The following is a 276369-nucleotide window of genomic DNA, read 5'->3' on the forward strand; positions in this document are numbered from 1 at the left end:
GTGAGAAGATGATACCCAGTTCCATCCAGTTCTACTCCACATTCACATTTGTTTATGCATAACTTAAAAGGCATTGGTAGACCGAGCCTCAGAAAGAATGCTAAACGAAATCCCTTGTAATAAGTGCATACCTACCTATCGATCTGAGGATGGTAAGGCCTCTAACCAAGCCCCAGACCCCCTACCCTGAGCAGAACATAATCTTGCAGCATCCCTTCTGTGAGGTGCAGAAGACAGACAATGAGCTGCACTCAATAGGCCCATTTCTGAGATTAGATTTGCTGAATCTTAACCTTTGTAGGTGAAAGGGTTGACAATGATTAAGGCTTCGGTGTTTCATCATCTCCTAATCTAACTGGAAGCAAGGACTTGACAGCTGAATGAATGTCAAAGCCAAGTGAAGAGGATGTGGAATCATTTTCCACCAGATCTTGAATACGTTCTGAAAGTGAGGAAAAGCGATTAGGCAAATCTGTGACAGATTGAGCCCATGAAGAGACGTATGCCGAGCATTTACTCTTGTTGACTTCAGATAAGCCAAACCCACCCAATTTGATGTTTCATGAGGCGTGATTCCAGGTGAAATCATCAACAGAGTCTAAGCCCAGTATCTGGACAAAGGTAGACCAGGTCATGGCATCATGTAGTTTCGCAGCATATTCAAAAAAATAAGGAGACACACATCTAGCTAAGTAGTTCATCAGAGTCACGTGGCAAAATCTTAGCAAGAGAGTTGCACTCTGAGGGCACCTCAACTTTACGAGCTCTGAGCAAAGAGCGTGACCTAAATTAGCAATCTCGGAGCATCTGGTTTGCACAAACTGGTGGCAGCAGATGGAAATCCCTAGAATCTCTGTGTCATGTGAGACCACAGGAACAGAACCAAAAGATTGTACAGAATCTGACATATTAAACAACTCACACTTTTTCTCGTTAACTATTAAACCAACATCTTTTGAGTGATGACTGAAGGTCAGATATGAATGGTTGCATACGAGCAAACTTACCAACTACAAAGAGATCATCTAGGTAGGCGAGGACGGTCAGGTTGTTATGATTTTCCTGTAGAGACTCCAAAATGGGTTGCAAAGCTGCAGAGAAGAGGAAAGGGCCAAGGGGATCTCCATGGTGTACTCCTTCTTCTGACTTAACAATGACAACGTCACTGCCCTTGACATATATGAGAGAGCTAGCATTACTGTACATCTGGCACGTGAGACGATAAAGCTCAGAAAACTTTCTGCTACCTTGTCGAGAGAATGTTGCCTAGAGATGCAAGTGAAAGCATTGGATATATCTGTCTTCAACAAAGATAGATCCAAATTTCCATCTAATAACAAGGTGACATGATGTGCTAATAGCTCCCCTCCACAAGGAGTAGCTACTCCATGTTGAATTGGCTCAAAATAGGTGGAAAATGACAATCGTAGCTGGAGCAAATGGCTTTGGCAGTCAATCTCCTTAAAGTCTCCCCAATAGCAATAGGTCTTACGTCACCATTCGATTTGGGCAATGCAATTAGGCAAGAGCATGACAACAGGGGTACTGCAGAGAGTGGTACCTTGCCTTTAGCTATTAGTGAACATAGCAAAAACAGAAGGTCACTGGTTGAGACGTTGTCTTGAAGTACTCTAAGATGTTCAAACCGCCATCCAGAAGGACCGGCTCCCGTTCCTCGTGAACTCTTCCTCAATGATTCAAGACATACAGACTTCTTCAGTTAGACAGAAGAAACATCGTCAACACCAGAAAGATTCAAACTCATCTTCCAAGCAGGGTATTTAGCCCTCAACCATTGGATTAATTCCTCTGAAGGAGGGGCCAAGCCATGACTAGCCAAAATTCTTGCTGCTCTTGAAAGCTCACCACACTTCACAAGACAGAGGGCAGCTTTTCTCTTCTGATCTTCTCCTTTCTTGTTAGACTGTTGTGCATTACTATGAATTTGATCACGCAACTCTATCAGCTCTTGCCCGTGAAAACCCAAAAATCGATGATAAATGGCTTTGATTTCCTTAATTCAGACAAACAGACAGACAGACAGACAGACAAACAAAACTGCACAGACAGAATACAAACAGACAGACAGACAGACAGACAGACAGACAGACAGACAGACGGACAGACAAACAGACAAAACTGCAAAGCAAGTAACAAAAAAAAAAATAAAGAATCAAGTATGTTGATATGTATATCTCCAATGGAATGAGTTCGACTGTCCCACTCCTGCACTACACACATTGGGTCATAGAGTAAGAGGCTCCTTCATAAATGAAAAGTCTGTATGTGCAAATCTCTTTTCATTAGATGTACATGTATGTACTAGTTGTGAGTAAACTTTCACTGGTTTAGCTTCAATGTAAAACAGAGAAAATAATAAACAAGACAATTAACAAAGAGGAACACAGATTTCAAATTTGTTTATGCTAATAGTTACTTTGTAACAATTTTAATTAGATACTACATAAACGTTAGAGAACAACAAACAGGATTTATCTTAATCCACTTTCAGATATTTGAAAATATGTTACCGCAAACAGACCATAATACAGTCATACGTTTTAGCAACACGATCTATCATAAAGTTGATATTAATTAATGAGTGCATACTGTAGTTACGATTCCTAGGTTCTACAGCTCACTGTAATCTACGTCATAGCTAGCAATTGTATTGCACCTTTTCTTCTTGTTCAAGTCTCTAGTAGATAAATGTCTCGTCTCCATCCGCCTCAAGTAGCGTAAACGCTAGGCTCGAGAGTCCAGCCGGTCATCTCCCCGCGGCATAGAAAGAAAGCTGTAAGCGTGCGCTAAGGTCCGATACCTCATTGCCCGGATAATTTCTAGACTATCCGTGTTATTTATAAACCTACTCTAATAACTACCCGTCACTCTCCCACTGCCACTCCATTGACAACGATCTTTTTCAAATTTTGCAACTGCTTGTTTTTCCCATTGTTGTGGGTCAATCTAGTGTCAGACTCAAAGACAAGCAGAGAAAAAGTAAACCCAGCAGTAATTGGATCAGTCTAGCCTAGGCTGGATTGATCCCTTTGTCGTTCGACTACTATGCTGCACCGTGCCACGTATGTCTACTTGTGTCTGTCCATTCATCTGTTGCAAATGATGCAGCAAATCTACGGACAGCCACCACACTTACGTGCACACTAGGTAGCTACACTGTATTGCTTGCTAGAGATCCGTCACCTCGGCTAATTAATATTTCGTTGTAAACAAAAAATCTACCTAAACATTCTAATGGCAAGTTACTATGACTACCGAGCTCTCCTTGACCTCTACGAAGCCGTAGCAGCTCTTCGCTCACTGGCACTTCGCTTGCTCCTCCCCTTTTGCAGTTTGCGGTTGCATAGAGTGGTAGTCTACCTAAGTCTTTCTACCATACATGATGGCACCATACATGATAGCACCGTACATGTTAGCAACATACACTGACAGCATTTTACCCTAGTTATTAATAGTGTGATATAAAAAGATAAAATAATTAAATGTAAAAAGTATAAGATCTTTCCATGCTGTCTGATTATGAATGCATAGTATTTGGATGTGATATTTATGCATGATCAGTCATCAATCCAGACATGTCTTTCTGGTTGTTACAAATCAATCACCACCACCACCACCACCACCACCACCACCACATCATCATCATCATCATCATCATCATCATCATCATCATCATCATCATCATCATCATCATTATCATCATCATCATCATCACCATCATCAAACACAGCTGTTCATCAGCTGTTTGATATTGATTGTATCTATGTTTGTAATAGATCTGAACACAACAGATACTTTGTAATCTAATATTATGACTTAATGAACTTAATTGAAACGTCCTAGAATATATGTATATATCTAAATATCAGGATTTTATGCTGTTAGGTAAGTCTATCTATAGACTCAACATGAGAAACTGAGTTTCAGTCATACTATACTGACCAGAAGAATTATGTGTGCAGAAGAATTGTGTGTCGATCAACTCACACCTGCAAGAGAGTCATGCAAATATAAACGTAACAAGATGTCTATTCATAACGTGTAGGAACAAAAGAACAATGGGTTGATAACGATTCAACTCTTTGTCTATGTATTTCGATCACACCACGTGTGGGTAGCAAAACAATGCATATCAATTTTCACTCGAAGTTTGCAACTTACTGGCTGATCTGCAGTAATGTGAGCAGAAGCTTGACAATATGGTTCGTTGATACTTATCTGCATGCTTATCGTGCAGACAGTACGTCTCCAAGCATAAAGCTTCAACGCATAATTAATTAATTAAGAAAATAGCATAAAAGACACCATACTAGTTCACTTGTGTAGGCTTCTACAGCTTCTCAGATAGAGCTTTGTAACAAATTAGCAACAGCAACAACCAAATGAAAATATGTCTAGTGTTTTCTAGGAATTGGTAGAGAAACTAGATAATACCGTAACTATTATCTAGCAAGTGTAATTCTAAATACAAAACCTATAGAGAAACAAAACAGCACACCACCCAAGCATCCGAATTTTTTCGACATTCAAGAACACTTTGCTTAAGTTAATCTAGCTATTTTCAATGTCTAAGTAAGCTAAAAGCCATAGAGCACTAAATCTAGAGTCTTAGAGCACATTACATGTGAAGCAGAAAAATGCCACGACTGACGATCAAACTTAGAGTAATTAATGTGCTAATTGCATGTACCAGATGGTCAAAGCTGCACGAGACGCGGTTTACACCCCAAATATTCAATCAATTAAGACCGGCTGACTGAGCAGTATTCTTGTCATTCAAGAATCGACTCTAGCTGTCATGCCGCTGAGCGATTTAGTTAACTGCTATGTTTAGGCCATTGGTTAGCTAGAATTTTCTGAACACGTGCGTGACTGCGAAACTAGCTCCGATATCTATCAATAATACAATTTGTAGAAACCTTGCAGAGGATGGAAACCGTCAAAGTCGTACATCTCGTGACCACGACGTCAAACAGAGACAAAATTCCTACAATTCTAAACAGGTTTTCTCTCCGGCTCATTTCTAGACCTCGACATGCACTAATCGTACCACCGCATTACCTTCCTGCAAGTCACGTGATACAAAATTTTGCTAATGGATTCTTTATTTGAATTGCATTTTTAAAGACGTTGTGTTTCCGGACCCTCAGGTCACTGCGTACATAAGTTCCTGCAACTACAGAAGAGCTTCAGTCTCATTTCACGAAAGTACAATGCACTGTCTGTCTACAGTGGCAACTTGCCTCCTCTTTCTCTCCTTCATCTGCCTCTCGTCGTCGTCAGAAATACGACCAATTGAAAAGGAGATTGTCGCCTCAACTCAGACCAACTCTTCGGGTGATTCAGAAGTAGCAACTTCATCTTCTCAAAAGTCAAAAACGAGTGGCAACGTCAAAACGATAGCAAACGAACCAAAACGAGCTAGAGCGACGTGTCTCCTAAGCAAGTACAAATTGACTCTGTTTCATCCAGGATGCAGTCCTCGCCCGGTTCACATCTCGGCGTGCAGAGGAAGCTGCCGTTCCTCCTCGGTGCCCATCCTCCAATCGGGTGGGACGCAGTACAGCTTGCAAAAGCGAATGTGTCGTTGTTGCTTTCAGTTGAAATCGAGGTTGTTGACGTTTAGTCTATTGTGCGTCAAACACGGAACTCCCTTCTACCATACCGTCACCGTGGAAGCAGCCACTAGATGCTCCTGCCAGCCATGTCGCCAACAGTGAATTAACCTTACAGAAATTTAGACTGATGCTCGATGTGTACGTGGTTAGTATGCTTAGATAACAGATTTATTAGACATGGAATGAGCTCTAGGTGAGACATCTGTCTTTGTAGCTATATAGTATGATTGATGTATAGACAAATGCTGTTCGAATAGAAGACCTTAACGATGCAAGTGTTTGTTTAGTTCACGTAAATTCTATGTAGGTAACCAACTATCCATGCAGCCATTCTCACAGTGATTTTCATGTTCACTCGTCTTGCGTTCTAGCAGCAAACCCGAAATACGCTTTGCTAGACGCAGATCGTGTACGTATACACACAGCAAATCTTCATCAAGAAAACGAGCCATATATTTTGTAAAGCTCTGTCACATGCAAGTGTCCTAACTTAGAAGTCTCAGAAATGCTCACTCTACGATAGCTATGATACCGCAGGTTAAGCTCAGTAAATTCAAATGCCAACAATGACTTTAGAGGAACTTGATCAATGGATCTTAGATTTGCTATCAGTCTCGTGGTGTGATAGTCGAAGTACCGTGTTTATACACTAGCAACTTCAGAACCGAGCTGGGCCATACAGACAAATTTCTTCAAGATGTCGATTATGCTTTACTCTACTAAAAATACTTGCCAAAGACCTCGTTTGCCATCTAGATCACTTTCTACCATATCTGGCTTGATTCTGAAGTCTCTACAGTGTGAACGTGGTATAGGTGACTTCCTGAATGTTAAAAGTTGCAGCACAACAGATGGTCTCAAAATTTGCTTTAGAGATTGCACGCACAAACGTAACTGCAACTTGGAATAATTGATGAGGTGGTCGTTGCAAAGCGCCCATGCACTTAGGTTTAGATTGTATACTTACATTACTTTGACAATTAATGCAATAGAGGGATCGAAATGCCCGCTGGGAGTTTACGTCGTGTTCACTTACGTTGCATTCATGCATCACTACATACACACACTAATTAAATAAGAGATTTACACAACTCACGAACGAACAGACAAATAGACATAAACACACACACACACACACACACACACACACACACACACACACACACACACACACACACACACACACACACACACACACACACACACACACACACACACACACACACACACACACACACACACACACACACACACACACACACACACACACACACACACACACACACGCACACACGCACGCACGCGCACACACACACACACAGGCGCGCGCGCACACACACACACACACACACACACACACACACACACACACACAAAGCAAGCAAGCAAACAGGCAAACTCTAACAACTATAGACAATTTAAAATTTCAATTCTTTGTACTGTAGTCCTGTTTTGCCTTTCCTGCCATGAAGCAAGTTCTCTGAGACAGCACGTATTTTGCACTGCTGCCATTTCATTTCGTACTATCGTTTCGCATGTGACTACTCTAGACACATCCGAGCAAATCGGATATGCATCATTCACTGTCTCTCAGATTTGTACGTGTGATGACATCGAACTTCCAGTCAATCCATGCAACAAACGCGCCTAGATATAGAGCAAATGATTCCGTAGGCTGAGCGACAACCGACTGGACACTCAAGCCTAGAGATTCCGTCGCCAAGTTTTTGCCTCCAGTTGTTACTACTTCAAGCACCATTGCGTTGGCTCTATATGCTACTCGGTTTCTCTCTTTCCTGCATGCACCACTTTGCGTAGACTCCTTGCATGCATGTCCTAGTAATTGATTAGTCGATACGTTTTACGGTCGAAATCTGTCCCTTGCCGTGAAATCGGTTACCAGTATTTGGTTCGTTTGCTGTGCTATACTTTGCAACTTGCCTAGTAATACGTTAGGTCAAATTTCTGTTGAAACCTTTGCCACATGTCATAGAATGACACATGCAGTCTGCGCACGTGCATCTTATCAGACGGTCAACTTCGACGTAATTGCAGCTGAAATTGCCTCAGTCGTTTGAATGTATAACCATGCTTTCTGCAACAGACGATCCTAACCGAGATTCGATCTTAATTTGTGCAAAACGAGTGTATCGATCGAAATGCAGCATCTAGAGAGATAGAATGCAAACTGTGCTGTCGCTATCAAAGTGACAAGACCATGCAACCGCATCAAAATCATACCAGATTGAAGAGTTCAAAGCGACCGTGTTGTCGTTGGCCACGCGGGTCCACATGCAAAGTAAAGAAGGCTTTTGTACGACCTTCTGCATGTGACAGCAGCAAACGATTACATGCATGAGTCGATCGCTTACTTATGGAACCAAGAAATCGCCCAGCAAGAGCAAATCGAACGCAGCAAGGGACTAGGGTCATGGTAACGTGTATCTAGACAATAAAAAGCAAGTACCAATATAGCATCTGATTTGCACTCTGAAATTAGGCGACAGATATGTTTGCTTGAATGTTAGACAGTCTTGTAAGGCAATAGATCAAAGTACCAGTCCTCACCATCTAATGTTCTAAAAAATAGCATAAAAGGCAGCAAATATTAGTGGTCGTGATAAGAAGGAACGAATGCTAGAGTTCTATGCATGCATGTAGCCTCGTACAAGACCGTCTCGCGCGGTCGTGCAACTCCGGAGGTGTCGTGTTATACGGGAACTGGGCACGACGGCGCGAGAGGTTCTGGTATTGTACGAGGCATGCTGTACATGCATGCACAAACAGATTCATGAGAAGTTTGCCCCGAACGGTCTCCTCTAGGTATGCATGCTGTCGTGAAACAACGAGTGCCATTGTACCCAACATCCGACTAATTAAATTTACAATGGCCTCTGTTGTTGACAGACACAAAACGATACCTAAAAATAACACGCAGTCGTGCCTTCAACACATTCCGACCGACAAAACGGCCAAAACTACGACAATGAAACGGCCGAAACAGTTAGACCAATTAAGCTCTCTAACAGAATTGCCAGCTCCGTAGGGGACCAAGTTTTAATGCATAGCTAGTTGACAAGTCGCCTGATAACTCGATAAAAGTAAGAGGTACATAGGAATAAACACGCTTACTGTCTAAGTGTCTACACACTAACACAGCTTGTGATTTGTTTTTGAATCACTGCAGACTTTACTTTGCATATCTAGTTGTGATAAACATACAAACCTATACCGTAATAGGTGGGAAAACATTTGAAGAACCTCGACACGCCAGTAGTGCATTGCAACGACCCAATAATATATACGCATGTGCGGGCTAACGTAATGCCACAGTTTGAGGACAGAACATTAGCTAAATGCAAAACGTTTCATATTCGTACTCGAGATAACCGCCTTACCAACCCAATGTCGCGTCGTCAAGCCTACTTAGTAGCTACTAGGGTGCACTACTAGAAAAATTACGCTTTTAAGGACAGTGAACCTGCAAATACCACTCGATAAATTAAAAATACATAATTACTTTGTTTACAAGTAAAACCCCGAAATTGTAATGACCTAAATAGAATGTTAGCAGAGACGCCACGGAATCCTAGACCAGAGACTCTACAGACGAGTATCCGGGAAAGCGCAGCGAGAGGTACGACTCCAGTGTGTTTTCAAATTTGGACCCATGCACTGTCACACACACTACAAAATTAATTGGGTAGACAGCTTGTCTAACGTTTGTGTTACTAGAGGAAACAAATTGTCAAGCAACGTACGCTCTACACTATCCAGGCGGGTTAGTACTAGTAAATGAATTAGTTTGTCTTGTGTTGTTACTGTATTTAGCTGTGTATTGTACGTGTGTTAGTATGCCCCCAAGTGGGAACTGCATTACTGTGTGTGATGCGATAGAAATAAATATTATTAGATTATTAGCTAATTAGTAGTAGACCAGATCTACAAAATTCTAGAAGTTTTTAGTCTAGGTACAGTACAGTTTATTTTATTTACTCACAGTCATCTTGAAAACATAATAGTATTAAAAATTGTTTCCAAACTCTGACCGTGTTTCTGATAGATATCTACAGATCGATTGACCTTGTCATGTTGCAAGCACTTGCCTGCCTAGATCTACCTACACACAAACAAACGCAAAAAAATCGAATCTCCTGTTATTAGCACAAGTACAGCACAATCACTATCGCCACTAGATCTAGTGTAGTGCAAGCATCGTCTTACCTGATCACGTGACTTCTTTTAATATCAATTGACTTGGACTCAAAATGTCGTCAATCACGACGGACGCCGAGTATTGTGGCGAAACTCTTGAAGACGACCTGGTAAGACTTTCAATCAGCAACTTACGCCACCGTTGCCGTTGCACAAGGTAACCACGTGCACCATATACAGGACGCGATTAAGAATGCGTTTCCAGCCGGATACACGCGGTTCATTCGCCGTGTACGCCCAACTGTCTACCAATGCGTGCAGAAACAGGGACATCCACGGGCTCTAGCAGGTTGGACATTTGTTCCCGTATGTTGCTTGCATATCACCTGCTTGCATATCACCTGCTGTCGGTATTCTTCGCAGTGGTTGACGCGGTCATCCGGCCATACAATATGCGTGGGGTTTTGCACATGCCAGACTTTAATGTACAGAAATCGCTTTTCAAGATTATGGGATATCAGCCAGATAAAGGGGTTAGTATATTACCATTTTATTTTAATTAATTGATTGTTGTGAAATATTTATTTTAGGATTTAGTGGTGTATTACTTGTGTGTGTGTGTGTGTGTGTGTGTGTGTGTGTGTGTGTGTGTGTGTGTGTGTGTGTGTGTGTGTGTGTGTGTGTGTGTGTGTAAACCTTACATTACATAGCCATGAATGATATCTATGTCCCGTATACTGTCGTTACTGTACTTTAACAAATTCAGACTATAAGTAAGTAACCGTCACATGAAACGACAGTCGCTTTGTATGATTTTAGATAGATTTTACAAGTACCTCTCTTAAGAAAAAATAGCATCTAAATTTGTAATTCATAGCTGTGGAACCGAGAGTGTGAAGACAGCTTCAATTACTAGTATAGACATCATATAACCATACAGGAATGTCTGGATGCTTTTAGTGTCGCAATATTCTTAGAGCATTTACACAGACCAGTCAGTAACTACAGCTTGAGAATACTGTCATAGATAAGTAGTCCGACTGTTTTGTCCATACACGAATGGACAGCAAGTTTAGCAAGAGGGTATCGTTAATAGTGTGTTAGTCTCACATGGTCAGACCTTCGGACAGAATGGCTACATGAAGACTGGGAGGTCTGGTTACTATTGCAGGGTTTTCATGTACCATACCAGGGTTCGAAAAATGTGTTTGAATCTAGTCGCCAGTTTGGCCATGTAGAGGAACGATTGGTCGCCAAACTTTCACTAATTTCTAGGTCAGAGATTCCAGAAGTAAAGAAGTCATTAATATCACTGTTGAGACCCTTTCCCAGATTATCATGTTTGACATTAAATTAAGACCTACGTAGGAATTTACAGTAACGTTGGATGAATATTGTAGATAGCAAGTAAACACATCAATCTACAGTATTATGCTTGGGATTCTTTCTATGTAATACTATGAGTATTCATATTTTATCCTAACTTTCAACTAATTGTATAGCTACAACCAAATAAAAATGTGGTTTGTCATCACATCGACATCCTGGCAATCCATCCAATAGACATGAGCATTCTTTGGTTGAGTAGATAAGAGTGTTTCTTCTCTTATGGCTCAGTGCCACTATTGTTGTTGAGAACAGTACATCCTATGGCTAGCTGTGCTAATCTGTGGAACACAAGTGATAAACTTTTGTTATTGTAGCGCTTCAATAGCACGTGGCATCATTCAACGTCTAGATTTCAGAACTGGACATGCAGAAACTTTTGTCTGAACGGACTTTCCTAGTAGCACTAGGAGATGTACGAGCTTGTGGATGTACCTGGTAGTTCTTCTGATAGAAAGACACTCAGGCAGCTTGCTGTGAAAAAAAAACTGTTTGTTTTACCACTTCTGACGCCTGCCGTTTGCAAAGATCTACGTAATAGTTTTCATTTGTCTTAATTGAAGATGGTCAGATTCTTCGTTTTTTTAACTGCGTAGGAAAGGATCTAAATAGGGAGTTGCCATCACCTTCAACTACGATTGACTGCAGATTTCGTGTTTCATTCGGGAGAAGCTGCTGCGCAATGGCGTCTCATTGATGATAAAACTGTTGACTTGGATTTGCTGGTGTAGGGTATGAAGAATAGGAGTGACTGCGATTGTTTGAAAAATTAAACGCCCCTGCATGTCTTTAGTTGAGTTTGTCTGGAGCTGATGGCAGAGACCAATGAGATTGGTACAGGCAGTAAAGTCCGTAAAATGATGGTCAACCAGAGAATAGCAACAAGTCGCAATAGATTGCTAGGTGATACGTTGTTACGCGATATGTACAAAGGTGCTCAGTAGACAGCCTACTTTGCAGTGTGCCACGAAATGGTGGACTTAGAAAGTGGCAACATATTGTAACGCAAAACATATCTGCTGAGCAGGTGATTCACATACAAGAGCCTCTGCCACAAAAGACCAAAAAAATACCAAATATTTCTAGTCGCCAAACTGGCGACCACACTGCTCGTTTAGTCGCCAACCAACTAGAAGTGGTCGCCATATGGCGACTTGGCGACTGGATTTTTCGAACCCTGCATACCACGGCCGAATGTTGGTTTGCCCAATCACCTTTCAGATTGGGAGTACACTAATACCTCGGTTATCCGGGCCCCTTGGGACCGGGCACTGTCCGTAACTGGGAAATATCCATATCTCAGAGGGTCAATTACGACACCAATAGCGCATCATTCAAGAGAGGAAACTGTGATCCGCATACAATACACCTCCGCTTGGCGACAGTTGGCATCCTCTACCCCGAACATGTGGCAACTGATCTTCTCAATCTTTCCAAATGTCTCCAACAGTTGACTTCAGCAGTTCAAAAATCTCAGTTACACGACGTTGAGACTTGCCTTTCTCGATTTCTCTTATGATTTCTATCTTGTTCTCAAGTGTAAGGACAGACTGCCTCCGGTTACTGGTCGCCATTTCTGTGGATGCAAAATCATGCATGTGCATTCATGTGAAACGTTTTCTCACATGATCGCTGGGACTGCCCAGTAGATCGACGTGCCCAAAACTTCTAGGGCCGGATAACCAAGGTATTAGTGTAAGAGGTATGACCTTGGCACATTATTGTATTGAATTACAAGGACAGCTTGTAGCTACAGGGTGGCCATACTTATGCAAACGTTAGCTGAGACTACTCATGGCCACTGCTAGAGAACAGCCAGCAGAAAGCATTCTTTGCAACAGACAGTACTCCTAGTTTGTGTGTCATAGCTAGCAACAACGTCTGACGTTTGCTTGACACTTCAAGGGAGTATGCTAGGGGAGAAGGAACCAGCACACTAGAGGCCGTACAATACTTATTGGTGAACAATGTCCATCTGTTGTCGTCTTCGAGCTTCATTTTACTCTAATCCTACCTCGTTGTTTTCAGCTTTCTAACTTTGTCACACAGGGTCAAGAGTTTGATTGCAGCTTGGTGTTCTTTGATGATGATGATGATGATGATGATGATGATGATGATGATGACGGTTGAAGTAATAGATGAAGGTGGAGGACCCATGTAACAGACGAAGGTTACCAAGTTTCATGATGCCTCTACAGAGCACGTAGTCTATTCATGGCGTGCAATATCCAGTCAACTACTACCTCACAGGGCCAGGCATTCAACCTTCTCTAACAAAATTCTTGTTTCGAGATTCAATTGGCCGGTGTGCCACGAATTGTCAGACTTCTCGATTCTCAGCTGTAGCTGCTTACTTTTCTAGCTTGATGACGTCATTTCACGTAACATTCCAATTGTTCACACAGACCCAGTGATAGTGGCCAGGCCTTCTCCCATCTGATTTTATCCACCCTGCGTACTCCAAAGGTCTGGCTGGCCATATGAGACTAAGTGTCTGTGTACCCATAATCAATAATGTCTGCCTATATCTAGTTGCATGTAGTACATCTGTGTTTCTCTTTTATACATTTTTGTTTAGGACATCAAGGTAGTGTGGATGGAGAACTTTGAGGACAATCGTTCTTCTCTAGAAGAGTTTGTTAATGTGACAGGAAGACACTTGCTTCTTGTCGAAAGTGATCCAGTGGGAGAGACATTACCAAGTGCTGAAGGTAGCTAGTTGTGTTGCAAATAGTTTGTATTCTAGATAGACATCATGCATGTCATATGCACACACACACACACACACACACACACACACACACACACACACACACACACACACACACACACACACACACACACACACACACACAACTCAATCATCCATCTCCTTACTGCACACTCATACGTGAAGACTTTACCCACTCACTGATTTTTTCATTATAATTTTCTTTCAGCTGATATTCCCACGTTGGTTGCACATTTCTCTTATCATTTTTTCATGCGGCTTGAGCTACTTACCATTCACCCTCCTCCTGATGACAAACTACCGTCAAGATCATGGACAATTTTGCACAGCATTGAAGCAGTCGAAATGTGTACTGAGAAATTGGGAGTGATGTTGAAGGGATCTGAAGCATATCAAATGTGGGAGAAATATAAGGAATTTATGGTGAGACGTGCTCATATAAATGCTGATGTACTCTTATCTCCAGTACCTTCATATTACATCACACTTTCCAAGTTGCTTCGCTTTGTGGTGAAAGAAATGGAAAAAATGGTTTCAACACCATTGTACAACTTGTGGCAACATTGCCAGAACGTTGCATCTCTGATTGGACAGATATTTTGGGGAGAGCAAGAGATGCTAGATGCAAGCTACTGTTTGGATAAATCTTATGCTATTCAAGGTGCATTCACTGAAGAATACCTGACTCATAATCGAAACGTCCAAACGTTCCTTGTAGCATGCTGTCGCAAAAGATGGACAAAACGTATGAAGTCGTGTGCATACGACTCATTGAAGTGGCAGGCAAAGCACTTCTTGTCATGTTTCAGGCCTGAACATTTTCAAGAATACAAAAAGCAACCGATTGAAAGAGACTGGCTTTCAAAACAGAAAGTTGTGAAGACCATTTGGAACAGCAAACAAGGGAGGACTGAAACTCGTTCGATTGCAGAGATGTTACGCGAAAAGTTTCCTGAGGAGCTTGATCATATGAGGCAGGAAATGAAGAGTTTACCGAAAGTGACATCTGATATTCTGAATACGTATTTCAATGAGATGTCAAACTATGAGAAGCTCCGAAACGTTTGCGACAGGATGTTGCGAGACGCATATCGACATGTCGACGAGCTAAGGAAGGAACTCGATGATCTGCGCGATTGTTTGACTGACTGCTCGTTGCCAATAGTTTTTACAACACTCTCTGATGCTTGCGATAAGAAAGAGGACGAACTGCAAATTGCAACCGCATATTCTGGGAAGCTCATTTCAATCTTATCTGCTGTTTATCAAGCACAACCTGCACTGGAAAAAGAGTCGGGAACCGTTAACGACAGTGCACTTAATGAGTGGCTGTGCTCCATATTATCACGCTGTCGCGGTGATGCTGGTTTGTTGGAAGGACTACTGGCTGGGGCTGCTGACCACCTCACTGTTCGATGTCAACATGTGTTTTTGGATAGCTATCAGATGCTGTAGCGTGTTGGGCAATTGAGGTTGTTTTGTTTGTTAAGAAATGCACATCTGTAGGTGGAAGTCGGACACTTGATATTGACTTGATATTGCTTGCTATATTTGGTTTGTCGTTGTGGTGGCGTTCATGTCAGTACATGGATTTTGAACAATTGTGAGGCTTGGTTGAAATTTTGATTGGATTGTCATTCCAATGTGTGTAAGCTCTGATCGGTTGTAGCTGAAGACCTTAATGACTTGCATGGTCAGATAGACTTGTTGCAATTTTACGTATTGATGGGCAGTAACTTTTTCAAGCAAGGCAATCAATGAGGTGCAGAAAAATACTCAGTGCACGCGCACTCATGCGCATCTTACATCAATGGGACTTGCACAGTTGAGTAGTGACTTGCACAGTGGGTAGTGGATTCATCAGGTATGATCGCTCACACTTGATCGAAAGTTCCAAATTCTGTGGTACTTGTTGAGCTTATTACCAGTTAGAGAGAAATGCAAGCACAAGCTTGTGATAACCTTGATAGGTTCTTCATCTTACAAACTGCAAAAACGAACCCCTGCACAGTTCAGAGTGAATCAAGTTACAGCGTTTCTGTGTAGAAGTACATCTTGCTATTTAGCAGCGTTGTTCGTACATTCAGTTGAATCGTTGGCTTCCTTGAGCTTGACCAGATTGAGAGGCATGAGAAGACAAGCAAGAATGTGAAATAATAACGTAACAGACAAGAGTGGAGGAAGTGCTCACAAGCTTACATAAACAGATTTCATCATCTGCTGATGTCAAGGTTTCAGTTTGCTATTTCCAAAACTGGATCGACTTCAAGTTTCAATGTGTGACACGTGTGTACAGCATTTTATTTGGTCTGTTGCCAGCATTCTAGTCTAGTCTAGTCCTTGGTGTAATTGATCTCTAAGTAAAACAGAACTATGGCGTCCTAGTTGTGACTGCAAGTATCCACACGGATAATTGGCACCAGCCAGAGTCTACTCGTTTAGTACACTAACCAGTAGCATCCATATCAAACTTCCAATCATGTTTCACAATTATTGTCGCATCCGTGTAGACAAGAGCTACACCCACTGCCCAGTTGGGTGTTTGACCGGAAGAAATTCATGCTGGTAAGCAAACAAGTCCTACAGTGACCAGACTTGGCTGCTCTTACCATTTCCGTGCTATTTCTGTGCGCCGCAATTGTGTTTTGTGTACTGTACATGGTATACTTAGTCTAGCACTACTGACCGGCTTGTTTTTCTGTTACCGATTTAGTCTTCGTCATTCTCCTTGTTTCCTGTCGACATGCAATCCTCATTAGTCTCTTACAGTAGGCGTTAGACGTATCTTTGCCTCGATTCAAGAGCGCAATAGCTGTGACATCCGTTCTTTTCCAAAGACTCTCTGTCTGGAACCGATATCTGTAGTACACAGTCGTGGTTAGATTGACTAGAGGTGACCGCTACATGTCCCTGGCACCGTCCTTGCATGACCTGGTACCGCACACTTCATAATTGTTGACATTTCAAACGTATTGTTGGCCGTTCACCTCGATACCTGTCTACTTGTGGCAGCTAGTAACAACGTTTGGACTCTGTAAAGAGATTCCGTTGCCGAGGAAGAATCGTCTGGACTCTACCTATACCCTAGATGTGACCGCTCAGACGTACTAGACCCGCCCCAACTGTAAACCTCTGCGGGCACAAATTGAGAGGATACTCAGCTAGGACATTGTTCGTCTCTGTCGTATCCACTCAACGGTGTCGCCACGTGCACATCTCTGTACCATGATCATCCAACCATGCAGCACCCGTGTTTCTGTTGTCATCCGGTCAAAGCTCGATCCATGCTGAGCACCAAACCTTCAGCTGCTTGCTGCTTGAATAAAAAGAGCAGAGAAATCTATTTCATTAGCACGAGTTCCTACTAAATGTTATTGTCAGCCATGTATGACACTTGATTAGAGGATGCGGCTCAATAGAACGAATTTTGACGTTAAGCATTGTCCATGGACGTGTACTTTGCGACGTCGCAGTCTAGACATTCATTACTGTGTTGTATGTCCAGACACGTGTGTGCCCACTTTTGTACAACAACATTTCTCTAATACCATGCATGCAGGCTTTACTTTTACGTAAAGGGGCCATTTGCTTTGCTCTGAATTACTTTCCCATATCCTCTAATAAAATCGACAGTAATGGATAGCCATGCTAGCCATTGAACCAACCTGAGTTATGTTGGTTTCTGATTTCACACAGAATAACTCCACCAAAATTGCTTCAAGCAAAAGATTTAAAGTCTTTACTAAAATTTACGTATTTCTAACTGCCATAACAATTTCACTAAGTCTAGCAGTAAGCAGTACGTGCAATACACACATTTGATCGTCTCAACCACTTTCATAATCTTATGAGCTGAATGAGCAAACCCTTGAACTAAATCAAGTCACAACTTGCTGACTACAAGTTTCTTGCTACTTAGCAGCATTAGTTCTTATATTTTACTGAATCCTTAGTTTATCGAAACTTGACCAGATTGGGACATTGGCCAATAAGAAAAGCAAGGATATCTAAATCTAGACAATAAATGTGTGAAACAAGAACATACCGTATCAACAATAAACAGACAAGCTTGGAAGTAGTACAGCACCGACAAGTCTACGTACATAAACAGATTTGATTAATGTTTCAGGCAGGCTTTTTCAATACTGGATATCAAGAGACACAACATATATACATAGATAGACAAAATGTCATTTGATCTGTTGCAAGCATTCTGGTTTCTGCAGCTAGAATTGTTATTACTCAATGACAGTGTAGGACATTCACACGGAAACTACTGGCTAGTATCCTAAACAACTGAATTTTGCGTGTCCAGATAGTACTGTACATGCAATTATGCATGAACACTGCATCGATCCGCATTTCTGTTTACCTAGAAAGTTACCACTCTGAAATTTTAGCTAAACTGCAGCTGGTGTTGTTACTTTGATTTGGAAAGTCAAGCAGTCGGTTGAGAACTCTGTTGATACAAAGTACTCCCATACCCAGTTGGGTGTTTGATGGGCGGAAGAACCCTAGCTAGGCCGCCGCTGATGTACGCCAACCGGTAATGAGATTTTTGTTACAGATCTGGCTGTACTTTCCACTTCCCTGCTACTAGAATTTCGGTGCGCCGCAACCGTTCCTTGTGTATACAATGTCTAAATATACCTGGCACTGTTGATCGCTTGTTTTTCTGTTGCCGCTCTAGTCTCCGTCATTCTCGTAATTACTTTGCTACAATCAGCATTATATCTTCGCCTGGAATCAAAAGCAAAACACTTCGGAATTGCTCTCGCTACAGTTTATCCGCCTTTCTCTGACGACTCTGCCCCTAGAGCAATATCTGTTGTGATACGGGCGTGGTTAGAATGCTTGTCTAGCTTTATACAAACTTGGGGATTGAGACTATTGACTGCTGTGACCGCTGGGCTATATAGAGGTCGCCTATTGCCTGGCACAGTCACTCTGAGACTGGTACTCCACACTTGATGATTATTCACATTTCAAGCGGATTGTTGACCGTTATACTCCTATCGGCCGTTCACCTCGACTCTTTCCTTGCAGTCGCCGGTGGCAACACCCGGTCTACCCCCGAATCAACTGAGCAGCCTCGGAATGTCTCTGTAATTACGACAGCCTTCCGTGCGTCTCTCCGCAGGAGGATTCTGTCAAGTCATCACTACCCCAGATGTCTAGTCCAGGATTACACCCGATGGCTTACCTACCCCGACTGTCGACCTCTGAGGGTACAATATAAAGGATGCTCGGGATACTGTTTGTCTTCGACGTATCCATCAACCCTTGTCCCCGGTACCGGTCTGTTCACTTCTCCCAACCATCCGACCATGCATCATCGATGTTTCTGCTGTCGCCCTTTCAAGCAAACGATCGAGCACCTAACGTTGCAATGTTCTAATAAAAGGACTAGAAGAGCCTACCGCATTCGCATCAAGGTACACACAGCTACTGAATGTAAATGTCGGCCATGTACGACATTTGATTGAAGTTACAAGATGAAAGCGATTTCTATAAGAATGGTGACGTTATAGTGATTTTTGACGTGCAGACTTTGATGTAGTCTAAAGTCCAGATATTCTTTGCTGTACATTTTTTCTGTACATTTTTTGCGGGAAACAAAAGTGTATAGAGAAACGTGGGTATCATATTTTGTGCTATAAGGTATTTGACAACATGTCTAGTTTATAAATAATTATACGTCTATGAGAGTCAATAATACAGCAGTGCATGTGCATGCATACGAGCACACTTTAGGACATTGCGGTTCTGAATTATTTGCCCATACCTTCCTACTATTGCTCATGCAACGTACTTGCCTTCCTGTATGCTATAGATTTTGTATTTGCATCCCTCGAAATCGACTTTGAATAGTTTTGACAGCGTGGTTATCACCGTCTCTCGTGGGGTGACCAAAAAGGCCCATCCTATCTCTGTCACTTGCAAGCGTTTCCTGGAATTAATCTCTTTAGGTGATCCTTTAGACCATCTTTAATCGTCTAGACATATATACTATTACTAGCCGAAAGTAAACGACAAAGAACCGACCGAGTGTTCTCGCCAATTTTTTCTATTTCTAAAGACAATTCATCGCCCAAAATAAGTCTAACGTTTTCCAGCGTGAATGTTGCTGTACTACGCACGTCCTTCGCTGTAAAACATGCAGCAAGCCTCTGCCGCATGTTTCTACGCGTAATACTTTGTTCAGCCTAGCTCAACGCTACTGCATGGGACCAGTCACCCCGATTTCATTTTCCTATACATCTTCGCATAGGTTTTGCTTCAAAGTGTAATAATACAATCCAGACTAGCAGCATCCCAGTTGCGCTACATGCGAGGGAGATCGCCCTTGTCATATTTTGAAAGAGTGTATTTTAGCGTGCGCCCCTCTGTGTGACACCATAGAGTCTCTTGATACTTTAATTAAATCAATTGATAAATACATAATATAATGAAACTGCATTCTTGCAACGGCTCTCTCACGAGTTGATTTTCCAGTTACCAATATGAAGACATTAGCACAAAGCGGCACGTTCTCAGCACCCGTGCCTACTGCCCCTAGCTAAATCCTTACTTCCCGTAAAGCGTTAATTAGATGCTCTTATGATGCCTGCATGCATGCGTGTCTGTACGAACTGTTACCTCATTCGTTCCAGTCTCACAAGCTACACTCTACTTTGCACTAACGGTGTCGTCAAAATAAAAATAAAATAGAAATATTAAAAATTGTAATTAAAATAAGTATTGTCTCGCTAGTAAATTTCTGCTTTTACATCCAAACATCTCCTCATCAATTGATCTACTATTCTAAATGAGAGTTTGTGATATCTCAATGGCATGGCCACGATTTCAGCATCTGATGTACTTAGCCAACTATGAAAATTCAATTAAATCATTACTACCCACCAACATTTGACAACTCTAAATATACATGCTACAACTACAAACTACTGCACAACGCAATACCATGTGGTACTCTTCTCATGATATGGGCTCGCCAACAACCAACAACTGTCCATGTTTGACCCACAAGACCAACAACGCCTAAGTTTCTCTTATCATCATCATCATGTATTCATTTGCAACTGCTATTTTCTATGACATAATACTATAAAAGTTTGAACATGATTAGTTACAGTAGTGGGTTATCTGCCTTCGTCAATCTCTCACTCTAATCATTCCAATTAAATGTAACTAAAACGTTCAATTTATTGGCCAAATTTCAGATAACAGTGCAAGATCAATCACTAGTCTTCAGACTTTGTTCGGCGTGTAGTTTTTACATCTGTCTTTATAACCACACCTTGGACAGGCGAGGAGCCATCCACACTCCGCTGGGCGGAATAGCGTTCTGCATGAATATCAAAAAGTAGTTATGTAATCGGTTATCAGACACACGACAACCACAAACAGTCATATATAGACAAGCATTTGTAGTTAGTTAAACAAATTTAGTGTCCTTTGTTTGTATTTGTGTAGAAGCATAAGACCATCTGCTCATTCATTGAAGAGTTCATTTGGTAGTTGTGCCACTATTGACTATTTCATTAGTAAGCAGCATACTACAATATTTGCTTATCACAAACACACAGAGATACAGACTCACACACTCACACACAACAACAAGATAAAACTGCATTCTAACCTCTTAGTTGCATCGCTTGAGCTTCAAGTAGGTTCCGAATTTCATTCACCCACTCCACTTTTATATCTTCCTTCTTTGCCTACAAGAAGACAGTTGCAAATATCTCAGTGACATACCACTAACACACTCTTTACACATTCTCATCAAATGTGCGTGTAAGTCCCCACAACTCCTAGCAGCCTTACAGACAATTAAGGTGTCTAACCTTGCAACAATATCAATCATACAAAACACTATAGCTACTGATTAACATCATCTTAATGAAATATGTCCAAAGAAAATGTAGAGTAGATATGCATTCACCATTTATTAAATTGTACCTCAAACTTAACCGTGTTCTTGCTCTTCTGTTTCCTATACCACAGAAGAAACCTGCACCGGTTTTCATCAACTGATTCCGTGAAGCCAATGTCACTCATCTAAATAGATACAAAACTCAATAAAACAGCACATCAATCTTCGTGCACCAACTAGTAAACCTTCATGCTACTTTTATATACTTAAAAAACGGAGCATTCATGTCTCCCACTGGTTTAGCAATAATGACAGTTTGGTCAAAGAGAAAGACACGACGAGGCTTTCTGTTCGATTTGCCATCAGTAACAAAGAACTCTTCCTGCAACAATTAAGCCTCTATAGACGGACAAAGTGATGATACAGTACAGCAAACTTTCTTGAACCTGCAGAAGAAGAGTGCCTTGTTCTGCCAAATTGCCCTGTTATAAACAAAATATCATGAACGGGGTATACAACAAAAATTTCTATAAAACTCTAATAAATTCCTACATCAAAGCCCTTCAGCAAAGCCAATGCTCTCAAGTCATTGCTGTGGCGCAACTGATACTTCACCAACCTCAATGCAAACTACACAAGGATCAAGACTATCATGCCAACAAGTATGCACACATCTGGGGAGTGTGTATGCTTACATTCAGATTTTCTTTCCCTTTCTCATCCAAAACAGAATCCATATGCTTTATTAAACCCTAAAACGCCACACACAAAAACTGCAGACAAACAAAAACAAACAGGACATTAATTATGTACCTCCAAAAGCTGTCGATATCGAGTAAGTCTCTGAAAGGGTCTCATTAGAAAGCCTTGAAGATTCATAACATCGTTTAGTCTAGTTGTAATTTGCTACAAAACAAAACAGGAAAGAAATTCAGCAAACTCAAGATACGTACACTTAACGATGTGTAGTCAGCACTCTCTTTCCCACTGAATGTTAAGAAAGCAAGGGCTAGCTATGCAAGACTAAGCTTAGCCACCTCAGTTAGTTCACACACACACACACACATACACACACACACACACACACACACACACACACACACTCACACACACACACACACACACACACACACACTCACACACACACACACACACACACACACACACACACACACACACACACACCACACACACACACACACACACACACACACACACACACACACACACACACACACACACACACACACACACACATACACACCACACACACACACACACACACACACACACACACACACACACACACACACACACACACACACACACACACACACACACACTCTCTCTCTCTCTCTCTCTCACACACACACACACACCACACACACACACACACACACACACACACACACACACACACACACACACACACACACACACACACACCACGATTACAGACATAAACGCATAAAACACAACACTACACAACACATACTGTAGATCACATAAACAGACAGTAGCACCAGTGACAGCAAATAGCAGCCAGTGCAACCTGAAAGAACTCCTTTACTGTAGTGTCAGTGAAATACTCATCTTGATGCGCTGTATCTTGAAAAAACTGAGAGTACTGATTCAAATCCTTAACCTGTTATATGTTAAAACACAATAAAAGGAAACACATGCACCACAAATATGACAGGGCACCCACATGATCAGCAAAGCATGCACCAACTTCAGCGGGCTCCTTCAAGCATATTCTGATTTTTGGTAGGAAGATACTAAATGAGCCAGAACACAATGAATCACAGCAACACTCACTAAACTTAGATAAACTCCATACTCGCGATGAAAGAGCATCAAACCCTCAATGTTCCCAAACAAGTCTCGCTCCCGGCCACGGATAGCAGTAGGAACATCCTTTCCATCTCGATACAACACCAAATGATGCTGCATATCACACGACAACAGAAATATAGAAGTCAACGGTCTACAAACTAGGGCGTAACATTACTATCACAGGAAAGTCAAATAACATGCCAAAAAAGTTAACCAAGAATACTGGTTCCTTGGCAGGGCAGTACAAATACATACTGATAAATGCACACACAAGCTAAATAGGACAGCTACCAAAATAATTACAAACGTCTAAACATGGAAACTACCATGCACTCTCAAACGCAACGTCCTTACTGCCTAACTAGCCCATTCACAAGTTTACTGCTCTTTGTAAACCCCTTCTCAGAATCTGTCTTATTTTCTTTACTATTTCTACAACTTCACTGAAGTATTTGAACTGGCCACAATTGACTTATACCCCTCATTCCAAGACCTTGGTCTGTTATGTTTCATGCTACAAACATCTATTTCTTTAATTAGAAAAATCCAGAAACTTTAAACAAGAGAATGAAACTAGTAAAATTCTAAATGTAGCTTTTGCTGCATGCATTGCTTCATATTGTAAGTATTGCACACAGAAGCCCAGCTACAGATGAAACCTTACTTAGGTTAGATGCATAAGCAAACTCATGTCTGTATGATAATGTGTTATTCTAGATGTTAGATGACATAGACGACTATAGTCATAGTTTGAATAGGATATGTTCTCTCCACCACACTGAAAACAAACTTCAGACGTGAAAACAAACTTCAGACGAGATGTGGAGTGCTAGAGATACCAAACAAACAACCCCCTTTCTAGAACGCTTTCTGTCTGCAAATCCGTGACCAAGCCACTAGCACGTTACAGTCACAACACAACCAAGGTGATTACATGGAGTTACAACCCGAGCTAGTCGTTGGCTTAGATAACAGAGACAAGCGGAATCTTAGAAAAGCACTCCAAGAGTGTACAAAACAAAAACAAGCCTTCACTCGCAAAATTCCGCATCCCCAATCACCTCCATCCGACCTCTCACTTGATAAAGTCGACATCTCACCTTACACAAGTGTGTCAAGTCTGTCACATACTTCTCTTCGGTGTCAACTAGCTCTTGTAGCATGAACCTATCCAGATAGACGCAACGGTCGGCGCGCTGCAGTCTTGTTGACAGAGAAGGAGAGTACATGCATGTAGGAGTAGAAGATACCTTACCGAGCATCTTTCGGTAATTCTCCTAACAGTTTTCCTTCGATTTCTTTCCGTTTGGAGTAAATGCCTCCCATGTCCGCTTTTGTGTGTGTGTGTATAGACGCTGGACTCTTAACTTCAAAGTCAACACAACACGAATGAGGGAGAGTGAGGATGCGACCGCGGCAAGCCCAGCTCTTCTCGTATCTCCCGGATAACAAATATTAATTACAATTAATTATTAATTATAATTAAATATAATGTATAATAATAAAATATATTCAGTAGTATAGAATAGAAAATTAAACAGGTGTTGTATGTACAGTTAGTATGAGATTATGTGTACAATTATATGACTCACTATGTCTACAAAAGTAGAACATACACTACAGTGACTGTCCACTACCTACATATGAATATATAGAAAATAACAAAGTTTACGAAATAATTTCCTACTACAAAAATGCGTACCTGTGGTACTTTCAAATAACATCAAATATGTGTATAGAAAAAACTAAACTTTAAAATTTTTATATACATTCACTTAAGTTAATAATTATCCAACATACGTACCTTCAACTGTGTTCTTATATACCAATTAATATTTATTCCTATTCTAAACGTAAAAGCTATTGATGCTTTGAGGTTATAGAGAACGTAAAGCCCATAATATTTCAGAAAACTCTAATAAAATATAAACTATGACCAGGTTAGTTGATAAACCTCGACATAAATGTATTTTACTAACAAGCCAAGGCAACAATACCCACAGCCATGCACAAGCATCAGTGGCAGTTACAATCAGAGCTATGGTGGTGAATCTCAATCGACAAACCAGCTGCAAGTGAAACTAAAGAGTCACAGTAATCTCACTGTACAACGTCACGTTAATTAACATGGCCAGTCCCAAACATTGAAATACTACATATTCATCACACTTAACACATGCATCACGAAGCACCCAGAACAACACAATACAACGAATTAGAGGCAGTTGGTTCCAATTTGTCATTTATTACTCACACTTTATAGTGACCACAGATAGTAACATAGCAGTTTGTAACAACAAGTCAACTGCCTATTCAATTTCGATGTGTTCCATATAGACACAATAACAATTCGTTGTACTACAATTTCAAATCAATGGTAGCACCATATAGCTACAGTATAGTAACATATTTACATAGTAGTCACATTCTTGACTCTTGTCATTGAGCTTGAAATCATGCTAAGTGTACTCATAGGTCTGCCACCACCAAATAAGCTATGACTTCGTACACCCGAGTACACAACAACTTGCCCATATCGTTCTATAACAACACCACGGCGGCAGAGACAACCAATACATTAACTCCATTTGTAAAACATATAACTAGATAAATAAAACCTCTAAATTTCAAAGCCTGCTCGTATAATAGGTAGTTAACTTCTTGAACCCATTCCATTTTAATTTCTTCGGTTGCAGCCTGTGTTCAGTCATCAGCACATATATAAGTAATGTACCCTAGAATCACTGGTCTCTCTACACAAACCTCTAACGTAATAGTTGTCTTCGCCGTCTGTTTTCGAAACCAGATCAAAAATGTTCTGGGATAACATCGCACATTTGCAGTCAGTCCAAGCTCAGTGGTCTACAACACATACCATTACAAAGTCTACCACATGACCACCATAACTAATCTATTATCAAATGATACCGTGTGTGTGTGTGTGTGTGTGTGTGTGTGTGTGTGTGTGTGTGTGTGTGTCGGCATAGCAACCACAATTAGTATCAAATCAGTGTGTACCTTCCATCCATCCTTGAACTTGAAAACTGTTAATCCTGCATCAAATTGCTCCTTAGTGAACATAATCATGTCTTCAAACAAAAACAATCGTCGAAAGTGCTTGCGCTTTTGTCTATCAATAATCACAAAGTCATCCTGTAATTAGAAACAAGTACAAATAGAATTCCACTAAGCCACAACTCTAGTAATAATAGAACTTGTAGAAGTAGATTTCCCTGTTCCATAAGACTGCCCTGTCAACAAGACAATGTAACATTAACTTTGCAACATAGATTCAATTCATTTCCTTACTGGAAAGTCCCTAAGCAATTCCAGTACTTGAAGATCATTCCCATGGCGTAGCTGAAATTTAATTTGTCGCAATGCAAGCTACAACAACAGCAATAGTAATGTCAACAGTTCACAACACAACAGCATTCCATATATTGTTATGAAACACATGTTTCATATTGTACTTTAGCACTTGTCACTACAGTTGAACTCTAGGCAACCTACACTGAAAAGTGCTCTATTTAGAACACCTAAATTTAGCTACTTAGGGCATGTTTCCACTAGCACTTAAACCGGTTTAACAAGTGGTTTAAGATAAACTGGTTTAAGGATTGACATGTTTCCACCTGCACTAAACCAGCTACATTCTAAACCTAAACCGCTTTCTTAAACCTGCATGTTAGTGTTCATGTAGAGTAGAGGTTGTATTTGTGTCTACATAGCATATGGTAGTTTGCTTAGCGACTGTCTTGATGGTTCTAGATCATGTTCTGTATCTACGTTGAAGATTTATTTCAAATATGAGAGAGAGAGAGAGAGAGAGAGAGAGAGAGACCTTGGTCATCGTCGTGCAAATTCCTAGTAGTAAATGCTGAATCAGTGACAGTCAGCAATTGGTCCGACTTGGGGACAGATCAGCTCAATACTTCAAAACAAGCCTTGCTCAACAAACTGTGGCACTCCTAGACAGTTTGTCTTGCACATCCCAGAAGTGCAAGTAGTGGAAACAGTCGCTTTCTTGAACTGGTTTAGTTTTTAAACACGTTTAAGCTCAACTAGTTTAAGGTGCAGCTAGTGGAAACACGGCCTTAGTTCTCCCAATTACTATACAAATAGTAGTCAAAAAATTCTGAACACTTTGGTACATGTGGTTCATTACTTCTGTCATTTATAAACAGTCAAAGGCCGTGTCTCCACTAGCTACACCTTAAACTAGTTTAGCTTAAATGCGTTTAAAGACCAAACCAGTTCAAGAAAGCAACTGTTTCCACTAAGAACTTGGAACATCCGGGAAGTGCAAAGCAAACCGTTTAGAAACGCCTTATTTTGAAGTATTGGGTGACTCTGTCGACTCGCTGAGTCAGAGCAACTGTTAGTTGTCACTGATTCAGCATCTACTACTAGGAATTTGCATGACAGTGACCAAGGGCACCACACTGACCGTCTGTCTTCTCTCTCTGTAGCTGCTGATTTCTTTCCTTTATTTAACGACCCTTACATCTCTTAAGGCAATCTTATCCCAGAAGTCATCCAAGCAAACGCGTTAAAGTCATGTGACAGTTTAACCTACACCACTTTGCTAAACCTACTTCAAAGTAGGTTTAAGAAATCAATTTAAGTTTAGAATATAACTGGTTTAGCGCAGGTGGAAACAGATCAATCCTTAAACCAGTTTAGCTTAGACCACTTGTTAAACGGGTTTAGGCCCTAGTGGAAACGCGCCCTCGCACCCTAATTGCAGTCTAAAATACATTTAACTATAGGATATTAATTAAGTTCTCAAATTTACATCAAGAAACTGTTACAAAATCTCAGTTAGCTTTTCCATGTAGTATCCAGTCAAAGCCTTTACCTAACTGACTTCCAAAAAAACTGTCGTAGTAAGAAATGCAGTAACAACTAAAGAGACAATCTACCTACACAGTAATTAACAGGAAGGTCAAAGGAGATGTGCAGTTTTTGTACATGTCAAACTATTGCTGTTACTGTGGCTTAACAGCCTGTAAACCTGAAGTGTCCATGCTAGCTTACCCCTAAAGCATGATTTGCATCTTCACTCCATTCTGGGCCAGAGTACTTGAAACGACTCAGTCCCTAGAAAGTAAAAACGAAATGACAAACAGAAATGCCACAAGTACAACCAGTTGATGAACAAAAACAGCACACACACACGCACACATGCACACACACGCACACATGCAAACACACGCACATGCATGCAAACACACACACACACACACACACACACACACACACACACACACACACACACACACACACATGCATGCATGCACACAAGCACGCGCGCACACACACACACACACACACACACACACACACACACACACACACACACACACACACACAGGTACGCACGCACACTGTAACACCTATGCAAATGCATGCATGCACGCACGCACAAATTCATCCAGACATGCAAACACATGCACACATCAACAAGTAGCAAAAACAAACAAGACAGCAATTAGACAGCAGAAAACCAAGTAGGCAAGCAAGTAAGCGCATAAAAAATAACATACAACAAAGACAGCTGTTCATACATGTGTACCTCTAGCAGCTGCCTGTATCTTGTCAGTCTTTGGAATGGTCTGGAGAGATAGTCTTGAATAGACATCATGTCACCCAGTTGTGACCGATATGCCTGACAGCAAATACATACACAATACAACAACAGAATATTATCCAAGTGCATGCACTTACGCACGTGCACACACACACACACACACACACACACACACAACACACACACACACACACACACACACACACACACACACACACACACACACACACACAACACACACACACACACACACACACACACACACACACACACACACACACACACACACACACACACACATCCAACATACGTTAAAGAAATCCTTAGTGCTTGTAATTTCAAGAAGTTCTTCCCGTCTCTTAGTATGCTTAAAGTATAGTGAATACAGACCAAATTCATCAACCTATAAAACACTCAATTTATATATACCTTTCTAACAGCTGCAATACAACCTACATAGTTAGTCAAACACATGCCCACCATCCATGGACACTCCACTATTGCTTGTAGCTTTGGCAACAACGTACTATTTAAATAAATTCCAACAAATAAAACATCGAGTGATCAATCCATTCAAGCAACACTTACTCTCTGTGGAAAACCAGAAGTTTCTCAATATTTCCAAAGAGTTCATTCTCCCTTCCTTTCAAGCAAAATGGAAGGTTGCTACTATTTCTGTACGCAGTCAGATAGTGCTAAAATGAACGTTCAAAGGCAACACTGAATTACTGTCAGTAGCTTACAGATTTAGTACACAACATTCCAATGTAATTATTTTGCATAAAATTGCCTTCCCAAATTTTGTACGAATTGTTAGCGCACACTGTACTTCACAAATTGTTTAATTAAGGTAATAAATATTTAGCAAATACTTACACTTAGATGTATTAAATTCCGTAAACCCCAAGAATTTGATGTAAATTAACCAGTACTAAATGACACTGATACTGTTGTCTGTGGTAAACAAGTAAAAGTGTAAAACACGTTACTGTAACTTTCTCTATACATCGCACTAAAAGACAGCAATGCAATGTACAGACACACAAACGTTGACTAATCTTAATGTATTACATTAATTATAATGAAAGTTGTTGAAGCACCACCATGCAAACCCTCCGCGTACCATAGCTATGCAGTTTGACTCACATCCACCATATTAAACATACGAGACATTGATTTGGTCACGTGTTAAGCGGTTGCCTAGCAGGTCGGTCATACGTACATACCACAAGGCGTTACTGTACCTAGTGTTTCACTCATCTGTCATAACTGTGTAGTTCGTCTTCATTCATTTACAGACACAGTATGCTACTGCTGAACGGTCAGAACCGCATAAATGTAATCACAGTAACCATTAGCATGCGATGCCAGCTTGTTGTTCAGTAAATTTCATATAGTCATAACTGTCACATCATGACAAAAGTCACATCAACAACTCTGCTATCATATTTTACACAAGAACACTCTGTTCCAGATGCAGTACTGCACAAGCAGTGCTCCTTCTTAAATTCTTCTAATGTAATGTGTAGCTGCCACAGCTGTATCATATATAGAGAACTGATTTGCTCTCTTATTCATTTACAGAACAATTTAGGGGCGTCAGATGCTCCTTTGGTTTGGGGGGGATTTGTAACAGGCTGCGCCATTTGACAATGTGTATCAAGCAATTGAACTGCAACACATACCACCCAATCGTATTTCTACGTGCAAGCAACAAAACTTTCAAAGTATTTTCTTTGATCCTCATCCATTATTTGGAGGAGTGATGCCCCAATCCCGATACTGACGGGCAGCTCCCCTCCTGCCACAGTTCCGCCACCCCTGCATTGACAAAGTCATCACTTCTGCAGTATCATGCTTGCAAACAGTTTGGTTCCGCACTTTCAATATTCAGAGTCAGATCACCAAACACAGAAACAAAAATACAAAAATAATACAAAGATATATAATCATGTGTCAATTTTTCTTAAGTTGTGTTCATTAACGGAAAGCCAGCAGCCCTACGTTGTTCCTTATTTGCTAGCCTACAGTACAGTCCATACCACAAAAACGACCTACGTGGGATCTCCTGATCATATGTACTACATAATATAACACTTGCCCATGTAAATAGCAACCGACACTTGAAGCAATCCACACACGAAGTATAATTTGTTTAATAAGAAACTTGAGCAAGACTTACTTTACACACATGTTGAAGATCACTCACATATTTCTCCTCTGTATTAACCAGCTCCAGCATTATATGCCTACAGTCACCAATGTCGCAGCAGTGCACATTTTAACTAACTTATTGACAAGGCTTACAGATCATTCCTAACAGATTTTCGCTTCTCAGGAAGCACTGCTGAAATAGGATTTGAGGTTGTTGTTTCTACAGCCTTTGATTCGGTCTCCGTGGTAGTACACGTAGTAGCAGAGTCCTGGTTCTCTACAGTCTGAACTGTTCCGTACCCACCTTCACTGTGACTGGATGACATGCAGTTATATACACTCTGTTCACATGAATAATAACTAGAATTTTGATCAATACTGCCTGGTGAAGTAATGTCAGTAGTAATTTCCATCACTTGTGGATTACCAAAATCCAGTACAGGCAAGTTGGTCTTTGTCTCATTTGCAGATTCTGCTGTTGTACATTCTCCTGCAGGAACATCCATTTCATCTTCAAGTCTGCCGACATCTGGTATGCTTTGATAATCATTATCAATACTGTCAAAGCTACTGCCATTGATGGCATCTTGAAATGACACAAGCTCAGGAACCTCAACATTATATTCACCATGCTGTAGTGCTTTCAGATGTTGCATATGATCTTCAAGCAGCTGATCAGCCTCTTCGCTTGCAACTATTGCTTCCTGTGCCAAAGTAAAAGCTCCTGGGTCTTTGTCTTTCACTTTCTTTGCTAGCGTTTGCAATGCCAGTCTGTCGTCCATTGTTGGTCTGCGAGACGACCTATAAACCTTTTGGCAGTCTTTGACCATGTGACCTAACTCCAGACTTCGAGCAGATGAATCAGCACGATGAAGTGTCATCATTTTCCGAGACTTCACAGACCAGTAAATTGCCTATGACCACATCCAATCAATGCCATAGAAAAATTTGTCACAATTCACATGTATGTTAACCTTGTCAATAAGACTGTTCACTCGTTGTTCAACTACAAGTTGATCTTTCTTTTCCTGTATTCTAGTAAGAAATGAGTCAATCCTCTCCTGTAGACGAACAGATTTTTCCTTTGCATTTCGACTGGTAAATGCTGACATCAGTATGTTGCTTGCTGAATGCCTGGCCTCATTACATACATCCTGTGAAATAACATGTCAACTTCTAAACTATCACAACTAACTTTACAAATGGCCATCCTATACAACTTCCTGTGCAACACATTCAATCCCAACCAAAAATTTATTGCAATTAATCAAACACAATAAACAACTTAATGCTTCTAACATGTAAATAAACAACGCAAACTAAAGCAGCAACGTTGTGATCTGTTACAAATGCAAACTTTCTATCTAACACATGAAAGCTTATGTACTTCTAGGTTTACAAGCTAGTAAATTACTAACATATTGATATAGTAACAATTACCCCTCTCAAGTAAACACCCACTATTGCTTAGAAACGTTCTCAAGATCATTGGATATAGCACATCATTATTGTTGGCCCAAGCACATCAATGGTTAAAACAAAATGTACTCAATATTGACCCTAATGCAGCATAGCTTCACAAAGAAGTCAATAAAAACAAGAAATTCAATACCTAACTAACCAAAAGTACAATAAGTATAAAGTAATGAACAAACGACCATGCCCTCCCTGCAACATACCCTCGCTGTTGTTTGTAAGGCTTCAAGTTCACTTTCCAGAGATGTCCTTCGATGTAGATCCTGTCCAGAAGAGGAATCCAAATATTCTTCTTCAGCCAAGTCCATGAAGGCCAAAGCCTAGAGTTTGAAAAGTGGTCAAATTAGAAGGTATATTTGTAAATATTTGTAAATGATACACAACCAAGTCAAAAATCAACTCCAAAGAGTAACACACAACTTACCGAGTCAATCGTATTCTCTTCCTTCAACTTGTTAACTTCCCCCGTTGCCACATCCACTTCCGGCTTTGCAAATGAGGGGAGTTGTGCTGATGACTTCAATGTGACCAGATGTTCACATAATTCACTGATATGCTGCATCCAGACCTGGTACTCTGGAGACCATGACAACATAGACCAGTTACCAGATGGATTGGCCTGGCGATCGGTAATCAGTCGACCATGCTCTAGAAAACCATCAACTCTATTCAGCAGTTCTCTAGCTTGGTCATGAACAGAATCAGTTGGCAAATGTCTCCACAAATTTAACATCGCCTCTAACTGTTGAGCAAATGAGTGGCAGTTGTTTACATAGCTATCAACAGCCTTGTGATAAAAACATTTTTGTAACATTTATAGTGTATCTAACAAAATGAATTCCCTTACAGACTTTGCTTTCACCCACAGTTCGCAGTCAAAGCAGAGAGAACCATCCAGTTGTTCGGTGAGTTGAGCTTTGCCAACAAATCTTTGCAAGAACGACACATTGAAACCCTGACACAACTACAAAAGATGCAAAAAATGCAACATCGTCAACACATCAAAACAATCTATAATGGCTATATAAGAATACAAGTAACCCAAAATTAGATAACATAAATTACATCTACAAGTTACAACTGCTAAATTTGTCTCCTATCATAGTTGCTCGTTTCCAAGTCTGACATGTGTCTGGATAATCTACCTACAAAACACTGTTTCATGCCAGCTATTATGACAGTTTGAAGCTTCAGACTTCAACCTTCATTTAATCAACAAATCACTGGACAATCACAATTCGATAGTCAGCTAACGAACACACAAATCTACATACAACATAGCCTCACCTTGAACAACTAATAGACTCAAAAATAAAAAATGTGTGTGTGTCTTAATTATATATATATATATATATATATATATATATATATATATATATATATATATACATAAACCTAAATAAACCCTTAACTACCTGAAACAGCTATGTACCCCACAATCCTTTAGTCACAATTGCCAAAGTAAGACAGGTACATTGTTGTAACCTGATAATACAATTAACACTTCAATTGTAAGCTCTATAGAGTTAGACGTTCTTTGATTACACACTTGCTTTACATTACTCTTATTGTGGATACAGTTGCAGTCCAAGACTTAAGTAGAAAATTCTATTCCACAATGTATGATATAATTTACGGGATCAATCAGTAAAGGGTGTGACCAAGGATTCAAATGTGTGGTCCAAAATAATGTATTGTATTCTTCTTCCTGTTCTGGGGTATGGCAGTGAGGTATGGAATTTGGGTTCATCTAATACTAGACGACCTCTTCATCAATCATGAAGAGGATTCCGAAGAGGTCTGGGTCTACTACACAAATCTGCATCTTTAACAGAAGGTTTTGGTTAGAAATTCAATGAGTGTGAGGACTTGCTATGAAAAAAGCAAATCTTATTTTTGGAGAGTGAGTCATACATCCAATGCTATAGTAGAGCAGTCTATACTAAATAGAGACTATAGATCTATTACCTCTAAATGCAATAGGATTGACACAGATACACAGAGGCACATCATGGTATGCTCATCTAGAGAAAGACTTCATTTTTTAGATCAGGTTTAACCCAATACTTTCTTTTTCTTTCTTTTCGCTTTGCTAAAACTGTCTGCCTCTTGGTGGCGTGCTATGTGTGCCATTTTGGAAACTGTACTTCATATACTATCGTTAAAATTTATACTTGAATAGATATGTCAACATCTTGATACACAAAATCTATAATTTTTTAGTATTACCAAGGGCAAGTCAACGTGTCATTGCAATAGTAAGATTGCACTGTAGCAACTGATTTGACGCTCTAAAGTGATTGATCTTTACAGCTTCCTCCCTCCCTCCCTCCCTCCCTCCCTCCCTCCCTCCCTCCCTCCCTCCCTCCCTCCCTCCCTCCCTCCCTCCCTCCCTCCTCCCTCCCTCCCTCCCTCCCTCCCTCCCTCCCTCCCTCCCTCCCTCCCTCCCTCCCTCCCTCCCTCCCTCTCTCTCTCTCTCTCTCTCTCTCTCTCTCTCTCTCTCTCTCTCTCTCTCTCTCTCTCTTATGTCACTTACCGGTGCTAGTATTTCATCGTCTAGTTGCAGCTGTATAATAAAATCCTGCAGCTGTGCCCGCTCCTCAGAGGCTAAAACTACAATTCTAAAGATTCTTTTCACGCCATTCTTCTACACTCACATAAACACATCATTACTTCGACATTGTGTAAAACTAACTGTGACAGCTCACATAAACTTGTAGTAGTACTTTAAGAAAGCGACTGACTGCAAAGTCTGTGGCATCTCGACCATCCAAAATGCATAAAAATCCTTGCAGTTGATCTTCCTCTCTAATGTCAAATTTCCAAACATAAATGTACATTCATGCCATCATTTTTACAAAGACACCATACTCTGGAACTGTCATGAGATAGTACAGTCCTCCCTTCATTGATTCATCACTAATCACCTTTTCGTCAAGTACACGTGCCTGACACTCAATGATAGGACGATGGTCGTGATCCCTGCCTCCTAAAGCACAAAAGGTCCTCAGCAACACAAATAGAAAGATGTTTCTACACAGGTATATCAACTTAATATGCTAATAGTGTTTATCATTTCAACATCTACTGCAAATGCATGTCACCAAGCCTGTATAATATAGCATGGTACCTCGTTGAAACTGGCAAAAAACGATATCATTAGGCCACAAGAATAAATTACTTGTTTGACAGAAGATGTATGCTCAAAAATCCGTGCGCGCATTTATATTCTATATTAATATCAACTATAAATGCACAAAAATGTATAATACAACTAGCATTCCTCAAAGTCATATGTGAAAAAACTTGTAAGTAAAATTTAACAATTAGTAATACAACAAAGTTCAAATGCATAAATTTCAAAATAAAAAATTAATCTAATGTTAACAACACGCCCACCAACTCAAAATATTGCCGTGCGCGCTCCTGGTAATGCAAACAACTGATTTTATTCTTGTGGCCTTACGTGGGTAGTGTACTCAAAAACAAATAGGCACCTCGAGCTCGTTGAGTGAGTGAACGAGTGAGTGACAACTCGCACAAGTACAATTAATTAGACAACACATGTACACAGACTTACCCGTCAGTATGGCTACTCCGCTAAGCAACCAGTCGGTCATATCAGCATCTCCAACCTGTCGTTGTTCGTCGACCGTTGCGAGTCCTAAAACAAGAAACAAACTACTGCCTCAATCCATTCCCCACCTACCCTCCCACGTCAGAGCAACTTGAGTGCACGACAACGCAAAAACACGACGTCCAAATGTAATCGGTCCCGGTCTCCATGCTAAGTGAAGGAGGTTTGCAAGTAGAAATACCATTCGAAATAGTTTCGTCATCCGGCCGTTTTATCCATTCTCTTTTGCGCTTCGCTTTACGAAACATTGCAGCAAGACAAACACATTTATGTTTCGCTATAAGCAATCTGTAGCGACAAGACAGACAAGATACAAAGACACGGAAGCGTCTAAAACCACCCTTGCGCAAGCGCACACCGATAAATAGATAGATAGATAGGTAGATGTTTTCTTTATCCAGGGAAAAACTTTCGGTATTGCCCCGATCTTCTAGGTACCCTGCATTAAATATGTTACCAAAACTAAACTATAAAAAAAACACTACGAAAGAATACTAAACAATAATGAAAAAGTCAAGTAAAAAATTTACGAAGTCTCTGTCTAGACAGCCGAAAATAGTCTCCTGTCATTGACCTCAATGATGCTGGGAGAGAATTCCATAGCTGTTGGAATCTATGACTAGGAGATCGTTTCAGAGCTTCTGTTCGAGGGCTGCTGACATGAAGTCCCATATTAGACAACCTTGTGCTATAGCCTGTGTCAGATTGTCTATACAAAGACTGGAGTTGACATTCCATGCATCGTTCGAAATACTCGTTGAATCAAGGCGAGCTTGTGTCTGACCCGGTAGGGAGTAACGTGAAACCTTTGGTAGATTTCTTCAACGTTTCCTGTTCTTTCTCGAATTGGAATAGAACAACTACTTCCGTAGGCGTGCACATCCGGGCTGTGACTTCACAACTTGCCACTTTGCTTCTCTTTTGTTATGGGTTTGCAAACGTCGTTTAGCTTGCAGCAGTTGATGCTGGTAGTGGCGTTGACCTTACTTGCGCTCGTTCAATTGGTTTGCTTTATGTGGACGATGAGTGAATTGAAAGAAATCAAAGAGAACGTCATGAGTGTTTTGCTAGAGCGCACTGCACTAGAACGACAAGATGGTAGGTCTTCAAACGAATTTTCGTATACCGCTGACGATGGCTAATTGCATCTGCGTCGGCGTACGTAATGTACAACTATTGTGTTCTTAATTATTATTAATTAATTCTAAACACTTATTATTATTAATTAATTCTAAACACTTATTATTATTAATTAATTCTAAACACTTACCACACAATTTAGCATATCACTAAGCATACGTAAGCCGATTACGTCATTCTGAATGTGGCATTAGAAATACTCGGAAATAATAGGATAGACACATAGCAGGAGTCTAGAATGAAGTAGGTCACTAAATTGTTTAGTCTACAGTTTTGTGTTTATTACGCAAGCTAATTTTTAATTTGTAAATCTGTGTTACTTATCACAATACAAACTAAAATGCAAACGGGAATAGTATGAAGGACAACGATAGCTAGCATTGCACTTCAGTCTCACCAGACAAGTTACCTCCACAGTGGTCAGAAAGTTAGATATCAATCTTGACTGTCAATCACAGAATGTTGCTGTAGCTACTAAATTCGGAAACAAAGGCAATTGCCAAGCATAACACCCAAGTTTAGTGTAGGGGCGGTGTAAATTGAAATGACAACATAAACTTTGATATTTACGTTGTCATTTCAATTGAGAGTGACTGAAACATCGGGCATCAGTGAGACGAGTAACCAGTAAGTGGGCAGTGGGACAAGAAAGTAATAATGAAGAAAACAATCTTCTGCATTATATTTTCAAGAAATTAGAAGACAGCAGCATTTCATATGGTTTGCTTGTGTTTGCCCTGTAGTGTCTGTTTACTAGTTATAATTTAAAAAATAATCAATTTTAATGTATTAAATTTGTTATTATAGATAACACTTTGATTTTACAGAGCAACGCAGTGTCTTCAAACATTTGAGAAAATCTGAAGCCAAACGACAACTTCCCACTTCTAATGCTACTGATGTGCTTTTTGAAAATCGACATAGTACAAATATGTCCTGTGAACAGGGAGAAAGGGTATTGAAGTTATATGACATGTCATACAAAGACGTGTTAGCAAAAGTATCAACAATTGCTTTTAATTGTAGGGAAGCATTGGTTTCCCTGGACGTAGAGGACCAGCTGGTCTTCAAGGCATTCAGGTTGTTATCACGTACACAAACCTCAAACTTTGAATTTGAGTATCTACTAATGATGTCACTGTGTCAGGGAGTAGATGGAATGCCTGGATTACCAGGAACACCAGGACGAAACGGAGCACGTGTACGTGATATTACAAATTTCTGTGATGGGTAGGAAGTTTGTAAACACAGCAAGGCAGGACGACTGACACGGTGCTTTAGAACTATAGATAATCTGATACATTGACATGATGATGTTGCATAAACATATTTCAGGGGCGGCAGAGTTGGGGGCTAAGGGGGCTTGGGCACCCCAACCAGGAGCAATAGAGGTGGAGGTAGAGAGGCACAGGCGGCAGCTGCATCCAACTTTAAGCGCAACCACTATTTCTGTAAGAACAGTACTTTACTCTCACAGTTTATGTACGTATACTGGAATGTCCCTTCATGCCTCACCCACCCCAACTTGCAAGTCACTCCGCCGCCCCTGTATTTTATAATGCGTTATAGAGCTCCTTACCAGCTTCATTAGGAACTCTGTATTCATTGAAATAATCTATATAAATGTTTGTTAAATATAAACTTTACTGTTTGTGCTGCTATTTGTAATGCCTACATTCATTATTTGCTATACCATATAAGATGAATATTGGTGAGGAATTTATTTTGGTGGATTGGCGGATTTTTCAGCGACCGCCAATATAAAATCTGTCATTAACTTGGCCTCCGGGATATGTTGACGTCATCAGGCACATGGATCAGCAAGATGCTAGGTAATCCTTGCTTACCGTCTGTTGTGCTTATGCAGTAGTTGGAGACCATGCAGTAAGTTAGGGAAACATGAGCAATGAACACAGCTGTCAATCACAAACTTGTCAAGACCACTTATGGTAAGACATATATCAGCTATCAAACAACAACAATGTCCAACCGCCAAATAAAATCCACCAATTTTCTTTGTCTGTCAATTTCTTAGCAAACTGCCAAAATACATTCCCGTCCATGCATGTTTCATCTTATACGGTATGTACAGCTTACATGGGTACACTGATAGACTTGTATACCTGGAAGTCATTTTAATAATTGAGTATGTTGTGTCAATCTATATTTGTACATACTAGTGACAAAATGTTAACTGTTGTACCTAAATTAAGAGAAATGATTTGAAAAAGTTAACTGCCACTTCTCAACATAAAGTAGGCATGTGTGTTGTGAAGTGTGACAAAACTATGGAAAACATTAGCATAACTAACAACACATGCAAACAGAACTGCTTACAGACGTTACAACAAACTGACAAACAGCAGGAATGTAGGCAGGCAGGTTTGATGATACCACACAGATCGGCAAGATGTCAAACAAGAGCAATCACGTTTGTGCAGAAATGCAATTTCAGCATTCCTAGTTTGCAAAATTTAAGGTTGCAGTTGATTTCTGTCACTCATTGCTTGTTTAGGGACCCGAAGGTCCACCTGGTCGTCCTGGTGTACAAGGTCCACCAGGTCCCAAAGTAATTGCAGACAATTGTGTTTTTCAATTCTTATCATTGTCTGTCTCTGAGTCATGTTTATGTACTCTAGGGATATCGGGGAAGACAAGGGATGCAAGGAGATCCGGGAGAACGAGGACCTCAAGTATGTACATTTGTTGTTGCTTATGCACAAATCAATTTTGCAATTGTTGTGAAGGGATTTCCAGGGTTACCAGGGCCCACAGGACCAAGTGGACGAAAAGGTCCACGGGTACAGTTTTATTCAAATATATTAATTTAATTATTATTGCATACTTAATCGGCAGTGATTGCAGATAATATTCATAAGACATTTGCTGCATGATGAATGCTACATTCTATTATTTTTACCTTTATTTGCTGCAAACTTATACATTGACTGACAGTTAGCCACATTCTGCATTTCTTTTGTAACATTGCAGGGAAAGCGTGGTTCAAGAGGCAAACGAGGTGTACAAGGGAACCCTGGCCCACCTGTATGTGGTTTTACTGATATGTTTATGTTATGTTCACATACTATAAGTAAACATTTTTATATTACTAGGGAGAGTCTGGTAGTAATGGTGCAAGAGGAAATGATGGAACGGATGGAGCAATGGTATAGTCATGTTGGGCATACTATGACACACTTCAAATTCTGTTGGTTTAATTGGCTTTTGTACAGGGTCCTCGTGGACCTCCTGGTGAAAAAGGGAGACAAGGCATCACTGGAGATATGGTAAAAGAAATGTGATTAGTCAATTTTGCATATGTAGTAAGAAGTTAATTGTATTGCATGCACAATGTGTACTAGAATATGGAACTGTGTGTGTGTGTGTGTGTGTGTGTGTGTGTGTGTGTGTGTGTGTGTGTGTGTGTGTGTGTGTGTGTGTGTGTGTGTGTGTGTGTGCGTGTGTGTGTGTGCATATATGTCTGTACGTATTAGTGTGACAATACTTGGTTTACTTGTTGTTAGGGTTATCAAGGTCCTTTCGGTCCTCCTGGGCCAAAAGGTGATTCTGGTCGTACGGTAAACCTTTACTGCATCATTGCACTATATATATCTTATGATGAACAGTTGTTATATGTTAGGGACGAATTGGTTACAGAGGACTACCTGGTCCTACTGGACCACGTGGTGCTGCAGTATGATTTACTTGATTACACTGTCTTGACACTATGTTTACAAAGTGATGTTCAGGGTTTTAGAGGACAAGCAGGTCCTTCTGGTCAACAGGGCGATCCAGGATTGCGTGTACGTAGTTGACATACATGATAAACAAGTGTCTAAATTTTGATTCCACATCGATCTTCTAGGGACCTCAAGGCAGTCCTGGACTTGTAGGAGAGAAGGGAGAAACTGGACCACCAGTAGTGCACACTAAACGGTACCTGTTGTGTAGACATCAATAATTTATATTGTACAGGGTCCAGATGGTCCCATGGGTTCTCCTGGAATTCAAGGTGAACGAGGAGAACAGGTAATTGTAGTTCTTAAAATAGTAGAGCTAGATCTGTATGTAGTTTGTATTTCTAGGGACTAAGTGGTATTGTTGGTCCTCCAGGTGACCCTGGCACTAGAGGAGAGCCAGTAAGAGACGTATGAAAGGCAATAATCATTGTTTGCATAATTCTTTATTTTAGGGTAGAGATGGAGCGCCAGGAGGTTGGGGTTCAAAGGGTCAACGTGGAGAACCAGTATGAAGAGATGGTCTCTGTATCTATGAGCATTTGACTATGCACTGCATGACTGACTCACCTAGTAACGACTGGCAGGTGCAATCACACACACACACACACACACACACACACACACACACACACACACACACACACACACACACACACACACACACACACACACACACACACACACACACACACACACACACACACACACACACACACACACACACACACACACACACTCACACACACACACACACACACACACACACACACACACACACACACACACACACACCTGTAACCTGGAATTCCGCCATACCCACTATGGGCTTTGGCATTGCAGAAGTTTTCGCCAGGAAGAGCGGTATTGCCTTATGACGGGTCAATATTCAATGACACCAGGTCTCGTTGAATGGTATCAATCCACCTGTTCTTTGGACCATGCTGAGGGCATTCACATTATGCAACTTGCTTCTCAACAACAACTTTTGTGAACGAGAGACGTTCATCCATTGTAAATGACCAAGCCACTGCAATCTTTGATGTTGAATTCGACGTTCAATTGGTTCTTCCTTGGCAGATTTCAAATTGAAGGAATTTCTTATCTTGTTCAGTCTTGATACACCCAAGATAGATCTAATACAGCGCATATGAAAAGTGTTCAGTCTTCGAATATCTACTTGAGTGATTGCCCAAGTCTCACAACCATATAGTAAAACTGGCATCACTAGTGACCTAAAGACTCTCAGTTTCGTGTTCTTGCTAAATCCTCGGTTTGTGAAAACTCTACGTTTCCAAGAACAGAATGTCCTGCTAGCTTTCTGAATACGTTCAACAACCTCTAAGTGACAATCCCCTGACTTAGTCACAATGCTGCCCAAATAGCAGAATTCAGAAACATTCTCTAGAACACGACCAGCAATCGAGATGTTTGCTTCTTCAGCACCAATACTCAGGATTTTAGTTTTGTCAGTGTTGATCTGCATACCCCATTCATACATGTATCATGGAATGCATTCACCATCTGCTGCAACTCACTACTTGACGTACCTAGTAAGACCAAATCATCAACATACATGGGAACTTTGATCTTATGTGTCCTATCAGGTTTTACACGATAATTCATGAACAGGCCACCATCTGTTCTGTAAGCAATCTCAATGCCACCACCCTCAAACTTGCCCAGAGTCTCAGGCATAATTCTGTCCATAAACAGATTGAACAAGACTGGAGACATCTCACACCCTTGACGGACACCTGTGGTTACTTCAAACCTTGAAGAGATTTTCCCCCTATTTCGCACAACACAGCCTATACCATCATGCAGGTCAACAATCAATCTAACTACTTCATCTTCTGTGCCAGAATCTTTGAGAATTTTGGTGAGAGCATGTCTTGGTACAGAGTCAAATGCTTTTGAGAGGTCAACAAACAAATATGTAAGTTGGATCTGTGCTCTACAGCCTTCTCAATGACTTGTCGAAGTACCCAAATCTGGTCAATTGTTCCCCTCTGAAGATGAAAACAGCATTTCTCTTCTAAAAGAGAAGGTTCTATCACTGGTTTCAGCCGACCTAACAGAATAGTGGCAAGGACTTTCCCAGGAATACTGAGCAATGATATCCCACGATAGTTATCACATACCAGACGGTCCTTCTTTTTGAATAATGGAATCAGAACTGAATCTTCCATTCTTGAGGTACTTTACCAGTCTTCCAGATCATTTGAATAATCTCAAATAGCCAGTCGACAAGTTCAGGTGGTCCAGCTTTGAGAAACTCTGCTGCTATTCCGTCCTGACCAGTTGCCTTACCATTCTTCAACTTTCCAATGGCTTCTATAATTTCCTCATCATTTAGTGCAGTGCCAGGAACTGAACAAGGAGAAACCCCAGTGTCCAAGGTCACTGCACGGGTCACGTTCAACACTGACTCAAAGTGGCGTTGCCAACAAGCTAATTGATCTTCAGTTGTCAACAATTTGTATCCTTGTTCATCTAAGATCACAATACACACACGCGCGCACACATGCACGTTTTTAGGTATACATAACTGCTACAGTAGGTATTGTAAATGAGATTCTTACCAGCCAAGGTTATGCCTCGTTTCACCTAATGATGTTGTGTTGAAGGGGAGTCATGGACCTCCTGGAAGACCAGGAAAAGATGGTACCCATGGTGTTCAGGTAACATGATGACCTGAAGCAAGCACAAATCAAACAATAAACTAAACTTTATGTGTGACACGTATTTTATTGTTTTAGGGTCCACAAGGAGGTCAGGTACTGTGCAACTGATGTCTGTTACTGAAATGATAGCAACTGTATCTGTTTTATTTATACAGGGTCCAAGAGGACCGCAGGTACAATATCTATACACTGTATATTAAACATGGCGTTTGTACTAATATGTAAACAATGTTGCAAGGGAGAGCATGGAAAACCCGGTCTTCCAGGCCCACAGGCAGGTTTTACTATAATCAGACATACCATGCTGTTTCTGACTGCTGTATTGTTTACGTAGGGTCCTGTTGGTCCTCCGGTATATGTTGGACTTTCTATTCTGGGTAATTGAGCTAATTGTTCTTTTTATCGTGTCCAGGGCCCACCAGGACAAATGGTAATCTGTAACTTTTTGACACTAAACATGTTGGTAATAACAAACTCTGTTGTTATATAGGCATATACGTATGTAGAATCTTCTGGCAATGGTACAATCACGAGAGTATCACGAAGGTATTACAGGAGCATGGAGGCAAGGTCTGGTCTCATGATCATTCAGCCAGATGGTAGCAGAGACAGTCCTGGTTTGAGCTGCAAGGAACTGAAGTTGTGTCACCCTGATCTAGACAACGGTAAGATGTTTTATCGTGTTAAATGTTACCTAAACGTAGTCAATCTTGTTATGTAGGGTATTACTGGTTAGACCCAAATGGGGGTTGCAAGGTCGATGCAGTTCGTGTTTACTGTAATTTTACAGCCGGTGGTTCGACCTGCATTCAGCCCAAGAAGGTGATTGTTTTGCCTTTTATGATTCATCTTTTGTAGTTCTAATTCGTCTACTTGATTGTTTTAGATACAAAGACTTTACAAGTCATCAGTTGCTAAAGTGCGGGAAATAGTCAATACATTTGTTTGTATTTTTGTTTGTATTAATTTAGCATTGCATTGTTTGTCTATTGCCAGTATATTTTTGCATTCTATATAGTGGGACTACTCGATTGATTCCATTCAGATGCGTTTTCTAAAACTAATGCACGATCGAGGTCATCAGAGACTGTTTTTGAGTCGTCATTCAAAGGATGCTGCTGTTAGTGACACTGTTGTTCGGTGCTGGAATGGATCGGAAATTAGAACTAACAACACAGGATGTTTCAATCATAAAACAGGCAATGCTGACAATGAAATGGTCAGTTGTGTTTTATGGCAATTTCTAAAGTACTGCTGACATTTAAATCTTGCTTTTCAGAAATTGTGTGTGTGTGTGTGTGTGTGTGTGTGTGTGTGTGTGTGTGTGTGTGTGTGTGTGTGTGTGTGTGTGTGTGTGTGTGATTTAATTTGTGCATGCTTCCATGTATAGGCAAGCTCATGGTTCTTTTCTAATCAATTGAAACATTTATGAGCCACTAGGCTGGACTGTTTGACTCAATCATAAACTGATTATGTTATTGATATTAGCCTAAAAACAGACTACATGTACTTTTTCAGGTCAACATTACTTCCATACCAGTATTTTTGTGTTCTTTCTTTGCAGGATACAACTACTTGTTCACCTAATTACGACATTGACAACTTCTCTTGCTTGCCGGTTATTGATGTATTATCAAAACCTGACCAGTCAACTGTCAGTCTAGGAGAAACATGCTTCATTTAGATAGATGGTCAATGAAAGTCTACTATCAATCTGTTTTAGTATCTTTAAAGAAAATTTTCTTGCTCCGTCAATCTGCCAACAATGTAACTGCATGGTGTGGGTTGTCATAAAGTCTCGGGCCAATCAGCTGAGGCGTTCATACCAGATGGGGCTCTTCATGCTCCCCGGATGTTAGGCAGTGGCGAAATTTAGGTTTGCAACTAATTAGGTGCTAGATGGCAGAAAACGAGAACTTACTTGTATATGTGTCGTTCAGCGCACTATCTCTTCCGTTCATTAACGTTGTCTTCGTGAAAGCCGGAGAAAGCTTCCAAAATAGAAAGAATTACCAAGCGTCCCCCCCGAGTTTATCTAGAAAAATATGCGCATTTGCGCATACTCAAAGCATTGCCGTTCTCCGAGGACAAACTGACTCTTCAACAAGTCTGGCTGTTGACCGTTTGAGTCTTGTCTCTTCACCTACTAATTTTTTCACGTTTTACCTAGCACATCTAGGCAAAAAGGTTGTTTGACGTTGGCAACTGTTTAGTTACTAAGTTAATGATAATTACATTAACTTAAGCGCTATAACTGGTCAATCAACAACCTATTAATATTAATTACAGCTAAACTGTTGCTAATTGTATTATTCACTGTAAACCGATATATCAAAAACGCTTCTGCTCTCCTGCTGTACAGTGTATAGGTACATGTACTGTACAGTAGGTAATAGAATTCAACAACTCTTGTAGATGCAGACGTAAGCTCATTACACACAATGCATTAATTAATTAATTACCTGCATGATATTTGTCACAAAATACTAATTACTAATTAACGTTAAACCCATCGACTTCCCTCTCCTCTTTTACATTCAGTTTACTGGGTGGACTAGACAGCGAGTCAGGTGGGGATCGAAGTCTAGGAGGCTTCTCTGTTGGTGACGTCACATGCGCTTTAGTCAGAGATGTATCACTAGCACTTGACGCAATGAGAGAGGTTTTAGACGGAGACTTTTGGGGTGGAGAGATGGCAAGCTTTTTCGTTGGCCTCTTGCTTCTGCCACAGTCGTATACAGCCTTGGCAGCTTGAATCAAATAGTCATTTCTGGCTCGAAAGATGTTTATTCGAACTTTAGTACCGCATGCTTCTTCCACTAGTTTCCTCAACCTGCAGTAGGACAGCAAGACTAGAGAATCAATGTGCAAGTAATATGCTAGATGTCAACAGATAAAAGGTAGAGAAAGTATTGACTAATGCTCAAGGTTCTAAGATTATCAGGCCTGTAGTCACTGGTAGGGTTGGTAGGGTTTCAACCCCATATATCACTTTTCAAAATTTGTACTTTCGCCAGTCGTCGATTTCCGGGAACTTCCGGAACAAGGTAGAGCTGATTAAATAACATTTTATTTAATTACCTTTGATGACGTCACTACAGTCCATTGCTAAGACATTCAGAATAGCATAGCATAATGTTTGGATCTAAAAGTATTGTATGCCAATCGGTAATTTCATATTAATTTTTTATTACTCTAAAATGTTGACTACGGGCCTGATTATTGCTTATTGACTGTAAACAATTTGTATTGTATCTGCATAGATACAGTAGTCTACGTGAGAAACATTAGATACCAAAATCTTAGATAATCTAGGGTAGCTCAAAAACCAAATATTGTCACGTTTCTAAGTTGTAACTATTTACTGTATTACAAAACTGTAAACATAAATATAATATGTCTGTACATACACACTGCGTTTAAACACTTGTTATATCAACTATCAGCTTACGGACTGTCGAGCTCGAAAAACTCTTCCCATGTCTCTCTATCATCGAAGAGCACCTCAAGAACTCTTTCCGTGATTTCCCATACGAATCGTGGCTCCTTGACGACTAATCGAACTCCCTTTGTTGCTGAAACGATCAGTTCGTATGTTGGTATGCCAGGTTTGTGCTTCCATTCGGGCCACCTTGCACTTCCCACTTTCTTGTAGATAAGCTCATCGTACTCCTTTAGGACAGTTGAACAGTTATACTCTCCTGCGAGGTAAGGAAAGGATTCAGCCATGCTGTCGCATTGCGACCGTAGTCACGACTTGCAGCCACCTCAACTGTGGTATGCTGCTTGTTCACTCGCAGCTCCTAGCTGCGGTCCGAAATTTACATTGTCTATCTGCATGCTAACTAGATTGTGACCTTGTGTAATAGCTGAGTGGATTTGCTACCATCAACCTTATAATTTAATAAAAAAGAAATTTCAGTGCGGTGCGGTGCTACCTGCCGGTCTTCAATCTGACGAGAGAAATTTTTCTGTCAGCTAGATGACAAACGTCTGTGCAGTAATTGCCGAGCGTAGCGAGGCTTCTAATACGGGTCGCACAACAGAAAGGGGCGTGATTCTTATGGCTCTCCATCGAGCTCTTGGTGTGTCTGTGTGTGTGTCTGTGTGTGTGTGTGTGTGTGTGTGTGTGTGTGTGTGTGTGTGTGTGTGTGTGTGTGTGTGTGTGTGTGTGTGCACAAATCTCAAATTTCTTCTCCCCGCGACCACGTTTCAGGATAGGACCTACCTTAAAAAGATCGTTTCCGTGTCCGACTACATATGAGTCTAAGAACAATATTAATTCGTTTAATTAAGTGAGCAAACGGTGACGAAAAAGCTTCATGAACTTCATGAATTGTAGCTAGAGATTGTGTGTACTTGACAACCAAGAAACACCTTCAGGAGTTGAATGCCACCTACAGTCAACTGTCCACACGTGCCGTGCTACAGTACGATCAATCCTTTAATAATTAGACTGTGCTGCATGTAACACTGTATTCTAGGGATTGTGTGTACTTGACAACCAAGAAACACCTTTATTAGCTGAATGCTACCTACAGTCAACTATTCACATGTCCCATACTACAATCAATCCTTTACTACACTGTGCTGCATCTAACACTGTTGATAGCCGATACCAATTTCTATGTCAGTATAGACGTATCATACCACTGTCGTTACAACGGAACTGAGTGCATGCCTAGACTGTACATTTCATTTGTCTTGATCACGATCGCAAAACGACGACTACCTATACCAGGCCTACACACGTAATCTAAACTACTAGGAAGTTTGCATGTTTACTTCCATGACAGCTAGGGTTTCAACAAATACGTATTGTCTAGCTAGGACTCGGCGTTTCAGTAGACGGTCTGAAAACTCCATTGGACGTGTTACACACCGTACAGCTAGTTAATTAAGCGTCTTTGACGCAGAAGTCTAGCGCGAAGTCTAGCGCGAAGTCTAGCGTGAGTTTCGTCGATGTACCTCCCACCCGAGACTTCTCTAGCTACATACGTTTGAGATGTGTCTGTGTCTAGATATCATTACAGTACTGATCCCCCCCCCCCCGAGGCTTCTCTAGTTCTAAACGTTTGAGATGTGTCTAGATATCATTACAGTACTGATTCTCTACCGTGTCGACTAGATTGAAATGTTTCAGACGCATACGCGTCCATAGCTAGACTAAATGCACTGTATTCTAGTAACTGTACTGTTACTAGTGTAGTCTGAAGCCTTGTGCTCGGTGTTCAGTGAACTTCAAGGCGTCGAATAGAAACTGGAAGTGCCTGAACTTTGAGCGCTATAAAGACGAGCACACTTCAACGTTAATTAACAGTAAACTGTAGGCCATGTTCAAGTTTGCATCTTGAATGTATTAGAAAAAGCTATTAGAAGAGCGACTGACATCCGGTCACGTATTTGCATCAGCGATCACGTGCTACGCCGCGTTGCCTCGCAGGCCGTTCAGTCGGTCGTACGTCACGTGACCGGCTTGCACTACTATACGCTCTACACTCATAAGTTCTACTCTGACATTGCTTCCAGTGCTTCCTGGCTAATAAAAGTAATGCACCTTTTACAAGTAGATATCAATAACCTCGGATTCCCCGTCAGAGTACCGCATGTACGCGCGGACGCACCCTGTGTTCGCAACATAGACCATGACCGTCATAGGCGCAAATACCCACATCGCCGTACTATGATGATGACATCAGCCACGACTCTGAATTCTGTGTTTTACCTTCCTATTTACACTCAGTTCCGGACACGCAGTCTCAATCAAAAGCGAAGCACCACAAAACGTTGTCAAGCTGACATTTCGAACACATTACAATCAAATGTACAGTAATTTAGTCGCCATAAGATGGACATTGCTCTAGACAACCTAGCGAACTTATACACTTTATTTCTTTACTAGTAATTAATCCATCACTAGCTAGCAAAACAATAATCACAACCAAAAACTGAAACATTAGACCTGTAAAACTGTAATGCAATACAATCCCTACTCGTCTACAGCATCGAACAATAAAGATTCCGTCAGTGGAGAAATATGTACAGCCATCTGCTTCATACTAACAACTGACGTCACACGTTCGGAAAAGTACACAGTTCAAACGTCGGAGGTACAAGGCCTACAGTTACAAACGGTGGCGGCTCGGATGTTAACGCGTCTCACGGTCGAGCGAGAGTGAAGACGGCACTGAAGCAGTACGTAACCGGTGCGCTCCGCGACGGGACGACAACACCGACACGTACTGACGAGAGTTGTCGGACTGCGTCTCGCAAAAACAGGAACAGCAGATGACGTGCAATGTCCAATGCAGCCTTGGACGCTCACTCTTCTCGACGTGCAATTCGGATGAGAGATGGCGAGTACGAAAGACCGCGTACCGCATCGACTAGGTTGACGCTGACGTGACCGACTGGCTTCGATGATTGATGAAGTAGTACGATTCCGATGTAGACTCCCTCGTTCCTGAGACAGACTAGAAGATGCGGGAAACGATACCGGATTGTCCGAGTGTTCGTCTTCAAAGTTAGTAACGCTAGATGCAACTGCGGACTGAAAGAGGAAAGCTAGCAGTAAAATTTGTGACAACATCGGCTGCTTCATGTTCAACAACGCCTCCACGTCTCAGTCTCGACGACGACAATACCGCTCAGTCTTTCAGTAAACGCCAAATGAAAAACCTGAATCGAATATACGCAGCTTTATACAAAAATATATCGGTGGTCGGTGAGCGAAACGACGTCGAGAAGGAGGCGCTTCCTTCGCCTCGGAGACAATTTATGCAGGCAAACTGACCAAATGGGACATTTAACCGCAACACCACGCACACCTCGTCGAGTGAAAAACAAAATAGAGAAATTTCAAGCGCAGCACCGTTGACACCTCGACAAGTGTCATTTCACCTGACCGACAATCAACGCAGCTGCATGCCACCGACGGACAGCACGGGCATCCGTGCATCTTCACACAACAACACTCACCTGTGTTTCGCCGCACAATGAGCGTCGACTGAACATAAGCTTAGCAAGCTCTCGAATTTCACCTGAAAGCAAGCGCCCATCCAAGTGCTGCCCATTGGCACATATTACACCGCCCACTTTCCAAATCCAACGTTAAGACCGTTGAAACAACTTTCCGCCTAATTACTATTTAATAGACCGCACTGCCAGGGTACCACATCTCGGCAGCAACCACGTTACCGGTCCCTGGTAACTGCCTGCGTCTCCCCGCAAAATAATAGTAAACACATCAATGTAATAGGTTGTACTACTTAACTACTTACATTGATATGGAGATACCCTACATCAAGCCCGAGGCACTTGTAATAACAGAGCGCTGCCAATCAACGAAACTTGTTCGTGTACGATCAGCGTCTGCCTCAAGGGCAGAATACTCGATGCACTACAAGGTGCCATCGGCACTGTTTCGGTTTACAAGACGAGGCGACCGGTAATGTTCGTTGAAATCGAGTCTGAAGCAGAGAAATCTCAAATTCACATCTTCTTGTGCGCTGAGTGAAGCTAGAAATTGCTGCACCGTGTCCTAAAACGAATTAACAATATTACCACGTACCAACCAACGTGCCACAGTAAACCACACATAGCCATACAAACCTCGTACGACTTGGAGAGAACACCGAGACGAGCTCTCATTTTCAGCAGTTCTGACTCTCTAAATCGACGTGTTCGGCTTTCATACGCGGCAACCTGGCTTTCAGTAACGCCCCACTGACCCTAGTGAAACATCATGCAGCATGAGATATTAATTAAACACCAACCAAACTTTTACAATCAAAAGCGTCACCAATAGATACAATACAAGCGACTGAAATCGCTCTGAAAATTGAGCGTCGCACGGGAAGAAATCAACTCAACCAGTGTATTCACTGGAATTCGTCAAGCCAGGACTTCTAAACATGACCGTCAAGATGATTAACTTAAGTTAACCAGGCTTCCTCAAACAGGAATAAAAACACAATGGAGCACACACAAGGGTCAGACCCCCAGGTCTGTGGCTTTGCAGGAATTGTCTCCTACCATCTCTAATAGACTATGTATGCAGCAAACCCCACCTTATCCCCACGTCGATCGATGGCCTGCTGCCACTCATCCCTGCGCTTGAGCTCTGCCAGAACCGTCGTGTACACGTCGTCCTGGGCGCGTTGAAATTGCACAATAAGATCAAAAACCGTCCGCAACTGACGCAGCAATGTCTACACAGACAAGATAATCATAGTCAACAAAACGCAAAGATAGATACAGTATGTAGAATAAAACATTTGAACCTGAGATGATGGATGAAGAAGAGCTCTTGATGTGATGTTGTCTAAAAACGTGGTGTGAGCCGAAATGACCTGATCGAGATCACGAGCTTGACCTACTGCTTTCTCTAAGTCAGCCCATCCACACTCAAGAACCTGTCACATAAATCATAACACTTGACATATCACAAAACAAGTAGCAGCAAACTAATCCAACTTCAAATGTAATGTAGTACTGCATCTGATGAACAAAGTGCATCATCGAGGCTGTAAGCAGATGGCATTGGTAAAGAACTGGCGCCATTTCTATTTCAAAAGTAAACCATGAGCAAACAAATCAACAATATCGATATTCACGTGACTAACCAGTCATTTTCTGTATTTGACGATTGTAGGATGCCTGTGTTTTCCACACTGACGAAAGACTGTGTTCCATGCGTTTAGCTCGCCACAGGAAGTTGAATGTTCTAAGATAACGTAGCATAGTTTCACGAGTGAAGACCTAACACAATCCAATATCTAGATAAACCAACATCCTCCTCGACTATACAGCATTACAAAAGCCATACTGTGCTGATTGGGCCATCGACGTGATAATCCAAACTGAACACATCCCATCCAGTGTCTCCAGGTGACAGCTACAACAAAAAATTAGTAAACAAAGATTAAAATCAAAATCAATATTATCACTGATTCGCCAGTAACCTCTAATAGCCTGACATCCAGTCGTTTGAGAATATCTGGCTCTTCAAATTGGGCATTGGTCGAGCGAACAGCACTCTCCAGTGTCCCAGTCAAGTTGTAAAGATACAATAGGGAAGCATCTTGAACCAAGTCTGGTCTGAATTACAGCCTAACATGACGGCCAAGCTGAAGAAAGTAAACTTGACTTACTCGAGTAAGTCCATGAGGTGCCGTATAAAATCGCCTTGCCCTAACAAAAGATAGCGCCTCAATGCCTGCAAAAACACAAGACAACTCATTTCAAGATGTTGTATACAACACCCCTGAAATGTATTTGATGAGAAAAAGGTAACATTGCAATTAAGGATATTTGGCTTCACCACATCAGTGTTACAAGTCATGATGAGGTTGAATATATTAATTAAAGACTGTGATTGTACTTGAAACTGCTGTGCTGCTACAATGAAGTATACTCATCTGCCTTATACTATGCATATAAAATATGGTTGCATGCAACTCAGACAACTATTCTAGCCACTTCATACTTGAGTGAACTGCTAAACCAACTAACCCGTCTGATAGAGTACCTTGAAGTTTGTTAAATGTTCCAATAATATGTTACAGCTGAACGTTATATGGTATCTCGGCTTTTAACAACAACCATGTAACATAACAGTTGTAAGTGCTATAATGGCATGCTCGTGCGCGCACACACACACACACACACACACACACACACACACACACACATGCACACACACACACACACACACACACACACACACACCGATCAAGACCAATTATGTAACACCATTTCCAAGTTAATTAAAAGTACAGCAAATGCAGTCCTGCTGATGAAAAAGAAATATTAGACACACCCTGCTCATAAAAGATAACAATAATATTGTAGAGACAACAAAGCTAAGTGCTTCATTACTTTTAAGAAAGAAGCAAAAAACCTGTCCACATCACAACCGGTCAACTACAATACAGCCACCTTCCTTAGAGCACTCATCATCAAAACAGAACTAAATAGTAGTAATATAGAACAAAAACTAAAACAACAAATCAACTTTAAAATCAACTTGCAAGAGAGTAGTAGAAATTCAAATGTACTGAAGCCATTATATTTCAATCACAATCAGACAAGGGGAGACAAACAAGGTACTGAAGCCATTATATTTCAATCACAATCAGACAAGGGGAGACAAACAAGCAAACAACAGCAAACCTTCAAGTGATCCATAAACTTGTACTTTGTATGCAAGATCTCCAACAATCTCTTGCTTGTTTCTCTATATGCAAGATCAACACTTTGGTGAAGAGGAGATCCTGGGATATCTCCACATGTTAACTCCACTGTGGCTGCATCAAATAACAACATACCCAATGCAGCATTGAATACAACAGACTGCACCAAGTGTGTGATTCTAACCAGCTCCTTCGTCTCTCGGGGCCTTTGCTCTAATTCCAATTGCTCCTCTCTCATGGCATGCATGCCTCAAGAAATTAATAGATTTCCCAATCAGAAGAATCTAAAGAGAAGACAACCAAGATAGCTAGCAAACAAAGTGCAAAATAAACTATGAGACACCAACAGTCAGAATAAATACAGTACTACTCCTTACTTAGAAAAGAAATATCCAGTAGTTTAGTAAACCAACTAATCATAATGAAATTCTTATTGTCAGTAACCACGAGGTGGTCACCTCCAACTCAGTTGCATTATGTATGGCTAGTAAACCAAACTGTCTGAGCAACTCTCATTAGCAGTTCTACCCTAACTTGGTCATACATGCATGACCTCCATAATGTATCAACAGTAGATGCTGCCAGTACAAACTTCTAAAACAATTTGGGTATGCATAAAGAGTCCCAGTAGATTAAAAAACATTCCTACAACCATCAAGTAACAATTGACAATGACAAGTGCCATATTGAAAAATGTCTATATTGTTTCTAAGCTGCTCTATTTGTTTGAAAAGTATACAGAGCATGACAACATTTTAGCAGAAACAGTCTACATATCTCACAAAATGAGAACCACACAAACATTGTGATACAAAAAATAATTATGACTGAATCAAGTCTTACATTTGATGGTAAATACAGAATGGAATATAAGGCAAAATTTTCGATCAAACATCGTGCTCTAGCAAAAAAGGTTGACCTGACATTTAAAATTTTAGGCATTCATTCTTATTTGATTTCACAATCCTTTCTTGTAATTATCGACATCACCATTTAGTTCAATATTCTGTTTGTTGCATCACATCCACAACTGTATTTATTTGCTATCAAAATATAAACTGTTACAGTATTACAGTATTGTCATTTATGCACTCACATATCTGGGGATCATAACTCTATAAATTGGATTTTGCCTGCTGCTTCCGTCAGTTGTCTAAACGTTTAGATCGCTCATTGCATGATTTCCTAGCATTCATGCAATAACTAGTAAGCCTTAATCAATCATGTAGGTACGTTCGATCAAAGCAAAATTATGAACACCAGTTGGTCGGTCATTGACAGTGACTGATGACCGACCGTTATATTCCACTCTGAAATACAATGATTTTTTCAACACACGTGACAGCTAACGCACGTGGTGTAGCAACTTAGAGCAGAGGAGGACTGAGCACGAGTCTATAATTTTCCAGTAATTATGCACCAAAGTTACTGCAGAATGGCAATATAATAGCAGCCTTATAAGTGTATGTCCTGTGTCCAACTGTTCGTGTTGATCCATTCCGCTTCTTGAGCAACTACCCTACTAAGCTCCTCAAATTCTAAATTTTAAATGGTATAACACAATTTCTATCAACAAAGGCATGGCAACTAGTAAGTCATGCAACATGAGTACCCATGCCTAAAATCTTTCCTATTAATATTACAAGCAATAATTGTCAACAGTGCCGCCTGCCACCATCTTTCTTAGCATTGCCAATGTAAAAGCAGTTAGTTTCTAAACTACAGTAGTAGGAGAAACTAGACAAAAAATGTATGCTTCACTCTTTGTGTAATGTTCATGCAAGCATCTGTGCAATGCTGCAACTTCGTGACATGACCACTTGCAGCAACTTTCAGCCACCAACTATCTGGAAATCAAAAGCTAAAAAATTAGATCTCTAAATATCTTATGGCATGCCTGACAACAATCTTTCACAATTGTGGTTCTTCTGGAGTTGCAGTTACTTTCAACAAACCTGGTATACCATCACCAAATAGTAAAAGAGGACAGTCAGACACTGTTGCCAGCCCACAAAAACTTACAAGCACAAAATACATGACATAAACTCACACACAACTTTCAGCTAAACAAAAGTTGCTGCAAGCAACGATTAGAGACCCTCTGTAATGGCCTACATCAACCAGTGTGTAACAAGAAATATAAAGTGCACTATACAGAAACATTAGACTGGAATCAAAATTCCACATCTGTTATGACAGATGGTACTGACTAGTTTCAGACCTATTGGATGTCAGCCTTATTTTTCATACCAAGTCCCGTTAATGTTGCTATTGCAACTTCATAAACTTTAAGACAACGTTGACCCCATTAACAAATAGAAACCCATATTGGTCATGTATCTGTAGCCCTACTGGTACGCATCAAGGCAGAGTAAGTTGAGCTCTGCACGTTCCTACTCCCATAAACCTAACATGGAGCAGCTTTCATAATATTCAAGAACTTTCTTTAGATACAGTGAATGATCTTATGCACAATCACACTGTACTTCCATCCCCAGGTTGTGTGCATGTAATCAAATGATCAAACCCAACAACCACATCTACAAAACTACTGTTAAGTTTCAAAAGTCCTGAAAGACAGTAGTTTCTAGCATATTTTAAACATGTGAAAACATAATAGACAACAACAGACGTAGAGAGAATTTGCTTCTCAAGTACATCAACATGTTGGCTATACAATTGGCTGTCTAGTTCTTTTAGAACTGACACACAAGAAGACCACTAAGAAGTGTTTGGGGGGGTGTAACTAAGAGCAATAAATAGACATGAATAGCCACGTATCCATCTGTCTAGACATAGCGGCAACCCTTTGTCACACTGTCAGCAATATCGTTTCTTAGGCGGTCTTTCTTACTGCTCATTTACCTGCTTTTTTAGTTCATCTACCTTCTAAGGATTTTTTGTTTCTGTAAAATTATACCAACAAACAAAAGCCGAGCAATACACCCAGCAATAACCATTAGTACATTTTGCTTGTAAGGTTGCAGTAGTCATCCTAATACCCACAAGACCTGTTATCTTTCCTGTGCCAAATAATACAAGCGTACTACACACACACACACACACACACACACACACACACACACACACACACACACACACACACACACACACACACACACACACACACACACACACACACACACACACACACACACACACACACACACACACACACACACACACACACACACACACACACACACACACACACACACACACACACACACACACACACACACACACACACACACACACACACACACACACACACACACACACACACACACACACACACACACACACACACACACACACACACACACACACACACACACACACACACACACACACACACACACACACACACACACACACACACACACACACACACACACACACACACACACACACACACACACACACACACACACACACACACACACACACACACACACACACACACACACACACACACACACACACACACACACACACACACACACACACACACACACACACACACACACACACACACACACACACACACACACACACACACACACACACACACACACACACACACACACACACACACACACACACACACACACACACACACACACACACACACACACACACACACACACACACACACACACACACACACACACACACACACACACACACACACACACACACACACACACACACACACACACACACACACACACACACACACACACACACACACACACACACACACACACACACACACACACACACACACACACACACACACACACACACACACACACACACACACACACACACACACACACACACACACACACACACACACACACACACACACACACACACACACACACACACACACACACACACACACACACACACACACACACACACACACACACACACACACACACACACACACACACACACACACACACACACACACACACACACACACACACACACACACACACACACACACACACACACACACACACACACACACACACACACACACACACACACACACACACACACACACACACACACACACACACACACACACACACACACACACACACACACACACACACACACACACACACACACACACACACACACACACACACACACACACACACACACACACACACACACACACACACACACACACACACACACACACACACACACACACACACACACACACACACACACACACACACACACACACACACACACACACACACACACACACACACACACACACACACACACACACACACACACACACACACACACACACACACACACACACACACACACACACACACACACACACACACACACACACACACACACACACACACACACACACACACACACACACACACACACACACACACACACACACACACACACACACACACACACACACACACACACACACACACACACACACACACACACACACACACACACACATCATTCAAGTATAGAGTTTTCATCAGGTGCAACAAATGAAATAATCATTATAGTTAACATGGCACTAGAAAAAAGTAGAGCGTGCTAGAGTAAAGTGGGATCGTTACATGTTGTCGTTCAATATAAGACCAAACCAAGAAAAACAATTAGAGTAAAGATAGCAGAATCTAAACTGAGCAGACACACTTCCTGATTGAACAGAATGCAATATAAAGATGTCAAAACAGGATTACCAAGAGAATTTCAGTAAATTTGTAAAGTTGTCTAAATGTGATCTAGAAAAGGTAATGTGATAAAAATAAACAAAGACGTCCTATAGAACGCAAATATGGCAATCAACTTCTGAAAGATAGATTTCCTTACAAACTCGTCACACGTTTGATTAACAAAGTGATTGATTACAGAAGCACTTTCCATATTTAAAAAAATGCCTATTAGCACTTCATGGTAAAGTCAATTCCAAATACTAGTATGTTGTTATACTAGAACTTTGCAATTGGCAGGTTTGTTGTTCAGATATTATACTTTACACTAGCATTTTCTTCACATAAATTTATTTATACCACAAATAAAATAACACACATCAACAAAAGAGACAAACAGATCAATAAACATACAGCAGACAGTCAAACACATACAGTAGATACCAGACTAAAACAAGCAGACACACAAGCAAACTATGAACAGATAGATAAACAAACATGATAAACAGAAAAACTGACTAAACCTAACTAAAACAGTAACCATCTCACCTTCTGAGCAAGTTTCAGAGGCACAAAAGAAGGTAACATTGCCTCTCTCACTGAGTACTTGTCATACCATAGCCTCTCCTCAGAAACATTCACATCACAAGCAACAAAAAACTACAACAGAAGTGTTGTGATAAGCAATTATCTCATTACATCAGAAGTGCACACCTCATCATATATGTCACAAAGTTCCCCCTCATACACCCACTGATCAATGAGATATCGCAATGGTCGAGCTACATGACGAAGAATGTGTCCCACCAAAGTCTGATTGAATGGATCTCCATCGTGCAAGTGCAAATGAATAGCAGAAGCAAGAGCTCCTCCCTTCAAACCTTGAGCAGTAGTAACAGTTACCAATAGATAAATTATATCATACTGCACAATAAATAATAGTTCTACCTTTAGACGCATCAACAAGGGTTGCTAAAACCTTCAGTCTTCTGACTGGGTCATAAGTCCACACAACAAGACGTCTCAGTGTGAGACGATTGTAACCATCACCAGAAATGCCTTGCTAAACAAACCCAAAGCTAAATTAATAATTGAGAAATATTTCATCCAATATAATGCTATCACTCAAGATGTATTGCTTTCATTATTACAAAAAATTTCAGAGAACTCCATAACCACCAACCAGTAAATAACAGTATTTTAGCCAAGATATGGCTTCAATAGGCAATAATAATGACTGATGACCTCACAACTGTTTGATGTCTGTAATGTTATCATTAGGTAATTAGAAAATACATCAAAAAGTTTAATTCAGCACAATCCTCTTGATAATGAGCGAAGCACTTGACAGGGTTAACTGATGTGCATAAAGGCAGACAACCAACAAAATGCAATAATCATGAGTTTTCCCTAACTGGCAAATTGCTGACATTGCCACTTCTGGCAAATGCACTGACTAACACATGACACTTTCAAATCAAATTAATTGTAGATTATTATTTATCCAAATAGCATTTTACATCAGACAAGCCACTAGTATTTGAAAATCAGATTATCAAAATGTGCAGAATTGATAAAACATCTTGCTCATCTTTCACACCTACCATAATCAGTTGAGAGTAAGTTTCCACCTAACTAGCTGTACTTCTACTCCAAAACATTTGCACTAACTTACAAAAGCATCAACCTAGTTAATTAAATAAAAAGCAGACAAACTTGAACAAACTGACAAGTTGTCACTGTCATCTCTAAAGCCAAGGGCAAGCTGACTAGTACATAAAAATGCACAATGACAACAACTACTTTTATCCATCCATCTTTCATAAACTGGCACCTAAAATCTCATTATATGAAAGCCACTATTACAAAATCAACTTATACAGTAATCTGACAAGTGACAAGATACTACATAGTAATTATGGTACCCAGTATTGTACCTAGTAAGAAATTTACAAGTTGATGGTAAATCAATCTGTACTGCTATCATATTTGTACCACTAATACAAATCTATAAAGCAGAGTGTGTATACCATATAGAAGCACAACTTTGTATAAATGCATCACTTGAGTTTCTTGAAAGAAATAAACCTTGTAGATGCTTTCAAAATTCTATGATTACTCTCATATCACAAGATACCTGTGATTGAAGAACTGAAATAAGCTGGTAATACTGAGACAATTCATGGGCCAAGGCCGCACAAAAACTCTACGACAGACAAAAACAATCAATTCCATAATCATGCCTATGTACTCGCTTCTCCGTATAGTAACAACCCGACCTGTCCGACTAGGCCAATAGTTCTGTTGTTAGATTGCTTTGCTACAAATGAATTTACACGTCTATACAACCATCCTAGCTCAGCAAGCTTCCCAACTAGGTCTCTAACAGTCTGAGGAACACCAACCTAGACAATAGCACACCAATCACTACATCAAACCGTGTACAAGAAAATATTAACTGGCAATTAATTAAAGTTGAACAGTTTAAAGTTTATTTAACAAAAACTAAGTTTTAATTAATAAGTTTGCAAAAAGTAACATTTCAATATTCAAAAATTCTCTCAAACTCAATGTCACAAAAATTACAACAATTCAGCACATGCAAACCTGCCATACTGTACTACCAATAGAGTTGGCATTCCCACAAAGAGTTAATACGGAACTTTAGCAAAGTCAGTGCAGGTCTACTGAAGAAACAGTGATCAACATATATTCAACAGCAGGTAGCAGTGGTGTGTTCATAGCTTTTGAGGAAAATTAAAATTATCAATGTATTGCATTATGTGCATGCAGTTTCACACCCTCTAACCTTTGTTATCATGTGACAGGTTGACTGATGCAATGTGTAATCACACATACAATAAGTAGAGGTCAGATGAATACAAATAATTCTCCCTGATCTTGAGTGCAAAAGAATCACTCATGCAACTGCTGTGTGTGAGATGAGTCAGTGACCTAAAATGTTATCTGCATAACTCTGAAATTGTCTTTTTAAACACCTTCAACATCATCACAGAGGCGTCTATAGCAAGATGTGACTCAATTGCTTTGTACAATTATTGTAATGCTGATAAAGCATACGCTCACAACACTACAGCCTCAATAAAGTGCATTAGTCAAAAAGTCATTTCATCTTCTTTGCTCTCAATTGCACACAGTATGGTTGCTCACGATCCTTCAATTATACAGATTAATTAACTGACATCTTGGCCAGCTGCAACACCGTGCGCTTCAGCTGCTACATTACTATGTGTCTCGAGTACTTAGCCTGGCTTGCATGACTCATGTTCAGCTCAGACCATAAACACACACAATGCAAGGTGTATTGACCCTCCTAACACATACACACTAAAGGCCGTGTACTAACAATTCAATATTTTTAAATCCGAAATGAGAATTGCTTATGGATATAGCACTTAGTTAACCAAACCAAACTTTCACTGCAAGTGGTGTCAGATTTGTTTGTCGCATATTAAATCGAAAGTCATCTTATGCCAAATTCTAAAACTGTCCCTGCAAATATCCGCCTGCATTAATTCCAGATTGTCTCTTGCTACATGCAAAGTCTCCACCTATATGAGGCATTTGATATGAAGCTAATCATAGCTGCTAGACAGGTAAAATTTCAAATCCAGGTGTGTCCTGCTGTTTATGATACGTGACCTCAACCTGTTTACTCAGATACCTTACCAGCCTTGAGTGCAAAGACAGATGATCTCAAACAACCTTTGGAAACCCATGGGAACAAAACACCAGCCAAATCACACACAAAATCTGAACATCTGTTTGACTAACTGACTTGCAATCAAAACAACATCTGCTGTGCAGACTCCAAGGCAACCAAACATAACACACGTGATACTGTTCTGCCCTCCTGCACAGTGCTTGTAACAAGTGCATTGTCAAACTTATAGAAAACAAACTAAGTTTGAGAATTACTATAGATCACCACACTGTCAACATTGTGACTTGTATGAATCTGCATGACCAATGAGTAAGTAAGCTTAATAGCATAAGATCAACATTGTGACTCCTTGTCTTGTTGACAAACTCACCTTTGAATCTACCTTGTACATGTCACTTGCAGCATCAAATTTCACATACTTGCCATCAATACCTTGTAGTACATAGACAATGTCTCGCACCAGATCAGCTTCAGTCACCTCAAATGATGCTGCAATATTGTATACAATGTAGTATTTATGTATAAATACATAATTTTCCACATGAAAAGTGAACTTAAATCATAAAAACAGAAGCAACATGATGAACAAACAGACTAACAAACAGACAGACAGACAGACAGACAAAGAGACAAGAGAGACAAACTCAGTCTGAATCAATTGCTCAACTAAACAGTAAATTTACTTACTGTGTTCAAGACCCAATGTGGTCTTTGAATATATATGTACAGAAGTACTGTCTGTAGCCTTAGACAGACATCTAGATAAACAGACAAACAAAAAGACAGACAAAACAGACAGGCAAGCAGACAAACATATATCTATGATCCAATGCTCGCAAGGCAACTATACCAAGTTCAGCAAATACAACAGTCCACTAGTACTACAAAAGCAAAACATGTAGCATATATGTAGCACATGACAAATGCGACATAAGCAACCAACAGCCAATTCACTAGTGACTGAAACTTAAGGCAAAGCAGTCTGCAGTCAGTAGCATTGATAATAGCAGAGATTTTCCTCACTTTGACCTTAACATCGAGCTTTCAAGCTGACCTGAAATCTATTTCTCCTGAAATCTATTTCTCCTGAAATCTAGAAACTCAGCAGTGTTCAGTCGACCGTGTTTATCATCAAACTTCTTAGCTAACCTTTCCAGAAAGTCTTTCCAAATTTCAAGCAATCATCCAAATGCTCCAAAACCAAGGAATGTGGCTGACTGCTAATCAACCTGGTCATATCTCCTCTCATATGTTGCCTTCTTCCTCTCTTTTCTCTGCAGTAGCAGCAGCACAATACTCAGATAATCTTGCAAAAATATCAAAGCTCAAGAAGCGTGCTAGAACTACAGCCAGATCAACATTGCAGCCATTGTCGACATCAAATGCTACAATGTCTGGCCTATCGCTTGAGTTCAAATAGCAATGTCTTGGCTCTTTTCGATGATGGCCATTATCCCTCTAAGACAATCAGGCCAAGCAACTGCTATGGCTTCAAATGACCAAACTGACCCCCTCAGTTTTACAAGCGCTAGCATATGGTAGAAACAGCCATCGAAAATAGCAACAAAGTTGGAGGTAGTCATCCAATGAGTAAGGCTACACAGACCCAACCTAGAAAAAGCTGAGATTGCGATCGACCAAGCCCCGGATCCATTTTGTTTTAAACAGCAAAATCATGCCAAAAACATACTAATCTCAAAAGAAATATAAGCAAACGACCAACATACTGAAACAGGCAAAATCAACATAACAGAAACAGACAGCTGAAAAGACTCATACTATCACCAAATCACCAAATTGTAAACCGTATTTCTTCAATTAAACACCACGGCATTTATTTTTTAGCTACGGTTCCAACCGTGGTGTTTAAACAAGGGTGGCCTTTATTTGTTAAAGTCTCTGTCCGTGCATTAGGAGTGTGTACGTGTACGTACATGCTGTAGGTCTGACACCATTTCAAGAGAACAACACTTACCATACTGGTACACATCTCGCACTGTGAGACATCATGCAGTGAAACCAGGTAGTCTAAAGAAATGTTTGCCTTACGTATCCCTCCGAAGCAGTCGTATGATTTTTCCTTCAAACTTAGAGCTAGATATATTGAAATTCATTGAAATGTGGTGTTTATTCAAGGGCAGCATTTACTCAAAGAAATACAGTATATATAAGAAACCGATACAAAAAAAGACTACACAACACTTACTATTTTCAGCTTCACTGTATGGTTTGAATACTGGTGCTCTACGTAAAAGCACTTTTTCACCACTATTACTCTCAGAAGACATATCAGCTTGTTTTGATTGTCCGGCAGCAAACATCGGTGTACTTTGTAGAGGAATCATTGTTTGTTCTAATGTGTGCATCAACTGGCTAGTTGACCTCTCAATCACAGTCTTTGCTATTGTTGATGGCGTAGAAGCAGATTTATCAGTGCCACTTGATCTGATATATCTGGACATGTGGGAACTGTGAGACTTCGGTAGCCATGAATTTCTGTCGCTGGAACTGACAGTTGAGCCAATGCCACTAGAACGAGATGAGAAAGCAGCATCTTGACAGCTAGATCTCGTCAAGAGCCAGTCAGTGTTCTAAACAAAGACGGACATCATCAACTATGGAAACCATCACGTGATCAAACGGTGGAATTCTAATCCAAATTCAAGACAACAATTCAAGACATATGTTGTCAAGCTCGTAGCATCAAGTTTTGACAAATTTCAAATACTCTAGCGGCCTATTCATGATATCTTACTTACTATGCAATATATCTAGAATCAAAATGTCTGTGCGTTAGACTAAGTGCCATAAGTTATATACCTAAAAATTTTAGCAACACGATATATTTAATAATTTTCGTTTGCATTCACAACTGAAGTCATGCCATTCAAGTCTCTTATTCCATAGCCATTGCATTGCAGTCTCTTTGTATTAGTCTAAAACTCCACTGGCAAAACACTCAGCTGACCCTTCTATTATGTCCAAAGAGTGACAAAACCACAGTAGACATCACTTATCCAAACATGTTAAAATCAGAGTGTTCAAGTAAGTGACAGCTCAGATAGCTGTATTCAAGATCAGCATAAGAACAAAACTGTTAAAACTCTTCAACCTCGTAATGAAAACTGAACAACTGTAACTTTTTCCATCACAAAAAAAGACTACTACTCAGGTTAGTTTGTTCAGTTGGATAAAATGTGAGTAATTTAAGTAGTTCGCAATGAGATAAGTACATGACAATTTGACCAAGTATGTCATAAATTAATGTGATTAGACAACAAGCGTGTCCAGATAGGTGGCATCTTACTGTGTGTCTATCAACTACACCTAGAGATAGATTATAAGAGATTAGTGTTAAAGTTAAATCATGTATTACTAGTGATAGGTTTAAACTACAGGAAAAGAAACTCAAATGTAACGGCAATTTGCCAGCATGCATGTCACACCATGTACTGTGCCTTCATAATATACAATAATCAATACCATACCAGTGAACTTCCTGTCCTCATGTTATCCTCAGCAACAAGCAACAGAAAGTAGACAATTGATTGAGGCTTAACTATAGCAGCCTCCACAGCAAATACCAACAACAATTATTTACAGCTTCCACAATTAGCAAGAAAACCACCTGAGATTCCAAACAACGATATAATTCAGAAAAACGAACAGCATCAGACTCACCCTGATGCTTCAAAACTACAACACAAACATACCGGTAACTGTTATTCATAAAACATCCAATAACACAGCAAATGCAACTAACTATTAAATACCTTCATTGTTCTAATTGCCGAGCGTAGTGAGGCTTCTAATCCGGGTCGCACAATAGAAATGGGCGTGGTCCTATATGGGTCTCCATCGAGCTTCTGGTGTGTGTGTGTGTGTGTGTGTGTGTGTGTGTGTGTGTGTGTGTGTGTGTGTACACAAATCTCAAATTTCTCCTCCCCACGACCACGTTTCATGATAGGACCTACTTTAAAAAATCGTTTCCATGTCCGACTACAGATGAGTCTAAGAACGATTCGTGCAGGTGACCAAATGGCAAAGAAAACGCTTCCTGAACTTTCGTCGCCCCATCCTTTTGTATTGTAGCTAAGGACTGTGTATGTGACAACCAAGAAACACCTTCAGGAGTTGAATGCCACCTACAGTCAACTATTCACATGTCAGTATGATCAATCCTTTACTACACTGTGCTGCATCTGTTGCCAGTCAATGTTTGCCGATATCAATTTCTATGCCAGTAAATACCATACCACTATCGTTACAACGGAACTGAGTGTATACCTAGACTGTACATTTCAATTGTCTTGATCACGATTGCAAAACAACGACTACCTATACCAGGCCTACACACGTAATCTAAACTACTAGGAAGTTTGCATGTTTACTTCCATGACAGCTAGGGTTTCAACAAATACGTATTGTCTAGCTACGACTCGGCGTTGGTCTGAAAACTCTGTTGGACGTGTTACTCACGAACGTGAGGCACTTAGGAATACCTTACAACTAGTTATGGTGGCAGCATGGTACTTCTGAAAGAGTCCTTAATTAAAAAGTACAAGTTTCTGAAAAGAAGTGCTTAATTAATTAATTAACTTTAGAGGGGTGGTTAGCTGAATAGAGCCTGTCTGCTCCTCACAGAAACTGTCCAGTTTAAGATGTTTTGACATGTCAGAAAGTTCCTCATTGATAAACATAACTTGCCTTTCTAGACTAAAAATTTATCGTAAAGGATTGAGTTTTTTCTTGGGATAACCTGGCAATCCTTTTAAATTCACCGTGGGAGGTGGGAAATGAGATATTTAGAAGTGTTTTACAAGAGAAGAAGAACAGTGTTTTGATTGTAACCGAGAAGTAACTACTGATGCATTAAATGAGTCAGGTTTGGCTAATTACCTAAGCGGCTCTAAAAATAGTTATTGCCTCTATATTACTTAGAACTATTAGCAGGGCTTCAGTGGGAGGGGCACTGTAATTAAAACAATTATGGTATAAACAAACATAAACAACACCTGTCTATTAACTAATACTTTTAGCACCCATACACACTTTTCTAACTAATTAGAAACGTGTGTGAATTCTAAAAGTATGTGTGCTTATGTTGTTTTGCTTCATTTGTAGAGATTCGGTGTACATTCAGTATTCATAGAAAACTACCAAACCTATTGCTCATGGCTAATGCACACAATCAATACCATTAGTGAAGCCCATGTAAACACAGCTAGCCTCCTCATTACTTGCCAAGTAAAAGTTCACTTAATTAGAATAAAACACGCCTGTGTGAAGGGCCTTGTTTACACGTGACATCAATTTAAATTATTAATTACAAGTGACATGACACCAATTGATTGGCAGTCAACAATGACTTACTTCTCTTCTTAATTCTCTCTACAACTTTGAAGTCATCGGGAACAACAGCACTCGGCTGACTTCACACACAAAAACACCAAAATGAATTCCTATCATCTACAGTTCAAATGTTCAGCACTAGCTACTAACATACCTGGTCAAAAGACGTAGACAGTGTTTGTATACACGTAATGCATTGCCTGGAAACAAACGAAAACGTAGAAAAAGCAGAGATTTTTTGGTTGCAGACGTTTACGACCTGTGTCGCTGATGAAGTGGCTGCAAAGAGCGTGAAGCGATGCGGCTACGTCTCTGCTGTCACGAGAGGTCATATCTAGCACGAATGAAGAGAAATAGCGATGAGAAAACAGTACAACATCAGTCACGTGACTCTCGATTACCGCCTTGACTCGCGTATGCGCATAGGTCAAGACTAGCGCGCGCACCGTGAGTACAGCAAGCTGGCCACAAAATCAATTGTACAGTACACGTCTACGTACTGTACAGTTGTAGTTACGACTCATATTCAGTGTTGTACTAACTCTAACTCTAGAAACAAACAGGTCTATTCCAGACATCTTGAGACCAGACAACTCACTACGTTCTAGTGCACAGTTTTGAACACAATCTACCATTCCTATACAATCAGTGTTCGCAACGCTACGTATGTATGTAGATAAATATCATAAATCCTGAAACAAAAACAATAAAGTTAACCACAAAACCAAGGAAATACACACACAGATTCTAAGACCTTCTGCTTGTACGCCGACCCGGTAAGCAGCTGGTCTCTTTTCATAAGAAACTCATCAAAATGATCAACGTGATATCGTCTTGGCTACAGTGTCAAAGAATTGGAGGTTAACTCGGGTTGAAAGAAGATACAATGTAACATGTACATCTAGGCACCCCAAAGAAACCCTACCTTTCCACCATTCTGCCAACGGTCTATAAATCCAAGTGCAAGACCAGACACGGTAAGAGCACCGACCATAATCGCAAATCCTGGCAAAATCTCGGGCCACATTGGTGACACAGCCAGGTAGAATCCGGGTACTTTAACCAGATCACGTGATAGGCTCAACCACATAATTAACTTCTTCGAAAATTAGAACTCAAATATTCGCAATAGCATTCTTTCTACTAGTACTCTCATACCCTTCCTACTGCAACAAAAACCAAATCTAACAGCTTGCCTGATACAAAGTTTTGTACCCTCTGTTGCCTGGCAACCCTCTATCCCGGATTAAAGTAGTTGAGCAATGGAAGTTGACGGCGAAAATACGTACATGCTGCGTCCTAACTTCAAAACCAAGTAACTATCCATGACCTTGTTGAAGGACCGTCTGTGTGTAAACTTTATTTTGTGTTTCGTCAGGTTTAGACCAGCTGTTGCAAAGGATGTCATTAGAAATACTCTTCATGAGCATCTAGACGGCAAAGAGTACAACTCTGAAGAGGCTAGCGTTTGGACGAAGACTATTTGTGATGAAATAAAAGACAAATTGAAAGGTATGGCTGCTAGTAACCTAATTGCTGCATGAAAATTGTGAACCTCATGCTCTGGACAATTGGACAGTAGGAATTCGTCTGCTGTTTGAGGAGAATGAATGATTTGCGTTTCTCTTGTAGTAAATTGTGTGTGTGTGTGTGTGTGTGTGTGTGTGTGTGTGTGTGGTGTGTGTGTGTGTGGTGTGTGTGTGTGTGTGTGTAAGCGACCATACTATGTCCTTTAGAACAAGGGTTTGACCGGTACAAGTTCATAGTCCAAGTAGTAGTGGGAGAACAAAGAGGAGAAGGAGTCAAGTAAGTCAACCACTAACAAACTTCTTCCTACAGACACATTTGACGGCATAATTCATTGTCTGACTCATTAACATAGAATGGGATGTCGATGCTTCTGGGATTCAGATACAGACAACTATGTACGGGATGTGTTTATGAACGTATGGAGACCATATTGCTATACATACAGATGTTGTCCTTTACTTGGTATATATATCATCTATAGGACACCATATTTTGTGTAGCTGCAGCATTCGGAGTATTCTACTACTAGAACAGAATCGTGAAAGTTTCATCACAAAAGTGGATGGCAAACAAATATATTTTCTAAGCTTAATTCACTCATTAGCAGTGTGAAAATAATGATATACGTACAGTTACTATGGGAGTGGGTAGGTTTATAGACATAACAACAACAGCAATATGCATATGTGTTGATGGATAGACACATACAGTGCTATATCTGCATGCCTATCAAGTGTACACGTAATAGTGAAGAACTGCAGTTTGTCCTCCCACTTCACCCACTAGTCTATCGAAATATGTAGCTATTAGTCGATATCAAGTAATTTGTCCCTCCAATTTTCCAGGGGTGGCCAAGGTTTAACCACGAGGGGCCACACAAGCTTTAGGTTGTCTGCCGTCACACCTTCTTACCACCTTATCCAAAACCTTAGATATAGACATAATATATTATAATATATCATTTAATTAAATTAATCTGTTTCATAAAATTGTGCAGTTGAACAGACTAATACCTAACTGCAGGCTAAAAGATGAGCCAGAAATTTAATCAAATTTGATTAATCAAAGTTTTAATCAACTGGCAGTCTTCAACTACTCACTCATACGAAAGCTGACGCATCCATAACCATATATGCATGTGTTGACCTCGGAATTTCCAGACAGCACAGACAGAGACAGTATACATAGAACTAAAATGATCCTCTGTATGATCATTACTCAACTAAAGATTTTAATAGCAACCACACCCAACATGTCAGGGGCCACATTTGTCCTCAGATCTCTATTATAAATTATCTATAATATTATGATATCACTATAAACCTAACAGAAATCATATTAGTAATCACTGTACATGTACTAGAGAAAGTTCTCTAGTACATGTACAGTGATTACAATTGGGTTGCAAATTACATACATATAAGCTCTGACTACTACTGACAAGTCATCTCAAAGAGCATGACTTTGACATCACTGAACTGTACTTACTGAACTAAACTGCAAGTGACAAGACCTTCAATATGAGCCCACCCAACCACATGATCCTGTTACATAGTCTAGTGATGTTAACAATTGGTATGCGCTACTGTCTGCAGTCCAGTCAAATAATCAAACTACAGTGTTCGATTATAAAGAGATGTACATCAAATCAGAGCACCATTCATGTGTGTGTACTCATACATGATATGATCCATTTACAGACATTAGGTACAATACTACTCCAACGTATCCGTTTTCACCTAGTCTCAAATCGCCAACATCCTAGCTTCTGTGTGACTACATAAATAGGGCTAAGAGAGACAGTCATCACTTGAGCTTGGAAAACAACGTCTTGGCAACCTGTAAAATGTCGGCAAAACCACGTGGCATGACACGTGCGCAAAAGGCGTCAACATTTGGCTTACACAATGATCTACGCAGTGAACGAAATCGAATAACTCCTCCTCGCATGTCTCTTCAGTGCGTTTCCGACTCAGCACCCGCTCGTTACAAGTGTTCAATTTATCTCGTAGAGATGCGCATTTCTTCGTCTCTCGACACTTTTCCCTTATAATTTCTTGTGGATCTTCTATGTCTTCCTCTTCCTCTTCGTCCCCATCACCACCGGCGTCTTCCACAACCGAGTCATCTAAAGGGTCCTAAAGGAGACCCTGCTCTTATAGTCTACAAAAACATTAAATGACTAATATTATTACATCAGTAACGCTGCTTTCTTCCTCCTCGGTTACAGTTGTCATTTCTTCGCTGTCTGTCATGATGTTCATGCGTTGGACAACTGCAAACTCCCGGATAAACACAACTTCACGTGACTATGTGTGCACGTACACCCATTAGGTGTATGTACGTAAATTTACACAAATTTTCAAAACAATACTTCTTTAGTAAATTATCTAGCCATTAGTCTGCAGATTGAGAATGGACTCTTGTACCAATATGACTGCCAATAGACGGTGATGCAGGAGCTACATTCTTCTCTACAAGAAGTTTGCTCATGTCTTCAAAGTGTCTCTGCGTCACAGCATTCAAATCATCTAAAACTACAAACCCAAAGTCAGTAATTTAATTTGTCAATTAAAACAAAAATAAACCTCGCTACCACTCATACATTGACTAAAAAGTCGGTTATCAATGTTTCTCACTTTTTGAGTTGCACATGTGCCCTCCGGTATCCAGAACTTTCTGCAAAAAGTTGATCATAGCACCAGTCGCCAGTACACTTTCAGCTACTGGTAAAGTGTCATAATATGAAAGGTCAACAGCAAACGGATCTTTAGGAGCAGGTACTGTGCAAATGGCGACAAGCTCGGCGATGATGTCCCACACTCTGATGTCTAACACATAGACGATTTGCATCAAGACATCAGATGACAACAATCTCAACGTGGCACCTTGATCGTTCCACTTTGTCGTCGACTCCAGTTTGAGTGGATTGTCCTTCGCAGTCGTGTCCTCACCGCTGAGACGAACTAATCTCTCGTGATTTGAACGTACCTTAACATAATAACAACAAAATAAAAAATAGATGACTAACAATGTGATGTTAATATTAACAAAAATCAGTAGATCAACAAAGTAAACAAACACAAACAAATTCTATCACAATACGTCCATCACCTACCCACACATACGGACAGTTGTAAGTGCTATAGCCGGCAATAAGAAACATAGTTGTGTTATCGTCCTGTCACAGATATGTTGAATTGATGAGCTATAATAGCAGCGATATACCACTTACAGCACTATCGATCTCACGATCGCTGGGACTAGCAGGAGGCAGTCCAACATCAATAAACCCATACCCACTCAGCCTTAAACATAAAATAACAAACTTAGATTTCATGTTAAACTATATACATGACTACAAAACTCTATCACAAGTTTGGTGTATATCATGTAGTACATGATGCAGCACACAATACATTTGTATACGACTGTCTAATTTCCAAATTTGTATCAGACCTAAATTATTTGTATTAGAATAGTACTGCTATGTGGATGTGTACATTAGTGTAACCTTGCATGTGTGTGTGTCCGTGTGTGTGTGTGTGTGTGTGTGTGTGTGTGTGTGTGTGTCCGTGTGTGTGTGTGTGTGTGTGTGTGTGTGTGTGTGTGTGTGCAAAGGTGTACGAGTTTCCTAAACCTCAGCCAATTTCCAACCAACATATTTCGATTGAATTATTAATTAATGTACGACGAATGAGATTGCCACATGTTTCATGGCCACATTCAAAATACTTGAACTGCTCCAAATACAAAATCAGCCTATTTAGAGTAGTCTAGCAACCACTTCCAGTAAAACGAAATCATTTTCAAACACTAACACTAAAACCCTACTACTGCCACATCTGTCTTCCATTTTCAACCAGAACTAACTGGTACCCAGAAAATCTGAGCATACTGTAAAAATATGATTTATAAGACTTTGTACACCAACTACAACATAATGCTGTTTCTGCTCTATTTGAGATACTTTTTGTATTCAAGCAGTGCTGCTATATTAAGACACAACAATGTAAAATGATTGAACCAACAGAATTACGTACTAGACATCCACAAACTCAGATATCAGGAATAATACAAAAGTCAACAAACAAGATAGACCCTCTCTATTGTTGAATTCTCTAGTTGCTGCTGCACATGCACGATCATAGCCTTGCACCCAGACTCACGTGAGCTTGGCAGTCGTAAGGTTGAAAGTGTCATACGAGAACCAGACACTGCCAAGCTCACGTGAGTCTGGGGATGAGGCTATACAATCAAATCTTGTACCACATTGGCATACCAAATCTCAAACGAGTGTATGCAATAACAAACAAAGTATTTCACAGTACTAAAGTGGCATATGCACACTTGGCTGTGTTGTCAGACAGTCCCCTAGTCAGCTGCATCTGATAGAAAGCGATCAGTACTGTTGTAGACTGTCATTTACATACCTTCTCTGTGTCCTCTGAGATATCATAAAAGACTGTCTACAAACAAGAGTTCAAATTTCTTACATTAGTAACCTGCACCGACTGTTACTGCTTACTGATTCCTGGGTAAATCAATTCCATGCATTTCGAAGCTGCCACTGAGAGATGCTGATGTTGATCTTGACATTCGCTGTAGATACGGGTAATTCAATATTGCGGTTGACTGTGCGACAAGATTTGGTGCTGTACCTGAGGCTCGTTGATGACTTTACAAATCATTTCTTCTCGACCTCTCATATAAACTGCAAAGTACTTAAAACCCTAAACAAAATTCAATAAATATATGACTGCTTGTCAGTCTGATTCTTGATTATTATGCTGAAACTAATCAACTGTTCCTCTATCAAAGTTCTATCGTCCCGTCAAATTTCTTCAAAATCCATACACACATTTTTAGTAATCCTGTCAACAAACAAACGAACGCCAATTAAAGCATAACCTATGGTGAAGGTAATATCACTCTCTGAATCAGTCAGACTGTCCTATGTGTTTCATGGTTGTGAAGTGTAGCTAGCAACTGAGCACTTCAGTTCTAATTCAATTTTTTATTCTATAATTATCACACTGTGGGTAGTCAAGTGTAGAACCAACATCTAGACCTAGCATGTTTAGTACACACAACTTGTCTGTCTCCTACATCCTCAATCAAAAAATCTAATGAGCCGAACACTATCTATGTAAATATAAAACACACTAAAAACGTTCACTGCAAAATTAACGAAATTCAATATTTAAAATTTCATTGTTAATTAATCAAGTAAAAGCGCGTCGATTTTCCACATTTCAATTTGTGGCCTACCTTCACGCACCCAGCCTTGCGCATTTCAAGAAGAAAAGCGTGCAGTCTCTTCTTCTCCTAGAAACAAAGAGACACACCGTTTTCACACAAATGCATCGAGCAGCATACGTATTAGAATTCGCCACCATCTTTCTTCAACATCCCGTATAGGCTGCTAAAGCCCGTATCACAATGTCGGCCACGTTGAAACCGTACCTGAGTGCAGTGCGAGCAACCCTAGAGGCCGCAATGTGCCTCGAAAACTTCAATTCTCAGATTGTGGAGCGTCACAACAAGCCTGAAGTAGAGATTCGCAGCAACAAGGAGGTGCTTCTGTCTCCTGTCGTGGTCAGCCGAAACGAGAAGGAGCGCGTTCTTATTGAAGGCTCTGTCAACTCTCTACGAATCAGTATCGGTATCAAACAGGCCGACGAAATCGAGAAGATTCTCTGTCACAAGTTTATGCGTTTCATGATGATGAGAGCTGAGAATTTCGTCGTGTTGAGACGCAAAGCGGTAGAAGGGTACGACATCAGCTTCCTCGTCACCAACTTTCACACCGAGCAGATGTTCAAGCACAAGCTGGTCGATTTCATAATTCAGTTTATGGAAGATATAGACAAGGAGATCAGCGAAATGAAGTTGGCTGTCAATGCGAGGGCTCGCATCTGTGCTGAGGAATTTCTCAAGAAATTCTGATTTTTCTTTGGAATGTTGGTGTTGTCCACGTGGTCTGACACGTGTCGGTCATGGGCATGAGTATGGTGTTGTAGACGGAAACTTTTCTCTTTTTTAGTATGTTGATGTCTGGATTAAATTTGGGTAGTAGTATAGTGGGTACTGTAAGTGTCTCTTAATTAATGAATGCTATGAATTCAATTGACTCCTGGAGGCGTTGTCATTGTATGCCATCATAATATGCACTCTAAATAAGACATTAGAAAATCAAGCAAAGTAATGAATGTGTGGCATCTTACCATTCCTTACTACGACCTGCCTAATGGCTTTACTGAGTTACAAATACGTCCATACAATGAAATCCTAATTTATTGTTATGTACAGTTTGTAATAAACATATATTATTTGCTAATTAGTTACATGTCACGTGATGCATAGCAAAGAGCCTGTGACATCACACTTCGTTGTGTTGTCACGTTTGTGGGCGGTGTCACAGTTCTCTGGCTCCGCCCTAATAATGAATCAAAGACGTCCTGCAAGATTGACCTGCGTTACTCTCGATCCCGGTCCTCCGTTGGATAATGAAGGAATCAGGCTACTGCACGGAGATCGCAGAATTCCAATCAAGCAACCGAGCGAGCAATTTCTGCGAAGCCCGAGTCCATCATTGCGTTGTTTTGAAAACGTGGATGAAGACAACCAAGAGAGAGCGTTTTTGACTCGTGTTACCGTCTTAAGCAGGTGCCAGAAATCTCAAAACATTACTCAAATGCTTGTTGTCTACCAAACTTACGTGTTTTAACTAAAAATGCTACAAGTTGAAACCTGCTGCAGTCATAATTTCTCTGCAGTTCTAAACGCACGGTCTGCATGGTTTGATATAACACACACACACACACACACACACACACACACACACACACACACACACACACACACACACACACACACACACACACACACACACACACACACACACACACACACACACACACACACACACACACACACACACACACCTGTTTCAAAATGCTAAGTAATTTTCAACAATTGCATACAATTAGATAATTACACTAAGCATGTTTGTCTCTGTACTTTGCATTGACATAGTATGTACATGTATGTGTGTTTGTGGTGATCTCTGCATGGTTTATAAACATTTATGCCAGTAAATACAACTGTTGTTACAGACCGCAGTCTGCTCCAGTAAAGTTAGGCTGTGACGCTTGTGCTAAAAAATTATACCTCCAACAGCAAGGTAAGTAGATAGCCATTGTCTCTTTAAGTACATGTAAACTGTATGTTAAAAATTCTTTCTAACAATTCTACTTCAGATTGTGAGTTGACTTCACTACGACTCTCCTATAACTCAAGGTACTACCAAATTCGATCAATAAAGACAACCTAGGTAATTTGTACCTGCACATACCTGATATTGATTCTGTAAACTAGAAGACTAAACAAAAGAGAATCTCCTCCAGCTCATTCAAAGCAAGCTTTTCTCACTGGAGCTATGTATAACAGGTAAGTGCAGACTGTGCTACTCAATTAAATACACACACACACACACACACACACACACACACACACACACACACACACACACACACACACACACACACACACACACACACACACACACACACACACACACACACCACTGTAAATGCCAACACTATCTCAAACACAAGTGACTGCTCATTCTAATGTAGTACTTCATTTTGAGAATTACGCTTACACTTCGAACCTTTGATCAATTTATCTAAAACACGTTTCTCTCTTTACAGCAGGAAGTGGTTAGATGCAGATTGTATGGACAAGCTATGGCCACCCCAGAAACATGTGACCAGAGACAAGCACAAGAAACTCCAACTACCAAGTCTAGAACACAGTGCAGAGCACCTCTCCACAAACACACAAACACCTAATCAAACTTTGTCGGAAAATCAGCACAGCAATGTATCATATCTCTACGGTAAAAGACAACCGAAATGCTTTGTAAAAGGCTCAAAAGTAGCCTTAACAGCAAGACCTCCAAGTGCTACATTTTCTCATCCAACCCAATCGGATCCTCAACATACAGTAACACTAAACAGGCATGAGCGAATCAGATCTGCCCCTGGTCGAATTGTCAGGTTCAAATCTAAGAAATGTCACACATACAACCTTCAATTGTTAGAGGACAATGACTACACTGATGTTACTGAAGCAGCTAGACAATCTTCAGCCGAGAATTTGGTAACTACCGAGTTTAAGTTTGAGTCAGCAAAAGCAGAAATAATTCCTGATGCTACACAAGATGACGACAATTATATGAAAGTGGAGATAACGAATGTCAGTGATTTTTGAACAGTAAATAGTTTTCTATTACTCGAGTATATCAGGTTGTTACGCACGTTCCATGACACTACACACGCTCATTATGCAGAATACTTGCCTTGCTCAATCATCAGTAGCAATAATTATTGAACTCTTAGTGTACAGTAGCCATACTGTAATACTGCAATGTCAGTCTTTTCATGTTTTGTATCAGATGCATTACATTTCTCTGAAAATCTAATTGTAGGAACTCCAGAATGAGTGTAATTTGTGATAAGATCAACTTTGCCAACATACTAAATCTCTCACAATTGTCAAGTTTAGCATATATTAATTTAAATGATTCTGTATGTGTATGTGCCACCATAATCTGATCCTATACACTGAACACTCTTGCCACCAAGAATGCAAGGTAACTACACTTCCAGTCGAGAATGCAAGGTAACCATACCTCTAACAGAGAACGCAAGTTTCAATTAACTTTATTACCTTAAAACATTATTAACTAAATTTCAAGCCTGAGAGCCTAAATTGATCTTGTACCAATTGCAGATTACATAATATAATGTGAGCTATAATTTCTCAGAAAACACTGTACATCTCCATGTTTAATGTTTGTCGAAGAGTTTTCATTGGTTGCTCATACACGAGCTATACAACTGCTCCCAATATTCCAGTGTCACTTATGGTAACTAATAGCTGTACCACTGCATAACTCCCATCTAATATATTCCTATATGATGTCCTGATCTTGCAAAGCTGATGAGTAGTACGTACATCCTTGTACTAGAAAAATATTTCATATAAATTCTAAACATCCATGCAATTGTGCTATCAATGAATCCATACACTGTCCTCGACCATTTCAAATAAGCCAGCATGAACACCGTTTCTTTTTGCCAAATCCAATGGAGTCTCACCAGCACAATTGACGACATGAGGTTTAATCTCCCTATGCATCAACAACAACACTATCGTTGGACCGCCATCTCTCATAGATGCAGCCAAATGCAACGGCGTCTGCCCCCCTTTTGTCTGTGCATTAACATCTCCACCATTCTGAAGAAGCAAAGATGCAGCCTCGGTCTGATTCCATCGACAAGCACAGTGCAATGGATGCCAACCATCGTTGGTTTCTGCTGTAACATCAGCTCCAGCAGCCATTAACCTCTTCATCGCCTCAATATGACCATTGTAAGTAGCTCTATGCAATGGTGTGTATCCATCTTGATCTTTATAATTCAAAATCTCGGCATCGACAGACCTAAGAATCGTGTCGACTACTTGTACATCTCCAACCTGAGCGGCTCTAATCAGTGAATCACCCACATCCGTCTCCAAATATTCACTACATTCTGTTGTCTCTGATTCACAGTCATCCCAGTCAACAACAGCCATAGAGCTCCACATATCCGGATCTGGCTTCTGGAATCGTTTTCGTTTCTTCTTTTTCTTTCCAGTCAGATCTTTGCTTGCCGCACTCGCCCCGGAGGCTTTGCTGGCGCCTGATGCGCCGGAGGTTCGACTGACCGTCGACGCAGCCGACATGTCTGAGTCAGTACTGCGAGCATCACTGAGGTCGGCAACTCCTGCGTCACTTCCAGCTTCGCTTAAAGCAGCAGCCGCCATAACGTAAACGGAAACGACCGTAACGTGTTATTGATCAATCGGCGACGGTGCTGTTTGGGTGATGTCGAACGCGCATGCTCAGACTGAGAGCGTAGGCGAGGTCGTCGGGTGTGACAAGATGAGCGTGACGGGCGAGGATGAGGCATTACCTGTTGAGGGTTCAGTGAAAATTTGCTGTTGTAAGTCATCAAATGGTAGGTTTATAGGACAATGTCTGTCTGCAGACCATTCAGTGAGTCCTCTAGCTACCGACCTGGTCTAGATTTTGCACACTCGTAGTCGTACAGTACCTACGGTTCGGCTGTTGTAAACGTATTCTAGAGAAAGAGGGTCCCACTGTACCTTGCACGCAGTTTTGACAAAACCGGATGTGTCACAGGATATCTGCTAGGTAGCTAAGAACTTGCGAGATTCTCGCGTGTTCTCATTTACCCATCTTCAGCTGTTTCGTCACAAGAATCCGTGCACCTTTCGGCCATTCCACTTTCCACTAATCATTGGGTGGGCGCGCATTATTGCAACATGTACATTCAACAGCGGATACAGGCTAAACCGATTACAGGAGTAAAGGCACAATTAGCAAAGCGCGCGCGCATGTGTTCATTTCGCGTGTTGTAAATTATGAAAGACGTGTGCAAGCGTTAAACTCGTAGCTAGTCCTCCTCCTCCCGAGCGGCACGTGCTACAGCACGTGGAGCGCTACTCACCGGAAGTTAGCCCTTTGTCGGAAAGATATTAGCGTTCTTTGCATATTTTCTAGTCTGAAGAGACATGGTTTTCCACATGATCGGTTGTGAAGAATTTGGATCAAGCGGTGTTGTAACACGTATGCTTCAGCGTGTACGAGCACTGAACCCTCCAGCTAGCTGCACTTGCCATCAACGGAAAAGTTGCGTTGTTATCACACTTCTTCACTACACTCTGGTATTGCCCACTCGTATGTAGTAATTTGTCCTCGATCTCAGACTCTCTAGCACACGCTAGATAGAGATTTGTTATTTCTTGGAGGCGGGGCAGATAGTTGAGCGTTGCACACTCGAAACGACGGTTCGTATTTCTACTAAACTAACATAGACTTGAACCAAGGTGTACTTACACTGAAACTCCTAGCTCCGCCCGAGAAGGGTGGAGCGACTTTTGTAGTGCAATAGTTGCCTGAGATTCGGTTGGAGCGGCGTCTGCTAAAAAGCATTCCCGCATGAACGACACACCCCAGCTGCCGTGCAACCGCGATCTGCGGTTGCCACCTAACACATGATTACTAAAATTAATTAGGTGTTCACGTGCCACATTCGTGGAGCTTCTTTTGGGAAGAACGAGGGGTTTGGGTAATAACAGACATAGGAGCTTCCCGACCCGCACCATGACTGCAACAACTAGTGAAAGGAACGTAATGTCCTCCTTTTGGGCAGAACACTCTGCAGAAGGCTCAATTGAAGAAATGTTTCTCGACTCCAAAGGGAGGGAGATTGCAGAGCTAGAGCAGCCAGAAATATTGAGCATGTTACCAAATTTCGAGGGCAAACGTGTCTTGGAACTTGGAGCTGGAATTGGCCGGCACACGAAAAACATTGCTGAAAGGGCAAGCCACGTGACTGCAGTGGACTTCATGGAAAACTTCATACAAAAGAACAAGGAGGCAAACGGAAAGCATCCCCATGTCGAATTTCTTTGTGCTGATGTAACCCATCTGGAAAGACAGCCTGCCAGCTATGACATCATCTTTTCCAACTGGTTGCTTATGTATCTTGGAGATGATGAGGTACAGAAGCTGCTCAACAAGATGCTAATGTGAGTCACAGTGGTTTGGGTGACAGGTAGTGTAGATGTATTCTTTCTTGATTTGAAGGTGGCTGGTGGATGATGGACAGTTGTTTTTCCACGAGTCATGCTTTGGACAGTCAGGAGACAAGTCGAGGACATCTAATCCAACATTCTACAGATCACCAATGGCAAGATACGCATGCTTTTTGTATTAGATTTGTGTTTTCCCGGAGATGTGTGTAAAAATTTGTTCTGGGTAATTAATAATGATGTATTTTGTAGGTACAGACTTGTAGATTCTGTAATTGTGATATAGAGGGTGACCTGTTGTCCAAGCCAAAGCTAATTCTGAGAACAATAAGTCTTTGATAGATTCTTGACAATGGGGAGGGGACTCACTGCAAGATCCAGTAGTCTACACAGTTTTCTTTATTGAATTATTTGAGGTGTGTGTGTGTGTGTGTGTGTGTGTGTGTGTGTGTGTGTGTGTGTGTGTGTGTGTGTGTGTGTGTGTGTGTGTGTGAATGAATGAGATGTGTGTGTGTGTGTGTGTGTGTGTGTGTGTGTGTGTGTGTGTGTGTGTGTGTGAATGAATGAGATGTGTGTGTGTGTGTGTGTGTGTGTGATCAGAACCAGATATCAAAGTGACACTGAAGCATTTAGCTGTTCATTTAGCACTAACAATGTGTCAAAGGATTTCCAATTAGTTCATTGTCTGCCGATAGATCATGAACACTTCCTTTCAATTCACTGTGCTTTTGACACTACCCCTTTACCAAAAGTAATCCAGTGTTTTGATGTGTAATATTAATTCATGTACTGTATGTGTAGACCTATAGTAAAACAAAGTTTAGTAACAATACTTTCTTTATATATGAAGCTGTAAATTGTGGTCAAATTTGATTGGAGCAAGGCCACTACATATGACTTGTGGTACTATGTACTGTAAATCCACAAATTTTCGTATGCATCATATTTTCGTACGGGCTCTAACCGACAATTTTAGCGCACGCTAGTATACAGTAACTGTTTCATTCTGTACATGCATCGTGATTCATGAGTTCTAAGCTAAAGAAAAGTGGTATCCATGCTGGGCTCATGACAAAAGATCAAAAAGAACTACCACTACCAAGGAGATAGCGAGCCGCATCCGGGATCCAACAAGAGGACATCACAGCTAGTTGTGTAGAGAAAGCGCTGGATTGAGATCACTTGGCAGCCAAGCGCAGAAAGAGAGGACAAAATTGCATCTACGACTGCAAGACTAGGCTGACCATTGCCCAAGTCACTGAAGAATGTCAACTTTACGAGGGCACACGCTCGAGCTCATCTGCAAGAATTGTTGAATCACAGAATCACAAAAGTCAACAGTTCAGTCAATCCGCAATGCGTATCAAAACAGTTACTAGTATCGGACCGATGGCCTGAAGTAACGGTACAACCAAAAATTTAGCAGAAAAAGGTCACGGCAGCTAGACGCCTTCTTCTTGGACCAGCATTGGACAAAAAAATGATGACTTATATTACTTGCATGCCTCGCAAGACAGCAGCTGCATCGTCAACCGAAGCGTAGTGTTGGGGTGCGTATTAGGACTAATTCGAAAGAACAAACTGTCACTGCTACAAGAACATCAAGTGTCTGTTGATGCCATGCTAGATGTCTGTCAGAGTACTTTCAGAAACAGTTTGAGTTGAGTGACATCATAACGTTGCAAACTGGACACGCTATACGTAGGAGTTTCATTTTAGTCATTTTTGTTGTAAAACCAGTATTGCTCAGTTGGATCTTGTGTTGTGGTACTGTACATCATTAACATCAATATAGTGGCAATTTGTAATAACAGTTTGTCATCCAAGAAAAATTTTAGTATGCATTTTAATTTAGTGCATTTAGGAGTCGTACGAGCAATACGAAAATAAAATGTATATGAAAATTTGTGGATTTACAGTATATGGGAAAATGATTTTCACTTAGGCATATCAATACATGTTAACATGTGAGTCAGTGCTGTTTCCATAGCAATAATCAGAGTGACATCATATGACCTATACCATGTACATATTGAAAAGCAAATAATTTTTCAGGTTGAACAATTTCTAGCAACTGTGGAAAACCGTTATGCCAATGTAATGGTCACATGTTTGGCAATACTGAATTTGTTAACCCTAGTTCGGGGTTTACCATGTAACGATCCCAACTACACGCCTTTGCTGATATCTAGCTGTGTCGTCTGTAGACTATAGTATCTCTCATACACGTGATCTACTCTGCCATACATGCAGTTTGCGTACATAGAAAAGTCATCTGTTTGAAATTAATTTTCTTATGCAGGTTTATGGTGCTCTCTTGGATGCAGCCCATAATGTTACACCAGACGGAAGCATCTCCTCCTTTGAGTTGATGTGGGGCAGGAGCTTGCAGGCGTACATTCAACTGAAATCTAATCCCAACCAGCTTTGTTGGCTGTATAAGAAAGTAACCAAACCAGGAGTTGCCAATGGACATCCAGGAGAGCATCCCAGCTTCCAACAGTTTCTCGATAAGCAGCAATATTCCCTCAATGGGATCCTTCGATATGAAAGAATATTTGGCAAGGAGTTTATCAGCACTGGAGGATTGCAGACAACGAAGGTAGTAGAAAAAGAAATACACTTCATCTGTCAGAAAATGCTCAATGTGATATCAGATATGGTCTCTCATTTATTGCTATAATAGCATTGGGTAATCAATCGACCAAAAGACAGTGTAACTATTAGTATACATTTCCTGCTGGACTCTGTTGGTATAGAAGATATAGTTCCTTAATGATCAGAGTTTAGCAGGAAATGTATGCATGCAACTGTCTTTATATAAACAGAGTCTGGCAGGAAGTGTATGATTTGCACTGTCTTCTGTGTGAGGTGATGGCTTGTAACTTGTGTTGTAGGAATTTGTGCCTTCTCTCAACTTGAAAGTGGGAGAGAAGGTAATCGATGTTGGCTGTGGGATAGGTGGCAGTGCTTTCTACATGGCAGAGGTTAGTTAAATTGTAACATTTATTTCTAATTTATCTGCTTTCCATACACAAGCATTGTTTCGCTCCTATACATTTGCAATCTCTTTATATTTTGTTAATAAAGTTTACCAGCTGGTAGAGAAAACCCCATAACAGTTACACGACTGGTTGTTGTTAATCAAATTGCTGGGGTGAATTGAGCAAAAAGAACAGAGGAAGTATGAGTGAATGTTTGGCAATTGTTATTATCACAAACATGGCATGTAGAATTATAAATTGTTGTCGTGGTATTCACTATTGGTAGTAATAAAATTGAGTTATTCATAGTTGTTTCTTACGTTAATTGTTCCTCTGTCAAAGGCACGTTTGGCTTGTTTGTTCCAAACGTGTAAAACCAGGAGGTACATGATCTAGTGCTTCTGCTTTGCTTACATATTGTTTTCCATCTCTGTGTTTGCACACAAGGGCACGACAGCAATGTAATTGTTTCTGTTATAGAACTTTGGTGTACAAGTACTCGGTGTTGACTTATCAGCTAACATGATCTCCATTGCCCAAGAGAGGACACTACAATATCAACAGTTGTTTGACAAAGTATGTATCGATATTGCTGTTTTGTGTGTCTCATGATGTACTGAAGTAACCTCCTATGAAACCCGTGTGTTCTTGATTAATCAGTTCACTCGCAATCCCGGGAGGTAGATTGGTCTTGTTTGGTAGTAGTGTTGCACTGAATTTAGCAGCTGCAGTAGTTTTGACAGCTGAGTTGATGTGCACTACTAACAACCATTACTTGGTATGCCACTAAAGTTACATGAAAATACAGGCTACAGCAAAGTTTAGAAGTCACGTGACATACAAAAATGGGTTTATTGTATTTCTATACACTAGGCAATAGGAGAGATGACAATTAATAGAAATTTGATGTCATTTGCAGAGAAAAGTTGCATTTTTACATCAGGTCATGAACACTAACTTTTCAGTAAAACAGGAGAATAGTGACTTACCAGTTGTTCATCTAGCACATACAGTAAACCTGCAGTACACTATCATTACATAACCAGTCAAAATCAAATCTTTGCCTCTTGATATACACAAACGAATTCTTTCAATCATGTTATATGAATAGTTCTCAGGTGGCATATTCTACATTTCAAAAAGAGCAAAGCATGATGTCATTGTAGTAAGATTTCAGTCACTGCCCACTGTATCTCTCTTTTAGGTACAGTTTGAAATCTGTGATGTGACAGTGAGAGAATTCTTACCAGAGACGTTTGATGTCGTGTACACTAGAGACACCTTGTTGCATATTGCAGATAAGCCAACTCTCTTCAAGAAGTTTTTGGTATTGACTAATAACAATTGATCTGTCATTGTATGAGACTTGATGTGCGATTTTCTGTGTCAGTCATGGTTGAAGCCAGGTGGACGATTACTCATCACCGACTACTGCTGTGGAACTGATCCCTGGACACCGGACTTTGCAGAATATGTTAAGCACCGTGGGTATCACCTCCTGGATGTCCGGTCATATGGAAAGGTAAGTTGTGATCCTTATTAACACAGTGACACATGCCATGCCTTCATTCAACCATCACCTTTGTGACAGAGGGTCTATTTATTAAACCTTCACTCTAGAGCAATGTGGTAGGCAATTTGTCTCCCAATAATCGTAGAGGAGAAAGCAGAGAGCAGTAATAACCGCAAATAGGAAATTCGTATTTGTGTGAGAGTTGGTCATGTAACTGTGTGCCAACACAGCCAGCAGCTACACAGCACATCCAATAGTTCAAGCACAGGTCATAGCAATTTCTATTTGCTTTATTGACACTTAATTTGAGGACAAAAGTACCCTATTAGCACACTTTGTATCGCACATTGAGTTTCCTAATTAGTTATATCAACCTCTCTCTTTGCTGTAACTATTCTGCATTTCTTTCACCATCCATGCCTAGTTATTAGTTATCATCAAAGCAATTAACAAAGAATTACCAAGTCTCAATCAACATTTTGAACCTATGTACTGTATTGTGACAAGACTATGCGAAGGAAATCATCTGTTTCTACTTGTAGATTATTGAAGAAGCTGGGTTCACTAAGGTTGTTGCTGAAGATAAAACGTCTATGTTTGTGTCAGTTCTCACCGAGGAATTGACCAAATTCAGAAAGGAAAAAGATTCATTTATCAAAGTACTCGTCTACTCACCTAGATTAATAAAAACTGTATAAATCATTTATTATGACACAATAGGAATTCACTGCTGAGGATTATGATGCTATTGTCAGTGGTTGGGCAGCCAAGCTGGAGAGATGTCAAGTTGGTCAGCAGAAGTGGGGCCTGTTTTTAGCTACAAAGTCATAAACTATCAAGATACTGATGTTTACTCTGCACTGTTCACATACCTTGAGTTGTTACCTTTGCTACTGATGTCAGATGGAACGGTTGTGGTTGGGATCTATTTTTATTCGGTACCAGGTTTGTTTTGTTGAGTCTGCCACTCAGACTCTGTGTAACTTAAACATGGCTACTCCATATGGAAGCAGTAAGCGTCTAGTCATTTCTATCAAGAGATCGTTTGTTTGCTACTGACTCACTTGGATCTAAGAAGGTATGCCTACCCGTTTGCTGTCTAAGTAGGTCACTGTCAGTGACACTTCTAATGGGTAATGAACATTGCAGGTGTAAGGCACAGGCAGTTCTTTATTATCTTATTGCATAATATCATTATGATGATGGGTAAGGTCTGGCTACGTGTGGCTAGTCTTCCTCAGCTACCACAATGATGTTACCAGTACAATGACAAAGATTTCTGATATAATCAAATGCCTACAGCTCTTCATGACATATGTGTCAGACATTTCCTATTGTTAATTGAGGTAGTCTGATTTCAACTCCCTATATACATATTGTATTCTGCCGAGAAAGTTCATTGGTACTCTATGGGTAAGCCCTTTACAGAGTTTAACCAGATCATTGTGGCCACTGTAGTTAATTACAAGGCAGTTGCCTTCTAATGCTGAGGGTACTCAGCAACATGAGATACGGTACAAAGTTGGTGATCGTGGAAACACAAGAACATGTGATACTAGCAGTGTACTTTCATAGTCTATCCACTGCTGTTTTTGAAAAAAAATACGCACTGAACTTAAAGCCCAGTGCATTAGCCCCGAATTGCCAGACAGAGAGCCTGGTCAAGTTCTCTGTCTAGTTACTCGAGGCTACATGTACAGTACACTACAACATACTATGTAGTATATCCACTAATGTATGGCATGAAAGTATCATATCAAGCACAAAGAACTCACATTGAGGAGTCCCTGTGTAAGAGAGATCAATGCTGAATACTTAGCCACTGCTTGAACTCACTAATGCATTAGACAGATATATCCAGTGGACAACACCAAAGCCAGGGTTTACTATTGTATATACACAGGGTGCCACTGCAGCTCATGAAAACTGACTACATGATCAGCACAAAATCAACAACATTCACAAACTAGAAAACTATCATGTTTCAGTATGCTACTTGTGCCAAATAGTTTCACCTATTAGTCCAACCCGTTGATTGTGAGGTTTCCCCCCTGACCTTAACCGACGTCTCACCACCCACAACAGTAAAGCAACAAATAAAAGACACAACAAGAAAGGCTCAAACACAGTAACAGTCGTGAACATCGCCGAATGCTTGTCCCGTGAAAGCCCACTGTAAGGGACATACTTCTGAGTCACATTTGCACCCACTTCACCAATATACAATGCCCAAGTGGTCTTGCTAATTGAGAATGCATGGGGTTTAGTATTGTTCGGATACATAGCTGTCTGTCTGACAACGTGGCAGCTGTTCACTGACTGGACGTCTTTTGGTGCGGGAATTACAAAGATGTTTGCATACAGAAGATCGAGCATAATAAAGTTGTGTCCACTTGGATCGAGACGAATGTGGCATGGAGACTTTGGCCTCATGCACGTCCACTCGGTAATAAAACTGCCGTCACTTGCATTGAAGGCTTGAGTTCGATTGTTGCCTCTATCGGCTACCCACACCATGCCAAGATTTGGGTCAAATTCTACACTGTGAGGTATGTAGAATTGACTCGGCTTGCTTCCTCGCACTCCCACTGACCACGCCAGGTTACGATTAGCATCCAATTTGACAAGTCTATTGTTCATGCCTCCATCACCATCAACAATGTAGAGAGAGTCAGATTGATCAATTGCAATATCAGCTACCTGTAAACAAAACTTATAGGTTTGGGTACAACAATTTTAATTAAAACCCTTTCACTACTGTTATGCTCTTCGTTTGGATCGACTCACAATGCCACTTTAAGTGATAAGAGCTCAAAGATACGATAAAAACATAATATAACTGTATTACTGCTGATTGTTACAATAATGTAGTACAACATCATAAAAGAAAATTTTTACCATCAGTACTTGTGAATCAATGACTACAGTGTGTTTCCACTAGCTTGAACCAGTTAAGCAACTGGTTTATGCTAAACTGACTCAAGAATTGACCTGTTTCCACTTGCACTAAACCAGGGGCCCATTTCTATTACCTCCACCAGCTCAACCGGTTGAGACGGCACAGATACTCTGGTTGAGCGGAAGTAATCTCGGTGAAAGACTGTAAAAGAAACACACCAGTAGAGGCGAGCATGCACATTTACCTGTTGCTCAAGCCTACGAAGAACACGATCTCCTGTTATTCTTTAGTCACTCTTGCTGTTGCTATGGCTGAAGTAGATGTTTTGATGATGCTTTTATTCAACAACTACAATTTATCGGGAACCCAGTTGGAGGCATTGATGCCCAGAGGGAACTAGCTGGAATCTTGGGGTTAGAGTTACCATTAGGGAAAAAACCAAGCTGTTGAAATCATACTTCTGCCTTGTTTTTGCTATTTGTCCATTCGTGGGCATGCGCAATAGCCTACCTCCACCAAACTCCACCAACATTTCACTGGTAGAGCTGGTGGATCTCTACCACCTAATCCCGTGGAGATAAAAGAAATGCGCGAGAACTCTACCATCTCAACTGGTTGAGGATGTGGAAGTAAACGAACGCACCCGTTATATTCTAAACCTAAACAACTTTTTCTAAACCCATTTTGTAGTAGGTTTAGCAAAGTGATTTAGGTTTAATTAACTGTCATGTGACAGTAGCGCATTTGCTTAGGAGGCTTCTGACAATGCCGTTTTGATGATATTGACTATTTTGCTGGTATACGGTTGCCTTGAAAAGATGTACGGGTCTTCAACTACAGGAGAGAAATCAGCAGAGAGAGAGGGAGAAGACGGTGTCCTTGCTGACTGTAATGCAAATTTCTAGTACATAGATAGTAGATGCTGAATCAGTGACAACCAACATTGGCTCTGACTCGGTGGCAGGGAAGCCCGATACTTCAAAACAAAACAAGCCTCAGTTGACGAATACTATGGCGTTCATACACAGTTTGTCTTGCACATCCCAAATGTGCAAGTTCCTCCTAAGTGGAAACAGTCGCTTTCTTGAACTGGTTTAGGTTATAAAAACGTTTAAGCTAAACCAATTTAAGGTGCAGCTAGTAGAAATACATTGCCTTACCAGTCTAATACTAAACCATTCCAACTCTAGTTTCTAAAATAATGTTGGAGAATAACATGTCATCCACAACCCTTCAAACCATTTAGTACTGCTATGTTTCTTTACTATACCTCACGTTTCTTTCTTACCGTCCCCTTCCATACACATTATCACTGGGCAAGAGCATGAACTTGATTTTAATTAATTAATTAACACACATTCACGAAATACACCCAAATTATACAGTCAAAATTTTCCGATTTTACAAAATACTAATGAACTATGAATAGAAACAGAAAACTCTTGGTGAACAATGAGATAGTACAGCTACAGCAAACAATTTCGTTCATACATCTTACCTGGTCAAATTGAATCGGATTCAACGAAACTCCAGCCTTGCCTGGGGTCCCAATCGTCTCCAACAGATCTCCGTCAGTGCTGAACATCTTCACAGTGTGACCCATCGCTCCATTCCCGAGGTCGGTAACCCAAATCCGCGCAGTACCGTTTGCCAGTCTTTGCAATCGCATACCGTGAATCATGTCCACTACATTGTGTCCCCACGAACGGTGATACGTTCCGTCCTCACCGAATACGAGTACCGGGCCGGATAATGGGATTCCCGGTCCTCTCAGTCCGACGTACACTTCTTGACTGACGTCGTCGACTGCTGTGCAGAAATCTTGAGCAGATGCGACAAATTTAGACGGCTCTAATGGCCAGGTGGCGTCCAGTTTGTATTTCAACAAAATTCGAGAAGCCGAACGCTCAAACTGCGTCAGTAAACACAGCAAAGCAGCAGTACACACAACTCGACGGGCGTGCATACTGAGCATGCGTGCTCTAGGCAACCGGCGAAGCGAGGCGACATGGTTTACTAATTAAGAACATCTGCAATTGCGACAGAAGATTGATATTGCAATTGTGAAACGTCAATAAAAATAACCTACATACGCAAAATTTTTGTTCGAAACTCTGAGCGACTCTTTACAGTTGGGAACACCGTCAAAATCATACAGTACAGTCATACGGTTCATAGAACTTTTATTTAATATCAACAAAAAAGCGAATTGTTGTCGTTGGTTGCGCCAAAGCGGCTTCGATGAAGATGCTGCAGACATCTTGTTAGGTTCGTTACCATGTAAATTTAAATGAACAAACACTAATTTAGCTAGCTACTAATGATCACATCACATGTCAAAAGCAATTTACCTGCTGCCCTTGTAAATTTCATGTCCCTAACTCTACTGCTGCACTAAAACTTCACTCACAAAAATTGACTTTAGTTAGATCGAAATTAAATTTAGGTGCATTTGTCTGTTGTTCTTTGAATTGCTGGTTTGGCTTCACACCGCTGGTCTTGTTTTCATTTCAGTAAATTTCAGTGAGTACGTAAATCCTTTCCAATGCTTCCAATTAACACCAACCGAATTAGCAGAACTTCCCTTTAAATATTTCCCGTTCAAATTAGAGTGATGACAGTTATTGTACCACCATCCACCAAACCAAGTAGCAGCACAATTACTTGAAGTTGAGTCATTGTCCTGGTCTTTAGTTGAAAATTTCATTCCGTTGTGATAAGATGCGAATGAATCGCCAGCATTGCCACTGTATTGCCCAACGGTCAGCTTGTATCCAGCAGCTTCTTTTCCCACAGCGAAAGTACTGTAGAGCGCATACCGTTCTTCATTTTCAAAGTCTTTCATATCAAACCTAAGCGTTTGGTTTGTAGCAGTAAGACGATGTATCTTATCCAATCCCAACCAAAATTCTCCATTCAGATCACCAAAACCAGCTTTGTAATCTGCCCAATTGCGATAGAAATCGACATATCCATCTTGTCTTCTCTGAAAGACAGTCCAACCACCTCCATCCGTCGTCATGTCACAATACACCTTAAAAGCCCCCAAACCATCACGAGGATCAACAGTGTACACACCGCTGCGACGATATCCAGTCGACAAAATTTCTTTGCAGTTTCTAGAAAGTGACGTTGCCAAACCCACTCGCGCTAGCTCTAACTCTAAAGCTGCCAAACGATCACAGCAATGGCATGCGTCCGGAGCTGGTTTTCCTGGCGGACCTGCAGCCCCTACGTCTCCTTTCTGTCCAGCGTCTAGAGGTCTACCGTTGACGGTAACACTTGTTGCACTAAGATGAATGTTTCCCGTTGCTGTTACGTTTACGTCTCCGTCTCCTCCGATGTGGGTCAAAGCCGTGGCGACGATTGGTAGAGTAATCATCAAAGCGAGCTGCATCCTCATACTGCCAGTTCACCTGGTCGACCTAGCTGATACAAGTGCACGTACTGTAACTTGGTCTCTGATTTTTGCTTGGATGATGAATTACAAAACCCGACACTCGTGTGTACCGTATAGTACGACTTGACCTCGCCGGGTTTTGTTCTTACAATCACGGGAGTGTCGTTGTTTGGCGCAACGAACGTCGATCATTTCCTAGAGTTCGTACCTGATAAACAGTTGTCAGACAATTAACACCATCAAATCAGCAACTCTCCGTGTTCAGACATCATGCAACCGGCTGCAACCATCCCTTCCTAAAGAAAGTCGTCTTTCAAACCTGCAAGTCCACAGGCAAGGCATAGAAAGCTGAAGGCAATGGGGCATACTGCGCCCCAGGCCCCGTAGAGGTCTTTGCAGGTGTGCGTATGACAAGATCTGCCGTTTGTAATTCACCTAGATCGAGATACCGCGAATGCCTTTGTAGAATGGAAGTCTCAAGGATCCCGCATAAACGGTAGTCCTGATCTCTAGCTAAATAAGCGTCAAATCAGTGTTACGGTGTGCGCCGGTCTCCGGTCACTAGCTGGAGCAAATAAGGCGCCCTTCCAGCGAAAGCACATGCAGATAACGCTAGAGACGGGGAAGAGCCTTCATGCCAATCTGATCTTAGTCCAAGAGTTCCGCTGCTCATACAGCAAGCCCAGACGACGGTTTAACCTTGCCGCTTGTTTCTGAAAATTGGCTATGCAGTCCGTATGAAGCTGAGACAGTCTCGAAAACTTTGACAAATCACTGAAAACAGTGGACGTTCTAGACTACAATACGTACTCACTGTCTCAGCATATATTTCAAGACTCGTGCAGTGCCTAGATCTGGTTATAAAGATTGATTAGTACTGCATCGGGAACGAATGCAGAAGGGTGACCGGTGGACGTGCACCCGCTCTCACGCAAAAGTCTACTGGTATACACACAGTCTTGACAGATTTAGACGGATAGTCTCAAAATTTATAATACCTCTTGCGGCGTGCCTATTCATACTTGGGTGCACAGAAACGGCAGTAGACAGCATGAGCTAATGCAAAGATCATCGATCACATGTCCAACTAAAAATAGTAAACTGTGAGAACCGACAGTTCGTAGTGCCACGTGCGGTACCCGTATTCTAGCACAGGGCGATTACAAAAAGCGTCTTTTGCTTCATGTACTATTGCAAGCGTACACTCATAAAATTGTTAGTTCTAGATGATCCCTTTTGCAACGGGCTCATGCATTTTGCGGCACTGCTAGTCTAGGGTTCACACCGACATCTGGACTAGGCTATCTACAGGCCAACATTAACGCGAGCGCGTTCACACCGCTAACTATGAAGACCACATCAGAAACATCGGGGCATGCTCTTCCTATACTACATCACGTGCCAAAGTCACGTGCAACCACTAACGCCACTAATGCGTGTAATACTACTAGAACGGCGTTACACTACACAGTAATCATGATTAGGACCGGTGTGAACGAGTGGCATTAGTGCACTAACGCCAAACTAATAATAGGCCCGGTGTGAACACGCTCTAGGTTACTAACATGATTTTCCGTAGTCGGATCCAACCAATACTCACGCAATCTCTTACCAAAAATATGGCCTCTGTGTCAAAACAGCCTCAGATAGACAGAAAGACAGACACTCGTACCAGAAGTAAACAACATCACATCCACAAGAGCACAAACAAACGTACTCTGCAAAGTAAGTCTGGACCACAAACGTGACAGTGTTCTAGAACAATGTTTTGATTCCTAATACATTCTTTATTTTCATTCTTTGAGAAAGTCATTCCTGCTTCAACCAGATTCCGTTCAGTAGTACTAACATAAATTTTTAAGCTACAGTAAAATCTCCGAGACTCGTGTAAAATCTCTGAAAAACTCGACCTTTTGAATCTGCGCACAAGGAATACCGGACAGCTTGCTAAAAAGCACCTGTTGCGCTCGAGCTGTCTGAGTCGCGTATCTAGTCACCTGTTCGTTTTGATGCATGCATTCACCAAACGCTATTTTTTGTTGCTGTCAAAGTCTACTACTAAAGACTTCACCTTGTTCTGCTTCTCCGAAATAGTTGCAGTCTAACGTTTGTGACTGTGCACAGACCCATCTCTCTGGATTCTGCATCTGCCCCTGCTGCATGACCAGCAGCCGTCTCTTGTTTGCCTAGAGTTGTGTTGAAATAAACTTCAACCACCACAATGAATTACAGTGAATACATTGTCTCACAATGTACCATCCACAATGATCAAAACGTCCACGTTGCCTGTCCCTTGTGCTCTAGCAAACAAACCTCGCTACGCGTGATATGTAATTTAATGTGTTCAATAAAAAAATTGAGTAATTCAAATAAAGCAGTTGCTCTGCAAATTATTAATGAAAGAACGTCCAAACCTTATGCTGCTGCAATTCCTACAGCCGTTCACTTGCACAACTGGATTTGTTCAGCATAGACATGCCACTGTTCTCTACTAATCCTTAGAAAGCTGGATGAAATACTCTGAATGAGATTAAAATCTCTGTAGGGAAACATGCCATATACTTAATGGTCCAAAACTATCACCATAATGACTAGTTTTCCCTCCAAACAAATACATTCCTGTGTGACTTCCAAGAAGTGTACCCATTCTTGGATCACTTGGGATTGCATGCTCCATCGCTGCTTCTTGAGAACCCAAAGACTGAGCTGTCTGAGTTTTAACTGGTTTCAATCCGTCGAACATATCATCTCCACTGACAGATCCAGGGAGCGCAACAGAAGCCATGTCCAACAATTCAACATCACAATCGTTCAAGGATAACATTGATTTATCAGATTTGCAGTCAGCAGTGCTGCTTTGGAGAGATAACGTGCCCTGTCTTTGCCTTTTATTGGCTGTGGATCTGTCTTGTGCAACAGGGAATAGAAACGATGTTGCATTCCCTGTTAAAGTTGTGACCGAATGATCCATAAAAGGAAATGGCGGACTACTACCAGTGTTGTCCACAGTTGACCATATATGGGTATCTAAAGTAATTACAAACATGCTATATTTGATTCAATTTCTCAACCCTAACACAACACAAATGTGCACGCGATATGCACAAGCACACATGCACAATACATAATACACCACAGACACAAAGATCATTACCAAAGTGAAGCAGCCACACCCTATCATTCCAAGTAGCTTTTGTTTTTCCACCTATAACAACCATGCATGCCTTCACCTACAGCAAATATAGTCAAACATCAATGTGAGACTGAAATCTCAACTGATTATTTCTACACACCTTATTTGCTGTGTGGCTGTACAAAGCAGGACCAGGACATGATGTACTGATATGCTCCCACTGCATAGTCTCTAAGCACACACATTTAGTTGCTTAGTCTCAGCACAATTTAAAAGAAAGTACTGACTGGCAGTAGAAAACTACTGTACAAGCATTATAGACATTAAATTTAGTAGGCAGCTTAAATTAATGTATAACTCAATTACACTCAATTCAACAAGACTGCCAATTGTAAAAATAGAAGAATTACCCCATGCAGTAGAACTGCAGACCCATCAGAAATTGACTGTTGGTATCAGACAAATATCTCTCTCTATAGCATCAGCAAATTTTATTCTGTCAGAGTAACCTCGTAGTAAATTATGGTAAATGATACTGGAATTCATCAGCATGCAGTCCAAGACTCAAATCCTAGCAAAAGCAAAATTTATAAATTGTTCTCTATGTCACTGTGTTAGTTAAATTCATGTCTGAGAAACGCCAAATTCATTTTGTTGCAAAAACTTTCTGTGATCCGGCGATACACTCACTGTAAAAAATATCCAGCAGTATCTACAGCTACTGACTATCCATGTGTGGTGAAATAGTTATCGGACAATCTACAAGTTGCCAAGCACAAATACAATGACCCATGCCTCTTAGAAACACACCCAAAAAGAAATTTCTGCAACAAATACATACCAAACGGCAAACGCCAGGTAGCTGATGAAATTCCAGAAGGAGCTGTCCCTCCATGAATCCAAATTGCCTCCCTGTGAATGACTGCTGAGTGATGACAAAGAGAGGGAGCTGTCCCACTTTCATCTTTCACCTGTTGCCACACCATAATCTCTAACATTGGTCAGAATTTAATAGATCAACAATCTCCAATGACTGCAATCTGTCAATTAAGCAGACCTGGAAAGAATTTCCATACTTCGTTTGTAATCCCTTTCAATTCGATACATCCCCCATGAACATACATACACATGTCCGATTGATGAATGACTGCAACATGGAAAGAACGATTGGTTGGTCGCTGAAAACAAATAGCTCTGCATGTTAATTATCATTAAACACACTTGCACCAATCAATTTACTTGCCACATCTGTAACGTAGACGTCAACTGGAGTTGCTTATTTACAATCCACTCTGCTGTGTCTGTCAAACAGTAACCAGATTTCCAAGAGTGTGGACTACCAAAATCCCAAAAACATCTTACCAAAATTATACATGCAAAGACAGCAGTGAGGATCCATAGAAAACTGCCCACCAAACACCACTAGACTATTCTGCACACAACCAACATATTCAGCTGTACTACAATTATCAAAAATACTGAAAAGTTTACAGTTTAAGAAATACTATTATTGCAACTAATAAATCTTCCAACAGTACAGTACTTAGCAATTAACTCATTAATTAAAAAAGAACAAACAATCCTCTTATTGGCATTTACTTCATGTTTAACATAGTCACAACCACAACCAATAATCACTGATCAGTAAAAGCACTGTGCATTACTCACTTGTATTACAACAGCCGTGTGTCCTTGTAACAGTGGCAAATCATTCTGCAAAATCTCCCATTCTCTTGTGTCTAATGACAGCAACTACATTACTATAAATGTCACGACTGACACACAATAGCAATGTTCAACTTGCTGCTCACTTGGATCCCATTTCCAAAAGTCAGAATATGACACTCCGCCGTTTCTACCTCCAATGAGATAGAACAGTCCCTGATGACAACATACAGCGTGCCTGTCTCTGTATTGAGGCCAGCAAGTGTTAGAATTTGCAGGTGAACCAATGCGATTCCATTTAAGCAAAAATAGAGAATCATTTGAAGTGGAAACTGCCGCTGCATCAGTATCAAGATCACGTGATTCTTGTCTCTGAGATTTGCTATCCATCCATCGTTGACTGACACAAAGTAGAACTAAGAAATTAAACTTATTAAGTATACATAGTCACAAGCCACCTGTGCAGATGTCTGTTGACTGATTTCTTGGAAAAAGAACCAGTTGGACTGACTCTCTAAAAAGAAAGCGTGTCACAATACAACACAGAGTCAAAATTCAAACGTTTACTGAAAGATGCTTGAAACTTTCATGACTGAATATAGAATCTACAAGAAGAGGATTCTCCTTCAACCACAAATAGAAATTCTCAGATGAGAGTTTTCCAGTCTAATTAGTTCAAACACCACAACAATAACGTCATCATACAATGTATAGCAAATCTATCAGTACCCTGTCATTGTCATGCATTTTGAACGCTTGCTCTACAACATACCGAACTTGCTTTTGGCTATCAACTAAGTCCAATGAATCAATAGAGTTCTTGGAGCCTACAGAACCACATCAATCATTCCCAACACACAATCAGTCATCACTGTCTCAAACTAGTTGGTCACAGAAATACCGTAGTAGATATTCTGAATCCTAAGATGACAAAAAATATTGTAAACAGATTTAGTTCATTCTGATTATCTAAAAATTATACTTGTGGGAAGCTGACACACATGATACCAACACAGAATACAGCTCATCAGGTGACACACCATCAGAACCATCCAAATTGCACTGCAATTAATACAAACCTTATTAACAAAAACAATCCATTAATAGACCATCTAATCAATTACGTTTGCTGCTCCAACATCCAAACAACAAAAAGTTACTCAGAAACACAACCACTAAATCAGAAAATTACTTGCTGCCATGTCATCTCATCAAACAATTCCTTTTGTCTTACATTGAGCAGTTAAACTTCAACAAATAGTAATTTAAACTTGTCAGCTAGTGAAGTCATTAACAGCAGATTATGACATTAACAAACAAACAAATACAAACTCCTACTCAGACAAGTATGCAGGCTTACAAACAGACAGACAAAGAGTCAAACACAATACACGACCAACCAATTCCAAAAAAGATACACATAAAGACTCACTCAATACATAAAGAGTAAAACAAAATTTATTAAATATTGACTCCAACACAGCATACACGTTTGTGTATAAACTGATAAGATACAAACATTTATGATTGTCATTGTGTTACTCTACCATGTCAAAGATCATCTTGCATTTTTCTTCATGTGTCCCATGAAGACAAAGAGCCAAGCCATCTAATCAGTTAACATCCATAATTATTGTGAATGAGTACAATAAACAAAATCATAAAGAAATTATAAGATGTACACACTTTGAAATTCCTCGAGGTCAATGTAACCTGTCTTCTTTGTGTCAAACACAACAAACAATCTCTTTGCTAACAAACCATCCAGTGGAAAATACTGTAAACTACAGGAATCAATAAAAGAAAGTTAATAAACTACTTTCAGAGTTGACAAATGATAAAAACAAATAAAACGTAACCAATAAAATGGGCAAACAAACAGACACAGACAGATACACAAACAGACAAACAATCACACGGACACACGAACAAACAGACAGACACAAAGACAACGACAGAAGTAAACAATAAAAACAAAAAAAGAAAATTACATGAATTAATTAATCACAGACCCCAACCACACAAGGTTGAGCAAACAAGGAAAAAACAGGCATACAGACACCTGCAGGTCATGCACTAACAATGTCGCTTGATCAATAAACTTGTCTCCAGGAGAAAGCAACGCCATTCTGTCATACACACTGTAGATATTTCTCAAGCCCGAAGAATCATGACGCTCAGATTGTCGACCTACAAAAAACAACGGAAGTTCAAACTAAACAAAATCTTTACAAGTAAATTCGTACTAGATATTGTTCTTTTTCCTCTCGTTAAACTACTAGCGTTTCCCATCGACAATAGAGATAGTGCGTGCAGGGTCGAGGAGTAGGCGTTCCCTGTAGTACCCGTATTTGCCGCCATTTTAGGGGCCAAGCTTCTGTCCTCTGCAGGTATCTCTCTTTGCGAGGGCGGCTTGTACAACATTTCAAGGACGTTCGACTGCGTGTTAGATAGTACAACGACAGTATACTAATTGCGAAAGATTTAAACCGAATTTTATCGGTGAATTCGCGAGTTTGCCGTGATTTCTTAGTCTGATGGTCGAGTGCGATAAAGCTAATTCTTAGAATAGAGATTATGGAACAGAAGTCTAAAAGTCTCTCTGTTGAATCGCAGAAGCGATACGAGGAGAAAGTTGTACCTGCGGGCCTAAAAACAGGTAGAACGGAGGCTCAACTGTAGACGGAGGAGCCGGAAGTCATTCCCGACATGAATTGGAGTAACATGATGTTGTAGATGATTGTATGCTGTTAGGTGTACTAGACCTTCTCTTGAGACGAACAAATCTCTCTCTACTGGAAGTGCTCGTAGCAACATAACCCATCCTTGCAGATGGTACAGTACCCAGTCAGGGCTAGTTGAGTCATATATACACAAAGGATGGCTTTCCTAGAATTGTTCAGAGTAGCATAGATTACTCTTTTATTATAGAACATACTAAAAATGACAGCTCTACAAGACAGAAAGTGCTCAGAGCAAACACGCGAATGCTGCGACGGCTTCCAGTCCTGTCTGTCTAGGCTGGAGATCCACGCTGCCCGTCGTCTGTTGCTCAAATGACGCGTTTCTGGTCCCTGACTGGTTAGTATAGCTGGTATAGACTAAAAACGTTTGTTGCTCCCTGAATTCTACGATCGTGGCAGCCGAAAACACAGCAACTCTAGCCATGTTAATACGTTTGTCCCTAAGATGGCGACTTCCGGGAAGTCACGTGATTGCGATATGCATACATGATTATTACGGTCCACGTGATCAGCGTGTGATGACACACGCTCACACAACCAAACAACCATAGAATTAATGTTCGAACAGGTCCCGCATACTCATACAGTGCGACCCGTATAACAGAGCTAGATCTCTCGAGTTCAACCACTCACACATATTCCTATCATGGCAGAGCTTTGCCCTACATTGTAGCTCCAGTCGAACAGAAGCCCTCAGTATCTGACTGACACATGGCCTCAGTGCCCCAGTTGTTGTGACTGCCTCATAATTATGCCGCAAACTCAAGAAGGGGACACATACAAGACTTCCTCACAGAATTATTGCAACGTGTAAGTGCAAATACTCCGTACCAACTGCTTCCAGAGACACCAAGGGTTCTGCGCTAGACATATCTAGTTAATTAACCAGTCACAAAAACATGAATGTCGACGGTACGTACGTACGGCCTAGACTAGCTACGTACATCAGTTACTGTGCTTGAATATTTCTAAGACATGTACAGTATGCGCAAACCGCTATTGCAACAAACTAGTACGATACGCAATTGTAATTACAGCATGCAGATGCCCATAGCCTAGGAGAGATATTGATCTGTGTGAGACTGCCAGTTAGCACCCAGTGACAACAAGAGGCACTTCTTGACCATTGTGGCTTCACCTACATACATACAGAGAGAGAGAGAGAGAGAGAGAGAGAGAGAGAGAGAGAGAGAGAGAGAGAGAGAGAGAGAGAGAGAGAGAGAGAGAGAGAGAGAGAGAGAGATATCTGAGAACATTGCTAGTAGGTATGAGCCAAATTATTTTTTCAGACATTTTGAACCATCTTCCTACACAACTTTAGTTAAATAAGAGTTACTATTTTCAAGTAACGTAGCAATACACTTAATTACGTAATTACTATTGTGTTACACACTGTATACCACAATACTGTACACATGCATGTACTGCTTTGAAGTCACCATTATGTATTGTACGTGTATTACTGCAGTGTACACATTACACCACTAAACATCTTCAAGTTAGAGCCTCTACACGTATGTTACACATATTGTCCGAACGATTGTCCACTAATTCGTGAAAACACATGCAATATCTAGATGGCGCGTAGCAGCACCGCCCTGACACCACAAGTCACGCCCAAATCTGGCTGCCATCTGTCATGAGTCCTGCTCGATAGCCTTGATACGGCGGTAGTTTGCATGGTGCTGGCGGGACCTGACGGCTTAGGGAAGTGCACGCGCGACCGAAGCAACTCTTCTACTCTGCGTTCATGCAGATAAAGAGACGAAAATCAGTTGGGCAAAATGTAAGGAGCAAAAGAATGTCGCTTACTTTGAACGCTCCTAACAAAGTACGTATTATTAGCCCACGAAAACTCATACCCAGCAAGCCCCAATGTAACCAATTCCTCGTCAAAATGTATGTGCTAACGACAGTCTTGCACATGCTTTACAACAAATGCCAATAACACTCACCTTGTACGACTACATCGCGAGTCAAAATGACCGGAAACCGTCATAATCATCGTCACTTTGACCTCGTCCTGCACCTCCAAACACGAGAAGATTCCACCTTGACAAGAAGTTCTGAAGAAAGCAATAGTGCAGGCACATCCAAGAACCAAGTAGGTTAAATTCGCTCCGCTCTATATGTTGGGCGAAATACAAATAGTCGAAGCTACCGGCGGACGAACGTCATAGTTGACCGTTTTACTTGGCTTCCTGCAAGCGTATCTAGATCTCTCTAAGGTTGGAAAGCACGCAAAAAACAGAGAATAGATCAGTTGTCAACGATACCTTGTAAGACGAGCTGAGGTTAGCCTCGAATTTCCAGACCAGAGAGCGCGCGAAGCGCGCGAACTCTAGTCTGGACCAAGTCGATACTAAAATGATTTCGGAAGTATTTATCAATTGCTAGCGATGCTAAATGGTAGTCTAATAGCGTAGGATCGTTTTACCTAGATCAACATATCATTTGTAAAGGCCATGAAATCTCATGAACAAAGAAGAGACGTCTGCAGTGTTTGCGGCGATATCTTGGTGGACGGCATGAAACGACGACTTTTTGATTCTTTGGCAGATCGCTAGCTAGTCTAACCGCTCGACTGGCGAGACTATCACTCGACCAGTTGTCAAAGATGATGGTCTAGCGACGCTGCTGTGCATGTTCTGTCACCGCAAGCTTGAAAATATCAAAGAACTGAAGCTGAAACTAAACTAAGATGTGTGCGTGCACCAGAGTCTTCATCACGGCTCTGGCGTGCACTTAGTTGCCCACGCGGGTTTCACACGAGCGCAATCAGCGCTAGTGCACTTAGCATAACCAATTACTGCTAAACCAATCAGAATTTCCAACCGACATTCCGGCTATGAGGAGCTGATTGGCTTAGAAGGCTATTTCCGAAATCCTGTTAGTACTGTACAGTCCAGACTATAGTTCACGCGTTTCGCGCGCACTCTGGTCTGGAAGTTCGAGGCTATCGATAGGTACACGCCCTACAGATGTTCAGATTATCCGGGACATCTCGCGAATTAACTTCCCCGGTAGTTAGAGGCTCCGTCATTTTATCAACAGTCATAACATTCTGTGATGTCAGGCAGCCTTTCTGCGTCTATAGCTACCGTTCTGGAGGATGATCTTTCATCTTCAGATGTTGTATCACAAACAGACCAGACACGGAGTCGTGGTTGTCATTCTTTTGTTGCACCAGAACGGCCAGCACCAACTAAGAATGCTTGGAATGCTACTGGCACGGATGACGACAGTAGGAAGGCCTGTGTTTCCACTAATATCAGCAATCTGAGGCTCTCTGGTATCCCAATGGCGGGCTTTGAGGTAATACCCATAATGACACCTGGTGGGTCTAGTCTGCCAGCATACCAGTGGGAATGGTTTGTTGAAATATCTGATGATCAACGCTGGATGAAAGTGAGTGAGGGTTTGACTTTCATTCCTGAGTCTGAGCATGTGGGTCGGAAGATCAAGGTCAAGTGTGTTCCATGTGCCGGGCAGGAAGATGGGCCTCATGAAGTGATCAGTGAATATGCTATTGCCGAAGGTCCCAAATATGGGGGCATGAGCCAACGCCATCACACTACCGCTGACTTTCTTCAGTCACGTGATCAGCTTCGAATCATTACATACAACATTCTGTTTGATGCATACCTTCGTAGAGATAGTCCTGCCGACTACAGGTACTGTGCCACTCATGTCTTGGAGGAGAGCTTCCGTCAGCAATTAGTTCTCAAAGAAGTGAAGCGTTACCATGGTGACATTTTGTGTTTCCAGGAGGTTGGACCAAATGTCTACACCACCTACCTTCAACCGGCATTAAATGCTGCTGGATATGAAGGAGTGTTCACTTCAAAACCCAACGAGTTTAGAGAAGGTCTTGCCATGTTTTATCGAACTGATAAAATTCAACTCAAACAGTCGTCAACCATTATTATGAAGGATGTCTTGATCAGTGACAATGCATTTAGCAGTTTGCGTGTCATCTTACAAAGGCAGTTTCCGGATGTGTTCCAGTTGGTGTGCAGTCTACATCACATGTGTCAAGTAGTGATCTTTAGCAATGGAACAAGATCATTCATGGTTCTTAATACGCATCTCTATTTTGTCATTGATTCTGAATTTGTCCGACTCATTCAAGTGTATATCATATTTCACTGCATTGACGTCATGCGGAAAGAACTCGGATTAGAAGGTGCAGGTATAGTATTCGCTGGTGACCTCAACCATGAACCCAATTCAGATACATACCGATATATCAATGAAGGCAAATTTCAACTTGGGGAAAGCACCAAGGATCAAATTTATCTGCATCATTCTCTACATTTGACCAATGCGACTGGCACCCCTCTCTATTCATGGCTTGTGGATCACTCGCAATCCCTTTTAGACTACATTTATGTTGACAGCCATTTTTCTGTCTTGCAGTCCATTCCTTTGCCGACTGAAGAAGAGCTGGAGCAGGATGGCAAATTTGTTTTGCCTTCATCTCGTTTCGGTTCTGATCATTTGGCTATCGGTGTTGATGTAGAGATGGTGTGAACATTGAAGTTCATTCAGTTGACTATATTGACAAGTAGTATACCTTTACTTAATAGTGGCTGTTTTTTTAGTTATTTTGGTATTGTCTATGTATTGTATGACTTCCATATACATTTGGTATGTATGTGTAATAATATTAAACAAGAAGAAGAAGAAGAAGAAGAAGAAGAAGAAGAAGAATGAAAATGTGTGTGTGTGTGTGTGTGTGTGTGTGTGTGTGTGTGTGTGTGTGTGTGTGTGTGTGTGTGTGTGGTGTGTGTGTGTGAACGAAGTTCCGTTGCCCCATCCTTTTGTATTGTAGCTACGTATTGTGTGTACTCGACAACCAAAACACACCTTTCGAAGCTGAATGCCACCTACGGTTAACTATTCACACGTCCCGTACTACAGGATGATCAATCCTTACTAGACTGTGCTGTATCTAACGCTATAGTCAATGTTTGCTGATATCAATTTCAAGGTCAACAGCTAGACCATACCACTGTCGCTACACGGAACTGAGTCAGTGTATAGTTATACTGTACATTTCAATTGTCTTGATCATGATCGCGAAACGACGACTATACCTAACAGGCATAGATACGTAATCTAAATTACTAGGAAGTTTGCATATGTTTACTTCCACGACAGGGTTTCAATAAATACGTATTGTATAGCTTGGGCACGGCGTTTCAGTACACGGTCAGAAAACTCCGCTGCGACGTGTTTAGGCGCCACCTACGGATACGGTACAACTAGTTTGGTAATAAAAAAAAGGTGCAGCCAGCCCCTCCCCTTTTAATTAAGCAAACCAATAATACACTAAATTTTAGAGACCTGGGCCCTCATGCGCGGCAACTGCCGTCATACATCCACACACGCTATACGATCTAGTAAACAGACAGATAAACAGACAGACAGGTTATTTTATTGTTACAGATTCTCTACATGTACACGTCCTAAACTTCTCTAATGAACCAGTCCCTTCACAGCGAAATACTTAAAATATTAGTGGACTTCGATCTGTACATTAATTAAAGTCATAAAGCTTGTCCATGTCATTCTTTGTTACACAGACAGACAGACAGACGTTAATTCCTAGTGCACTTACTACAGCTACATACTTTGTATACATTTCCGTCATATTATGAACATTCCAATCCGGGGAATGACGAGGGCGGAGAGAGACTGGGTTGAGTCTATTTTCAGATGTTGTATCAAAGACAGACCAGATACGGCCGCAGAGTCAAGTTTGTTGTTCCACTGTTGGACCAGAACCGCCAGCACCTACTGAGAATGCTTGGAATGCAGCAGCTACTGAGAATGCTTGTAATGCTACTGGCACGGATGATGACAGTAGGAAGGCCTGTGTTTCCACTAATATCAGCAATCTGAGGCTCTCTGGTATCCCAATGGCGGGCTTTGAGGTGTACCCATGATGATGATGCCTGATGGGTGTAGTCTGCCAGCATACCAGTGGGAATGGTTTATTGAAATATCTGATGACCAACGCTGGATGAAAGTGAGTGAGGGTTTGAGTTTCATTCCCGAGTCTGAGCATGTGGGTCGGAAGATCAAGGTCAAGTGTGTTCCATGTGCTGGGCAGGAAGATGGGCCTCGTGAAGTGATCAGTGAATATGCTATTGCCGAAGGTCCCAAATATGGGGGCATGAGCCAACGCCATCACACCACCGCTGACTTTCTTCAGTCACGTGATCAGCTCCGAATCATCACCTATAACATTCTGTTTGATGCATACCTTCGTAGAGATAGTCCTGCCGACTACAGGTACTGTGCCACTCATGTCTTGGAGGAGAGCTTCCGTCAGCAATTAGTTCTCAAAGAAGTGAAGCGTTACCATGGTGACATTTTGTGTTTCCAGGAGGTTGGACCAAATGTCTACACCACCTACCTTCAACCGGCATTAAATGCTGCTGGATATGAAGGAGTGTTCACTTCAAAACCCAACGAGTTTAGAGAAGGTCTTGCCATGTTTTATCGAACTGATAAAATTCAACTCAAACAGTCGTCAATCATTATTATGAAGGATGTCTTGATCAGTGACAATGCATTTAGTAGTTTGCGTGTTATCTTACAAAGGCACTTTCCGGATGTGTTCCAGTTGGTGTGCAGTCTAGATCACGTGTGTCAAGTAGTGATCTTTAGCAATGGAGCAAGATCATTCATGGTTCTTAATACGCATCTCTATTGGACAGTTGATTTCGAATTTGTCCCACTCATTCAAGTGTATATCATATTTCACTGCATTGACCTCATGCGGAAAGAACTCGGATTAGAAGGTGCAGGTATAGTATTCGCTGGTGACCTCAACAACCAACCCAATTCAGACACGTACCGATATATCAATGAAGGTAAATTTCAACTCGGAAAAGGCACCAAGGATCAAATTCATCTGCATCATTCTCTACGTTTGACCAATGCGACTGGCACCCCTCTCTACTCATGTGTTCTGGATCACACTCAGTTCCTTTTAGACTACGTCTATGTCAACAGTTATTTTTCTGTCTTGCAGTGCATCCCTTTGCCTACTGAAGAAGAGCTAGAGCAAGATGGCAAATTTGTTTTGCCTTCGTCTCGTTTCGGTTCTGATCATTTGGCCATTGGTGTTGATGTAGAGATGGTGTAAACATTTGACATGCAGTTGACTATATTGACAGGTAGGATACTTGGCTGTTTTAAGTAAGATTCATCTGGTTTATTTACTGTATGACTTCAATATTTGGTATGTACGCGTAAAATTCATTCATGTGTTATTCTTAATATATTGATATTACTTGTGCACACTCATCTTGGGGCTCTGGAGCTGTGCCTGAAAACTAACCAGTCAGTTTTAGTACGTAATTAAAAAAGTACAAAAACATTTTTAAAAAATGAGAAACACGTAGAGTTTTCGTAGGAAAAAGAATAGAAACAAGATCATGTGTGCTGTGACATCTTTCATGAATTCACTCATACAGACTGAGCAATACATCATCCCTACATTGCACCATTTAAGGTTTAAAACACATAATATATATCAACTTTCCAGAGATAGTTTAAACGCCTGACAGCCTGGTCACTCGGCAATTTAGCACCAAACAGGTACTAATTACTGCAGTACAAGTTCATTGTCCGAAACTGTATCTAGAGTGTAACTTGTACAACTTGCGCCACGCTCTCAAATTATTGCAACAGTTTTACTACTTAGCAATATTTGGTGGATGCAATAAACTAAATTTCTGCATTTCAATCCCATCATATCTAGAGCAAAAATAAGAAGTGCCAATGCAAATGGGACATCCAAAGACCCCACATCAAGCGGAGTGGTAGCAAACTCGTATCACACGGCATGGCTTTAGGTTTTTAGTACGTACTAAACTAACTGTTTTTTAGTTGCAACTGAAATCTGTTTACCTGAATCGTTGAGATTGCTACCGATCCATCATCTTCGAGAGGAATGTCAAGTTCTCGGTCTGTTCTCTGCACTCGTACATAGCGGGCACTCGTTCGTTCCATATTCACGACTAATTCAGAGAGTGTACTGCTAGACAGCCGTCCACGTGTTTTAGGTGTTGTCCACGCCTCCGTAACTATGCGTTATATATCCTAGTTAGAGGTAAAATATTTTTGAATTTATATAATGCAATAGCTTAGTTAATTTCAATTTGCAAACACTTTGCAGTTAGTTTCTTAATTAGTTGGACCACGACATGGCCGGGCCATCCGATCGTTAGCTACCTAAACAAAATATGTGAACTTCGAGATACATTTTTGAATATACTTTACTGTACAGTATACTGCATTGACTACGACGAAATGCCAGTCATGCACTATCAGACATATAATTTTGTACATAATTCATAATCTCTAAAAAAAATGTCAACACCCAAAGAGTCACTGTCTCTTAATGGGTTAAATCGCTGTTGTATGTCTTCTACTAGTTCATGAGACAAACGGACGTCAACAGATGGAACAACAACATCATTGCTTGTCTGTAAGACTTGAGGGAGTGGTCCATAAGGATCTATGCCGTAGACTGCTAGTTCTTCCTACACAAATACATTTTAAAGATAGTTGCAGTGGAATGAAACTGGAACTATATATAAATACGAGACTTATAGGAGTCATTGGTTCGCTAACGTCAACACTTTGGTCTTGTATTTGCCCTCTTATCCACAGCTGAATTGGACTTTGATTATGTTCTGTACGCAGTTTGTGCTCAGCGTAAGCGTTGGCATATATACGGAGACTACTGTTTACGCGTGCAAGAAAGACGTTGTGCAAACAGTACAAATGGGTATGGTCAGAAGCGTTGAGGAGTCCATCGTCTTCCATAGCATAGAACAGATTATAGTACAGGCCTGTGCATCCTTGAAATAGATCTCTCCAAAAACGTTCTATTCTTGTGTTGTGCACGCTCTTTCCGGTAATGACACTACCTCGACCAGGACCTCTGTTCCTGTGTGTCAACATAAACTGCGCGACCTTTTCGTTCTCTCCACCATGATCACATCTGACACGTGATGGCAAACCAAACTGATTTGTAGCTCCTAGAAAAGCCTCTAGTACAGTGTCTGCACGGTTGTTATTAGAACATGTCAGATAAACGGGTAGTCGGCTAAATCCGTCAATGCCTCCATGAATTACAAGTCGCCATCTTTATAACAATAATACAGTTATAAATAGAGTAATATATATATATACATACAATAAATATGCTATATCTACCTTATCAGTTTGTGGTTGCCGTCGATATGCCACAGTGCGTTCGGACGAGGCACACGGTATTTCCTCCTCATAATAGCTAAATGGCGGCGAATAGCTACTCCAACAGGATCGGTTCTGTGAAGAGACTCGCGCAGTCTTCTTCTCTGGACTTTGAGACCTCTGGCAACAAGATGGCCTTCTAGTAGTTTCTCACCGTAATTAGGAAAGTAGTTCTGAATGCTTCGTACAACGTCGTCAAACTTTTCATCACCTATATTGGAGAATGTTCTTGGCCCTGTAAGCCCAAACTGAGATATTCTTCTGTGAACAGTACTCCTAGAAATTCTAAGCATTTTCGCGATGTCGACGACTGAAAATCCATGGTCAAGAAAATACTGCAATTGCTCTTCTGCCAGTTCAAATTTAGGACGACCTCTACCAGATGTCGTTCTTTCCAGTAAGAAACTGTCTCTATCTACGTCCTCTCTGACGCGAAGAGACACAATTACGGGCAACAACGTGTCTATTGCGTCTTGCGGAAAACCTAATGCCAAGAAGTTAGAAAAGATTCCTTCACCTCTTTGCCGTAAAGAATCTCCGTAGTTCCAATCTCCTGATGAGTAATTGGCAACAACGTCTTGCAAGAAAGAGAGACAGTCGACCATCAAGCTGCCTGTGGTGTCCATCATAGTACATGTGCATAAATTGATGTTGATATCAGCAAGCTCTCTTAGTCAAGGCGGTTGATATCAGCAAGCTCTCTTAGTTAGGGCGGTTGATATCAGCACGCTCTCTTTTAAGGCGGTTGATATCAGCAAGCTCTCTTTAAGGCGGTTGATATCAGCAAGCTCTCTTAGTTAGGGCGGTTGATATCAGCACGCTCTCTTTAAGGCGGTTGATATCAGCAAGCTCTCTTAGAAGAAGCGCTATTTTGGCTTCCTCTTGTAAACTGCTCACGCTCTACAGTATGCTCCTGCTCTCACTGAACGGTATTTTTGCGACAGTCGGCGTTCCATACAGTCCAGAGTAGAGTTCTGGCGTTTCGCGCGCACTCTGGTCTGGAAGTTCGAGGCATCAATAGGTACACGCCCTACAGATGTTCAGATTATCCGGGACATCTCGCGAACTTAACTTCCCCGGTAGTTTGGTAGACTGATAAGTAGAGGCTCCGTCATTTTATCAACGGTCATAACATTCTGTGATGTCAGGCAGCCTTTCTGCGTCTATAGCTACCGTTCTGGAGGATGATCTTTCATCTTCAGATGTTGTATCACAAACAGACCAGACACGGAGTCGTGGTTGTCATTCTTATGTTGCACCAGAACGGCCAGCACCAACTAAGAATGCTTGTAATGCTACTGGCACGGATGACGACAGTAGGAAAGCCTGTGTTTCCACTAATATCAGCAATCTGAGGCTCTCTGGTATCCCAATGGCGGGCTTTGAGGTAATACCCATAATGACACCTGGTGGGTGTAGTCTGCCAGCATACCAGTGGGAATGGTTTGTTGAAATATCTGATGATCAACGCTGGATGAAAGTGAGTGAGGGTTTGACTTTCATTCCCGAGTCTGAGCACGTGGGTCGGAAGATCAAGGTCAAGTGTGTTCCATGTGCTGGGCAGGAAGATGGGCCTCGTGAAGTGATCAGTGAATATGCTATTGCCGAAGGTCCCAAATATGGGGGCATGAGCCAACGCCATCACACCACCGCTGACTTTCTTCAGTCACGTGATCAGCTCCGAATCATCACCTATAACATTCTGTTTGATGCATACCTTCGTAGAGATAGTCCTGCCGACTACAGGTACTGTGCCACTCATGTCTTGGAGGAGAGCTTCCGTCAGCAATTAGTTCTCAAAGAAGTGAAGCGTTACCATGGTGACATTTTGTGTTTCCAGGAGGTTGGACCAAATGTCTACACCACCTACCTTCAACCGGCATTAAATGCTGCTGGATATGAAGGAGTGTTCACTTCAAAACCCAACGAGTTTAGAGAAGGTCTTGCCATGTTTTATCGAACTGATAAAATTCAACTCAAACAGTCGTCAATCATTATTATGAAGGATGTCTTGATCAGTGACAATGCATTTAGTAGTTTGCGTGTTATCTTACAAAGGCACTTTGCGGATGTGTTCCAGTTGGTGTGCAGTCTAGATCACGTGTGTCAAGTAGTGATCTTTAGCAATGGAGCAAGATCATTCATGGTTCTTAATACGCATCTCTATTGGACAGTTGATTTCGAATTTGTCCCACTCATTCAAGTGTATATCATATTTCACTGCATTGACCTCATGCGGAAAGAACTCGGATTAGAAGGTGCAGGTATAGTATTCGCTGGTGACCTCAACAACCAACCCAATTCAGACACGTACCGATATATCAATGAAGGTAAATTTCAACTCGGAAAAGGCACCAAGGATCAAATTCATCTGCATCATTCTCTACGTTTGACCAATGCGACTGGCACCCCTCGCTACTCATGTGTTCTGGATCACACTCAGTTCCTTTTAGACTACGTCTATGTCAACAGTTATTTTTCTGTCTTGCAGTGCATCCCTTTGCCTACTGAAGAAGAGCTAGAGCAAGATGGCAAATTTGTTTTGCCTTCGTCTCGTTTCGGTTCTGATCATTTGGCCATTGGTGTTGATGTAGAGATGGTGTAAACATTTGACATGCAGTTGACTATATTGACAGGTAGGATACTTGGCTGTTTTAAGTAAGATTCATCTGGTTTATTTACTGTATGACTTCAATATTTGGTATGTACGCGTAAAATTCATTCATGTGTTATTCTTAATATATTGATATTACTTGTGCACACTCATGTTGGGGCTCTGGAGCTGTGCCTGAAAACTAACCAGTCAGTTGAGTAAAATTTTGCGCTTTTGCTACAAAACCACTGTTTGCACCTAAATGATAATGACATTCAGAGATGATCAGACAATTAACTGAGATGAGTAGCAATTTACAAGTACATGATTTAAGCAAGTCACTTAGACCTCCAGAGCTAGCTGCTAGTCTGCCATTTCAGATGTTCCCAATTTCCATCTAAGCATCAATGTAACTTTTCTCAGAGCAGGTTGAGCATGTGGAAGTTCCATATTAAGCCGATCGACTACATTAGCCAAAGCCTGAAGACGTTCATCTTGACGAGAACCTTCAGCCTGTAGGTCCTCTTTTGTCTTACACAATCTCGTATATCGACCGTCCTTCACCTGTTGAAGGTACTTCACCTTCTGCTGATCAGCAACCAATTCCGCAAACATTCTCTGCTTAGTCTAGCAGTATATGCAAACAGTCAGTCTTAATTAGACAACCGTCAACTTGATTTGCTGTTTCATGGGCCAATTGCAAGCTGTTTTAGGGTGGGTCGGTCGGCTTGTAAAAATTGGAAAAAGAATTGCTCATGTACATTCGATGTGACACACGCACCATGCACATAGCGACAACCTTGTCCTTGACACAAGTCGTAGCAGCTGTACACATAGAGTAAACTTTCTGCAGCAAGTCACCACACAAAGCTTCCCGTTTACACTTGACTACCTTGGGCAACACTAAAACCTTCCCACCCTGTTTGATGGCGACGCTTGGTCAAGCAAACGCACAAGAAGCATGTGCTTGAGAAATGCGCATGCGTCATCTAAGCCACATGACTTAATGACGTAATTTTTATTTTTTGTTGGCAACAAGATTCTAGGTCTGTCGGGCCCGTGAAACAACAAATCAAGTTGACGTGGCCTTATCATAGAGTACATGCAACATACAATATCGTTTTCACGTGTACAAAAACAGAGACAGACAAACAGACAGACACACAGACAAACAGAAAAACAAACAAACAGATAAGCAGTCAGACAAACAGCCAGACAGATGCACAGACAAACACACGGTAAGACAGACAAACAGAGTGAGTGGACTTGAGCAAGTCACTACCATGGCATTCCCCAATGCCTCCTCAGCTAAATGTTAGCAAATAGAGACATTTGGCAAAAAAGTGGCTGAACTAAGCCTTAAAACTAATAGTGCAACAAAATGTCATCAAATTTAATTGGTTACTTGCCTCTTGGAGTTGTTCAATCTCAGCATCAAATGACTCTATTTCCGACCTCAAAGGTTGCAATGAACTTTGCTTGCTTTCCAGCTGTTGTGACATGTTCTGCTGGGCAAGTGCCAATTCCTTCATGTCCTGATCACAGATAGCAGAGTCGTGAGAAATCTGTTTGATCTTCCTTTTTAGTTCTGATATTGCTTTTCTAAACTGAGCTTGAGTTTGGTCTTTCCTGCCCATCTTCACCTGTGCCTCACCACTAAGCAAAGCATAATTAAGAAATTACCAAAAACAAGAAAATATTTTTAGACAGACAGTGAGACACATAGGAATGTTTAAACATACACAAAGTTAGCATGACACTTTACAGCACAACTACAGTTGACAAACACCGACAAATAGACAGACACACAAACCCAACAGAACATCTGCAGAGTCAGTAATCTGTTGCTCATTACATAAAAACTTATTTTTCTGTTAATCACATAAATAACGTATGTTAATTTAATAATCCACAACCAGTTTGCTCAGCTTGTGAACAAAATTGTTATAGAATGTAAAGCAAACAAACTAAACTGATAGCAAATTTCGTAAAGTGCTAACCGGTAAGTTATTGTTTCTCTTCGATACACAGCCTTCTCCATATCCTGTATCATTCGTTCCTGCTGACGCATCAGCTGGCCAAATCTGACCTGCCAAACAACACAATCTGAAACAATTTGCACATCAAGAAAGCCATCCTTAACACACACAACAATTTAATGGCCATGCATGGTGACTAAATTTTTTGAGATGGCGACTAATGGCAATTGTTAGCTGCCTGTGGCCAGTAAACACCAGAACCTGCTGTGGGAGACTTCACGCGTACAAAGAGCAAAGTGCTCTCCAAAGGGAAACAAATCTCTGTGGCCGTGTTGTATCACAAAGCAGTAGCACAAATATATGACAGAAAATGAGTAAGACGTCGGTGGTGCTTTGATGACACGTTTTAATTTGCACATGAACCTAATTCAAATGTATATCAAGCAGCTAAGGATCAAACAGCTGCAGCTTTCTTTGAACCAAAGTCTAAGAAAGTTCACCATTACCTGCATAAGAAGTCAGGACAAGCTCATTGTAGTTTATCTGGTATGCATAGCACATGCTTATAGTGTACACAGACAACATCACACTATATACAGCATCCATATCTGCACATCAAACCACGATGGTTGGTTACCAAAGAATGATAATTTTTTCACACTGTGACTGCAAATCATCCCAATGACCTCACAAAAAGTCCTTGTTAACTAACGATTTCGGAGTACGTGCTTGTTGCTACTGTGTAATCTCTACTTAGAAACTATGTGCTGTGAATCATGTTCGACTTTGATTACTAGAACCAATTTCTCACAGCTGGGAAGAAGGCAAGGCTGGCTGATAAATTCACTGGCTCATAGGCAATTGTGGTCTGTACAGTATTAGTGCAAACACAATACCTCCATACGATGAATTTCCGCTTTCATTCCCTTGATCTCTCCCTGTCCAGCATCTGAGTCTACTGCAGTTTTCATTTCTTTTGCCAGTTGTATCTTTCTCTCCCAAAGTAGTATTTGCTTTTCTGCTTCAAGCAATCCGTTTCTTCCTCTTTCTTTTTCTTCCTTTAGTTGTGACACTCTAGTTTGCATCTGAATGCAATCTAGTTCTGCTTCTTTGAGTGCATGAATGAAATCACTCTCCAGCAACAAGTTTCCTTGTTCCAACATCTCTTGTTGATTTCGATTTTTAGTGATCAGTTGGTTCAATTTGGTCATGTCGTTTTGTAGGATCCTAATGTTCCTTTCGACATCAGCCGTTTCCTTATTCTGGCCTTCAATTTCAGCTAAACGCCCAAAACAAGTGAGCAAACGTTATGGACATTGACGAAACCAAACACGAAACAAGACACATAGTTGATATACCGTATTTCTAGGCGTATAGTAGGGCATGGGCATTATTTTGATCCCATGCGTATACATGGTCGCAAAATGCTGTCATTTGGCTAGTCATAGGTTTGACACTTGAAGACAGGAATACCACAAATTCCTGCAATTATCCATTTGCAAGAGCAAAGATACTGGTATTCGTACAGCATCAGCATACATGGAGAAACTAAACACTACAAACGCAAACCAGAGTCATCGGTGTGAAGCCTGACAACAGCATCAGTATCAGGAATTGCAACGAAGAAATGAGTCTAGTGTTAAGAACTTTCACTCAACACTGACACCAGCTCATCAAACGCACACAGGCGGAGACAGATGTTCTGCAGACACCATTTTGTTTATTCATGCACACATCTTGGGCATACTTGGGCATGGGCGTTTTTGGGCTTAATAAAGTTCTGACCTGCTGCACATGGGCATACATACAGGCATGGGTGTTATTTCGGTATGTGCAATATTACAGGCAAATACAATATACTACAAATTTAAGATATCCTTCCTGCATGACTGCGTGCAATCTGTCTGTGTTCAATCCTTCCTATATGCATCTTTGAAAGCAATTGACAAACAATAAATATACTTGGTCATGCATTACTATTGTAGTACATTTATCTTCATTTGCAGAGAACACCGTCTGTAAGTAACATAAACAAAGTAACTCACTCACCATTCAACCTCATTTTCTTCTGCTCCAAAATTGTCAGTTTCTTTTTCAATTCCTGGACACTTGCATGTTGGTTTTGTGCCTCTTGTGTCTGTCTCACTAGCTCATTCTGTTGTCGAAGCCAAAACTGCTGAAGTCTACCACACTGTTCAATACTCTCTGAGATCTGCTTCTGTAGCGTCTGAATACGAAGCTCAAGAGGTCCCAGTTCTTCAGCCTATAATTGTACGTGACATAAAAATGACAAACGATCTACCAACAGTTATTTAAAAGTCATCTGAAAATTAATTAAGTAAATGAGCAGCTCTTACATGCAGCAACATGCAATACATCCCGATGCAAATGTATGAACAATTTTAAAGATTCAAGTGCGGTCAAGTCCTACACCATCCAGATAAGCAAAGTTCCACTGTCTTTGCTCATTTAATAACTGAAAATACTACCTTACAAAAACAATTTAAAATGGTTTGGATGTAAAATGATCAGCAAATGTTTATGCACATTAATTAACTGCTCACCCCATCTGTTCCACTAGTCAATTGATCAATCTTCTTGTTCATTTGATCAATCATTCCCTGCTTCCTCTCAATAACAGCATTTCTCTTTGTCACTTCATTCTCGCCTCGTGTTATCATCTTATTCAGCTGCTGTACTTCTTGATTTTGTTCATCCATCACTTGCTGCATGTTTTCCAGTCGAGCATTTGTACTGGAGATGCTCAACAGTTGACTGGATAGTTCATTCTCTACTTGAGCAACAGCTATTTCTGTCTCTATCACTTTCTTGTGTGTTTTCCGGGCTTCATGCTTTGTGTACTCTGATGCTTTGTCTAATGTCAGCTGAGTCATTGTTTTCTCTAGAATGGAATCTTCCAGTTGGTTTTTCTCCAACGTTTCTCGTTCTGTCTGCATTCTCAAAGATACCAAATTGTTCTGATTCAACGTGCGATCCTAATAAGAAAGTTGCAGTGAATAATACTGTTGAATGCTATGTGTAAGTAGGCTTTGCAAATTTTACATGACAATAAATGATTCAAAGATGTACACTGACTTGACCTCAATGACAAATTAGCTAGCACAAACAGTAACATGCACGCTGACAACAACAGAAAGACAGGCAACCAAAGAGCATACACATAATAAAAATCAGTGAAACATCGTATGCATGTGCACATGGACACACACACACACACACACACACACACACACACACACACACACACACACACACGTGCACAGACAAACACAGACACAAATGCACACACCACATGTATAACATGTACACACACGAGCAAGAGTAAGATCAGACAACCAAAACAATTTTTAGTACAGTAGTAGTGTGATTGTAAAGCATTAACCACAGACAGTCTGACTAACCAAAACCGAGATGGATAGAGAAATCATATCCACAATTAGAATAAAGACACAAGCAAACACATTTAAAAGACAAACACAACAAAACATAAAATATTTCTCACTGTTGTTGCTTTCATTAAGTCTTGCTCTGCTTCGTGCAAGATTCTCGTAAACTTTGAGTACTCAACACGCAATGCCTCTCTTCTACTTTCACAACCAACCATCTGGCGCTTGACAACAGACAAATCATTTCCCAACTTTCTGTATTGAATTGTCAATGTCTCATTCTTCTCCTGTTCTTTCAATATAGATCGCTTATAGCCATCAATCTCAGTAGACAGTGACTGAAGACGATCATTCTGTATACTAAGAGAAAATTCAACAAACAAATATTCAACATTACAAACAATATGCACAGTATTCTAGACAATGATAAAGAGAAGCATAAAGATTATGTTGCTAGTCACTAAAAAATTGTCAAAATGTTTAATATTGCTGTTGCTGTTAAAATGCCCAGTATAGCTGCTATGTTAAATTTATTTTTAATTTATTGCTATTTTAACGTGTTTCCTAGCTCAAGTAGTAACCCGTGTTTGCTTAGTAAGCCCTGAACTAGATCAGTTTGAATGACTCATGCTCGAATGATGTGCCTTGAATGTCAAAGACAAGTCTGTGACATCAGTCATGCATAGTTCTTAGCCTGTCACACAAGCACGTGATGTCAAATAATATATTTTAAATACAATAGTTAGTTTGTTTCAATATAATTCTGTTTACCGCACTGCTGTGTTCATTGCAGCTAACGCCTCATCTCTTCGTCTCATACCAATCACGCTGCTGTTCCATTGCTGAAGCAGTTGCTTCTGTTCCACAGCAAGAGCCTGTGGCAACAAAGAGCAGCAGAAACAATCAATAACGTTAGAACAACAAACAGACAAACTATGTCACTACACAATAAATTACTAGTATAGACACGTCGACATTAATCAATTAATGTACTATTGCCATTGTGTTATTTCTTACCTCCATTTCTGTCTGGGCTTCCGTTAGAGCATCCTGTGTTGCTCTGTATTCTTCCTGTTGTGCTTTAGTCTGGGCTTCATATGTAGCAATCTGCTCATGCAGTCGTCTCACATTGTCAGTCAACCGATCCACATACAAGTCCTACAGTACACAATAAAACTGACAAATAGTTCTTGATAATCATTTAATCTCATTACTTGCAACTTTTTTGATCTTTCTGCACCAGTCACTTCCAATTCAGCCTTCTCAGCATGTCGTTTCTTCAATGCAATTTCCATTTCTGTGTCTGTCTTGGCAGAGTTGATGTAATTGAGACGATCAGTCAACTTCTCCACTTCTGCCCTCAGACCATCAGCTAAAAGAAAACAAATTTGTCTATCATACTAGTAGACATTAAACAAAAGACCACTGCATATGAGCTAATGGCAATGTGGACAAGTACTGTAACTACATGTGTGCGTGCATGCGTGTCCAGGCTCCAGGAGATTGCTTAGCACGGCCCATAGCTCCTGTGTAGTGCACAGGAACCCAGCCATCTGGCTGGGGGCATAACTGTAACGAACGGCAGCTCCTTATCCATTTGCCGTGTGTGTGTGCGTGTGTGTGTGTGTGTGTGTGTGTGTGTGTGTGTGTGTGTGAGAGAGAGAGAGAGAGAGAGCGAGCGTTTTACATGCAGCATATTCAACACACTTCAACTCACAGGTGTCAGTCACAACTCACTTCGTTGCCGTTTGTCCTTCAAGTCCCCTTGAGCTTTACGAAAAATGCTCTTTGTTTCTTTCAGTTTCTGCTCACATTGCTCCCTCATACTTCGCATCTCCCTGTGCCTGTCATGTTCTGCCTCTAAGTCAGCCTGCTGCTTTGCAAGTTGCTGCTGAAGACGGTAAAGATCCACAGCAACAGCTTCTCGTCTGTCTTGCTTTGCTTTCAACGCCATTGTCTGTGGAAAACCAAAACAACAATTGCAAAACATATAGTCAACTAACACAACAAATAAAAAACATAATTTGTTAATGATCTTGATATATTCTAAGGGTTATAACTAAAGTTCAAAGAAGAGTTATATATTAAATACTTACACATAAAAGATAAAGAAAGTGGGAAGACCTGAGAGCGGAGAGCTGCAAACATCTCTCAGGTTCACCACAACAGTCCAGACAGTTTCTTAAAAATCATACTTGCAATATAACAATTTGTTGTTCAACAGACAAGTGCTTCCTCCAGTAATCTATGAATTTTGCTGAGTCTGTCATCTTTATTTATTAAAATGCAAATTCTGATAACCTTTCTATCACTAATTTCTATAGTTCAAACTACACGATTTCAATTTAATGTCTGTCTGTCTGTCTGTCAATACATATATTTTCAAACACATTGAACTATTATACATCAACTAAAAATCACTAAAGTAAAGTCCAACTACACACCAATTACAAGCTCCCAAAGTCTTCAAATTACAGCTGCACACACAAGAAAGAGTACTAGTTAATAGAAAGTAGAAGTCAAGAGTCCAATAGTGGGAAACAGGTAGAAACGTGATGATTACAATCTCCACAGAAGACGCACTAGACCACAACATGGACAAGGTTAGGCTGTGATAATCCAATGGAACCAAAGCCATCAGAGAAAAGGTTGAAGACTGACAAAAGCAAATGGAGATGATGAGGATGACAACAGTACTCATATGTCTGAGTGTCAGTTTGTCTGTCTATCTGTCTGTCTGTCTTTCTGTCTTTTAATTAAAATTACAATAACAAAAACCAACAATTCAGACTCAGTTATAAACTAATCCGTTACTTAATAAGTTAATAATAAGTTAATAATAAGTTAAATAATCAATATAAACCACCAACGTTAATTAAAAACAAAAACGAAACCAACATCAAAGCAAACAACTAACAACAACAACAACAACCACACCTTTTCTCTCAACTCCAATGCAAGTCGCTCATCCCGCCTTGTCAGTTGGTCAGCAAGAGCAGCTTGAACGCGCTCCAAAAGCGGCTATACAAAATAAAACATAACCAACCAACGTCGTAACAATCACTTAACGACAATCCCTCTCACATGGTCTGACGGTAACACATACAACTCATTTTCTCCCTCAAGATCCTCGTCCGAGTCCAACGAAATACCCGGGTCGGTCTCCTCTTCGTTTCTGTCCTCCAGAGCATCAAAGGTGACGGGATGCGTCGTCAGATGGACAGTATCTTCGTCCACTACCCTTCTATGTCCCGATTCTGTGGGGCTGGTGGCATCTTCAACGTCTGCATCTCCGGCAGCTGCTTCTGCGTGTTGTGGTGACGTGTTCTCACCACTGTCAGCTGGATCCTCTTCTTTGTGTCTGGATCGGTACTGCCGTAACGCTTTGACAGTAATCTGGCTCACGGCTTCGGCTACTGACGGTCTGTTACCGTCTGACATGTTGACATCCGGGATTGCAAACAACAATGCCGTGTCATGGCAACACATTACGATACAACCGCGAAAGCAGATCACGTGAGCACCTCAATCAAGGGTGTTTGGCTGTTCTGTATACTAGCCTTACGCTACAAGACTGTGTGGTACGCGGCAACGACAGAGAGAAAGTCGACAGCTAATCACAAGTTAGAAAATTTCTAGCCAAATAAGTTCAATCCCAAATTAGAACCAAAATTAGAAAGTTATTGTAAGAGCCTTTGCTATAACCTTAGCTCTTAATTAAATACAACAAAACACTGCATGCAGCATTTGTGACGTCAAAATGTCAGGTGGACACCATAAAACAAGTTTGTCTGTATCACTGCTTATTACATTAATATCTAACTGCATTCAATAGTGATAGAATTAGCTACTGAATGCAAATTTAAGCAAGAAAATATATTGTCAATTGTACATGACTGAAGAAAGTGTCTGTACAAGTACAGTTCGTTAAAACTACAACATAACAATCGAGTCCCCCGAATACCAACACTATGCTACATACGTATATGTTTTCCTGCACAAAAACACACAAATTACTGAGATGGCAGTAAATATCACCAACAACAACACCACCACATATTAGACCCATCACCTACCTGTCTTCTTGGCTACGAGCCAAGTATTCTCGTTCTATTAATCCTTCAATTCGCTTCTTGATAATAACCGGATTCGGCATGAAGCGAGCCTTCAGTTGCTGAATACACTAGTAGACAAAGATTTTTTTAATAAATTTCAAACAGTGCATATATTGACAGGTAATGATGTGATCTATATCTGTATGCCACTGTTGCGTGTTCTCACCTGACTAACAAGATCGTTGTGTAACATTTTCTTACGAGCTTTCATTATACGAACCACACAAGCTTCAATCGTGACTCACAAGTAAAGGCAATAAGCAAAGCAGAAAATAGCACGCACAAACAACAGTTACAAACACGGGCACGTGTGGATATTCGTGTTTCCTGTCATCATCCACTTTCTGTCTTGTTTCTTTCCGTTCAGGCTCTGATTCTCCCCTCGTTGTCACTGCGATGCAAGTACAATGTTAGTTGCAACACAATGACGACTGTATGCTAAAAACGGCACTTCAACACACAATCAAAATCATGTTCAACTTACAAGCAGTACAGACAACGATGCTACATGTATAGGCGGCAAAAACACACAAGAGAATGAATGGTTACCGTTAGTGTAAGACAAGCTTATAATATTGACATAAACCCAACACCCTTGAGTCTTGTAGCAAGCATAATCAGTTGTTCTCATGCCCCCAAACAGTGCGCTCATAAACCAACGTAAAGTGTCTCCATACGAGTATAGTACACAAATGTAAACAATTGGTGAGGTCAACCTTAGCGTACAGTAATATTAATTAATTAACCACTCTTCACAGATCATACGGCTTCGGGGCATAGCTAGATCCAAAGTCAGCTGCTTTGGACAGCAGAGATATGGTACAGCAAAGGTATACCTCACTTTTCAACATTAGTCACTGATCAAATAACCTCACATAGAAGACTAGCGAGTGCTAGCCATAAACCGCTCCATCATGAGTAAACATTAAGTGTACTGTACCTGTACAGTACATTAACTGAAGTTCCCGAGTACAAAAATACCACACAACTTGAGATCAGAGATTGGCGAATACTCTGATAAAGAAATGGACTACGCCCCTTTGCCAGCTGCTTTGTTTGCAACTTTTGTGTATGCTTGGATATGTCTCTGGACTTACAGTAGCACTATGCACCATCACATGTTTGCCAGCATGTTTGCAATGTTACACAGTAGTAACTATTAACTCAATTGACCATCAATCAACTTCACTCTCAAGTTGCTCACCTGCTTGCACCTTCACTCGATACAACTTCGACTGAAATCCATCATTGGCTAGAAACGAATGTGAAGCCTCTACAAAATAAATGTTTCTTGATGAGTGAACCCAATATAACCTTCAATAGCTGCTGTCACATCACCTATTTCTCTCGACTTGGGATTCTTGATCAAAATCCTCTGTGCTGGCTTACCGCATGCCAATGATTGTAGAGCCCTATGAAGATCTTTCTCAGGTATAGATGTCTCCTGAAGCAGAGCCTGCAGACAACCACATCATTTAGGATAGACAAAACGACATACAACGAATACAAACATTTGTTACCTCAAAAGTCCATTCAGCTCGATTGTTGAACAACATGAGTACACACATCTGATATGTAGAGACTTGAAGAACATGTCTCTTCAAACTTGAAGACATAGCAGAAGCTCCTTCAGTAGCCTAAGGAAACGCATTTTACAAATGCATTTACTCATACATGCATGCCAGCACACGCACACACGCACACACACACACACACACACACACACACACACACACACACACACACACACACACACACACACACAATTACTACTTTTTCTATTGCTGCTTTGCTTGGATAGAATTGAGTATGAAGATCAGCTGAACCCTAACAATCCCAAGTTCATTCCAGGCATATACATTTTACTCGACAAAAGTTTACCATCTGGGGCTGCAAAGTGAGTTGCCGTCCACTGTGACAATTCAAATAGAATCTAGAATGACATGATCAAATCAGTCACATCAGAAGTCTTTCAACAAAATACTTCAAAAGATTTCGCAAAGATATAAATTCTTTTGACAGTTTATCTAACTAACCAAAGTCAATCTCAAACAACACACACTGCCTATAAACTACCTTCAATACAGCGTTCCTTGTCATGACCAACACATATTCCTGACCATCCAACTGGTTGTTGACTAACCTTCTCAATTGCACGTAATCTAGTTAGTCTGGAAACATGTTTACTGCACAAATGGGCAAACCCTGTAACTACTAACAATACCAAGACATAGAATATGCAGTTTTCTAACTGTCTAATGCCAACCCTTAGTACTCAAATAACACAACTGCAACCAAACATATCTAAATCAACTACATTTCCCAATTATGACAATAATTGATACATCGATCCTAGTCACGAGCTCTAAAAACCCACGCAGGTAATCATAAATCTGCATGTAAATTATGTGTGTACATGTTTAGGCACTGCACACAAAGAGTCCTTCCACATCCATGTCCATCTTGAGATGTGTTCACCACCTCTTAGTATAATCCTTGACATTCTACTATGACTACTTACGAAATTCAAAGCAGCATAACACCTGGCTGCACCTAAACTCAAACGCCTTCAAAACTGTATGTTGTCTGACTGGCAGTAAGACATACAATCAAACAAGAAAACTTAAAAAATCATCCAACAAGTCAAACACTGTTTGCTTGCCATTTCATCAAATCACAAACACATAGCCTAAATCAATGCTACCAACTGTTATAAAAGAAATTGTCACTGCACTTTCTGATTTTATGCTCAGCATGCACAACATTTGCACAAACAAACAAACAAAACAATTAACACCATCTGTGTTACACACTATCACAACCTCTCCCCTGTTTACCATATGCAACCAATAGCCTATAAACCTAACCTTTTGAAACACTCAAATGCTCTCATCGCAGAAGGAGGCACAAAGCACGTGGTCGCTTGAGCTTGTGTAGGCCAGTAACCCATTGTTAAAACACGTACAGACATATCAATGCCATCGAGTGTGTTCTATACAAACAACAAGTCTAGTCAGCAGAACAACGCCACGTAATCAACAAGAATGACAACAAACCCCTGTTTTAGAAAGATGAGTGCGGAAATCTCCCATGCTGCTGCTTGACAGTGTCATGTCTCTAAACATTCCTTCCAGCTTACTTGTAAACTGACAACCACATTCGGTCTATACATTTAGATTAAAAGGTCAACCAGAAATTACACTATTCAAAGATCAACTGATCACCTTCAGTTTTGATATCATATTCTGTTCAAAGTCGTCCGACATGCTTTTGTTAAGTAAGAGACGTTTTGCGAGATGTTGCTTGTAGTAGCGTTCAAACACATCCTGTGAGTTTAAAAAGCATCTAGAAACACGTGACCTAAAATTATAGCACGATAAATCACCTTTTCTTGTAGATATCTGAACAACACCATGCAGCGCTCCAAATCAATCTCAATGTCTTGCTCTCCTACCTAAAATAGAACACGCAAAAAATCAAAGATCAGCACAATGCAAACAAAACACATACTCAAAGCCAAGCGTACACCAAAGATACAGTTACAGTTCACAATCAGATTTAAAGTTTGCTCTTTTGTATTGCATTGTGTGTGTGTGCATGCGTATGAGTGCATGCATGCATGCGTGCGTGTGTGTGTGTGTGTGTGTGTGTGTGTGTGTGCATGCGCACGCATGCATACATAAGATAAACGGTACAAAACAATCCTTACTTACCGACTGTGGTCCTTTCTTCAATTTGCTGTCAATAAAAAGTGAAAGATATTCTGGAGACTTCGGATTTTGATTAACAAAATACTCAAAGTCCTACAAAACAACAGATATTGACTAAACAACAGCAATTATGTCAAACTGAGTGTCTTACTGAAGCTATAGCACGAGCAAATGTAAAATCTTTCTGGAATGGTTTCGACAAGAAACGACCATACTTCAACCTCAGATCCACTAAACTCTGTAAACTTTTCTGTTACAATACATGAAAAGTAGTCTCCAAAAAAGTCAATACCTGAATGAATGGGATAGCATTTTTTCCTCCGGCTGCTGCTTCTGTGTCATCTTCCTTGACAAGAGCCATTCCTACCTCTCTAAGGTGCTTGCTCATGCACGCAACCATTACAGACAGTCCATCAGGCACACGACTAAACAAACTGTATGCACACGCCAAGTCGGTCACTCGATCATGTCTCAACATGTGAACAATGCCCGAATTTTCCATCTGAACAAAACAAGACTTCCCAAAATACCATCCACCTTCCGCACAAGGTAGATTACAACACTTATCCAATGCACCATATGTTGTTATCTTAATGCACTATGTTCAATGTCTATTGTATTTATAAATGTGTAGCAATCTCCTAACCCTGCTTGCTACCCAATCTAAATCTATAAGTTTGCCTAAATTATGGCGACTAAAGAACATGGCTAGTAGCAAAGAGATTTGATGTAATTCAAGTCATCTTGTAGCTGTACATTAAAACATGAATAGGTAGGTACCTATGCAAATCATAGTTTGGCAAGTCGTTCAATATGGTATAAGACTCTCCTCAACTTGCTTGTGTTAACGCATTTATTATTATTTGGGGTTGTAGCTGCCTTTCATTGCGTATGAGCAAATTGTGCAAGCAAAGCAGTCAATGGAGGGGTTTGTTTCTATTCTTGATAACGTGCACAGTTCTGTTGATCTAGTTTACTAAGACCTACCACTTGCTACACTGTACATACTGTAACACTGGTTAACACTGCTTTTACAATGTGTGCTAATATTTGGTAAGTGTGAAACTTAGAAAAGAAAGTCAAAACATACCCAGCCAGCAACAAGTGCTGCACAGGGTCCTTAAATTCACTCTACACTGTATACATGTAATCCTTGCAGCTACTACAAGATTGTGCTTTCCTACACTATAATGTAATTTGATTGCATACTACAACAAGACTGTTGCTGTCTTCCCACTACTCTTGTTAATTAATTAAATAGATTTCATACAGTAATTCTACCTGTCCAACCCTCTCTTCAGTGTAGTTAACTCAACCATGCTACTGCCTTCCAGCACATATTTGTATAAAAGCGTTGACATGTATGTAAACATTGAAAGTGAGGTGGCAATGTACTTGAGTCTTTTCATGACATAAATAGCAACAGCAATAAAATGTTATCATTTGCTATGTGTTACACTCTGCTGATGAAGGCAAACCTTTTAATACTACACTTTGTACACAATGCACACAGTACACAGCCTACTGTAATAAATACATGATATAATAACACACATGACTAACCTCAACAATAGTATGAAGATGCTTGCTAATCAATTCGGTCTCGACTACACGAGTGACTGGCTCCTCTGTTGAAGGGTCCAAATAATGATGAGCTCTCTCGGCCTCTTCTTTAATCCGACCATCAACTTTACGAATATAGACAGATGCACTATTCTCAGCCAAAAGCTTTTGGCTTTCCATCTGCACACATTCATGATAAGAGCATCAAAAACATAATTAAAATATTGATTTTAAAGTTTAAGTTCACTACAGTCCCTCAATCTTTCTACTAGTACAGTTAACTACATATAATCAATAAATAATTATAACCAATTACAGTACATATTAGATTAAATTTCTGGCATTTAAATTACCTGATAAAATTCTGCAGTTTGCTTCAGAAAAGCTGCTTCAAAATCCTCTTCATATACACTTCGTGAGTTCTCCACGCTCAGAACCATTAGCATCTGGCATGCACTTTTCACTGCTGATTTAGCGACAACTTCGCCTTTCCTCTCACAAGCCACCATAGTCAATAGAGTTTGTGTTAGGTGTTCTCTGATCAAACCATGTCTCACTACCTTAGATGAAGAACCTCAATATTATGATTAAAGAATACAGCAGTAGTGCTTAACAGACCAATAAACTGAAAGATACATGAACAGGCTGACAAATGGACAACAGAAGATGCCTACTACTAATGACAACTAACCCACTGATCAGCGGTTTTCAACAATAATGAACAAACAAACAAAGAGACAGACAAACCAAGTACAGACAGACAAACCAAGCACAGAGACAGACAGACAGACAGACAGACTGATTATTTTATTGTTACAGATCCTCTACTTGTACACATCCTAAACTTCTATGATAAACCAGACAGACAGACAGACAGACAGACAGACAGACAGACAGACAGACAGACACACACACACACACACACACACCGACAGACAAACAAACAGACAGACAGACAGACAGACACAAACAGACAGACAAACAAACATATGCGAACAAACAGATAGATATACAGATACACAAACATATCAACATACTGACAAGCAGTAACATCAAGAAACTATGAATGAGCAGATGAGCACAAACAAACACAAAAGCAAATACATGAAAAAGGCAAAGTTGAGAGCCACCCTTAGACAAATAAACTAAAATTCACTATATAAACCCAAATAAAAACATTGTCTTTAACACCACATTAATAGCAACACAACCATACCTCATCTCGAAACAATATCAACCCCATGTCATAAACACTGTCTACACTGGCTTGCTGTACATAGACCCGATCCTAACAAACAAGCGGCTCAGTAACTAACTCCTCAATATGAGACCAACAGTTTCACTCTTACCATGTACATCAATATATCTCGAATCATAACCATGGCTGTTTGGTGATCAGCCCAAGCCATATTCAAAGCTTCAAGGAAGTTGTTATGCAATGCATCAAACATATCTTTTCTAACCTAAAACACAAAACAACAAGAAATTACGTACATGTTGAATAGCAAAAATTCAACTACAAAATCTGATATACACGACGCTTCCCAACTGCACTATAAGATGCCAGTTAACAAGTTCAATAAAGTCATTGACAATATTACATTTTAAAGTCAGGCTTTGTCATATGATAGATACTCTATTACAGTGAATGTGTTGGCAAAGAAATCTACACGTCACTGTGTTGTGTGCAGTAACTTATTAAAACACAAAGATGCGTCTCACAACAGAGTAGGAAGAGAAAGACCATTAAAGACTGATCCAGTCTGTACACAGTAGTACATACACTGCTTTTTGATCATGGATGTGCATTGCATGTAAGCTTGCTTACTTGTGCTGCTACACCGAATGTAAAAACCATAGTAACGTGCAGTTACCTTGTCACCATATGTAATGTAATCTATGTGTACACCACATTTTCACTTTTTCACTCACAAACCACATGTAAGCTACAGCATGTACGCGATACATGACCTCCTTACATACGACCTCGTTGCAGTGATATGGACAATAAGGAAGGGCAACACAAACAGTGCACATTCATATGCTTGTAAAACATTAAAAATATGAACACACCAACCACTCATGTGGGTCACAACTTATTGTGATGAATTAGTAAAATCACAATGTGTACTACTGACACAATATTGTCAATCTCATTTTATACAAAAATTTGTGTGTCAGTAAATTAAATTTGGCATAACAAAGATTTAGCACAAATATCAACAAATTTGATCTCGAGATGGGTGTAGCAAATTATTGGTCCTCAAGGGTAACATTCCCTAGTACCAACCTAATCAACTGATTGTTAAGTTAAATAGACAGATATTTCAAATGAATTACGACTTTAAATAAGAACAAGTACAACGACTGCTCGTGTGCTCTGACATGACCATTAATTAATAAAATAAAATAATATAATTTAAAAAGGTAGTTTAATCCTTGATTGAAATTTGGCTCTACAGACTACAGTAAGTTAATGCCAAGATATTACCTTGACAACCAGATGATCCCTGACAACCTCCTTCAATTCTTTATATAGCCGCTCACCCTGCTTATGAAGAACCATATTGTATGCATTTCTAAAACACCAAATACATCAGTTATCACAAGTTACATTGAAAAAACAGCACACTGACATTCTACACAAAATACTGAATCAATGTAAAAAGTTAATAATAATTTCAAATCTGCAATTTAATCTGCCTTAATTAAAGCAAAGGCGTCAGCCTATATCATTCTTGCCTTCTTGCAGATGCTGCAGCTAGGAACAACGCAGCAAACATACAACAATGATGACAACAAACTATTTCAATACAGTAGATCCTCGATTATCCAACCCCCTTTGGGCAAGCCACGGAGGAATAGGGTCGGATAAGTGAAAAGAACAGATAATCGAAGCGTCAGAGTTTCAACCGTACCTCAAAGTTCCAGTCTGCTCTTTTAGTGTCAGTATGTACAATTATTGGTATGAACTCTAGAACATGTACAATACGCTAGTGATAAAATGATTGCATGAAGACGTATTATGTGTATTATATATACACACACATATATATGCAAACTAAAATCACCAACCAGTTGAAACTAATCCTAGAAGCCTCTGTATCTTTCCTCGCCATTTCTACATGTTGTCACTGCGTTTGCGTAAAACGACCTTTTGACGTCATTTCCGCTTTGCAAATACGATCAGATTATCGAGGGTCTACTGTAGTGCAAAATCTTAAGCTCCCGTCACTGTTTGACAAGACACCGACCTACTAGGGGTGCATTCGATTTGCCCATTCCAACCATTCCGGAATAAAGAGAATAGTCCTTCAAAATCAGATACTCGCCCAACTCAAACCGCATAGAATGATGTGTGTGTTGTTCAAGTGTGTGACGCTTGGGCAGTAGTTCTGTACGTCTGTTGTCATGGCTGACGAGCTACTATGCACGTATGGTTTACGATTTGGTCAAAATGAACAGTTAATCCTTACATTCTCACACCTCTAGTAAAACCCATAAACCGAGTAAACTGGTCAACGAAGTGGTTTACTCAAAATAGTAAAACGATCATTCCAGAATGCAAATCGAACTACAAATCGAACGATTATTCCCACATTCCTAGTATTCTAGAATGGTTGGAATGGGCAAATCAAATGCACCTTTGTTGACGCCCATGGTCTAAACACAAGCAAATTCTGCTTCCTTATTAGACAATTTGCATGCATAATATGCATTCCTCTAACATGACAAACAAAGCAAGTTGTGTACCTCCTCTACAGTCACATGATTTCTACAAAGTCACTGGTGATCAAACCTCATAGCTTTAAATAACAAAGATAACACTATCTGGATAAATAAGATAACAAAGGTACATCATAAAATAGAAAGAACAACAAGGGCATGACCTACAAGAAGCAAGACTTATGTAAAACCAAAACCTATTTTTGCTCCCACTTGCCATATAGATGTAGCATACATTGTACAACCTAAGTGGGAAGTCTCCTATAGCAACTAACTTCTAGAAGGGATACTGTGGACTCAATAACATCACTACCCAACAAACTTGTAAAACAATTACAAATATCTTTCCAACAGCAAACCTCGATCCACAAATACATGTGCAACTACCCATCATACTAGCAGTTACCACTACGTGTATGCCTACAGGAAAGTGCAACCTCCTAGATTTCACAAACAAGGAAGTAACTACATGCAAGCCATCCTCATATGCCTATAAAACAGCATGTCTATAATAAAAGTTCTGAACCTGTATAGCTCCTCAAAGCTCAGTCCACTATTGTTCTTCTTCTGTATCTCTTGTATGGCATTCTTCAGCAGCTGCCAGATATCGTCTACATACTTCTCGTCCATGTTCATCTGGTGTCGAAACACAGACGTCACGGAATCACCACAAATACGACGTCACTCTAGTGAAATATCGAGAACGAAGAAAAAGCTCACCGGGAAAGCCCGAATGCGCATCTTCGATTCCTTCTTTCTACTGAAGTTCATCATGCCGTCACAACGAGGCGGAGACCAGTGAGTCTACCTAATGACACTAAAAGCGATTGCTACTGGCTGAAGCGACGGCTTGCCAGAAATAGATGCTAAGACTAGCTGACTAGTCGAACGTTTCCCCGGATAACCTAACCTATCACGTGATGACCACGTGACTTAGTAACTATGTTTACAGTTTAGCCCGGATAATAATCTAGGTGGGCGTGGTACAGCAACAACACTCGTGCACTTGGATATTTTCTACGCTTTACGATTTACTCTAGCTCAATATAATACACAGGGATTTGCGTAGGAGGCTCTTCGTCTGGCGCCTGGCGACACATAACAAACGTCAAACGAGGATGACGGTTGACTGGCCACATCAACAAAACACACAGCTGCTCGATCGGTAAGATGCCAGTACTCAAAAAGAAAAGCAAAATTAAAGGAAAAGGAAAACGAGGGAAAAAGACCAAGCGGGGAAAGAAAAAGGCTAAGACTTCGTTGCTGGGAAAGAGGGTCAGACCTCCTGGAGAGGCTTCTAGGCAGCTGCTTAAGTCATACACGACTCTATGCAAAGAGAAGGGCTCGACGGCCATTCCAAAAATAGTGCATGAGCTCCGTGAAAAAACGGAGGCAGATCAGGCGGTAACCAAGGTGAGAATTTACATAACTTTAAAATCGAGGTAACTTGACACACACTTTATATGTGTACAGATGCTGTGCGTTGAATATTACTAATTAAATGTTATTAATAATAGCAGATAGACAGACAGACAGGTTTGATTGTTTGGTTAGTGTTGGTGTTAGCTAAAAACAAATGTAGTATAGCTATCTAGGCATATCATAATTTGAATTTGAAATGTAGTGGACAGACAGACAGGCAGGCAAACAAACAGACAAACAACAGACAGACAGACAGGCATACGAGGCATGCAGACAGACAGACAGATGGACAGACAACCAGACAGACAAAAATAGGTTTACTTGTTGGCGACCAGTTTGTGGTCGCTGGACATCGTTATGTAGTTTGCATTCATGTGAGTTGTAGTGATGATTTAGGAAATAAATGGATTTTGACAAACAGACAGACAAATACTTTATTCTCGTGCATACAGACTCTACTTGTACGTATGCTAGGAATTTATGAAAGCAAACCTGCAACCTTGCAAACAACAAAGGCATAGATTAACTAATGGACTTGGCCTTGAATGTCAAAGTCAAATAATCTAAACAGACAGACAGACATGGAGACAGACAGACATGGAGACAGACAAACAGACAGACAGACAGAATAGATCAGATCTATGTTTGCAACCTTAATAAAATTTGAAAAGTATCATCATTCCGTCTTTATGAATTCTCAGTTTATTTTGGAACCCGCTATTCGATTTTCCAAGAGTGACTTTCCGCCTGTGCAATTTTGCGATTGGTTACAAGCTGTACAGACAGTAGCATATGAACATGTCAAAGAAATTTGTGTATGGGGAATTGCTGTCACAGACATGGATGCGACAAATTTGTCACTGTGTATGGAGACCCCAGTGGCACAACAAAATCTCAAGTTCCTGACTCTGCTAGATGTTGGATTGACTAATTATGGAGTACACAGAGTAACCAGGTGAGTAGCTATGTCAATTAAACTCAAATATGATCTTACCATGGTCTCAAGACGACCTCAGCAGTACAACAGTGTTGATTATTTCAGTTGTATGCTGTATGCAAAATTGTTGGTATGTAAAGCCATTCAGCAAATTTATGGTCACATGAGAGGCATGTTTAGTAGCAGAAGGAATAGATAATAATTATACTAATGTTTGATGATGGAGTACAGTCCCTTTCAATTATCTGATACAAGAGATTATTCAATGGATTGCTTGGCATTACCACACAACCACAGATACATGAAACTTGCTTGCTTGTACATTGTGTGCCATCCAGAGAAAGGGCATACAATGTTTCTTGTATCTGTGGTCGTGTGGTAATGCCAAGCGATCCATCGAATAATCTCTTGTATCAGAAAAGTGACTAATCGTTTTAAAGAAATTTGAAATATGCTTTGTTTAGTTTCAATTTGGTTTCTTTGGAATCTAGGTGCTGTCCCTGTCTGTCTCAATCATCACAATGTCTGTTTGTGATTTTGGGTCCCTGATTTAGTCCTCATCCAGTCCTAACAGTCCACGTAGCTTTCTATACAACACTCACCAAGTGCATAATAAAATTCAATGTGCGACACCCTGACAGCTTACCCAGCCTAATTAGAGCAACTAAGTGTTGTAGGAGATGATGACTGAATAACAGAAAGATGTAGTTGTACTATTGGATATTATACCATGGTCACATAATGTTCGACCAGTCACAAGAGTGTATTTAGATGGTGTCTATGATGTATTGCACGGCAAGTGTGCAATAAGTTACTTCTGGTTAATATTGCACTCTCAATTATATATCCTATCCTGGTAACTGATACTTAATTAATTAAAATTGTAGTTATGGATTCATTATCTCAATTGTTGGTTTTGTATGATCAGATGTCTCCACTTGGGGAAAGTCACTTCACTGCTTCTAAGCCACAATCGGTGAGTAGCCAATCCATCTGCAAACATGAAATGATGGTATGTTTTGGGTTTGTACATGAAGATTTGGTGATGAAGGATGCCAAACACTATGCAACAATCTTCGCGGCAATACAAAACTTCAGCGCTTGTCTCTCGACTTCTGTGGGCTAACACCACTAAGTGGCTCAGTCTTGGGACAGTTCATAGTCAACTGTGCAATTCAGTAAGCATTGCCATGTTAGCTGCAAAGTTGCAGCTCTAGCAATATTTCAATGTCTGTTCCAGAGAATTATCTCTTATTGGAAATCTACTTCAGTGTGACGGTGTTATTCAGCTCATAAATCCTCTCGTTGAGTTCTATGAATCACACCAGGCACATGAAAGTATGAGGAAACAGAGGTTGGAGGAGGTAAGAACCCAACAAGAATTGCGAGAGCAAGAGTTGGCGACTATGGGTAGACTTCAAGCAAAAATGGCTGTAGCGGCAGAAGAGGCAAATCATGAACATCATGAGATTGATCCATTGTTAATACCGTTTCCCCCACTTCCACCACTGAAGTGTCTTAACATTGAGGACAATGGTATGGATATGCATGGTAAAGGTGGGAAATTCGCTCCTGTTGTGTGTGCACGTCTCATTCGAAGGTAAAGAATGTTACTTGGGATGTCGGTTGTTAGAACCGGATGTCAGATGTATTCATCACGTCTAGGTGGTTGGAGGTGTCGTCTCAGTTGACTGAAATCAAACTTACTGGAAACTTGATAGGGAATGTTGCTGGTCGAGAAATATTGACAGCACTTGAAGCAAGGAAAGAAGGTTGGTAATCAGGATAGCTGCTAGACTATAGTGCATATACAGGCAACAGACAGACAAACCAACAGACAGACACACAGATTGTTTTATTGATTTTAGACTTCGAAAAAGATATGAGCAAATCTTCAAAAGTAAAAAATCCACATCAGCTTGTTACGCTGTTCATCAATTACGACATAATGGATTAAAACAAAACCGCCCTATCTCTAAATTTGTCTATCTCTCCTTGACCATGTGAGAGGTGACAGACAGACAGACAGACAGACTGTATCCTAATTCAAATATGAAAAATATATGTATTGACAGACAGAGAGACAGACAGACAGAAGAGCCAGTAACAGACCAGCAAGTACACAACCCAGCCATTGGTAAATCCATAGCAACAGATACATAGCAACAAAAACAGTCATACAAGGAAAGTCTCAAATAACTTTAGTTGAACAATGGTTGGTGGTAGTGAACACCTACCAGACAAGAAGCAGTTTTGTCATTAAATGTTGTGATACCAATAAGGAACTGATCTTGCAGCTGGTCTACCTTCTGTCAAGATGACAGTAACACATTGCCTCGAAGGAGACATCTTCAGGAAGATTTTCAAGCTTGGAGTAGGAGCCAAGAAGAAAAAGAAACTCAAGAAGAAAAAAGGGAAAGGGAAAGGAAAGGGAAAGAAAAAGAAAAAGAAATGAAGCATAATAATATATAACCATTTGTAGTTTAAGTTATTGATTGTGTTCATAGCAGTAAATACAGTTTCCACAAATGATTGCGTTGAAGGAAAACTTACAATATTGAATAACTAGTTTTACAGATGTTCTGTACTAATAATATATGAAGACATACAAGATACGAGAAACTACCCAGTTCATACAGCAGTCTGCTTTTGTAGTTGCTGCAGTCGAGGTCTTGAATACTCCACAAAATCATCAATCAACACAGGCCACGCTCCTGTAATACAGTTGCAATACATATGCGGAGATTAAGTCTGTCCATTTGGTTGTCTGTCTGTTTGCCTGTCTCCCTCTCCTTCTCTCTCTCTCTCTCTTTTCTCCCCTACCCTTTCCATCTTGCCCCTTCATCTTTACCCTCCCCTCTCACTCCTCCGTCTTTTACCTAGTCTCACCTAGCCAGTTCCCGCCCCTTTTTACTTCCGGACAGCAGGGGGAGGTCTGGTACAGTTCCTTTGCTGTTGTCGCATTGCTGCTTCATCAATAAACAGTGAAAATAACTGATCGCTTATCGTAGTCAGGTGACCTTTATAGAAATGCTGTGATTTTCCAAAACTCGTCATGTCTTGATTTTGGTAAAGTTGGTAAGCGTTTTGGCAAAAGGAAGCACCACCAGAGCAGAAAAGATCCTGTCATTCTCATTCCATCAAGCTGTATGGGGGAGGAGCTGGCTACAGCAGGATGGAAGGAGAACGACAGGATCTTTTCCACTCTTCTTTTTGCCGAAATGCTTACCAGGTTGGTCAAAAGGTGTTGTTCTTACAAAGTGGACCAAAAACAAGACATGACGAGCTCTGGAATGAAAAACCACAGTGTTCCCATCAGTAATTAGCCAACGTCACCTGACTACTATAAACGACCACTTACTTTCGCTGTTTATCAGTGAAGTGGCAACACAACAACATCAAAGGAAGTGTACCAGACCATCCCCCACCATCCAGAAGTAAAAGGGAAGGGCTAGCTTCGCAAGACTATCTTTAGCCCATTACTCTCTGCTCTTTCCTCCTCCTCTGTCCTACTATCCATCCTTCAGAAGCTATCCTTCCTTCCTTCCTCCCTCCCTCCAACTTATCCTCCCACGACTACGAGGTTGAACAGTATTACTGAGAGCAGTATTTCAAAACTGTAAAATAACATTACAAGCTATACCTTCTTCATCATAGTTTGACATCGTATCATCAATCATGTTGCTGAAGTCTAACAAGAGATTCCACGTATCCTTTGGTATTGACCGCTTATGATTTTCCTAAGGATAAAACAAAACCAGAATGAGAAGATAATATGTAGTAGCTTGTCAGACTTTTGTTGTGATAACAAGGCATTCCAATTGCATTTAACAAGGCATTCCAACTGCATTTAAAACCACAACATTACTACCAGATGTCTCTTCTTGATATCTCATCATGACCTCATCATAATTTTTATCTGGTGGAGTAAATGGTGTCAACTGTAGTGTTTGAATGAACAGTGGCCTACTGTATGTTAGTTTTGGCTACAATCAAAACACATTATACACCAAAGCATTGATGCAAAAACAATTGAAGACTACGACATGTACCAATACCAGATTTACCTCAAAAGGATAAATCATAAGCAAATCACTAAATGCACACACAGGTGCAAGTTAGTTAATCTATCCTTCACTAACAAAAACAAAAAAGTTCATTTTCAAAAGCTTGTACAGCGCTACAACAAATATTTTGAAGAAATGAAGAACAGTGTCTCACTCTCCTTCTAATGAGTCCCCACTTCTAGTCATCCTATGTTAACCATTATAATAAATATATGCAGTACAGTACTCCAATTCAGTGTCATTTAACTAAATAATTTAAAGACATGTATTGCAACATCACTGCCCTTTGTACTCAACAGGATATGCCCAACATTTTGGTAATTCTTGTTTTAGCTAGGTTATCACGATGTCAACATGAACAATTATTGCATTATCTCACACTCCAGCAAAAGCACTAAAGAGACTTACTACATCAGACCAACAAATATGCATGCAATCATCACATGTTGTAATTTTTTTCCATACCTGCAAGAACTGACACCAAAGGTCAAGAAACTTGAATCGATCTCTAAGAACTATGTTCCAGTATGCTAAGGCCATCTCCAGTTCTACAAGCAGCACAGAAAACAAGTTACCACAAAGTACTAGTACCAAGCAGCAACCATTTATACTCATGTAGGATCTTATTGTGGCAAACTTCACGATACAACAAAACTGAAACAGTAATTATAAACCCACACTAAACCACATTGGGCATACACTCTAGATGGGCACATTTAGCAACATGTATAAATTAGTTTGATTTTTGTGTTCTGTCTGCCGTTACTAATCTACAAATGCACCATCAAAACTATTTAGACTATGAGGAAAGCACAATCTACTACTGCAGTATCAGGTTTCATAATTCTCATAGTTTTGGTCAATTGGGCAGAGTCTCCACCATGTGTAAGGACTGCTAAGGACTTGGAATACTGTTTACGATATATAAGACAGGAAAAAAGTAGAAGAACAGGTAGCTGTATACAGTACTGCTTTGTGTACTACATAAAAAGCCAAAATGTTGTTGTTCATCATTTTCAAATATTATAAAAGCATACAAAGCTTACATGAAAGAGAAGAGAGTAAACACTGAACAGCTGAAACTAATCTAAATAAATCTGTTTCCATCTATTAAACTCACCAAGCCCTTTTTGTCCCGGTGTCCTTGCAAACATGAACGTAAATTGATAGAAGTCTTTGAACTTTGCAGAATCCCGTAGGTCGTCATCTAATGAAGGCAACTTTGCCCTTAATTTTTCAAGAGAATCACAACTAAAAAGACCAAAACCAATCATTTTACATCGGAACACACAAACACAAAGTACTCTATTCACACACAAACTGATCATGAGCCATTTATGTGACCATAGTATCTGCCTGTGTTTCCTCTATCTTTACGTAACTGTCTTGCCATTTGGATAGAAATAATCACTGCCCAACAAATCATTCATTAATTACTATATTTGCAAAAGAAAAGCATGCTCATTTTGAGCGACTCTTCTCTGAAAAAATCTAGCAACACAATATGCATGAAATGTTCATGGACAAATTGATTGCACTAACCACACGCTAATGTAGTTCTCAACATAAAACATTAAACTACATGTTCATCAACAAGACCTGACGCTACAAATTACACAGTAAAGTGTTTGTCGATTCTGTCTATACTACTTTACTACTAGCCTTTGTTTCCGAATGAATTAATTAAACATTGATGAACCTCGTTATTTCTAACATTACATTTGTCATCAATCTCTGCTGTTGCATGTGCTAATGGATTGAAATCGTGTCACAAAGAAGCAACTGTTATAACAAAAGCAAATGAAAGCCTACGCTTAAACTCCTTTCACAAAAACTCTCCAATCTACTACTGAGCAATTCCACCTACTTCCGTAAACAGTATTCACAGACCAGGAGTGGCAGAGCGACAAGCAAGTTGGGGGGAATGAAAGCACATCGAAGTACATGAAGTAGGGTGAGCTTTCAGTAGGCATTTCCTGTCTGAAAGCGCTTTCTGATGTTGAACTTTATTACTTAAACACTCCTCTTAGGCCACAGAAAGCGCTTATACACATTTTATACGTCTGAACACTGTCATACTGGAGTACAAAAATTCTAATATTTTTCTTCCAAAATTTCTTCGCAGTCGTTGATCGTCAAGTTGGAGGGTAATTGTCCCCTCTGTCCCCAGCCACTGCACAGTCTACATAAACACACACATTGTCCCTCACCTGTCCTAATTCTATCCATTAAATTTCTACATTTACAAAAAAGAACAAAAGTTTGAAATCTAAAAATACAAATGTTCATTGTCTAAATACGTGTGTCCAATTATCTGCACCATTTATCTAACTGTTAAAGCAGCCTGTCCATTAACTTCATCACAAAACTATCGCATCTACACATCACATCTCTCCATATTGACATAACCGTGGCAGCTGTTGCCCAATTACAACTACACATGTTACATCCAGTTTACATCTACACAATGCAGCTACACATTTTCATACCACAGATCTGACATTCCATCTACAAATTCCTTTCTTGTAAATTCACATTGTGTTGCAGCACGAAACCTCCAAGCAATGATAAGAACAGTCTTGCTCGTTGGGTCAAGCCTAAGATCCTCGCAAAATCTACCAACACCTTCGGCTAGAATTTTGTCTTCTTCACTAGAATCTAATAATGAAAGCCAATTGCAAATGCATTGAAAACAACAGTGTACAGTATTTACAACATTCATGTTGACCATCTGGCATGCATGTATTACAAATACTGTATTGCCACATCTTTTGCTGTATGTCAGTATAGCCAGGGTTTACCAAAAATTTGGCTTGACCTAGTCTGTTAATTATACAATGCACGTATAAGACAGGGAGTGCTAGTACAGATGAGAAATGAGCAAGGTTGGCCAGGCTATCATCTGCTATGTGCATGTTTTAAAAAGGATGCATAAACCAACCACATAGAAGAAACTGCAGCAGATGTGATGGATCCAGTAGTGACAAGACTGACATAATCTGATAATGAATAACAAGATAAAGAAAATGAGGAGAACAAGGAGGAAGAGAAAGAAGACAGTGGTATTAGAGTAGAACATGCAAGCTAATTCATGATCAGAGGGTTACATTTGCTGTTATACAATTGCTGGTTGCATTTTGAATTTGAAAGTTCTGTTACATATTCATGACTTTGCTACACAAACTTCTCGTACAACATTTGCACAAACCAATGCTTACAACATCTTCCTCGAAAGCTGTTGTAATTTGTGGTTTTCATCCTGTTTTGACCTGGTGTAAACTCAGAAGTAGACAGCACCCTGGTAAACTTTGACCTACAGTTAAACCTTGTTATTCCGACCACATTTCCCTGCAGGTTTCTGCCAAACTAATGCGATTGTCGACTTATCGGTAACAACTACATAGTGACCAGGTAAACCTGGTTTCATGTGTACCTGGTCAGAAAGTGAGTGTGTCAGAATAACGAGGTCTGACTGTATTAGCATGCAATAGAAAGCACAGTTACAGTATGCTCCCTGTTTCAAAACAGAGCACCTATCTCGGTCGACCCGTTAGAGTATATTGTTTGTTCATTCTAGTTTCTATCTAACTTTGACCCCAGAACCACTTTCCATATCATTTGCTAACTGACTTAATTAATTAATCCACAAAATACAAACTTATCTCTAAAGCAGTCGAACTACCCCTGATATCACTCAGGTACAGCAACACCAGATTCACTTACAACTAATGCACTGCTTTGCAAACTGAAAAACCAGTTACAACCAAATTGTTACTAAATAAACAAAACAACATGTCAAGACCCTGAAAGTAGTCATAAAACTGAACCCCAAACAAAAACTAAATAATAACTTGTGTAACGCCCAAGACCTAACTACTCTTTGTAGGTCCTTCCCTGCTACGGCCAATATAAGGACATTTCGATTTCTATTATTAATTAATAAGTGTATTATGTTGCATCTTGTGCGACAATACAACAGACAGACATCTAACAGACCCCTGTATCGATCGAAAAGCTGATTTAGTTTCCGTTTATCCGTCGAAGGTCGCTGTTCACGGTAATATCTCTCGGGATTAGAGAAGTAGTCGTCGGTAGCGACGTCTAGACGCCAGTCATGTTGAGATAGACAGACGATTGCCGTCTTTTCGCCCGTGCTCGTGAACGAAATAAATTGGCGAACCTTTTCCCGTTGTGATGACTTCAGCTTATGCTATGTAGACACAGAATTTGAGAGTAAAGAAACACAATTTAGCTGTAAATAAAGTCTTACTTACCATTGCTTTCTCTGTTTGATATTTATATTGCTTCGCAGATAACGCGCGTTAATGCAATAGTGGCCTCGGAATAGAACGTCTAGCTGCGAGAGTTCTACAAACAGCAATGTTAGATATGAATTTAAACCCTTGTGGCTACTGAAATGGCCCATTGATACTGTCAATCTGTTGCATGCCGTTGCTAGTCTTAAGCTTTCAAATTGAGAGGTTAATTAAATGGTAAAGAAAAGAACATGCAAACTAAAATAATAATGGCAATTCCATTCTTGCAGTAACACCTTCTCTAGCTCTTTCTTGTCACATCCAAAAAACAAGCGACTGACCCAAGCTTTAAATCTGTATGCTGTTGTTTCCAAGAGATGACTCCAATACACAAATTGTACCTGCAGATCATAAGTCACAAATTGTTTCTCCAATTTTAAGTCACATAGCAATGCAACTGATGTGCAAATAACAAAAATCAATCTAAGATTTAAAACTAAACTACTAGCAAATGATGTATTCGAGTGCTACTGTGGCCATGGGTGACAGCAGAGTAGACTCTAACAACAACCTAAAAAGGTAGCATAGATAATTCAGCTGAAAAGCAACTCTATCAAAGTTTTGCTGTAGAAATGTCTTCATCTTTCCATCCACAAAGCATATCTGCCACGACATTCAACCTGTCCTGGCCCCAAATAACTGTAGGCCCATCATTCACCATATAACTGGGAACACCACACGCACCAGCAGCTACAGCTCTAAATAGAGTAATACATGTTCACTTGTAAAGTTTGCTGTTGTGAAATGACATACCTCGACGTGTTGATCTTCAGCTGCTCCTTCACATCAGCTCTGCCAGCAACACTGATTAAGTGTTGGCCATCAAAGCCTGCACTTTCGAGAACTGACGTTAACACCTACACAAAATAGTAGACTATAACAAGCAACATTAGCAAATTGAACGATACATGCATTCGTTATTATCTAATGTCTAACAGTTTGGCAGCACCAAACTACTTATTACCGCTAAATCATACATATGGATGTAAGACAATGCTTATGCAGCATGCTATATGTATCTGTAGCTCAATTGTGACAAAGTTGCATTTGAAAGTAGAAAAATCAAGGAAAGATACCTTAATTACCATTGTAAGTCTGCCACTGTCAGGTATATATAATCCAGACAGAATCTCACCTTGACATCAGCAATATTCTTGTCATCTGCCCATGCTGCTTGATCTATCAAAATTAGACTCATAAACATCACTCAACTGGTGTTGTAATACGAACACATACATATTGCATCTCGAAGCTTGTCACTTGGCTCTGCTATGGAAACTCGCAGTGGAGTCACAGTTCTAAGCGGAAAGTTTGATGGCCACCGAATCGAGATATTTCCACCATACCGAGCCCAGTCTTGAATATCTAGCTGACCATAGGCCACCTTGGCAGGTGAAGCAACAGCCAATGGAACCTAACCATCAAGCCAAACATCAGATCATTCATAAACTAAGACATGAATACATGTAACTAACCAACGGCGTTCCAGTTTCCTTGAATAGTGCACCGAGTAGAATAGGAACCCACTCAACAGTAACTCTTACGGGTGAAACAGTATCAACCAGATTTCTTATCTAAGAGAACATACCAATTATAACACAAACAAACAGTAGAAGTAGAGTTTAGTTGCATGGATGTGAGTTGCTCGCTGTAACCTACACCTCCTCGTCAAGGCTTTCTTAACCAAATATTACTAGAACAATACAATTTGCATGTTTTATAGATATAATACAGGCTAGAAACAACCACACAGGCAACACAATGACAGATGAAAAGACTATGGCACAAGTGTCTGTCTATTAAAATCATGACAAAAAGTCATAGTCTATATTAAACAACAATTATAGCCTTGTCCAAATAAACAATATAAAATACTGTCACTGTTAACTAAGAAAAACTTACAATGTGTCTGCAAATGCAATCTAACGTCCAAGTCAATTTAGTTCTGACCCAACTACAACTTTACCTGTTGGCTTCCCAGATAGCTCCACGGGCTTGAAAAATCATGAAATATTGTCAGTTTGGCTTCTAGAGGTGGCACACCAGGTGCAGGTGGCATCACCATACGTGGCATTGCAACCTTGTTGCCATTTAATTCTTGCTCAACAAAGTGCATTCTGTCAACTCCAAAGTATAAACGATTATTGACGCAAAAACTAATAGAAGACCGAACACAAACATATGATAGCAAGCATCCAACCAATCATCACTATTCGATTAATCAACCTTGGTACACCAAATGCTCCATGCTTTAGGGCCTCGTCTGTGTTTCTTCTTAACTCGTCTTTGACAGATTGTTTTCCTGTTACTTCATCGACATCGACATGCCAGCCAATGTCGGCAACAACTGACTGCAAAAAATGACTGTCTGTAATGTCTTTGTTGTCAACCCAGTATGACTTGTACAGCTGATGAGTAAGCTGCACTCTTGTATGTCCATCGAAATCCGTCGCCGAAAGGAGTCGCATTGCCTTCAAACTCTGCACTGGATGACCAGATGGAAAAGAAGCAACGATCCCATGTCTCTTCATTGTTCGAATAAGATCTATAAATGCACAATAACTTTTACTGTACATTAGGTTTAGCAGTGGTAAATACTTTAACAACTGCATAAATTATTGCTACAGAATTCTATTACACAGTACTGCCTTTCTTCAAAATAACACTAAATCACTCCAACAGTTGGCTAGTACAGTTGAGTTGACAATCCACGTACGAATTTTGATAAATTAGTTATATATGCCATAAAGCTGTTCACGCTATTTGGACTTTAATTAATTTATCTATATACTTGCAATGGCATATTGTTGTAATCACAAAATCCTAAAACCTTATAATAATCTCCCTATACATAATTAATTAATTAATTAAATACCTAGTTAAAAATTAAATCATATTAATTAATTATCTGTAAATCAATCAAGGAGCACGTTGTTAAATCACGTACGCATAGTACAAGCAAGAACTTAAACAATAATTACAATCACTCACTAATATTTAATTAACTAATTAATTAATGTATCTGCTACCCTACTACAGTACCCTACTAGTAGGTGACATGCAAGTCCAACCTTCATTTACAATCTGACGTTTAGCAGCAGACATTACATCAGTAGCCGACCCGTCTTTTCCTTGCGGAGCTTTTGTTCCCTCGTACAAGCCTCCTAGCAGGACGCACAAGCATTCGACACGCCCACGCATCTCATCAACATGAACATGTCCTGTTTCTACCTAGCAACACCGGTCTCCATTGTAGAGTTGCGTTGGTTCGACGAGCAAGACCCTCGACGAGACGGCTAGCTATGAACGCAAACGGACAAACAACATCGTAATAGAAAATCAGCTCTTTCATGCTACGTTTAGCGCACGCTACTCCAGTAGAACGGATGTACGGGGTGCTAAATCAGTGCATTCTATCACACAAATAGATTAAATTAAAATCGTAAAAAAAGTCAATTATGTCAAGGAGATACAGGATTGCGATGTTTTCCTTTGACTTCTCTCTTTTGTGCACATGCGTTGTACACATCACTCAGTCTGAACGACGATAGATACTTTACAATGTCGGCTACACTACATCTTCGTTTTGGATCATAGTCGAGAGCCAATAGCAAAGGTGACTGCTCTTCTTCTTCAGTATCGGTCAAGTGAAATCGAATCAGCTCAGAGACTGTCATCACTAAACCATACACATCCGACTCGAATGTTGGTCTCTTGATGATTTCTCCATCCTTCGAGAGCCGTTCGGGAGAAAAGTACTTTCCATATCGAATTCGATGCATCCTTGAATCATTCATAGTACCTCCTCCAGTATCAAACAACCCGTGAATTCCGGGTATCGTCAACTTTGCAGTCATCGTGTATGTTATGAGTATGTGATCAGGCCTCACACTCCCGTGAACAACACTCATTCGATGCAGATGACTTAGTCCACAAGCCACGCCCATCGCTACGTCACTTCGCTCTCGAAGATTCAACGTTTCATTAAGACCAGATATTAGTTCACTAAGTGATGACTCGAGCAGCTCACTGACGACAGCAAACCGTCCGTCTGTAAGAACTGTTGCACCATAGACTAACATGATGTTAGGATGACGAATGTTCCATTGAGCAGCAGAGCCATCCAATGAGACTAAGTCCATAGCAACGTTCAATCGACTCCTTTTCTTCTGATGTGATACCTTGACCGCAACTTCACAAAAAGCCCAATAGCCAACACAAACATCTACACACACAACACACTACTGATGAACATGTAAAGACACACTTGAAAGTCTAACGATGTTATTACCCGATGCGTGAAATGCATAGGGATCGTACTGTAACACCAGCCGGTCACGTGACGTACGTACGCACGACTGTACAACCAACCTGCTAGGCAACGGCATAACACGTGATAACTGATTGAGGCAAATACGTGACTGGATGTCAGTCTCTTTCTCATGCTCTTCTAATTGGCTCTAATTAATTACATTCAAGCTGTAAAGCTATGGCACGCAGAGGGTTTGCACTGTAGTGCTTCTTCATTGAAATAAAGTACAGTACACAAAGGCAAGATGAACGGGTCAAAGAGCGTTCATATCGATATCAAACCGAAATGCCTTCAGGCCACTGCAACTTAATTTGTTCTTTCATGAGTCCGACCGTCCTAGAATCTCGTTGCCAACAAAAAATAAAATTACGTCATTAAGTCATGTGGCTTAGGTGATGCATGCGTATTTCTCAAGCACACGGCTTGTTCGTTTGGCCAGGTGTCATAGTCCGTGGACCAAGTCCAGAAGTGTGACTTTTCCGTGCACCCCTTCCGTGCACCCCATGGCAAATCTTCTTTCTAGCCTATCCTATGTACACGTAATTTTTGTGGTGATTATGAAAATAATGTTTTATTAGCATCAGGGTGTCCAAAGATGACTAAAACAGCCAATATGTAAAATTAAAAGAGAAGTCAGATTTGCTATCAAAAACATTTAGGTCTGGTTGACAAGCTTTCTTACAGCAGAAATCAGATGTATTTAAGCTCAAATAGATGATGTCTACGCATGCGAAGGGATCTATAGTCTCTCTGATTTGTGTTATCTAGTAGTGACCGCTACAACTTCCAATTAAATATAGTCAGAATCACTGATGCTGTTCGCTATCGTATCCAGTAAAGGCATGCAACCCGGGAAGTGCTGTACACACATCTTCCTTTAGCTAGATAGTGACCAAGCAATATTTGTCATGCTGATGCAACGCCTTTGATTTTTTGACTTTGTCTGCCCTAAAATCTGTGTCGGGATCTGATGTGCACCTGAGCAGCCTGTCACTAAAACATCACTATCTGGTGAACAGATGACAATATTTATGTGAGATGCTCTTGTGGTTGCTACATGGTTGGTGTGTAAAAATATTCGAGTGTCATGCTTCTTATTCGCTGCATGAAAGTGCTTGAATCAATTGGGCAGTGACAACTAGACCATCGATTTGTAGTAAACCTTGAGCAGTTGCTGCGGTGACACACAAATAAACACTTATCATCAAGGAGACGTGCGTATTTTGGAAGCTGCATGTACTCTCCTAAACAGAAAATCAACAAATGCTATTCTATTTGCTGCTGCTGCCATGAACCCTTTATGTCGCAAGGAAGCATCTGGTGAAGATGCTGTACTAGGATGAAAGCAGGAGTGACAATAGATGCACTGCAATTTCTCTAAATTTTTTCAATTGGCAAAATGCAGATAGCGATCAATCAATCACAAAGTCAGTTTGATTTCTGGAAGACCTGTTATCGTGTAGAAGAGCAATTCCGTCAGTTAGAGATAACTATAACATGTTGTACACCAGACAAGGTCACTATTAATTGAGTTAAAGACTGACGAGGTGTTCTGCTCTAAACGTAGCACTCTCCCATGGTCACTGGCTACTGTTGATGGAGGGATTTAATAGACAGTCAAATCTAAAATGATACATTTTAATACCAGAAAACATGTGACTCCTGCACAATTTTCATTAAATACTACCCTTTACAGTTTTTGCATCCATGCAATGTGAAAACAACGATCTGTCGGACTGAGGTACTGCTGGAGAACGATTGCTTTTCACTCTTCGTAAATGCAACATGGGTATAAACGTTTACAACTTTACTATCTCTGCGACACCCAAAAGTCTACCTTAGCTAGGCAACCATTGTTGAAAGAACTGCCATTTTTGTCTCACCTTGGCCCTAATTGCTGCAAGCCGGTAAGAGCTAGGTCGTAGTCTACCTCACAGGGAGCAGTTATACTCCAAAGCAAAGACCGACGAGATCATCAAAGTTATCGGCCAAAAGACTAGCTCGTAGATAGGCAGTCCTGATCAATGCAAGAATCGCATTCAAGTGTCTTTTTACGTAAACATACAAGCTGTCTACGTATCTAGTTTCAACCTCAATAAAGTTCACTGATACTATGCAAACTACTATATTCACAGCACGTCAGTGCAGTGTAGCGTACTACACATTTCAGGCACAGTACAACGATCATAGCACAATTTCTGACATCGATCCTCTGCAGGTGACGTTACAACTTGCAACTAAAGTCTTAATTAGACTTTCTACAGCGGTACTTATCACTTAATTGCAAGAGCTAACATGTCGGAAGCTTCACAGTAATGTACAGTTAGCAGAAACCATCACAAAATCAGGATTTTGCCTCAACTTGTATAATGTGCATTAGGCCTCATGGTTCCAGTTCATCACTGTGCGGCTAATTTGCAAAACGGTCTTGTTCTAGGTAATCGAACACGATCTGTCTCGCCATACATAGATATTCTCAAACATCTAGAGTCATACAACAAGCTCCAAGTGCCAAAAATTGGTTTGCCAAAGGGTGCAAGGTATTCAAGTGTGAACAGGAAAGCTTCGTCGTTTGGTAACTTGCTGCAGAACATTTACTCTAAGTCTACAGCTGCTACGACTTGTGACAACGAAGTAAAAGTATGCCGCGTCCCCAAATTTCTCCATGGTGCATGTGTCGCATAGAATTTACATGGGGTTCCTTTCTAGTTTACAAGCTGACTGACCGACCCTAAAACAGCCTACAGTTGGCCCGTGAAACAACAAATCAAGTTTACGTGGCTTCTGTTGCAAATAGCCCCTACAGCTATTCCTGACATCTAGAAATAATGCCACTAACATAATGTGTATTAATTGCTGAGCATAGCAAGGCTTCAAATCCGGGGTGCATGACAGAAATGGGCGTGGTCTATATGGCTCACCATCGAGCTTTTGGTGTATATATATATATATATATATATATATATATATATATATATATATATATATATTTTGCAACGTCAAATTCAATCAAGAATTGATTCTCATCTGTTGTCAAATCCAAAAGAGGGTTTCAGTCTTCGGGATCAAGCACGTATTAATACCATCTCTACACCTCATGCAGGAGCATGGTTAAGGGCAATCCCTAACCCAAAGCTCGGCCTGGCCATGCTCCGACACGAACATATTTTAGCATGTAGATACTGGCTTGGAATCTCTATCTTTCCAGACAGTCAACAAGCAGCAAGATGTCCATGTGGACATGTCATGGACTGTTTTGGTGACCATGTCCTTGGCTGCGGGCATGGACCTCTTCGCATAAAACGCCATAATGCAATCAGCGAGGTTATCTGGCATGCACTGCTTGCTGATAACAGAGATTCCAAACGGGAACAAAAGTGCGGAGGGGAAAGCAATAATCGACCTGGTAATGTGTTTCACCCAGATTTCCTGGAGGGCCATCCCGCATTCTTTGATGTGTCAATGAGGAATTCTTTGCAACCATCCTATGTCTCCAAGGCAGCCATAAAACCAGGTGCCGCAGCAGAAGCTGGTGAAATAGAGAAAGACGAAAAGCATGACAAGGTGGTTACTCAAGCAGGTGGTCATTTCTACCCGCTCATTGTAGAAACTTTAGGACACTGGTCCCTCAAGTCTAGAGACGCTGAAGACCATAGCCTCAAAAGCTTCATCAATGAACAGCATACCTTTCTCTCAGACATACTCAAATTTGATGGAACAGTTGTCCGTGAGACTGTGGCAGTATAATGCCAAGCTATTATACAGTAGACTGAACCTGAACTTTGATGACTTGTGGGATTTTCCTGTCACTGTAATGTAGTTATGTTTAGGGACTGGGTGGGTAGGGTAGTTTGGGGTAGTCTGGGGCAGCTTGGGGTAGTTTGCATAGAAGAAGAATATAAAATGTGTGTGTGTGTGTGTGTGTGTGTGTGTGTGTGTGTGTGTGTGTGTGTGTGTGTGTGTGTGTGTGTGTGTGTGTGTGTGTGTGTGTACACAAATCTCAAATTTCTCCTCCCCACGACCACGTTTCATGATAGGACCTACCCTAAAAAATCGTTTCCGTGTCCGACTACAGATGAGTCTAAGAACGATTCATGCAAGTGACTAAACTGCGAAGAAAATGCTTCATGAAGTTCCGTCGCCCCATCCTTTTGTATTGTAGCTAGGAAATGTGTGTACATGACAACTAGAAACACCTTCAGGAGTTGAATGCCACCTATCGTCAACTATTCACACATCCCATACTTACAGTATGATCAATCCTTACTACACTGTGCTGCATCTAACACTGTTGATAGTCAATGTTTGCCATATCAATTTCTATGTCAGTAAATACCATACCACTGTCGTTACAACGGAACTGAGTGTATACCTAGACTGTACATTTCAATTGTCTTGATCACGATCGCAAAACGATGACTACCTATACCAGGCCTATATACGTAATCTAAACTACTAGGAAGTTTGCATGTTTACTTCCATGACAGCTAGGGTTTCAACAAATACGTATTGTCTAGCTACGACTCAGCATTTCAGTAGACGGTCTGAAAACTCTTGTTGGATGTTACTCACGAACGCGAGGCGCCTACGGATACCATACAACTAGTTAATTAATCAACCAAAATTATAATTTACTAGTCATGGATTACAAAACACTACACTTTGATCATGTGAGCAAAAACATACCTGTATTCATGCCTTCGTGAAGCACAATGTCTGACAGCTGCAGCTGACCAAGAGAAAAGGAGCAGTTAACATCAGCAGCTAATGCTTCCTTATACGTCTCCGACAATGCCAAATTTGGATCTTTGCTGTGTGCAAGCCTGGGCAGAGATCCGGAAACCTAAAACACAATGTGAAACAACTAACACGACACAACTAAAGCTGTACTAATCAGTTGTCAGTACATGTTCAGTTTGTTCAGTCTTGTCGGTTGCTTGCTGGACGTTTCCCTCCGACTAAATTGCCAACACACAGTTACTAATCCTGAAAACATTTCATTTGAATGACAATAAATGGCGTGTGCTGTTAACACCTTGACTGCTGACAAATTCGCTGTACTAGAACCCTCGGATGAACATAAAACTGCCGAACTGTCACTTTTGAACAGTTCTGTCACGGCATTTGTCATACTGTTGCCATTGCCCGTCAACAGTAAATTCATTTTCTGCAAACAAGTAAGATGCTGTTCACTGCTGCAGCCGTAATAGTTAGTAATTGCTAACGATTTTTTCTTCATTGGGTTCTTCGTGAGCAATTGTTTCAGCTGGAGAAGGTATAGCTAACCCTAAAAAGCATCAATTTGACAAACAAGCAACAAATAGACAAACAAATAGGAAATTAAAGAAACAAGCAAACAAATATGGAAGTAAGCAAGCAAACACACACACAAACAAAAAACACAAATAAACAAACAAATAAATAAATAAATAAACAAACAAACAAACAAACAAACAAACAACAAACTTGACACACCATTAACTATTAAGCCCACAAACACATCATTTCACCTGGATGAACTCTTCTGATGTGATCTCTCATCTCTGACGAAATGACAAATTTCTTTTCACAGTAAGGACACCAGTAACGTCTCGTTCTGTCGTGCCTACGCGCATGCGCCACCAAGTTGTCATGCCTCTTGAACGTCTTGTTGCAAGTAACACACTTGTATGGTCGTTCATTGGAGTGCGTTCGCCTATGAGACAACAATCTGTCCTTTCGTTTAAATCTCTTCCCGCACTCTTCACATCCGTGTGGTCTCTCATCCGAGTGTATCAACATATGGACAGTCAGTTTACATCGTCGCTTAAATGATCTTCCACACTGAGAACACTGATGCTTCTTTTCATTCACCACGGGAGGAGTAGAAACAAGAGTCTTATGACTCACTTCATTAACAAAGACGTTGCACACATGACAGTTACCGTCTAGTTGCATTCCGTAATCATGCTCATAAGTATGACCACACCCACGCATCGAAGTCGACTCCAATGGGACGCCACTGCGCTGTTCCTCCCTCACAGCCTCTGTGGTGGACGGCGAAACGAAAGATACCCCGGCATCTATCGTTCTGGCGGGCAACGCAACGACAGCAGACTCTTGCAATAATGACGACAAGTCATTGTATTTGCGTTTGACGTCCTGCTAGCAACACGAAGAGAACGATCAAGCTTCCAACATACAATTTATAACAAATAGACGTCAAAAATTACCATCCATCCGTCATCGCTCGATTTCGAACCGATATTTTCGTCAACCGACATTCTGAAAGCAGGGGTGGCTGCTTACACCCGACATCCGGGCTGTCAAGCAGTTCATCTTTATAGTAGCTAGATATACGGGCTAAATCGTTACAAAATGTGCCGAGAAGTAACTACAAAGTCTGAAGTTTAGTTAATATTTTTATGAAATGTTTTGTTGAAAGGTAAACACCAGTAGTGGGTCAAGCTATGTCACGCACACTCGAATAATTATTGACAATTAATTTAGTAGTAACTTCGAAGTGTTCAGTCTGGCAGCCAAGCTCAGATGTTCGTTAGATGAAGTATGTGACCAACGAAAACGTGCTAAATCAGTGCACTCTATCACACAAATAGATTAAAGTAAAATCGTAAAACAGTCAATTATGTCACGGAGATACAGAATTGCGATGTTTTCCTTTGACTTCTCTCTTTTGTGCACATGCGTTGTACACATCACTCAGTCTGAACGACGATAGATACTTTACAATGTCGGCTACACTACATCTTCGTTTTGGATCATAGTCGAGAGCCGATAGCAAAGGTGACTGCTCTTCTTCTGCAGTATCGGTCAAGTGAAATCGAATCAGCTCAGAGACTGTCATCACTAAACCATACACATCCGACTCAAATGTTGGTCTCTTGATGATTTCTCCATCCTTCGAGAGCCGTTCGGGAGAAAAGTACTTTCCATATCGAATTCGATGCATCCTTGAATCATTCATAGTACCTCCTCCAGTATCAAACAACCCGTGAATTCCGGGTATCGTCAACTTTGCAGTCATCGTGTATGTTATGAGTATGTGATCAGGCCTCACACTCCCGTGAACAACACCCATTCGATGCAGATGACTTAGTCCACAAGCCACGCCCATCGCTAGGTCACTTCGCTCTCGTAGATTCAGCGTTTCATTAAGACCAGATATTAGTTCACTAAGTGATGATTCAAGCAGCTCACTGACGACAGCAAACCGTCCGTCTGTAAGAACTGTTGCACCATAGACTAACATGATGTTAGGATGACGAATGTTCCATCGAGCAGCAGAACCGTCCAAAGAGACTAAGTCCATAGCAACGTTCAATCGACTCTTTTCCTTATAATGTGCCACCTTGACCGCAACTTCACAAAAAGCCCAATAGCCAACACAAACATCTATAAATACAAAGCACTAATAATGAACACGTAGAGACACATTCAAACATCTAATGAAGTTATTGAAATAAGGTACTGTGTACAAAGGCCAGATGAATGGGTCACATAGTGCATTCCTATCAATATCAAACCAAAATTCATGCCAAACCTTCAGTTGTGATCAGACTCTGCAGCTATCCCTGACATCTAGAAACAATGTCACTACCATAACGTGTATTAATTAATCAATCAGCCAAAATTATAATTAGTAAGTAAATCATTGATCACAAAAACAATGCACTTTGATCACGTGAGCAAAAACATACCTGCATACATGCCTTCGTGAAGCACAATGTCTGACAGCTGCAGCTGACCAAGAGAAAATGAGCAGTTAACATCAACAGCTAATGCTTCCTTATACGTCTCCGACAATGCCAAACTTGGATCTTCGCTGTGTGTAAGCCCAAGAAGTGAACCGGAAACCTAACACACGATACGCAACAACTTATAAGACACAACTAAAGCTGTACTAATCAGTTGTCAGTACATGTTCAGTTTGTTCAGTCTTGTCGGTTGCTTGCTGGACATTTCCCTCCGACTAAATTGCCAACACACAGTTACTAATCCTGAAAACATTCAATTTGAACGAAAATAAATGGCGTGTGCTGTTAACACCTTGACTGCTGACAAATTCGCTGTACTAGAACCCTCGGATGAACATAAAACTGCCGAACTGTCACTTTTGAACAGTTCTGTCACGGAATTTGTCATACTGTTGCCACTGCCCGTCAACAGTAAATTCATTTTCTGCAAACAAGTAAGGTACTGTTCACCGCTGCAGCTGTAATAGTCAGTAATTGCTAACGATTTTCTCTTCTTCAGGTTCTTCATGAGCAATTGTTTCAGCTGGAGAAGGTATAGCTAACCCTAAAAAGCATCAATTTGACAAACAAGCAACAAATAAATACACAAATAGTAAACAAACAAATAACAAACAAACAGGCAAGTTACAGGCAAGCAACAGACAACCATCAGACCAACATATATTCGATTGGGCTCTTCCAGCCTCTTCCAGAAGAATCTGAACGAGCACGCCCCTCTTCCGGCTTCTTCCAGCTCCAACCAGCAACAGAGTCGGTAGAGGTGGCTTCTGACTATAGCAGCCGAGCTGTAGAAGTTGGGAGGGGCGTGCACACTGTACCTCTTCTGGTAAAGGCTGGAAGAGCCCAATCGAACGTGCCCATAGACGAGCAGATAAGCAAACAGATAAACTAATACACAAGCAGACACACATGGAAGCATGCAAACACACACAAACAAACAAATAAATAAATAAACAAAGAAATAACAAATAAATACATAAATAAATAAATAAACGACAACAAACTTGACACACCATTAACTATTAAGCCCACAAACACATCATTTCACCTGGATGAACTCTTCTGATGTGATCTCTCATCTCTGACGAAATGACAAATTTCTTTTCACAGTAAGGACACCAGTAACGTCTTGTTCTGTCGTGCCTACGCGAATGCGCCACCAAGTTGTCATGCCTCTTGAATGTCTTGTTGCAAGTAACACACTTGTATGGTCGTTCATTGGAGTGCGTTCGCCTATGAGACAATAATTTGTCCTTTCGCTTAAATCTCTTCCCGCACTCTTCACATCCATGTGGTCTCTCATCCGAGTGTATCAACATATGGACAGTCAGTTTACATCGTTGTTTAAATGATCTTCCACACTGCGCACACTGATGCTTCTTTTCATTCACTACTAAAGGAGTCACCACAGGAGGAGTAGAAACAAGGGTCTTATGACTCACTTCTTTAGCAAAGAGGTTGCACACATGACAGCTACCGTCTAGTTGCATTCCGTAATCATGCTCATAAGTATGACCACACCCACGCATTGTAGTCGACTCCAATGGGACCCCACTGCGCTGTTCCTCCCTCACAGTCTCTCCGCGTTCCTCCCTCACAGTATCTCCGCGTTCCTCCCTCACAGTCTCTCCACGTTCCTCCCTCACAGTCTCTCCGCTTTCCTCCTCTGTGGTGGACGGTGAAACAAAATCTACCCCGGCATCTATCGTTCTGGCGGGCAACGTAACGACAACAGACTGTTGCAATGATGACGACAAGTCAGTATAGTCGCGGTTGACGTCCTGCTAGCAACACAAAGAGAGCGATCAAGCTTCCAACACACAATCTAGAACAAAACGACGTCCAAAATTACCATCCATCCGCCATCGTTCGATTTGGAACCAATACTCTCGTCAGCAGACATTCCGAAACAGGGGTGGCATACTCACACCCGTAGTCTCGCCCCAGACACAGTGACGATACAGTCCCGGATAACCCACAGTCCCGGATAACCCACAGTCCCGGATAACCCACACTCACCTGTAGCCTCGCAGACACCCAACATCCGGGCTGTCACAACACTTCATACCAGGCGAAGTTGTCACACACCAGAAGCAACAACATGTGCTGCACCAGTACAAAGAATAAAGTTTATTGTTAGTTAGCTTTGAAATGTTTTAGCTGTATGCTCAAAAATCACTACCTAGCACTATAGGATAATAATATAATAATAATAATTAATTTTTATCACACCAAATCTGGTGTAGTTCCCTCATAGGGGCAACATAAAACACACACATACACATGTAGACAAATGACATAACTAACACACAAAATCACTTTAAAATATTACCATCTACCATATCCAATACGTGTCCAGGATAACTACGTCTAACTATTAGCAATGCCAGTCCTCTCACAAGTTCATTTCTTGAATCTGTGGCCCGTTTAAGAAATTTAGTCTGTAGTCTTTTCATCCTAAGAGATGCCTTAACAAATTCTGGAATTCTTTCCACTTCAGAGTCTCTTTGTCTCATACCAAGCCCACGACGAATACCTTTTCGATACACTGTGTTAGCAGACGTCTCTGCTACACTTCGTTCAAAATTCCACAAATGACTTCCATCTAAGCAAGAACTGGAAATAGTTGACTTTCCATGATTGTCATCCACGCACTATCTTTTGGACAACTTCCACCAAGTCGGCTAATGTCACCATTCACAGCAGCATAAAATTTTCTTTTTCTAGCCTCCAATGTGCTCTGTACCATACAGCAATCATTCATGACAACGCCCAAATGTGTTATTTTCTCCTTGTTTGGTAATCTATTGCCATTGAGAAAGACATCTAATTCACTAGAGTTTTTCTATCGTCTCTGCTTGAATGTAATCACCACACTCTTTTGGTGTTGTATAGCAGATGATGCTCATTTGCATGCCTAGTACATATATCTAACATTTGTTGTAATCCAGCAACATTTGGGGACACTAGTGTTATGTCGTCTGCGTAAGTCAAGCACCCGAGGTATAGATCTGCTATTCTAGCTCCGAGAGCAGAAAAGCTAAGCTGTGTCAAAAGGTCATCTATATAAAGATTGAACAGAGATGGAGACAAAACGCTCCCTTGTCGTACTCCATTTCCAACGCCAGAATGTGAAGAACAGTGGTTGTTCCACTTAACTTTCATTTCTTGACATGAATACCACTTGGCAAGAAATTTAACCAAGTATACAGGAGCACCTCTATCCAGTAACTTGTTAAACAGACAATAAAAGGAAACTTTATCATATGCTTTTGATAAATCAAGAGCACACACATATACTTCTTTGTTACCATTTGATAGGTAATACTCGACAGTCTCCTTCAAAACAAAGGAACAATCTGAACATCCATGACCCTTTTTGAAACCAAATTGTTGTTGACTAGACATCAGCATACCATGCAACTTGTCACGCATTATTAGTTCTAGTGCTTTTGATATTGTTGACGAAACAGCTATTCCTCTGTAATTGTCTGGATCACTGGCATCATCATGTTTATCTTTAATGACTGGAACAACTTAAGACTTCCAAAATTGAGTTGGGACTACAGAATGTCTTAAGCAAGCAGTAAAGGAGAGTACTCATGTGGATAGCTAATTCAAAGCCACCATACCTAAGGTGTTCGGACTCTACTTCATCAGGTCCAGCAGATTTTCTTACTTTCAGTTGATGAAATGCTTTTTCGACCTCTTTGGGATGTATCTCAACACACCACCATGGTAGTTTTGATGTTTGTATTCGATGTTTCAGATTTGTCTCAAATATCTGACGCTCTATATCTATAGAATCGTGTGATTGACTGTTGATAATTTGGCTAAATTGCGTCTTCAAGCACTCCATCATTTCACTGTCAGACATACCATTTTGTATCCAAGGCTGCGTTTCGTACTTTCTTCCTCGTACTTTCTTCCAAAACGTATCAGTATCACTATCTAAGTCTGGAGCCAAACTTTCCCACCAACATTCTTGTTCCTTCCGTTTTCTATTTTTAAATGACCTTTAAAGATCATTCTAGAATTCTGCATTGCTTTGTATAATTTACCACCTCTAGGATTACCAGCACATTTCCATTTAGAAAAGTCATTTAGAAAAGTCATTTCTAGCCTGCCGTTTTGATTTCTTGAGATCATCATTCCAAACCAATTTACTCATTCCTCTACCTGAGCCTTTCCGTATACATAATTTACCAGATCTCAGCAAAGCTTCACATATGGCATCAAGATATTCTTGAATATCGTGATGATGACCACAAGACTCAGGCTCGTTACACACAGCAGCTTCTACTGGCAGAGATATTTTACTTAGTTCCAGTTCTACACAGTGTTTATACCTTTCCAAACTGTCCATTGCGGTTTGTTTTCACAACAATTTTTTACCAACAGACTTGTTCTTTAGTATTGAAATCTTACCATCTACTTCCACACTCGTTGACATGACAATAGGGTAATGATCAGATAAATAACCACCGTCCTCCCTTATCTCAAAATCTATAATCGTTTTTGTCAAACGATCAGAGACTATGATGTAGTCAATCCATGATTGAGTCTGGAAATCTGAACTATGCCATGTATTATTAGTATTCGCTTCAATATCATCCATGCCAATAGCTGTCAGGTTGAACTCCGACATAAATGTAGCCAGTCGTCTTGAAAAACGACTTGTGCCTTTGCGAAATCAGTATTCAAGTCTTCCAATATCATAACATTATCCTATTCATTTGACTCTAAAGACCTCCCAAAAAACCAATTTTAGTGATGTAATTCTCTACTGATTGCTCATTATCATAGTCAACTGGCATGTACACAGAAATAATAAGTATAGTTTCTAGATCTGTAGTAATCTGTATACTTCGCTGCATGGCATCGCTAGTTAAATTTAATTATCAGGAATATTGATCACGCGTAATTTATTACCGGTACAGTAGTAAAAATTTATGCTCGCTAGCTTTTGTCACTTTCCGTTACAGCAAATAATTAATTAGAATCAAACTTCAGCTAGCTAGTATCTACGTTCAAGTGCCAACAAAGCAAAAACAAAACTCAATTTGTTGTTGTCTACACACTTTTCTACGGTGCATATATGACGTACTTCTATGGATACTTATAAATCAACCTAATTACAATTGCATTATTCTTCGAAACCATGCATGCAGTCAAACCTAGCCCTAAACTTTTCTTCATTCGACTCGTCAAGGTTCGTACGGAGGCGGTTTCAGATCGGCCGCCTTGGCGTACGTCGGACCCGAAGAATCATCACTTTTCTGTGATACCGTCTCACCAATCTCTTGCAAGTGATCGTACGATGGTGGAGCCACCTCATTCTGATCATTCATTGGATTGAAGAATGTCTCAGCTTTCGGAACGTCGTAGCTGACACTCTCTTCACGGACTAAGTTTCGGCGGTGTTTTACCAGAACGACGACGACAACAACAACAACAACTGCGATAATAACAACAACAACAACTGAAACAACAGCAGGAACAGTTGCAGAAGAACTGCTTTTCCCAGATTCTTCTACACCAACAAAACTAGTAGTGGCAGATGGATTGCTTTTCCCGTATTTTTCCGAAGCAGTAGCAGATATACTGCCTTTCTCGATCGATCCCGAAACAGACGTGGTGACTGTGGGAGACGTACTGCCTTGCGAAGGTGGCGCTACCACATTAATTGTCCAGTTTGTTGAGATAAAGCTCCCATGCTCGTTGCTCGCTCTACAGCTGTACGAACCACTGTTCTCGTACGAGATTGACGCAATAGTAAAATATGCATCTATCTCCATGGATTGACTGTCGAGTGACTTCACTGTCGTTTCAGATATTACTTTGGTGCCTTCTTTCAGTAGTTCCACCTTTGTCTCAAATCCTTTGCTATTCACCTCGCAACGCAATGTAAGTGATGTTGAATAATATGCGAGAATGTCGTGGGGACTGCTTATAATTGTGGGCGAACATTCGCTCGATTTGCTGTCTGCGCAGCGACAGATTCGTTCACTACGCGACGTAGGCAAACAGAAGTGAAGACACCCGCCATTGTCGACCGAACATCCATTTGCTCCAGACGCTGTAATAACGAGACTTTGTAAAACGATTGTAACTCGAGTGACTAAAACTAAATACAGTTATTTAGTTTAATTTATATTAATTATTAATAGCTAAATTAAAAGTGAAAATTGTCTACAAATATTGCCTATATTTGTAAATTAGAAAATTTTAGTCTTAAAATCTAAAACATAATGATATTAATTGCCGATACAGAGATTGTGCCATTTAATTGTTAGTCCACGTGCACGGTACTAGTGAAAATCAGCAGAAATTCTATAACGTCTCTACTCTCTTTTGTCTGTCCTTAGTTACATACGGCTAAAGAATCAGTTTTTTCGAAAGAAATGTATTCGATAATGTCAATAGCATGCACCTTCAGCTTGTATCAGTTTGACGCACATCTATACGGTATTACCAAATGCTTGTCGTTATAATTTGGACGTTTGTGACACACACACACACACACACACACACACACACACACACACACACACACACACACACACACACACACACACACACACACACACACACACACACACACACACACACACACTCACGTACAAACCGTTTAATGCATATAGGTGAGTTTTGACATTGTGAGTTTGCGATTAATTTAACTTAATTAGTAGTAGAAAAGCAGCTGAAAGTAAATGCTGAATTTTGTAACACGTGGGATATCAGCTCATTATACTATTACATCGGTATATATAGCTGTTTCACGGCGCGTTTGCTACATGACACTTGTTCCAAGGTGTATGTTCATGCACCTGCTGTTTCGGCAAAAAGCCAAAGCAGACCAAACTATATAACCAGTATAAAATTTAGTTCTCATTTCCCTCTTGTTGTCATTACCCATTTTGGCACATTTTCAAGCACCAAACGGTTACAATTTAATAAAAGACTTAGAGCTCAAACCTGATGTCCTGTTGCGGTTATACACAGCAAGTCCGCCAGGAGTACTATCTGTCATCAGTACCTCTTCCACGGTGTCGAATAAGAGGATGAAAGTAGACAAGCGAACCAATCCGTCGTGTTTCTTGTCGGTAAAATACAGGGAGTCTTTGTAAAGGCTCAAACTGACGGGTTCGACGTCCTTCAACGTGAGGACTCCTAACAGAGTGAAATCAGCGACAGTAGATTTGGTCCAAGCGCCAGCGGACACCGCACATTTGTATATCTGAATTGCAGTGCATGGATTGTGATTAGTTGGCAGTGCGGTACCAGTTTGAACTCTGACCTTTTCGTCCTGTCCATCTCCCCAGTATATCGTCTCTGTTGTGTCTGTGTCTCCTATTGTCAGGCCTGCAGCCGCTGACGATGAACACGCTGTGAGTTCTGTGACTGCTGATCCCTTCATATTAGCCGTCTTTATTTTACCGGATTCTATCCAATACATACGCCTACAAAATATATATATCACCGTGTGTGCGTGCGTGCGTGCGTGTGCATGCCCTGTATAGTGCACCCAACGCAAGCAGCGCTTACCCGGCCAACGAATTGACTACTAAATCACTTATTCCGTCCAAATTGTCGATGAGCACCGCATGGTACGACCCATCAGCACTAACCACGCCTATACGACCGCTCGAGTCTGCGTAGTACACGTTGCCGGTTATCCAGTCAACAGACAAGCCCGTTGACCATACACCGCTGTCCAGTTGTAACAAGACCGAGCTGTTTCCTCCTAAACTAGACGCTTGTAATATGGCTTGGCTTGTGTTGGACGTCCAGTAGATTGCTTCTGCTTCCGAGTTGTAGTCTATAGCTGCTGGAGGGTAAGAGTCATCTAATTCAATGGGATTAAACACCTGATGAGCATAGTTCTTCGTTCCTTCCTTAGGAGAAACTGCTTGAATGGAGTGGGCTTCAGTAAATAGAAAAAATGTGGAAAGAACTAAAGACATCACAGCACAGAGTCAACTGCAGGTTAGTCGCAGTAAAGGTAAGATAAGAAGAATTCTTATATACAGTTGCAGTTGTCGGAGGGATTTTCGGGATTGTGCGGGCACACGCATCGGACGCTATTCGATGGTGAGGGAAGACAGATATGGCTGCGAGGACAACCTCCGTTGTTCACCGAACACGCAGTACTAACTGTAACACATGCAGACAGTCACAATAGACATGCAGCATTGGTCATTTAAAAATTTACCGCTGTCTTTCCTTCTCTTGTTTACGAGACGGCTCACTTTTTCAAGTTTTGGAAAACTTATCTTCAGAGACGTTAGGAAATCGGCTCCGCCGTTGTCGCTTGTCGTCGGTACTCGACTAACAGACTTTGACCTCCTATCGCCAACAAAAATGTATTCACCTGTTTCATACATATGTAACGTTACTCCAAAAGGAATTGCAATGCTGTCGGATCCATCGGCGTGCACTATAACATTGTTTCCTGCTTGATCACAAGACTCGATCTATAGAAATCAGAATCATTCTATATAACACTATTAGTTAGTCTTTTGACAACGAGACAGACCGTAAAAGTCTCTGTGACTAGGTAGTTATTTGTAGACGTCCAAAACAATCTCTTGCTGTGCGTGCTGAACGCCAGCGCATTGACACTTGTCGAGACTGCAAACGATTTGGGAAAAACAGGGTCACTCGACTGTATTCCCGTCATGGGAGACTTGTCGATTCTGTGAACTAACAAGTACGACTCGAGCCAAAACATCATCCTATACATGAAAGCAAAAGATATTAGATTAAATTCGGACAATATGATGCGAGTCTAGCTTTGTCTCACTTAGACTCTGGATCTACAACTATCTCTGTCGGAGAGCTTGACCCGTTCAAGTCCAATATTATTGCTCTTTTCTTTCCATCTCTGCTCACCACGTTAATAGACTGCGTCTCCTCGTCGGTGTAATATATGAGGTCGCTGCTCCAGTCCACTGCTAGTCCGCGCACTCGTGTTCCCATCCATCTAATAAGCGTTCTCGAGCTCCCGTCCGGTTCCAGTCCAACTAGGTTGCCTAACATGTGATCGCAATACAAAATGGTGTCTGTGTTCTGATCGTATTCGAGGGTTTCCGCGCCACTTCCAATCATGCGCGGTGCCGTGACGTCATTCAGTCTGTCTTTGGTAATATTTGTGTCGAAAGCCCGAATAACGGTATCGGTTGTCACCATAAGGTAGTCTTCAGGCGCTACAGAATGCAACTTGAGGCCTTAGAGAGCAGCAGAGACAGCTACGACATGCATGTACGGTACCTTCACAGCTTCCATTTGCCTGTAAATTGCCGTAAGCGCAGGCGCAGACTCGGTAGTTGGGTGTTGGGAGGCATAGTTGACCGCAATTACTAGACGACGAACACGTGTTTGAACCTAGAGCACAAAAACATACATGTGTACAACCAGGTAGGTTACTAATAAACTAAAAACATTTTTAGCAAACTAATCTATGACTCGGAATCGCATGCATGCAGATGCATACACTAGGTAAGACAACAATTTGTAATCCTGTAAATACTGTACGACGCAAAAAGACAGAACAAAACTTTTAATCAATTGGCAACAAATCTGTTAGTCAATCATTCACACAGTTCTAATCAACCGAACGTAAAATTTATGAAATAGTGTCTCTAAAAAGCAACTGGGCAGCTACATAATATAATCGTACTATCTACCTAGTCATGGTATGTACTTAATTAATTAAAGCCACCGCAGACATCAGTGTCCAGAGACGGTAAAGCTAGGTACAGTCCCTTTGCGTTATGTTACTATAGATACCGACAGCGGTAAGACAAATTTAGGTCATGAAAGTGTATCCGTACAACTTCGCCCTTTGCCCTATGAACTGAACTATACTAAGTACTAGACACAGGGTAGGAACAGTGGGGCCCAACAGGGCCATGGCTTCCAATAATTTTCCTGCTTTGCTAATGCATTACTCTCAAATGCAATAAAGCTTCTGGAATATGTTGCACAAGATTGCAATGTTTGGCTCCCAGACCTCGAACTTTCTACGCCTATGATAGCTAGGTATAGCACACAAATCGATGCACTCGCACTTTGTAGTAAGTTACACTGAGATGTACGTATCCAGGCACTCAATAATTGCAAATTGACTACGTATATTGAAACAAGAAATTTATGAACAGACCCTCAGTCTTGTATAGTATGCACAGTTTATCTACGTATACGTTGTACACGACGTGAATGCAGACACTCTCAACACACACTACACTCTCAACACACACACACACACACACACACACACACACACACACACACACACACACACACACACACACACACACACACACACACACACACACACACACACACACACACAATTACCTCCTTGACGAGTTGAGTTGTACACCATAACACCTGTCAGTGCTGCTACTGACGTATAAAAGTTAGCACTCTGTTCATCGATCCCAGAAGATTCCACTGTCGTGACACTTGTTGTACCATCAACCCAGTACAAGAAACCAGAGTGTAAAACCATTTGATAGAACGTGTTTTCTGTTAGAGTAGTCACTGTCGTTGCCAAAATACTAGAAGTATCTTTTCTCTTGATCTAAAGAATTTGAAGATTACTTATAGACACGTATCTAGTCCAGAAAAAATATGCATTGAGATAACGGTGAGAGACTTCTGTCACTTACCGTCCAACCAGAAGAAAGAAATGACGAGTAGTATTGTGCCCAGTACACTGTGTTTGAATTCTGTAGTGCTAGACCTCTGACTTTGGTCGTGTCATCAAATGTCTGAAAGGGAGGTGGCTGCATATGACCGTTCATATATGATCTTACTATTCTTGCTTTGTCATTGCTGCTGATGAGTTTTTCGTCTGTCCAGTACATAATTCTAAACATAAATAGTGTTGATAGAAGTAAATACACGCAAGCACAGGTCGAAAACACACACGCGCGCGCTCGCCGAATCGTTTCCATACCCATTTTCTGGATCCAAAGCAATGGAAGAAACAGCCACACTTTCTTGTAGTGTCTTGATGTATCGACCATCTAACCTTGCCACTCCCAAAATTTCTTCTAAGTGATCACTGAAGTAGATCAGCCTGCTCACCCAGTCTACCGCAATCGCACTCAACTCCGCGAAACCCTCTGCGATATTACGTCTGTGACCGCCCTGGATCATGTCCACAGATATGACACCTTTGTTCGTATCAGCCCAGAGTAACTCTTGAGAAAACGCATCATAATCCAGTTGGGTAGCCGACACATCTTCCAAAGGATTCATCCCAGTCACAGAAGCTGTAGGGTATCTGTCGATGTACGCAAAGCCTATTTTCGAGTCATCTTGACTGAAAGCAAGGAATTGTTCGGGAACTGCAGATACATATTCAGTAATTTACGATTTGACACATACATGTATAAGTATACTTAAACTTTAGTATAGTAGCTAATGTTTTTGTTTTCTATGAAGCAAACATGCACGCTGCTCCTGATGGCATCATTCGCCCAGAGTTAGAGATGACTTTATGTCTGTTTGCTTCATAAATACACTACACGTGAAATGCATGCTTTTCCTATCTAGTCTACTATCGTCTATAGTAGGCCTAACTATATAGTAAAGAACTTACTTGTGCCTTCCACTTGCCTAGACGACTTTAATGTTAGAGCTGCCAGCAACGCTACAAAGCACGTACAACTCATCACCGATCCTGGACGAGTTGGATTTTCCTGTCTGCACGCCGAGATCCTATCGGTAGACTTTTGTATAGCGCACAGCTATATTCGTAGAAACAAATTGGTTGAAACAGGAAACTACGCAGCTGCCAAAGTGCATGTTCGCCTCTAATCTACGAGGAAGCTGCTGAATGTAAAGATAGTGCACCAGGCACGATTAGCGATCGAAACAATGAGATAACGTTTCGATCCGTCACAAATCCATTACAGTTTGTTGAACAGAGTTGTCGTTGATGTCAGAGTTAATGTTAATTAATTAAGCTGCGACCAATTATCTCTCTTGCTAACTCATTTCCGACTATAGTAGATGATCGACCTATAGGGCTTCCGTTCACGATAACGTCAGATCTTTACTAAACTCGAAGTTCCATTCAACCGCGAGAACTTCCCTCTAAATTCAACCCTGCTTGTCCAAAACAGAGATACAGTCTCATGCACCACAAGATCTTGTTTGTATAGTCTAGGCTATGTACTGAATTGCAGCAATTCATTGAATCAAGAAACGCCATGTTCTGGTTACTCATATCCTAATACAATCGAAGACGTCGGAAGGTGAGAAAGTAGGAGGCGGCCTAGAGTGAGTTAAGGGGAGATATGCGCTAGCTGCTGGCTACTGTTTGGGAGTTGGTTTCCTTTTTGGGGAGTTGTTTATACTTTTTTACATTTGCACGGTGCCTGGAAGACCGACTCTAGTCTAGTAGTTGAAGGTTGTTCCGTGGATAAATATAGCTTCATCATCATCATCATCATCATCATCGTCATCATCGTCATCATCATCATCATCTGCCTTCGCTCGCTAGTGGAAATCTAACTATCTATCCAAGTTGGATATCTGGGCGCTATCTCAGAACAAACCTGACAGATGTACGTTATAAGAACGTTTAAAAAACGGACGGGGCTGTTTCAAGAATTTCGTCCGTCAAGTGAAACGTTTTTTTGCGCGCCATCAGATCATGTGAGCCTTAGCTAATTAGTGCTGCAATCACGCTCCCGGAAATGGTCTCTCTGTTGTTTCTGTCGCTGCAAGAACGGTGGAAACCGTCGTGCTACTTTCAGACTGTCTATCTATACACTTTTCGTGCGATCTAGTTCTGTCCTGCAACATTCGAGAGAATTGGCGTTTTGTGAGATTCTTCAGCGTTAATTAATTAAAGGCAATGGACACTGTCGTCGATCGTGTTCTGACAGTTTACAAAGTACTCATGCCTAGCTACTGTACACTTTCCGTGAATTCCTCGATCACCGGACCTCGCTATTTCGGCTGCGCACTAAAGCTGCGCAGTTCTCTCCGGAGTGTTGTTACGCTGTCACTGTTGCCCGTTATAGTGTCACACTCATCACTTCGGTTCACAGTACGACGCTGACGCCGACGTTGACGTTGACATTGACGCTGGAATAGAAATTAATCCTCAGCGTCAGCGTCAACATCAAAGTATGCCGCCTGCGTACCCCAACTTGTTCCGGCTACACGCTGGTCACATGACACTCTCGCAACAATTTGCCGGTACACGTGTACGTAGCTGCATAGCGTTGGGTCGGTAAGTCAACGGAGTTGTCACAGCTAAGCAAGCTATAATCTTAGTCAGCAATAGGTATGTGTATCTATTCGTAAATATGGCTATAGCTAGCGTGGTAGAGCACTAGCTACATTGAGCATGCATGGTGGCAATGTCTGCAAAACAAAGTACTTTTTCTTTGGCTTCTGTTTCAGCCCCACGCACTTCATGTGAAACCACTGAAGGCAGTGGTCACACAAAATTGCTTGTGACTCATCATCTAGATCATGGGAACAGCTATACTCTAAGCTTGCATTATTTGCAAATGTATCCTTGAGTTTCCTGCTTCTGCCGTACACAACTTGGGTCACAAGCAGCCAAGCATCGTATTGAAAGTACTTCCTGATTAAATGAATGTCTACGTTCTCATCCAGAACAGCATCAGTTATCATCTCTGGTCTAGCCTCGACATCTTTTTCACTAAGCAGTTGTTGTGAATTTTTCAGCACACCTGCTGCCACATCTGCGTCCACCAACCATTCTAGCATTACTGCACAATGTACAGAGTAACTAGCTGGATGTGCTTGTTAGTCCAGATAAATACCTACCCTTCTTCTTTACTGATGTGTGCAACTTATTAAATGGCTGGAGAGTTTTCAGAGACTTCTTCTTTTTCGATGGCAGGCCTATCGCTGTTAGTTCGTGGCCTTTTGGTCTTCCTCTCTTTTGATATGTAGACTGCATCTTGATACCTGACATGAACAAATGTAATTGTCAATGCACCAAATACTGAGTACACTGTCTGCACTCTGATTTCATTTTATAAACTCACTCTGGAGATCTTGTTTGAATTCATTAGCTAACTTTGATTTCTCAAGGTCATTATCCTGTGATTTAACAAGAAGAGATAACATGATACAAACAGTCAGAGACAGTTCATTCAGTTAAACAGATTTACGTTTTAGATGTGTCTCTCTGTGTAGACAGATATGTGTTGCAACTAATGAATGGCAGTTAATCAGTCAGTCAGTCAGTGCACAGTGCCGTTCAAGGCGCTTTTCATTAGAATTGATCTCTACTATTTACACATAGTTTTAACTTTAGTTTGCTGTGACCGTGATTCCACTGTCATGGATAATATTTTTAACTTTTGGTGTTCTGTGTGTAGAAATTTGTGTCTAATAAATGATTTTTGTCAGTCAGTCAGTCAGTCAAGGAACATGATGAAATAGTTGCTGTTGGAGCAGTTGCCTTCATGAGCTAAATCTCCATCACGAGAAAGAAGTCATTTATCAGTACATGATAATGAAAGCGGCCGGACATAGTTGTTTTTTACTCTGGTGCTGGCTCCAGCATTGACCTAACCCGTAAGTAACCGTAACCCTAACAGAAGGAGGTCCAAAGCTAAGCATATGCATGTTAGGTTGGCAATAGAGTACGTCCCATCCTGACTGGGTCCTTTTGAAATTAGGTATGAAACATGCCTTCAATATGGTTTAAGCAGATTTCATATTTTGGATGGAAGATAGCCTAGTTTTTCAACAATTCTGCCTGATGTCTACCAACTGTATAAGAAGGTCAATCATCTTGTTTATCTGATGGGTAATCAAGGAAGTATCATATTGTCTCACAAGAATGGGCCCTGTCTCTTCTGCTTCCATGTACCCTATTGTTGTATAGCACAAGCTAGGTAGAGTCAAGTGGCTGGCTATTACATGCAAATGGCACAGAAGTTATGTTCACGACTTTTCACTTGTGTTGTTTCAGGTAGAAGAACCAGAATAGGCATTAATCCTTTTTTCAACATTTTGGAAAGAGGGGGAGAGGCAAAAAAAAACAACCAGAAGAGGTCGCGTAACTCTTCTAACCTTTAATTAAGAGGTAAGAAATGCACCTCATATCTGTGTACATCTGTTTATGGTAAAGCCGTATTGCCCACTAATCATACGATAAGTTATTTATAACATGGTCATGTGACATGTAAGTATAAATGAGAATAAGATAATAACCGGAAGTAACTTATTGCATACTTGCTGTGCAATACCCCATATACACCACCTCAATACGTGCTCGTGACGGGTCGCATGTCATGTGACCATGGTATAACATCCAATATGGTGTGGTGAAGTAAGGGATACTTTAGAATGCAATACATCACGTGATCTTTAGACATTGTGATTAGTCAATATGGGGTGTTCTATACATGATAGAAATGTCTTGGTAGGTTCAAAACTGCCACCGAACCAAATTCACTAATTGCATTACGTCTAAAAGTCACATGATATATTCTAAATATTTTATAGCATGGTTGTAATGGGGTCCATGTATTTTATTGACACCTCAACCTCTCAGGCTTATCAACTAGATAATTGGATCTCACCTGTGGTTCTGTCAATTAGCTTATTGATAAGCCTTGAAGGCTTTGGATCAATGACAATGTGCATGGATTTCCACAACTCATGCTATAACTATTACATGGTATAGTATACTGTAGCTATTCACCCATACCGAAATAACGCCCATGCCTATATATATGCCCATGTGCGACAGGTCAGAACTTTCAGCCCGAAGAAATGCCCATGCTCAAGTATAAACCCAGGATACGTGTGCGTTGACAAAACAAAATGGGGTCCGCAGAACATTCGTCTTTGTCTGTGTGTGTTTGATGAGCTGGTGTCAGTGTTGAGTAAAAGTGCTTACCGCTAGACTCATGTCTTCGTTGCAATTACCTATCCTGATGCTTTTGACGGGCTTCAGGCCGACCACTCCGGTTTGCGTGTGTAGTGTAGTTACTGCGTGTATGCTGATGCTGTACGAATACAGTACCTTTGATCTTGCAAATGGATAATTGCAAGCATTTGTGGTATTTGTGTCATCAACTGTTTAGATGATGACTGGCCAAACGACAGCATTTTGCGACCATGTATACGCTTGGGACCAAAATAACGCCCATGCCCTAGTATAAGCCCAGAAAAAAACGTTTCTTTTCTATACGCCCAGGGCGTTATATTACGGGCGAATATGGTAGTATAGTAGAGTATATTACAGTGCAGTGCAATACAGTATGGTACAGTATGGTATGGTACTGTATGGTATGGTATGGTATGGTATGGTATGGTACGGTACGGTACTGTATAATCAAGACACTACTTTCCTCGTAATGGCTAGAAACACCTGTAGTGACTACGTCATACTATGTAGAAGGTTAGTTCAATAATTGCTATCTGTATGTCAGTCATTTGAGCAGATCAAAGAAAGAACTATAGTGATCACAATTCACAATACCATGTCATTGGAGTATACAGTATATTTAACTTACTTGCTGACTCTCAAACAGTCGTTCTGCTCTGGTCTCTACTACAAACAATGCATTCTTTGTTGTTATACAAAGAAACAACACTGGACTCAATGTCGTATGTAATATCAGGCAGTATGCAAAAGGTGAAGAACATACCTAGTTGTCTTCGGTTTGCCTTTGCAACATTTGGTGTCGGGATGCAGGCATTCATTTCTGATTCTTGTTTCATTTTTACTGACGGAACTGTAAGTGTCAGAACATGTTTCCTTTAAATATTACTATTGCGAGTGGCAACAGAGTTTACCTTGTTGAGCTTTGTTTTTGTGTATTTTATTTTTTGAATATTGTTGCTTTTTAGAGTCTGCACACATTTAGGTATTTGTTAAAACAAAACTGACATCATTTTGTCTAACAAAGTAAATATAACAATGTGTGTGCCTACTTGTTGCATCAGCATGCGCATGTGTGTATGCTCACATTTATTGGTGTATGCACACAGTTTGTATACATAATGCCACTAGGTCTTACCATTGACTAATGCAACTGTTTCTCCATTTTCCCATGCTGTAACTAATTGTTTCAACGATTCTAATCGCTTGGTAAAGGTTAGTCCAGAGTCTTCTGAAGCTAGGGTAGATAATTTTTTGTGACCCTTGAAACAAGTTTAAATTTCTGAAACTGAACCAGAGCATACTGCAGGGAATGTTGTTGAAGTTCTAGCCATGTAATACAAACCTGAGAGAGTAGTTGTGCTGAGTTATGTGTTTCAGGCAATAGACTAGTAACATGAGACACAGTCGACTGATTGCTGCCTAAATCCTTTGAAAAGACTCTGTGCATTGACTTGAAGTAGTGTAGTGTTTACCTTTTGTCACATAATCCTTCGTTATGTCATGCCAATGTCAGCCCTTGCGGATAGTATGTGATGGCATGGGAGCCTCATTGAGAGCCATCCTAGATACTGGCATAAGGTTGCAGTTACTGTAATATTGCCTTCACTAGAGGACACATGATACTGCTGATTTTCTGCACATTTTATGCTACTTTGCAATCATATCCATTTGCTTTTCACAAACTTATAGGCATAGGGAGTAAGGCACCGGCATATAATGCTTGCTTGCTTCAGCAGAGGTTGAATGAAATGCAGTGGGCACTTTCAAAACTGAAAGACTTGCATTATTAACTCGTTCTGATCGTTGTACTCTCAGAATTACTAAGAACTTCTCAGTGAATGTTTCCATGGAGGAAAAGCGGGCAATGACAGATTTTAATTTGGCATTTAGTGATTCAAGTCTATTGTTGGTCGCATTCAAGAAGTTGCCTGTGCTGTATTTTATACCCATTGTCCATTGCTTATGAATGGGATGCCACTGCTTGTTGAAGTAGTCGATTACAGCTGCCGGAGCGCAGGTTTTGAAACGAGAATATTCTGTATATTTTACTTCATTTGTACATGGCATATGCCATTTGCTGGAGAAGTTCCAAAACAGGTCCTCTGACCTGATGCCCATATTTTCACAAGAAATCTCTCGTCGAAATGACCTGAGAGAGTGGTAGAGGCAAATCAAAAGGTCAGCATTTGGAAAATTTAATTAATGCTAGTACGTCACATTCAGTCATGTACTTGTCTGCCATCAAAACTCTGGTAGCTGCCCAGGACGGATTGTTTTCTTCAAAAATAGACATGATTTTTGATAGTGATGTTTCAGTCTCTTCAAGTAACAAAAATGCTGCAATTTCACTTTGCTCATTGCCATCTTCTATGAGAATAATGTATAATGGGAACCGCAGCTCAAGAAGCCAGTAGGTGGCATCAATAAATAATATCTCAGGGTAGGCATCAAATGCCTTTTTCATTGGTCATTACATGCACACTTGAACCTACACGTGACCACTCCAAATGCACATTAACAACACATTCTACAGCATTTAAACCTACATAATAACCTACCATATTGCTCTGTCAGTTCCTTGACAGTAACTTCTAAGTTGTTACCGGTACTACCACTTTTCATTAGTGTAGATAGATTGCTCAGGTCCTTTAAAAGAACCACTTGGCCTGTTTCGTTTGACAATTTATCTTGAACCATCTTCTTGTTTGCTTGTAATGACAGTAACTTTTGTTCTTCTTGCTTGGCATCAATGAAGAGCTTTCTCTGCCGTGGTAGTTGCCTGAAGAGTTCCTATGAAAACAAGTAGGTGCTGTTTATTGTCTCTAAAGTACTACAGCCAAGTGCAATGCAATATGCCATGCCTTTTAATTATTGAATGCAAGGATGACAATAATTCTTACCTCGCTAATGTCATCATTATGTTGGAAGTTTATACCTTTGATAGCCAATTTCTGTCCATCTGTTGATGCTACAATTCTCACAAAACATGGGCATTCCATTGGAAAGGTTCTGCAATGTAGTGAAGTCGTGCATATAAAGGTGTTGAATAGCTATTACAACAAACAAATGACACTTACGAGTGATTATGGCGTTTTCCTGTACCCTGTGACTGGAAATGCTTTCCACCATGAATACAGTTATACTGTAATTCTGAAAACCTTAAGTCAGAATTGAAGTTCTTTTTAGTTGCTCGCTTCTTGGCAGATTCTAGTGACCCGGATCTCCTAATGTAAAGTTGTACAAATGTTTCTCTTTCGTAACTAGAAATGCAGTGCTCTTCAAAGGAGGAAAATTCTTGTCCAGTTGTGAGCTGTGGAACTGTTACAGAAGAGATGTCCAAGTGAGTAGTAGACGAACTTCTTTCATTGCTATTCTTTGTACACCTTTGTCACATGGTGCATTTTTGTGACCAAAACTGTCTTCTTCAGTTTTGCAGTCTTTCTGCTTCAGGCTAAGTCTAAGTCTGCTTGCTTGATGTTGAAATGAAATTTGTTTGTTAAAAGACGATGCCATGGGTACATGTGCAGACTTATCAATGATATGTTTGTCAGGTCAATAGTCTGAGTGGATATCTAACATGCAAGCACCTTGCATAGGTAAGGTGAATATGAGTGGATATCCAACTTGCTTGCCGAAATAGAGTCAAATTTGACTTTACATCATTCAGAGCCATGTGGGGTGAGCATATACATTCCCAGACATTTGTTAGGGTGAATGCAGAAATTGCAACAAATGTAAACACTATTATTCCACATGTTGATGAACACTTTTGAACAAGAAAGTTCAAACAATTTCGAGAACGGAAGTGTTCACCATTAGGGCCAAACATCGGCTTATGCATTGCAATCGTGTGATAGAACATTTTCATTTGCTTGCTAAGAACCCTCTTCAGTTCTAAAGAAACTTGCTGTGTTTCGACTGACAGATTGATGAGAATAGGAAACCGTAAGGGATTACAGTAGTAGGTAGTTTCAGCACAGACATCTATTACAGCTACCACCAAGTGATTTCCTGTTAGCAACTTGTTGGAAGCCATGGTGGTCTGAAGTAATTGATTTACTGAAACGTTTAAAATCAAGAGAGAATACAAGACGTATGTTTTCCTTGCCTTTTGCAGCTGCTGAAACAACTTTGTGCAATGGTGTTTTGTTATACTCAGAAGAACTGTGCACAGACAGTCTCTTGAACATTGATTTAAGACATCAGACAAGTTTGCAGAATGTCCTCTGTTAGCCAACGATTGCAAGTCAACATGGAAGTTTGATGACTGCTTCAAGTTACCACATGTCGTTGCTATGGCAGATGCTGGTTGGTTCCATAACATGGTCTTGAATAGCTGGAAACTTTGGTTGTCGAGTGGTATCACATCCAAGAAGTCAGGAATGGTGAAACTTGTAGAAAACTGGTTTTTCTCAAGAGTGACCTAACAAACAATTAAATGGAGAAACATTAAAGGACATGTTACACCTAGTGCAGAATTAGGTAGACATCTTTGCATTGGAATTATGTTGCTAACAGGGCTACTGTTCTCATGGTAATGTTGACAGTTGTGGCACATTGATATTCTATTAATGTCAGTTGCTGGTACATCCAAGTATAAGAATAATTAATTAAAAACTCTACTGCAGTTTGGAGCAGTGCCGATTACGTTAGACTTAGCACCATATAGTTGCCTAATGAACTGTTTAGATGGCCATGTATGGCTTGCTCAGCTGACAGGTTACGAAGTATTGGCTTGCAACCCTAATCTTGAAGTAATATCAATTATGAAAAGTTTTCTGTTGCACTATTTCTGAATTGCATAATTGTAGAGAAGCAAAACTGATAAAACTACTTTCAGAATCTAGAAATTTTTGATATGATTTTCATATTGATTGATTTAATTGAAAGATTTGAATGTGTGTGATTGCATATGTAGTAGTTTTGCTTCATTTATATGACTCAGCAGCGGCGCGTGGGCGCAAAAAGTGGTGGGGCTGACTCAGTGCCAAGACTTTGGCTCCGGTCTTTGATATTAAAAATTTTGAAAATGCCCCTGAAAAGTGGTGGGGCTTCAGCCCCCTCTAGCCCATATTACGCGATGCCACTGTATAACTCCTCAATTTTCCTCCTAGGACCATACTTTACTCATGCTGAAAGGAATTTTTTGTGGTAAGCTGATTATTCTGTTCAAAGAGGGAATTGAGTCGCAAAGTATGAGGAACTAATTCACAGTTCCTTAACCCTTATATTTATTAACAGATACGTGTGCGTGAATGTTCCTGTGAAGTTCATGTCAAATGTATGTATGCAAGGGTCAGTACGACAATGTGTTCTTTCTTGCATCAGTCAAATTTACCTGTGAGGCAATTGATTTGGCTTCGTGTAGTGCTAGGAACTCTCTAATTCCATCAAGATCAGATACACCAAAGAAGAATCCAGCAACACGAATTTCATCAGTCTTGATTGATCTTTCCGACTGGTCTTCTGCACACAAACTCACTGGGCATCACAGTACTGGTGTGGGGGTTGCTGAAAAGAGTGCTTCTGGGGACAGTGATGACCTGACCCTGCTCTATACTCACACTAGGAAACTTCAGTCTACCGCATTCCTGCCTGGTCAGCTCTCTGATAAACCTACGAGTGCGAAGAAGAGATGACCTAGACGTTATCGTTATTGAAACCGCCCACCATTACTCTCTGTTCACGTTGACTTTGAGCTTTGAAAATCTCTGTAATTGGTATCGTTCGAAACCGCAAGTTCCCGGATTTCTATAGTTAGGGTAACGACGGCGTATGCATTACATAGGCGGTTTGCTAAGACTTTTGCATATCAAGAGTCGTTAGGGTTCTTAATTAAACATTCGAGTGTGGTAAACAAATACAGCTGCATCATTAGTCGCTCCAAGTGCAAAGTCAACGCGAACAGAGAGTAGTACATGCACTGTACGGCTTTAGTCAATGATTGTCTAACCTGCCCTTGATTGTTGAGCTTAAAAAATTCGCAAACATTTGGGCGCGAAAGAAACTGGTGGCGGTCAGAACACACTTGTTCGGGGGGAGGGCGGAGATTTACGCGGGTAACTTTGAAGTCTTGCACGTGCAGACAGTCACCTGCACGTGCAAACAATGCGTAAGCGTCGGAAAAGCAAAGCTGTCATGTAACCAGCGTGCCGCGTCATGTGACCAGTGCGTCGTACGTACCTATAGCCAGAGCCAGTTGGGGGACACGGGCCCGTACCTGTAGCCACTTCGTTTCGCGAAACACACCAAGTGATCTAGAAATGGGATTCGCTACTTCTAGACAAATATCAGTCACGCCTACAGATATAAATTAGCTATTTAATCACCTTTCCAAAAACGGGAGTATGTGTTAGTGCATTACTTGCTGAAGCATGCTTTTTGAAAAGTGGGGTGGCCCCACCACTGCAGACTCTCTGTCTCTGTCCACTCGGCATCACTAATTAGCACTTGCTAATTGAACTTGTCCTCACACTTGAGCTTGTCTAGCTAGATTCATGCAGGTAATCACAACTTGTAGCTAACATTAGTCCAATGGAGCAGAGTTCACTAAACTAAAAGTCACAACCTAATTAATTAATTAATACAGGGTGTGTCAAACCTGGATTAACTAGGTACTACTGCACCACCCACTCAAACACAAATATGTCGTATATTATTAAAACAAGTAAAGGTCATCTAAATATTACCAGGCGACCATATTTCACGGATCTCTGCCTTAATTTTGTAAACAGCTCGTTGGGTCTATAGGGGTGTATAGAAAATTTGGCATCCTCGGTTTGTCAAAGCTAGCTCCTTGGAAACGCTGGGAGATGCATGACACCAGACAACCTACATTAGCCAACGTCAATAGCGTGATCGATTTACACGCAACGCTTGCAATAATTTCAGATTTCAAAATGCTCAAAGCTGTAATTAAATGACTACAATGTCTAGTATGAAAAAGCAATTGAGCTTTGACAGTTGAGCAACGAAATTTTGTAACTACTTCTGGGCTCTCATGTTGGTGTTGACAGCATGCAGTTTTGCTACAATCAGAAAACAATGACAAGTGCATACTATATAATGGTTGTCCTATATACTTGTCTAGAGCATTATTGCGTGTTCCATTAATAGATACTTCTAGAGTGCCTTGCCTCCTTTTTAATTCCATCATGCACGCTCTTGCTTCACCCCTCGTAAGGCGGTGCCTTCATCACAGGTAAACCAGCAGCTTCAGGGACTTCTTTCGGTGCCTTCTCTTTCATCTCATGTGGTGCATCCAGCGTTTCATATACCGGTTCTTTACTGGTAAACTGTTCGTTCAACGGATTGAAGAACGTGTTTGGTACTTCATAACCAGCACTCTCTGAGTTCAGTTGATAAGATCTTCTGCGTCGTCTAACTACAATCACTACAGAAATTGTGCCGACTGTGATAAGTATAATAGTTACAGTAGTAACAGCAGCAATTACAGTAGTGTCAGTCTCAGTGTTGCTAATCGCAGGCGGACCGTGTGGAGTACTTCTTGTACCTACTGGTGCCTGACTAAGAGTTACTGCACAATCCAGCCCAGTGTATTCAGAAAGACAATTACAACTGTATGTATTCACCAAGTCTTGACATATCCCTTCATTTTGACAAGGATGAGATGCACACTCATCTATGTCTGTTTCACAATTCGCCCCAGTGTATCCAGAAAGACAATTACAACTGTATGTATTCATCATGTCTTGACATATCCCTCCATTTTGACAAGGGTGAGATGTACACTCATCTACGTCTGTTTCACAATTCACCCCAGTGTATCCAGAAAGACAATTGCAATTATATTTATTCATCATGTCTTGACATGTCCCTCCATTTTGACAAGGATGAGATGTACACTCATCTACGTCTGTTTCACAATTCACCCCAGTGTATCCAGAAAGACAATTGCAATTATATTTATTCATCATGTCTTGACATGTCCCTCCACTTTGACAAGGGTGAGATGCACACTCATCTATGTCTGTTTCACAATTCACCCCAGTGTATCCAGAAAGACAATTGCAACTGTATGTATTCATCATGTCTTGACATGTCCCTCCATTTTGACAAGGATGAGATGTACACTCATCTACGTCTGTTTCACAATTCACCCCAGTGTATCCAGAAAGACAATTGCAATTATATTTATTCATCATGTCTTGACATGTCCCTCCATTTTGACAAGGGTGAGATGTACACTCATCTACGTCTGTTTCACAATTCACCCCAGTGTATCCAGAAAGACAATTGCAATTATATTTATTCATCATGTCTTGACATGTCCCTCCATTTTGACAAGGGTGAGATGTACACTCATCTACGTCTGTTTCACAATTCACCCCAGTGTATCCAGAAAGACAATTGCAATTATATTTATTCATCATGTCTTGACATGTCCCTCCATTTTGACAAGGGTGAGATGTACACTCATCTACGTCTGTTTCACAATTCACCCCAGTGTATCCAGAAAGACAATTGCAATTATATTTATTCATCATGTCTTGACATGTCCCTCCACTTTGACAAGGGTGAGATGCACACTCATCTATGTCTGTTTCACAATTCACCCCAGTGTATCCAGAAAGACAATTGCAACTGTATGTATTCATCATGTCTTGACATGTCCCTCCATTTTGACAAGGATGAGATGTACACTCATCTACGTCTGTTTCACAATTCACCCCAGTGTATCCAGAAAGACAATTGCAATTATATTTATTCATCATGTCTTGACATGTCCCTCCATTTTGACAAGGGTGAGATGTACACTCATCTACGTCTGTTTCACAATTCACCCCAGTGTATCCAGAAAGACAATTGCAATTATATTTATTCATCATGTCTTGACATGTCCCTCCATTTTGACAAGGGTGAGATGTACACTCATCTACGTCTGTTTCACAATTCACCCCAGTGTATCCAGAAAGACAATTGCAATTATATTTATTCATCATGTCTTGACATGTCCCTCCATTTTGACAAGGGTGAGATGTACACTCATCTACGTCTGTTTCACAATTCACCCCAGTGTATCCAGAAAGACAATTGCAATTATATTTATTCATCATGTCTTGACATGTCCCTCCATTTTGACAAGGATGAGATGCACACTCATCTATGTCTGTTTCACAATTCACCCCAGTGTATCCAGAAAGACAATTGCAACTGTATGTATTCATCATGTCTTGACATGTCCCTCCATTTTGACAAGGATGAGATGCACACTCATCTACGTCTGTTTCACAATTCACCCCAGTGTATCCAGAAAGGCAATTGCAATTATATTTATTCATCATGTCTTGACATGTCCCTCCATTTTGACAAGGATGAGATGTACACTCATCTATGTCTGTTTCACAATCCACCCCAGTGTATCCAGAAAGGCAATTACAACTGTATGTATTCATCATGTCTTGACATGTCCCTCCATTTTGACAAGGATGAGATGCACACTCGCCTATGTCTGTTTCACAATTCACCCCAGTGTATCCAGAAAGACAATTGCAATTATATTTATTCATCATGTCTTGACATGTCCCTCCATTTTGACAAGGATGAGATGTACACTCATCTATGTCTGTTTCACAATCCACCCCAGTGTATCCAGAAAGGCAATTACAACTGTATGTATTCATCATGTCTTGACATGTCCCTCCATTTTGACAAGGGTGAGATGCACACTCACCCATGTCTGTTTCACAATTCACCCCAGTGTATCCAGAAAGACAATTGCAATTATATCTATTCATCATGTCTTGACATGTCCCTCCATTTTGACAAGGGTGAGATGCACACTCATCTACGTCTGTTTCACAATTCACCCCAGTGTATTCAGAAAGACAATTGCAATTATATCTATTCATCATGTCTTGACATGTCCCTCCATTTTGACAAGGATGAGATGTACACTCATCTATGTCTGTTTCACAATCCACCCCAGTGTATCCAGAAAGGCAATTACAACTGTATGTATTCATCATGTCTTGACATGTCCCTCCATTTTGACAAGGGTGAGATGCACACTCATCTACGTCTGTTTCACAATTCACCCCAGTGTATCCAGAAAGACAATTGCAATTATATTTATTCATCATGTTTTGACATGTCCCTCCATTTTGACAAGGGTGAGATGTACACTCATCTATGTCTGTTTCACAATTCACCCCAGTGTATCCAGAAAGACAATTGCAATTATATTTATTCATCATGTCTTGACATGTCCCTCCATTTTGACAAGGGTGAGATGCACACTCATCTATGTCTGTTTCACAATTCACCCCAGTGTATCCAGAAAGACAATTGCAACTGTATGTATTCATCATGTCTTGACATGTCCCTCCATTTTGACAAGGATGAGATGCACACTCATCTACGTCTGTTTCACAATTCACCCCAGTGTATCCAGAAAGACAATTGCAATTATATTTATTCATCATGTCTTGACATGTCCCTCCATTTTGACAAGGATGAGATGTACACTCATCTATGTCTGTTTCACAATCCACCCCAGTGTATCCAGAAAGGCAATTACAACTGTATGTATTCATCATGTCTTGACATGTCCCTCCATTTTGACAAGGATGAGATGCACACTCACCTATGTCTGTTTCACAATTCACCCCAGTGTATCCAGAAAGACAATTGCAATTATATTTATTCATCATGTCTTGACATGTCCCTCCATTTTGACAAGGGTGAGATGCACACTCATCTATGTCTGTTTCACAATTCACCCCAGTGTATCCAGAAAGACAATTGCAATTATATTTATTCATCATGTTTTGACATGTCCCTCCATTTTGACAAGGGTGAGATGTACACTCATCTATGTCTGTTTCACAATTCACCCCAGTGTATCCAGAAAGACAATTGCAATTATACTTATTCATCATGTCTTGACATGTCCCTCCATTTTGACAAGGGTGAGATGTACACTCATCTACGTCTGTTTCACAATTCACCCCAGTGTATCCAGCAACACACTTGCAACTATACTGATTCATTTGAGAAACACATGTGCCTCCATACTGACATGGATTTGACTCACAAGGATTTGGTGGTGCAACAACAATAACATTTCCAATATCTGACCTAACATTCCCATACCTGTTGGTTACATGGCAGCTGTAAAAGCCACTGTCAGTATAAGAAGCAGAAACAACTGTGTAAGACACCATTATAATTACTTCATGAGCAGAAGGAGTGACACTTTGAGAATATACGACTTCTGCGTTGTTTTTCATTATCTCCACATAAGTATCAAATCCTTTGCTATTGACCATGCAATTCAATGTGAATGATGTTGAAACGTTAACTGTAGTGTTAACAGGACTACTCGGAATAATAACAGGCAAGCACTCACTAAATTTGCCTTTTGCACATCTGCAGACTCGTTGAGTTTTCGACTGAGGCAGACAAAAAAATTTCAGACAGCCACCGTTGTCAGCTGAACATCCGTTCACTCCAACAGCTGTATAAAAGACATACAATGAGCACTACTTGTAATACATAATAATTTAATGTTTGTATCAGTAGCTAATATGCCATTGTAACACAGTTGTGTGTACAGTCAACATGCACATGTTAACTCAAGCGTGAGTCATTAATTAATCTACAAATTCTCATTACTACTCTTCTGCCACTCAGTTGAGTGATAACTGCAAGATGGCACAAGTAATGATGCAAACTACGTTGTCAAAGAAAACTAATGCAATCGGTCAGCAAAGTTCAACATAGTTTCTTCCCCCGGTTTGTGAGTACAACATAAAAACTGGTCAAAACATCAAGGCAATAATGAAAGAAACTAATTGATTGCTTCAATCCAAAAAACTTCTGTTTGACAGTGCAACCCAGGTGAGTGGACATCACGATTGCTCCAGCCAATTAGCCTCCTAATTTTACATAAGCAACTGAGCAATGAAAACCTTGATTAATTCGTAAGGCCATTTTCCTTAAATTCACACTAGTTAGAAACATACTTGGGATAATATTCACAGTATGTTTAATTTTAAATGCAGTTTAATATAATCGTGATTTTGTACCTATGCATTGACAAACACAACAATCAATAGGACAAACCTGATGTTCTGTTGCTGTTGTACACAGCAATTGCACCTGGACTTCTTTCTGTTGTCAGCATTTCCTCTACTCTTGCCAAAGATAAGGATTTAAGAAAATGGTATAATCGGACTAAGCCCTTGTAATTCCTGTCTGTGAGATACAGGGAGTCTTTGTAGAAGCGTAAACTAACAGGTTCTATGTCATTCAACTTGATAATATCAAATATGGTAAAATTGGCGACTACTGATTTGCTCCAATGTCCATTTGACAACTTTTTGCATTCAAAAATCTGAAATAAAACAGTCAAACTACTTGATGTGAACAAGTTAACCAATTCTGTTCTTTTCACCTTTTCTTCTGTTCCGTCACCCCAGTAGATCGTCTCTGACGTGGAGATGTCTCTTAGTGTGAGTCCAGCCAGTTTCGTTGACGAGCAAGCTGAGAGATCCACCGCTGCAGACCCAGTCATGTCAGATGACTTTATATATATACTGCCTGATTCTATCCAATACATACGTCTACAAAACAGAAGGCTCTACTTGAGAACTATAGAGACATTGATTTTATTGAAGCCTTGCATTTCCAGACCAAAAACGCCCTTTGTCGTTTTCTCCAATAGGGACCTTCAAGGTTAGCATGCCCAGAGCTGTATGTATATACGGCTCTGATCATGCTCAGATCACTACTGTACTGGAAGAGCTGTTACTGCTTAGTATACATGCACAAATAAATTGCCACAAACACAGCTAGACTGCTTACCCTGCCAAAGGATTGACGACTAGATCACTGATTGCTCCCAGGTTCTTACTTATCACTGCTTGGTGATAACCATCCTCGCTGACCACACCTATTTCACCTCTTGAGTCTGTGTAGTATATGTTTCCAGTTATCCAGTCGACTGACAAACTAGTCGGCGTAACGCCATTTTCTAGTCGAAACAAAATTGAGCTGTTGCTTCCTGCAATTGATGCTCTCATAATTGCTTGCTCTGTTTCAGATGTCCAATAGAAAGCCTCAGCTTCAGAATTATAATCAACAGCTGCAGGAGGATGAGAATCAGATATCTTGATAGGATTGAAGATTTGATGACCAAAATTCTTTGTTCCCTCCTTTGGGACTACTCCGTGTATAGAGTAAGCTTCCGTAAAGAGAAAAAAAGTGGGCGAAACTATAAAGCAAAATACTAGATTTTAAACGAATAGAAGTGCACAGAGAAAGAAGATTACTAGTGCAACTGTCTAATGAAGTCCCTTGATTGTGAGGACAAATACATCGTACACTACCCGAAGGTGAAGGAAGACAAATATGGTTGCTAGGGCAACCACCATTGTTTACAGAACAAGGGCTGTAGACTGAAACACAAAGAGCGTTTGTCTCCGCACAACGTCAGGCACTCTGATCAACACTGAACTACCTTTCTTTCTTTTTTCTTTGGTTGTTAGGCGAGTCGGTTGTCCAAGCTTTGGAAAGATCTTCAAGTTGGTCATCTTGTCTGTTCCTCCATTAACACTTGTCGTCGGTATTTGAATAACCGACTCGGACTTCTCGTCACCGACAAGAATATGTTTCGTCGTGTGATATGAATCCAAAGTTAGTCCATAAGGACGATAACCATAACTCCATAATGTATTATATATATTCCCTTTTGCATGCACTATACCATTGTTTCCTGATGAATCAACAGACTCGATCTGACAAATTGCAATTGACAACAAGAATCACTCATCGACCAACGCGCACACAGACAGACAGACAGACACACACACACACACACACACACACACACACACACACACACACACACACACATACACACACACAGACACACACACACACAGACACAGACACACACAGACACAGACACACACACACACACACACACACACACACACACACACACACACACACACACACACACACAGACACACACACACACACACACACACACACACACACACAGACACACACACAACAACAACAACAACAACAACAACAACAGCAGCAGCAGGCTGTTGAACATGCCAGGACAAACCGTGAACGTTGAGATTCCATAAGATATCCAGAATAGTCGCAGTTTGCTAGCACTGTACATCAGTCCATTGACACGTCTCCCAACCACTAATTTAGGAAAGCTAGTGCCACTTGAAATTGCTCCTGTCATAGAAGACTTGTAGATCCAGTATCCGGCACCGAATTCAAGCCAAAATATAGTTCTATAACAGCAAAATTACAAATTCTAAAAGGAAAAAATCAAAATATCAAGATCAAACAGTACATAACCATTGACCATCAAATAAAAAACGTCGAATTGTTTATCAATACATCTCTATACCTATAAAAGGCTGATCTGTCCGTCTGCCTCTGCCTGCCCGTCTGTCTGCATGGCTAGCAGCTGTCAGTGTGTAACATATCAATCACGCCAAAACTGCTACGCCAATCGCCACAACACCATGATTGAAGACCGCGTTCCACACCCCAATGCAAATGGTCGTTTTGGTTTTACGAGGAAACACTTATAGAGGGATCCTTTCGAGGTCCAAGAACCAACCATACTAGCGAAAATGCTCATATTGCTGCAAATTTTGCACGACGAACCTGTGAGTTTACGTCTGACGTCTGATAAAAAACGAAAGGGCCGTCTGATTCTAGCAGAAGGCAAAGTACGTCTGTTTTAATTTAACTTAAGCGATACCATGTCTGTATTGCGACATCCTGGAACCAGCCTAGCGCTATTAATTAGCGTACATTCTCTGTTTTTGTGCGTGTATTTCCCAGGCAACGCCTGGTCCCTCCGTGTAATACCTAATTTAATGTAACTCTAGAGGTCTTTTGTCTCTTCGGTCTGATGTCTGTATCTAGGCTTACGACAGTTGTTCGAGTTTCCGCATCTTCGACTCGCTAATTTATTACTAGCAACCAGCGCTCTTCAGGTTATTTCATCGTTCGATCGTCTGTTGTGGTACTTCTGCTTTTTCTTTCTTCTTTGTACTTGTGATCATTTTAGTGGCTAGAAATTGGCCACATTCCACCTAATTGTAAAGGTCATCGCGCTCTTCAATTTTCATCTTCTGCATTGTTTTGCATTTATTTATTGAATATTCTTTCTCTTTGATGTGGACGATTCTTTCCGTTTCTGGTGTGAATTTTAATGATGCGAGATGTTTGCATCAGTCACCCTACCTCTAATTTCATTTAGCGCTCATCTAATTCAGATTTTCTTCCTTGTTTCACGCTATCTTCTTTGTCTGTGATGTGGGACACTTCTCTTTGGCTTTGTGGTAAATGATGCAGTTGGGCGAGATCCTGATGTTTGCCACACAATCACACACTTTCCAGCGCTTTTCAAGCTTTCTTTTTCTTCATCATCCACTAGTTCACCTCTGCAGTTTATTCTTCATTATCTTGTTCTTCCTGATACCTCTTCTAACAGATGAACTGGATTCTTGCACGCCGCACTTCACTTACTTGTCAGCACTCTTCAGGATTCTTTGTCTAGTTGCTGTGACAGCTGTACTACGCTGTAACTCTATATCTTGCTTAGTATATATCTAGTACGAATACATGCACATCTCTAGACAAATGTGTCTTACTTTGATTCTGGATCAACGACGATGTCTATAAGATTTAGTATCCATGTCCGAACTAGAATCGCTGCTCTTCTCTGTCCATCTCTACTGACAACATTGATACTTTTACTTCCTTCGTCGATGTAGTATATCAGGTCGCTGTTCCAGTCCACTGCTAACCCTCGCACTCGCATTCCCAGCCATCGAATGAGCGTTCGTGAGCTACCGTTAGATTCTATTGCCACTAGGCTTCCTAATGTTTGATTGCAATACAAGACTGTGTCTGTGTTCTGATCGTAACTGACGGTTTCCGCTCCGTTCTCGATTTTCATCGGTGCGACGACTTCTTTCAATCTGTTACCGCTGATGGACGTTTCGAAACCTCGAATAGATTCGCTGGTTGCAACAAGTAAGTAATTTTCGGGTGCTAAAAGATATTCATTTAATAAAAGTGTTGTGGGAACTGCTAAGTTCGACATACTGTACCTTTGCAAGTTCCATCTGATTGGATGTCGCCGTAAGCGCAAGCGCATTCTCGGTAATGTGGTGTGGGAAGGCAGAGTTGATTGCAATCGTAAGACTGCGAGGTAGTACACTGGTTTGAGCCTGTAGGAAATAGACTAGATATATGTTGAGTATATCCCAGCAAGTGCATGGAAGTGCGTAGTCGGTGAACAAGTCTCTTGAAACTTTAGACATCTTGTGACCTTTGGTGCTGTCTAGAGAACTGAACAGGCGTTATAGCCTTTATATTGAGTAAAACTTGTGTGCTCAGCGATTCTCAATCACGTACAAATTAAGTACCCGGTAGTAAATGTACGATATCTACAGGATCGATGTGCATGCGCATACATGCATGGTTGCATTCTGCATGACAAAAAGTAAACTTGGTCTCACAAGTCTTGATGCATGCTTTTCCACGGCAACCGTTGCATGCAGAAACTGCTCTAATTGAAGACTTCAAGCGTATCATGCACTTTTAGAGTTTGTATGCATGGCGGCGTATAAACGGTCTATCTGTAGAGGTTAATTAAAGATGCAATTAGCTATAGGAACGTTTTCAGCATTTAGAGTTACACACGCATTGAGTATACATATCACACAAGTCTAGTACTACAAGGCAACTGAGTTTCTCTCTAATTAGACTCTAAAAGTACATGCATAACTATCATACTAACCTTCACAAGCGTATACTTTCCTAATTAATTGCAGATAAACAATGAAAACGTTTAGATCTACAAACGCTACTGCATGCATGCATGCATACATGCAATTACCTCCATGACGAGTTGACTTGTATGCCACAATCCCTTTGAGGTCACTGGATGATTTGTAATAGTTATTACTGGATTGCTTCGTCGACGAGGCTGTTATCCTCTTGACGGTTTTTGAGCCATCAACCCAATACAAGTAAGAAGTTACAACCATCTCATAGAAATCGTTCTCCTCTGAAGTAGCTATCTCTTTTTCAGAAGAACCAGTAACCGTTTTTGTCATAATCTAGACGTTTACAAATACATAATAATCTATTAATACAATCTTGTATAATACAATTAAATAAGTATACTAAAACGGTAAGAGCTATATAGACTAATGTACCGTCCAATGTTTACTCCACAATGACGAGTAGTATTGAGCCCAGTATAATGTGTTTGAGTTGTGCAGCACCAATCCTCTTACTCTGTCTGTGCTGCTTATGATCTGAAATACCGAAGTGATTTGTCCATTCATGTAAGATTTTACTATTCTTGCTTTGTCGTTGCCACCGTATTTCTCGTCTGTCCAGTACATGTAGCTGCAATAACACACAATCGCTTAATTAATTAATCGATCAAAAACGCCTAGGTCATATATACATATAGAACTATTAATTAACGCATGCGCGGCGCGCGCGCGCACACACACACACACACACACACACACACACACACCACACACACACACACACACACACACACACACACACACACACACACACACACACACACACACACACACACACACACAACGAGACACGACAGACAGACAGACAGACAGACAGACAGACAGACAGACAGAGACAGACACGATAGTAGTGTTTTAGCTAAAAAGATTGACAGAATAGTTTGAAGTAATGACTCTGTAGATGATAGCTACAAACATGCATCAGATGACTGTTGGTTAGATTTTTTCTACGACCACCATGGTCGTCTATCTTGAACTCTTAGTGATATACGTAGCCTTTTCTGTATTAGCATCAATGTTTTAATACAGTAATGGGACGCGTCTAAAGAGTAAACGCGCAAAGTTAAATTGCTCCGCCCACAGGGTGGGGGTGGGTAACGCTTTGCATCTATATACTAAAATAACTACTCGAGCCAGTTGACCTCTAATTATATGACCTCGTGTGCTGGTTTACCTCCGTCATCATTGAGTCGCATGCAGCTGGGAACTGCATGAATGGGCGTCTTAGAGCATTGCATGGCAATCCACTAGCTCTCAAAGATGCGTACTATCTTTACCATTTAGCTAGTAGCCGCCTCCGGCTTCGCCACAATTAGATATGTGTAGGTTAAAACTATACATCATCTGTCTAGAAAGTGGGTCGATACCATTGCATCCATGTTAGAAGATGTATGCTTACAAAGACATTTACGGTCTAGAAGTAGAAAGACATCGTGAGTATAGAGGTCTACCGAGTCGTTCCCTTGTTCACATGCGAGACTATACCACAATCACTTAATTATGCTTCTAGACATGCGACGCGTGTGGAGTCTTACCCATTCTCTGGATCCAGAGCAATAGATGAGACACGTACATTTTCCCGTAGTATCTTGATGTATCGTCCGTCTAGTCTTGCCACTCCTAGAATTTTCTCTTCTTGATCACTGAAGTAAAGCAGTCTACTCACCCAGTCTACAGCAATAGCAGTCAATTCCGTGGTGAAACCCTTCGCGAGATCTCTTCTGTGATTTCCTTGAAGCTTGTCAACAGATATGACGCCTTTCTTTGCATCCGTCCAGATTATCTCTTGAGAGGATGCATCGTAATCTAGTTGCGTAGCTGACACATCATCTAGAGATTTCATCCCAGAAACTGATCTTGGAAAAGATGTGTCGGCGTAGACAAACTCTAGCTTAGAGTCATCTCGGCTCAACGCCATAAACTGACTAGGAACTGGAAAAAGCAAGTACAGTATCATATCATTTAGTTCATTCTCATGCAAGTATAGTAAATAGTTTGTTCGTTTTCCTCTCTGTCATAGGTAACAGCTGGTTTTTCTTTGTCGTAAGACATTTGTGCACATGCAACCTTTATTGTCTGCAGACTTATTGTCCCGCAAGTTTGTTTATCTGTGCATTCGTCTAGAATGCACTCGTTCTAGAGCTAGATAGCGCTTACTTGCAGAGCCGACTTGCAACTGCTCGTAGATCATAACTGCAGCTACTAGCAGAGCAGCCATGATTCGCCACAGATTCATGACTTCAATGCTGTTTAGGTATAGCCAGTCTAGGACACAGCTGCTGAGTACTGGCTCGATTGGCTAGAGTGATCAACGTTCAGGAAAGTCATAGTATCCAAGATAATTTTATTAGAAGGAGGAGGTACTACCTAGATAATAGATATTTCCGGAAAGAAACAGGAAAACATTTGCATCCTTATCTATAGAATAACATTTTTCTTTGTACATCTTCTCCTCATAAGCTGTTTAGTTAATTAATAAACCAAGATGCCTAGAGAGACTAAACGCATTGGCTCAGATTGACTCCTTACCTTCGTCGGATCTTCATAGTCGTAGATCACCGCGTAACTTCGCGGTCAGATACCTTCACCGGACGAACTTCACCAAACTTGCCGAAAGAAATTTCTGAGCCCAAGTATGTGCATGCGTGAATCGCACCGTGCTGCCGGTCATCAGACCGAGACTCTGTTGACTTGCAAATAGGAAGTCACGGAAAGAAACAGGAAAATGTTTGCATCCTTATATATAGAATAACATTTTTCTTTGTACATCTTCTCCTCACAATCTGTCTAATTATACCAAGATGCCTAGCTAGAGACTAATTAGACGCACTGGCTCGTCCATGCAGAAGCATCTTCTAGCTAAGTACTGCTCATTGATCGCGCATGCACTACAGACTAATAAATGCATTTATCATTACATTATTTTGGCTAATATTACTATTTTGTAAATACAAAACATCTATATTCGCATCGACTGTTGAAGTTGAAGACATGCACTTGTGCATGGCAAGCTGATTTGCTAGACGGCTTTTTCTCTAGTATATTGTCGAGTATGGTCGAGCAACAGTACTAAATAGATTGCGCGCACTAGCTATATCTCTGATGTGCATGAGGAAGATACAGTATATTAGATTGAGTTTCAGGCGCAATGTATGACAACGTAACACAACTCGCGAGCAATGTAGACACTGCGTGAAACTGTCTGTGCTGCGACGTCATACGTATACACCTGCATGACAACACGTTGGATATAAAGTCGGCAGCTGCTAGATTGCTTGAATCGACTGCCTCCCCAGAACATTCCTTCCCGCATGATTCAGCAAGAGCCATGCAGTTAGCACCATGTGCGACTCTAGAGACCATAGGCACCGACCGTAGGACCGTGACTCTTTTAGTCACAACATTCACAGCAGCCCCGTGGTCAATGAAACAAGCGACGTCTTTGAATCCTCACAAACTGAAACAGCAGATTCATTGTGCTCATTCAGTAAGTCTAGAGACATAATTAAATTATAGCTCCAGCAAGCAGAAGTTCTCTGCACGCTTCTGGGTTACCCGGTATCCTTCATGAGCGCTGAATTCTTCACAATTATCTTTCTGCTCTTGATCTTTGATGTCGATATCGTGTTTCCGTATGAAACGTCTGAGCCCAGACATGTCGCCTAGCTTGGCAAACTGCAAACTTTGATGAGATTCGCGAGACGACTGCAGAGACCGAGCTAGCGTTGGTGTTTCCCATTCTTTGTCAAACCGACTAGAGCGCGGCCCCGTTCCTCGGACACCATCATATTCCGGACGCGAGTTCTCAGTTATTCGTTTTTGAACGCAGTCCCTACCACATCATAAATGTAGGTATCCAAGTTGTAATTGAGCACACCAAAAGAGAGCATTGTACCTCTTCTCTGCTTATAGTGAGATTGAAAACAGTGCGGAGCCTTGCCTACCCCGTTCATCGGACAAACGCATTGTTCACCGGACAGTAGCGTCTGAATTGCACACACGCATCTTTCAGCCTAGTTACTTATATATCGCTAATCAACAACTCTTTACCTACAAATCGTGTTGTTACCCTGCATGTCAGCCAAGATTTGTATGAGTTGCAGTCGGTCAAACCCCCGTGGTAACGGGCCCAATCGTCGGACACCAATTTTCTTGCCTTCCTACCTTCTCAGCAACAGCTCTAGGTTTCAAATAACTGCAGTTGATTAAATTCAGCTATCTGAAACGCTGCAGAACGCAGAACACTTGCCTAGAGTGCTTGGTGGCAATTCTGAGTCATTTCTCCTGCAACCACGCCCCCACTAGGACGTGTAAAAGATGTCGCTTGAACGAACTAGCCGTTCAACAAAAAAGACGACAACCGAAACCGATGAGAGGGCAGGATTGAAGTGCTAAAACGCTCTTTTACCCTTTGCAAAGAAAGTCGATCGCTGCGTAGCGCGCGTTGACAAGGACTTGACGTTATCTAATTCAGCTTTACCTAGGAGAAGCACGGGTGAAGGTTCTAGCTGCTCTGATACTAAACAAAGTTCCTGCATTCGGTACAGCTGGTTGTACAAACGATGACGTGCTGCACTTCGTGACGGTGCAAGGTCAGGCAATGATAGATATCAAACTAAGATAGAAACACCTGCAAACGTCCTATTCAGAGCCAAGTAACAATTTAGGGACCTTGAAAGGAAAGCAAGGGCTGTTGCTGTGCGAGTTGGGAGAATGTGCTCACTGCAAAGCTAGAACATGGATGACGTGATTCGTCTGCTACATCCGGTGCATCAAGCCTGTGTAGTTGTGCTGCAAGACACTCAGGAGTGCAAAGACAAAACGACTGTCCGACGAAAGAGGCGTTACCTCGACTCAATGAGCGTGCGCTATCTCTTCTGGAGAGCGGAGACATAGTCTCGCGTAGCCAAACCCCTCCCCTTCTTGATATCTACCGGCGGGAAAGGGTTTGGTGAAATTGCACACAAGTAGTGGTGTCAGCCGCCACCGACTTCCGGGTGGCAGATAATTACATTAACGTAAACGTGTAATCAACCGCACGCAAGTTGATTGTTAGTTGCACACAATGGATCCGAACTGTTGTGCTTTGTGCTTTGTGCTTGGAGCCTCTTTTCAGCAAACGCAAAACAAAGAAAAAGAAACGGCTCTCGCAATGCTCAAGCAATGTAGATATCTTGGCAAGTCTAGACTAGTCGGACATTCTTTTGTGGAGCAGCTGATTAGATAGAAGCAGCTGGATCGAGCCTGTTTGTGATTCATTGCCGAACGTAGCTTGCTTCGTTTCCTAGGCTAGATCAGCAAATTCAAGGATTGCTGGAAGAGATCGAGAAGATGGCACGGCAAGTCGAAATAATTAATTACGCAGAGGTTAGCGCGCAGTTTGCGTGAATTCGTAGCTAACTAAACGCCCTATACCAAGAACAATACCATACTATCGTAAAATCGGTCCATTGATTGTTGTCAGCCTTCCAACAAGTGATTTCTCGTCGACAACAGAGAGAAGAATGTTTCCAGTAATTATCACCTGTCAACTTAACCTTCATCTAATTACTAGTTGGAAAGACGTGGGCGTATGCCTGGCGCCACAGCTTATGTGCAATTTCACCAAACCCTTTCCTGCCGGTAGATATCATGAAGGGGAGGGGTTTGGCTACGCGAGACTAGCGGAGACAGTGATAGTGTTGTGTTAGCTAGTCACCTTTATACCTATCTCAGGTGCGAAGTTGCAGAATTGTCTTTGCGTTTTCATGGGGGAGGTCGTGTCCGGTGAATGATGGTGGTGTCCGATGAACGGGGTCGCAGAGAAGGATCACGTTTACCGTCCTAGCTTAGCCGTTTCAAGCCTTTCGAAGTCCCGCGTCTGGAATCACAGTCTTTACTAATCCTTCTTACTGTGGGCTCTAGGAAAGCTCAGTCTTACTTCGTTTACTTCTTGCACGGCTGTCCAATGATTAATGGTGTCCGATAACAGTGGCTTCGCTCGAGACAGTATCTACCCTGCACGGCCGTCTATCTAGCGTACTAGCTGCCACGTGACTTACACATGCAATGCCAGGTAGGATTGACTCAAAGATGACGACGCCTCACCGTTCATGCACTAGACACACACACACACACACACACACACACACACACACACACACACACACACACACACACACACACACACACACACACACACACCACACACACACGCGCGCGTAACAGGTAAAGCTGGATTTAAGCTGGATTTACAATATGCAAAACGCTGAGCGTCGCGTCGCGTCACGTCGCGTAGTACAAATTCAAATTGTAAATGGTCTACGCGACGCGACGTTCGACGGACGCGACGCGACGCGTCCAAATAGAACCAAGTTCTACTCGAGCGTCGAACCGGAAGCTGTACACGTCGCGTCGGAAGTAGCACCTTGATTCCGACCAATCACAGCCAACTGTAGATGCATGTGTGGCTTCCGTGGGCAATGATTATTGATTTGGGCTCTGTACTCGACGTTGAGCGGTCTATAGATTGTGTATGGAGCTATCCTTGATTGTGGATGATCAACTGCAAGACGTACAAAGACCTGCGTGCATGGGAGAACGCCTAGAAATTGATTTTGAGCAAGCTGGGGGTTGCGGCAGAGTTGTGCTAGTAGAAAATCAAAGCGCGAGTGGTCAGTTCAATAATTCAGGCAGCGACGTTTACGGCGCGCAGAAATCGTATTGTGAATGGTACGACGCTTGTGACGCGTACGTGCCACTCCCACGCAAGACAACGTGACAGGACGCACGCGACGCGACGCTCAAGCGTTTCCATATTGTAAATCCAGCTTTACAATATGGGAACGCTTGAGCGTGGCGTCGCGTCGCGTGCGTCCCTGTCACGTTGTCTTGCGTGGGAGTGGCACGTATCTCGTCACACGCGTCGTACCATTAAATGATTTACAATACGATTTCAGCGCGCGGTAGACGTCGCTGCCTGAATTATTGAACTGACCACTCGCGCTTCGATTTTTTACTAGCACAACTCTGCCGGAATCCCCAGCTTGCTCAAACTCAATTTCTACGCGTTCTCCCATGCACGCAGGTCTTTGTACATCTTGCAGTTGATCATCCACAAGCAAGGATAGCTCCATACACAATCTATAGACCGCTCAACGTCGAGTACAGCGCCGAAATCAAGAATCATTGCTCACGGAAGCCACACGTGCATTTATAGTTGGCTGTGATTGGTCGAGATCAAGGTGCTACTTTCGACGCAACGTGAAGAGCTTCTGGTTCGACGCTCAAATAGAACTTGGTTCTGTTTCGACGCGTCGCGTCCATCGAACGTTGTGTCGCGTCGACCATTTACAATTTGAATTTGTACTACGCGACGTGACGAGACGCTCAAACGTTTGCATATTGTAAATCCAGCTTAACAGTAAAATTTGTCCCGAAGATGCATGCACAGTTCTAATTAAATTCTACTCGGTTGCCTAGTGCCGAGCGGGCGAAGTTGTTGTTACGTTACAGTTAGTATGCTAGACGATGGACCCACTGCGTTTTCGGTCTCTAGGCATCTTCGTATACAAGTGACTAGCTCACTTCTATAGTTCAACTCAGAAAAAGGTAATCACATATGTTAGTAGATAATTTAGTAAGCTCTGTCAGCCTAGAATCCTAATCTATGTAACTAGAACAAGCAAACTAGCTCACGAATTGAATCACGTGACCGCAGGAGTGCATGCCGTGCTGGACAGCAGGCAGAGATGAAGCTGAATAAGTTGTCTAAATGTATAGAAACGGCTTCAGAAACTTCTTGTACAGTAGCTATGTAGCGATCTAAACACATACTGCGCTTTTTAGTTATGATATGGAAGAAGTATGTAACAATTACTTGACTGACGCCTATAGTACCTAGCCTCGTCCCCAGACTCTCTCGCGCTAGTCTTGTCCGGTCCCCGTATGCATGGGACTCTAGCAATAAAAAGGAAAGACTATAAGAGCGAACAGTTTACGGATACGCCACAATGACTGACTGAAAGTGAGCAAATTCAAAGCCACGCATGTGCGTGCATGTAAATTATATGCAATAAACTCGGCTCCCTAAAGATTTTTGATTATCAGAACGCTTCGTTCCCACAACCTCTTCCTTCCTATACATCCTGTGTGTGTGAGTACTTTTCACTGTCACTGTCTTTAATTAAGCAGTGCAAGCGCTTCTGTGCAAGTAATTATAAAACTCCAAATCATTACGGAGCTCTGAAACGTTGTCATTTTGCTAACCATAACACCAATTTTAAATCATCACTACCAGCTCATCTTGTTTCATCTAATGATATTAGTAATGAATCAGCAGAGAATTGCTCTCCTGTGGAGTAAAATATTGTCTTAACAACTCCATCCTCAGGCGCTAGTACCTCATACTAAACAGTAAAGATACCAAGCTTTTTATCAACCAGAATATTATTAAATGTTTCCTTACTTTGTCTTTGTAACATTCCACATTCATGAGAATTTCACCAGCTGCAACTTGCTGTCCTTCAGACACAACAACTTCAAGTACCTCCCCAGGAATTGGCGATGTTGTGGGAAGATCCTTGAATTTAATCAATAAAGCACCGCTGTGGTACACTTGACTGGCAGTAAATCGAACTTGCTCTATAACACCATCAAACGGAGAAAGAATTTCAACCTAGAAAGAACAACATCAGACTGTTACCCACTCCTAATATTTGGTGAAATGGTCTCACCTGTAATTTCATTGTCTCAATCATTAACAGTGGTTGATCTTTAGTCACCCTTTCTCCATCAGAAACATGGACCTTGACAACTTTACCATTGTCTGCTGCAATGAGTTGAAAATTCTGGCCAAACTGCATTCCACTCAATTCCTGGACAAACTTGGGAACGAATAAATGAACTTGGTAGTTACCATCCTATATATACATATGACACTAACGCACAAGTAAGATGCACTACAACAATGATTTGGTCACCTCAGTAAAGAGATGGATTGTATCATTCGAGAAAACTGCTTTACAACCAAAAGAGTGGTTGTCCACAGATCCGCTCACAGTCATTGCAGGACTGTCATATTCAGTAATATAACCACTGATATCTAACATTCTGTCATCACCAGGCAATTGAACACTGTAGCTCCCATCTAACTTCCTTCTCATAACAACCTCGACAGCTAGAAAAAAGAATAAATCGACGTGATACACACTTAGGTGTCAAGCAATCACAAGATACCTACTTTCATCCATTCCTGTTGAGAACTTAATTCCAGATGATTGTGGAAGACAAACCCTCCACAAATCATTGCTACTAAATGGTGATGTTGGATCTACATACAGTGTTGCATTACAAACATTGTATTCAATTTTGAAGATAAATTGTATAAACATACAGTTAGCACAACAATTAATAGTCTCAATTTTGTGTTAAGTACACCGACTGCTACAACATCAGCATATGTCACATGTCATTTCCATGAATACAACCAATACAGCACATGTGGTAATGATCCTACTGGCACTGATTTTGATCAATTCATTTTCATTGTGGCATTTACGTACTGTGCAACTGTGCAACGTCTATTCAAATTTCATTTTGTTTATTCTCAACTAACAAATTCAGCATTCATCTCCCTTGTATTCACAACCTGCTCTTCAGTTCCTCAAGTGATGAGCACGTTCTACGATTTGCATGCTACTTCCAACAACCTTATGTGTCAAACACACAGAATAATTCGTACAAAATATGCATAATGTTTCATTTGTATGATGCAGAATAAGGCTCCACGTTGCCAGCCTAATTCGTGCATATGCACATTCTGTCAACCAAAGCACATTATTAGCTTGTATTTAATAATTGCCACCCTATTCCACTATTCAGAACCAATAAATGATAGTCATCCTCACTTTATTGCCATCTCAATTTACTATATTAAAAATCAGAATACTCTGTAATGTTAGAATGCAATTTACAGCAAGTAACAACAACCTACATTAGAACGCTTAAACACAAACAGTTGTACAATACTCAAACACAATGCCCTACCAGCAAGTGCAATTCCCTCATGAATCTGTGCTTCCTGGCTGTGAAGCAGAAACACAAGTGCTGCCTGTGCTAAAATCTTGCTTGGAAGGGACGATGGAGGTGGAAACAAGCTCTGATGATGTTCCTTGATAAAGTCAGTATTGACATTGCCAGCAAAGAAACTTGGATGACTAGCAAGTCTGGAAAGAAAACTAAGGTTTGTGGGAATACCAACCACCTGCAATAACACAACCCAGTTCCTTATCATGTCAGATTAATATATAATAACTTTCATAAACTTCGTACAAAAATCATAATTATTTGTTAGTAATATAATCTTACATGATATTTGTTGAGAGCATCAATCAAACTATACAAAGCTGACGATCGATCTTCGCCCCATACAACAACCTTTGCTATCATTGGATCATAGTAGATGCTGATATCATCACCTGAAACGACAAATGTGGAGTCGCATACTCAATCAACAAATTGACAAGTCGATCACCTTGCCTGACTCCAGTTTCAACTCGAGATACATCATCTGGAGCCGAAAGATAATACAACTTGCCAGCAGCCGGTTGAAAATCCCTTCAACAACAGTTCGTCAAAAATTGACTAAGTCAAAGTACAGATGTTCAAACAACTGACTGACCTATCGGGATCTTCAGCATAAACACGAGCTTCAAATGAATGTCCTTCTAGTGGAATCTCATTTTGAGACAATGGTAAGGGATGACCAGCAGCAACCTTCGTGAGGCAAACACAAGCTCCCATTGCCTCTCTACAAATCACTACCCAACTTCCAAAATCACCTGGAACTGCCACTCAACTAAATCCGTGTTTGTAATCATTTCAGTTACAGGATGTTCAACCTAATCAGAGTCATTACATAATCAGGTGCTAATAACATAATACATAATACATAATATTGCCGATGTAAAACAACTTACTTGAAGTCTAGTGTTCATCTCCATGAAATAGAACCTCTTGTCAACATCCATGATAAATTCCACCGTCCCTAAAATCCAAAAATATCACAATTTTGATGACAGCAACGCCACCCAAATAAAAATATCACGCAATGAAATGTCATCCAACTACATACCTGCTCCAACATATCCTACAGCTTTAGCAGCTCTTACAGCTGCCTCTCCCAAATCACGACGAACATGGTCATCAACACCAGGCTAAAACCAACACACACCATTTACAATCAGAAATGATTACAATAACCAAGATGAGATTCTGACAGCAGGAGCTTCTTCAATAATCTTCTGGTGTCTTCTCTGGACACTACAGTCTCGTTCATATAAGTAGACAGCATTCCCGTGTCTATCAGCAAAGACCTGAACCTCAACATGTCTAGAAAAAGTATTACAGTAATAACGTTAATTGCTAAACTTAGAACTACCAAGTAACCAATTAGCTCACCGTGGTCGACCAATGTATTTCTCTAAAAGAACTTGATCGTTTCCAAATGTGCTTTTTGCTTCACTACGAGCAGATTCCAACTGACTTTCAAATTCATTCATTGAGTTCACAATTCTCATACCCTACAGTGACAGTGTGTCATCAAGAAATCTTAACAGTCTACAAACTAAACAGACACTCACACTTGCAACTATTGCCCACACACACCTAGACTAAACCTAAACATCAGGCGCTGCCTCTCAGAGGTCACACCCCCAGCTGTTAAGCTGGGCCTTGTGTGCTACTCAGGAAACTCTGGGACTGCGCTAGCAAACTCCTGGAGCTGGGCCAGGCACTTGCAGAAGCACTGACTTGTGAAGCCAACTGTGGTGTGAGCACCTAAAGTTTCATCAGGACCCCAGTGGCTGATGTCATGTCACAGCCGATGGCCACTTAGGTCCCAATGACCAGGTACTCATTTACACATGTACTCCTGAGTTGAGAAAAGCAAACGTGTGTTAGTTTCTTGCTTAAGGAAATTATGCCATAGCTCGCCATTACTGTGACTTAAACTTGTGACCCTTCAAGGTCCCGGATGTAAACACTCCATAAGATGACTCTCCAACCAACTGAGCTATCACATCACACACACACACACACACACACACACACACACACACACACACAAGCCTCGATGCTAGGCCATCTTCACCTTACGTAGTGCAGTAACGTGCGTGATTATGAGTAGGGATCACATGACCAGAAACGACGTTGCCACCGTAAGGCGAAGATTGGCCTAGGGACACATTATGCATAAATACCCTCACGTGGCTCATTATCCAATTAATCAATAATCTTTTTTCAATTACTTTAATGAAGTAAGCTCCTCCTGGTTCATCATCATCACCTTGAGCAACATGGAAAAAATGTTTCCAGCTGCATAGGCTAGAGATCAAACGACAGCCGGCTGCAGATCAGCAGAACATTACAAATGCGTCGAACTGCAAGGATGATGTGGAAGAATCAACAAACACTTGCCACGCTAACGGCAATTGTAGACATGTAGTCTGCGCCGTGCATGCGCCACTCTTTGGATTGTAGAGGTCCTGAGAGGACATCTAGTCACAGAATCCTTGGAGGCACAGGTAAAATTACACTGGCAAAGCGGCACCAGCCCTGTGTGCATGCATAGACTTACGTTTTCGTTCATTTTTCTCACACTTCGATCATTTTCTTATGCACCGCATTCTTTGGCTAATTAACTAACTGACTCTACAGGCACCGCCTAGCAATAATCATTAAGCTAATTTAATTACATGCATAATGTATAAACAATCAATCGCAACATGAGAATGCCATCACGTGACAAACTAGGTCACGTGACATAATGTGTCCCTAAACCAATCTTCGCCTTACGGTGGCAACTTCGTTTCCGGTCATGTGGCTCCTACTCATAATCGCGAGCGTTACTCAAAATGGCCTAGCGTCGAGGCTACACACACACCTGCTTTTGATGTATACCAAGACTTCAAAGTCTCTTGACTGGTCATTATAAACAAGAGTCACTATACTAAATGCATTCACTTACCCTCCCTCCTCCTCCCAGTGCTGCTTTAATCATCAACGGTAGACCTATCTTTTCAGCCTCATACTTCAGCTTCCCATAAGACTGATCAATGTCGTGATATCCCAGAATGACTGGAACCCCAGCAGATGACATCATCTGTTTTGCTTCACTAGATTGTCAACAAACAACTAAGTCATTAAAAATCAATTAATTTTACCGTTTTAAATTGTGCAATACCAACATTTTGTCTCCCATACTTCGAATCGCTGATGCTGGAGGTCCAATAAAAACTATCCCTTCTTTTTCACACGCCTCAGCAAACTCAAAACGTTCAGATAGAAAGCCATATCCAGGATGTATTGCCTAGACAATGATCACAATTGCTAACTGGAAATGCTATATCATTCCAATACACTAGACCTCAGCGTTGCTTCGTTTAGCAGCTTCTATCAGATGCTCTACACACAAGTAACTCTTGTCTGCAGATGCTGAACCTATGTGTTGGGATTCATTGGCCTAGACAAGCAACAACAATACAACAATATCTTTGTTGTCCACATCTTATGTACATGTCTGTTCATCATACAGCAACCATACTCATATCACTGCCTACTAAAGTACTTACATTTCCTTTGGTCTTCATTCTGCAGTCTAAAATACTTATCACTCTCATTTAACAAAATGTAATTTAATAATTACAAGCTCCCATGGTATCTTTACTAATCGTTTGAACAAGTTTACAACATAATCCCAATGTCCCTAAATAAGTATATCAATTGACAACGTTAGTGCAATTCTTTACCTCTTCTGCCCTTCTGAAAGAGGCTAAAAGAGTCAGAGGCCTCTACCGGCTTTGCCTAAAGACATAGACCAGCAGAGAAGAGAACACATGACTTGTCAGCCATGCACATATAATTAACTACAAGCTCCATTTTCTGCATTTCCAGACCATCAGGAGATTAGACGGTCTTGCTTATTATCTAACTCTGCCATTAATTATTAAAGTTGGGTGACTGTAAAGCCTGATACCCATTATGGACCACAGTTACTATGGTAGCTATGCAATTAGTCATGATTCCGCCTCACTACGTCTCTAACTCATTTATCACTCCAGAAATTGGTTACATTGACGTTTGAGTTTAATACATACCTGTGGCCAAAATATGCACGGAATTAGCTCTGTAAGAAGCTCTCCGTTGATACCATTACCAGCTCAGAGAGCAATATTGTTGTCAAACCAGTGGCCGCATTCTACAGTCTCTAATTCTGGAATGCAGCTGTTTGTTTTTAATCCTCGTTAACATGTAACCCTTTACGGATGGGTCAGTCAAAAGTGGATGAGTCATGAGGACTTGTGTAATACTAATTTAATATTAAGTTATATTAAACAACTTGTGTAATATTAAATATTAACTTTTAGTAACATGATCAACGTATTGTACACCTCTCGCGTAGCCAGAGCCTCTCCGCCACCATACTTCCGGCGAGAAAGCCCCTAGGATGGCGAAGAGGGTCTGGCTACGCGAGACTACCTACCATCTGTACGTGGAGTGCGTGTCTGTCAGCATCACTGTACACAGCCACAGTCTTTATTCCTAACGTTTCAGCCGTACGCATTATACGACAGGCTATCTCTCCTCGGTTTGCAATTAGAACTTTCCTGATGTGACCTGCTGCACAGACGCCGAATAATTAACGTACTACGTAACCAGGTATATGCAACTCACCAGCCACGCTAGACTGGGTAGACAGGCAGCGGTTTGCATTTACAAGTGGCAGAAAAAACGCCATTCTCTTCAAGCTCGCATCCGGGAAAACGTAAACGTATTTTTTAGTCTGCGCATGCTTTGCGACTATAAATTTGTCTAACGCGCGCTAAAATATTAGCAGTGTTGCTGTTCTGGTTGCTACGTGTACGAGCGATGGAGTCTTCTCCACAGAACATTTTTGAAACTGACTCTGTAATGAAAGCGAGAGCTGTGATTAAGTGAGTATAAACAGTGTTTGTCGTTGTGTCGATCTAAGCGACAATTCGTAAAGAGAAGAGGCAAGCAAGAAGATCCAGCGCTGCTGGTGCAGCTACAGAGACAGACAGTTGTTCAAAATGCTGAAATCCGCTGTCTGTGTAGCGGTAAGCAGTTTCAGTTGTTGAGGAAGCGAACATGGCAACAGTGTACAAGTTTATTGTGATATCTAGGAACAGTCTCTCAGTTGTGAAGTCTTGAAAAGAGTTTGTCCTGCTGAATTTGATTTGCTTAAAGATCCTGCCATGAATACAAAGATTAAGTTCAGGTTTGTCTACTTGCATGTGACCAGCTAGCTGATCATTTTGGCTAAAGGTTGAATTATTGAAGTGTGTGTGTGTGTGTGTGTGTGTGTGTGTGTGTGTGTGTGTGTGTGTGTGTGTGTGTGTGTGTGTGTGTGTGTGTGTGTGTCCACAGAAGTTGTTGCTGAGAAGCAAGTTACATAATATGAAACGTCCTCAGCATGGTCCAAAGAACAGATGGGTTGATATCATACAATGAGACTTGGTATCTTGAATATTGACCTGTCACAAGCAAGTGACCGCACTTCTTGGGGGAAACTTCTTCTGCGATGCCGAAGCCCATAGTGGGTATTAGTGGAATTCCAGGTGTGTGTGTGTGTGTGTGTGTGTGTGTGTGTGTGTGTGTGTGTGTGTGTGTGTGTGTGTGTGTGTGTGTGTGTGTGTGTGTGTGTGTGTTATGCTTGTAGCTTCATTGTTGGAGCATTTGATTCGCATGACAGGAAATATATCCAGAACCTTAGTGTTGTTTGTTTGCTGCAACATACATGTATGTGTGGGCCTCATTGTCCACGGAGTCTCAAAGTTGAATCATAGTCATACAGTCATCCTGGAGTTTTTGGACTAGCTCTAGGAGAATACTTGGCACAGGCCAACAAATTCTGCAGAACATACCATATTCCTTCGTCTTCACAATAAATTGATTTCTAATGATTTGCAATACCTGTGCTTAATATTTGTCATAGGTTTGGCGGCCAAAACTTTCCTCCCATTGTTTTGTTCAAGATATTTGTTGGTGGTGATGGGACAGGCATTCACTATATGACCGGTAAGAGGCTAATAGAACCAGCATCCGAGGCAGCTGAAGACGCACGTCGTATGATGGGAAACAGAAAATTCTTTGATCAAATGTTATTGGATACCATTCAGCAACAAAGACCAGGAGGAGGCGATGAAGCTGAAATTACTACAGTAAAAGACTACATGCAGGTAATGAAGTCAGAGGAAATTACATTTGTGACCTATTGAGCATGTCACTGACACATGGGCATTTGGATTGGGACTGATGCCTGTACAGCTAGTGATTTTAACAAGCAAAACTAATGATTACTTGTCGTTGCAATTTGAAAGTTATAGTAGGAAGAGAAATTGTACAAAGAATAAATACTGCTTACTTGAGACTAGAAAGTTCCAATCTGTAATTTTGAACCGTTTTGAATGTACCAGCTAGAGTTGCAGTCTTGCATAGTGTAGTTGTAGTTGTATTGATTGAGCAAAGCAGTACAGTACTGTCACTGCATTGACTGTGACTGAAACTAATGCTTACTATGTAAATCAGATTGACAGACAGACAGAAAGACAGACAGACACAGACAAACTTACTGGCGACAGCAACTGGCAGTGACATTTTGCAGAGATGCAATGCCAGTCTTATCAAAAAGGAGGTTAGACAGGATAACGTGCTCAAGAGACTTATTATATAGGCGATTTATACAGAAGTCAATTGTACACTAGATAAGTTTGCACTGTAGAGACAGCCCTAGTGGTCGTAGATAATTTCGAACTGAAGAGACAGTAGTTTTAGTAGAATTTAGATTGTAATAGCATAGATGTTTCAAATATATGTTCTTGACAGACAGACAGGCAGACAGACAGGCAGACAGATAATTTATTCTCATACAAATTCTACTTGTACATATGCTAGGATTTTTTAAGTACACAACAGTCCTTGCAAACAAATAAAGTCATTAACTAATGGACTTGACTTTGAATGTCAAAATCAAATAATCTATCTAAATACAGACAGACAGACAGACTGATAGACACACACATACACACACACACGCACACACACACACACACACACACACACACACGCACACACACACACACACACACAGACAATTTTATACTTTATCAATGGCTGAGTTTAAACTAATAAATAGACATAACAAACAAATGGTGTACACTGTTTCACTTTTGTTATTGCTGGTACTTACCGTCCACTAGCTTTTCTAACTCTGTTGTTCAGGTATTGAGCCATGTCGATGAAAGTCCAGCATCTTTGGGAGGAAAAGCAAACATGTGGCGAAAGTTGACATTAGACAGTAACAAATAACACATACCCAATATCTGGATTGCTGTCACATGTTGTAACATGTGATATATTTGACGCTTATAATGGTGTTGCTGTAGGTCTCCCACGACAGACAATAATGTATGATGTAGTCGAGTATCTAAGTAGCAGAGTACAGTCAAGCCGTTTACAGAAAGAAATGCATTCACTCATTTCGTCAAGATCTCCTTCAAGGAAACAGCAAACTAATCAAATCAGGGCTCATTCAAATAGCGGGTATATGAATCATTACTTACAACAGTTTCAATATTTTGTGATCATACTGTGATATCTGTGTGAAGCATAACATCTGCTAAAGTGTCAAGAAATTTGGGTGGTCTTCATAATAGCTCCGGCCGTGGATCAAGGCAAGCAAGACACAGAGTACTGCAAATGAGGAAACTGTATGAAGAGTTTGCAAGGGTGAGTGTGACTGAGTTACAAGTAAATTCTAGTGAAATATGTTGCTACGTAGTCACACAACCAATCACAAACTTACAGCCTGCATGTATGCACGATACAGCCCACTTGTTTTTGTCACCATATGTGGACTTGATTGGTTGATGTCATAGTAACTACAGTAATGTATTGATTAATTTAATTATTTGCTTGATTGTTTCAAGGTTTGAGAGTCATCATTATTTGTTTGTATATTGCAGGAGGACACTTGTAGTCCTGCAGTTGTGCCATTCGCTATCGATCAGGTAGAACAACTGTCTGAAAAAGACCTGGAAGAACAGGCCGATCAATTGTATGAATGGACACAGGATCTAAATATCGATAGTGTAGACTAACAACTTAATAGGCATTAATCTGTAGTCCTGGATTCTATTTTAGTAATTTCTTGTACTGGTACATAACGACTTTTGTACATGATCAAGCAGTTGGTGATGTTGTCACAATGTCATGGATACTCTAATAATCACATGTTGTGATGAGTTGTGCATGTGTCAGGCTGTCAGACTAATAACCCAAACGCCACTCTTATTAGTAATACGAAATCAAGTGACGAGGCTGGTGTCCTAGTACACTGACACCTAAGTGCATGGACAATGGCTCTGACACACACACACACACACACACACACACACACACACACACACACACACACACACACACACACACACACACACACACACACACACACACAGCCTCCCATTTCCGTTGTCAGATTTCAATGAAGTTGTAGGAAACTGAATGTGTAAATACATGTAGTCTTCAATTTTATTAGATTACTAAACATTCTGTTCAGTAGTTGTGTAAAGAGATCTGCAAGAGCAGAAAACTAGAGATACTTTAGCTAAATTTGAAAAAAGAACAGCTGCTGAACTGCATTATTCACTTCTGATCGAGAACACGTGTGCACAATTGTATGACCTAAAAATAGCTGCTAATAAGACTAGAGCACCCGGATAAGCTGACTATGACCAGAACGACTGGCTGGAAAACTGTCGCTCAAGGATCCAAAGCCTTGATAATTGATCGCTATGGCCAGTCCAGGATTGTAGACGGTCCTCAAAGAGTGAGTGCTATATGCAAAACGTCGCATCTGCTCGTTCGTTGTCGCATTTCCTGACGTTTTCTCTAGTTGTTCCTATGGCGGGCCAAGCAATTCGATACTCTCGTACGTTATGCGGCGAATCAAAGCGAATATCTGTGGATACAACATGCAGACGGAACGGTTGAACACAGACCGGGGTAATAAGAGTCGATAGAGAAATTGAATCGCCGACTAGATAGCAGAAATGTCGAGAAAGGAAGTACCTAGCTGCCAACTTTGAGAGGGGGCGGGGAGACCGAGTCGCATCAAATCATGAAATGTCGAGTGCCGCTGGGTACATCTTGGTGTACTGTTGAGTACACGAGTTGTATCGCTCGAAGGTTGTGACCGTCTGCAGTTTAGTCGATATTGCAGGTGTTTGCTGCACCTAATGATCTATTTTAGTAGTGACAACAATGCTACACTTCCACCCTAATTGGGGTGTGTCTGCGTGTGTGTGTGTGTGTGTGCAGTAGTAGGAGGCTAGGCCTATAGGGTGACCCTTTCCGAAAGGTTGCTTTATGGTCACCCCACCCTCATAAAACAATTAATTAAAGACAATTAACTAATTGAAGATAATTAATTAAGACAACTATATGGTTAAGGAGCTGCTATTATACAGGGCCACCCCCCCCCAGCTGGTTGACTGGACTCCTGTGCTGTGCTAAGCTATCTCCTGGAGTCTGGTCAGGTACTCGCAGGAGCAGCGACTGTGACGCCAACTGCAGTGTGGGCACCCGAAGTCCCGAGGAGGCCTTTGCCACTTCCAGTTAATGACCTGGTATTCATACTCCTGAGTTGAGAGAGACAATTGTGTGAGTTTCTTGCCCAAGGAAATTATGCCGATGCCAGATGGAAAGAAGAAGGTTGAGATAGAAAGAGAGGTTTCAGTAGACCAGTAGAGCAGGCGTGTAGTCGGCTCAAACTTCAGAGGGTTACCAACCTTGAACACTAACATGTAATTTGACAAAACTTTTTGTTGAAAGTTATTGCCAAGAGAGCACAGGTTAGTATTGTACAAAGGCCTAGGATCAAGATCCTTTAGTCAAAGGGGTTTGTATTGATGGCTATAGACCTGAAGAGATTGCCTGAAGAGAGGTTGCGCTTGTGCAGCATAATGGAATAGGCACGGATTGTTGGTTCAATACTACAGAAAAACACATTCATGCGAGAATAAAATTGTATTATGTCAATGAATGTCACTATTTATGTAGAATTAACTTGTGTAAGCATATATATATATATATATATATATATATCACATCTATGTATATACCAATAATAAGAAAAACTAAAATGTGCAAAGTCAATCATGCAATGCAGTGTACATAGTTGCAGAAGCATAATGCCGCACATGCATATAATCACACATGTTTGTTCCAACACGAATGAGTTCGAATTCTCTGAGGGTGTGCATACTAACTTGTGATTCCTACCAGTTTGAGGGAACATTGCCATCACACACTAAATCACAGTAAAGTCAACTTTTACAATTTCATTACATACATCTTGACTGCCACTGCACATCCAGCTCGTTTCTTACAAAAGCTATAAAGAGGCAGAAGAGGTTATTATTGCTAAACCTGCGACGTGCACAGCCGCGTCTTTTAGATATCAATGTGCTTGATCAAGTTTGATACAATGTGATTATTTAGCTGTACAGCTGACATCCTTGCTAGTTGTTTGATGTTAATAGATATGTTCTTGCAGACCATGTGTTGTCTTCCATAACCCTTTATTGATACGCGACATATGTGTAAGAAAAGCCATTGTACTGGATGGCAATGAAGTTTTGGTTGTCTATCGCAAGTCGCAAGAAACAGGGAAGATGGAAAGACGACTCCAGCAAGGGCCAACACAATTCGTGCCTTCAGCAGATGAATGGTTAGTTTGGTAGAGGCTCAGTGTGTGTGTGTGTGTGTGTGTGTGTGTGTGTGTGTGTGTGTGTGCATGTGTGTGCTCACCTGTCTGTGTTTCACTCAGGATGCATGAATTCTCATGGCACGGACCTGACAAGACAAACAAGACTAAACTCATTCCTAATCAATGGAGATTTACAAAACTAAAAGTTGTTCCAGATCAGTTCTATTACAATGTGAGCAACTCTCAATTTTTTTGTGACCTTGTATTTCAACGCCATTTTATCTCATTATCATAACTGGATAACACAACAGATCGATGAGGTTAATTGCACTATTTTTCATTGAAGTAATTCTAGCACATTAACCATATTACCTGATCTGTGTAGGTTCGGACTGTTGACGACGCCCTCGTAAAAGTAAAAATGATGCTCTTTTATGAGATAAAAGACATCGAGTTAATGGTGGGTGTAATAATTGTTTCCTGTGTGGCTTGAATTGATATTAACCTAATTTAGCTTCAAGAAACCAAGGATCCTATCGCTGACATGGCCAAGTTGGTGTACCATTTAGTATAACGTTATTGAAATTTGATGTGGATGTTGTGTGTTGGCAGTGCTGTGACTGCTGATGTCATTGCATTTGCATCACAATTAACGTACGCATGCATACAACACGTATTCCAGTTTAGTATGTTGAGATCTTATGTATTCGACTCAGATACGAGGACTTCTTGGAACAGACGGGGAAACTGAATGAATTGGGCTCATTTCCCCAGCTAGTCAAGAGAACGAAAGCGATCGGTTATCACATCAGCAAAGCGGTGTATAGAGGGTATCAAGCTCCAGCACAGCTACAGGTGATAGCATCGATAGAAACTATGTGTCCTAGTATTTTGTATGCTACCGCTGTCATTTGTATGTGAAAGACTGCATGTTGTACATATATTTTGTTGTTATTAACACCTTAGGGATGTCTAGAGTACTGAGATCACCTTGTTTGTGTTTATTCAGTTTGATATGAACTAAAACTTTAACTCTAACCCGTTATATTTTAATGCTTCCAACTTGGTTGTCTGATCTAATCTGTTGTTTGTTAGTCATACCTCATATCTATTGATCGCAATATACATACCAAAAGTTTTGCCTGTTTAGGATGTGAACTGAACTTTGTATTGTTAGTTGTATATGTCATCTAGACAACAATGTGTGCATTCTGTATAAGCTCTAATAAGTAAGCCCTGCATCCACAACTGGCTGAAAGAAATAAGCCCTGCGTCGCAAATAAGCCTCGTGGGGGTTGTTATGTTAGCAAGACTACACGTCATCAGCAGCTTTGTATATGAAAGTCCCGGAAACACGTATACAAACATATACTTTTAGCTATGAACGAGAAACATTCAAAGTGTTAATAAAAATCGCATAGAGGGAAGAAGTTGCATCGCTATACTTTAGAAGATTAATAGGCCCCGCATCCGCAACTGGCTGAATTTGAGCTTATACGGTACGATGCTAATTGCAACTATAACCCTCCCTCACAGTGCATGCATGCCAAAGGGTAGTTACTGTTGTCGGTATGTTGTATCCCTGGGGTCAGGTCTAGTGATGTCTGATGACCTAATAAACACTAAGTTGTTGTTGCATTGTATTTTGTGTATACAGTGTGTTGAGTGAATTCTTTGCTCTAGAGAATGCATGATGATGCCAATGAACGAAGGACCAAACTGAAACTTTCTGTAAGTGTTGTTTGGCACGGTTTCAATATATTTATTCTTTAACTAGCTGATTTGCCCGTTCATTGCTGGTTAAACTAACACAAATTCACGCATATTCACTGTAACTCCCTGGAAATACAACACAAAATCCCGGATAGCCTGTTCCTGTATATGTGACCAAATCACACCTAGGATTCTTTTTAACTTTCCCATTGGATGTCGTCACTTCAAAGCTGTTTTTGCAATTGTATGGAACAGGTGTAGCAAACGTGGCAGCTATTCAATGTGCATACACATGACATGCAAACGGGGGTTAGCCTTATTTCTTAATTAAACCCCTGGATATACTTGAAAAAGCCTTGCTTTTATTGACATTGCCGGTAATAAATGATGACACACCCATGTGTACCCTCCGAGGTCAGGAATGGCGCTACAGATTTGGTGGATATCCAATGCACCGTTCTAGAGATATTTGAGCATGAAAGGAGGCAAGCTCGATCTGTAAGAAACTGCTTTGTTTCAAGAAAACTTTGGAAGACAACAACACCTTCACTGTCTACAACAATCAGTTTGGTGTATGCAAGGCAAATTTGGTGGAGCTGCGATTCATTGTTTGGAGATACGCTTTTACACACACACACACACACACACACACACACACACACACACGCGCGCGCACACACACACACACACACACACACACACACACACAACACACGAGCCCTCCTTTAGATACAGATAACTTTTGTGTGTCTTAGGTTGAACAAGTAGAACAAGACCAAGAGATGACAGATTTAAAACTGGAAAGTGAACTCGACACACTCAAAATGCGTATCATTATGATTGAGGAACACACAGGTATATATGTCTAACTTACACTGTCGCCATCATAGAGCACAAATTGAAAATGGAACAAGAAGAGCACAAGCACAAGCTGAACCTGTAAGGCTCATGTGGCATGACCAAACTACTGCAAGACTTATAATATCTTGATATATATATATATAAATATATATATATATATATATATATATATATATATATATATATATATATCGTTTGTGTTGTGCCTCCTACTAGTGAGGAGCTGGAGCATAAGATTGCAATGGAAGACCGAGAACATGAAAATCACATGCAGCAAATGATTCTTGAGAGACAGAGTGAACTCGAGGTTTCTACGCACTTTCAATGTAGTCATTGAATTGCTTAATTAATGTTTGCCATTTCAGATGAAACAAAACACTAATAATCAGATGGTTGATTACTTGCGTCAGCTGAAAAGTCTGGGAGTAGATCTAACGGAGTATCTCAAAAGCAAGAATCCACGACCGGACAAAGTCACTCGGGTGGTGACAGACACCGACAAGGCTGACATTCACCTTCATAGCAGTTCGGCAGTGTGACAAAGGAACAGTCACTTGAACTTGAATGATTCTGACGTACACACATGCAAACTGATCAATTTGCTGTTAGACTTTATTTTTCTTATTGCTTAGTATATCTACTGGTAGTTGTATACAACACTGTTCAATTGCACCAGGTTGCCAACTGCATATTTATATCAATATAGTTGACTACCCAACAAGCTACAGCATCCTACAGCATCCTGTGTATAGTTTGGTGATTTTTCTGTGACTGCAATGATGCCAAGTTTTCCCACCATTTGTATAAGAACGAGTCTGAAATAAGTTTAAACCAGGGAGTTATTCGTACGCCTTTTGACTCTGCTGTACTGATCATCTCCTTTAGCTGATCAACGGACACATATTTGTAGTCTGATACTTCATTCGGGTCGGCATGGATGTCAACCTCTTGTTGAACGAAGAGAATGTAATCAATTTCATGTTCACCCCATTGGTCATCTGAAGGAGCCTTGTAGTGTATTCTCGTTAAATACTCAATCGAGTCCAATGGAACCTACCGTGAGATGAAACTAAAGTGAATGATGGAACTCATAAATATTAACATAATCTGCTAGTACAAATGTGTGTTGACAAAATGTTGTGTTTCTTTGTGTTAAGTTAACCTGTATCTAGACAAGGACACTCATGACATATAACTTTGATGTCAGAGTTATTGTTTGCTCTCGCTCTCTCCCTCTGCCCCTTCCCCTTGATGGTACCGTCAGTATGTCAAGAGTTTCATCAAATGAGTATATTGTGAACTGCCTTTGCACCAACTCTTGGTCAATCAATTAGTTTGTGTCAAACCTGCACATTTTTATTCAAAATTCTTATACTGTAGAAACAGGATCCGTGATATTTCTCAACAAAACAATACGAAAACCTTGTTGTCAAACTATTACCGGTATCTAACAATTATCCATTCTCTTAGTCTGGGGCCACCATTCTCTCCATCACCATGCAAACGGCAACCCTGCTATGCGTGTCTCAACTTCAGAACTACTGTACGCAGGCTCAGTTTGTGCAAACAACGAACCTCTGGGTCTCCGAGGCCAAACGTTTACTTCCTAGTTTTTAAATTAACTATTGGCACTCACCTGCTCTTCTGAAATTCCTAGTTCGTGTTTCAGCTTCCTTTGTGCAGCCTTCCTTACTCCAAGCTGCTCACTCTCAACCATCTCAGGCTCAACATGCAACGGATGACTGCAACACGTGTTGGTCCAGAAGCCAGGAAAAGTCACTTTTACGTCGCTACGCTTCTGCAAGAGCAATTCTGATCGGCGATTGAACAGAAACACGCTAAAAGCACGATGTAGCATTCCTCCTCGTTCGTTTTGTATATTCGTAAGGAGATGACAGCGACGTTTGCTGGCAGATCCGATGGGACGGTCGTCATCGTCAACTAGAATGCACTCCTCCTTCAGATATGTCTCCTGCGTTGGATCTATGCGGGCAGAGGACGCCATAACTAATCCTCTAGCTCTTCTCAACAGATGAAGTCTGACTGAAGAGATCATGCCACTCGGATTGGCCAATCACAAGTTGGTATCTGCTTTGTCACGCGACCGATAGACGCTGCACATGCATAAGTAGCACAGGACATATATGTTATATTACCTGAGGGCGCATGCGTTGAGGTTACAGCCAATCCCCTTTTTTTGAAAGCGGCTACAGTACGTGTACTCGAGACTATCCACAGGAGCATATATGCTTCTGCTGTGGACCAACGACTGGCCGGTAATTGGAATCCAGCGCATGGGTTTATTTGTTATCGCTGGATGTCGACAATCCTTTTTAGGTGTCTACCCCATTCGCGCTTTATGCTAATTAGCAGCAATGACGTGTACATGTACTGCCCGTATGTGCTATAGAAACTGTAAGCATTCATGCATCTACAGTCTGCACGTACCTCAATTAATTAAACGTTTCTATTATAAAATTATAACTTAAAACAAGGCTGCGTACTAGAGCTGCGTATCAGTGCTATTAGTAATGTATGTATCAGTTTTTAATGCTGAGTATCAGGCCCTAGATTTTGCAACAAACACAGCCTTTCGAGTAAGCATACTTGTCTCAACTCAACAAGCCTCTTTAAATCGTTATAAATCCTCGAGATCATCTGAATAGTCGGTTGGCATTGATATTGCATTACTCTTCTCCATTGCCGTCACCAAACATTCCAACATCTCCTCCTCAAACCTCTACATATCACAGACTTGTCATACAAACTACAGAGTAGGAACACGTAGTGAACATCCAGCACTCACCTGCAATTTCTGCATATGCGCCTCAACCTTTGCCTTCAAGCCATTAAAAATCGTCAACTCTGCCTCGTATTCCCGTTCATTTTCCAACTTCAGATCTTGAAAGCTGCAATACAACAGCAAACAGCAATACAGTGCTGTTCGATTAATATCAATAATATAATGTTAGACCAGGAACAGCAATTTGTAGCTGAACCTAACCGACTATGATTATTGTTACAATGTAGTTGTAAAACTTTTCCCAAAGTGTAGCACAAATTGGTGACACACCTTTGATACAGTATCTTCAGTTCACGTTTCTTTTCTTCCACGACAGCTGAATTATCACCGAGATGAATCTGCTCGAGGTCACTGAGTGCGGTGCTGTATCCGGCCTGGATCTCTTTAGCTTTCTCCGTTGTCTCCTGTGTTCCATATAACCCACCACTGACTGTATGACAATACAGAACAAAAACTGTTGCAACAAACTTTCTCCAAACGTTTGACTTTTCTTTCCATGTGGTCTATTTCTGTCTTTAGGCGAGTAATAGTAATTTGTCTGTCATCGACGGCTTCCTGCAGCTATTTTCACAATTGTAACATTTAGCAACACATTACAATACTCTGTAACTCAATAGTACTTTTCTCGTATACCTTTGTACATTCACTCTGCTCAGTAATCTCAGTTGACTTTAGCTGTTGCACTACCTCTTCGTCTTCCTCAATTGCAATCTCAATCAATGGCTACAAGACAATATAGGAATCTCGCTAAGCGGTAAACTAGAAATTTGCAAGAGCTGGAATTATAGACATGCCAAGTTTATATTTTATCTACAACTGCGTCCACTTCAATTATTGACTGGCACAATTACATTTCTATTCCATAGCCAATATATAAAATGCACATTATAAACATCATCCAGTCAGTTCCATCGATGGTGTGTCAGACTTCCTACCAAATATGAATTACGTATCACAGTATGTCAGAAACTTCAAAGCTATTGGATGTGGCCGAGGTCTCCTGACAAAGTTGAAACTGTCTTGCTACTCTGCCCGGTTTGACTCTTGTAGAGCCTGTCTTATCGATTCCTATACAAGAGAGGATGACGCTTCATCAAGTTGGTCATAGCCATTCCCTCTGTCATCTATTCATCAAACACTGCTTACTTTTCGTAGACTCTTTTATTACAAACAGTTGTAGGCTACAAAATTTGTTTGTAAGTGTTGCATCCATGGAAGTGTTGATACCACAGATTGAACAAATGTGTGTGTGTGCGTGCGTGCACACGTGTATGACACACACACACACGCACGCACGCACACAATTTTTACTAAAAACATTTTGCCTCACCAGTAGAGTTCCTTTCATCTCTGACAATGCTGTCCTTCTGTGTTTATCACTTCCTGCGCATAGGTCCAGCTTCACGCTAAAATCCCGTCCCTTAGCATTAGCAGCCATTGGAGGTATCAACTGTAGTTCTCTGGACATTTTATTCACAGCATCTACTGCTTTCTCACACTGTCACAAACAACATTATATCAATATTAATATTAATAATAACAAACTGCATACAACACAGATAATACTACGCCCTGTATTTACAAGAGGCCACATCTACACTTTGCATCTCATGAAACGATGCAAAAACAAAACCTAGAAAAAACCCAAACTCTAAAAAACGTGTTGCCAAAATGAGTTTGCTTCCAACCACAAGCAGAAACAGGGGAGTATGTAAAGCCCTGAAACACAGTACAAGTCAAATTGCTTTGTTTCTTACACTGGCAAGAGTTTTGCTGTATTTCATGTCTAAACATTGTGATTCCTGTCTAGCAACATGTGCGTTCTCCTTATTTCGTTGATGTTCGGCTTCAAGTTTGTTTGTCTCTTGCTTTAGACTATTCAGTTCGTTAATATCCATTGATTGATTCGCCACAATTTCCTGCAAGAAAGATGTCAGCAACTACATTTACTGACTTGTTGCTATCAATTACCTCTTGCTCTTCACAATGAAGCTTGATAGCAGCAATCTCCAATTCTAAACAAATTTAGTACTGTATTTCATTCAGCTGGTATAGCAGCATGTATAACTGCATGGTTAATTAAATTCAGTGCTGAAACAGTATTTGACAAGTGTCTGGCCAAAACAGGTTAACAGAGTGGAATATAAGGCAACATTTTTGGTCGGACATCGTGCTCTAGCAAGAGGTTCACTTGACATTGTAATTTTTAGACATTCATTCTTATTTAATTTCATAATCCTTTCTTGTAATTATCAACATCAACATTTAGTTCAATTTATTTATTTGTTGCATCCTATTCACTACTGCATTTATTTGATATCAAAATATAAACTGCTATATATAGTATTACAATATTGTCACTTAGATGCTCACGCGTCTGGAGATCATCAACTCTATAATTAGAGTTTGCATGCTGCTTTTGTCAGTTGTCTAGACTTTAGAGTCGCTCAATCATTGATTCCCTACCTTCCATGCAATAACTATTACACCTTGACCAATCATGTAGGTATGTCCAATCAAAGCAAATTGTGGTCGGTCAACTCGTGAACACCAGTGGTCGGTCAATGACCAATGACCGACTGTTATAATCCACTCTGAAGTAGATCAACCAGTTTGTTCAGATAATAACAAGTTTCATTCATCTAAAGCCCTGTCCACACTAGACCAGAATGGATCGCGATCCGATCTGGATAGCAAGCATCCACACTGCACTTTGAAAACGATACCTCTGCCTCATTTTCAATATCACGTGACCGTGTGGCTTCTTTGCTTGTTAGTAAGTTGTCCTGGCTAGTTAGTCATTATACATATGCATCATGCTGTTAATTAAATGCTGTAAGGGTAACTCCAAACTTGTTTACTGTTTTGATTACAAGTCTGGCAACAAGTTTTAGTAAAGACACAATGAAAAGCCGTTCACTCATTCTGGAAAGTTGTAATTACTTAATGTAGTGAGTTCCCTAACTACGCCTAGGCTCGAGAGTCCAGCCGGTCATCTCCCCCCTGCAGTGAAGAGGTCTTTCTCCGCCGCACTTGGAGATGACCGGCTAGACTCTCGAGCCTAAACTATGCTTAGAGTTCCTGAAAACTAAAGCTGCATACAATTCTAGTGCAAGTCAGTCAGTCGTTGCATGCTGATTGCAACACAACAGTGCAGTAAGCAAACAAGCAATAAACGAGAATTCTCGAACATCGTTTGTATTCTACAAACTGCAAGACAGATCAAGTTTTAATGAAACAATCACGTTTCAATTTGTTCTACTAAATACCGTATTGTTGCAAATAAAATACGACCTCGAATAAAAGCCAAAAATCAAAGACTTCAAGCTGCATATAAACCTGTACATGCGCTGTCACTTGCACGTGCACATGTCTTAGCATGTCCGCACAGCGCTCAATGACACCAACAATGATGACGAAGATTCACTGACACTCTTGAAACTGGCATCTCATGGTAGTAATGCCTATATATCCTAACAAATCTTGCTTTTTCAAGTGGTATGGTTGTCAAGTCTAAACCTTAGGGTGTTCAAATGGCCTACAAAAGCCTGTCCTGAATATAAGCCTGTCTTAAACATTAGCCTGAATTCCAATTCGGCTTATACAGAAATCAGGATTATAAGCGCAGCTTTATTCGTGACAATACCGTTATAAGGTATGAAAGTTGTCGAACAAACAGCTGAATGCCAACTCTTATTGAACTGCTTATAGCCCGTTCACACTAGCCTTTGTAACTGTGCCAGCACGGTGCGCCACAGTTCGGTTCGGCTTCACTTCGCAGTGTGAACGGGAGCTAAACCGAACTGAACCAAACCAAACCGTGTTGAGCTGGCTCACCTCAAGCTACCGTGCCACCATGGTTCGGTAGTCCAGTGAAAAATCGTCTCTGAGACCTCAGTGTTGTACATCTCACTGCGATGGACTGCTGAGATGCCAATTAAAATAGGGCAATTGCATCTTGCCTACGATCCATCACAAGAACTATCTGGATATGCACAGTTAGCTGAATACACGCCCACTTCCTTTGACTATGCACTCTCAGCACGCTTTCAGCCTTTGTCAGTGTGAACGCAGGCCAACACAGTTAGCTGATGCGGTTCGGTTTGGCTCGGTTACGCTACATAACCATGCTAGTGTGAACAGGCTATTAGTTACAGAATATATGAATATGAATGAATAGAGAACCAGTTAGGGTTATTTTAATTAATCGTGTGTTGTTATTATTTTGCAAGACAGCTAGAGTATTACCTTTAACATGGACCACCTCCAGTTGCTCGTCTAGCTTCTTCTCATAAAACTTGATTCGATCTGTAGACTTCACAATAAACTCCCTGAATTTATCTCTAGAAAGTCAGTCACCGCAATCAAAGTACTGTCACCAAAATTCTCACAAAAACATCTCACTATAACTATTATTGCTAAATACCATTCACATGTCACACCCAAATAAAACATTGAATACAAGTACATTGTCAATTAGCGAGTAGCAAATTCCATGATTTGACTTGCTGCATGAACACTCCATCATAACACATATAGAACTCACTGCCGTGTCAAAACTATTGCAATGTCATGACAACAAAGAGAACTTTCAGAAAACGGTTATGTTTGTCTGCAGCAATGTCTAAAAATTGACTAGTATATGTTCTATAGTTTATCTGTTCAGTGCTTAGCAGCTGACACTCTTACCATGTGAATATAACTATATAACTAAGTAATAAGATTAGAAACCGAGATTACCTGTCCTCCGAAAGTGCAGTGTATTTCTGTTGATAATCTTCCACTAAAAACTGTAAACAGCCATTAGCTAAGTCATGAATCTATTAAGCAACCAATTGTTCTACTTCTTCTTGCTGTGCCATTTCATATTCAGTTTCCAAATGTTCAATTTCCTTCTGGATGTTTCGAACATCTACACCATATTGAAGCACAAGTCTGTCAGAAAGTCAATAACAACACTGTGTCATCAATTCACCCTCCTCTCCCTGCTTGTACTCCTGATCTATTAAATCAATAAAAACGGCAATCACAACAACATCAACATCAACACCAACAAAGGCCATGTATACACAGTCAGACAGAAACACACATTGCAGCAAGTGTCACCCTGTGTGTGAAGTGTGGTGTGTGTGTGTGTGTGTGTGCGTGCGTGTGTGTGTGTGTGGACTTACTCCAACACATCCACCAAAATGTCTCCCTCCTATTGAGGTCTTGCTTGATTACAGGTAAATGCATGCATCATACAAGAATTCAATCGTTAAATTAAATTATTCAACAAGCATTTCAAATTTCAATAACAATTTAACAGCTAATTAATGAAACATAATTCAAATCCACACTATTTCCACAACTGAATATTGCATATACTGTTACTAATCCAACAACGTAAACCACAAAGGTACAGTTTCAATGACAGATAATACTTCCAAGAATCACTACTACTTACCAATCTCCACATCAACTTCAGCATCAACATCCTCTAGGTCCAGGGTGCCATTCAAGTATTTACAATATTTTCCACTCACTTTCCTTAATTCAGCCTAGTATAAACATTAACAGTTTATTTTCTTCAAACACAAACACACACACGCACACACACACACACACACGTACAAACTAATATGTGCAAACATTCATGTATTTTAAAACACTCTTCCTATTGCAGAGTATTAGACAGGATTTTGAACCAATAGCCACTCGTGCCCACACTAATACTATACTTGAAACCTACTAATGTGTACTACAACTCTACACTGCCTCTTCAACCACACGTTATCTGTTTCAGCAAGACAGTATTTTGGTTAAGCTTCCATTACAACTAGATGTTAGAAGACCAAGTACGTGACAAGTGAGATAATAACTACATAACATTGAATGTAAACGAATAATTATTCTCAGTGCTACTTATTTGAAGACAGAGTTCTACATGATCATCGTCAGTCACTGTGACATCAACAAAGACAGAACTATACAAACAGATGACCACTAATGACCTGACCACCTATACAATCATTGACAAGACAGGCTTCTCAAATGCTACGTCTCTCAGTGGCAGTCCATTTCTTACCAACATTCATTACCTAACCATCGTTTTGTCAGTAGAGACAGTTACACTATACGACTTACTAGTCTATCCATCAACTGTCTGTTTGACCAAACTATTCGTGTAACTAAGCATGCATTATACTATACATGTTTGAAATGTTAATCACATTTGCAATTATACAATACCTCTAACTCTTTGGGAGTCCAGTCATCATCATCATCATGACATCCAAAGTCGTTGGCATCCGAGAACAAACTCTCATCACATGCACAAGAAATCTGTAATGGTCAATCACAATCCAGTTTGCGTAGTACACAAGTTTACAAGATGTTTAAAAGAATACTCCAATGACGTCAATGAGAAACGAAAAAACTCCTAACAGATGAGGCCATGTAAATGTGCTACCAACAGATAAGAGAGACTTCTTGCTGATACCAAATGGATACCTGTAATACAAACGCGCATTCTCATTAAAACCATGTAAATTCGATGCATCAAAGTGTTCATTGAGATGTGTCGTGCCACACAAATCTGCCCATATACGTTTAGGTCTCCCATTTCCAGGGTAGCCACACCTACGAATAAATTTGTAGTCTACGAATTGTTGCTGCAAAAAGCCGCATATGTCAAATACATGTGGACCTACGAATAAATAAACCGTCGAATATGCCGTGGCTATCTCACGAGCACAGCATCTCCAAGCTTTCTGTAGAAGGTGTATGGCAATATTCTTCTTCCTTATGCCCAGTTTACTTCTTGCAGAATGATTTCGAAATCTCTGAGACCATAACTTTGAGATCAAGCATCTCACGAGGCTAAAACCAAACTCGATGCATTCACAAACACGAATGCTTTAACAAACCCGAATGTGTGCAGAAATATAGCTAAAACTTTAGTAGCTTCTCTTCGTGGAGGATTGATAAGGTGCTGAGCAATGGAGAAATCCAGCAGGTGCACGTTGACTCAAAAAGAAAGATCCTGAACTTGTAGCAAGTATACATGCGTAAATTGTAGCAAACATGGTGGAAGTGATTTGTGTTATAGAGATTACAAAAAGAGTACAGTACTGAATGCTCCTAAAACAACAATAAAGAACATAACTTGCAAAGGCTGATTTGTTTACGGAAATTCTGAGCATCAGTGTGCGTGGTTCCAGCAAGACCAGGTAGGCGTGTCGCCATCAGTGACATATTTTCCTACAAATTTTTGGCAAAAAAAGTAAGGCAACCCTGCATTTGCTCAAGAAAAGCACTTGTTCATTCTGGCTGTGTGAAATAGAAAGATGTGTGGCAAATAGTGTTAATTGCATTTTTTAGTCGCCAAAGTGTTTCTAGGTGTGCCTCATTAGTGGTTCTATTTTATATAACTTCAAACATTTACTAACACCAGATGATGCAGCATCCCATTGATCATGATTAGGTTAAAGGTGCAGGGTCATGCTTAGACATGCGCACTTGAGTCGATCTCAAGTGAGGTAGGTATTGCATCGTAGCTATTGTACGTAACATACGTCCAAGTGTCCTGGCAAAAAAAATCAGTTTTGATTGCCAGTAAGCTCTTCAAACGCTGTTCATATGTTGTGCATGCGCAAAGGTCAATAGACGAAAACTACTGCAAAGCCGGCTATTTAGGTGTCAATTAACAGGCACAGCAGCAGTGTAAGCTTTAAACAATACAAATTTTGGTGCTCGCTGTGAACTGAGTGCGCTTGGTTACTCTGAGAGAAAGACCACATATGATATGGGAACGTGACGTGTGCTTTCTGGTCACGTGCAGAGTGTAAGGAACTCCGATTTGGCTCAAGTGCAAGAATGATTGTCGAATTTTACTGAAACTGCAGTGTAGCAACCTCAGCTTGAGGTTTTAGAAGAAAAATTCCAAGAACTACATCTAAAAAGCCTAGAATTTAGCTACCAGAGTCACAGTCTAACGCAACCTCATACTGCAACGTCTTGATCATTCCAATTCAGGCTATAAAGAGACTTCAGTCAGCTTTGCTTTCAGTGCAAATTAGAGTGTCTAAGTCCTTGCGGTTACTGAGTGTTTGAAAAAGTGCACCCATTTCAAAGCCATACAGTGCGCATATCTGAGTGTGACCCTGCACCTTAAGTTTACTATTGCCAATCACATAAAAGCAAGAACTCAGAGCACTACTGTAAATCAACCAATCTTTGCAGTCGCTCAACCATTTCTTCCAGCTGTTGATTGTACTGGTGGGAACTTTGAAATGATAGGCAACAGCAGACAATCCCTGGTCATTCGCATAACCAGCGACCATTGCCCCTCATTCATCATCATTATGCCAGTATTGATTTCAGTGTCATTTGCCGCCAGAAGATACCAGACTAAATACTGTAACTCTTCCTCTTCATTAGCTGTCTCACAACTGGAAGCCTCATGACTCTCTTACTTGTTCATGTCTCTGCACGTGGACAGGGGATTACCACGTAGTACTAAAAGTAAGTCACTTGCAAAAATATTGTTGATTTTAATACAGTAATCTCGCTATTTGCATAATTTCTAGTAATGTGCTTTCCTGGTCAAACACATACCTACTTTTAATTAATAAAATATAAGATTTCTGGTAGCCCATGATAATACACACAACAATTTACAAATTACCCTATTTGCTTCAGCAGAAGAGGAATCTCCTCGTCAAACTTTGCCGTCAGTTTGCATGATGAATCTATAAAGCTGTATACGTACTGCAAAGAAAACATCGATCACTAACCCACTTGTTGTCTGAAACAACAGTAACACCTGAAACATGGATACAAACTCTCGTGAAGACGGAGACTGTAGCTGCTTGTGTGTCACTGGATAAGGGTAGTTGGTTTTGGTAAGAAACTGAGCAAATGAAGACCAGGTCAATACAACTGATTATGCAAATATAAATGTCTTACATCTTTCAACTTCTTAATGAGCTGACTTTGATAGCCTAAGTAACAATAACCAAAGAATCAATACATTCAATCGTAAATAATGTTTTCTATATAAATTAATTGGTATCACAATGTCAACTTCATAAAAACTCTGTAATATGCAAATTGCTTTAAAATATCTCGTCTAACCAGTGTTAACACACCTTAACAGTGGTTTTTAGATCATACACTTATCTTATACCATCCAAGCTGTGTCCAAGCAGTATGCGGACCACCATAATTAGTAGCAACCATATATGGCATATACTAAACAAGGGTGCCAATTTCACTTGCTTGACATTTCAGGGCTGTACATTAGCTACCATTCTATTGATAGTGCAATAAGGCTTCAGAGCTTCACAGGTAGCTTTTGTCACAAGTCCCATTTGAGTGTTAGGGTAGCAAACGTCATAGAACCGTCAACAGTACTTAGTGTAAGACATAATGTTACCTAAAGAACTCAAACTGAAAGGGTGCATGCACCACAGAGACTCAGAACCCAGAAGGTTGGTTGCTTGGCACGTAAGCAAGAAAATGTTTTACAACCAAATATGATTAATACCAAAGTACCCTGAACTGGAAAGAGGTCAAATGACTTTAGTCTCATGTAGCCAGACCTAATTAGCTAACCCCGCCCACATTGCCCTAGAGGAGGAGGTGGGTTAGAGTCTGGCTATATAACACTAATTTAGTATCACATTTTAACAGGCCTATAGAGCTGCAAAGGCCATGGCCGCCCCACTTTCAAAATTGACTTTAGCCAGCTACTACTGCTGCGTTCCAGTCATGGAGACCGCTACCCTGTAGTAGTAAATCCTGTTACTTACTAATTAAGCCAGCTGCTTGTAACGTGCGCTAGATTGCGCCCTTTTAACGCACGTTAGGCGCTCCACTTTCAAACGTGCATAAACACGTAGTCTGTAAATGCCTTACCACTAATCGCCTACCTTTATCTAACAAAGGGCGATGGTCCTTCATAGCAGCACCACCTTTAGCGGAAACGCTGGATGGTCGTCCACTTCCATACGGCAGCATCGAACTCGTTCTAGAAAACGAACTCTTTGTATCGAAGTAAATTATCTAGACACAAAGCCTAGAACCTGCGCAAATTGGGAAGTCCTGCGAAACCTCCTGGCTTTAGCTGTGGCTTCACGGACGAGGCAGCTGCAGTTGCTGCACTTGAAGGGCGAGAGACGGGCACCGGTAGCCGCGACGGAGGCGCTTGAGACAAGCGCCCCGTCTGTGGCTGGCCCATCGAAGAACGCACGGAACTTTTCCTTCTTCTTGAAAGACTTCGACGCATCGCAACCGCCGGTTTTCTGACCAGTACGTACGCACGCGCACTTTCTTGTTTCAATTTGCGCGGGCATCTGATCATTACGTCACGGTGGAATGATCACACGCCTACATTTGTGCAGTAGTCTCGCTATAATATGGAAAGGAGGGTTGAGCTACGCGAGACTGTACACACTCCCAACTGGTACTTGCCGATGCAACTAAATATGCTGGATCTATCAAACCAGCCATTCATTTAATTAATTTGCAATTGCATGCTGCATCAGAGTAGACATGTACACTGACCACACATAAAAATTCTTCAGGACATCAAAGTGAGACAACTACGTCGACTAAGCAGTTACAAATAAATAAATGTATTACCTATTAAAATGAACAATTTTACTGCTGTATCATACCTAGTCAAACAAAACTTTGTCTAGTAATCTACTGCAGCAATGAATTCAAACCATTGTCGTAGCGCATCACTCAAAGTTTCAGGCAAAGAAATGACATCTCGCAACAAGATGTAGAATGGAAATGGAAAGTCATCCATGTACGATTTGATAATAGGTAACTTCCGACCAGAGTGGAAGACAGGAACCAAGATATCCATAATAGAATCCTAGAAATAAAATGACATGGACATCAATGATCTAGTCAACATCACAAACTTCAAATACAATGTGCACTCTAGCCGGCTGCAACCACAAAGTCAATGTTACACCATTTCCAAATCAAATTCTTCGTAGATCAAAGTTAGTCATATCACGTGTCTACATGATAGATTGTGAGATACTTTGTGTTGGGTCTGGTGAAGTGTCAAACAATCATTCCGCAACTCTGCATGCAATTGGCATCAATTTTTACACCAACTTGAGAGATTCCAATTTGATGTAACAATACAAAAATTTGACAAGATTGTTAATTAACTTGATTTCACAAAAACAATAGGAAATTACAACAAATTAATTAAACTAAAAATGGTGTAAGTTATGAGATGCATTATCAACACTTCATTATCAATACTACACAACACAATAGCAAAATACCTTGTCGTTAAATACAGTCGTTTTGCCTGTTGCAACTGAAACTGTAAATCTGACCCTTCAGTGCTTCTCAAAAAATTGCCACAGCATTCTGTTCTATTGTCCATTAATCAACTCATATGTAACTGTGTGATTTGCTAATCTGTATGAGAACTACAAGTGCTCTTACACACTGGCAGCATAGTATGGTATTCAGTAACAGTGTAGCCCAACAAGAGACTACTAAAAAGTCCTAAATCTGATGTCACTACTATAGACATACCTTGTTTGTGGGGTTATCAACAATGATGAAAACAATTAGAACACCAGCATTATGTGCCTCTCTTATGGCAGATCTAACAACCTGTATGTCACCAACGCTTATTACAACTTTAGTGCCTAAACATATAGACCCATCAAAGTACCTCAGTTCCTTCTAGAAAGATGCCACGTCCATCTGAAATAACCAATAACAATTGGCTGTTCATACCAGCAGCATGTTGTCTTGCAGAGAGCATACTTGCTGTACATTTCTGTACCATCTGCAGAATGACGAATGCATCAGTTGCATGCAAAAAACTACCATGTTCATGCATCATGCCTCAGCTACTCTAGTCTTCTTCTGTTGAAAGCTAAACTGGCAAATGGTGTTTATCCCCGACTGATCTGTAAATGGTTCATTCAGTGAATGAACAATTCTTGCAGATTCTCCAAAGCTGTACAACAAATCCAAGCTTGATTCTAGACGCATGTAGCTACCAATATGCTTAGAACAGTTAACCTACCTACAAACTCCAAACTCCCCTGACTCCAACCACCGAAGACCATTACTAATGACAGCCAATGCCTCAAATGCCATCTGCAATAACAGAAATTCTTTACTACTAGTTCATAAAACGACAAACAGTATGTATCAGCTATACCTGCTTTGACTGGTTGTCAGCCATACTAGATGAGTCATCAATAGCCAACATAATCTGATATCGACGCTTGCTAGGCTTTGTGCGCCGAAGCCAAATTTTATCTTTTCGAAATTGACTTGCGATGTATGGTATCACTTTCTTCATGTTGAGTCTTTTCCCTGTCCTATAGTCGCCTCTGCAATTCATCAAATCTATAGCACTACAGTACTAGTGGACCATAGTAAAGTAAAAAATAACCTAAGTCGAGCAGTTTGTGTTGGTTCTAAAACAAGACGTAGCTGCTCACAAAGTTCACGTGAAAGCTGGGCAGTCAACACAGAGTATTTCATCCACATCTCGGCAGACAATGCATCAGGCTTTCTAAATTGTTCAGGTTCCTTGTCAACATTAAGTTGTGATTCTAGCTCACGTCGAAGAGCATTGATGTCAATCTATTACACCCAACCCAATACACAACATTTCATCAAAACAAATACATAGAAACCAATTTCAGCAATAGTCCAAACCTTTTGCCTTTCAAACAGCATCAGTCCACGCTGCAAAGAGCTTTCTGTCCTCTGACTGGACATTACGTCTGTATGAGGACGATCAACAGAACTATTCAACACATTATCATCAGCCTCGGTTTCTGTTAGTTCATTGAGTGGTACGTCTCTGTCAACACTTTCTGAACTCCTAGCACCCTGTAAATTAAAAGCATCTATCCACTAACAGCAACAAGTCTATGTGCTGCCCAATATGTATCAACCTGTTGCTGCTGGTCATCTTCGTTTGAAGTTGACGTGCATTGCAGCATTTCATCAGTCGACTCCATCATCAAATCTTGATTTGCAAACTCATCGTCACATCTTTCAGCTACTTGCCTGGCTTGGTCTTCAGTTGCAGCTGCAACTGTCACATCATCATGTTCCTCACTGTCATCAAGTGGCATGTGTTGATAAGAATCAGCCTCCATTGGTTCATCCTGTAAAAAAGCATCTATCTTGAATAATCCAAATAGACTTCATAATGAACAGATACCATCTAACCCTGTCTGTCTTTTCAGTATGTGATCCTACATCGTCATCATCCTTGTCTAGCACTCTCTGTTTTTTCGCATTTGGTTCAGACAATAAGTCCTGTTGACGATTTTCGTGTGATTTCATCAATCGAGACCTCTTTGGTGGCTCTTTATTAACCTGAAACCATGCAACAAATAAATGAACACACCACAAAGAAATACCACATAAGATGACATGATGCTTACATCTTGCTTTTGTTTTGAATGTCTGCTCATCTCCTTTATACTATCACCAGCAGCATCTACAAGACAAAGACTATTGAAACACAGAAACTATTGCTCAGTGAACTAGATACCAGTAGATTGTCCTTCTTGATCACCACTTTCAGTGACCTACAACGTAGTGTCGCCAAGTCATAAAATGTTACACTGACATAAACACTGCTAATTAATCTCACATATTTATCTGCCAAAACATATTTATGAGTATCCTAACAGAATTATAGCCAAATGATGGCATACATTTTTGTATTTGTAGAATATAAAATTGTAGTAAATTGACACACGTATGCCCAAAAACCTGTTAACTGATTACCTTCCGTCATTCAGTCAAGCTATTGTATGTAAATGATCAGTAGTACCAAATAGTCTGCTGCTACACTCCAACATCCATTCCAAGTACTTCTGTTAAGTTACACATTATCTTAAAGCAGACAGCAACTGACTGCTCTGCACAGTTGCTGGGTGGAGCTTCGGCAACTGACACTAATGCCGCCCGATAATGCGATAGTCCCGTAACTGCAGCAGCAAAGCAAGTTCCGTCTGGGTTACGTTTCTGTGCTTTGTTTCTCCTCCCACCCGCCCGCTGTTACTCCAAGGTCAGAGAACAGTTCATAAACAGTAGTTATAATAAACTACTTAGTATTGCAATGTTGTGCTAGCCGTAGTGCCTAGTGTCACTTTTTACTTATCACTTTAAATTTGTTATGGAGTTGACAGGTTGCTATTGTAGTAGTCACTAAGTGTGTTCTTGCTAGAGTTGTTCTATGTTGTGATAGTAATGAATGTTTTGTTTCAATAAAGTTGGAGGGATCACAATGGGGTACGGTTATGTAAGCGAGTTCAGCCTTACAGTCTGGGTGAGCTCTACTTGGTTTTGAAGCCTGGCGCCTCAGGCGGTTCAAGAACCAGCGCTCTGGTTCGGATGTGTTTTGTGTCCGGTGCTCCGAACGATGTTGTCTGTGATGTGATCAATCTGGCGCTCTGGATGATCATATGGTTCAATGTGGTTTGGCGCTCTGAACGGTGTTCAGCATTCGAGTTTGCCGGTACTGTACCCCCACTGTGAACCCCTCCCAATATGACCCAAATCACGTTGCAATGGTCTGAAGCATGGTGTTCACGAGGGCATGGTGTTAAATACAGCTAAGACCTATAACATAAAGAAAAAAGATTGTCCCTATAAATCAAATTAACAAGTGCACATATCACTGATTGTCAAAATTGCAAATTGAATATAATAGTCACCAATCTTTGCTTGATTGGGTCAGCACATAAACAATATATCTGGTATCCCAAAACTTATTTGCAAATTAATATAATTAGCAATGTGTCATACATGGTTCCCATATTCCTAGTAATAATCACTGCAGTCTAAAGTAGCCACCTCCTTCACATACCTGTCAGTTTATGAGTAATAATAAATTGAGCTGATACTATTGTTTGTTATTTTCCATAAAAAAAGTTGTACAGAACCAACATTCACTCATACCTGCGATCTTTCAAGACCAACAGTCATTTGTTGTTTCTGCTCTTCTGAGGCCAAATCTTTTGTTTCCAAAACTTCTGCAGCAGACTCATTTCCAGCAGCAGACTGCTACTCATAAAATCATTAATTAATTAAACATTTCACATTAAAGAAATTTAATTGAGCTAAGTGATATTTCAAACCTCTAAATGGGCTTGTGTTGTATCAGATTGTGCATTATTAAGATCATTTTCAGAGTTGACTGCCTCCATGTTTGTCTACAAAAGTACATGCTGTTGTCCAAGTAACTAACACCAGAAAATACTTCAAACCTCTTCTGTTGTATTTTCCTGACCAGCAACACTGGTTTCTGTCAAACATTGAGCTTCTTCAGCTTCATCAACGTCATTCAGCTTTTCTGCTTTTCCATTATCACACTCACTATCACCATTTTCCTTGTCTTCTTCTGGTACATCAGATAGTGTCTCCTGCATTTCAAGATCAGGTGATGGCTCTGGAATATCTTCACTGTCTATTGCCATGTCATCTGGTAGATCTAGAGTTGCATCAGATGGTGGCAAAGCCTCAGGAATGTTATCTGCAACATCCCGCATGTCCTACACATCACATGAAATGATCAATCCCAAATAGCACATCTCCGCTATTCAAACTAAACTACAACACAATACATTAACAGAGATTTCAGATGACAAGCAATTGTCTTTAAATGCAGGCACCTACATATACTATTGGTTGTTGACTAACCAAAGTAGCAGACATGGCACTATCAACAACTTTCACTTAGGAAAACATTCTGAAAATAAGACTGTAAGCTCTGCAATATGGCATCTCATTGGTCAACACTACTATCAATTACTATGTTTTGACTAACGTGCAGATATTACATGTACTATACACCATTTCTCCTAACAACTATAAAAGCATCAGGATGCATATGTACAATTCATTCACAGTAGCTTCAAAGAGGGCAATCATGAAGAAAACGTATGTGCTTCCCAACAAGACAAGGCATCATTATTGATCCTAGAGAAGACGATAAACTTGAAAAAATGGAACAAATCTAATGCTTGTTAACACTTCACTTAAGCAGAATAGTTTATGACAAACGTACTATCAAATGGTTTGGCATGTTGTTATTATCTGATATGCTGCCTATGCCAATGAAACACAAAATTCAGTAAACTGGTTAAGCATAATGTTACCTCCTCTTCCTGTACCTCAACTTCATTAATATTTGTTGTTTCTTCTTCTATTTCTTGATGTTTGTCATTGTTCCGATCATTTCCAACTTAAGAATACTTTTTTACCAATTTACTCAAATAAATTACCAATAAAGATGTCCAAACCTTGATTTTCACCTTTAGCTACAAGATGTGATTCATGTGCTTGACTACCATTCTTTCCATTTTCCTTGTAAACACAGCAAGTACAATATCAGCAGTAGCAATGACATTCTGTCCACATAAACTTTACAGTGTCAGTTGCAGGAGGGTCTTCTTCATCTTCAGAGTCACTTCCCCACATTCTATTGTCTAGTTTCTCTTCTCCTGGACCACCAATTTCTCCCATGCTTTCCTTAATGTCATCATCCTCATCCTCGGCTTGGTCACTATCCTCATCTGAATCAACCTGTGTCCTTGGATCATCATCAGCAAATGAAGCATCGATATCCTCAGACATCTCAATAGCATTTTCCTCGTTTCTTAGATTCGAATCATCTTGCTGCTGCTGTTTGTCTCCAGAACTATTTGTATCCAATAGCTAAATAAGTAAGACACGGCACATTATCTCAATAACTAGCAACTTTACAAATATAGCTATGCAAATCAACATGACTAACTTGATCTTCACTCTCAATTTGATTGCTCACATCCTTAATTCCTTCTCCTTCTCCCATTCCCGCAGGATCAACATCTTGAAAGTCTGCTTTACCATCTCCAACTGCCTCTTCAACAATTTCTTCAGGAGTACCAAAACCCTAATCCAATAACAAGCGCTGTATCAATCAACATTCAGTACTCTACTACCTCAATACCTCTGCCACAGTAGTAGTGAAAACACGCAGTATATCCAATAGTAAATGACTGATTGCCTTATGAACTGCCACAGACTCTGATAAGTACCACGATGCCAAGACTGTATAGCTTTCCACCAAAGAAGAAACACGAACTAGTCTTAAGACCATATTCCACATCATCTGACCACAAACAATGCTATCAGAGTAACTAAATCAACTCTCATAAGAACACAGACTAACTTGCACAGTCTGTGGAATTGAAGAGAAAGTAGCGTTAGCTGCTGTAAGTAACAATGAAGTCACCCTTTCCATAGCTTTAAAAATCTTCCACAAACACCAATAAAATCAACATTAAATCCCAGCAACAGCGACCACTACAAACCTTTTCAATATTCAAGCACTGTAGTCGTGACTTTGTCTTGCCATGCAGAAGACCAGTCAAAAGACCTTGTTGTACCTCCCAACAACGTCCTGGCACAACAGTTTGTAAAAATTGCTGAATCGGTAATCAGGTAATCATCATGCACCTTCAGTTTCTTCTATAGGACATTCAACCAAAACCAGATGTTGGACAACTTCCAATAGATTAGTCACAAGACAATTGATAGCATCAGTGAACTCAGAAAATGTGCCACTGATATCACTACTGCCGTCACAATTGCTAACATCCTGTAATATTTCTGTGTCCCACCATTGCATGTATTGATCAACGGTCGTTGTAATGTGGTCCTCGATATCTTTCAGAATAGCTAGTATTCCTCCATCACCACTGCGAATAATTAATTCTTAACAATGTTTCAGTAATCTTAATTAAACAACTGCATACAGCATACCTCCATGGTGCCTCACCCTGCAAGCTCCTCAAGACAACTGAAAGACGGTCAGAAATACGTGCACACTTTTCATACCCCGCAGATACTTGCAAGGCATCCGCTCTATAGCAAATAAAATACCTGAAAGTAGTAACAAAGCTCAGTGTTCCCAGAGCATACAACATACCTTGTAAGAAGTCTATTACAACCATTGCTTGATCCAATTAGAAATGGTAAAACTAGTTTGTCTACTTGGCGCTTCAGTTCTGATACCATCCCAACAACAGCCTACCTCATAACAAAAAATTAGGTCAGCAATACATAAAATATCACCTCAATTGTGGACCTCAATTTCCTTTCTCCCCTCAACAACTATTTCATAACCACATCTTTGAGAGTACAATGGCAAATCTTGCCTATACTTCTCATTAAAAACATCCTTGAAAGGGTAACAGTCTAGAACCAGTAAAAACTGATGAAGTCGAAGTAAAGTACTATTCACCAAATCTTTCAGCAGCATCTGTAAACAATAAAGTACAGTTAAACTTACATACACATCCTGCACACACGTCAAGCTGTACCATCCAATGATGAGTCTTGTTTTGAGATGGCAATGGAAAGGTTGTCTCACATTCACTATCACTCACCATATGCTTCAGTGGATCTAGTAGAAAGCTTCAGACACAACGTACAATTGTAAAACCAAATTTTTCCAGATAGTCTATAGTATCAAATCACTTACCAAAGACGTAAAAACAAAAGCACAAATTTGCTTAATGCTTCATGTTGATGACACAACACATCAGCAAGACATATCCCATAACCAGAAATCTTTTCCAGCTCAACAAAGTTTACATCCTACAAACACAACATGTAACCATATATCTCATAAGAAAATCAGTCTAATTTGCCCAGCAAAAAGTATGCTAAACATAAAACTTGCTTTTGAAGGTGATAAAAGAGCTGCATCAAACGCTGCCATCTGAGCCAACGACAAGTAAAACTGTTGCTGACTGGTTTCCCAAGCACTGACTGTTGCCTGCAAATGTTTGTGGCTGTTCAAATACATAAAACCACAAAAATGTAGAAATAACCAAACACATCCATACATTCCAAAAAAATTTACCTCCATTTTCCAAAGGCCAATATTTCAAATTGCTTTGCAGCAGCTCCAATGTCCAAAGCAGGAAGTAGAAAACACTGTGAATAAGCACCTCCTGATTGTCTCATACGATTTCCTTTTCTGTATGACAGCCCTAGTAGTTCAGAAACAGAAACAGTTACGCATCACACACAAGAGAACACATTAGTTGCTTGCCTGCTGTTTTGAGAGCCTTCAGCAGACTAGACAACAACAGTCGCTTCTGCTGAGTCTGACGCTTTATATGAATTCTGTCCACACTGCCCTATTACAATAATAGCAATGTGTTACACAAATGCCATTCATTGATATACTCATGCAGTACCCCATGATCCATTTTAAGCATCTCCTGCAATTGACTTGTCATTCCTTTAGAATACAACAGCAATAGTTATACACTACCGCTTCAGGAATAGCACCGTCATTTCTACCAAATATGCTATTCAAGTTGTCAAGATGAGTGTGAACTGCAGACACAGTCATCAATCTTGTAATCTGTTTCTTAAGTTTTCTTCCAAGCAAACAAACATTGACATCATGTAGTCCTGGTGTTCCAGTGTCAATAGAGACTTCCATCATACTCTCCATGAACTGCTTGTTCTCCTTGCATGAGACAACCTGAATACACATACAACCACAGTTGCAACAAATTGGACTTACGAGATTGAAATCAAGACGTAAGTGGTCAAGTACAGAAGCCATCATTTCTTCATCTATTACATGGGCAGCAGTGCATCCTCCTGATACTGAATCTAGTGACACCATAAACTGTACCAGACTCTTCACGTTCAACACGACATTGACAGGACCATTCAGCAATTCCTGCAAAATGCTAGGATTACTCTGCTTGATTACAATTAAACCACAAGATCAAATTTGCCTCATATTTTCTCGCCAGCTTGTGGAGTGTCTTGTGTGACTTTTCAGTTGAGTGCTTCAAAGCCCAGTAGTTTACGTCACTCCACTTTGTTATTTCAGTCATATCCTGAATGGACATCTTAAGACATGCATACATCTCATCAATACAATTACAGTACACTGTTTCACCTTTAGTTCTTTCTCAATTGGAACACGCATCTTCACAATATAGTCAGTAACTGATGTCAGGAACTGTCGATAGTAGTTGTAAGTGTGCCACAATGTGCATACAACTGGATGACATTCAGGACTTGCGACAGTAGATGCAAGGTAACAGTGAAATGCAAAGATCATCTGCAGCCTTGATGAAAATTCTCCTAAAGTCGATGACTCCATAAACTGATTGAAAACACTATTAACTTCTGTGTTGCAATTGCCTAACGTATTGTTCAAATGAAACGTAAGCACAATGTATGTCTGTAAACTGAAACATACACGAAGACTCCAAATATGGCTGGATGATGTCATACAAATAGAACCACCAACGTGATGTTTTACAAGCGTGTTTCCAATACACTGTTTCCAATACTGATGGCCATGATCTAACAAAAAGCATCAAAATCAATGAAGTAATCCAAAACTACGTTATTGTTAAAAACTTCAATTCCATCTTCCGCCAGCGTAGGACAACTTCTGACACCTCACTCAGCTCTTTTTTCAGAGAATATTGAGATGCAGCACACAACTCCCAATCCTAAGCCAGGAATATTATCATCACATCAAATTACATCATACAAAACACATCTACTTGAGACTTCTGAAGTAACAATTCTAAACCAGCCAAAAACTTTGTCAGTGGACTTGTTACACAAAATGACTTGATCCGGTCAACAATTACAAGTAGCTTAACACAAAAAGAAGCATCTAGTAAAGCTGCACAAACACAACAGTTGCACTGTTCTTTACTTGAGTCAGCATTGGATTTTCTGGCCACATTTCCAACAGCATGGTAATATGTGAAGAAAGATGTCCAAGCACAGGTGCTAGAGAAGTAGTTTCATTCACATTGCTATCCTTGTAGATGTCGTAAGGAGCACTAAATATAACATGTTGCAATAAATGTATGTAACACAAAAAAGCACAAAGCACATACTCCAGGTCCTGAAACCCAACTAGACAATGATTAGAAGACACAGTCACATGTGTGGGTTCCGTAAAACTTCTCAACTGATCGTTTACAGCCAGCAAATGACTGCAACTCAGTTTAGAGTCCAAATTGCTGGACTTCAAACAATCAGCAAAGAGCCACACCATTTGGTAGCCAAATGCAAAAAGGCTACGAACTTTGCCTTTATTCAAGCTACTGGCATTCAGATCAAAATCTCTCTGCCAAATCCAGCTTGTCCTGACAAGTTTTGTGTATACCCAGTGATGAATAGAAACAAGTCTGACATCCAAATCCACAAGTGGTGACACAACCTGCAAAGAGTACGTTAAACTCTGTGAGACATGATGAGAGTCTGAAAGAGATGGTTCGTTGACAATGTCTTCAAAATCTGAAAAGCGACTAAACTCGTTCTCATCAATTTCAAGATTCTGTGTTTCGTCAGACAAATGTTTCTCTGTTTTGTACTTGAACAGTGGAGATGCCTCGTGTCTTTTACTTTTCTCTTCTTTAGCAATCTTCCACAAATGTGAAACTTTTGATAAACTTAACTGCAATAGGTCATTTGCTGGTGTTTCAAGCAATCCACACATTTCACAAGAAGTCTGTATCAAAGCAATAGCTGCCAGCTGCCCCCTGAGAGCAAAATCATACAAGTTAATTAATAAGGGCATAACAAATAGTCTGCATGATAACTAAGTGTACCTCTCAACTAGTTGCTGACAGACAATTTCATCTATAAATAAATTACAAAATGTCACTACACACCAAAAAACCTTGAAAAGAGACTTCCTCACCTGAACATAGCTCTGAATATGATGCATTCACTAGCGCTTCAGCTGAATGAAGAAGACTATCACACCCTGGCAACTGACAGAGGCTAGATACCACCAACTGCAATTGTAAAAAGCATAACTTTACATCAAGGAAGGATTTAATCAACACATTCCTACATCAGCTATGGCAGTTTTACTTGATGAAATGTGAATGGCCGTCAACAGTGTCTGAATTCCCTCCATTACCTACACAGCCAAGACAATCAATGAAGTAAGAAACAATTGTTGCACCAGCTAACTTGAAATAGGCTTGCTGCAAATGGCATAATCATGTCACGATAGAATGGATATGATTGTTTCAAATGAGTAAGCAACAAATGAGATGACTGCAAAAACACTCTGGCTTCTTTCACCACAACTTCTGATTTTCGTGATCCACATGACACTGATTCACATAACCTGTTGATCAAACTCTGAACCTGATCGCATGATGCAATAGCTGTTGTAAATCGCTGTATGTCACCAACTAGTTCAACAAACTGAAAGCAAAAATATGAAAAAGTAAACACTGCACTAATGTTAATAACAATAGGTATAACCTGGCTTGTTTCAGGCCTGTATGCAGCTTTGTTCTCTAAATCAGACACAATGGAAACCAAGCGATGACACCATGTCAACAGATAGTGTTCTTGGTGAGGGCAACACGAGTGTTCCATCCCAGGAAAACTACTGCTGGTGGACCAATCACAATTGCAAACAGAAGGAAATTGTGTTCTGCCATTCAGTAAAACATCTTGTGCTTGCTGCACTACTAATTCACAGCGTTTATCCACAAGCTAAAGAAAAACATAAACTATTAGTCCCTAAACACGGGTGTTATTGCAAACAAGACATTCAAAACAACAATAAGATCCTCTCCATAAATGTTTCCATGTCATCATGTTAATATTTAACAACAAACTGATTACTACAGTTCACGAGTATTGCGTTGTTTGACATGACAGACAGAAAGTAAGTAATCCAGTGCAACACGTATAGGCACATATCAGTACACTTGAAATGCCAGCATGTCAGGCTTTAAACAATACAGAAGGTGTGACATTTGCTCTGCTCTTCTCTCTTAAAATTAACGTTCACAGATACCAACAAACGGTAATAGAAACCAACCTCAGCATTTGCCCAATCAAGTTGGCATTTCTCTTTCTCTACTGGATCAATGGTGTTATCTGGAGTAAGAAGGAGCAAACGTAGCAAGCCACATGATGCTAATCCTTGCCCTAAAGTTGTGAGCTCTGCTCTGTTGTCTTGCTCAAGAGTAAGTATGCACAACAAACATTTCAAACAAGTAAGCAACAGTTTCTCTCCGTTGACTGTAAGCTGAAGTGCACAGTCTTTACAAACCTCCAATCCTTTGAAGACAATAATTGCAACCTGCTTTTTGCAAGCATCGTCACACTCACAAGCATTCACTGCTGCAGCATTCAGCTGGCTTAACACCTCCTTACAACACTGAGGAGTCACATGTAAACCCAGCACAACATCCATAGACAATGCAGCTAAACGAATCCAAAGCGAGGCTCTACACAGCACAATACTTAAAACCTTCAAAGCCTGCTGTGAGACTTGTGTCTGTCTACCTGTAAGAAACTTGAGAACAATCTGTGTTGAATGACATCCACAAATACTTTTGCAATTCCACTAAGTCATCTACTGTTGTTTTGTAGTTTGTAATGTTCACATTTTGACACATATTTGTAGAGGCTGCTGTTGAGTAGCTCTGATATGTATTGCCAAACGTTCTCATATAGTAAAATATACACACTGAGCGAGCAGCAGAATCCAGCACGTTGACATCCTGCAAACCAACAGCAACACAATGAAATCTAATACACGATACAGTACACCCAGTTTCTACATCTTTTTGTGTAATTTATGCATATTGCTGTAAACTTCTCCTAGAACAAGGTATGTTTACAACTTTTCTGTTACTCCATGTCAATAAAGATAAAATGCAACAGCTGCAATTTAGCATATTGACAAATATATCTCAAGAAAACACAGCAGAAACACAATTGAAATGTCCTGATCATCAAACCTGCAATGCCATTTCTTTCTAGTACATACAAGCTACAGGTCAGTCAAACTGCAACATGCTCTATCGGTGATACCACCATGTCTGCCTCAAACATACAATTCCATTAACTCCCGTAAAAAATTTAGTGTGCAAAACTGTTGTCGCAAGTTTTGTGGCTTTGTAAGTTTCAAGTAAACACAACCAACATGCCTAAATGACCGTGACCAACATGCATAACACTTGTAAACACTAAATTCAGCTTTCTAGATGCAATCATACATACGACCTCAAATTTGAGAAATAACTAACTATATGTTATTAAACAAACCATTTCCCACAAAGGGGCATCAGTATCACCTCAAATTTCATGTCTAAACCCAATGATAAAGATGCAAACATGCAAACAAATAACAAATTAGAAAACATACTACATCATTACACTAACCTGTTTCAGTCTCATTGCATCAGCAGCATCTTTCACTATGTCAGGTTGTTCAGAAAGCTGGTCCCAGTAATTATTAATGCCACAAGCCATCAGTCTTTCATTCACTGAAAGCAGCAGATCTGGTAGACAAGACCTTACTTGACTAATATCACCCCTTGTTACAGTATTTTCCAGTCTCATATATTGAGCAATGTTGTTGATCAGAGTTGTAGCTGTTGAAAAATTACATTCCAAAATGCTGGAAATTTGTTGAGTAAGACTGGTAGTTAGCTTCTCATCAAATTTGTCTTCTTCACTAATTAAACAAAAAGTAATTTATTTTTCAATATTTAACTGGGAACATAAACCTACATCAAAACAAATTGACATGTCCTAGATACAACTCTTGCCTCAAAATACAGGCAATTTATATCATATAGACTCTGTAAACTGCCATTTTTCTCAACTTTCCTTTCTTCTTGGTTTACAACACTGTCACCACACATAGACAATGCTTTCTCAACAAGATCTAATAAACCATTGTTAGACAAGTGTTATCATTAAAGCATACAAATGCCACTTTGCTTATCCACTTCTGATGTAGAGGCATTCAAGTCACACAGAGCTACCAAGAGTCTCAATATCTCCAGCAAGCGCTGCTTGGAAACTTTTCTTCCTTGAAAAGCAGAAACAAATGTTTCTACCTCCATCTACACACCATCAATGCAATATAAAAGTCACTCTTAGTAAACCGATAGTATAAACCATACATAAGCCTGTGCAACTACACGTGATCGAAAAGGTCGAGGATAACCAAAATATTTGTGCCACTGTTCAAAAGCTGAATTTGAAGTGGTCTCAAGTGCATCATCCAAATCTGACAGTGCAGTACTCAATTCAACAGGAACTACTACACCAAACTATTTGCAAAAAAACATTTCAATAGACACACTTAGTGACTATGCATTCCAGTATTACAGACTACCTTACCTTTGCCACTAAAACATTCAGTAAATCAAGACTAAGCGTTTTAAATAATTGCCAGTGCAATCTAATCCTGGATATGTTTGGTTGGCAACCCAACTCCAAACAGCACACACGCTGCAGCCTCCAGTACCATTGGAAAGACATTTCAACCTATGCAACACTTTTCAATATAAAATACACAAATAAACATTTAAATGCTTCCAACCTGCAGGGCCTCATCGTACGATGAAATACATAACTGGTTTAATAAAGCCAGTACAATGGCTTCATACTCTAATAAAACCTGCACTAGGTGTGTCATGCACGGGTGTGCAAGAGTTTCAGATGCTATAAGACCGGATACTGCAGCTACACCAAAGGCCAAGACACTTCCTTCTCTAGGATGCTTGACAGACAATGAAAGCTGACTCAATCTTTGTTTCTCTACCATATACCGCCACAGTGCCCAAATTCTACAGTAATGAAATGGTATACCCTTTGTATTATCGATACATGCACAAAACAGGACAGAATACATTCAAACCTTCTGCTTTCCAGTAAAGGCCATTTCATCTTGTTCACACCAAGATATGCCAGTGAAGTATCCTGAGCTCCAAGTTGGTCACACAATTTAACATACAAAGGGTGACTGAACACTGCTGTAAGAGCCTCTTTCACACTGTTAATGATGGTCATTACTCCTTCCACTCCTATTACAGTTTTAAATGTATCCAATTTCCTTTGCACCCATAAAAAGCGCCTTGCTAGATCTGAAGGAGATGCCATTTCTGAATAGAGTACTATTGCTTGAAACACGAGAGAGTCCTTTTGCAACTGATTACCCTAGTAACACAGTAATATCAATTTGAGCATTATCTGGCCAATACCTACTTACCTGTATGTCAGGCAAAAGCCTTTGAATAATAGGCAAAATACTGCCACATACATCAATTTCATCAACATAAAATATCACCACTGTCTTAAAGCAAAACACACAAACGTACCCATCAGATGACAATAAATATTTGAGGAGCAACTGAGATTCCCGACGAATCATGGCCATCCTTGAGTCCAAAATGCAATGATGTGTTGAAGGCTGTATAGTTGTACCTGGTAGAGTGTTTAGATCTACTGAAGGCAGCTCAGCATATGCATCATCCAGTACATGTTGCACAGCCTGCAATAAACCAATGTGAAAAAATTATAATAGAAAGCGATCATCATAAATACATCTTTTATGTCAGGATGAAGTAGATGAACAGGAAGACTTTCTTCAAATGCAGTCTTCACAGCACTAATCAACTCAACACCTCTGGAAAGTAGTAGTCCAAGTAGCTTTACTGCATCAAGGATAAACCTTGCAGCTGAGAAAAAAGGTCCTAATTCAAAAACAAAGTAAACATTAAAGAATGACTTTGTAGCCCAATCTCTGTGTTTATGAAGTTATGAGGTGCTGTCTCCCTACCTTCCTCCCTGCCTATAATCAGTACCTACACGATGCCATGTCAAAGTCTCTTTACAATAATAAATGTCATACTTTATCATTACTTTTGCGTCACAACACAAATAGACACAAAAAATTTAAGTACCATCTCCCATTACAAGACTGGTCATGCTTTGTAATATGGTCACAAGCTTGAAATCAACACATGGTCAATTCATTTATCTAAAGCTAGAAAAGGGTCTCTAAACACTATGGCACTGCATTCAACAATGGATGATACCGTATTTCTTCAATTAAATGCCGCCCTTGATTAAACGCCGCAGCTGAAAGTACAGATAAAATATATATGCTGCTCTTGAATAAAATGCCGCATTTCAATGATTTCCAATATATCTAGCTCAAAGTTCGAAAAAATCATACAACTCTTTCAAAGGCATGTGTGAGGCAAACGTTTCTTTAGGCTACCTGGATACTGTTTCATCAAAGATGCATCTGTAGTTTACTTCCATCTGTGGAAAACTTTGTTAACATCCATTTCTAGGGTGAGGCATACCTCTTGATCAATATTTAGTGCCAGTTTCATAGCATGTGCAAATCCTGCCTTGAAAAGTCATCTATCTATTTCCCTTCTTGTACTGTATGTATTAAATATTTCCCGTTCAAAGAATAATCAGCACAAACTGATAGATAACAAAGACATAAATAATAATAATAAATATTAAAAGCAGACACCTTGAGAAAATGGACGAAGTGTATTCAGCAGACGAGAAATCCAGTCTTGCAAAGACCTGCTTTGTAAACCAGCATCTAGAAACAATTGCCATATATCTTCATTGTCCATTTGGCCTCCATTGTCTTCCTAAGCAGTGACCAGCCACTTACATCTACACACTCCTGCCATCATTTAAAAACCTCAATACGTACTTCTCCCAACATATAAATTTCAATTCCTCGATTTCGAAATGCTCTAGATAGCTCACCATTGGCACAATCCATAGTAAGAATCAGTCTGTATAAACACTAAACTACATACAGTACATGACGTAGCACGAGATTACATAATGATAAACCTGAAATTCTTGTGAGGAGTGACAGTTACAATTTGACCATCAATTACTCCTCTTTCGTCTACTCTTAGTTTGCCATTTGGTTCCAGTAAAGGATTCAATCGATCAAGTACTGATGAACTGCAATGAAAGAAGCAAAAACATAGTCACATGAATGCAATGCATACTGGTGATGATTGAATAGTAATATCTAAGTTAATCAGCAAGTACTATGTAACCTTGTCAATATAATTTGGATTATTCAAATTCAACAACAATGTATATCAAACACACCTGCAAAAATTTGCATTATCCAATAGTACCCAGTCACCATTCTGTATTGCTTGAACCAAGACACTGTCAACCCATTGAAAAACTCCTCCATGACAGTCACCAACTGTGATCTGATCCCTCAACAACCGCACCACAACTTGAAGTTCCTTCAACTTATCTACAAACAACATGTGCATCAGTGACCAAAAGGCCAGATTTATAATTAATGTGCCATTTCTGTTACCATGACAGTCAAAATACAATGCCTCCAGAAATGGTAAGATGTACTCGACTTTTGTCACAGCACGTTGCAGTATTTTCAAAAGATCACCTGTTGATAAAACTAAAAACCAACAAAACAATCAATGATCATAACAACACAAACAGTATGTACGAAACCACTTTACAATTGGTTGCAGCTTCTAGACAATTTTTAGTAGACAGCAGGTTACTGATTACAGACAGGCAATCAGCTTGATCTCCACTGTCTGGTAAAGCAAGTTTGACCAACATGTCTTGCACAATGCCTTCAGCTAATGACTTGAGTCTACAAGAGGTTTGGAGTAAATCTCGTTTTAAATCTCCCTAACAGATAGTACAATTATTATATTATACTGTTGATGAACAAAACGACAGCATCTTGAAAGAACCTGCTCAAAGCCACCCAACAGTTCTGTAGTGTCCATATCATAAGAAACTGGTAGTTCTAGCAATTTGTGACCCGTTAACTGTGCTAGTGCACGAACAAGACTTGACTTCCCAACACCAGAACATCCAACCTACAACAATAAAACATTCCAACAAATTGACATAGTTCCACCTCAGCTACTGTTGTACCAATATTGCCATCCAGCCCATGTCTAGACATTGCACTAGAGCATTCAGAGGTTGTAGCCAGTGATGCAACAAGTAGAAGTGATCTTCAGAATTAACAAACTGTCCTATACGTTGCAGTTCAGTCATTCCAATCTGTAAAAAGCACAACATAACAAGTCAATTACGCATCAGAAATAGTAATAGTCCTTTTCATTGTCTTTGAAGAGGTTACCTTTACTGATGAAGGTGTAATGCCAAAATTACTCTTTGAACAGCATACATCACCAAAAGCATCAGCAGCAAGTATACCAACCTACACAATAAAAATCAATTCATTGATTTCCTACAAAATTAATCGTTTCTAACAATCAAGATAGTCAGACACGGCAATCAGACCCATGTACCTTCTGCTTGTCCTCTGCACTGCGAAATCGTGAAGTGTATACAGTGTCTACAAATGCTAACGGGTTCCAGCACCCAGGTGATTGATATTTCATCATCAACTGACACCATCGAAATAGATCTCTCAAGTTCAACTCCCAAGGTCCGCCTTTCAGACCCCACCTACGGTTTATCACTGCTTCTTCGTGTAGCTAAATCATGTGCATACAACAATGTTCGCTACAGTTGTCAATAAGCACATTGCAATGCCAAACCATTGCATTGAATGCCACCAATGAAGACAACACAGAATGCTCAATATCAGAAAATGCATTTTGAATAATAAACAAATAATCTTCTTGCCCCATTTCCTGCATGAAAACCTACCACAAGACTAGAATATTCATGCTTTAATTGCTCAATGCATATGCTATCATACTGATGTGAACCGATTGATAAATGACTTTGGCAAGCCTTTGCGATTACCACCTTGATAAGCAGGATTTTGGCATGCAAATATTCTGGTTTTCTCTTGCTGTACAGCAAATGTTGTATTTAGTTCTGGAACATATATCTGTGTCAAACCATACAATTAGTCAACCATGGCCATTTACAAATGATTTAGAGATAACATGAATATGACTACCTCTGAACGATGATCAAAGCAAGCATTCAGCCCTTCTAACACTGACTGTGATGCCAAGTTCAACTAAAAATCGAAACACATGTCACTGTTACACTTCAGTAAACATCGTCATAAACTAGCTGTTCAGTTCTATTGCACTTCTTCATTACTTACGTACTACTGTAGCTAAATATCTCATTTCCTGCTGAGCAAATTCGATTATTAATATACTGTAGATATTCCATTCCAACAGATTAGCAGCTAAAAACTTAAAGATGATAAAAGTAAGCATCATAGTGCAATTCATGTACATGCAGAAACCTATTGCTTTGCAAATGCTCACAGAAACTCATATAATTTCTAAACAAAGTAGCAAAGCTGTCACTTCTCAACTCTAAATTGACTTTATTTCCCAGTCTCCACTAATGCAGCTAACTTCAGCAGAGATTAGACATAAAGACAACATCTTCATTGTGTATCCTGATTGCATCAATGTGTGCAAGCAAAATATGGTAAAGATTCAGTGTTCTGTTTCAGAAAAATCCACACACGCACGCATGCACACACACACACACATGTGCACGTGCGTGCACACACATGCATACACACACACACACACACACACACACACACACACACACACACACACATACACACACACACACACACACACACACACACACACACACACACAAAACATGAAAACTGTTCATCACAACAATTTATGCTAGTGTCCAATATTAACTACTACAGTGGTCAAATTTCAATGCCTAAAACACTCTACAAACCTCACCTCATCTAACACCACCCAGTCTCCTTCTTTAAGAGCAGAAAGCAAAGGACCATCTCGCCATGCAAACTCGCCAGGCTTGCCACCCTCCAAAGGCAAATCAGTACCAAACAAATCATTGATGTCCTGTCAATCACAGAAACAAACACCTGTACCTATGTGACACTTGACACAACTAAACAAAAATATACAGTTTGCTCAGACAAGTTTATCCGCACAACAGCATGGCCTGATGCTGCAGCTAGAGCCATCACCAGACTTGTTTTGCCAACACCGGGTGAACCCTCCAAAAGTACAGGCTTTGGAAGTTGCAGACCTCTGAGAAGTCGAAACACATTCTGACATGACACTGGAGCTCCAAACGTGTACGTCCGTTCAGGCAAAGTCTCACTGTTTCCTTTCAAAGAAGTACCTTGTAATTTTTGTTAAATACAATAAAATACAATTAAAACTAACCTTGTGGAATAAAGAAAGGATAAATGCCAAATTTTACTTTGTCTGAAATTATACCCTCTGACTTTTCTCCATTCTCAACTATTCCACCAGTACAACCAAGGTATAACAGTTGCTGTACTGTTGATTCTTTGACTTGACTAAAGAGAAACTCTAAGATCTTCTGCTTCATGTTAACAAACTCTGACATGTCTTGAAGTCCAGTAAACATGTCAATGCCGTCAACAAATATGAGGCAAGCACCATGGACAAAAGCCAATTCTGAGTCAATAGGACACAGACTTCTATTGGAATTTGTATTGCAAACATTTATAAACTCCACCCATGAAAGCAAGTCTCTCACACTAACAGACCTAAGCACAAAGCAGTGTTAGTAAACTTTTGTCTTACTAAAGGAGACAGTTCATTAAATGTAAACCTGGTAGACCTAGCAAAAAACTGTCAAGCAAGCCATTTATCAACACAGTCAGTAAGAGCAATCCAAGTCAACAAGTAACAACTAAATTGGTACGATTCTTTTTCCAGTAATGACCGTGTTAGCACTACACCAGAGTACTACATAAATAGTATTAACCTAAACACTTGAAATTTCCTGGCCAACAACCGCACAAATAGAAAATGTAATGATTTAGGATATATCTCTTCTACAAGCTAACTGTACATTTTTCATGTGCAGAACAAACATCTTTGCAGTTTATGGAAATGCATCCATTTCTCTCCTATGCACGTATTTGTCCTAGTTAGCTGTGTCTAACTTATGAATACATTCAACTAAATTAAGCATGTTAAAATTAACTAATCATTATTGCAACAACATGCATCCATGCAATAACATGCATCCATGCAATAACCTGCATCCATACAAGAAACAGTCACTCTTGACCAAGAACAACACATTTAGCTTTGGTAAGTCAAATTTCCAGCTTAGTCCACTGCAAAACTTAAACTTTCCACAATTGGTAATATATGCTTGTAATGTCTAAGCAACTAAGTTGACTTTTTTTCAGCACAGTTCTTTGATTCCAACGTATATTTAAACAGCAAGGTGCTGCCGACGTTTCGGCTGTTATACTACAGCCATCTTCAGGGCAAATATTCAAATACTAGTAAATACAATGAAGTAGTTGTGATGTCATAAATACAAGTAACCAATAGTTGACCAGAACTATCTACACTAAGATGTACAATTATGATGAAACTTGGACTAGTGATATGTTGTTGTAGTCTTCATGAGGCTTGCCCAACATTTTGATAGTTCCATTCCCTCGTCCCTATTGATAAGTAGATGTTGTTGGTTAAGTTGAATGTGTAATGCCTCTTTCATCCTAAGTTGTAATGTAGTAGATGCATGCGCTAGAATACGTGTACCATCCCAGTCCATATTACATGTTTGATTCGACCATGTGTGTTCGGCGACTGCTGATTTCTCATTTTCCATTTTTCTGCAAAGTTCCTTATGTTCCTTTAGTCTTGTTGCTAATCTCCTTTTTGTCTCACCAATATATGTCTTTCCACAGGCACATGGTATTTGATAAATGAGATGTGATTGATGTTCTTTAGGTATGGGATGTTTAACTTTGCATAACATATTCCGAGGATTCCTCCCTGACTTAAATGATACCCGAATATTATATTCTTTGCATATTCGTCGAATATCCTCGCTCAATCCTGAGATGTAGGGTAGAACTATAGATGCACAGAAGGTATCTGGAGTAGAAGTTGAAAGAGATGAAGATTGAAGTGAAGGATGTAGAGTTGAATGAATAAAGTTGGCGGGGTATCCATTGTGCTGTAATACTTGTAGAAGATGATGCTGTTCTTGTTTCAAGTCTATGGGGGATATGGTGACATTCTTGGCTCTATCATATAGACAACGTATAAGTCCCTTCTTTACATGATGTGGATGGTGGGAGTTAAAGTTGAGGTACCGGTCGGTATGAGTAGATTTTCTATATACAGTGATGTTGAGGTAACCATCATCCTTTCTTGATAATAATGTGTCAAGGAAAGGGAGGGAACCATTTGTTTCTAACTCCATACTGAATTTAATTGAAGGACGAATACTATTGGGATGTTGTAGAAAACTATTGACTTGTGATTTCTTCATAATACAAAAAATGTCATCCACATATCGTTTCCATAGATGAGGTACATAAGGGGCTGAGGTGAGGGCTAAGTGCTCAAAATATTCCATAAATAAGTTAGCGACGATAGATGATACTGGTGATCCCATAGCTGTCCCTTCTTTCTGTTGGTAGAATAGATTCTTGTAGCTAAAATAGGTAGATGTGAGGCATGTATTGAGTAATAATATGACATCGTCTGGGCATAGAGATGTTCTCTCCTGAAGACTGTTGTCCAGTTGTAAGATAGATTTAATAACATCTGAAGCTTCATCAATAGGTACATTAGTGAAAAGAGAAGAAATATCAAAACTAACCATGACTTCATCACGATCAATAATGAAATCCTTCATTGATAGTACAAAATCCCTCGAGTTCTTTATATGATGAGTAGTTTGGCCAGCCAATGGAGAGATGATGAAAGAGATATACTTGGAGAGTTCATAGGAAGGTGAGTTGATACAGGGTACGATGGGTCTAAGTGGTGTGGAGGGTTTGTGGATCTTGGGAAGTCCGTAGATACGTGGAGGTCGACATCCAGAAGGTCGTAGTTTGTAGTAAAGTTGTTTAGAAAACACTCCTCGTTTCTCATACGGTTTGAGTAGTCGACTAAGTTTGTCTTCTTGAGTTGCCGTTGAATCTTTCTGTAGTTGTTTGTATGTTGGTGTAGCAATAAGATTTTCTAATTTGGACTTATAATCTGTCTTCGATAATAGCACGGTAGCGTTTCCTTTGTCAGCTGGTAAAATGAGCACATCTTGGAGGTCTCTCAGTTCTCTTATAGCTTTGTTTTGTTCTTTTGATAAGTTCTGTTTCGGTGGTTTCTTCTGTTTTATGGTGGAACATACTCGTCCTCTTAGTTCGTTTGCTGCTTCTGTTGGTAACTTCAATGCCCCACTTTCTATTGCCACCATGATGTCACTTACAGGAACTTTTGTTGGTGCTGGCACAAACATACAATACAATACAATCCATACAATACATGCCTCACATCTACCTATTTTAGCTACAAGAATCTATTCTACCAACAGAAAGAAGGGACAGCTATGGGATCACCAGTATCATCTATCGTCGCTAACTTATTTATGGAATATTTTGAGCACTTAGCCCTCACCTCAGCCCCTTATGTACCTCATCTATGGAAACGATATGTGGATGACATTTTTTGTATTATGAAGAAATCACAAGTCAATAGTTTTCTACAACATCCCAATAGTATTCGTCCTTCAATTAAATTCAGTATGGAGTTAGAAACAAATGGTTCCCTCCCTTTCCTTGACACATTATTATCAAGAAAGGATGATGGTTACCTCAACATCACTGTATATAGAAAATCTACTCATACCGACCGGTACCTCAACTTTAACTCCCACCATCCACATCATGTAAAGAAGGGACTTATACGTTGTCTATATGATAGAGCCAAGAATGTCACCATATCCCCCATAGACTTGAAACAAGAACAGCATCATCTTCTACAAGTATTACAGCACAATGGATACCCCGCCAACTTTATTCATTCAACTCTACATCCTTCACTTCAATCTTCATCTCTTTCAACTTCTACTCCAGATACCTTCTGTGCATCTATAGTTCTACCCTACATCTCAGGATTGAGCGAGGATATTCGACGAATATGCAAAGAATATAATATTCGGGTATCATTTAAGTCAGGGAGGAATCCTCGGAATATGTTATGCAAAGTTAAACATCCCATACCTAAAGAACATCAATCACATCTCATTTATCAAATACCATGTGCCTGTGGAAAGACATATATTGGTGAGACAAAAAGGAGATTAGCAACAAGACTAAAGGAACATAAGGAACTTTGCAGAAAAATGGAAAATGAGAAATCAGCAGTCGCCGAACACACATGGTCGAATCAAACATGTAATATGGACTGGGATGGTACACGTATTCTAGCGCATGCATCTACTACATTACAACTTAGGATGAAAGAGGCATTACACATTCAACTTAACCAACAACATCTACTTATCAATAGGGACGAGGGAATGGAACTATCAAAATGTTGGGTAAGCCTTATGAAGACTACAACAACATATCACTAGTCCAAGTTTCATCATAATTGTACATCTTAGTGTAGATAGTTCTGGTCAACTATTGGTTACTTGTATTTATGACATCACAACTACTCCATTGTATTTACTAGTATTTGAATATTTGCCCTGAAGATGGCTGTAGTATAACAGCCGAAACGTCGGCAGCACCTTGCTGTTTAAATATACATTGGAATCAAAGAACTGTGCTGAAATTTGATCATGCCAACGGAGAACCTCTCACTAAAACTAAGTTGACTATTTGACAAATATAATAATGAACTTAATTAATACATATTGCTGTTATAAAACTAAAACCTCATCAATATACATTATCACCCACCAGTTCATAAATTTGTCAAATATGTAAGTCTGGCATATTAGCTTCATATATATACATCTGTGTCAAACTAGTTGTTACCTTTTCGCAGACACACAAGAATTCCAATAGTACATGAAGTCAAGCATTCGCTCTCCAATATTGCAACCTTTAGAAGTAACCAAGAAATCAAGTTCACGTAACATGCTTTCTTTAGAGAAAACAAGTTGTCTCATACTTTCTAATGGCTGAAGTTTAAGGTTGTGTCTAATAATTTCAAGAAGGTCTGCCCGATCATTACTTGTATAACACCATACCTCAGTGAAACGATTGCTCAGAGCTGCAGAAAGCTAAAATAAAATAATTATAATATGTGTTAATTTGCTTGTTGTATGTTTCTATGGTCAATACGCAAGATTCTCATGTAGTGTACAAACCTTTTCACATGCATCCATGCCAGTAATCATGCCAACATATATCCACACAAATGCAGGTGACATGCACACAGACACTGTAAAGCCAGAAATGTTGGTGACATATTCATTGTGATGCTACAGACCTAAACTAAAGCGTCACAAAAATTTTTGCAGTAAGTACAGTACCTCCAATGGTGTCATCCTACGACAGTGTTATTAATGTTAAAATTACAATTGATATCAAGTTGGCCCAAGTAAATAATAATACAATAACAACAAACAACACTGCTATTATGATTGTCAGTAACTCAACACTGTGCAACTGACCTCCTTCTTTCCAAAATCTCCACCAGGATTCATGGTTGCAAATAGCAGGAAGTCTTCATGAGCTGTGATGTCCTGTGACTCATTGTTGCTTCCATCAATAACTCTCTCAGCAAGCAGCAACCTCCTTTCAGGCTCTAATACACTGTTTAGTCTTTCTAAGACAGAATCGTCAGCTAGAGAAATCTCATCAACAAGAAAGCAAGCACCAGACATCATAGCCAGCACAAGAGGACCATGCTGCCATTCAAACAGTCTAAGTCCATCTCCATCCTACAGTATGTTAGCAAACTACACATCACAAATCACAAGTAATAACAACCATCAACACATACCTGAACAGAGTGGCTACGGACAGGACGAAGACTGCCTAGAAAGTCTGCTGCTTCTGTATGCATGTGGCAATTGACTGAAAACAACTGCTGTCCCTTCAGCTCAGCAAATAACTGGCATACCGTTGTTTTTCCACATCTACAAAACCAATATTCTGCTTTCATTTTTAATGCAGCTCTAGCTAGAATAAATGTGACACACCCTGTTTCTCCAACTAACAGAACTGGTTCTTGGAAGAGAAAAGATCTTCCAGCAAGCACCAAGATACGTCGAATGTTTCTTGTAAGAACAAGATGGTGAAATGTTGTGCTGCTTCTGTCCCTTACAAAGCGCAGTATTTCTGCTGATAAAGGTGAAAGTTTATCAATGTCACAAAGGTTTGAAGAGACTCCAAACAAATGATCAACAGATATTTTCCTTTTAAAATGTTTTTCAATTGTCTCTCGTATAATGTCCTCTTCTGTTGCCTTGCGGACACGTCCACCAAGAAGCAAGTAACCTGCAGCCAACATTCAGTCTTAAAATTTCCAGCACACAGTATAATAGTTTCCATGCCAAAGCATATGCACATAATATTAATACTACTACATACCATCTTCTGCCAAGTGTTGTTCCCAGTCATAAAACTTCTCACTCACCACAGCTCTTCTGTATCGTTCAGCCCAGCGAAACAAATCTCTCAATGTAATAAAGCCATACTTGCCAGCAAACACACCAGAACCTCGTCTGTGAGTCTACAGCAGCCCCAATAAAGTGTTGTAACAGACATCGTTTAGTGATGTTATGCATAACAATCACTACCTGAAGATCTTTCATAACAGAAACAAGTTTGCTGCAGTATGACAGAGGAATTGAGCAGCGTTTCTCTAATATTGTTTCCAGCTCTTTTGTGGGAATTTCATCAAAATGAAGCTCAACAAATCGATTACGAAAAGCACGTGACAGCAGCTAAAGCACAACACAAAAGTACAGAAATACCATGCAACACCACATCTCAACTAATATTTCATTGCAGCCAGCAACCTTCCGTCCTCCATACTGACCAGGAGGATTCTGTGTCGCAAACAGCATAAAGCCTGCTTCGGCCCTTACAACCTCCTGAGTTTCTGTGATAAAAAGTTCTCGATTCTCATCAAGCACCTAAAAAGACTATACACTAAACAAAATTTTCCTATGATGTCTACCCATTCACATACTCTATTCAATGCTTCTAGTACATCTGTTGGGGCCAAATTCAGCTCATCCAAAATCACCCAGTAGCCATTGCGCATGGCATCCACCAGTGGCCCTAAATGCAACATAAACCACAATCTATGCAACAATAGTAATATACTATTATATATAGTTGATGTCATTCCCTTCGACACAGGAAAGAAAAAGACCATTAACTCAAGCACAAACACTAAAAACATATAATGGGGTACAACCAATCTGTCTTCGTATCTTTAACTCTATTGGGTCTTCTTTGGCTGTTGCTAGATTTAAGTCATTTTATGCCACTTTGTCACTCCCAGAAATGTTCTTATGCATCTCATGTAAAAAGTCTTCAGCTTTCGAATGTATTTTTTCACAGCCAAGTTCCACAGCTGTACAATAGCACTGGGAGAACAAGTGTTCTGAATGCCTTTAATTTGATAGCTTTAGATAAATTTCTGTTGGTAAGCAATCATTTCTGCCAATAGCGACAAACACACACACACACACACACGAATGCACACATGCATGCACGCGCACGCAAACACACACACACACACACACACACACACACACACACACACACACACACACGAATGCACACATGCATGCACGCGCACGCAAACACACACACACACACACACACACACACACACACACACACACACACACACACACACACAAAATAATCGCCTCTCGTTTTAAGTATTGATTTTACTCTGATTGTAAGCTGCTACAAGCACATGAACTATTTTGCTACAAACAACATTCCATGCTGATTCTACATGTCTTACCTTCCTGAAAAACCAACTTTCCATGCTGATCAGCCACATAGCATCCAACATACTCCTGCAAGTCAGTATGTTCATGGTTGTTAATTCGAATGCATCGATGACCAGTAAGTTGAGCCAAGAATCGAATTAGACTTGTCTTGCCAACAGATGTTGGGCCTTGCAGCAACAGTGGATATCTCCTATAAGAAACTAAATTAGCTAGAGAAACCCATAATATCATATATACACACATGACCAATTGTTCATATCGTGTCAGTACAACAAATTTACATTTTGATGTGCATCTATTAAAGCTATAGCGCAACAGCAATATTTACCACTTCAATGAAATTACAAGAAATAATTATAGTCTTGCAGTTTCTGTCCAAATTTCTCATGAAACACTGCACATAAAGCTGGTCACTCAAAACTTAACTGCATACTCTCAAATTGTTATTAAATTAAGAAAGCAAAAGAGAAAACGAGATAATAACCAAAAGAAAATAATTTCACTTCAAAGTCTGTCACATTCTCTATGACAAATGATACCATTACTACATTATTATGTACAAATCAAACAATGCATTAAACTTAAAACAAATCCCTTAAAATTAAAGTTGTGCAAATCTGATCTTGTTCTATTATTGCTAGATCAAGAAAATATGCAAAAATAGACAGCATGCGCACAGTTGAAATCATATAGCATTACCTGACACACACAACACGTGCCACATCCCTCAGATTTGCTTTCACTGTCTCTGTCAACACAAAGTCTGCTGGTGACTCTGCTTCTTGGTCTCCCTTTTTAAGCCAATATCCCTCTATGTTCACATAATCACTATGAGGCATAGGTCTAGGAATAGGCTGCTGAAGCAACTGCACACTGCACATCAAATGACCAGCCACAATCCGTAAAACCAGGACATGAGATGCCCTGTCAAGCTGTGAAGTAAAGCTGAAGCAGAATCCCTAACAAGTTTAGTACAACTGACTAATCAAACTGTCATACTCCCATATTGTACTATAGAACTGACCTCATACAAAGATCGCAGCACACTGCCACAATTTACTAAAACAGCAAATGTGAGAGCTCGACAGAGAGTGCGAAGGCTGATAAAGAATTAAAATCATAATTTACGTAATCCACTATTATCAGACAAAAGTCATTGTAACCTATAGTGAGGCTTGTGTCCTCCAATATCAACAAGTTTTTGTTGTGCAAGATCTCGCAAAGCTCCATACAGCCTGCACACAGAAAATCACGTTAGATCTGCACAACAGAAGATTGAATTCTCCCTACGAAACAATACTGTTCAGTTGTTTAGCAGTCAATGTGAAAGCTTGCAAGTACTCCAAAACCAGCTGTTTCAAATCAGATGGATCATTCATGTCTGAGACATAAATCTCTGTAAACCTAACAATGCAACAGTCATTGCATGTCATTTTAATCCATTGAACTACTTTCATTAAGACCTGCTTCTTATTCCAATTGGCAAATCGTGTTTACCAATATCTGTGGCTGGATTCATGCATGCAAACAAACGAAATTCTGAGTGCTTAGGAACAGGCTGAAGTTCCCTGTCAATAGCTGTTACATTACAGCAACTTGAATAGACAGTTTCCAATACAAACCCTTTTTCTAGTAGAACAGCAGATTCCCTTCCCTTTTCTAAGAGACCACTGAGACAATCAAGCGTCTCTGAAGATGCCAAATTGATTTCATCAAGCAGAATCCAATTACCGTTCTTTACAGCTTCAACAACCTTGCCCTAAATTAAAAAATTAGTTAGATACAAACAGAGCATGACAATCGTTCAAGACAACCTCAACAAAGGCAAAGACAAATGAAGTATTTGCTTCTCGAAGCTTTGCCATCAGTTGCTGAAGTTCTAGCCCGAGGGTCTCCCATTCACTAGCTACAGTTCCTTTACAACATACAACCCATATATGAACTCACCATATGCCTTAACCCCTCTGCTCTGCAATAACGCAATCATTCGCTATTCAATCATTATTGTTTATGAGTTAGATCATTAACAAAACTACAATTTCTATTCCAAAATGACCACACAACCAAACACGCAATGTGAATCAATGTCATGTGCACACTGAAAGTTGAAAAGCTTGAGTATGCTCTTCAGCATGCTATAAAGCTACGTATCTTTGCCACTGTACCTTGATAGTTACAGCCATGATGCAAAATTTTATGCAATACAGACAGTGCCATTATTTCAACGCACAGCTGTAAGAATTCCTCTAGCATACCCATAGACAATAAACGGTGTGATGAGTACACATCTGAGACCATTCTCCAATACCAACAAAAATTCAGTAAACCTCAGCAAAGCCTTGGCCAGTCAGATGTAAGAAACAGTATTTGCATGAATGTTTTCCAATTACATAATACTTCCTATTATGAACATCCTCGCATGCATCATGTTAGACTGCATGTCTAAGTATGCCTGTCTGAAGCAATTTCTGGATTCTTGGCTAATTAGAAATGCAATACCCACTATATAACCCACCAACTAACTCACCAATCAATTCACTATACTTTGATTAATAACAATTTATGGTAAGCAAAAGGCTCTACCACTATACTACTGCTACATTCATTATTCCAATATTATAGCCACCTGATTTCTTCTTGCCAGCCGACAAACAGTGACACATCAATTTCAGTAGAGTTTCCCAATCAAACTTTGTATATAAGTCCTACAGCAACAATCACAATACTACAACTCAGATAAAACAAATTTAATTAGCTTGCCTGAATATGCCGAAGAAACTGAACATTTTTCTTCACTGAGAACGTTCTGCCAAACAGTTCTAAGAACTGGTCTCTAACATCACCAACAACTTTGCGCAGATCAACTGGTTTAAACCTAAGCATGAAAACAGCTCCTATATAGTGCAATATTCGTCATGTAATAAAACAAACCCTCCAAGAAGATCACTGCTGTCTGATTGCTGACTTAAGTTTAGCACAGTAAGATGATGACCTAAAATTTCAAAAATTATGAAACTAACATTTTATAAATTGCAGTAAATGTGAAAACTGCCACTGAAATGTACAAATAAGATAGACTACAAGACCAGGCCATCGGCATAATTGAATTACTGATGAAAATACCAAGTACCTTAGTGACTACCAGTACTAGAGTACTTCCTGAGCAATTATCAGGTTGGAGCATCCAATTATCCAACTCAGCCAGTTACTTCATATTACTCAACGAACGTAGTACAACAAACAGCTTAGAACTTTAAGTCAATGCAGACTTAACAAGAGACTAAACAAACAATTACAGATTGTTACAACATAATCAAGAGAAACTGAGATAACACTTGTGCCTTGTAGCCTCAACTTTGGCCTTAGGTAATAATGCATTCATGCAATAAATGAGATTGAACCATTTAAAGATACACCACAGAACAAAAATACCTGTCAATCTTGACAGATGTTGGACAGTTGATGTCTTTCCTGTTCCTGTTTCTCCAACTAATAAAACTGGTTCACCTTGTTGTACACAGACTGCTAGTTGTTCAAGTAACACCATAACATGGCGAGTAAGAGCGTGACCATGAGGACGTCCAAATTCCTTCAATGGTAACTTATCCGGCAACACAGATAGAGTTGCTCGACCAATAGTAACATGACTTTGAGAAAGCTCAAGACTTGGTTTCATATTTAAGCACACAAAACGTACCTACACAAATAAAGTTAGACTGCAAAAGTCATTAATTACCAGAAACTCTTTAACCTTGTCTGCATTAAATCCAAGCAAAGAACCAACTGCACAAGCAGCTTGTTGAAGTTCCTGTAATGTTGGTGCAGACACCAAAAAGCAGTCCATCACCTTTAATCAAACAATAAATTATAATTCACTATAGACACAACACTAGTTTTACATCCAGTTACATCTTGTAAGAGTGACACAGTCACAGTCATCACTTCCCCATCATTCTTTGAAGTCAATCTCTCACACAACTTGATTAAATCACTACCAAGACATATATCACAATAATCACAACAAATGCTACGTAATGTAGTCTTAATGTAGTCTAAAGTGTACCGTAGAGATAAATCTCGTCTCCGACTCAGAGATGGCATAGGCTGACTGTGCATTTCTGTTGATAGAAAGCAAAATATCTCTACCAGCTTAGTAGCTGACGTCCGCAAAGATGGAAATCGAGTCCCAATAACCTAGATAATATATATGTCAAACACAAATGCCTTCCAAAGGTTTGAGTTCACACACTTGCACAAGCTCATCATTGCTCATTGGTTCCAATACAACATGTGACCAACATGCATTTGTCTGTCTCATCTGAGTGCCCAGGTTTACACGACTGCTTCCAGCTGACAATGTCCTTTGAGTTGCTATTAATTGGAACCCAGGGGTAGCTTTCAGCGTTGCTCCATAACTCGGAATGTTCAATCTGCCTGTCTCCATAAGAGGAATCAGAAGTGACATCTAACATGCAAAAGTCTCCTTAAACCTATCGAAATAAGCACCTATAATTCAATGCCGCACAAGCTCTACTGGAGCAGAGTCAATATCTTCCAGTAGTATCCAGTAACCCTTCGTGACAGCCTGAAAATGACATCAATAAACTAATACAAAAAATAGAGACAATATATTTAACCCTATTACATGACTAAAGTTGTGGTATACACTCAAACATCTCTTATCCGGTTGTCCAAGATACAGGCACATCTGTATGCTGGGCACCCGTGAGAACGTGTGCAATCAGCTGTACATGTAATCATGCATTAGGTACTGTATTACACGTCTAAATGAAAAATGCAGCATGGATATACACGTACAGTACGTACATATTCAGTCTCGTGTAATCTAATTTTCACACGAGAAAGAGCTTTCAACACCATTCAAACTGATCTACTGCTTGTAAAATGTGTTTATCCTAGATATGGACAATTCTGAGATACGGACAAGAATAAGACATGAAGACGTTCAAGTGTCGTTCCATTAAGCACATCTAGAATACCAATTTCATTAATTCATTTAATGCCAGATTTAATACAGACGTGTCATGTAAACACCACAATATGTCTCACGTGCATACCAAGAATGCTAACAGTAAACAAGCCACACTATAATCTGATGTCAGTCACTTCGTATATTAAAACAAAATGCCTTCATATACAACATAAAATTTTAACATTTCAATTGCATCAGATATAGACACTATTCCATCAGCCAACAATAAAGATATTGACACACAATATTATGATACCTCGGTTAAGACACCAGGTTGCCAAAAAAACTCTCCAGGTCTGTCAGAGCACTGATACATCCCTATTAGTGACTAAAAAATTTCAACTCACAAGATAGTAAACCAGTAAACTACCCTGATAGTAATAGATTACCCTGCTATCTGTGTGACCACCAAGTTGAACTTTGAGAATCAAAGGATAGTGAGAGCGTCCTAACACTGCTGCCATACATTCCGCAAGAACAGTCTTGCCAGTGCCAACTGGCCCCTCCAGTAAAACTGCACATTTCTGTAATGAGATGGCAAGTGCCAAACTCCGGAGATTACGACAGGTAGACGGTGTCAGTACAAGAGAACCGTCTCCACAAAGCTATACATAAATGACACTAAAGTCAGTGAAACAAACAATGACCACAATTTAGCCACAGCATTATAAGATATTGTAAGAGCTCCTACACCAACTTTCTATTTAACTAGTAATGAAGCTGTGTTCTACTCGCTTCAGAGCTACGAGTGTATGTGCGTGAAGTTGTGTGTGTGTGTGTGTGTGTGTGTGTGTGTGTGTGTGTGTGTGTGTGTGTGTGTGTGTGTGTGTGTGTGTGTGTGCAGCGGGGTCGCGTAATAGGGGCTAGAGCGGGCTGAAGCCCCACCACTTTTTCGGGGCGTTTTCAAAATTTTTAATTTCAAAGACTGGAGCCGAAGTCTCAGCAGCGAGTCAGCCCCACCACTTTCTGCACCCACGCGACGCCACTGCTGCTGCTGCTGCTGCTGCTGTGTGTGTGTGTGTGTGTGTGTGTGTGTGTGTGTGTGTGTGTGTGTGTGTGTGCAGCGGGGTCGCGTAATAGGGGCTAGAGCGGGCTGAAGCCCCACCACTCTTTCGGGGCGTTTTCAAAATTTTTAATTTCAAAGACTGGAGCCGAAGTCTCAGCAGCGAGTCAGCCCCACCACTTTCTGCACCCACGCGACGCCACTGCTGCTGCTGCTGTGTGTGTGTGTGTGTGTGTGTGTGTGTGTGTGTGTGTGTGTGTGTGTGTGTGTGTGTGTGGTGCGATAGCTCAGTTGGTTAGAGAATCATCTTATAGAGTGTTTACATCCGGGACCTTGAAGGGTCGCAAGTTCAAGTCTCAGTGATGGCGAGCTATGGCATAATTTCCTTAAGCAAGAAACTAACACACATTTGCTTCTCTCAACTCAGGAGTATAAATGAGTACCTGGTCATTGACCGGGGACCTAAGCAGCCATCGGCTGTGACGTGACATCAGTCACTGGGGTCCTGGTAAGACTTCGGGTGCTCACACCACAGTAGGCTTCACAAGTTGGTGCTCCTGCAAGCGCCTGGCCCGGCTCCAGGAGTTTGCTAGCGCAGGCCCAGAGTTCCTGAGTAGCGCACAAGGCCAGCTTAACAGCTGGGGGCGTGACTTCTGAGAGGCAGCTCCTGACATTTAGGTTTAGATTTTTTAGGTGTGTGTGTGTGTGTGTGTGTGTGTGTGTGTGTGTGTGTGTGTGTGTGTGTGTGTGTGTGTGTGTGTGTATGTATGTGTGTGTAATACTACCTGAAATACAAATAAACCTAGACAAAATAAATTGTGACTACACTTACCAATGTCCTTGACTCCAACAAAGATCTTTGTATTGTCAAATGAATCCCAGCTATGCTGACAACAGGCAAACTAGGACTACTGTCAACCACCACCAATAGTTCGTTGTCTTGATTCAACTTGTGATGCCCACCTTGTCTCCAAAACCTATTGCTCTCTAGCAGTTCTTCAAAATCAACACTACATAAAAACAAATGTTAACTAAAATGTGTAATGATAATAAACTAAAGGCAATACACCTTAGATGATCAGCTTCGGCTTCATTAGAGATAAAATATGACCTGAGTTTTATCTTCTTGTCCTCCTGAAGATTGACTAATAGAGAAATAATTTCAATGGCATACCTAGAACACAGTATTACACACAAAATACAAAATATTATTAATTGTAAACAAATAAATGCAACAATTAACTTACCATCTGATATCTGATTCGCTATTTCCTAGCAGATATACCACATCACCCCAATCCCATATGTGAGACAGTATGTCCTTTGACAGCAGCAGCAACCTTGTCACAAATTAAGCATGTGTAGCATTGACAACATATAGGAAGCCAACGTCTTGCATGACTCTACCTGTATAATGCACGAATAACAGATGATGTCCTCACCGAGTCTTGCTGCTGATCAAATACATAAAACAATTAGAACCTAATCTGTATTGAAATGCACCACATGCAGAAAAGTAGCACATTAATGCCCATTATATGACATTAAAGTAGTTTGTTGAAATAACTGTCTGTAATTTCATAACTGCAAACATCTATATTCAATGACTGTCATTCGATCAACTATATCCATTATTGTATTTCAAATATGAAATTGACATGCCAGACTTCACCTGAGTTACACACATCCTTCTCAAAGGAAATGGCACGTCTTTAAAAGCTCGAGCAACAAACCTGACAGAAACTGCACTGTAGAATTTCAAATCTAGATAACCATTCCACGCAGACACACTCTGTAAGGTGAGGTGCAGCAGTAACAACGCCAGTAAGGTTCACGAGCAAATTTTCTTGCAGTTCTGCTGGTAGAGAGGAAACATCTGTTGTTGCAGATGCAACAGCCAACGTCAACCATTGACAGGCTTGTTTCACAACTTGCACAACGTCGTCAGACGAAGAAGACAACAACACCGAACCAATTGCACTCGAAATGTCTTCTGCCGCTCGAGAACTTATGAGCACAATTGACGACTAACAAACAGACGAACAACGTGATGAGAAGCAGCACAAACAGCAACTGACACAAATCAGACCACGTGTGCAACACAAGAGTAGAAGCATAGATTCACCTGACTTAGTTTATGCTTGCTCAATACGGAAAAAATACGTTTCTTCGATTCAAAATGCGATACGGCATTGTGAAGTCTCCAAATATCAGAACACTCCATCGATTCCAGCTAGACAGTAGCCCGTATAACCCACTCTCCTCGAGCAACAAGCTTGCTTCTAGGCAAGCAAGTCAGATAGAAAAACTCTAATGTCGTAGCTCAATTCCTCGAGCACTAAGATATAGATGTACAAATCATTACAATGTTGCAAACCTAGTTAGGTAGTTTATCTACTTTACCACGTGACTGGCACGTGCTTAGCGTGTGCTTGTGTTCCCGTACTCTGCTGGGCGCGCATCGTATCAGCAACATGTCTTGCAGTAGAGACAGCCCTCAGCCACCTCCAAAGCAATCAAACACTCTAGTACAAGTAGTGGAAGCGAGCGAAGAACAGGAAGAGATTGCAAAGATGAGCGAGCAAGAAGTGACCGAGACCGTAAGGTGAGCGACATCACACTCAACTGTTACGTATACGTAGTAGTTTGAATACACGGCTTTTCTATACTTGGAGTTTACTCTCTGTTTATATATCTTGTATTTTATACGTACTATTATCTTGTAAAACTGCTCTAGCTAGAAGCACATAATTACGTAATAGTAAATAATTCTTTAGTTATAAGGGTATGCTAGATTGGAGCTACATATAACTGCAGACTGATCATTGATACGTTATAAATGATTTGCTGATGCTATGGTTAAGTTTACATGTCTAGTAGAAACAGGTGTAGAAAAATAATAATATAATATAAGAACACAGGAAAACAAATTAGAAATACAAAGTCTATATGTTACTTTTCACCTTTAGTTTATCTCGTTGAACTGCTTTCGTGTATATATTTGAATACGTGTCCTCTCTGTACTTGAATGTTCAGTCTTATGTTATTATGTATTGTGGACCTTGTGGACCTGCTGGTTGTAGAGTGACCTTGTCTTTTAGTAGGTTGTAGTATTAACTAGTTGTATGGTATTTGTAGGTGGTGCCTCACGTTTGTGAGTAACAGGTCGCAGCAGAGTTTTCTGACTGTCTACTGAAACACCACACTGTAGATAGACAATAAGTATTTGTTGAACCCTGTCATGGAAGTAAACGTGCAAACTTCCTTGTAATTTAGATTACCGTAATTTATGTATATAGAAGCCTGGTAGGTAGTCGTCGTTATGCGATCGTGATCAGGGGGACTATTGAAATGTACAGTATAAGTATGCACTCAGTTCTGTCAGTCGGACACGGAAACGATTTTTTGAAGTAGGTCTTATAATGAAGTGTGGTTGTGGGGAGGAGAAATGAGGTTCGTGTACACACACACACACACACACACACACACACACACACACACACACACACACACACACATACCGAGACCTCGATATATAGCCTATATGACCACGCCCCTTTCTGTTGTGTGACTTGCTATGCTAGGCAATTACTGCTATTAGGGTGGCAGCCCACTAGACTTAAGATCATCTTGAATGAGCACTGTTATTGAATGCAGTCAATATACAATTGCCATAGAGTTTGTCACCTTAATTAAGCTAATGCTTTAATTTAATTTCTAAATCTATAAAAAAATTAAGAAACATACCACAGAATGGAACATGTATTTGATTTGTTACTTGCATTAAAATACACTACCCTAATCTAATTTGGGAAATGGACTGGTTTAGTATTCGAGGCATCATACTACACATATAATGAACATCATAAACAAAAGACAAAATCTGGCTGGCAACTTTTTAGGTAAAAAGGACTGATGAGTTTAAATGCACCTTGTTCCTTGAATATAGGTAATATTATTGTAACAGACACAACAACAGTTTATGATAAAATCAAAATGGTGAACTGAATACATAACTATGGCCAGCTGTTACAAAGGTTCTGGTATATTGCTTAATTAATGCATTTACGTACTACATGTTATTGGTTTATTGCTACATGTTATTGGTTTATTGCTGATAGCGATGAGGTCTATGTGGCTTATAAGTGTACTTCACTTCTGGAAGGATCATTATCTCATCCTAGTGACATAGTGGAGGCATCTTCTCTTGCAGTAAGTGTTGTGGGTCAAAGTAACTAAGTAATATTGTTACTGTTTACAATTTGTTTAGTCACTGTTATTGCCACCCTTGACATATGGTCTTCCTAATGCTATTCCTCAAGAAGTTATTACATCTGGTACAGTTGTATTATCTTTTTTGGTCAACTTCTTTATTAATTAATGATCATTAGTCAAGGAAATTTTGTCATGTTGTAGGTCATCTCACTGATTTGCAGCTGGAGGGCATTGCTTATGCTGTGAGTACATTATGTTGTGTTAGCACAAACAATTTCTGATGTTCCATGCTTTGTAAGCCTCTTGAGTCTCATCTTTTCTCTTCAATGCAAACTGTACTTGCATTTTTCCAAACCTTGTAGCAAGTTGGCCCAACATTCTTATTGACTAATTTAAGTTACTTTGTTTCAAGCAACAGCCTTTTCTTTTTACGCAATGGGTTGAGTTTATTCTTGTGTTAGAGCATGCAAAGAGTACCTACCTAGAGCAGCATTTCATCTTGATGTTGATAAGATGCACTGATGATGATATGTACATGCACATACATATATAAACTAAAGAATTGTACGTGTGTTTTATGTAGTGTCAACGCCATCAAATGATTCTTCCTAACAACACAAGAGCTGGTTTCTTCATAGGTGATGCAGCTGGAGTAGGGAAAGGCAGACAAGTAATAATGCTTGAATGCGTTTTATTTTTGGGGATGGTACCAGATGTTATTTACAGATTGCAGGAATTATATTTGATAACTATGTTCGAGGACGATTCAAACATTTGTGGTTTAGTATATCATCTGACTTGAGAGCAGATGCTAAACGGTTAGTAGTCTGTGTCACACATAATAAGTTCAATTATAAGGGGCTTCTTGTTTAGAGATCTAGAAGACATTGGTTGTTACATCAAAGTAATCAGTGGTTGTCAACAACTAGATAAGGGAACAAAGTAGGTTTATGAAGTTAGGATATGCTTGTAGTGCTTATACTAGACCATACCTAGCTGAAAGGCAGACTTTGCAGTAATCATAAATGATTCTAAAAATTTTGTCAAGCTTTGGTGCTTGACTTACGCAGACAACATAACACTAGTGTCTCCAAATGTTGCTGGACTACAACAAATGCTAGATATATGTACTACGTATGCAAATGAGCATCATCTGATATACAACACCAAAAAGTGTCGTGATTACATTCAAGCAGAGACGATGGAAACACTCTAGTGAATTAGATGTCTTTCTCAATGGCAATAGATTACCAAACAAGGCGGAAATAACACATTCGGGTGTCATCATGAATGATTGCTGTATGGTACAGAGCACATTGGAGGCTAGAAAAGAAAATTGTATGCTGCTGTGAATGGTGTCATTAGCCGACTTGGTGGAAGTTGTTCAAAAGATAGTGTGTGGATGACGATCATGGAAAGTCAACTATTTCCAGGTCTTGCATTTGGAAGTCATTTGTGGAATTTTGAACGAAGTGTAGTAGAGACGTCTGTTAACACAGCGTATCAAAAAGGTATTCGTCGTGGGCTTGGTATGAGACAAAGAGACTCTATAGCGGAAAGAATTTCAGGATTTGTTGAGGCATCTCTTACGATGAAAATACTAGAGGCTAAATTCCTTAAACGGGCCACAGAATCAAGAAATGAACTTGTGAGAGGACTGGCATTGCTAATAGTTAGACGTAGTTATCCTGGATACGGATTGGATATGGTAGATGGTAATATTTTTATGTGTTGGTTAAGTGATTTTGTGTGTTAGTTATGTCATTTGTCTACATGTGCGTTTGTTTTATGTTGCCCCTATGAGGGAACTACACCAGATGTGGTGTGATAAAAATATATTATTATTATTTAAATTTGATTTTTTAGCCTAAGTGCTTTTCAGCTTTGTTACATTCAACATTAACTGTGCAGAAGTAAATATCTGCATCATTTCTTGTTATATACCAATCTTTCTGTAGTATAGTTTAACTTGTTGGTTATGGCAGTTCTATTGCCTTGTTAAATTGTTATTTAACAGAATGTCAATTGTATACAAGGAGGAGCATGTGCCAAGTGGTGTGGCATGTTGTGCTTACAGTAACTTAATTTGATTGCAATTGAACAGCTATTTCTAAATGCATAAATCAAAGTCAAGCAAGAATGAAATTCAATCTTTGTTGGTTTATGAATGTTTTGTGTTAGGGTGTTTGGTCTTCCAGCTGATTTAAAGGACGGTGTGGTGTTTAGTACTTACGCCACGCTTGTATCGTCAGTGCAACAAGGTGAGATGAAATCATTAGATAATCTAGCTCTTATGTGATCTTCAGTTGTTGGACTATTGGAAATGACTTTATGAACAACTGTTTACAGGCATAAAGTTTATTGTTATTAGCCATTTGTTGATAAAATGAAGCTAAACTCATAACATTTGCTGATTGTTTGTGATGTTACAGCAGGTGGGTCACGACGTACTCGGCTTCAGCAGCTGATTGAGTGGTGTGGGGGACTAGAATTTAGTGGTTGTTTGATTTTTGATGAATGTCACCGAGCTAAAAACTACAATCCTGTAAGTCTTTGTGATGATGTCAGACACTCTTGCATTGTTATGTTGGTCATGGTGTTGTTTGTTATGTTAGAATAACGAGAAAACCAGCACAAAGGTTGCAGTTGCTGTGTCAACATTGCAAAGGTAATGCTGCATCCATATTGCTTCTTTTCTAGACATTTTCTAGCATCAAGGCTTGTTTTAAGGCAAGGTGTGTCTTGCTTTCATATTATAGCGATATCTAAATCATTATTCTGTTTATACAAATTGCCAAAATCAAAGAGTTAATGTCTTCTGAAACATTGGATTGATGAGATGACCTTTTGATAATCTTGCAGATTTTGTTCATAAGACTGTGATTTGCAGAAATGAGAATTGAAATGACTTCTGTTGAAGTATTTGTCTTTGTACATAGTAAAGAGTACAGTTTAGCCAGTTTAGCCTGGTACTATACTGTTGCCACTTCTTACATCAATGAAGATTATATACTATTATACCATGGTCACGTGACATGCGACCAGTCACAAGCACGTATTGAAGTGGTGTATATGACTTATTGTGCAGCAAGTATGCAATAAGTTACTTCCGGTTATTATCGCACTCACACTTATACTTACACGTCACTTCATCATGGTATAAATAATTTATCGTATAATTAGCTTGCTATATGGCTGTTGTCAGCACTCTGAGCAAGGTTATAGCCCTCGGCTTTACTTTGGGTGATAACCCCACCCCTCACGCTGGTAAAACCATATAGCATGCTAATCATATGATAACTGGGCCTATACTTATGTAAGTTAAAACCAAGACTCAGGTTACAGTTGTGTTGGTTGGGAAGGTAGTGTTTCTACCTTCTACATCTAGCCCATATACATGTAGAAGGATAGTATGTCTATTTGGTAAGGTCTAACAAGAAAAAGAAAATGATGGGAATCTTGCACATGTTGATATAGAACTTTATCTCACTAAGATTTTTTCACATTGAAACAGTTGTTTTTTACTGTTGCTAAGAAGATATTCTACCTTTTTGCAATATTTCATGTCAAGTATGCATGAATTAATTGTTCATTTGTGATTGTGAATTGTAATACTTGCACAGTCAGCGGGTTACGTAATCATTCCATTTATTTTATTTTAACTATTGGAATGCTTGCTGTTTACAGAGGTACAAGTGTCATTTAATAGACACTGTGAAGTTGTCAATAATTTAGTAGTTGTATACATCAAAATTTATTTCTATACTTGTAAAGCATGAGGCCGTGGCAGCTTAGTTTAGCTTGTTCGTCTGGATCTTGTGAGGTAACATACAAAGGAATGGTTATAGTTGTCCTTTGTACAATGTGGCCACTTGTTCAGTTGGTTTTTGTACTTATTGACATTAGGATGCTGCCCAAGGCTAGAGTTGTTTACTGTAGTGCTACTGGAGTTTCTCATGTGAAGAATATGGTATGTACAGTGTATATATTCAATGGCTAGTTCTAAAGTCAAGGAAAGGAGAACTGATAATAGAAACACACCGAGTTTTCCAACATACTGTTCTAACTTATTTGAATATGTCATTTGTGCATAACACAATATTCATAATTCTGCTATTATATGATTGTCTGTGAGGGCATGGCTATAATGTCTTTTCAACATGACTGACTGTGAATCTACATACATAACAAATACAGAATACAAAAGTTGGATTGTTTATTCTTGTGTTTGTGGCAGCAAATGGTATGATATATTTGCTTGTGAGCAAGATACAGTTATAGGTTATGAAGAGCTGTCTCTGTAGAATGTATCACTCAGCTGTTGCTGTGTTATGTAGGCATTTATGGAAAGACTTGGACTTTGGGGTGAAGGCACAGCTTTTAAGTGCTTTGATACTTTTTTGGAAAGCATTACAAGGAGAGGTCTTGGTACGTGATGCTTGTGGGTTGTTCACTACTATCATACTATCATATTATAGGTGTTTAAAGTGTAACCCATTATTTCGGGTTACCATCTTGGTATGAAACAAAGTACATATTATTATTATTATTATGTCGTGCTCAACCAGATCAGTCTGGTCTGGTTTGTAAAGTCTATTACAAGTACCGGAAGCAAACCCTGCTTCAGAAGTACTTAGACCATCATGGCTGTCTAGAAAGAAGACATGAATTTACGAAGGATCCGAGTAGATCCCAGAAGCACTGTTTTCTGTAAGTGCTGCAGGTTGTGATGACCTGGAATAATGTCCAGCCACCGTGCAATACCTGTGTGTACTGTGCCCAAAGCTCCCAAGACCACCAGAACCACCAGTGTTCGACAATGCCATGTGCGGCTTATCTCCACTCGCAAGTCGTTGTAATTCGCCAACTTCTCAGCATGTTTCCTGCCAATGTTGCTATTATGTGTCATGCTCAACCAGATCAGTCTGGTTTGTAGAGTCTATTACAAGTACCAGAAGCAAACCCTGCTTCAGAAGTTATTATTATTATTATTATTATGTGTTATTATGCCCCTCCATGATGGGCAAGTGGGGTCTTTACCCCCATCAGGGCGCCCACTAACCCAGCAGGTGAGTCCAGCAGGGTACATGTTTCTGTGTGGTCCACACAGGCAATCAATGACTAGCCAATTCGATATAGATTGCAGGCATTACGGTGATCGCGAACATCAGGACAGCATGCCTAGTGGATATCAATGACCTCCAGGAAAGCACTGAACGTCATTGTCAATGGACCGTTCGCCAGACCACAGAAACTCCCCAACAACTGAAACGAGTCATAGTCTCATGGATAAAGCTAGAGAAACATGAGAGAGAAAGACAGACAGTTTCATAATTTACTGCAATCAGTGGGGTTTGAACCCCGAAACCATGGAGTGGTAGCCATTTTCATTATTATTATTATTGTGGGCTTATTATTATTATTATTATTATTATTATTATATGTGTCGCTATGCCCCTCCATAATGGGCAAGTGGGGTCTTTACCCCCATAATATTATGTGTCGTTATGCCCCTCCATAATGGGCAAGTGGGGTCTTTACCCCCATCTGGGCGCCCACCAACCTGGCAGGTGAGCCCAGCGGGGTACATGTTTCCGTGTAGTCCATACGGCGATCAATGACTAGCCAATTCGATATAGATTGCAGGCATTACGGTGACCGCGTACTCGATACAGCATGCCTAGTGGATATCAACGACCACCAGGAAAGCACTGGACGTCATCGTCAACGGACCGTTCGCCAGACCACAGAAACTCCCCAACAACTGAAACGAGTCATAGTCTCATGGATAAAGCTAGAGAAACATGAGAAAGAAAGACAGACAAGTTTCACAATTTACTGTTGTCACTGGGGTTTGAACCCCCAAACCATGGAGTGGTAGCCATTGTCGCTAACCACTAAGCCACGGCGGTGACTATATATTATTATTATTATTATTATTATTATTATTATTATTATTATTTCTAAGGACTGTTTGTTGGGTGTCAGTGGGATTGGTTGTTTTAGTGTAGCAATGGGTACAGTAATGTGTATGTGATACTGTGATCATTGTGACTGAATTTGTTGTTTCAGGTGCTGCAGAGATGCTTGCAATGGAGATGAAAACAAGTGGCATGTTTGTGTCAAGAGGACTTAGTTTTAAACACACTGAGGTCAATATTGAGCACTTCTTATGTTTTGTAGATTGTCAAACTGTAGTGTCATGTTTGTTAAAGTTTGAAACGATTGAAGTGAAACTGACAAAAGAACAAGAGAAGCTATACAATACAGCTGCACACATTTGGTAAATTATATACTGTAGTTGTTGCATCTGGCATCTTTGTAGGTGCAGCTGTATGTGTGTAATGCTGCACATTTATGTTTGGCCTAGGAATGAGCTGCGTAAGTCACTGGAACATGCCCAGAAGCGAACTAATACTGCATCCAAGTCACTTAATGCAAGCTTTTGGGGTGCCCATCAAAGATTCTTCAAGCAGCTATGGTACATGTATTGCAATTATTGATTATATCTTGTTTTCTAAGATATCATGATAACATGTAATCAGGCTACACTACACCTATACCGGTAATTATTGGTATACATGTATTTTGGCATGTGGTGACTAGAATCAACAAATGATCATACAGTACTGTACTGATCGATATGTGTATGACGTTTAATGAAAGTGCCCCAAAATGTTTAATGATTATTGCATTTAATTAATAAACAACTGCTACAGATCCATGGCAAATTGGAGTGGACATTTGGTAGATTACTGTAATAAATAAATGATAAAAATGGATTACTACTTGTTGTCATGTATACTCTGTTTGTGGTAAACACATACAGTCAGTTTGTGCACAGGTAATTGCACACAGTATACTTGTAGTTATCAGGTGACATACAGTAGTATGCCATGTATTGAAACACTTCACTTAGTAAGGTTGCTTTACTGTATAGTTGTCAAACAATGCCACAACAATATTAAGTAGCTGTTTGATCGAGTTATGTGGTGTGATCATATGCATTCATTAATTGTGTCTTATAGCTTAAGCATGAAAGTGCCATCTATTGTAAGTGAGACCAAGAAAGCACTAGAATCTGGAAACTGTGTGGTTATTGGATTGCAAACAACAGGAGAGGTGATAGTTATCTTCTGTTGCACTTCATTTATTGCACATTTAGATCTTTGTTTATTTACCTATTAGGCTAGTATGGTTTCTGAGATGAAAACTAGTGGTGGAATGGTGAGTGGGTGGGTGTCAATAACACAAGAAATTCTTGAGCGATTTATTACAAGTTTCTTTCCAACAGAAATGAAAAATGAAGTAAGCATACATACAATATATAAAAAGAGTAATGTATGAAGGCTATTCAATTGACACGTTGATAATGTGACTTTCGATTAATTCTTTATATGATACACTTGCATCTATCATCATCAATGAAGTGCAATGTTGCTGTAGCTTTGTAGAAGTTTCTTCAGTAGTCAAATATAAATCTAATATATTAAGGTCTATTTGCTTGTCAATCTTCGTGTCATGATTGACTGTAATGTGACTACCAGATGCTACAGATAGGGTATATAACTTTGAAGGAAAATCCAAGGTATCATGTATACAGTTGTTTTGCTCAGAAACAACGTCAGGTAGATCTATTTGCTAGAGTTGCGATGTTGGTTTATCCCAACTTCAATAAGACTAGCTATGATGCTCTGAAAACATACCATACAGTTTAGTTGGCAAGCTATTTACACCAACACACCAACACATCTCAGGTAACTACATTATTACTGGGCCACCTCTTTGGCTAGTAATACACAGTTGGGTTTAGTTTAAACATTCAATCATTATGCCATTTTATGTGGCCACATATTGATTTTGCTTTTGTTTAGTCAGATACTTATCAAGACCAGTGGTGTGTAACAGCCAAGAAAATGCTGTTGGACTTCACTAAAGGTTGCAACTTTCCTGCTAGGTTAGAGCAATGCAGATGCTGCATACAACACTTGATGTAGTTAACAAGTGTGTGTGCATTGTGCAAGTCCTTTAGATGACATCATTGACAAACTGGGTGGGCCATCTCAGGTGGCTGAAATGACAGGTCGTCAAGGGCGAATTGTAAGAACAGCTAGAGGGTTGAAATACGAGGTTCGAGAAATTTGCCCTGGTACAGGAATGGAGAGTTTGAATATCAAAGAGGTTGTGTTTCATGTTCTTATGTGTACGCATAATATGCACGATGGCTACAGTTATGTGTTGGCGCCTTTTAATTAAGTTGTGTAGTTAAAAGGCAGTTGTAGTATATGAAACATGGAGGGTTCATGCTGTATTATATCTAAAATGCATGTTTATGCTAACAACTGCACTGACATGGTGGCAAACACAACAGGAAGCAAGCTGCAATGATGTTGTTATGTGTATGTTGATATTTGTCTATGCCTTTGTTATGGACTTATCCTTTACGATAATGTAGTAAACCCTTATCTGATATTAAACAGTGTGTTTGCTGTTTGTGCTAACACAGTATGGTGCTAGAGACTACAACTTGTTGGCAGTTGAGTTGTTGTTTTTGATGTCGATAACTGTGGCTTTGTTGTTGTTGTTGTTGTTGTTGTATGGTGATTAGTACTGTTTAATGTTAGTTTATGTAACTGTTATAGTTTTTGTTATCTGTTGTTTAGCAAAGGTGAACTGTGATATAGTGTTTGTTTCTTGAGCATCTAGTATGTTGAATTGCACAAATGGCAATAGCAGTACAAATTCTACTAGTAGAGTAATCTATTACCTCACCATTTATGTGCTGCGCATGATTCTCTCCCTGCTGCAAGCATGCTGTTCAATTATCATACAATTAATGTGTATTGTTTCTTACATATGCAAGTGTATTTTTGCTGTATACAGAGGAATTGTTTTCTGAATGGCACAAAGCTAATAGCTATTATCTCAGAAGCTGCCAGCACAGGCGTGTCACTCCATGCAGATAGGAGAACCACAAATCACAAGAGACGAGTGCACTTAACGTTTGAACTGCCATGGAGTGCTGATAAGGCAGTCCAGCAGCTTGGACGAACCCACCGTTCCAATCAGTCGAGGTACAAACTCATCAGAATGTTGTATGTCTCATGCTTGAGTAGCAAAGAGTTGTGTCTGGTTGTCAGTGCACCGATTTATAAATTGGTCACTACAAACCTGGGTGGCGAGAGAAGATTTGCTGCAGCTGTTGCTCAGCGTCTGCAGTCACTTGGTAAATCTCAATACACGCGTTTTGTCTGTCTAATGAGACTAAGAATGTGGAATCTGTTTGGATACTTGTTGTAGGCGCTCTCACACAGGGTGATAGACGAGCAGCCTCTGCTGTCAATTTGTCGGGTTTTAATTTTGATACACCATATGGCAGGACTGCATTACAGACTGTTTATGAATCAATATGTGCGGTGAGTTGTAGTGTGATCAAATAGAGCAGATTGGGTTGATAACAGACATGGTCTCTGAACAGTCTCGGCTCTCCCCTGGTGTCCTTTTGTCTTCAGTCACCTCTAGGGTTTCCCAAGCAGCGGGCTTGTCAGTCATGCAGTTTACTCAAACCTTGCAAGTACCTGATAAAATCACTTGTACAAACTCAATAATACTGGCACCACAGTCTTTGTGTTTTTGTTGTTATGTGATCATGCAGCAATGTCTTCATCAGATGGGTCTCCTCTCTGACTCTGATATTGATCTAAAAGTGCGAGACAGAGATGCTGGTGACATTGGCAAGTTTCTCAATAGAATCTTGGGGTTACAAGTTATCCACCAAAATCTGGTATCTTCTCATCTTTTCTCATGATGCACTAATGTGTGCATTCGTTAATGCAGCAACATCATCTTATTAGACCTTCTCGTACTTTTGTGAAACAGCAAAGATGACTATTGATGTGGCCAAACAGGAAGGAAGGTATCATTTAGTTTAGCTTTTGCTGCCCATTAGTCACCTGTTTGTTATATTATATTATAGGTACAATGAGGGCGTCACTGATATTGTGGCTTCATCTGTAAAACTTACTCAGGAACCTCAATTTGTTTTCCAAGAAGGACGACTGACTCATCAGAAGACTAAGTACTGTAGCATAGAAATTATGTACCTGTTGATTGTGTTTGTATATAACTAATTGACTGCCTATACTGCTGTAAGGCATTTAACTGTGCTAGTCGATAGAGGCGTGGATTATCCTTCTGCTGCTAAACTATTGGAAGGGGCACAAGGCAATGACAGTGGTTTCTACTGGTCAAAAAAGGAAAGACGAGGACAGCGGCTGCATCTCCTAGCAATTCAAAAACCAAATGCACCCCATCTCTTTCAAATTGTTCGGTAAGTGAAATATGTCGTGATTGTTGTAAGGAACATTGTGCAACAGTGAATTTTGTATGAATTCTAGACCTAACACTGGGAAGTCTCCTTTTGAGGAGGAGAAAGAAGAGCTCGTGCAAAGATATGTTCGTATATCATCCACTGATGCAGCACCAGGATGGAACAAACAATATGATATGACATTAGAGAAGTGCATACACGGGGCTAACTGCCAATCTGCAAACAAATGTCGAGGTGATCACTTGTTTTGTTCCCTCTTCTTCTACTTGGTATTAGATGATGTATGAATTGATATTGTAACAGTCGGTAGCAGGACAACTGAAATACATCTTCTCAGCGGCGCTCTTATTCCCATCTGGTCTGTATTGGAATCTACGCTTTATCGTCATGCAGAATCTCTCCATCTAACGTAGGTCATCTTAATCCACGATGTTTCCTATAGCAACACTTGTTTTCTTGCAGAAAGAATGAAAGGTCACTTCGAATTGTTCGATTGCAGCTAGACAGTGGACAGAGGATAATTGGAGTTAGATATCCACTCCCTCTGATAATAGAAGTAGCATCACAGCTGAAACAATTCTCGGTGAGTTGAAACTATATAGTAATTAATTAATTAAATTAATCAGAGTAGTTGTGACTCTGTCTTACTGTGTTGTTGAATGCTTGTTGTGTTGAACTAGCATGCTCTACTTTCCAGCAAAGAGAGCAATGTAGCTGAACGTCCTGCAGAGGTCATAATAGAGCCTGAATCACCTGTTGTTCCTAAATTTCTCTCTCGAGCAACCACTCTACCTGTAACTATACAGAAGTTCTTCTTTTCAAGCAAAAATGGTTGTCAGAACGAAATTTCACCAGCAAACGTTGATGTTACATCTGAAGTCAATAGTAGGCACGTGACCAAATCATTGACTAGTCATTCTCTGGGACGAAAGCGACCAAAGTTGCAGGCTAGTAATGCAGCAGGTCACAATACCTTGAGCATTGCTCATGCCTTCCAACAGAAGCCGAAACGAAAACCTGACTGTACAGATGAGAGTGATTGTGAAAAGCAAGGAGTTCCCTATGAAAAATCTCAGTGTCCAATATGTCAAAAAACATTTACATCCTCTGTATCTAATTTGGACATAAACAGACACATCGATGATTGCTTGAAGAGAGTCTAACTACTGCCATTTCATGTTTTTAATAATATCTGGCAAGAGGCGTTTTATATGTCAGATTAGCAAAACAATGAACTATTGTAACAGACACAAAGAGATAATAACGCTATTGTTGTTACGTCCCCAGCACAGACGTCAATTCTAATAGGTAGGAATTCACACCTACGCACGCTCCCTTGCACGTGCTGCAAAAAAATTTGCGACAAGCAGCGGTGCGAATCAAACAGGAAAAACGCTCCCCTCTATTTTTGCGCAAACACGTGATCCCGAGGGAAATCCCCACGGCACACCCGACAGTTCACATCAAGCCGCAATTACAATTGTGCGTCATTGGCTACCACAAAAGTGACAAAGAACGGCGGAAGTATTAGTGTTACAACAGCGTGTGGCACACAAATGCCAGATACTTTTGCAGCAGACCAACGCAATCAGGATCGGTGTCTAGCATTAGTCGGTCAAACTGTGCTGTATTTACAAAGCGAAGCTCTACATCTTGTAAAAATACAACAGTCTCTTTTGTAGCCTTCTCTTTCTATGTACATGCTCACTACAACTAGAATTTACCAACAAAGTACATACAATAACATAGCTTCTTACATATCAGTCTATATTACAGCCAGCCCTGTAAAAAACCTCGATCCAATCTCCCAGATTGACTCTGGTATCATGGCAGAAACCTAATGTTTATGCTCATTACTCATCACCACTTGCGTCAGTAAGCAATCGACTGTCAAGAGTCCGGCTTCACAAGAAGCAATGGAACAGGCCGCCGAATGTCGGGCGCACTGGCATACCTCTGAGAGCAACACAAGCACGGACTCGAGCCGAACGGCGAGAGCAGTGCCGACGAGGGATGATGAGCAGAGGCCAATGGCAGACCGGGTGACGTCGGAAATACGTAAGAGAAAGCGCTGATAGAAGGCGACGGAATGTGCAGAGGTGACGGACTATGAAGGAAAGAAAAAGCCGAGTGCTCCTTGCTGAAACCAGGCGGTGGCATCAGACCGGGAGATGGTCGAACGCCGTACAGTTGCGTAGCAACATCTGGGGTGACAAGAAGAGTTGGCATGGACGAACACCGGTCTTTCCTCGCTAGAGACTTGGGCTTTCGCTTCGGCCGATATTTGTACTCCGGGTGGTCTCTCATATGCTGTTCTCTCAGCTTCTTGGACTTCTCCACGTACGGGGTCTTGTCTTCTTCTGACAGCTCCCGCCATTCGGCACCCAAACGCCGACTGATTTCCGAGTTGTGCATCTTGGGATTTTCTTCAGCGATTTTCTTGCGCTTGGCGCTTGACCACACCATGAAGGCGTTCATAGGTCGCTTGATATGGTCCATGGTCTTGGCCATCGTCGTTACGGGTGCTTCTCGCTTCCTCCTTCGCACAGTCGACCGTCACGAACGAGCGTTTCGGCCGTCTGCTGTTTCCTGCGTAGTGGCAGACGTAAGAACGGAGTAGGCGCTAAGTGTGCTACGAGTATGTCTCCACAGGAAGTAATTAATCTCAAAGACAGCATGCGTCTCAGTTTGCTCTTGGTGTTATCACCTACTACTTTTATCGTTTCAATCGCATCATTCAGCCAATCAGAGATCTTCATCGAGGGGCGCGCCCAACAAATACGTTGCACGTACAATGATTGAATGGTTTTATTGACGTCAGAGAAGGCGTGCCATGCGTTCTTTACATTGTACAAACGGTCACCCGCAGCGAGGTGTTCATCAGTTCAATAGGGATACATACACAAAAGACAAAGCGCACCAAATCGCAATGGCTTCTTGTTTTACGACGAGGCAGTGCGCTCAGAGTGAATGACACAGCAGTGTGTTTAACTGCCTACGCCTGACTCAACCTGTGATTCCAGTGAGAATTGATGGTCGAACAGCATGCGTATCCACGTCTGTCTGACAAAATCACACAGACCACATTGTTTCAATTATACACTGTAATTGTCCTTTCTGCAAAACTGGTCCCGCTTTGACGCACACACATGCAAACTACCTGGAATCATTAGTGTTACAGCTTCTGTTCAGAGACCTTTATTCATCTGCTAGAGACACACCTACACCACAGATGCTCTATTGCGAGGTACATAGTTGTTGCACTCAATGTTTTGTTGTCATTGAAGATAGTTGATGACGCAAAATGTGAAATCATGTTAGCTGATGGCTAGAGCAAAAGCCTCATGTAGCAAAAGATAAAATTTGTGTGTACATATGAATGAGGATTCTATAGCTTCATAAGGAAATTTGGAATCTTGTCCTAACCTCTGCACTCAAATTGATTAACATTGTAGACATGCAGACCAGCTGTACAACAACCTGTAGCAAGCATACTGGACATATCATCAAAAGCAACATCTTGAGGGCAATGTTGATCGGATTAGAGGCAAGTACATTAGACAACACCACATAACGAGTTGTATCCTGAAATGGGACAACCATGTTCAAACAGAATCTAGTAAGTTCTATTCAGGAATGTTTCCCTTTCACTGCTAGCCCAGCCAAGTAAAAACATTTGAACCTCATGTAAACAGGGTCACTCGATTTACAGTTGATCTCTCCAATCTATTTAGAAGGTATATGGTGTAGCAAATTGGATAGAGCCTGGCTAGAAATCAGAACCCTGCTAAGGACAAAATTCTATTCAGTCGAAGCAATTGCACTATTCAATGTACCTTTGTTTATAGACATCAGACCAGCTCTATTAATTGTTAAAACATACCCATAGGTTCTTCTTATAGTGACTTACTCCATAATGGTCTCAACAGGTGTAATGTTGATTTTTCAACAAGGAAACTATGAACTTGCCTATAAACCCTGTTGGTGTCACCCTACTAATATCCTGATGTTGTATAACCCTTCCTGTTCCAGATGGTATGGTGATGACTGAAGTGACTGCAGGGTATGGTGTGAGAATACAACCTGAGTGATTAAAGTGGTAAGTGTATGACCAAAACCTGCTAAAATATTCAACTATGCTGCTGTAGGTTCCTTTAGTTCTACAACAAAACCTGCCATTGGACCAACTGGATTTCCAAAATGGAAATCAAAGTTAATGGTATTCACTGTCATAGTGGGTAGTACAACGAACTGAATGTAATGTCAAATCATAGGTTAATAGAAACATGTTGTCCCCACTAGAGATACAACAAGACTCATTTGTCTTTAGACTCATCGGGCACTTTGACATTCCAGTAGTACACTATTTGGAAGGCCAAGGTTCCATTCAAAGTAGAGCTGATGATAAATGAGAAAAGAATAAGAGCATCGTTTACTTCTTGAAGAGTGGTGAAGATCCGAGCGAGGGTTCCTGCCAGATTGAGGAACGTTGTGATTGCAGACAACTGACCAGTGTTTCCATTCTTGTAGTTCGCCCAAACCTGGAATGACTGTCACACAACATGGAATGAGCAGTTAGATGGAGAGCTTACTGTATTACACAATGACAAAAACATTAGGTAGGCAAAGCACATATCTAGCTATGGTATAAATTCCTCAATAATCACTTTACAAACAGCATTAATTAATTAGTAAAATAGCCGAATGATGTTACAGTTAGATAGTGGCAGCTGCAATGACCACAAGATGGTAGCAGAAATCACATTATGCGCCAGTCTGAGCTAAAACTTAGCTGATAACATTTTGTTTGACCAGTGAACAATCTTGCTGATTTACAATTATGTTTATGCCTGCACTATGCAAGCTCCCTACAGTCACTAGTGACTGGGTTTTTGCATTGCCATGATAATTTCAACTTGGTTGTGTCAGTGTGACCTACTTGTGTACATTTCATGTGTACAACAAAACTAGGCATGGGCTGTACGAGATCTGTCATTAATGATCATTGTAACAGTGACAGTCAAACTCATATGAAAGCTGTTTACTATTAATTAATTAAGTCTTAGGAATTCACATCTGGGTCTTACTCAAACAGACTCTAATGGAGTCATTATTGCCATCACAAGTAGAAATTTCCAGACACACTAATGGTTTCTGTATTATCTCGAACACTCCTTTTCCTAGGACTCAAGAAAGCAGGTATAGGTAGTTGTTAATTAAGAGTACACACAAATGCAGCAAGACAGGCAAACTGGGTATTGGGTATGCCATAATTGTGCACAACGGTGAGGGCCAGACTCGGGCAATTGTAATATCAGAGGTTTTATAGCATGCACAGGCAACTGCCTGCATTTACTTTTTACATACGAGAAGTCCTTTCAGGAACAAGTCAGTAAAAGCAATAGTTCTATTAATTCTACAAATGGAATATTTGTTCCACTGATATGGAAGACTGGATCTGCCATATCACACAGCTTCTTACAGTTGAGCTCAATTAGATATAGACTACCTCACACAGATGTCACACAGTCCCTTGAATTCAGGTGGAACAGCAAACCTAAAATTTACTCGAATTGCCTCCATGGCTTTATTTATGCCTGTCAGTTGACCAATTTACTATAC

At 40.4% G+C, this 276369-nt stretch overlaps 39 protein-coding genes and 1 long non-coding RNA gene across 53 annotated transcripts in view; 14 read left to right on the forward strand and 26 right to left on the reverse strand.

The window, feature by feature from the left end:
• The first annotated feature begins 9907 nt into the window (after window positions 1-9907).
• LOC134196750 (uncharacterized) lies at window positions 9908-15535 on the forward strand. Its single transcript, XM_062665970.1, has 5 exons — window positions 9908-9964; window positions 10035-10143; window positions 10218-10327; window positions 13759-13891; window positions 14120-15535. The coding sequence occupies exons 1-5, from the start codon at window positions 9908-9910 to the stop codon at window positions 15364-15366; spliced, it is 1656 nt and encodes a 551-aa protein (XP_062521954.1). The 3' UTR covers window positions 15367-15535.
• A 5406-nt stretch (window positions 15536-20941) lies between these two features.
• Window positions 20942-25053, reverse strand: LOC134196524 (rho guanine nucleotide exchange factor 25-like). The gene is made up of 13 exons (XM_062665670.1): window positions 24879-25053; window positions 24724-24790; window positions 23628-23734; window positions 23496-23565; window positions 23340-23432; window positions 22601-22693; window positions 22483-22539; window positions 22340-22417; window positions 22234-22269; window positions 22033-22169; window positions 21874-21972; window positions 21554-21632; window positions 20942-21259 (listed from the first exon to the last, which is right to left on the reverse strand). The coding sequence occupies exons 1-10, from the start codon at window positions 24947-24949 to the stop codon at window positions 22035-22037; spliced, it is 807 nt and encodes a 268-aa protein (XP_062521654.1). The 5' UTR covers window positions 24950-25053; the 3' UTR covers window positions 20942-21259; window positions 21554-21632; window positions 21874-21972; window positions 22033-22034.
• A 799-nt stretch (window positions 25054-25852) lies between these two features.
• Window positions 25853-36817, reverse strand: LOC134196304 (guanine nucleotide exchange factor DBS-like). 2 transcript variants are annotated; one of them, XM_062665401.1, is made up of 22 exons: window positions 36665-36817; window positions 36427-36510; window positions 35718-35835; window positions 35555-35654; window positions 35383-35493; window positions 33694-33810; window positions 33271-33633; window positions 33050-33166; window positions 32345-32524; window positions 31524-32284; window positions 31399-31465; window positions 29805-29911; window positions 29673-29742; window positions 29527-29619; window positions 29202-29294; window positions 28664-28726; window positions 26933-27010; window positions 26839-26874; window positions 26642-26776; window positions 26387-26485; window positions 26242-26320; window positions 25853-26164 (listed from the first exon to the last, which is right to left on the reverse strand). In XM_062665401.1, the coding sequence occupies exons 1-22, from the start codon at window positions 36729-36731 to the stop codon at window positions 26034-26036; spliced, it is 3069 nt and encodes a 1022-aa protein (XP_062521385.1). In that variant the 5' UTR covers window positions 36732-36817; the 3' UTR covers window positions 25853-26033. The 2 variants fall into 2 exon arrangements, with proteins under 2 accessions (XP_062521385.1, XP_062521386.1); XM_062665402.1 differs by having other exon boundaries at window positions 26642-26753; window positions 26822-26874.
• Window positions 36818-37382: 565 nt separating this feature from the next.
• LOC134196187 (collagen alpha-1(I) chain-like) lies at window positions 37383-45953 on the forward strand. The gene is made up of 28 exons (XM_062665262.1): window positions 37383-37581; window positions 38451-38578; window positions 38650-38703; window positions 38771-38824; window positions 40139-40192; window positions 40263-40316; window positions 40371-40424; window positions 40615-40668; window positions 40737-40790; window positions 40857-40910; window positions 41148-41201; window positions 41264-41317; window positions 41373-41426; window positions 41489-41542; window positions 41599-41652; window positions 41709-41762; window positions 41816-41869; window positions 43991-44044; window positions 44123-44140; window positions 44203-44220; window positions 44286-44321; window positions 44382-44399; window positions 44460-44477; window positions 44538-44712; window positions 44769-44869; window positions 44934-44966; window positions 45066-45266; window positions 45612-45953. The coding sequence occupies exons 1-28, from the start codon at window positions 37410-37412 to the stop codon at window positions 45729-45731; spliced, it is 1902 nt and encodes a 633-aa protein (XP_062521246.1). The 5' UTR covers window positions 37383-37409; the 3' UTR covers window positions 45732-45953.
• Window positions 45954-46349: 396 nt separating this feature from the next.
• On the reverse strand, window positions 46350-47862 carry LOC134196189 (uncharacterized). The gene is made up of 2 exons (XM_062665263.1): window positions 47499-47862; window positions 46350-46880 (listed from the first exon to the last, which is right to left on the reverse strand). The coding sequence occupies exons 1-2, from the start codon at window positions 47774-47776 to the stop codon at window positions 46541-46543; spliced, it is 618 nt and encodes a 205-aa protein (XP_062521247.1). The 5' UTR covers window positions 47777-47862; the 3' UTR covers window positions 46350-46540.
• A 2057-nt stretch (window positions 47863-49919) lies between these two features.
• LOC134196186 (gamma-tubulin complex component 3 homolog) lies at window positions 49920-68410 on the reverse strand. Of its 4 annotated transcripts, XR_009972496.1 has the most exons (25): window positions 68403-68410; window positions 68261-68335; window positions 68156-68201; window positions 68023-68081; window positions 66278-66345; window positions 66138-66218; window positions 64856-65240; window positions 63020-63138; window positions 61244-61369; window positions 61102-61170; window positions 59913-60027; window positions 59679-59845; window positions 59514-59624; window positions 54425-54524; window positions 54221-54354; window positions 53200-53264; window positions 53011-53146; window positions 52875-52943; window positions 52672-52807; window positions 52523-52611; window positions 52330-52461; window positions 52117-52257; window positions 51659-51778; window positions 51026-51587; window positions 49920-50725 (listed from the first exon to the last, which is right to left on the reverse strand). XR_009972496.1 is itself a non-coding variant. In XM_062665259.1 (24 exons), exons 2-24 carry the CDS (start codon window positions 68331-68333, stop codon window positions 51447-51449), a joined length of 2682 nt encoding a protein of 893 aa, XP_062521243.1. In that variant the 5' UTR covers window positions 68334-68335; window positions 68403-68410; the 3' UTR covers window positions 49920-51446. The 4 variants fall into 4 exon arrangements, 3 of the variants coding, with proteins under 3 accessions (XP_062521243.1, XP_062521244.1, XP_062521245.1); XM_062665259.1 differs by having other exon boundaries at window positions 49920-51587; XM_062665260.1 differs by lacking the exons at window positions 68023-68081; window positions 68156-68201; window positions 68261-68335; window positions 68403-68410 and adding an exon at window positions 66423-66503 and having other exon boundaries at window positions 49920-51587.
• An 818-nt stretch (window positions 68411-69228) lies between these two features.
• Window positions 69229-70298, forward strand: LOC134196622 (dynein light chain Tctex-type protein 2B-like). The gene is made up of 5 exons (XM_062665818.1): window positions 69229-69316; window positions 69380-69513; window positions 69738-69807; window positions 69884-69947; window positions 70013-70298. The coding sequence occupies exons 1-5, from the start codon at window positions 69264-69266 to the stop codon at window positions 70058-70060; spliced, it is 369 nt and encodes a 122-aa protein (XP_062521802.1). The 5' UTR covers window positions 69229-69263; the 3' UTR covers window positions 70061-70298.
• An 854-nt stretch (window positions 70299-71152) lies between these two features.
• Window positions 71153-71853, reverse strand: LOC134196337 (cytochrome b-c1 complex subunit 6, mitochondrial-like). The gene is made up of 3 exons (XM_062665438.1): window positions 71727-71853; window positions 71436-71669; window positions 71153-71370 (listed from the first exon to the last, which is right to left on the reverse strand). The coding sequence occupies exons 1-3, from the start codon at window positions 71793-71795 to the stop codon at window positions 71338-71340; spliced, it is 336 nt and encodes a 111-aa protein (XP_062521422.1). The 5' UTR covers window positions 71796-71853; the 3' UTR covers window positions 71153-71337.
• Window positions 71810-74956, reverse strand: LOC134196335 (uncharacterized). Of its 2 annotated transcripts, none has more exons than XM_062665435.1 (10): window positions 74928-74956; window positions 74803-74859; window positions 74193-74264; window positions 74060-74133; window positions 73965-74000; window positions 72767-72839; window positions 72650-72712; window positions 72420-72522; window positions 72171-72362; window positions 71810-72068 (listed from the first exon to the last, which is right to left on the reverse strand). In XM_062665435.1, exons 1-10 carry the CDS (start codon window positions 74928-74930, stop codon window positions 71929-71931), a joined length of 813 nt encoding a protein of 270 aa, XP_062521419.1. In that variant the 5' UTR covers window positions 74931-74956; the 3' UTR covers window positions 71810-71928. The 2 variants fall into 2 exon arrangements, with proteins under 2 accessions (XP_062521419.1, XP_062521420.1); XM_062665436.1 differs by lacking the exon at window positions 74928-74956 and adding an exon at window positions 74911-74927.
• Window positions 74939-75660, forward strand: LOC134196336 (actin-related protein 2/3 complex subunit 4). The gene has a single exon (XM_062665437.1). The coding sequence runs from the start codon at window positions 74974-74976 to the stop codon at window positions 75478-75480; it is 507 nt and encodes a 168-aa protein (XP_062521421.1). The 5' UTR covers window positions 74939-74973; the 3' UTR covers window positions 75481-75660.
• Window positions 75661-75964: 304 nt separating this feature from the next.
• Window positions 75965-78064, forward strand: LOC134196592 (uncharacterized). Its single transcript, XM_062665769.1, has 5 exons — window positions 75965-76200; window positions 76650-76717; window positions 76794-76833; window positions 76912-76983; window positions 77247-78064. The coding sequence occupies exons 1-5, from the start codon at window positions 75977-75979 to the stop codon at window positions 77806-77808; spliced, it is 966 nt and encodes a 321-aa protein (XP_062521753.1). The 5' UTR covers window positions 75965-75976; the 3' UTR covers window positions 77809-78064.
• A 186-nt stretch (window positions 78065-78250) lies between these two features.
• Window positions 78251-79463, reverse strand: LOC134196184 (ankyrin repeat domain-containing protein 49-like). The gene is made up of 2 exons (XM_062665257.1): window positions 78628-79463; window positions 78251-78564 (listed from the first exon to the last, which is right to left on the reverse strand). The coding sequence occupies exons 1-2, from the start codon at window positions 79405-79407 to the stop codon at window positions 78430-78432; spliced, it is 915 nt and encodes a 304-aa protein (XP_062521241.1). The 5' UTR covers window positions 79408-79463; the 3' UTR covers window positions 78251-78429.
• Window positions 79454-86707, forward strand: LOC134196183 (uncharacterized). Its single transcript, XM_062665256.1, has 10 exons — window positions 79454-79601; window positions 80820-81198; window positions 81257-81359; window positions 83504-83803; window positions 84099-84188; window positions 84666-84761; window positions 85390-85512; window positions 85576-85707; window positions 86241-86357; window positions 86419-86707. Exons 1-10 carry the CDS (start codon window positions 79469-79471, stop codon window positions 86527-86529), a joined length of 1584 nt encoding a protein of 527 aa, XP_062521240.1. The 5' UTR covers window positions 79454-79468; the 3' UTR covers window positions 86530-86707.
• Window positions 86708-87554: 847 nt separating this feature from the next.
• Window positions 87555-90575, reverse strand: LOC134196319 (NHL repeat-containing protein 3-like). Its single transcript, XM_062665419.1, has 2 exons — window positions 90096-90575; window positions 87555-88398 (listed from the first exon to the last, which is right to left on the reverse strand). Exons 1-2 carry the CDS (start codon window positions 90570-90572, stop codon window positions 87691-87693), a joined length of 1185 nt encoding a protein of 394 aa, XP_062521403.1. The 5' UTR covers window positions 90573-90575; the 3' UTR covers window positions 87555-87690.
• A 194-nt stretch (window positions 90576-90769) lies between these two features.
• LOC134196268 (fibrinogen C domain-containing protein 1-like) lies at window positions 90770-94505 on the reverse strand. The gene is made up of 2 exons (XM_062665361.1): window positions 94412-94505; window positions 90770-94297 (listed from the first exon to the last, which is right to left on the reverse strand). The coding sequence occupies exon 2, from the start codon at window positions 91998-92000 to the stop codon at window positions 91083-91085; it is 918 nt and encodes a 305-aa protein (XP_062521345.1). The 5' UTR covers window positions 92001-94297; window positions 94412-94505; the 3' UTR covers window positions 90770-91082.
• LOC134196267 (uncharacterized) lies at window positions 94309-101827 on the reverse strand. Of its 2 annotated transcripts, none has more exons than XM_062665360.1 (18): window positions 101495-101827; window positions 98877-98985; window positions 98482-98579; window positions 98343-98404; window positions 97778-97857; window positions 97697-97716; window positions 97525-97622; window positions 97363-97461; window positions 97254-97309; window positions 96942-97195; window positions 96799-96869; window positions 96493-96562; window positions 96370-96431; window positions 96188-96308; window positions 95972-96121; window positions 95291-95361; window positions 95152-95227; window positions 94309-95024 (listed from the first exon to the last, which is right to left on the reverse strand). In XM_062665360.1, the coding sequence occupies exons 2-18, from the start codon at window positions 98921-98923 to the stop codon at window positions 94528-94530; spliced, it is 1932 nt and encodes a 643-aa protein (XP_062521344.1). In that variant the 5' UTR covers window positions 98924-98985; window positions 101495-101827; the 3' UTR covers window positions 94309-94527. The 2 variants fall into 2 exon arrangements, with proteins under 2 accessions (XP_062521344.1, XP_062521343.1); XM_062665359.1 differs by lacking the exon at window positions 101495-101827 and adding an exon at window positions 99042-99118.
• Window positions 101828-102550: 723 nt separating this feature from the next.
• Window positions 102551-104335, forward strand: LOC134196370 (2',5'-phosphodiesterase 12-like). The gene has a single exon (XM_062665476.1). The coding sequence runs from the start codon at window positions 102609-102611 to the stop codon at window positions 104070-104072; it is 1464 nt and encodes a 487-aa protein (XP_062521460.1). The 5' UTR covers window positions 102551-102608; the 3' UTR covers window positions 104073-104335.
• Window positions 104336-105486: 1151 nt separating this feature from the next.
• LOC134196842 (2',5'-phosphodiesterase 12-like) lies at window positions 105487-106853 on the forward strand. Its single transcript, XM_062666063.1, has one exon. The coding sequence runs from the start codon at window positions 105487-105489 to the stop codon at window positions 106696-106698; it is 1212 nt and encodes a 403-aa protein (XP_062522047.1). The 3' UTR covers window positions 106699-106853.
• A 956-nt stretch (window positions 106854-107809) lies between these two features.
• LOC134196467 (uncharacterized) lies at window positions 107810-109503 on the reverse strand. 3 transcript variants are annotated; one of them, XM_062665602.1, is made up of 3 exons: window positions 108780-109503; window positions 108192-108708; window positions 107810-108100 (listed from the first exon to the last, which is right to left on the reverse strand). In XM_062665602.1, the coding sequence occupies exons 1-3, from the start codon at window positions 109445-109447 to the stop codon at window positions 107885-107887; spliced, it is 1401 nt and encodes a 466-aa protein (XP_062521586.1). In that variant the 5' UTR covers window positions 109448-109503; the 3' UTR covers window positions 107810-107884. The 3 variants fall into 3 exon arrangements, with proteins under 3 accessions (XP_062521586.1, XP_062521585.1, XP_062521587.1); XM_062665601.1 differs by having other exon boundaries at window positions 108162-108708; window positions 108780-109502; XM_062665603.1 differs by having other exon boundaries at window positions 107892-108100; window positions 108167-108708.
• A 395-nt stretch (window positions 109504-109898) lies between these two features.
• On the forward strand, window positions 109899-111578 carry LOC134196318 (2',5'-phosphodiesterase 12-like). The gene has a single exon (XM_062665417.1). It carries the CDS (start codon window positions 109960-109962, stop codon window positions 111421-111423), a length of 1464 nt encoding a protein of 487 aa, XP_062521401.1. The 5' UTR covers window positions 109899-109959; the 3' UTR covers window positions 111424-111578.
• A 107-nt stretch (window positions 111579-111685) lies between these two features.
• Window positions 111686-120244, reverse strand: LOC134196317 (coiled-coil domain-containing protein 40-like). Its single transcript, XM_062665416.1, has 13 exons — window positions 119882-120244; window positions 119735-119818; window positions 118535-118754; window positions 118012-118169; window positions 117815-117955; window positions 117569-117672; window positions 116914-117157; window positions 115955-116386; window positions 115440-115653; window positions 114287-114669; window positions 113412-113500; window positions 112821-113067; window positions 111686-112038 (listed from the first exon to the last, which is right to left on the reverse strand). The coding sequence occupies exons 1-13, from the start codon at window positions 120236-120238 to the stop codon at window positions 111775-111777; spliced, it is 2937 nt and encodes a 978-aa protein (XP_062521400.1). The 5' UTR covers window positions 120239-120244; the 3' UTR covers window positions 111686-111774.
• Window positions 120245-120545: 301 nt separating this feature from the next.
• LOC134196269 (cullin-3-B-like) lies at window positions 120546-130801 on the reverse strand. Its single transcript, XM_062665362.1, has 23 exons — window positions 130632-130801; window positions 130438-130547; window positions 128677-128764; window positions 127535-127648; window positions 127402-127473; window positions 126539-126745; window positions 126186-126365; window positions 124915-125124; window positions 124774-124860; window positions 124626-124715; window positions 124298-124366; window positions 124137-124238; window positions 123969-124076; window positions 123780-123904; window positions 122794-122845; window positions 122686-122739; window positions 122433-122549; window positions 122251-122368; window positions 122117-122185; window positions 121231-121303; window positions 121079-121148; window positions 120874-120980; window positions 120546-120791 (listed from the first exon to the last, which is right to left on the reverse strand). Exons 1-23 carry the CDS (start codon window positions 130683-130685, stop codon window positions 120767-120769), a joined length of 2301 nt encoding a protein of 766 aa, XP_062521346.1. The 5' UTR covers window positions 130686-130801; the 3' UTR covers window positions 120546-120766.
• Window positions 130802-130896: 95 nt separating this feature from the next.
• LOC134196463 (uncharacterized) lies at window positions 130897-134734 on the forward strand. Its single transcript, XM_062665595.1, has 7 exons — window positions 130897-131324; window positions 132035-132288; window positions 133199-133246; window positions 133308-133448; window positions 133511-133870; window positions 133936-134042; window positions 134568-134734. The coding sequence occupies exons 1-7, from the start codon at window positions 131082-131084 to the stop codon at window positions 134723-134725; spliced, it is 1311 nt and encodes a 436-aa protein (XP_062521579.1). The 5' UTR covers window positions 130897-131081; the 3' UTR covers window positions 134726-134734.
• A 113-nt stretch (window positions 134735-134847) lies between these two features.
• Window positions 134848-140641, reverse strand: LOC134196464 (DCN1-like protein 1). 2 transcript variants are annotated; one of them, XM_062665596.1, is made up of 7 exons: window positions 140612-140641; window positions 140334-140547; window positions 138827-138995; window positions 137458-137588; window positions 136803-136885; window positions 135914-136010; window positions 134848-134984 (listed from the first exon to the last, which is right to left on the reverse strand). In XM_062665596.1, the coding sequence occupies exons 1-7, from the start codon at window positions 140612-140614 to the stop codon at window positions 134902-134904; spliced, it is 780 nt and encodes a 259-aa protein (XP_062521580.1). In that variant the 5' UTR covers window positions 140615-140641; the 3' UTR covers window positions 134848-134901. The 2 variants fall into 2 exon arrangements, with proteins under 2 accessions (XP_062521580.1, XP_062521582.1); XM_062665598.1 differs by lacking the exon at window positions 134848-134984 and adding an exon at window positions 135221-135846.
• A 339-nt stretch (window positions 140642-140980) lies between these two features.
• LOC134196160 (uncharacterized) lies at window positions 140981-144093 on the reverse strand. Its single transcript, XM_062665229.1, has 9 exons — window positions 143885-144093; window positions 143725-143817; window positions 142880-143198; window positions 142620-142809; window positions 142129-142227; window positions 141890-142067; window positions 141789-141832; window positions 141407-141510; window positions 140981-141351 (listed from the first exon to the last, which is right to left on the reverse strand). The coding sequence occupies exons 1-9, from the start codon at window positions 144003-144005 to the stop codon at window positions 141207-141209; spliced, it is 1293 nt and encodes a 430-aa protein (XP_062521213.1). The 5' UTR covers window positions 144006-144093; the 3' UTR covers window positions 140981-141206.
• Window positions 144043-154684, reverse strand: LOC134196843 (uncharacterized). The gene is made up of 16 exons (XM_062666064.1): window positions 154572-154684; window positions 153768-154503; window positions 153202-153263; window positions 153012-153143; window positions 152884-152934; window positions 152663-152819; window positions 151598-152357; window positions 151519-151531; window positions 151305-151338; window positions 151178-151245; window positions 150476-151109; window positions 150191-150252; window positions 150001-150132; window positions 149873-149923; window positions 149652-149808; window positions 144043-144878 (listed from the first exon to the last, which is right to left on the reverse strand). The coding sequence occupies exons 1-16, from the start codon at window positions 154620-154622 to the stop codon at window positions 144115-144117; spliced, it is 3864 nt and encodes a 1287-aa protein (XP_062522048.1). The 5' UTR covers window positions 154623-154684; the 3' UTR covers window positions 144043-144114.
• A 3051-nt stretch (window positions 154685-157735) lies between these two features.
• LOC134196844 (uncharacterized) lies at window positions 157736-160139 on the reverse strand. Its single transcript, XM_062666065.1, has 3 exons — window positions 160020-160139; window positions 159698-159959; window positions 157736-158798 (listed from the first exon to the last, which is right to left on the reverse strand). The coding sequence occupies exons 1-3, from the start codon at window positions 160137-160139 to the stop codon at window positions 157927-157929; spliced, it is 1254 nt and encodes a 417-aa protein (XP_062522049.1). The 3' UTR covers window positions 157736-157926.
• Window positions 160140-160450: 311 nt separating this feature from the next.
• Window positions 160451-160940, forward strand: LOC134196150 (uncharacterized). The gene is made up of 3 exons (XR_009972494.1): window positions 160451-160557; window positions 160623-160708; window positions 160759-160940. It is a non-coding gene; the product is annotated as an uncharacterized LOC134196150 (long non-coding RNA).
• A 110-nt stretch (window positions 160941-161050) lies between these two features.
• Window positions 161051-164406, reverse strand: LOC134196845 (low-density lipoprotein receptor-related protein 5-like). Its single transcript, XM_062666066.1, has 9 exons — window positions 164334-164406; window positions 163686-164079; window positions 163396-163597; window positions 163082-163307; window positions 161993-162106; window positions 161526-161928; window positions 161259-161457; window positions 161119-161196; window positions 161051-161068 (listed from the first exon to the last, which is right to left on the reverse strand). The coding sequence occupies exons 1-9, from the start codon at window positions 164404-164406 to the stop codon at window positions 161051-161053; spliced, it is 1707 nt and encodes a 568-aa protein (XP_062522050.1).
• A 1583-nt stretch (window positions 164407-165989) lies between these two features.
• On the reverse strand, window positions 165990-169880 carry LOC134196756 (uncharacterized). Its single transcript, XM_062665976.1, has 7 exons — window positions 169762-169880; window positions 169538-169594; window positions 169390-169476; window positions 169255-169292; window positions 166768-166822; window positions 166544-166687; window positions 165990-166485 (listed from the first exon to the last, which is right to left on the reverse strand). The coding sequence occupies exons 3-7, from the start codon at window positions 169460-169462 to the stop codon at window positions 166064-166066; spliced, it is 732 nt and encodes a 243-aa protein (XP_062521960.1). The 5' UTR covers window positions 169463-169476; window positions 169538-169594; window positions 169762-169880; the 3' UTR covers window positions 165990-166063.
• A 1953-nt stretch (window positions 169881-171833) lies between these two features.
• LOC134196847 (neurogenic locus notch homolog protein 1-like) lies at window positions 171834-181164 on the reverse strand. Its single transcript, XM_062666067.1, has 7 exons — window positions 181027-181164; window positions 180714-180984; window positions 175800-180105; window positions 174175-174242; window positions 173965-174092; window positions 172828-173049; window positions 171834-171944 (listed from the first exon to the last, which is right to left on the reverse strand). The coding sequence occupies exons 1-7, from the start codon at window positions 181162-181164 to the stop codon at window positions 171834-171836; spliced, it is 5244 nt and encodes a 1747-aa protein (XP_062522051.1).
• A 12390-nt stretch (window positions 181165-193554) lies between these two features.
• LOC134196224 (methylcrotonoyl-CoA carboxylase subunit alpha, mitochondrial-like) lies at window positions 193555-200280 on the reverse strand. Of its 3 annotated transcripts, none has more exons than XM_062665302.1 (19): window positions 200198-200280; window positions 200007-200143; window positions 198891-198986; window positions 198712-198833; window positions 198492-198639; window positions 196925-197046; window positions 196744-196855; window positions 196599-196680; window positions 196444-196511; window positions 196306-196365; window positions 196146-196240; window positions 195999-196081; window positions 195833-195942; window positions 195512-195728; window positions 194706-194795; window positions 194446-194642; window positions 194200-194385; window positions 193932-194141; window positions 193555-193872 (listed from the first exon to the last, which is right to left on the reverse strand). In XM_062665302.1, the coding sequence occupies exons 1-19, from the start codon at window positions 200259-200261 to the stop codon at window positions 193765-193767; spliced, it is 2307 nt and encodes a 768-aa protein (XP_062521286.1). In that variant the 5' UTR covers window positions 200262-200280; the 3' UTR covers window positions 193555-193764. The 3 variants fall into 3 exon arrangements, with proteins under 3 accessions (XP_062521286.1, XP_062521287.1, XP_062521288.1); XM_062665303.1 differs by having other exon boundaries at window positions 200007-200140; window positions 200198-200265; XM_062665304.1 differs by lacking the exons at window positions 198492-198639; window positions 198712-198833; window positions 198891-198986; window positions 200007-200143; window positions 200198-200280 and adding an exon at window positions 197107-197130.
• A 90-nt stretch (window positions 200281-200370) lies between these two features.
• On the forward strand, window positions 200371-203811 carry LOC134196436 (uncharacterized protein CXorf58 homolog). The gene is made up of 8 exons (XM_062665557.1): window positions 200371-200457; window positions 200511-200601; window positions 200668-200762; window positions 201480-201723; window positions 202766-202841; window positions 202930-203086; window positions 203152-203272; window positions 203509-203811. The coding sequence occupies exons 1-8, from the start codon at window positions 200393-200395 to the stop codon at window positions 203641-203643; spliced, it is 984 nt and encodes a 327-aa protein (XP_062521541.1). The 5' UTR covers window positions 200371-200392; the 3' UTR covers window positions 203644-203811.
• A 448-nt stretch (window positions 203812-204259) lies between these two features.
• Window positions 204260-209427, forward strand: LOC134196423 (uncharacterized). Its single transcript, XM_062665536.1, has 13 exons — window positions 204260-204371; window positions 204438-204547; window positions 206100-206273; window positions 206373-206484; window positions 206638-206712; window positions 206767-206804; window positions 206865-206906; window positions 206969-207107; window positions 207936-207983; window positions 208721-208793; window positions 208856-208904; window positions 209043-209133; window positions 209192-209427. Exons 1-13 carry the CDS (start codon window positions 204273-204275, stop codon window positions 209363-209365), a joined length of 1224 nt encoding a protein of 407 aa, XP_062521520.1. The 5' UTR covers window positions 204260-204272; the 3' UTR covers window positions 209366-209427.
• On the reverse strand, window positions 209418-210932 carry LOC134196422 (isopentenyl-diphosphate Delta-isomerase 1-like). Its single transcript, XM_062665535.1, has 2 exons — window positions 210463-210932; window positions 209418-209879 (listed from the first exon to the last, which is right to left on the reverse strand). The coding sequence occupies exons 1-2, from the start codon at window positions 210880-210882 to the stop codon at window positions 209559-209561; spliced, it is 741 nt and encodes a 246-aa protein (XP_062521519.1). The 5' UTR covers window positions 210883-210932; the 3' UTR covers window positions 209418-209558.
• A 343-nt stretch (window positions 210933-211275) lies between these two features.
• Window positions 211276-221927, reverse strand: LOC134196355 (kinetochore protein NDC80 homolog). Its single transcript, XM_062665457.1, has 20 exons — window positions 221697-221927; window positions 221544-221641; window positions 220579-220613; window positions 220436-220522; window positions 220298-220380; window positions 218019-218121; window positions 217861-217953; window positions 217076-217169; window positions 216605-216631; window positions 216474-216541; window positions 216370-216419; window positions 215878-215972; window positions 213601-213644; window positions 213387-213548; window positions 212960-213127; window positions 212263-212352; window positions 212098-212190; window positions 211900-212033; window positions 211633-211735; window positions 211276-211566 (listed from the first exon to the last, which is right to left on the reverse strand). The coding sequence occupies exons 1-20, from the start codon at window positions 221897-221899 to the stop codon at window positions 211465-211467; spliced, it is 1932 nt and encodes a 643-aa protein (XP_062521441.1). The 5' UTR covers window positions 221900-221927; the 3' UTR covers window positions 211276-211464.
• A 189-nt stretch (window positions 221928-222116) lies between these two features.
• LOC134196848 (midasin-like) lies at window positions 222117-258520 on the reverse strand. The gene is made up of 109 exons (XM_062666068.1): window positions 258328-258520; window positions 257994-258229; window positions 257875-257935; window positions 257610-257656; window positions 257450-257542; window positions 257272-257376; window positions 257035-257212; window positions 255589-255804; window positions 255456-255527; window positions 254732-254791; window positions 254456-254671; window positions 254270-254400; window positions 254116-254197; window positions 253958-254053; window positions 253639-253903; window positions 253138-253198; window positions 252967-253081; window positions 252833-252911; window positions 252021-252121; window positions 251829-251965; window positions 251670-251774; window positions 251497-251610; window positions 251370-251441; window positions 251231-251306; window positions 250906-251165; window positions 250218-250396; window positions 249426-249517; window positions 249253-249369; window positions 249031-249177; window positions 248822-248963; window positions 248431-248728; window positions 248232-248367; window positions 247900-248169; window positions 247395-247506; window positions 247259-247325; window positions 242655-243004; window positions 242390-242595; window positions 242202-242324; window positions 241430-241492; window positions 241223-241357; window positions 241059-241166; window positions 240807-240995; window positions 240635-240715; window positions 240424-240555; window positions 240237-240365; window positions 239994-240171; window positions 239831-239929; window positions 239608-239764; window positions 239338-239454; window positions 239192-239276; window positions 239000-239126; window positions 238054-238202; window positions 237828-238000; window positions 237719-237758; window positions 237368-237666; window positions 237050-237296; window positions 236848-236994; window positions 236628-236777; window positions 236429-236567; window positions 236230-236386; window positions 235879-236173; window positions 234997-235214; window positions 234527-234938; window positions 233959-234195; window positions 233659-233898; window positions 233537-233605; window positions 233381-233477; window positions 233289-233319; window positions 232572-233219; window positions 232385-232514; window positions 232227-232322; window positions 232078-232172; window positions 231914-232020; window positions 231608-231855; window positions 231441-231545; window positions 231221-231382; window positions 230992-231163; window positions 230886-230929; window positions 230738-230825; window positions 230546-230675; window positions 230363-230474; window positions 230162-230277; window positions 230001-230094; window positions 229766-229939; window positions 229607-229707; window positions 229441-229542; window positions 229135-229376; window positions 228990-229078; window positions 228848-228931; window positions 228626-228787; window positions 228431-228568; window positions 228064-228351; window positions 227937-228000; window positions 227793-227878; window positions 226902-227186; window positions 226773-226847; window positions 226594-226698; window positions 225179-225215; window positions 225069-225124; window positions 224851-225000; window positions 224571-224786; window positions 224329-224505; window positions 224060-224253; window positions 223823-223997; window positions 223685-223758; window positions 223501-223615; window positions 223325-223441; window positions 223183-223263; window positions 222117-222496 (listed from the first exon to the last, which is right to left on the reverse strand). Exons 1-109 carry the CDS (start codon window positions 258424-258426, stop codon window positions 222311-222313), a joined length of 15936 nt encoding a protein of 5311 aa, XP_062522052.1. The 5' UTR covers window positions 258427-258520; the 3' UTR covers window positions 222117-222310.
• A 128-nt stretch (window positions 258521-258648) lies between these two features.
• On the forward strand, window positions 258649-272033 carry LOC134196225 (protein strawberry notch homolog 1-like). Of its 3 annotated transcripts, XM_062665306.1 has the most exons (31): window positions 258649-258807; window positions 260324-260414; window positions 260473-260539; window positions 260619-260659; window positions 261001-261087; window positions 261144-261235; window positions 261291-261359; window positions 262599-262678; window positions 262850-262962; window positions 263033-263085; window positions 264324-264387; window positions 264755-264845; window positions 266490-266569; window positions 266633-266700; window positions 266788-266898; window positions 267446-267539; window positions 267606-267725; window positions 268292-268374; window positions 268442-268598; window positions 269301-269491; window positions 269558-269643; window positions 269718-269833; window positions 269896-269991; window positions 270073-270201; window positions 270272-270333; window positions 270394-270495; window positions 270571-270747; window positions 270815-270981; window positions 271051-271156; window positions 271210-271330; window positions 271428-272033. In XM_062665306.1, exons 1-31 carry the CDS (start codon window positions 258677-258679, stop codon window positions 271908-271910), a joined length of 3528 nt encoding a protein of 1175 aa, XP_062521290.1. In that variant the 5' UTR covers window positions 258649-258676; the 3' UTR covers window positions 271911-272033. The 3 variants fall into 3 exon arrangements, with proteins under 3 accessions (XP_062521290.1, XP_062521291.1, XP_062521292.1); XM_062665307.1 differs by lacking the exon at window positions 261291-261359; XM_062665308.1 differs by lacking the exons at window positions 270815-270981; window positions 271051-271156; window positions 271210-271330; window positions 271428-272033 and having other exon boundaries at window positions 270588-270704.
• Window positions 272034-272358: 325 nt separating this feature from the next.
• On the reverse strand, window positions 272359-273422 carry LOC134196502 (transcription factor Sox-14-like). Its single transcript, XM_062665646.1, has one exon. It carries the CDS (start codon window positions 273256-273258, stop codon window positions 272638-272640), a length of 621 nt encoding a protein of 206 aa, XP_062521630.1. The 5' UTR covers window positions 273259-273422; the 3' UTR covers window positions 272359-272637.
• Window positions 273423-274969: 1547 nt separating this feature from the next.
• Window positions 274970-276369, reverse strand: part of LOC134196489 (mannose-P-dolichol utilization defect 1 protein-like) — a 4100-nt gene continuing 2700 nt past the window's right edge. The window contains exon 5 of the mRNA XM_062665632.1: window positions 274970-275297. Within this exon, the coding sequence (XP_062521616.1) occupies window positions 275064-275297 (234 nt within the window). The 3' untranslated portion in view covers window positions 274970-275063. The remainder of the gene's footprint in view (window positions 275298-276369) is intronic.

The sequence above is a fragment of the Corticium candelabrum genome, chromosome 21 (genome assembly GCF_963422355.1).
Source record: "Corticium candelabrum chromosome 21, ooCorCand1.1, whole genome shotgun sequence".
NCBI lineage: Eukaryota > Metazoa > Porifera > Homoscleromorpha > Homosclerophorida > Plakinidae > Corticium > Corticium candelabrum.

Coding starts and splice junctions, on each gene's coding strand:
- LOC134196336 (XM_062665437.1), top strand. CDS start 74,974: ATGTCGGCCACGTTGAAACCGTACCTGAGTGCAGTGCGAGCAACCCTA.
- LOC134196224 (XM_062665302.1), bottom strand. CDS start 200,261: ATGGCGTTTTTTCTGCCACTTGTAAATGCAAACCGCTGCCTGTCTACC. Junction 198,834..198,890: donor CTAAACGAAGCAACGCTGAG/GTCTAGTGTATT, acceptor ATCATTGTCTAG/GCAATACATCCTGGATATGG. Junction 197,047..198,491: donor CACTGGGAGGAGGAGGGAGG/GTAAGTGAATGC, acceptor CTGTCACTGTAG/GGTATGAGAATTGTGAACTC.
- LOC134196464 (XM_062665596.1), bottom strand. Junction 137,589..138,826: donor GATGGAATGTCAGATCTGTG/GTATGAAAATGT, acceptor TGGTCTTTTTAG/TTGTGATTCTCTTGAAAAAT. Junction 134,985..135,913: donor GTCAAACTATGATGAAGAAG/GTATAGCTTGTA, acceptor ACTGTATTACAG/GAGCGTGGCCTGTGTTGATT.
- LOC134196467 (XM_062665601.1), bottom strand. CDS start 109,447: ATGATGGACACCACAGGCAGCTTGATGGTCGACTGTCTCTCTTTCTTG. Junction 108,709..108,779: donor GGCAACCACAAACTGATAAG/GTAGATATAGCA, acceptor ATTGTTATAAAG/ATGGCGACTTGTAATTCATG. Junction 108,101..108,161: donor CAATGACTCCTATAAGTCTC/GTATTTATATAT, acceptor GTATTTGTGTAG/GAAGAACTAGCAGTCTACGG.
- LOC134196184 (XM_062665257.1), bottom strand. CDS start 79,407: ATGGCGGCTGCTGCTTTAAGCGAAGCTGGAAGTGACGCAGGAGTTGCC. Junction 78,565..78,627: donor TTGAAATGGTCGAGGACAGT/GTATGGATTCAT, acceptor ATATTTTTCTAG/TACAAGGATGTACGTACTAC.
- LOC134196186 (XM_062665259.1), bottom strand. CDS start 68,333: ATGACCTCTCGTGACAGCAGAGACGTAGCCGCATCGCTTCACGCTCTT. Junction 66,219..66,277: donor ATCGTTGTTTGGAATCTCAG/GTGGTTTTCTTG, acceptor TTTGCTGTGGAG/GCTGCTATAGTTAAGCCTCA. Junction 54,355..54,424: donor CCCGAGAGACGAAGGAGCTG/GTTAGAATCACA, acceptor TATTTGATGCAG/CCACAGTGGAGTTAACATGT.
- LOC134196847 (XM_062666067.1), bottom strand. CDS start 181,164: ATGACTGGGTCTGCAGCGGTGGATCTCTCAGCTTGCTCGTCAACGAAA. Junction 180,985..181,026: donor AGGTGAAAAGAACAGAATTG/GTTAACTTGTTC, acceptor GTTTTATTTCAG/ATTTTTGAATGCAAAAAGTT. Junction 174,093..174,174: donor TAGTGTGAGTATAGAGCAGG/GTCAGGTCATCA, acceptor GTTTGTGTGCAG/AAGACCAGTCGGAAAGATCA.
- LOC134196355 (XM_062665457.1), bottom strand. CDS start 221,899: ATGCGTCGAAGTCTTTCAAGAAGAAGGAAAAGTTCCGTGCGTTCTTCG. Junction 216,420..216,473: donor AAATGGCACAGCAAGAAGAA/GTAGAACAATTG, acceptor GGCTGTTTACAG/TTTTTAGTGGAAGATTATCA. Junction 211,736..211,899: donor CTGAAGATACTGTATCAAAG/GTGTGTCACCAA, acceptor GTTGTATTGCAG/CTTTCAAGATCTGAAGTTGG.
- LOC134196183 (XM_062665256.1), top strand. CDS start 79,469: ATGTCGAACGCGCATGCTCAGACTGAGAGCGTAGGCGAGGTCGTCGGG. Junction 83,804..84,098: donor GAGGATTGCAGACAACGAAG/GTAGTAGAAAAA, acceptor CTTGTGTTGTAG/GAATTTGTGCCTTCTCTCAA. Junction 85,708..86,240: donor ATGTCCGGTCATATGGAAAG/GTAAGTTGTGAT, acceptor TTCTACTTGTAG/ATTATTGAAGAAGCTGGGTT.
- LOC134196189 (XM_062665263.1), bottom strand. CDS start 47,776: ATGGCTGAATCCTTTCCTTACCTCGCAGGAGAGTATAACTGTTCAACT. Junction 46,881..47,498: donor TTTTTCGAGCTCGACAGTCC/GTAAGCTGATAG, acceptor GTCCTACTGCAG/GTTGAGGAAACTAGTGGAAG.
- LOC134196756 (XM_062665976.1), bottom strand. CDS start 169,462: ATGAAACAAGAATCAGAAATGAATGCCTGCATCCCGACACCAAATGTT. Junction 166,823..169,254: donor GACTGTTTGAGAGTCAGCAA/GTAAGTTAAATA, acceptor GTTAAATCACAG/GATAATGACCTTGAGAAATC. Junction 166,486..166,543: donor CACATCAGTAAAGAAGAAGG/GTAGGTATTTAT, acceptor TACATTGTGCAG/TAATGCTAGAATGGTTGGTG.
- LOC134196319 (XM_062665419.1), bottom strand. CDS start 90,572: ATGCTCAGTATGCACGCCCGTCGAGTTGTGTGTACTGCTGCTTTGCTG. Junction 88,399..90,095: donor ATCCGATTCAATTTGACCAG/GTAAGATGTATG, acceptor TTTTGTTTACAG/GTAGCTGATATTGCAATTGA.
- LOC134196317 (XM_062665416.1), bottom strand. CDS start 120,238: ATGTCAGACGGTAACAGACCGTCAGTAGCCGAAGCCGTGAGCCAGATT. Junction 119,819..119,881: donor ATGTGTTACCGTCAGACCAT/GTGAGAGGGATT, acceptor TATTTTGTATAG/CCGCTTTTGGAGCGCGTTCA. Junction 113,068..113,411: donor AGAGAAACAATAACTTACCG/GTTAGCACTTTA, acceptor TGCTTTGCTTAG/TGGTGAGGCACAGGTGAAGA.
- LOC134196423 (XM_062665536.1), top strand. CDS start 204,273: ATGACCAGAACGACTGGCTGGAAAACTGTCGCTCAAGGATCCAAAGCC. Junction 206,805..206,864: donor CCTATCGCTGACATGGCCAA/GTTGGTGTACCA, acceptor GTGTGTTGGCAG/TGCTGTGACTGCTGATGTCA. Junction 208,794..208,855: donor ACTCGACACACTCAAAATGC/GTATCATTATGA, acceptor TCGCCATCATAG/AGCACAAATTGAAAATGGAA.
- LOC134196269 (XM_062665362.1), bottom strand. CDS start 130,685: ATGATGAACTTCAGTAGAAAGAAGGAATCGAAGATGCGCATTCGGGCT. Junction 130,548..130,631: donor TGCGCATTCGGGCTTTCCCG/GTGAGCTTTTTC, acceptor TTTCGACACCAG/ATGAACATGGACGAGAAGTA. Junction 124,367..124,625: donor TGAAGAAAGGACCACAGTCG/GTAAGTAAGGAT, acceptor GTTCTATTTTAG/GTAGGAGAGCAAGACATTGA.
- LOC134196267 (XM_062665359.1), bottom strand. CDS start 99,087: ATGGGAAACGCTAGTAGTTTAACGAGAGGAAAAAGAACAATATCTA. Junction 96,309..96,369: donor CTACGTTACAGATGTGGCAA/GTAAATTGATTG, acceptor ATTTGTTTTCAG/CGACCAACCAATCGTTCTTT. Junction 95,362..95,971: donor TACCTGGCGTTTGCCGTTTG/GTATGTATTTGT, acceptor GTGTGTGCTTAG/AGACTATGCAGTGGGAGCAT.
- LOC134196225 (XM_062665306.1), top strand. CDS start 258,677: ATGTCTTGCAGTAGAGACAGCCCTCAGCCACCTCCAAAGCAATCAAAC. Junction 266,701..266,787: donor AATACAGCTGCACACATTTG/GTAAATTATATA, acceptor TGTTTGGCCTAG/GAATGAGCTGCGTAAGTCAC. Junction 270,496..270,570: donor CTGACTCATCAGAAGACTAA/GTACTGTAGCAT, acceptor TACTGCTGTAAG/GCATTTAACTGTGCTAGTCG.
- LOC134196304 (XM_062665401.1), bottom strand. CDS start 36,731: ATGTTTCGTAAAGCGAAGCGCAAAAGAGAATGGATAAAACGGCCGGAT. Junction 35,494..35,554: donor AAGTACTACTACAAGTTTAT/GTGAGCTGTCAC, acceptor ATGTGAGTGTAG/AAGAATGGCGTGAAAAGAAT. Junction 29,295..29,526: donor GCACTAAGGATTTCTTTAAC/GTATGTTGGATG, acceptor ATTTGCTGTCAG/GCATATCGGTCACAACTGGG.
- LOC134196463 (XM_062665595.1), top strand. CDS start 131,082: ATGCCAGTACTCAAAAAGAAAAGCAAAATTAAAGGAAAAGGAAAACGA. Junction 133,449..133,510: donor ATAGTCAACTGTGCAATTCA/GTAAGCATTGCC, acceptor TGTCTGTTCCAG/AGAATTATCTCTTATTGGAA. Junction 134,043..134,567: donor ACTTGAAGCAAGGAAAGAAG/GTTGGTAATCAG, acceptor CTGATCTTGCAG/CTGGTCTACCTTCTGTCAAG.
- LOC134196160 (XM_062665229.1), bottom strand. CDS start 144,005: ATGAAAGAGCTGATTTTCTATTACGATGTTGTTTGTCCGTTTGCGTTC. Junction 142,810..142,879: donor GGAGCATTTGGTGTACCAAG/GTTGATTAATCG, acceptor GTCTTCTATTAG/TTTTTGCGTCAATAATCGTT. Junction 141,511..141,788: donor AGAATATTGCTGATGTCAAG/GTGAGATTCTGT, acceptor TATTTTGTGTAG/GTGTTAACGTCAGTTCTCGA.
- LOC134196335 (XM_062665435.1), bottom strand. Junction 74,265..74,802: donor GCAAGGCTGGGTGCGTGAAG/GTAGGCCACAAA, acceptor AATTTTGTTTAG/GGTTTTAAGTACTTTGCAGT. Junction 74,134..74,192: donor AAGTCATCAACGAGCCTCAG/GTACAGCACCAA, acceptor CCGTATCTACAG/CGAATGTCAAGATCAACATC.
- LOC134196843 (XM_062666064.1), bottom strand. CDS start 154,622: ATGTCTGCTGACGAGAGTATTGGTTCCAAATCGAACGATGGCGGATGG. Junction 154,504..154,571: donor CGAACGATGGCGGATGGATG/GTAATTTTGGAC, acceptor TTGTGTTGCTAG/CAGGACGTCAACCGCGACTA. Junction 153,144..153,201: donor AACCTGAAGAAGAGAAAATC/GTTAGCAATTAC, acceptor ACTTGTTTGCAG/AAAATGAATTTACTGTTGAC.
- LOC134196845 (XM_062666066.1), bottom strand. CDS start 164,406: ATGAGTTGTACGTGCTTTGTAGCGTTGCTGGCAGCTCTAACATTAAAG. Junction 162,107..163,081: donor CAACTCAACTCGTCAAGGAG/GTAATTGTGTGT, acceptor TTTGTGCTCTAG/GTTCAAACACGTGTTCGTCG. Junction 161,929..161,992: donor GGCAAATGGAAGCTGTGAAG/GTACCGTACATG, acceptor TGCATTCTGTAG/CGCCTGAAGACTACCTTATG.
- LOC134196592 (XM_062665769.1), top strand. CDS start 75,977: ATGAATCAAAGACGTCCTGCAAGATTGACCTGCGTTACTCTCGATCCC. Junction 76,201..76,649: donor CGTGTTACCGTCTTAAGCAG/GTGCCAGAAATC, acceptor CTGTTGTTACAG/ACCGCAGTCTGCTCCAGTAA. Junction 76,834..76,911: donor CGACTCTCCTATAACTCAAG/GTACTACCAAAT, acceptor TCTGTAAACTAG/AAGACTAAACAAAAGAGAAT.
- LOC134196750 (XM_062665970.1), top strand. CDS start 9,908: ATGTCGTCAATCACGACGGACGCCGAGTATTGTGGCGAAACTCTTGAA. Junction 9,965..10,034: donor AAACTCTTGAAGACGACCTG/GTAAGACTTTCA, acceptor CACCATATACAG/GACGCGATTAAGAATGCGTT. Junction 10,144..10,217: donor ACATCCACGGGCTCTAGCAG/GTTGGACATTTG, acceptor TATTCTTCGCAG/TGGTTGACGCGGTCATCCGG.
- LOC134196524 (XM_062665670.1), bottom strand. CDS start 24,949: ATGGGAGGCATTTACTCCAAACGGAAAGAAATCGAAGGAAAACTGTTA. Junction 23,735..24,723: donor ACTTGACACACTTGTGTAAG/GTGAGATGTCGA, acceptor TGTGATATGCAG/CATCATTTGGTGTTGTATCG. Junction 22,170..22,233: donor AAGGCACTCTTCTTCTGCAG/GTTCAAGAAAGT, acceptor TAATTGTTGCAG/GAAGAGTTCTTTGTTACTGA.
- LOC134196337 (XM_062665438.1), bottom strand. CDS start 71,795: ATGAACATCATGACAGACAGCGAAGAAATGACAACTGTAACCGAGGAG. Junction 71,670..71,726: donor AAGAAAGCAGCGTTACTGAT/GTAATAATATTA, acceptor GGTCTCCTTTAG/GACCCTTTAGATGACTCGGT. Junction 71,371..71,435: donor TTCACTGCGTAGATCATTGT/GTAAGCCAAATG, acceptor GACATTTTACAG/GTTGCCAAGACGTTGTTTTC.
- LOC134196436 (XM_062665557.1), top strand. CDS start 200,393: ATGGAGTCTTCTCCACAGAACATTTTTGAAACTGACTCTGTAATGAAA. Junction 201,724..202,765: donor CAGTAAAAGACTACATGCAG/GTAATGAAGTCA, acceptor TCTGTTGTTCAG/GTATTGAGCCATGTCGATGA. Junction 203,087..203,151: donor AGGGCTCATTCAAATAGCGG/GTATATGAATCA, acceptor ATCTGTGTGAAG/CATAACATCTGCTAAAGTGT.
- LOC134196622 (XM_062665818.1), top strand. CDS start 69,264: ATGGAAGTTGACGGCGAAAATACGTACATGCTGCGTCCTAACTTCAAA. Junction 69,317..69,379: donor CGTCCTAACTTCAAAACCAA/GTAACTATCCAT, acceptor GTGTTTCGTCAG/GTTTAGACCAGCTGTTGCAA. Junction 69,948..70,012: donor TACGGGATGTGTTTATGAAC/GTATGGAGACCA, acceptor TATCATCTATAG/GACACCATATTTTGTGTAGC.
- LOC134196848 (XM_062666068.1), bottom strand. CDS start 258,426: ATGGAGTGTTCTGATATTTGGAGACTTCACAATGCCGTATCGCATTTT. Junction 251,442..251,496: donor CAACTGAACAGTATTGTTTC/GTAGGGAGAATT, acceptor TTCTGTGTGCAG/GCTGTATGGAGCTTTGCGAG. Junction 240,716..240,806: donor GTGCAGAGGACAAGCAGAAG/GTACATGGGTCT, acceptor TTTATTGTGTAG/GTTGGTATACTTGCTGCTGA.
- LOC134196844 (XM_062666065.1), bottom strand. CDS start 160,139: ATGAAGGGATCAGCAGTCACAGAACTCACAGCGTGTTCATCGTCAGCG. Junction 159,960..160,019: donor GAGATGGACAGGACGAAAAG/GTCAGAGTTCAA, acceptor ACTGCAATTCAG/ATATACAAATGTGCGGTGTC. Junction 158,799..159,697: donor TAACCGCAACAGGACATCAG/GTTTGAGCTCTA, acceptor TCGTTATTACAG/CGTCTGGAGCAAATGGATGT.
- LOC134196842 (XM_062666063.1), top strand. CDS start 105,487: ATGATGATGATGCCTGATGGGTGTAGTCTGCCAGCATACCAGTGGGAA.
- LOC134196318 (XM_062665417.1), top strand. CDS start 109,960: ATGTCAGGCAGCCTTTCTGCGTCTATAGCTACCGTTCTGGAGGATGAT.
- LOC134196187 (XM_062665262.1), top strand. CDS start 37,410: ATGGGTTTGCAAACGTCGTTTAGCTTGCAGCAGTTGATGCTGGTAGTG. Junction 41,543..41,598: donor AGGGAGAAACTGGACCACCA/GTAGTGCACACT, acceptor TATATTGTACAG/GGTCCAGATGGTCCCATGGG. Junction 41,763..41,815: donor CTGGCACTAGAGGAGAGCCA/GTAAGAGACGTA, acceptor TCTTTATTTTAG/GGTAGAGATGGAGCGCCAGG.
- LOC134196370 (XM_062665476.1), top strand. CDS start 102,609: ATGTCAGGCAGCCTTTCTGCGTCTATAGCTACCGTTCTGGAGGATGAT.
- LOC134196268 (XM_062665361.1), bottom strand. CDS start 92,000: ATGAGGATGCAGCTCGCTTTGATGATTACTCTACCAATCGTCGCCACG.
- LOC134196422 (XM_062665535.1), bottom strand. CDS start 210,882: ATGATCTCTTCAGTCAGACTTCATCTGTTGAGAAGAGCTAGAGGATTA. Junction 209,880..210,462: donor TAGGAATTTCAGAAGAGCAG/GTGAGTGCCAAT, acceptor ATCTCACGGTAG/GTTCCATTGGACTCGATTGA.
- LOC134196502 (XM_062665646.1), bottom strand. CDS start 273,258: ATGGCCAAGACCATGGACCATATCAAGCGACCTATGAACGCCTTCATG.